This window comes from Rhineura floridana, chromosome 17 (genome assembly GCF_030035675.1).
Source record: "Rhineura floridana isolate rRhiFlo1 chromosome 17, rRhiFlo1.hap2, whole genome shotgun sequence".
Taxonomy (NCBI): domain Eukaryota; kingdom Metazoa; phylum Chordata; class Lepidosauria; order Squamata; family Rhineuridae; genus Rhineura; species Rhineura floridana.
The window spans coordinates 21172834-21448019 of record NC_084496.1 but is presented as its reverse complement, the minus strand read 5'-3'; the positions used below and the strand labels follow the sequence as shown (position 1 = coordinate 21448019).

The 275186-nt window shown below is 44.0% G+C and overlaps 9 protein-coding genes across 16 annotated transcripts; 5 read left to right on the top strand and 4 right to left on the bottom strand.

Annotated features, from left to right (window-relative positions):
* Positions 1 to 9097: 9097 nt before the first annotated feature.
* On the bottom strand, positions 9098 to 32234 carry KPNA7 (karyopherin subunit alpha 7). 4 transcript variants are annotated; one of them, XM_061599807.1, is made up of 11 exons: positions 32134 to 32233; positions 27593 to 27713; positions 26899 to 27033; positions 25097 to 25182; positions 22660 to 22928; positions 20491 to 20573; positions 18408 to 18671; positions 16765 to 16998; positions 14181 to 14363; positions 11790 to 11939; positions 9098 to 9347 (listed from the first exon to the last, which is right to left on the bottom strand). In XM_061599807.1, exons 2-11 carry the CDS (start codon positions 27656 to 27658, stop codon positions 9261 to 9263), a joined length of 1557 nt encoding a protein of 518 aa, XP_061455791.1. In that variant the 5' UTR covers positions 27659 to 27713; positions 32134 to 32233; the 3' UTR covers positions 9098 to 9260. The 4 variants fall into 4 exon arrangements, with proteins under 4 accessions (XP_061455791.1, XP_061455792.1, XP_061455794.1 ...); XM_061599808.1 differs by having other exon boundaries at positions 32130 to 32154; XM_061599810.1 differs by lacking the exons at positions 25097 to 25182; positions 26899 to 27033 and having other exon boundaries at positions 32134 to 32234.
* A 13796-nt stretch (positions 32235 to 46030) lies between these two features.
* On the top strand, positions 46031 to 132470 carry LOC133372009 (myosin-16). Of its 2 annotated transcripts, none has more exons than XM_061600174.1 (44): positions 46031 to 46135; positions 46758 to 47041; positions 51308 to 51451; positions 53020 to 53176; positions 61097 to 61124; positions 62977 to 63073; positions 63235 to 63327; positions 63763 to 63826; positions 64366 to 64464; positions 64927 to 65030; positions 65894 to 66032; positions 66949 to 67217; positions 69427 to 69597; positions 71110 to 71289; positions 73785 to 73911; positions 74984 to 75045; positions 77664 to 77751; positions 80317 to 80434; positions 82115 to 82235; positions 83166 to 83302; positions 83938 to 84019; positions 85595 to 85768; positions 93058 to 93285; positions 94625 to 94729; positions 95152 to 95238; positions 95864 to 96009; positions 97225 to 97315; positions 100956 to 101012; positions 103206 to 103292; positions 105297 to 105542; positions 109097 to 109214; positions 111524 to 111651; positions 112747 to 112943; positions 114436 to 114568; positions 115962 to 116178; positions 116896 to 117032; positions 119652 to 119755; positions 122304 to 122496; positions 123336 to 123539; positions 125383 to 125508; positions 126760 to 126930; positions 129036 to 129236; positions 130050 to 130279; positions 132054 to 132470. In XM_061600174.1, exons 2-43 carry the CDS (start codon positions 46832 to 46834, stop codon positions 130251 to 130253), a joined length of 5844 nt encoding a protein of 1947 aa, XP_061456158.1. In that variant the 5' UTR covers positions 46031 to 46135; positions 46758 to 46831; the 3' UTR covers positions 130254 to 130279; positions 132054 to 132470. The 2 variants fall into 2 exon arrangements, with proteins under 2 accessions (XP_061456158.1, XP_061456160.1); XM_061600176.1 differs by lacking the exon at positions 46031 to 46135 and adding an exon at positions 46140 to 46200.
* Positions 132471 to 136946: 4476 nt separating this feature from the next.
* On the top strand, positions 136947 to 158585 carry ARPC1A (actin related protein 2/3 complex subunit 1A). Its single transcript, XM_061600000.1, has 10 exons — positions 136947 to 137229; positions 141796 to 141901; positions 141984 to 142088; positions 147460 to 147682; positions 148414 to 148521; positions 151068 to 151280; positions 151755 to 151830; positions 152966 to 153159; positions 155180 to 155270; positions 158193 to 158585. Exons 2-10 carry the CDS (start codon positions 141838 to 141840, stop codon positions 158229 to 158231), a joined length of 1113 nt encoding a protein of 370 aa, XP_061455984.1. The 5' UTR covers positions 136947 to 137229; positions 141796 to 141837; the 3' UTR covers positions 158232 to 158585.
* A 4142-nt stretch (positions 158586 to 162727) lies between these two features.
* On the top strand, positions 162728 to 195356 carry ARPC1B (actin related protein 2/3 complex subunit 1B). Of its 3 annotated transcripts, XM_061599389.1 has the most exons (11): positions 164833 to 165221; positions 167528 to 167617; positions 174619 to 174693; positions 177520 to 177624; positions 183722 to 183944; positions 185643 to 185750; positions 187317 to 187523; positions 188195 to 188270; positions 191245 to 191441; positions 192735 to 192825; positions 195080 to 195356. In XM_061599389.1, the coding sequence occupies exons 3-11, from the start codon at positions 174630 to 174632 to the stop codon at positions 195116 to 195118; spliced, it is 1110 nt and encodes a 369-aa protein (XP_061455373.1). In that variant the 5' UTR covers positions 164833 to 165221; positions 167528 to 167617; positions 174619 to 174629; the 3' UTR covers positions 195119 to 195356. The 3 variants fall into 3 exon arrangements, with proteins under 3 accessions (XP_061455374.1, XP_061455373.1, XP_061455372.1); XM_061599390.1 differs by lacking the exons at positions 164833 to 165221; positions 167528 to 167617 and adding an exon at positions 162728 to 162832; XM_061599388.1 differs by lacking the exon at positions 167528 to 167617 and having other exon boundaries at positions 164835 to 165221.
* A 2314-nt stretch (positions 195357 to 197670) lies between these two features.
* PDAP1 (PDGFA associated protein 1) lies at positions 197671 to 212701 on the bottom strand. Its single transcript, XM_061599391.1, has 6 exons — positions 212569 to 212701; positions 202734 to 202825; positions 202152 to 202268; positions 201240 to 201361; positions 199453 to 199604; positions 197671 to 197930 (listed from the first exon to the last, which is right to left on the bottom strand). The coding sequence occupies exons 1-6, from the start codon at positions 212579 to 212581 to the stop codon at positions 197872 to 197874; spliced, it is 555 nt and encodes a 184-aa protein (XP_061455375.1). The 5' UTR covers positions 212582 to 212701; the 3' UTR covers positions 197671 to 197871.
* A 37-nt stretch (positions 212702 to 212738) lies between these two features.
* Positions 212739 to 216845, top strand: BUD31 (BUD31 homolog). Its single transcript, XM_061599393.1, has 5 exons — positions 212739 to 213122; positions 214527 to 214644; positions 215185 to 215307; positions 215533 to 215699; positions 216587 to 216845. The coding sequence occupies exons 2-5, from the start codon at positions 214551 to 214553 to the stop codon at positions 216635 to 216637; spliced, it is 435 nt and encodes a 144-aa protein (XP_061455377.1). The 5' UTR covers positions 212739 to 213122; positions 214527 to 214550; the 3' UTR covers positions 216638 to 216845.
* Positions 216846 to 217896: 1051 nt separating this feature from the next.
* Positions 217897 to 236302, bottom strand: PTCD1 (pentatricopeptide repeat domain 1). 2 transcript variants are annotated; one of them, XM_061599241.1, is made up of 9 exons: positions 236086 to 236302; positions 231247 to 231765; positions 229061 to 229201; positions 226826 to 227044; positions 225016 to 225117; positions 222719 to 223492; positions 220804 to 220920; positions 219294 to 219476; positions 217897 to 218109 (listed from the first exon to the last, which is right to left on the bottom strand). In XM_061599241.1, the coding sequence occupies exons 2-9, from the start codon at positions 231715 to 231717 to the stop codon at positions 217924 to 217926; spliced, it is 2193 nt and encodes a 730-aa protein (XP_061455225.1). In that variant the 5' UTR covers positions 231718 to 231765; positions 236086 to 236302; the 3' UTR covers positions 217897 to 217923. The 2 variants fall into 2 exon arrangements, with proteins under 2 accessions (XP_061455225.1, XP_061455226.1); XM_061599242.1 differs by lacking the exon at positions 225016 to 225117.
* Positions 236303 to 236325: 23 nt separating this feature from the next.
* CPSF4 (cleavage and polyadenylation specific factor 4) lies at positions 236326 to 250904 on the top strand. The gene is made up of 8 exons (XM_061599243.1): positions 236326 to 236759; positions 240003 to 240053; positions 241039 to 241191; positions 245562 to 245657; positions 245976 to 246069; positions 247451 to 247523; positions 248026 to 248196; positions 248853 to 250904. Exons 1-8 carry the CDS (start codon positions 236657 to 236659, stop codon positions 248919 to 248921), a joined length of 810 nt encoding a protein of 269 aa, XP_061455227.1. The 5' UTR covers positions 236326 to 236656; the 3' UTR covers positions 248922 to 250904.
* ATP5MF (ATP synthase membrane subunit f) lies at positions 250847 to 267276 on the bottom strand. Its single transcript, XM_061599245.1, has 5 exons — positions 267238 to 267276; positions 259118 to 259274; positions 256725 to 256832; positions 251840 to 251956; positions 250847 to 251013 (listed from the first exon to the last, which is right to left on the bottom strand). Exons 1-5 carry the CDS (start codon positions 267259 to 267261, stop codon positions 250985 to 250987), a joined length of 435 nt encoding a protein of 144 aa, XP_061455229.1. The 5' UTR covers positions 267262 to 267276; the 3' UTR covers positions 250847 to 250984.
* Positions 267277 to 275186: the final 7910 nt, after the last annotated feature.

Sequence of the window (275186 nt, the reverse complement as noted above, 5' to 3'; positions counted from 1 at the left end):
ACTATCTTTGGAGGAGCGAGAAGGTATATTTGTAGTCTCCATTGATAGTAGGGGCAATTGATGATGATGATGATGATGATGATGATGATATTATATTTATTAGTCGCCCATCTGGCTGGTTGACCAGCCATTCTGGGCAACGTACATGATAAAATACATTGAACATTAAAAAATTAAAATTTAAGAACCCAACAGTAAAACTTCACCCATTCCAAAGGCCTGCCGGAAAAGCCAAGTCTTTAAAGTCTGGCAGAAGCTCATCATAGAAGGGGCATGGCAGAGATCATTTGGGATAGAGCTGTGTCTGAAACACCAATTCGAGCATTAAAGTCGCCATGTAAAACCAGTTTTTTTTCAGGGTTTTCAGTCATCAGCTTAGTGATAAAAACCTCAAGTGAAGAAATTCTTTTGTTGGCTATATTATTGCTTTGTGCAGGAGGTAAATATACATTAATAAGTATTATTGAAAGTTGAGTGAATTCCAGGATGAGAGCAATGGCTAGATCTTGTAAAATCCTGGAAACTGTAGTTTTGGCCTTCAGGGGAGATGAAAGTGCAGACCCCATCTTTAGGCCTGCCTCCCCTTTCACTAGGAGTTGCTTGGAGGTGGAAAGATGTGTAGCCATCAAGAGTTGGCTCATTTAAAGTCCAAGTTTCTTGGAGAGATATTATATCGTGAGAAGTCAAGAAATCTATCATATCCTGATTAATAGTACTGCTATTCCATCCAGCAATGTACCATGATAGTATTTGTAGTTCTTTCGTTTTTGACTTGGGTTTCAGTCAGTTTGATCAGGAGTGCAAAGTTATGTGTTGCTGTGACATCATTTCTAGCTTCACGTCCTTGAAGTTACTTACAGTTGGCAGGTTAAACCACAGCAATGACTCAGTGTCTCCGTCAACCCTGGAGTTAATTAAGCTTTGAAGTTGTATCATAAAACAGAGAAGTAAGCCAGCCATTGAGGTCAATCATCACGGGTAAGAAGTAACTGTTATATAGTTCTTAAGAGATGAACAATTTTAACCTTAGAGTGAAAGTCTTTGGTCAATTATCTGCAGAGGTCCAAACTTAGCATCTTTCTAATTCGCCATCTTGCCCCCCCTCTTCAGGTCTCATGGTCACCTTGTGAGCTTTCTGTAGGGTGGTCACTTCAATCCTGGATTCAGACTAAGTGGCTCTTCAAGTCAGAGGAACTGGCTGGATGAGGAATAAGGAAACCCTCCAAATAATAACCAGGATGGAATTACAAATGTTGACAAGTTCCAGGAAATAATACCCACAGTTGTTGAAGCACAGCATTGAAGTCAGGGAACAGAGGAAGCTGCTTTATATTGAGTCAGACCTTTGGGTCAGTATTGTCTGCACTGACTGGCAGCAACTTTCCAGGATTTTAGATAGAGAGACACTCCCAGCCCTACTGGGAGATGCCAAGGATTGCACTGGAGACTTTCTGCATGCAAGGCAGATGCTCTACCACTGAATTACAGCCTTTCGCCAACTCAGCTTTGCCTTTGGCAAGTTAAGATGGCTGCAGGCTGGGACTCACTGCCACTGTGCTTTGTGGTGTGCCCAACCTGTAAACCAGCCTTTCCCAACCAGTGTGCCTCCAGATGTTGTTGGACCATAACTCCCATCAGCCTCAGCCAGCATTGCAATGGTCAGGAAAGATGGGAGTTGTGGTCCAACAACATCTGGAGGCACACTGGTTGGGAAAGGCTGCTGTAAACCATGAATGGGGAGCTTGCGGTTTAGGAAAGGGAGAACAGAACCTGTCAATTTCAGGTTCTCATTTTCAGTTCTTCATATTTCCACATTAGTTTGCATTCATCAAATTCATTGACATTTTAGTGTGAATTTCTCCGAAGATACACCTTTTTGTCTGCAACTTTGCCTAACATACACATCTTTGCAAAGCAATTTCTTCTAACGTAGTGTGCTTTTGTTTGTCATTTTCATTAATAAAGGCATTTATATGCACACTTTCCCCTAGTATATGCATTTTTGTACACATTTCCCACCTGGGGAGCTGCACTGCAAAATTCATAGAAGTACAAATTTCAAAAGATGACTGAGCTTCAGTTTTCCTGTTGTTTTGGAAAGTGCAAATTAGGTAAGTTCACCTTTAAATGCAAACCGAACTGAACTTCTCCCCCAGCCCTAAGGCAGTCCTACAACATCACTGTTATTAGAACACTGCTGCCATTTATACCAGGGTGTTTAAGCAGAGGCTAGACAAACGCCTGTCAGGGATTCTGCCTTGTAGAATCCACATTGAGGAGTGGGCTGAGCTAGATGGCCTCTAAGGTCCCTTCCGGCCCTATGATTTCTATGAGCTACTGTGCAAAGCCATGAGAAAGTGGCAGGCATCATTACAAAGGCTGGAATGAAGCTAGGAAGCCTGAGCAGATGGGAATCTCCAACCACATCAGTGCATCCTGTTGTTCAACCCAAATTCAGTTCAAGGTGCTGGTTCTGGTCTATAAAGCCCTATGCAGGTTGGGACCAGGATACCTAGAAGATCATCTCACTCCTGATATACCCAGTTGATCACTATGCTCTGCAGGTGAGGGCCTTCTGCAGATACAATCTCATCAGGAGGTCCACTTCACACAACATAGGAAATGGACCTTTAGTGCTGTGGCACCAACACTTTGGAATTCCCTCTCGTTAAATATGAGACAGGTGCTGTCTCTGTTGTCTTTTTGGTACCTGTTGAAGACCTTCTTCTTTCAGCAAGCCTTTTAAGTGGAGATCCTTCCCCATCTGCATCTATATCGGAATTTTTAGATGTTTTTAGACATTTTGGTTGTTTTATCGCTCCTTTGCTGCCCTGATTTCTTTTGGAAGGAAGGGCAGGATATAAATGTAATAAATAAGCCCAGCTCAAATTACAGCAGGGATTGAGATCAAAGTCTCTGCGAGAAACACAAAAATATTGCTACTAAAGAGTCTTTCTGACAGATCTCAGAAGTGCCCGATTCCATTCTGCTGCTCTCTGGTTTATCAGGATCATTTTCAGTTTTGGACCTATCCTGTACAACGGTTGCAGCTTCTCCCAGTCTATATCTCCCTATGCTATTTTGACTCAGCAGTTGTGTAAAAGACACCTCCCATTCCCATAGCTAATCCAGGTCACATTAATGATCAACTAGAAAAATAGCAATTAACTCTTTGAGGAAAGCACCCGTGAATCTGGAATTAAAGCTGCCTGGGGCGGGAGGGGGGGAGAAGGAGGGGAAGGTAAGAATCTGGGCTTTGCGTCAACAAGGGCTGCAAGATCAGAGTTTCTTCAACCTTCCTCTTTTGCCAGGAAGATACATTTCAACACCAGGCCCAGCAGGACGCTTGCTAGCCACACTCAGCTGGTTAGCCTCACTGGTTCCTCTTTCCCACCTTGGCTTTAGTCAAGGGCTGAAACAGCCCCCTCCTTTATATGAGATTCAAGAATGTGATTATGATGGCAGCAAAGTAGATCGATAAAGGATCGAGAGATCCAGCAGTGAAGTACACAATATGTACACAAATGGGTGGCAATTTGAGGACAATGTTGGGATCAATCCACCCCACCCACAAAATTCTTGAGCTTCTTTAAAATAATTTTTATGTATTTATTAAATTTATATCCAGAGCTTGGAAGCAATTTGTTACAAGTAACAAATTACTTGTAATTCATTACTTTTTTGAGGAACGAGTGGATAATTCCTTTACGTTTTGATTGTAATAGAACTAGGAGTGATTTTATTACTTTTGTGGAGTAATTGTAATGTTTCCAGCATTACGTTTGGGCATTACTTGGGGGGAAGCAGGGGAAATCTACTCCTCTAACTTGTGGATGAAAATCATGTGCCTCAAACTGGGCTTCAGTGCAGCCTTGCTCTTCCCTCATGCTCTGTGAGTGGGTAGGAGGCAACGAGGGAGGAGGTGGAGAGTGAGATGGGGTGGAGTGGAGAAAACAATTGTTTAAAAAAATGGATGGTGGTGGTGAAGGATGGAGTGGAGGGGAAAAGGAGCTAGAGGGCAAGAACATGGATAAAGGAGGAGGAGGCAGAAGCAGAATGGAGATAAAGAACTGTGGAGGTGAAAGATGACTCTGTGTGTGTGTGTGTGTGTGTGTGTGTGTGTGAATACTGTGTTTGCGCTTGGCACACAAAGTGGCCTCCACCACCCTCTCTGGCTATTGTGCTGCATTTGCAGTATTTTAACTTTTTTGCATCTCAGGGGAAAATGTTTGCTTGAGTGAGTGTCCCTTAGTTGGTAGCAGGGCCGGGCTGGGAGGTGGTAAAGTGAGACAGATTGTGCTTGCTGGCTGAGGAGGGCGGCTGTTGCACTTGATTTGACGTGCAAAGATGAGTAGTGGCCTCTGTCTCCCTCCCCACCTCTCTTACCAGCAGAGACACCACCATTGCTATCTTATGGATAAAAAGAATTATTCTACTACCTCTGTATGTGTGTGTTTATTTTTAATGTTGTTTTAGGCTACTTAGATGTGCAGCAGCTAAGGCCAGCACCTTGTAGGTGTTTCTTTAAAAAAGTAACTGAAATGTAATTGTAGTGATTACTTTTGAGAAAAAGCAAAGTAATCAGTTACTTTCAGAGCAATTGCAACTAACGGTAATTACTACTTTTTTGGGCCATGTAATTGTAACTGTAATTTATTACTTTTAAAAAGTAATCTTCCAAGCTCTGTTTATATCCCACCCTTCCTCCCAAAGGAGTCCAAGGCAGCAAACACATGGACGATAAAACAAATCAAACACCTGGAAAAAGAAATCAGGAGTAGGCCTCACTAGGGATGGACAAATTTGTTAATTTATGTTTCGCTTCCATTATTTCATTCTTAGGTTTTGGTCTCCATATTTCTACATTTGCTTGTTTTTTTTTTAAAGTCTTCATTGTAATTGAACAACATTTAATGCACATTTCTCCTAATAGACATTTTTGCATGCAATGGATGCTACTACACTGCACTGTGTTATTTTCTCTAATATGTACATTTTATACACACTTCCTACCCTCATATATACATTTTGGTACACATTCAGTTGGAGACCTGCTTCATAACATTTGGAGCAGGGCTAAGTTTGAAGGATAGCTGTGTTTCATCCCTCATTTTAGAAAGTGAGAATCAGATCGGTTTGCATTCAAACCTGAACCAACCTGAATTTCTCCTCCATCTCAAAGGCCTACCTTGGGGCTCAGAACCCCCCCCCCAATTGTGGACATCTTTTACATGGCACTTGCCCAGCAAACCCATCTGGCATGTCCAGACTCATACCAAGGATCAAGACACTTCATTTGTTGAGATCCCAAGAGATGGTCTGCCTTAGAGCTTGCTTATGGGCTGTGAGCATGGGAGAGGAGGTTAGCCCCTGGTAAGAGATGTCCTGCAAGAGCAAAATCCTTGGGGTCATAAGAGGCTGATTTGTCCTGTATTTTGGTAGCCATTTGTAACATTTGTTTGCATTGTATCAGTTACATGGTCCATTGCCTCTTGTCTTCCTTGCCCATTCATTCATATACTGGTACTGATGTCGCCTCCTTTCATGTAGTCTGATACTGAGAACTGTGATTGCCTCTCTGAGATCTTGAGCAGAGAGGGGACTTTCCTAGCCCTATCACAGAGGCAACCAACATGGTGCCTTCCAGACATTCTTGGCCCTGCAAGATAGTACTGATGGAATCCAACATAATCTGAAGGCCACACAGGTGAGCCATCCCTGTGCTAACAGGACTCCAGAAGAGAGGTGGGTCCAGACTCTAGGCAGAACCAGAAAAGGCTAATCCCACGGAGAAGGGTAGAGATTACAAGTGAACAGCATTTCCCCCCCCCCGCCTCTTCCCCAGAAGTCCACAGTTTTGTTTTCAGAAGCATGCTATGACAGAGGTGGGAACCACTGTACAAATGGCATGTCTTTCACAAGCGGTGCAGTGGCTCAGCCCTTGCATAAGTAGGTGCTTTGCAGGAAATAAACAGAGGTTTTGAGAAAGAGGTCGATTGGTGGAATAGTTCTGTTTTCTCCTTGACACATGGGGAAAGAGATGCAGCCTGGAACATAGGTTGCCTCCAGACTATCAGTATTTCATGGGAGGGAGTCAAGTACATACCAGAAATTTGTAAAATTAAAGTGCTCTGTTGATCTGGCATAACAAATCCATATTTTCTTTTAAGGTTTTTTTTTGCAATCAAGAAAGCAAAGGAAAACACTGAAAAATGTGGGATGAAAGAATTATTAATGGGATAAACACCATGCAAGCAAATGATGAATGCTCATTGTCATAACGTCAGACCAACTGTTCAATAACGACCAGACATAGTCTAACTTCTGAATAAGCTTAATGCAAGCAAATCAGGACAAATGCTCAAACAGATTTATTTATTAAGTGTATCTCCTGCCCTTCCTCACAACAGGCTGCTTGGAGGAGCCCCTTATACCATCAGACCGTTGCTCCATTTCGTTCAGTATTGTCCACAGTCAGAGGCAGTAGCCCTGCAGGGTTTCAGACACAGATCTCTCCTGGTCCTACATGGAGATGCAGGGGATTGAACCAGGAACCTTCTGCATGCAAAGCATGTTGCACTAGCATTAAGCCACTGCTTACCAGGTTTCACCAGAAGGTGAATGTGGCAGATTTTGCATCAGGCATTCACTGCCCTCACGCTCTGAATGTGGTTGCCTAGAGGCACTGAGCTGGCCACTGTGCAAAGCTGGACTAGATGGACCTTTGGCCTCAGATTCAGCAAGGGCCTTCTTAGCATCTAAAGGCTTTGTACCATTTTAACTGGTATTACACCTTGCAACTTTCCCTAACATAGTGTTGTGAGTTTGGGGGAATGAGATGGATAATTTCTATGAGTCTCTTTGGAATCCTGTGCCTTGGGGTGAGAAACTCACTTGGCTGGTCAGATGAGTTTCGTTTGTTAAGCTAATAGAGTGGCCAGGTGGGTTGATGGGTCTATCAGGTGCCCATCAACTGATGAATGGGCCAGGGAAACCCTTTTGTCATTGAAATGCTTCAGGAGAGCCTTCCTCCCCCCCCCTCCTGGGGCTGAGGCTTGTGTTTTGAGTTGTGTCGGCAAAAGGCTGGGAACTGGAGGCAGGAAGAGAGACTGGCTCTCTGCACCATGGCTTTAGGATGCCTCCTGTCACCCTGATGGAAAAGCTGTATATTGGACTGCTGATGCCTTGAATCCCTCCATCCTAAGCTCAGGTTGGAATGTGTGTAAATAATCCATATTTCATAAAGACACCACAGTCTCTGCTGACCTTCTTCCCAAGGAAACCAAACCCAGGGTGAGCTCAGGGACCCCTGGAAATCTCACCACTCACAGATTGAGGTGGCACGCAACAATAATATACACATATTCACACATATTTCAGAGAATGGCACATTTCAAGTAAGGGGTATGTTTGGGTTCGACGTGTTGCTTTGGCAAATGAGGATTTAGTTAGGTTTGCCTTCAGCTGTGAACTGGTTTGAAATCCTCCCCCCTTCCAAAGTCCAACACAGCTGGAATACACACCAGGTGGGCAAAGATGTGGTATATACAGCATGGGAGAGGTGTTGCATGTTTGTCAAAGCTTGGGGTTGTACCCAAGTCCTACACAGAGCAGGCCCATTGAAATTACTGGTCCTCAGATAGCCATGTGCATTCATTTCACTGGGTCTACTCCAAGTAGGACTAACACTGGATTGGATACAACCCTTGGTTTCTGCAGCCAGCCATTTCATACAGACAACTGCCACTCATGATGCAGATGCTTCCACGTCTCCTGCACAGATCTCAACCTCAGAGGAGCCTTGCACAAATCTCAACCTCAGAGGAGCCTTGCTGGATCAGACCAGTGGCCCATCTAGGTCAGCATTCTGTCCTCACAGTGGCCAAGCAGATGCCTCTTCTGGGAAACCCACAAACAATACCTGAAGGCAGAGCGCTCCCTCATTCTGAGGTTTCCAGCAACTGGTATGCACCTATAGAGGCAGAGGATAGCCATCATGGCTAGTAGCCATTGCTGGCCTTATACTCTATGAATCTGTTAATCTTCTTTTAAAGCCATCACTGCCTCTTGTGGGTTTGAGTTCCATAGTTTAACTATGCGCTGTGTGAAGGACTTCTTTTTGTCTGTCCTGAATCTTCTAACATTCAGCTTCATTGGATGCCCATGAGTTCTGGTGTTACGAGAGGGGGAGAGAAACTTTTCTCTGTCCACTTTCTCCAGGCAATGCATAATTTTACACACTTCTATCATGTCACCTCTTACCTTTTCCTGAACTAAGAAGTACCATCTTATTGTCACAGTGGCCAACCAGATGCCTATGGGATGCCCGTAAGCAAAAGCTAACAGCTAAGCAGCAAGGCACAGAGACAGCAATGGCCGTTCACACCTTCCAATTATTTTTACCCCACAATCTGTTGCAGAGACAGCATCATGGATATAATACAACCACACAACTGCCATCAGTGCGTGGAGGTGGGCAGATCTACCCATTTCAGTTTCTCTTCATGTTTTCCAATCTTATTCAGTTTCTCATCAGTTTGCAATTTTTTTAAAGGTTCTCATAAAAATCCATCAGCAAGCTTTTGCAAAGGAAGTACACCTAAAATAATGCATCTTAATGCTATTTTCACTAATATATGCATTTTTATGAACACTTTATCCTACATGCTTTAAAAAAACACACACCACACATTTGGCTGGAGAACTGCATTGCAAAATTCAAAGTAGTGCACATTTCCAAGAATGACTCTTATTTCACTTGGTGTTTTGTTTCAGAAAGAGAATGAAGTAGGGCCACCTTTAAATGCAAACTAAATCAAATTTCTCCCCCATCCAAGAGTGAGGAATAGGTAACTCTGTTAAGTCCCTACCACCACCATTGAGGATTTCCAATGGTCAGGGATGGTGGGTGTTTTAGCCCATCACCATTTGGAGGACCACAAGTTGGAAAAATTAGCAAATATTTCCAAATGCATCTTTGCTAAAGAAAGAAAAGATCACAGGTAAGAACTTTTCCTCTTCAACAGCAAGATCATCTAGCCTGCTGCTCCCTACCTGGAAGGCAAGATTCCTAAAAAAGCAGACTTGAGATGCAGAGTTGTACAAATCCAAGGGCGGTGATTTATTGTCCAAGACAGAACTACAGACTAACTTTCAACATCTTGCACCTCCCTTCCCCTGTAGTGTTTTAAATAGCCAAGCCAAATGTGCAGTCCTTCACCAAGTTAATAAATAAGGTGTGCAGTGGGCCAGTCTCCCCTTCAGAAGTTATAGAAGTCTTGCGGCTCAGCTGAGAAAGGTAGAGTTGCCCTTCCTTCTCCTGCTTCTGAATTTGAGCTTTCACCTTCCTAATGATGGCAAGGGGAGAAAGAATGGGCGGGGGGGGAGAGGGGAGAAGAGAAGAGAATCAATTCAATTTTCTTTTCAAATCTACATTTAAATTTATTACCTGCCCTCCATCCAAAGATCCCAGGGCAGGTCACAACAGTTTAAACATACATCATTTAAACAACCTAAAATCACATCACGGTTCAAGGTTCTAGTTTTGGCGTACAAAGCTCTATACAGCTCGGGACCAGGATACCTGAAAGATTGTCTTATCCCTTATATGCCCAATCGATCACTGCGCTCTGCAGGTGAGGGCCTCCTGCAGATACCAGCTTATCAGGAGGTTTGTTCTGCACAATATAGGAAATGGACCTTTAATGTGGTGGCACCTACCCTGTGGAATTCCCTCCCCTTGAATATTAGGCAGGTGCCATCTCTGCTATCTTTTCGGCACCTTTTGAAGACGTTCCTCTTTCAACAAGCCTTTTAGGTTGAGACCTATCCCAGTCTGCGTCTGTGTTAGAATTGCTTAATATGTTTCTTTAATAATGTTTTTAACCCTTTTTTAAAGTTGTTTTTTTTAATTGTTTTTAACGCCGTTTTGTTTTAATGTATTTTAAGATCTGTTTTTATGATGTTTTTATAGTGTTTTTAGTGCTTTGTCTGCTGCCCTGGGCTCCTGCTGAAAGGAAGGGCAGGATACAAATTAAATAATAAATAAATAAATCACAAAAAAATAGGGTGGGCCCTAAAAATATACATCTCAGGTGTCAAAGGTGTGGGTAAAGAGGTGTGCCTTCAGCATTCACTGAAAACTATACAGTGACGTCAGACAGACATCTGTGGGCAGGGAGTTGCACAACTTTTGTTCTATAAGTTCTGTAACTGTCAGGTCTTTTTCCAAGAACCCTAGGAATTGTCTTTTACTACGGTACTAAGAATTCTCTATTCCGGTGCCTAGCTTGTAGAAAATACAACCTCCAGGGACCCTGGGGGGAAGCTAGTCACATATTTTGTGAGTTTGTGTTGTTTTAGGGTATTTTACGATGTGTACTGCTTTGATACATCATGTGAGTGGAGCGACATATAAACACTTTTATAAGCAAACAAATATAAATCTGTGACATTTGTTATTGTTTTATTACTGCTGTTGTATTATTTTATTATGAAATTGTTAATTGTTGTTTGCTTTTGTTGTAAGGCACTTCAAGCACATTTTTTTTCTTTTTTTTGTAGTTCCATTTTGGAAAAAAGCGACTAATAAATATCATTAATAATAAATAAATAAATAAAGCTACCTTACACAGTGTCAAGCCACTGGTCGACCTGTCTTAGTGCTCTCCACACTGACTTGGCAGTAGATCCCCAGAATTTTCCCTGGCCCTACCTGGAGGTGCTGGGTGTTGAACCTGGGACCTTCTGCATGCAGAGTAGACGCTCTACCCCTGAGCGGTACCCCTCACCTGGTGTCAGAGAATGTTATCTAATTAAAGAACTCCTAGCTGATTAAATGTGTGCCCAAGAGACAAGCAATCAATTATTTTGTAGCAGGGGGTGTACTTTGTTTTGAAATTATTTGTGCATTTGTCATAGCAGGCATGTTAATAGATTAACTCTTCTCACACAGATGGGAACCCTTCTTGAAAATCAGAAGCACGCATTTCAAGTATGTTCTCTCTCTCCTCTGCCTCGTTAACTGGGGCACCTTTTAATAGATCCAAAAACCTTTGGTTGGATTAAGCTAAACAATTATTAGAACTTCAAGGGTTTTAAAAAGTCTGAAAGGGGTGTGTGCTGACAATGTCATGGCCATACTCGTATGTAATGATTAGTCAGACTTTCTGTCTAATCATGATTTACTGTGAACAAGCACCTTGCTGTCAGATTTGCTCCTCCCCTGGTGCCAGCAGGATATGCAAACCAAGATTTACTATTACATGCCAGGAACCGTGGTTTGTTGCTCCTCACAAGGCACGATGACCCCTGGTTTGGATGTCACAGGAAGCCAAAGCTTCCTACTTTCTTATAAAGCTTGTGCTAGGAGAGAAGCCAATTTGGAATAATGATGTAGTGTGCTATCATACTGCTGTTTCCCAATAAACCCATGATAAGCTAAAACTTTGGCTTATCTTTACATGCCATGGTCTTGCAAGAGGTGGCAAATTTAGGGGAAAAAATAAGCTAGCACTGCCTTTAAAAATGCACCTAAAGCAGCTTTCAATACAAAATACAGACATAATGAACATTAAGCAGCTATTTAAAAAATTCAAGCCACCAGAAATCAGCTGCTGCAGGAGGAGTAGAAACAAAGATTTAAAAGCATGCAGAAAGTCTAGTAATGTTGGATTCACATACATTTGCCTAGGACAGGGGTTATGTAGCTGGAGTGCCATAATTCCTCTCTGCTCAGAGGGCTGGACCTTCCAAAAGGAGCTCAGAGACCGGCATCATCATCTACTTACCTTGCCAGAAAAATATTTCTCAATGAGGCCCAAAGCAGCTCTGTAGACAAAGGTGTTTTCGTGCGTCTGGAGGGCTTCAATCTTCTCCAGGCCCCCAAGCTCTTCTACCAAAAGGCACAGCTTTTCCGTCTCGCCAAGTTTCTCAGCAGACTTATAGTGAAAGAACAGAAGAAACCTTATGTTATTTTTAAATTAACTTGTTAGTTGCTCAGGGCAGATCCACACCATACATTTAAAACACATCCAATATACATTTAAAGCACACAACTTCCCCCAAAGAATCCTGGAAACTGTCGTTTGTTAAGGGTGCTGGGAAGTGCAGTTCTGGAAAGGTTAGCTAGCTCCCAGAACTCTTTGGGAGAAGTCATGTGCTTTAAATGTGTGGTGTGGATCTGCCTTAAGTGCAGAAGAGAAGGCTTTAAGCAATTTCTAAAAAACTTAAAGAGTAAAACAACTTAACAAAGGAGTCCTGCTGGATCAGTCCAATGCCCCATCTAGTCCAGCATCAGTGGCCAACTAGATACCTCTGGAAAGCCTGCAAGCAGGACCTGAGGACAAGAGCACTGTCTCCCCTGCGGTTTCCAGCAACTGGCATTCAGAAGAATACTGCCTCTGACTGTGGAGGGACAGCATAGCCATCATGGCTAGTAGCCACTGATAGCCACATCCTCCACGAATTTGTCCAGTCCTCTTTTAAAGCCATCCGGGTTGGTGGCCATCACTGCCTCTTGTGAGACACGTGGCATAGCAGAGTTTGGGGGCAGGGGTGCTCTTGGATCCATCTTTGTCACTGGAGGCTTAGGTAGCAGTGTCTTTGACCAACTATGGCCATTGTTGGACAGGGATAGCTTGGCCAGGGCCAGCACCAGCCTGCCCCAGGCCCATGGCGCCCACCCGCACCTACATCTCCTGCTGCGCTAAATGCTAGCTGCACTGCATGTGCATGCCTACCATCAACCAAGATGGTGCCCGAGGCTTTCCAAAGGGAGAGGTAAGTGGGGCATGCAGGCGGGCGTCACGGGCCTGCATGGTTGTGTGGGGGGGTGCCTGGGAGCTCCGTCTCTGTGATCTGTGGCAGGATTGGGAGCCGACATCGCCACGGATCATGGAACATGAGTGTTACCCACCCACACTATGGAGGAGCCCTTCAGGAGCCCCTTTGTGCCCAAGGGGCCCTCAGCTAGGGCCCAACCTGGCCACCCTCTGGCTCCGGCCCTGAGTTTGGCCATGGTCACTTCTGTACTGGTAACCTCAAGATTGTATTAGTGCAATACAGTCAGAGCTTGGAAAAGTTACTTTTTTGAACTACAACTCCCATCAGCCCCAGCCAGCATAGCCACTGGATTGGGCTGATGGGAGTTATAGTTCAAAAAAGTAACTTTTCCAAGCTCTGAATACAGTACATGGAGTTTCCCTTAGGCCTGGCCTGGAACCTCCAGCTGGTGCAAAATGCTGCTGCTAGCCTGTTGGCGAGAACAGGTGCCCAGAGTATTTACTCCATGGCCTTGTGCTGGCAGACAGTTTGTCGTTGGGCGAAGTGCAAGGCTCTTGTATTCATTTATTGTGTTCTTGCTTCCTTTTTGCAAGTCGCTTTGAGTTCTATTGTTGAAAAAAAGTGACTAATAAATACTAGTAATAAATAAATGAATAAATAAATTTACAAGGCCATTAACTGAAGTACAGGACACCTTAAGGCCAGGACTCCCCCACTCCTGATTCCCTTGCCCCATCACTGGGGTCTTTGGGAGCGAGTGGCCTCCCTTGGCTCAGATGCATGCATACACACACTTGCTCTTCAGGGCCACCATCACATGCCCCATGCCACCTGTATTGGGAAGGTGTTTTGCTACGATGCCGAGGGCCCGGGTCAGGCTGGTGCCCAAGGGCCCAGTCATGCCTGGTGCTGGCCCTGATCAAGTGTCAGCATGGTTGGGCACCTGCCTAGGGTCCCCTGCTGGAATGTGGGCAAGACCCTCCCCTGGCCTTCCTCATCTCTTCACCTTCGCAGCCAGCTTGCTTGTTAACCTGCCTGCTTGTTGCCTAGAGGCTGCTCTGTCTTAGGCAACTAACAAATTAACACATAAATAAGATCTTAGGAAGCTGTCTTATGCCAAGTCAGAGTACAGGTCCATCTGGCTCCATATAGTCTACACTGACTGGCAGCAGGCCCCCAGGTTTTCAGACAGGAAGTGCTTTTCCAGCCCTTCCTGGAGATGCCTGGGATTGAACCTGGAATCTTCTGCATGCAAGGCAGATACTCTGCCCCTGGGCTGCCTGCAACCCTTTACAACAGAATAAAAGGGCATTCTTTCTGCTCCAGCATCACTTCCTACTCAGTCTGTTGGGGAGGTCGCCAGAGGAGTAGCAAGGAAACAGGCAGGCAAGTCTTACAAGGAAGAAATTGGCGATGCTATCCAAAATGATGAGGATGATTTTGCCGTCTTTGACAGTCAGCAAGTTCAGCAGAGGCTTAAGGACCCCAGCCTGGACCATTTTCACGACTTGCTCTACAGTGCCTCCGGTGGTGAAGTTGGCAACTGCCCACACAGCCTCCCTCTGGGCCTTGAAGTCTCCCTGTCAAAGATGAGGCAGGACAGAGAGACAGTGAATAAGTAAGGTACAAGATGGCATCAGATCTGCAAGTTCTAGCAATGCATCAGCGAATAGCGCTTTGTTTGCACTCAGCAGCTATTAGCAGGACTCTTGCCTATTCTGCACTGACAAAAGCAGAATCCACTTATTATAAATAATGCAGATTTGCTTTGTACAATACTAAACTTTTATTTAACAAGATTTATGTATAGCTTAATCAAAAACCTCTAAGTCAATGGCCCCCAAACATTTTCCCCCATGAACCGCTTGAAAATTGCTGAGGGTTTTGGCAGACTATTCAATGATTTTTTTCCCTATTGTAGCAGTTGTAATGCGCTGTGCTAGACGTTGTGCGATTTTTAATTGCATTTTTATTGCTTAGAATTGCATTGCAATTTGAATTCTATAGAACAAAAATAGAACAGTAGATATTGAAGCCATAAAAATACACATTAAAAATCAGTACGAATGTTTAAGGTGATGGATGCGCCATCTCCCATTCTCAACTACAAGCGCACACACATGCTGCCTGCAGGCCACCTGAATGAAGCATGTGGGCCACTGGTGGTCCACCGACCACAGTGTGGGAACCCCTGCTCTAAGTGGTTTACACAAGATATAAAATATTCCTAAGTTACCAATCAAAACAGACTTTAACACAAGTAGACACAACACTATCAAAATAGATAAAGCCAACAATTTAAAAAATATACACATATAATAAGATGATATGTCTTGGTAGGCTAGCCTAGACAGACAGGATTTTAGCAAAGCAATCATCAAACACAGTACAATGAAGGTGCCCGCTGAATATTAATAGGCTTGTGTAGCCAGGACCAAATTAATGGAATGCTGGGAGCTTGGAATGTTGGGGTAGAAGTTGCAATGCAAGGTCACCTAATGGAAGAATGATGGACAGTGGGGTCGGGGCAGCTGAAAAAGGACAGTCGGGGCGGACTACAGGAGAGGGGGCTGCGCTGGACAGAATGGCAGTGAGGAGCAGGCAGGTTGGGAGACCTGCATTGCAGAAGCCAAAGGACCGATCAGCAGCTCTTAACCGAGAATCATCACCTGAATGTGCGTACTGTGTTATCCTGAGGAGTGCTGACAGGGACATTGGGTTGTTCTTGCTTCTGTGTTAATATTTATACATTTTGTTCTTTCTTCTGATTGTTTGCTGGAATGCCTCAACTATCCATCTCAGGTTGTCCTTACAGTTTTCTACACTTGCATGATTTAATCCTGGGTTTTCCACTCATATTATGAGCAGGGGCCAAGAGCTATGGATGGAACTAAGCACCCACTGAGATTTTCAGCGCCTGTTTATTGCCCACACATTCACTTGCATATGGGAAGGATGGCTAATACTCTGAAAGACAGAAAAAAACATTCAAAAGGATCTTGATAGGCTGGAGCATTGGGCTGAAGACCACAGAATGAAATTTAACCGGGATCAGTGCAAAGTTCTACACCTAGGAAAAAGAAACCAAATGCACAGTTGTAAGAAGGGGGATACTTGGCTCAGTAATATTACATGCCAGAAGGAAGTTGGGATTGTTGTTGATCATAAGCTGAATATGAACCAACAGTGTGAGGTGGCTGCAAAAAAGGCAAATGCTATTTTAGGCTATATTAACAGAATCATAGCTTTCAAATGGCATGAAGTACTAGTTCCCCTCTATTTGGCACTGATTAGGCCTCATCTTGAGTACTGCCTCCAGTTCTGGACACCACACTTTAAGAAGGAAGCAGACAAACTGGAAAACTGGAACAAACTGGAACTCTGCCTTTCAGAGAAGGACAACAAGAATGATCAGGGGACTGGAAACAAAGTCCTATGAGGAGAGACTGAAAGAACTGGGCATGTTTAGCCTTGAGAGGAGATATGATAGCAGTCTTCAAGTACTTGAAAGGTTGTCACACAGAGGAGGGCCAGGATCTCTTCTCAGTCATTCCAGAGTGCAGAATAATGGGCTCAAGTTACAAGAAGCCAGATTTCGACTGAACATGAGGAAAAACTTCATAACACAGTGGTACAACAATGGAACCAATTACCTAGAGAGGTGGTGGGCTCTCCGACACTGGAGGCATTCAAGAGGCAGCTGGACAGCCACCTATCAGGGATGCTGTAAGTTGGATTCCTGCATTGAGCAGGAGGTTGGACTCAGTGGCCTTATAGGCCCCTTCCAACTCTTCTGTTCTATGTTTCTATATCTTTGCAGCCATCAGGACTAGAAACTTTCCTTTTTCAGTTTAGTGGGGGGAGAAGTAGATCCTCAGAAGTACAATCTTTCTGTACACACATGCGCGTGGTGTGCACATGCGCACTTAGCAATGAGCATTTCCTAGCCTGATCAAGGGAATCCAAGATGCAAGAGGTTACCTTGTCCAGCAGCTCCACCAGGGGAGGCAACAGGCCACACGTGATGATCTGCTGAATCTGGCTACAGGGCCCTGCTGCAATGTTGCTCACGGCCCAGGCCGCCTCCTTCTGTATGGCCGGCTTAGGATGACGCAGCAGCTGCAGCAAGACCGACAAAACACCTGCATCGATGGCCATCTGCGTTTGCTCATCTGTCCCAGTGACTATGTTGCCCATAGCACGGAGAGCCGGAGTCTTTTTTTAAAAAAAGATACAGAAAAATATTTTATTTATTTAATAAACTTATACCACCCTTCCTCCCAGTAGGAGCTCAGGGCAGCAGATTGAGCTAAGCAAGAGTGTGGGAGACACTGGCTGTATTATAAGTAGAAATCGCAAGCAGGGATGGGTGAATCTGTCAATTCCAGTTTCTTTCAGTCTCTCATTTTTCAGTCTGAAGTTCAATTCTCCGTATCAGATTGCATTTTAAAAAAAAGTCCTGAAAATTCATCAGCATTTTAGTGCTAATTTCTCTGAATTTATACATCTTTGCAAAGACATTTTGCCTGAAGTATTGTACATTTGCATTTTCACAAATATATGCACCTTGTGCATACATTACCCTAATATAATGCATTTTTGTACACATTCCTTGGCTAGAGAACTGCACTGCAAAATTCAGAGAAGCATAAATGTCAAAGAATGGCTGTGTTTTGGTTCACATATTACTACTTAATAGGTGCACAGTCAAATGTGAACTGAACGTTTCCTTCGCCCCTATCCCTGACCTATACTTAACAAGGGGAAGGGAGAAATTATCTTTGGTGGTAGCTAGGAATGGAAGGATCTGAGAGTTTCCATTCTTTCCAAATTCAGTTCTCCACATTTCTGCAGCAATTTGCATTTTAAAAAAGCTAATGAAAATTCTTCAGCATTTTAGTGCTAAACTATCTTAACACAGTTGTGTGTAGTTTTGACTAATGTATGCATTTTTCCAAGAAATTTCTCCTAATGCACTTTTATATGCTATTTTCACTATTATACATATATATTTCCATTTATAGACTTTCAGCTTATTGCCTGAAAGACCTCAGAGCGGCTTACAACAGAATGCTCAAGGTACAATAAAAACCATAAGAAATTAATTTACAAAGCAAAACACATGAACAATATCCTTATACATAAACACAATATACTGTAAAAGTCAAAGAGTAGTACAAAGCGGTATAATATAAATAATTGCCAACATAACACATACTCATACAACCACTCACTATCCATTCTATACAACCACTATCATCATTCACTACTGTAAACATACCAGCCAATCGCTCATACATCAACCACCCAGCAATGTTACGACCCACATACAAAGAATCACTGCCAAGCATATGCAATGTATGATACTCTCCCATCTCTGAAGCACTAAAGGGCTCATACCCTACACCAACATGCCTTTCCCTTAATATATGCATTCTTATAAACACTGTTTGGTTGGAGAACTGCATTACAAAATTCACATAAGTGCAAATTTCGGTTCTCAGTGGAATGCAAATTTGATAGATTCGGCTTCACATGGAAACTGAATCAAACTTCCCCCACCCATGGTGGTAACTAACAAGGCTAATGTAGCACTGCTTTTCCTAAATGCATATTCTGCTCACTAGAACTGGCAGCTCTGAATGGGTCATCAGTTGTACCAGTCGGGGGAGCACACCCATCTCCACCACAACTTCGATGCGGTCATTGGAGCCATCCGTCAGGTAGGAGAGAGCCCAACAAGCATCCGAGAGGATGTCCTCGTCTTCATGTTGCAGGAGGCACATTATGGTGGGGAGCATTTGCTTCACAGCCGCCAGAGGAGGATATGGGTTTTTGTTTCTGCAGAGATTGGACAGGGTCCATGTGATATTTCGCAGAAACCCCACCTGGAAATAATAATAATTATTATTTTATTTATTTATATCCTGCCTTTTCCCCAGAACCGGGACTCAAGGCAGCTTACAAAAATTAAAACAAACACAGTTAAAACATATAAATGAAAGACGCAGAAGTTAATTTTACATTTTAATTAAAGCCAATTAAAACACAGCGAGTAAAAATTACAAAATACAAATCAGTCAACACCCTGTTTAATAGCCCTTGCAGTTCATTCCCAAAAGTCTGCCTGAACAGGAAAGTCTTCACCTGCTGACAGCAGGGAGGGAGCAATTCTAACCTTCCCAGCAAGGGAGTTTCAGACCCTCAGGGCAGCCACCAAGAAAAACAGAAGTATCTTCAAGCAAAGCATTGGCTGTAAAAAGAATGGGGAAAGCCAGGCTTCGAAGTATTCCTGCATTGATCAGGGGGTTGGAGGCCTTATAGGCCCCTTTCAACTCTACTATTCTATGATTCTAGAGGTCATTGCAAGAGCTTTTCTTCCAAAAATGAGCCTACCTCTGAACTTTGGAGTAGGGAAATAATTAAGAGCAGAGATAGCTAAACTATGGTTCTCGAAATGTTGCTGGACTACAGTTCCCATCATCACTGGCCATGCTGGTTGGGGCTGATGCAGCATCTAGGAGCAATACAGCTTCCCTATGTCCAATCTTTGGGGTTGTACTTGCAGATGCTTTGGGCTGCATCAGCACCATACATTTATTCCTCTATTATTCCACTTCAAACAGTCATGGCTTCCCTCAAATATTCCTGGGAAGCGTAGCTGGCAAAGGGTGCTGAAAGTTATTAGGAGAGCCTTATTCCCCTCCCAGAGCTCCAGAGTGGTTTAACAGTCAGCTTCTTTCCCCAGATAACACTGCAAATTATAGCTTTGTGAGGGAAATAGGGGTTTCCCCTCTAACAACTCTGAGCACCCTTCACAGGCTACACTTCCCGGGATTCTTTGGGGGAAGTCATGACAGCTTAAAGTGGAATAACAGAGGAATAAATGCATGATGTGAATGTGGCCTCAGTTACAGACATTGTGATGTTTTGCGGTGTGTGTGTGGAAGACTCTGTGTTTGGAAGGACTCTGTATGCTGCAGCAGCAGCTGTGGCCACTTACTCCACAACTCTGCCATCCTGTTTTTTCTCTCCTCCAGGTATATGAAGGAGAGGGGCTGCCTGAGGCAGCGCCAAGTGCAACGCTAAGTGCGCACTTAGCATCACACTTGGTGTCGCCTTGGGGTTGCCTTGGAGAAGACGACCATGGAAGATTCTTTGTTCTTACTGCTTTGTTTTGTTTTTATTTTTTTTTGCTAACTGTTACGTTATGATGTGGGAATCATCTTATTTTATAGTTAGTTACTGCAAATGTTAATTGTTATTTAATCTTGAGAACTGTATTATTTTATTGATGTATTATGTTTTATTGGTGTATTATGTTCGTGTTTTTTGTAAGCCGCCTTGAGGGCCTTTTGGCCATAAGGCGGGGTATAAATTTAATAAATAAATTTAATAAATAAATAAATGTTTTGTACCCAGCTCATAGGCCCTTGGATACACATTAATCACCACTGGCTACATCAAATTACATGGCGTCCAAGCCTCCTTTCCTCCATGATAGCTCCTCTTAGCTTGGGGGGAGGGCCTGATTTGTCAAGCCAAGGGTGCAGCTGGTGGATTTCATTAGCCACCCCCCTCCACTAATTTGAGGACCAAGTCCATCCCATCTATACATCAGATGCTAGGTCAAGGGATTATTAGCTGGTTCTCTTAACTCAGTAGAGCCCTAACTAGCTACCCAACCAAGCAGAAGTATATACATACAGGAGTCGGAGGTGCCACCAAAGACAGAAGAGGAGGGATCACATTGAAACTGATCAACGCATCTCTGTACATGGGGCCATCGCCTACAATGAATAAACATTGTGAATTGCAGTTAATCTTTGGGTGAATATCGAGAAAAACAGTCAACTATCCTTGAAGCTATCAGCCAGCCTACAGACTCATTCTGGTTAAGAAACTGTGGCCACACCAGACATTTGTTCCACTTTGAACACTCATAGCTTCCCCCAAAGAATCCTGGGAAGTGTAGTTTGTAAGGGAGTTGAGTGTTATTGGGAGACTCCTATTCCCCTGACAGAGCTCCAATGGCCAGGGTGGTCTAACAGTCAGCCCCTCTTCCCAGGGAACTCTGGGAATTGTAGTTCTGTGATGGGGAATCGGGGCCTCCTAACAACTCTCAGCACCCTTCACAAACTACATTTCCCAGGATTCATTGGGGGGGAAGCCATGACTGTTTAAAGTGAAATAAATGTCTGGTGTGGATGTGGCGTTAGGCCCTTAAGAGACTGTATCTTCTTCAGTCTCCGGCTTCAAGGAAAGGGGAAGCCATGAGCAGTGACCGGCATCCATTGGGGTTGATAGGGCGGAAGGGAGAGCAGCCAACAGTAGGTGGCACTAGAGCGAATGGCAGGCAGAGCCAACTCATTCTAGCTTTGCTCCCATCCTCCTCCCGGTTGAGTTCTACAAGGGGCAACACTAAGGCAACCAGTGCTACTACCTGGACTGGATACAAATAAGACAGCAGGCAAGAGGAGGCTGGGTGAAGGCAGGCCAAGGGTGGTGGGGCAGTGCCCAATTCACTTTAACATACAGTAGGCCCCCGCTTTATGGCGCTTCGTTCATGCAGTGGTTTTCAGTTAAGGAAAGGCCCTGCTCTTACAGCGCTTGTTCTGCTATTACGGTGGGTTTTTTCCATCGTGCGTCATTTTGACATCATTTTCGCGCGCCACAGCCCATTATAGTGTATGGGTCCCCACTTTACGGCAATTTCCGCTTTACGGAGGGGGCCTGGTCCCTAACCCACCGTATTAGTAGGGCCCTACTGTACCAGCCTTCACTGGACACAATCAGTCAGTGGGACAGCTCCTGATTTATTTATACAGAGACTGTCCCAGGCTCAGTCCCCAACACCTCCAGTTAAAAGGAACAGGTAGCAGACGCTGGGAAGAGGTCTCTCTTTGCCCTAGAGCCACTGCCAGTCAAAGTAGGCAATACTGGCCTTGTTGGACCATTGGTCTGACCAGAAATAAGGCAGCTGTTGTGGTCTCCCAGTACAGCCCATAAGCGTTCATGCATTCTATACTATGTATAGAGACAAGCGATTCCAGCTTTCTCGATATGGAGCATCATGTTATAGGGCAGGTGTGGGGAATCTTTAGTCCTCCTCAATGTTGCTGATTTACAATTCCCATTATCCTTGACCATTGGCCATGCTTGCTAGGGCTGATGGGAGTCGTAGTTCAGCAACATCTGGAGGGTCAAAGGTTCCCCCTCCCTTGCCTTAAGGGATGCTCATTGTCCTGAGATTCTACATGTGCCAGTCCCAAATTAGAGCCCTGCTAAGCTGCTTCCTGACCCACTTCTTCCACCTTACTGATCATAGTCACTCCAGCCTCTGCAAGAACATTGCACGGTCAATTGTTGCCAGCAAAGTGCATCAGCTATGTCTTCACAATCAGACCATTGGCCCAGCAATAATTACAGTATTCCAACAGGGAGTAACAATAAGGTCTCGGTAGCAGATCTAGGAAAGATCCCTGCTCAAAATACAATTAATATGGATTGAACTTATAGCCCCTCCCCTGCTTCACTTCATAGGGCAACTGGGCAAGCCTCAGATTTTCCTGCTGACCAGGCAGGGTGGATGAAGAAGTCTCCATGTGAACTTAAGTGCACATCTTAGAATCCTATGGGGAGCCAAGCATATGAGAGCTAGCTTTCAGCATGGGCAAGCGTCCTTTGAACTGGGCTATCCCAGACAGTTACCTAGCCTGCCTTCATATTCTGAGCTAGCCTGGCATGTTGTTGTGAGCTGATGGTCAACTCATCAATTCGCTCAGATGTTAATAGTTTGGCTTTTACTGAGCTCCTGACCAAGATCTAGCTATCCATTGGCCACCATTTTGGAAATCAGAAAGCACCACCACTTACCTGCTATGTTGCCTAATGCCCACACAGCCTGCTCACAGATGTGCATATGCGGAGATGACAAGATGACTACCAAGCCCTGTATGGCATTGGCCTCCACAACCGCTCTGGTCTGGTCAGATGTCCCAGAAGCAATGTTAGTCAGTGCCCAAGCAGCCTCAAATTGCAAGTTTGGGGCATCATGGCGATACAAGAACTCCACAAGTTTAGGAATAATCCCAGCTTCAATGACTTGATTAATAGGTGGGTTTTTATGCTTAGATAACAGTTTCCTGTTGGAGAGAGACAGATGGCAGTTTTGAGTCTTTCTCTCAATCAATCAATCAAGTTTATTAGACAACCAAATACAGGTTATAGCCAATGGAAAAAATAATGCACTGCAAAGGGAAGCAATCAAGTCTTTGATCCCAACAATTGTCCTGGTAAGCTATCCTAAGGTGGATCACCGTCACAGCAAATCTAGCTGTCTTGAACTTAACAGGCTTAGCCTTGCTTGACAGCCAACTGCCGATGAAGTATGGGCATCATATAACTCCCGTATAAGCTTTTTGGAGCAAATCAAGATGAATGCTCCATAAAGAGGTCATCTGTAGAAGACCTAACAGTATGTTTAATTATGTCAACTGAGCCAGTTACTGCAACAAGTTATTAGACTGTCTTTTAAAAAGACACATACAGTGTTGGGATTTGCAAGAGCCCCTTGCAAGTGTAGTTCTTGGCAGTGTTTAAGTAGGCTTCCCTCTGCTTTTTGGCCTAGCAGCTCTATAAGACATCTTTCAGTTTACCATCAAACATACACATTTCATTATAGGGATGTCAGAGGATTCTGACAAAACAGAAACAGAGCAGAAATTGCTGTTTGCTTATACATCCCATGTTCGGAATGGAAATCAATCCAGTGAATGTGATCGGTATTCACTGCTGTTGCTTTAGTCCACAAATGATATGTAATTGATTACAGTTTTTCCTCATTTGCGTTGCATTTTCTTTGCATTGAAATGAATGGGGTGGAATATCATAATGACAGAACAGCTGGTATAGCACAGTGGAGAGGAGAGCCTGGCTGGGAGTCCAGAGTCTGTGAGTTCAAATCCCCGCTCTTGTCTCCTGGGTGTAAAGGGCCAGCCAAAGATCACCCCCACAGTGAGTGGCTCAGGGGTTACGTGCCCTGGCACCTGTGCAGCTGTGGGCAAGCTGCATAGTCCCAAGGAGCCCAGTTGCCCCCCAGCTGGCAGTTGCAGACAAGGAAGGGGCTGGCTTGTGCAGCTGTGGCAAGCTGAGCAGGCCCTAGCCAGCTGGGGAGAACTAGCCTCAGAGGGAGGCAATGGTAAACCCCCTCTGAATACCGCTTACCATGAAATCCCTATTCATAGGGTAGCCGTAAGTAGGGATCAACTTGAAGGCAGTCCATTTCCCTTTTTCATCATAATGACAATGTAACTTACATGATTATGTAAGTGATGTAGTGTTGCCATAGAAGACAGCAAGGCAAACAATGTCATTTTTTGACAGAAGCTGAACTGTAGCGGAATGGAAACAGTGCTGCATGTGGCAAATACAGGGTGGAACAGATAGTGACATCTATTTATATCCCTATTTCATAGTCACATGCAATAGGACACAAACTATAAGGTAGGTTTGGGGAACCTTTGCCCCCCCCCAACTGTTGCTGAACTACAATTCCCATAATCACTGGCCATTGGCCGTGTTTGCTAGGGCTGATGGGAGTTGTAGTTCAGCAACTGCAGGAGGTCCAAAGGTTCCCCAGCCCTGCTATAAACAGTGAAACAGCTGAAATCCAAGCATGCAGATCCTTGAAGGCTCTCTGAAAGAGACTTTATTTCTTCTTGGATAGCAAAACAGACCTCCCCTAGGATGGAGCTGCACAATGGCAGCCCCAATGGCAAAGAGACCCTGCCCTGGATTGCCATCCAATATACTTCAGATGGCTTAGGAATCCTGGCAGAGGCACTGGTGAAGATCTTAAAAGCAGAAGTAGCTAAACCTTTGGACCTTTGCAAAAGAGAATTAGACAATTTCATGGAGGATAAGGCTACCAATGGCTACTAGCCATGATGGCTATGCTCTGTCTCCATTGACTGAGGCGGCATGCTTCTAAATACCAGATGCTGAAAATCCTGGGAAAGGGACAGTGCTCTTGCAACTCAGGTCCTGCTTGTGGGCTTCCCATAGGGATCTGGTTGGCCATCATGAGAACAGGGTGCTGGATCAGATGGGCCACTGGCCTGATCCAGCAGGCTCTTCTTGTGACCTCCAGATGTCGCTGGACCTTAGCTCTCATCATCCACAACCACTGGCCTCCCTGTTTGGGGTGGATGAGAGTTGTAATCCCAACAACATCAGGAGGCCAACAGATTCAGGAAGGCTATACTTGTGGGGTGGAAGGGGTATCCTCTGCCCCAGGTTTGGCTTGGCATACCTGCCCGACTGAGCTGCCTTGAAATAAAGTTGCTCATCATCTGATTTCAATGCCTTGACTATTTCCTCCAAAGAAAGTTGAACAGCCTGGGTCAGGGAGAAAGAGAATTATGAGTCTGGCATGGTAGAGAAGCCATAGTACACAGAGGTTCATGGCCAAGATGTTCAGTCTTCTTGCAGGCCACTGACACTCTCCGCAGAATTATTCTAGGAAAATCTCATGATCTATTGCAGGGATGGAGAATTTATGGCCCTGCAGATGTTGATGGGTTCCAGCATCCAAGGCCCTTCTCTGTGTGCCCCCTCCAAGGGAGGTATGGAGGTGGCAACATGAGAATGGGCCTTTTCAGCAGTGGCTCGCTGCTTGTGGAACACTCTCCCCAGGGTGACACTCCTAGCACCATCTCTGATCTATATTTAGGCCTCAGGCAAAAGCCTTCCTTTTTACCCAGGTTCTTGGTCCTTAACTTGGAGGGTGTCAGGTATAGGTGGCCTCTTTTAGTGTGGCAGGTTTTATAAGACCTGTCTTCTCTGTACTGATGTGTTTAGGAGGTTTTTTTATTAATAGTTTGTTACAATTGGTTTTACTCTTTTATTATTGTTGTAAGTTGCTTTGGGTTGCATTTGCAAGGAAAGGGACTAAATCATCACCATCATCTCCCATTACCTCAGCCAACATGGCCAATGGTCAGAGGTGATGGAGTCCTAGCCCAGCAACATCTGGAGGGGCAGAGGTTCCCCACTCCTCATATATCCTCTGCAACAGCCAAAGAAGATTCAGTGCCATCTGCCTGTCTTTTGTAACCATCCTGATATTTGGGCCAACTTAAGGATTCACAAACCCAAAGCTTTGCAAAAACTAAAAGCCAATTGTGGGCTCATTGCATGCATTTAAATGGTTACCCCAAGTCTGGCCACCGCTGATATAAAGTACTCATCCAGATGGTTGAGGAACAACTGGGTTGCAGCCTGACTTAAAGTGGGATGCAGTCCTATCACTGTATATATATATATATATACCTTGTAGAAATTGAAGGAGTGAATCACCAATGACATGTTTGGACTAAAGATGGGCACCAAATCTGAAGCTATTATACTGCTTACACATTATACCAGGGATGGACAAAATGTGGCCCTCCAGGTCTCTCTGCTTGGCCTTCAGAACTGTCCCCAGGCCACAACCGTGTCCCCAGACTGTGCCTTGTTTCACACCATGAGTGCTTTTGCCTAACTGGAATGTGTTGTCGAACACTGATAATGCCTCTTGCTTGTCTGGACAGAGGACAGAGAGGGTGTCTGTAGAAATTAGCTTACTGCACAGTACAAAATTCACATTCATTGATCCACCCTAGCCTCTGGTTCCGCCCAGCACTGGCATGTGGCCCTTGAAAGGTAGCCTAAAAGAGAATGCGGCCCTCAAGATGAAGGCTCCCAACCCATGCACTATACATTTAAAGCACATTAATTCTCTCAAAGAATCCTGGGAATTGTGGTTTACTCCTCACAGAGTGACAATTCCCAGCCCCCTTAACCAACTACAATTCCCAGGATTCTTTGGGGGAAGTCATGTGCTTTAAATGTATGGTGCATATGCAGCTTACTGCTATAGGGCAGGGGTGGCTAACTGTGGCCCTCCAAGTGTTGTTGGACTTCAGCTCCCATCATCCTTGAACACACTGGCTGGGACTGGCAGGCGCTCAAGTCCAACAATATCTGCAGGATCAAAGGTTAGGCACTTCTACTACACAGTATATTTCCTGCTAAGTTCTATAGCCACCAATGTGTGGTGCTATCTGCATGTACCACATTCTTCTCTGCTTTCTCTGAAGATAGGGCGCCTTCTGTGGTGAAGCTAATGTTCCTTCGCTTCAAGATCTGCTCATCCTTCCTCGCCTTGCGCAGTTCAACTTCAAATTCCATTCTTTGCTTCCTTCTTGCCTAGAAATAGACAGTCAAGTATTGCTCTGTTTTTGCTAACAATTAAATTGAACATGACAAACCTGGCCTTGTGAAATATTCCCTCTATTTCAGATGTCTAGGCTGAGAGTGCTGCTGCTTATGCAGTCAAAACAGCACCATCCACACCCAAGAGGGAGAACACTAGCCGGTTCAGGGAACCCCAAAGTTTGCCGAAGTACAAAAGTATCAGAAAAACACTAAAATAAAGCTGCACCCCAGAAAACAGCCCAAAGTGGAATAAGTGTGCTTGGTGGCCACAGAATACAGCTGACTGTGTTGGGGGCCCCAGAAATGAGTGTGAGAAGGGGAATAGAATACCCTGATGAAGACCACTCCACACTGCAACATTTTGTTGCAGTTCCTATTTGTGCTGCCTCCATTGTATGGAAGCTTCAGATTGTGAATTCCATGCCTAAAAGACAAGTTTGCATCTTTGCTATCCTTCCCTTCCCAAGCATGTTCTGCAGTTTCCTGCCCTATAATCAGCCGGCTATGCAGAGACTTTCCTCTCTATACTTGTTAAAATCCCCATACTTACTGTAATATCTTTGCCTTTGTTTTTGAATTTATCCATCCGCTTATACTGCTCATTCGTGGTCGGCATCTTCACAGCTGTCTAGGAGACACACAATTTGCTGGCAGGGGCTTCTGATTTGCACCTAAATGATCAGAAACAGGTTTCATTCTAATGTAACTAAAGAGAAAGGGCACTCACAGGAAGCTGCCTTATACCAAGTTAGACCATTGGTCCATTTAGCTCAGTATTATCCACACTGACTGGCAGCAGGTCTCCAGGATTTCAGGAAGGGTCTTTCCTAGCCCTAGCTCGAGATGCCGGGGATTGAACCTGGGAATTTTTGCACACAAAGCGGGTGCTTTACTACTGAGCTCAGCCCTTGCTATTTTCAGGTGGGATTGAATCACATACCAGGAAATGCAGGCTGCATAACAACAACACAACAACATTTCTTAGCTGCCCATCATAATGAGGCATCTAGAGCAGGTTGCAACAATTAAAAAAATACAATATTAAAATCAGTTGAAACAAATTACAGTCAAACCAATAAGGCAACAGACCCACTCCCTTCTCCCCCCCCCCAAATTTCAGATTTTTTGCAACATGGAAAGTGACAAGTGGGCTCCTGCTGGGAGGAAGGGCGGGATATAAATCAAATAATAAATAAATAAAATGCACTGGAATGTGGGGGACATCAATTCCTTGATGCAACATCATATAACCTTTGCACAAACTAATCAGAATGAATGCTCAGTAAATAGCCAACATTGTCTAACCTCCTTGAAAGCATCCATAGCCTTCAGAAGCTGAATGAGCCAACAGTGAAATGTGGCTGCAGCAAAGGCAAATGTTATTTTAGGCTGCATTAACAGTATAGTTTCCAAATCAGGTGAAGTACTATTCCCCCTCTATTTGGCACTGGTCAAGCCTCATCCTGAGTACTGCGTCCAGTTCTGAGCACCACAGTTTAAGAAGGATACAGGTAAACAGCAACAGGTTCAGAGGAGGGCAACAAGGATGATCAGGGGACTGGAAACAAAGTCCTATGAGGAGTAGGGAGGGAAAGGTCTGTCTGTTTTGGTTGTCTCAGTTTCTCATTTTTCCAATGTTAAATTCAGTTCTCTACACTTCTACAGCGATCTGCGATATTTTTTTAAAAAATCCTCATTCTTTACCATTTTAGTGCGAATTTCTCCAAATAAACACACTTTTGAAAGCAGTTTTGACAAAGGTACACATTTTTGCAAGCCATTTCTCATCGCTTCATGCCTTTTCACATGTTATTTTCACTCAAGTAATCATTTTATGCACACTTTCCCCTTTTGTAAATATTGTTTAGTTGGCAAACTGCATCCCAAAATTCTGTGTGCATTTCAAAGGATAGCTGTGTTTTGATTCACATATTGTTTCAGAAATTGCAAATTTGATAAATTCTGCTTGAAATGCGAACTGAATTGAAATTCTCACACATCCCTAATGAGGAGAGAGTGAAAGAACTGGGCATGCTTAGCCATGAAAAGAGAAGACTGAGGGGAGATATGATAGCACTCTTCAAGTACTGGAAAGGTTGCCAAACAGAGGAGGGCCAGGATCTCTTCTCGATAATCCCAGAGGGCAAGACACTGAATAACAGGCTCAAGTTGCAGGAAGCCAGATTTTGGCTGAACATCAGGAAAACTTCCTGACTGTTAGAGTGGTACAACAATGCAATCAATAACCTAAGAAGGTGGTGGGCTCTCCAACGCTGGAGGCATTCAAGAGGCAGCTGGAGAGCTACCTGTCAGGTATGCTTTAAGTTATATTCCTACATTGGGCAGGGAGTTGGACTTGATGGCCTTATAGGCCCCTTCCACCTCTGTGATTCTACGCCAAATCCTGGTGTCTTGACATGCCACATTTTTTTTCTCATTTAGAAACAGTTTTGCCAGCAGTATATGCCCTTGATAAGATGTACTGAAGTTGTCAGCTGTGGCATACCACTAAGCCTCTTAAAGCCACTCCACCTGTTAAGCACCCTGCTTCTATTGTGGGATACCTATATTAACTTGGTAGTTGAGGCTGCTCCACTAGGGCAATTTGGACACTGCCCCAACAGCCTCCACCTGCTTGCCTTCTTACTTACAGTTAGACCAGGAGGGTGACTGTGCTTGTCATTGGCTGTAGCTCCGCCCACTATTGGTCTCCCTGCCTTCTACCCTGCACCACCCCAATGAATACCACTGGCCACCACTGTATTATAAGCCTAGTTTTCCCAGTGGAGGCTGGTGGCTTCGATGTCAGTGGGGCAGTGAATCCACTCCGGGTTTTAGTCTGAACTGTCAAGGAGCTGTTCCTTGACAGTTCAGACTAAAACCCGGAGTGGATTCACTACCACACTGACATCAAAGCCACCAGCCTTCACTGAATTTTCTAGTCCTGACAGATTTCCAGAATATCTTTGGAATACAGTTAAGAGTTTTTAACAACTTAAATACATTTACAAGAAGAGACAGTGGTGTAATGGTTGGAGCACTGGGCTAGGACCTGGAAGATGAGGACTTAAACCCTCACTTAGCCGTGAAGCTCACAGGGGGACCTTTGGCCACTTATTGTCTCTCAGCCTAACCTACTCCACAGGATTGTTGTGACAATAAAATGGAGAGGTAGAAGAACCATGTATACTACCTTGAGCTCCTTGGAGGAAAGGTGGGATAGAAATGAAATAAAAAATAAAACTCACGGCCTCTCAGTCTAGCCTACCGCACAAGGTTGTGGTAAGGATACAAGTTTAATGCCTCAATTAGAACTAATGCACAACTTGTGAACTTGAAAATGCTTTTTGCAAGACCATTCCACCACAGAATGGGGTGTCGAAAACTATGACTCCACATATAAACATCAGCTTGACTCAGATAGTCGGAACTTTCCCCAAAGAATCCAACGCATCTTAGAAAATTTCAGCAACCCCCCCAAGGCATACAAAAAACCCAGGCTGCTTGACATTAGACAGATGCCTCTCCTAAAACTACAATTTTAGGAATATGCCCTCACAAACACAGGAAGACTTCTAAATAAAAATAAGACCACACTGCAAATCTAACGGCAACACATCTTATGAAGATTTTGGAACTAATCACTCCCCCTATGAAGCTACCTTATGCTAATCAGGCTGTTGGTCCATTTATCACAGTACTATCAGCAGTGAAAAACAGCAGCTCTCCCAGGAACATCCTCAACCAAGCCTAGGAACTTCTGCACGTTGAGCATCAGTCCCTCTATGAACAATACTCAGGGGAGAGGACCAATCCTTATACAATCAGAACAGCACCATACGACAGGGAGGTGGCAAGCTTGGGGATTTTCAGAGGAAAAAAAAATTTGAAAATTAAACTTAAGAGGACAACCTCCCTCCCCCGGCAAGAGCCCAGTAAGGACTAGGCATGCTCAGTGGCCAGACAGGTTCTGTTGGGAGTAAAACACCAACACATATTACAAGTGACCAGCACCAGTTTGGGGGCAGGGAGGGGGGGATAGATAGAAAGGCAATCGATTCTTCTCTCTGCTCATTCCTCTTCTAAATTGTTTGTTGTTTCTGCAGGCTTTGCTGCTTCCCTTCCTTTCTTCTCTTCCTGTGTTTGTCCTCAGTTACTTAGTAATGGTTCTCTGAGTACAAGCTGCATGGCTGCTTCAGCATGTATGACTCTACCTCTTCATAGTAATAAACCTTAAGTTTATTCTTTCAGGTACCAGTCTTAACACTCTGTTGCAATAGATGCACGAAGACTAACAAATCCGAGTGTTTGCTTGGGGGTGGGGAGACAGAAAAGTAGGGGAAAGAGAAAATGGGAACAAAGCATCCTGGATTAGGGCACAGCTAGTCAGCTGAAACTCTGAGCAGACAGAGGACTCGCTACAACATTTTGTTGCAGTCTCATTTGCATGCACTGCCACTGAGCTACAGCCCTTTACTTTCAAGAAAACAGCAACAAAGGCAACAGGTTCGGATTTGCAATGCTTTATCCCGGAACAGCTATTATTGCTCAGTTTTTTTCTTGCTATGCCAACACCTGGGCAATTTTAAACTAGAAACCACTCAATTGTCACTAGAACCAAAAGGCAGAGAATAAACAACGAATCAGATACAGTATTGCAGGAAAGCCTTCCCTTCGCTGGCGAAGTTTAACTTCAACCCCCCTCTGTTTTTTGGCTGGACAGTACTTGAAGTGGGAGAGAGAAACCGTTGCATTTAAAACGAGGCCAAGTTTAATCAAATCCATTGAAAATCAGTGGCATGTACTTTTTTAAAAAAGGTCTGCCTGGAGAGGAGCAGAACAAGAGGACAGACCTTGGCGCTTCAAGCACTAGATCAGAGCCACCAAGGAAAAGAACTTCATACGCTTTAAGGAAGAGCTTAAAAGCAAACCCTCTACCCCAAAAGGAATTAATAGCGTCAGTGCAATAGCTTCCTTAGTGCAGAAAAAATGACAGCTTCTATTGCTAGCTTCTCTGTGAAATAAAATAACGCCCAAACACAGCATCACACCACCGTAGCAAACCCCCTCTGTAGACCACCACATACTCACTGTCTCCTCATACAAACTATTTCTCGCGAAGCGCCCCCCCCCCATGGGGCGCTTAAATCTCCCGGGAAATTCGCTAATCACCCGCCCTCGCCCTTCCATTGGCTCATCCTCAAAGCAGCTCCGCCCCCTATAGGACTTCAGCGTTCCGCGCAGCTGGTGGTAGAGCATGTTCGCGCGAACTCTCGCTGCAGGGCGGGGCTGCGAGGCCGCTGCGGGTGGTTGGGTTGGGAGCAGAGTGATCCAAAGGATGCTTGCTCAGAAGTAAGTCCCACTTAGTTAAACAGGGCTTGCCCCCAAGGAACCTTATATAGGCTTATTGCACTCTCGCTGCCTGGCCTTCCCATGTTTATTCCGATGTGATGGTGCAATCATGTGACTCACTCACCTGCAAGGATGGGAGTCGTTCAGGGTCTCGGGGTCCTTAGACCCTTTACTTTTTTGGGAGCAGGGTGCCAACGGCTCCAGCATCCTGCGACCCAATCAGTATGAAAGGACGAGTCCTTTAACATGCTTCCTTATCCTTTCCTGCAGACTGGAGCCCGTCAGGGGGAAAGGAGGTGAGTCAGCCACGGAGAAGACTCTCCCCTTTCATGCTTATTGGCTCCTAGGGATGTCTGTTGTTGTGGGAAAAGGTATTAGCAAGAATCTCATTCTCAATCCAGCAGCAAAAAAAAAAGGGGGGGGGAGCATCGTGGCTGTGACTAACAGGAGGAGATCCTGCACTTCTGAATTTACCACTACACTGCTGCTTACCTGAGGACTAAGTCCCATTGAACTCAATCGGATTTCTTTTGGAATAGGCAAGCCTAGGGTTGCTCTGTGCTCAGTGGACTTTAACACCAGGTAAACCTGCACAGGGAGGGTTGCAGTCACTCTTTGCACCCTTTGTGAATAGATGCAAATAGGTGCTGGATTTGTGCAGGAAGCATCTGTTAGACTTCAAAAACACTCTAAGGGTACTTTCAAATACATGGGGGAGGCATTAAAAGGGGCATTTGGGGGGTAGGTGGAGCTATATGGGCTTTGGGTGCTTCTAGATGGCCTTCCTTTGGCAAAATTGGGCACCCATCATGATCTGTGCTCATGATGGTGCCTGGGTGGTTATACACAATCCTGCTTTCAATACTGTTTCTGCCTGCAGAAGTTTTGGGGAGGAGGCATTGGGTGGTGTTCAATTGACTCCAACTCAGAGTAGACCCGTTGAAATGAATGAGCCTAAGTTAAGCATGTCCATAAACACCAGTGGGTCTACTCTGAGTAGGGCTAGCACTGAATGCCAGCCATTGCTTCATTTGCAATCAGTGAATGTCTGTTAACTTCCTGCTGTAGTCCTGTAACTTTTTATACTACAAATGTTCTATTTTGGTCTTGTTTTTGTTGCACTGTAGTGCAAGAGTGGCCCTCCAGATGGCATTAATGCAATGCAGAAGCATCACAGAACACCTAATAAAGTGGAATGATGTGTACATGGTCCAGTATAAATCTACTGCTAGTGCACTGTTATTGCATCGATGACATATTTTAGAACACGCATGCAACCCTGCCCCCAGTAATCCAGTCTGGAGGAGCCCCTAGTGCCACACATTAGATCACTTTTAAAAAGTTTGTTTGGCTTCCCCCAATTTGTAATACATTTGCACACACACCCCAAAAAAACTTAAAATGAAAATTTAAAAGGTCACATTCTTGACTACATCTGACATACTAGCATGTACTGCATAGCTGGGTAAGATTTTTGAAAGAGTATAGTTCACATGCTCCTAAACATTTTCCTGCCCCAACACTTAGCTTGACTCCAGACTGTCAGTATTTTTTATGAGGGATTCAGTCGCATACCAGAAATCTATTAATTTTTGCAATTTTGCAGTGGATTGAAGTGCTCTGGTGCCACAAATCCACTTTTTAAAAAACAAACAAGCCACTGTCTTTTTGTGGTTAGGAAAGTGAAGGGGAAAGATTCAAAAAAGTTTTAACAGGAAGACTTTTAATCTCTGTGCAAGCCAATTAGGAGGATGCTCATTGTCGTCTCCCTGCAAACGAATCAGAATAAATGTGTGATAAAGAGTGGATGCCACCCAACTTCTGTGTAAGTTTTGTGCAAGTAAATCAGGGTGCATGACTAATAAACAGTTTATCTGAAGGAGCCCTTTGTGATTTGGATGGAGTTAATGATCAAATAAGCTTGTTTGGGGTTGTGGCCTTATTCTAATTTCCACTTAACTATTGAGTTTTATTTATTATTTATTTATTTAATTTATACCCCACCTTTCTTTTCATGATAGAAACCCAAGGCGGCTTACACATGGTTCCGAGGTGGTCTCCTATCCAGGCACTGACCAGACCTGACCCTGGTTAGCTTCAGCAGGGTGCTGATTTATGTGCCTTCATAGCCTGGGTTTTGGTATGTATGTGCAACATGCTTTCCTTCAAGCAGGCCTACAGGTCCAGCAGTGGGAGGACACTTGCCCCCATTTATTCTGTTGCTAGCATTGCCCGCCTCCCCCACCCTGATGTGAGTGGAGGCTGGACCATTTGGGCAAATGGAGCCGGGCCCATCAGCCTCAGTCGTGATTAGGGTTGCCAGGTTCTTGGCCTGAGACTGATTCTGTATCTTTAGGAGAAGAGAAAGTCAGCCAAGTGCAGGTGTTCTTGCAACACTGTAATGAGAAAAACCACAAGGTGGAATTCTCCCTGCACAACTTTTAAAGATATAGAAGACCTCTTGGTTGCCAGACCCGGCCTCCAAGAGGTCTTCTGTATCTTTAAAAGTTGTGCAGGGGAAAGGGAGAATTCCACCTTGTGGTTTTTCTCATTACAATGTTGCAAGAACACTTGCACTTGGCTGACTTTCTCTTCTCCTAAAGATACAGGATCAGTCTCAGGCCAGGAACCTGGCAACCCTAGTTGTGATTCCTCCAAGCCCGCCTGCCTTCTTGCTTACAGCCAGTCCAAGGGGGTGGTCCTGCCTGTCAGCGTCCTCCTCTTCAAGTCTCCCCGTTGCCATTGTAGAACTCAGCAGGGAGAAGGATGGGGGCAAAACAAGAATGAGTTGGCTCTGCCTGTCATTTGCTCTGGTTCTGCTTTCTGTTGGTGCCCCCGCCTTCTGCTCTACCAGTCCCAATGGGCTGCCACCGCCCAGTGCCCTTCAGATGCTCAGACAGCTCCCATCAGATGCTCAGACCACTCCCATCAGCCGATGCTGCCTGGGGTAGATGGAGTTGTAGCCCAAACCATCTGGAGGGCACCAGGTTGGAGATGGCTGCTCTAGAGGCTCTTTCTGCTCTCTGATCCTGAAATGTTGGGATGCAAGTGCCTCAGGATATACAGCTAGGAGGAGAGAATCAGCACAGCAAGGTATGACTTGAATACAGGTAGCGGAATATGTTTACAGTTATCTACATGCATCGCATGTTCGCAAAAGAGCATTTAACGTTCATGTAATTTAAAAATTAAATACATTTGGACTTTCAGGCAATTTAAAACTAAGGGCATACTGCAGGGGTGGGGAATATTTATGGCCTTCCAAATATGGCTGGACTACAACTCCCATCATCCCTTACTATGCCAGCAAGGGCTGATGGAAGTTGTAGTCCAGCACCATCAGGCAGGCCAGAGGTTCCGCATCCCTGTTCTAGTACTTGTCCTCATGCCTTTGTGCTTATTGGCCAGAAGAGTAGATGGCAAGAGCAGTGGTACCATCATCAGGTCAGGACTTTGGGGCAGAGGCCCAGGGCCCCACTCAGCTGAATGAGCAGGAGGGCTGCCAAATGCACCAAGGCTGGCTTACCACATTTTGAAGTAAGTGAGCTAATACATGTGGCCACCTAAAAAGAGAATGTAAAACCATCAAGTCCAGAGAATACCCCCCCCATTTCATTTGAAAGCACAATCATGATGATATGTGTTTTCATGATGCTTTGGGGGTGGTCATACGTGATTCTGTTCTCAATGCTTTTTGCAGCTGCAAAGGTTTTGGGGTGATCTTATTGCTTCATTTCCATATTATTCCCATCAAAGTATGTGCTCTGCCACTGAGCTGGCTCCCCCCCCCGAAATATAGTTTTGTTGAATTTTCTTAAAAGTACAGAAATAAACATAAAAAGCAACATACTGGGGGAAAAGACAAGGATCACATTCAACAGCCACAAAGTCTTATAAAACAAGGGATAAGGAACAACAAACCTCTGAGGGGGATCCCTAAGAGAACACAATTATTATCTAATGGGATCTCTTCAAAAGGAAGCCTGAGTTGCAGGAGGTCAAAGGTCCTCTGCTGACAAGTTAATGTAAGAGATAAATGGAAACCAGGTCACTGCAAAGGCTGCAGGCTTGGACTGACCTTTCTTAGATTGCTCCTTTTATCGTGATTTCTAACTTATTTTTATGATCCCAAATGTTACGGAAAATTTCTAGTCGATCTGATGAATGTTACCTATTGTATCTTCTGTCAGATCAGAACTCCCAGGTTACAGCTAAAGTGGCTAGTTTCTGTGCAGGTGCCAGGGTGTAGTCTCCCAGGATCCTGGGTGGTGGTACCTTACACCCCTTACTTCCCAGGAGGGTCCTTATGTCTCCAGCATCCTATGAGCAAATCAGCATGAAATCATCACCTGAAAGAGGCGGTGATTCGACTGCTCCTGAAAAAGCCCACCGGGGACCCATTGGTCTGTGACAATTACCGACTGGTCACAAATACCCCCTTCTTAGGGAAGGTGGTTGAGAGAGTTGTGGTGCAGCAATTGCAAGTACTCTTGGATCAAACAGATTATCTTGACCCATCCCAGTCTGGGTTCAGGCCTGGTTATGGGACTGAATCGGCCTTGGTCACCCTGATGGATGACCTTTATTGGGAGAAGAACAGGGGGAGTGCGACCCTGTTACTCTTGTTGGCAAGTAAAAAGTTCCTAAGAGTATTTTTCCATGGCAGAGTTACAAGGCCAAGTATCTCACAAGGCTGGAGTGGTCGTGCACTCCTCAAGGACAAGTATCCAAGGCAACCAGCTGGCCTTATCTATAAGACTTAGCAGATCTGGCCAGTCGGTGTGGGGGTCAAGGAGTTTGTTAGTAGAGAGAAAGAGCTTGTAATTGTATCCTGAAACTTTTCATGTCAGTAAAAGTGACTCTTAAAAACCTATGTCTTGTCTGGCTGAGTGCTTCAACTGGGATCTAGCCTGTCACTATTCTGTTCTGCATCCTGGGCATCTGCTTGTGCCCGATCCAACATCCAACAAGTGGTAGCAGAGGATGGTTTCGATGCACAGACGGATGTCCGAAGAAAAGACAAAAGAAAAGTAAAGAGGACAGGCGTGTGAAGAGACGGCGAAACTGAAAGCTGAGCTGAAAGCTGTGAGAGAGCCGTGGGAAAACTGACTGAAGGATGGAGGTGAGAAGCTCTAATTACAAAGGCGGTAAACTGTGAAAAGTGAAAGTATGTCTGTTACGTTATCGGCCAGGATTCCCTTGGAAAGGCTGACAGGGAAAAATTATGGCAGTTGGAAACAGAGAATGCAAGCGTTTCTAGTGAAAGAAGGCGTTTGGCAAGCCATCGCAGATGACCCACCCGCCGTGGTGCCAATTCCAGCGGACTAGAGAAGGCTGGATGAAAGGGCAAAGGCGTTAATTGTTCTTGCTATTGATGATTCTCAATTACTGCACGTGCGTGACGCAACAACAGCAAAAGAAACCTGGGAAACTTTAAGAAATATTCATGTGAAAAAGACTGCTAGTAGTAGAATATATCTTGCCAGAAGATTGTATCAGATGCGCTTATCTGACAATACAACCATGTCAGAGCATTTATTGGAAATAAACAGACTGTTTGCTGAATTGTCAGAACGTGAAGTTGAACATTCTCAAATGCAAAAAGTGTATATCACATTATCTTCACTAGATTCAAGTTATGATAGTCTGGTGAGCTCTATGGAAGCAATGGACGATGCAAATCTCAATATGGATTATATAGAGGGAAAACTTTTACAAGAGTATCAAAGAAGGCAAGAAATGGCAAAGCAGGAAAGGACTGAGTCTAAACACAACATGGGAAAGCTGAACAACAGAGCTGAACAAGAGAGACTGTATGGACAAAAAGCATGTTATTTTTGTGGTTCCAGACAACATCTTCAAAGGAATTGTGAAGCAAGAAGAAGAGAAAGAGGAAGAAAACCATGTGTACAGGTGATCTATGCTAGTAAGAATAAGCAATGTATTAACAATGAGCAGGGAAATAAATGTAATGATGTATGGGCTCTTGACAGTGGGGCTACAAATAGCACAATCAAAGATAAATCAATGTTTCATACATTTTGTGACGTAGAGGATCATGTGATAATGGCTGATGGATCTAAGAAACTGATCAAAGGAAGGGGTACAGTGAAATTAGCAGTTTTTAATACTATTATAACAGACGTGCTGTTTATTCCAGACATCGAATGTAACATAATGTCAGTTTCTAAACTCAATGGAATGGGGTTCAATGTGTTGTTTCATAGGGGCTCATGTCAAGTCATGAAAGGGAACAAAATATTCACGAAAGGGATAGTAAAGAACTCATTGTTCTACCTACACTTGAAACAAACAAATCATGTGCTCATGTGTGCCAATGAGAAACCCCACAATAATTGTGTACATTTATGGCACAGAAAATTGGGACATATAGGATATCAAAATGTGGTGAAAGCAACTGAAAATAGTCAAGATGTGACATTGAGAAATTGTGGTAAATATGTAGCCTGCAATGTGTGTCAACAAACCAAAGCAATTGTGGCAGCAAGAAACACTGAAGCCAAGTCTAATACAAATGCACCCACAGTACATGACAGAGAAACAGGGGTAAAAGAAAAAGACACTGAATACCTTGGTAAAAGTGACAAGCGAATGTTGAGACGTTCTGGAAGGGCAAATTTGGGTGTGCTGCATGACAGATTTAGAAATGCCACAGTAAAGGGGATTGAAGCACAAACACACAGGGTAATGGATGCTGACACATTATACTTGGAGTGTGTAAAACCCAAAGAGATAAACTGATGATGTTTGTAAAACCTCTGTAAAATAAAGGAACAAAGAAATGTAGATGTACACTGAACTGAACATGTAAACTGAAAAAAATGTATCATGTGGAAGAAAATGATATAAGTAAATGCAAGAAATGTTAATGTAATGACAAATGGAAGCAAAAATGTGAACAAATGTAAAAGGTGCTGCTTATGGAAAAATAGGTGGGGGGTGTTGGCAAGTAAAAAGTTCCTAAGAGTATTTTTCCATGGCAGAGTTACAAGGCCAAGTAGCTCACAAGGCTGGAGTGGTCGTGCACTCCTCAAGAACAAGTATCCAAGGCAACCAGCTGGCCTTATCTATAAGACTTAGCAGATCTGGCCAGTCGGTGTGGGGCTCAAGGAGTTTGTTAGTAGAGAGAAAGAGCTTGTAATTGTATCCTGAAACTTTTCATGTCAGTAAAAGTGACTCTTAAACCTATGTCTTGTCTGGCTGAGTGATTCAACTTATAGACTCTTATAGACTGACTTCTGGGCATCTGTCTGTGCGTCCAATACAACATCCAACAACTCTTACTTGATCTCTCAGCGGCTTTGATACCATTGACCATGGTATCCTTCTGGGCTGACTTGGTGAGCTGGGTATTGGAAGCACTGTTTTACAGTGGTTCCGATCCTATCTCCAAGGTAGCTCTCAGAAAATAGCCATGGGTGATTGTCTTTCGGCCCCCTGACAGTTGTGCTGTGGGATGCCACAGGGTACCATCTTGTCCCCCATGCTGTTTAACATCTATATTAAGTCCTTGGGAGTGGTCATCAGAGATTTGGGGCAAGGTGTCAGCAGTAAGCTGATGATACCCAGCTCCATTTCTCTGTAACATCTGAATTGGGAGAAGCTGTGCAAGCCCTGGACCGCTATCTGGACTCGGTGGTGGGCTGGATGAGGGCCAATAAACTGAGTCTGAATCCTAGCAAGATGGAGGCGCTGTGGGTTGGTTCCTGAGTTCAGATAATTGGTCAGTTGCCTGCTTTGGATGGGGTCGTATTCCTTCTGAAAGAGCAGGTCCATATTCTGGGGGTGCTCCTGGATCCATCTTTGTCACTAGAGGCCCAGGTGATCTCTGTGGCTAGGAGTGCCTTTTACCAGCTTTGGCTGGTAAGACAGCTGTGGCCATTTCTGGACCGGGATAGCCTGACCACTGTTGTCCACACCCTGGTAACCTCCAGTCTGGATTACTGTAATGTGCTCTGTGTGGGGCTGCCCTTGAGGTTGGTCCAGAAGCTGCAGCTGGTGCAAAATGCGGCAGTGAGACTGCTAACTGGAGCAGGGTATCGCCAACATGTCACCCCGCTGCTGAAAGAATTGCACTGGCTGCCCATTTGCTACTGGGCTAAGTTCAAGGTTCTAGTTTTGGTTTATAAAGCCCTATACAGCTTGGGACCAGGATACCTTTAAGACCATCTTATCCCTTATATATCCAGTCAATCACTGCATGGTGAGGACCTCCTGCAGATGCCATCTTGTCAGGAGGTCGGTTCCACACAACATAGGAATCAGGCCTTTAGTGTGGTGGCACCCACCCTTTGGCATTCCCTCCCCTTAACTATGAGACAAGCACTGTCTCTGTTATCTTTTCGGCGGCTATTGAAGACCTTACTCTTTCAACAAGCCTTTTAAGTTGAGACCTTATCCCAGTCTGTGTCTGCGTTGGAATTGCTTTTTAATATGTTTTTAAACCTTTTAAAAAAACCAATATGTTTTAACCTTTTTAAAAAAAGATGTCTTGAAAGCTTTTTTAATAAATGTTTTTAAAGATTTTTAAAAAATGTATTTTAAAGTCTATTTTTATGATGTTTTAAAGTGTTTTTAGTGCTTTTGTTTGCCACCCTGGATTCCTGCTGGGAGGAAGGGTGGGATATAAATCAAATAATAAATAAATAAAGGGGAGTGTGTTGGCCCCAGGGAAGAGTCCCAGTGAGTGTCAGTTGCCAGCAAGCCTTTGTTTGTTCCTAATTCAAAAAGCTAAGACAAGTTGTGCAGAGGGAGAATTCTGTAACTGCAGAAGAGGAGACAGTGAATCCTGATGACAGCATCCCATCTACATCATCAAGCAGTTTGGTAGCAGCAGGAGATGAATGTGTAGATGCTGAATTCAGTAATTCGAGCAGTATCTCTGACAGTGAGAAAGGACAGTCAGGTGGTGAGAAGCAGAAAGCAGTATTCAAGCCTGGCCAGATTATTCTATAATCTTAGAAGGGGGCATGGCTGTGACTATCATGAAGGGACCCTGCACTTCTGAATTTGCCAAGGATTTTACACGGGGGTGTCTGAGTGCTTCTGTATTACACTGTGTTATATTGTGTTTCATAGTGTTCTGTATTTTAAGTATTATATTTTACATCGGCTGGCCGATGATTGATTGATTGATTTAGTTTGTGTACCACTTCATACTTCAGAAGAAGCCTCTAAGCAGCTTACAGTGCAACGCTCCCCAGCACCATCGGAACAAACGTAGAGCTTCCCAATGACCAAAATCTCCCTCTCCCCCTCCCCCTCTCCCTCTCTCTCCCTCTCAGTTTTTTGACTGAGTGGAGATTTGAACCCTGGCCAACCAGGTCCTAGTCCCGGCACTCTAACTACTACACCACACTGGCTCTCAGTATCCAGCCCAATATTGTTTCATGATCCATTAGCAGTCTCTCCTGTGGTTTTAAAAAGTGTTACAAAAGCAGTCATGTTTGGGGATGGTCCCGTGAAAAAGAAATAGCCAGGGCTCCTGCACCTTTAAGGACAGGAAATGTTAAGCAAGTTTGAACAGCAAGGTGTGGCATGTCCTCTTCAGGTGTAGCTTGTCAGGCTAGCTATACCTGCTGACATTCTGTCTTCTATCCAGCTATTAAAGGTGCAGGAGCCCTGTCCTCTTTGCTACATTTCCTGAGATTCCCTCTTCCACACACAGGTGTCCTCTTTTGTATCTGGCAACCCTCATTTTGGTTTTTTTTGGGGGGAGGGGATTTGGATCAAGAATCATTCTGAATTTCAGAACTAGGGGAGATTGCATACAGTGAAGGAAGAAAAGGGACTACAAGGAGAGATGGGTGAATCTGCAATGTTCATTTTCTCATTTTTTCCAACATTTAGTTCTCCACATTTTCTCAACAGTTTGCAATCCTCCCCCCGCCAAAAAGTCCTGATGGAAATTCACCAGCATGCAAATTTATCCTCCTATACACATTTATGTATGTAGTTTTGCCTAATACACACATTTCTGCAAAGCGATTTCCCATAATGTAATGCAATTTTGTATGTTCTTTTCTCTACCACGTGCCTTTCTGTGCATGGATTTTTGTATGTGTTACATGGCTGCAAAACTGCACTGCAAAATTTGGAGAGGTGTGAATTTCCAAGGAGGGCTGTGTTTTGGTTCTCATGTTGTTTTGGAAAGTGCAAATTATGTAGGTTTGCTTTTAAACACAAACTGAAACAAATTCCTATCCCTCACTGCAACCCAGCCACATGTACATAGGCAGAGGGGGGAGTTCCAGGCCTTTGCTTCCTAGCATTTCTTGCCCACCTTTCCCTCTTTGCTGGAGAACCCTGGAGTGCTGCTGTAAATAGAACCCTAAAAGAATGTTCTGCCCATGTTTGGGCCAGTGACCAGCCTCCTTCGTGGCGAAAAAGCCAGTGGGAATATACCAATACTAAGCAACAGCTGGGAATGAAGCCGAACTGTCGAAGGGATGATTCAGCATTTCTATATTTTTGTTTTGTGACTAATAAAATATCTGCCAAAACAGGCACATGCATCCCTCTCTGCCTTAGCCCAGAGCTTAAATATAACTTTGTGATTCCCCCTTCCAGGGTTTGCCTCCAGTTCTTTCTGGAAAATAAGAAGGACCTTCTTCTGTCAATTTGGGCTGCTTCTTAGTAGCAACTTCTGTGAATATAAAGACAGAAAAAGGAGTCTTTCCCCCCCTCCTTCCTTCCTTATCAGGCTTGTTGGAAGACAGCCGCAGAGGGCACCTTCAGACTGTTGCTATGTTTGGGTGGGATTCAATCACATAATGGCAAATCCCGGTTGCCTAATTATATTCGGTTGGGAAATCTTGCTCATTAAACTCACTTTGGCCTTTTTGCGGTAAGGAAAGTGATGGGGGAAATGCCCTGGAAAGTGTCTAATCTCCCTACAAACAAATCCAGTGAAGGCTGGTGGCTCTGGTGTCAGTGGGGCAGTGCTCAGCACCTTGGACAGCTCCTTGAAAGTTCAGACGAAAATCTGGAGCGGATTCACTGCCCTACTGACATCGGAGCCATTTGCCTCCTGAATGGAACAGGTCATCTGGAATTGTCAAGAAACAACAGACAGACCCCATCATACATTTAAAGCAGTGTTATACCAGTAAATAGTCATGGCTTCTTTCAAAGAATCCTGGGAACTGTAGTTTGTTAAGAGTGCTGAGAGTTGTTAGGAGACTCCCTATTCCCCTCACAGAGTTAAAGCTCCCAGAATGGTTTAAGAATCAATCCCTCTTCCCAGGAAACTCAAAACTGTTGGTGTTGGGAGTACAGCACCAACACATGTTGCAAATGACCTGAACCAGTGGGAAGGGATAGACAGAAGGGCAATCTATTCTTCCCCCTGCTGATTCTTCCTCTAAAGTGCTTGTTAATTTTGCAGGCTTTGCTCCTCCCCTTCCTCCCTTCTCTGTCTTTGTTCTCAGTTACCTAGTCATGGTTCCTTAAGTGCAAGCCACATGGCTGCTTCAGCATGTATGACTTTACCTCTTTGTAGAATAAACCTTAAGGTTCTTTATTCTTCCAACTACCAGTCTTTACAGACCAGTCATTTCTGCATTCTGCTGCTGCATATAAGAAAGTGAATATTAGGACAAAATCACACTAACATGCTGTCAAATTTTAATGAGGATCATTGCTGCTAAAATGTGGAGAACTGAATGAGAAATGGAGACAAACTGAACCTGACCGATTCATCTATCCATAGTAGAGGGTTGTGCTGTCAGTCTGACTAGCTAGGAGCCACATGTACACCATCTTGGGTTCCATAACAGAAGAAAGGTGGGCTATAAATGCAAGGGAGGGGGGAATGTAAGAAATTAGCTGGATCTAACCCAATGCTTTTGTGTGTGTGCAGAACTATTGTTTTTACTCATGCAAATTTATGCAAATTTATACAAATGAAATTTGTTTCATTAACTACCCTTCCATGCGCATCACACCATTTAAAGCACATGCCTTCCCCAAAAGAATCTTGGGAACTGTAGTTTATCCCTCATAGAGCTACCATTCCCGGCACCCTTAACAACGACAGTTCCCAGGATTCTGTGGGGGAAGCCGTGTGCTTTAAATGTGTGATGCGCACGCAACCTAAACCTCATACAATTAATTGAAGACGTACTTAGCCTATCGACAGCTTTAATGATTATTTATATAGCAGCATCCAAGTATGGGGCACTTGCCAGAGTAATATCAGCAAAGAGAAGTGAGGGCTGGAAGCCAGGCAACAGTACTGTTTCAGCTTCTCAATGGCCCTGTGGCTGCAGCCTAGCACAGAAGAATACACTTAGCCGTTCAAAACACTGTTGAAGGAGGAAAGGTTACCCAACTGAAGAGTGCAAAAACAGCAGGTAACAGGCAAGCCCTAGGCCAAGGATGGGGAACCAACTCCCAACTCCCATCAGTCCCAGCCCACCTACCCAACTCCTAGCATCAGTGATGCTGAGAGTTGTAGTCCAAAAACATCTAGGGGCTACAAGTTCTCCATCCCCAAGCTGGGCTCTTATTTTTCAAGGTTTAAAATGAAATGTTGTATGACTATTTGAATAGAAATGGAACAACATTAAATGTATTAGGTTATCCCAGGGCTTGGAAAGTTCAGTTTAAAAAGGAACTAGATCTAGTTCAAGTTCAAAATGTCCAAAATGGAATTAATTCCAGTTCATGTCCGTCACGTTACAAACTAACTAGTTGTGCTTTGGTCCCAGGGTAGGGTCTGATGGCACATGAGGCTACCACCTTGCTGAAGCTAAGCAGGTCTGGTCAGTGCTTGGATAAGAAACCGCTTGGGAACCACATGTATGTCGCCTTGGGTTCCTTGATGAAAGAAAGGTGGGGTATAAATGTAAGACATAAATAAATAAATTGATTCATGTTCCGTTCACAATTCAGTTCAAGTTTATCCAAGTGATTCTCGGCAAAAATAAAAAAAGCATTCAGAATGTTACCAGCTCCTGCGTTAAAGTGTCCAATGTATTTAAGACTACAGAAACATCAAAACACAGTGGAAAGTGAATGGTTTAATGTATTGTCCCCAACAGTTATGATATTTAAGCTTAAAGGCACTAAGAGTCTAAAGAGTTTTTTTTAAAAGTGTAAGAGAATTAACTTAAAGATGAATGTGAAATCGTTCCACGTTCTACCCCAAAATGAACTTAATTCAAGTTCAGTTCACTCAGCAATTGTGGGAACAACTTTCAGGTATAGGCCTGTTTGTTTGTTTAAATAAATAAATAAAATGTGATTTTTTTCCAGCAAAATTGGTCAAATTGAATGGCATCATTCCAAGCACTGGGCTATCCATATATAGTTTCTGCATTGATATTTATTTTTGGTATTTAGATTCCCGTATCCCATTTGAAGTGGGCACTGCAAGGCCAACCCTTATTGGAATCCACCCTAATTCCTGCTTCCTTCTCACTGCCAACTGGCTAAATTCTTTCCTTTCACCTGGTGTAAGTGAGCCTGGGCTGAAACAGTGCCTTTAAAAAGCAAAATCCGCAAGGCAGGGGTTCTATTTCAGCCTCCTTCAGTCCCTTGAGCTGCACGGCTGTGTTTATAAGTCGCCCTAGAAGGAGAAGCGAGGCAAGACGAAATCCCCAAGAAACAGAGGCATTACTTGATCTCTCCTGAGGGATCTGTTCCTGGGCCAATCAGCCTTCCTTGGACAAAGCCACTGATGCTCATAGGGAGAAACTGATACCTCAAGACTTATTGGGTGGGTATAAAAGAGTCGAGCCAGTCTCTTGTAAGCCAGGGGTGTCTCTGTGTCTTGTCTCTCTGGTAGGTACTCTTTGGCCATTTCTGGGAGGTGGTGGTGGTGGTAAGAACCATCTCCAGATTGTGGTATTTTCAAAGGGCAAGAAATTAAAGCCGGATGGTTTCTCTCTCTCTTTGCCCCCGGGGTTAACTGGGGTTCCTAACACAGGTCCAGTGTGATTAGTGGGGATTTTGTGATTTTGCTATTTCATCATTTTGATAGATTGTATTAACCGTAAGGTGGAGAATCTGCTTTGCATGCAGAAGTTCCCAGGTTCAATCTCTGGCATCCCAAGGGAGACCTGGGAGAGATCCCTTCCTGAAAGCCTGGAGAACCCACTGCCAGTCAATACTGATCAAGATGGACCAATGGTCTGTCTCAGTCTAAGGCTATAGCCTTATGTACTTTTACTGCAAAATTCTTTAACATTAATATGCTGTTTTCAGCTCTGGGGTCCTTTGGACCAAAAACTGGCATATAAATCAACGATGGCATAAACGTAAGGGTTGACAAGAAAACAGAGGCGGCTACATGGAGAAATCTTCTGACTGTGCTCTACTTTTTCCGTTCCCTCATCCAGGAGCCTTGTGGGCAACACTCTTCTTTGCCTTTTCTTCCTTTCTGGTTCAGCCTTGTGCCTAAACTGTTGCCAAGATGCCCGGCGCATATAAAGGAGAATGTGGGGAGGATGTGGACCCCATGTTGTTCCTGGCTCCCAGCGAGAAAGAGAAGATTGAGGCAATGGGCAAGTCGTATGACATCAAGAAGTCAGTGTGGGTCAAGGATGAAAAAGAGGGATTCATCGCTGGAGAAGTTCAGTCCGAAAGTGACAATCAAGTCACTGTGAAGACAGTGACAAATCAGGTGACTTGATGGGATAGGAGGAATGCTTTCTTAGCTGGCAAGGTCTTTGACCTGCTCCTTAGCGGAAGAACCTGACAATGGGTTCTAGCTAAGTAACATTTACTCTGAGAGAGTGGACCCACTGAAATTAAAGGACTCAAAGTTAGTCATGCCCATTAATTTTAAGGGGTCTACGCTGAGTAGAACTTTTTTAAGTGGGAAGGGGATATTAGTAGGGATGGGTGAGAAATTCGATTCAGTTTGCATTTGAAGATGAATCTATCAAATCCGCACTGTCTGAAACAATGCAAGGACTGAAACACAGCCATCCTTTGAAATTTGCACTTATTTGAATTTTGCAACGCAGTTCACTGACCAAACAATGTTTACAAAAATACATATGTTAAGGGAAAATGTTTTGTTAAGGGAAATGTGCATAAAAATGAAAATATCTGAAAATGCCATACAAAAATGTATTATATGATGAGAAATTTCTTGCCAAAATATGGATGTTAGCCTCCAAAAATGTGTTTATTAGGAGAAATTTGCACTAAAATGTAGGAGTATTTTCATTAGGATTTTATTTATTTATTTTTTCCAAATTGCTGCAGAAATATGGAGAACTGAATTTAACACTGGAAAAATGAGAAACTGAGACAACCAAAATTGACAGAACGTTCCATCCCTAGATATTAGCTGCAAGGCAGAGTGGAGATATAAACAATTTTTGCATGATGAAGTTGGTCATTTAGACCAAGAAACCACCAAGGCCTTGGAATTCTCCAAGTTTGAGTTACAACTCAACTGGGATTGACAAAAAAGGATTAGATTATGAGTTCCTGATTACCGTGGGGTCAGTTACGTTAGGATGCCTCTAGGCTGTCCCAATTTTGTGGGAAGGGTTCAAGCACAGACCAGAACTTCAGGTTTCAGCATTTGAAGTGGATAAAAGTGCTCTGTTGAGCTTGTTTTTAACTGACATTTTGAAGCTGGGAAAGTCTTGGGGAAATGCACTGAAAAGTGTGTGATGATTAACAGGAAGATGTATAAACACCCTGCAAGCAATGACTTTATAAGAGGATTCGACAAATTCTCGGAGGATAAGGCTATCGGTGGCTACTAGCCATGGTGACTATTTTCTGCTTCTATGGTTGGAGGTAGCATGCTTCCAAATACAAGTTGATGGAAACCAAAGTAGAAGAAAGTGCTCTTGTGCTGAGGTCCTGCTTGCTGGCTTCCCCACAGGCATCTAATTGGGCCACTGTGAGAACAGGATGCTGGATTAGATGGGTCACTGGCCTGATCCAACAGGCTCTTCCTATGTTTTCAAATCAGCATGAATGGTTATTGTTGTATAACCATCCTGTAAACAAAGAAGAACAAATGCTCAATAAAGACATAATGTAGCCACGTAATCTGATGTGCCATCAAATCAACTCAATAAACAGGTTGACTGGAGGAGCCCTTAAGCTGGAGAAAAATGCTGCAGGGTGAAAGAGAGTGTGTAGCAATCAGGGTTTAGGAGCTGGCTGAGTGATGAAAGTGATGGAGGGGGTCAACTATATTTTTGCCCTGGCTTTCCTCCATGGAGCTCAGGGCATTCTGCATGGCTGTTCTCCCTCAAAACAACCCTGTGAGGTAGATTAAGCTGAGAAAAGCCAACTGGCCCAGGACTACTAAATATGTTTTGTGATTCAGTAGGGATATGAGAGCCAGTGTGGTGTAGTAGTTAGAATATTGGACTAGGACTTGAGCAACCAGGGTTCAAATCCCCTCTCAGCCATAGAGCTCACTGGCTGACCTTGAGCCGGTCACTGCCTCTCAGCCTAACCGACTTTAGAGGGTTGTTGTGGAGATTAAATGAAGAAGGGAGAACAATGTATGCCACCTTGGGCTCCTTGGAGAAAAAGGTAGAATATAAATGCAACAAACAAACAACCTGTTACTCTAGCAACTAGACCACACTAGGACTGTGTGCAAAGTCAAGCAAATTTAGAACAGCAATGGGTGACATTTATAAAGTGTGAGAAGCACAGAGGTCCAAGGCTTAAATGGCAACGTTAAGATCTTAGTTTCTCTGCAGTGGCAGCAGCATGAAGACCTGGCTAGACATGAATATTGGGCTGAGGTGGCCACCTGGCCAATAGTTGGCCAGCATAGTCAGTTTTGAATGCCCAGATCTAAATATTTTTGAATGCCCTGTTCCTTAGGTCAAGAATAACAAACGTGGTTGTATCCAGGTTTGTGGACTCCAACTCCCATCAGCCTCAGCTAGCATGGCTAAAGGTCAGGGATGATAGGAGCTGTAGTCCAAAAATCTGAAAGGCATCTTGTTCATTCACCCTGCCTTAAGTCTCTCTCTCGCTCTCTCTGTCTGTCTCCCATAGTAAAAAATTTTAACCTGAATTTGTCTCCACCTGGGCAATTACCTGACCTGCAGTTATCATTTGCCAGTGTTTCCTATCTGCACCTCAAGGCTCTTTATTGGGTGCCTCTACCAAATGAGGAGCAATAGGTGGCAACTAGTGACAGGGCCTTTCTAGAGGTGGCACCCTGGTTCACCTGGCATCATCTTTGAGCTGTTTTCATTGCCAGGTGAAGATATTTTATTCTCCCAGCCTTTAATATATTTTGAAATGTTTGTTTGTTATTACGTTTATCGCCCACCTTTCCTCAAAGGAATGCAAGGTGGCATACATGCTCTCCCCACTCCATTTTATCCCCGCAACAACCCTGTGAGGAAAGTAAGGCTGAGAATAGTGATTGACTCAAGGTTGTTCAGTGGGCTTCATGCCTGAGTGGGGATTTGAACCCTGTCGCCCATGCCCTAGACTGACACTCTAATCAGTACACCACATTGCCTCTCTAATGTTATGCCACCTTATTTTCTCTCTTTTATTTCAAAACTGGCTAAAATATTCTTGAGGTCACTAGAGAATTTTTCTAACTGATTAATTTATTTTATTCTCTGATGCTAGATTTTTTTATACTGCTTTATATTGTTTGATGGCTTATCATTGCATTTTAATGTTTTTACTTTTATTTTAAGCTGCCCAGAACTAGGGATGAGGAGAATTTAGTTTCAGTTCACATTTAAAGGTGAATCTATCAAATTTGCCCCTTCGGAAACAATATAAAGACTAAAACTCAGCTGTCATTTGAAATTTGCACTTACCCAAATTTTGCAATGCAGTTCTCCAACCAACCACTATTTACACAAATGTATTGTGTTAAGTTAAAGTGTGCATAAGAATGAATGTACAAGTAAAAACAACATACAAAACGCATTATATTAGGAGAAATTGCTTGCAAAAATGTGTAATTAATCAAAACTGCATATAAAAATGTGTTTGGGTTGTATACTCAAGAGTAGACCCATTTAAATTAATGGTCATGACTAAGTTAGTCATGTCTTAATTTCATTGGGTCTACGCTGAGTAGAACTAACATTGAAAGTAACCCTTTATCAGGAGAAATTTGCACTGAAATGCTGAAAATGTTTCAGAAGGATCTTTTTTTAATAATTATGGATTGCTGCAGAAATGTGGAAAACTGAATTTAGGACAGGAAAAATGGGTGAGACAGTTCCCTCAATCCCTGCCCAGAAAGAACATGTAAATATTTTACTGCTCAAAGTTCCACAGCCTTGGTCCCCAGATATTGGTGGAATGCAGATCCCATCATTGGCTTGGCTGGTTGGGGATGAGGAGAGTAGAAATGGAAAAACCTGTCAATTTCAGTTCTCTCAGTTTCTCATTTTTCCAGTCTTAAAGTCAGTTCTCAACATTTTTGCAGCAATTTGTGATTTTTTTAAAAAAAAATCCTCATGAAAATTCTCCAGCATTTTAGTGTGAATTTCTTCTAATAAACACATTTTTGTAGGTAGTTTTGACCAATGTACGCATTTTTGCAAGCCATTTTTGATCATATGATGCATTTTTGTATGTTATTTCCACTGATATATTCATTTTTATGCACGTTTTCCCTTGACATATGCATTTTTGTAGACATTGGTTGGTTGGCGAACTGCATTGCAAAATTTAAGTGCAAATTTCAAAGGATGGCTGGGTTTCAGTTCTATTGTTTCAGAAAGTGCGAATTTGATGATTCGACTTGACCTGTGCACTGAATCTAATTTCTCGCCCATCCCTGGACGGGAGTTGGTGTCTAATAACAACTGGGGATGCAAGGCTGAAGAACATGATGCTGAACATAGTTAAGACTTGGAAGCTTTGTGCGGATTATGGTGCTGTGCCTGGAGTTTCACTAAATTATTTTACTGCACAGACCGTCACCCTAAAGAAGGATGATGTTCATCAAATGAACCCACCCAAGTTCTACCAGGTTGACGACATGGCCAACATGACCTTCCTGAATGAAGCCAGCGTCTTAGACAACCTGCGGCAGCGTTATGCAATGATGAGGATCTATGTAAGTGAGACGATGGATGAGGGCATCTAACCAGCACGGTAGATGTAGGTGTTCCAGAGGCGATGCACTTATTTATTTGTTTGTTTGTTTGTTTGTTTGTTTGTTTGTTTATTTATTTATTTATTTATTTATTTTATTTATTAGTCTCCCATCTGGCTGGTTATCCAGCCACTCTGGGCGATGTATAAAATAGACATACAAATACATTAGACATTAAAAATCTGAAAACAATGATAATAAAATCTAGCCCACCCCAAAAGCCTGCCTGAAGAGCCAGGTCTTCAAGGCCAGGTGGAAGCTCATCATAGAAGGTGCATGGCAGAGATCATTTGGGAGGGAGTTCCACAGGGTGGGGGCCACAATTGAAAAAGCCCTCTCTCTAGTCCTCACCGGTCTGGCTGTTTTGACTGATGGGATGGAGAGAAGGTCTTTTGAGGCTGATCTTGTTGGGTGGCATAGCTAATGATGCTGGAGGCGCTCCTTCAGATAGACTGGGCCGAAACCATGTAGGAATTTAAAGGTCAAAACCAACATCTTGAATTGGGCCCGGCAAGCAACTGGTAACCAGTGCAACTCTTTTAGCACTGGAGTGATGTGGTCTCATCAGCGGCTGCCTTTAATCAGGCGCGCCGCCGCATTCTGTACCAGTTGCAGCTTCCAGACCTTTTTCAAGGGTAGCCCCACGTAGAGCGCATTACAGTAGTCTAGGCAAGAGGAGACCAGTCAGATCTTGGGCCAGGCTGCGTGATAACGTGATGTGTTTCAGGTATCTGAATGTGCCGACTCTGAACCTGGATTTTTAAAAAATCGATATCCCGCTTCAAGCATAGGATGCAGGTTGTGTACATGACCCACAGTTGCCTTCTATTTTACATCCAGATCTTCCACAGCTGAATGTGGAGGGTTGTCTGTTAGGGCGCATGGGGCTTTGCCCCATTATCATCAGTCTACTGCTCTTAGCTAGACCCCCAGCTGCCTGCTTTCTTACTCACAAATAGAAGTGGAGAAATTCGATTCAGTTCAGATGTGTAAAGGTGAACTTATTAGTAAGTGACAACTTTTGTTTTAATTTTTGCAGGAGGGATGGGAAGCACTTTCAAATTCCTTGACGGTGCAGGAGGATAGCTCATCTCAAGCTTTGTTCTTATGCATAGTTTATTGGTTCTTTCAAATTTCTGTAACAAGACGAGTAACAAGCATGAACAATAAAAGGGTGGTGTGGGGCATTCCAACACATCAACCCTCACTCTGGTTCAATGTGGGTCTGCCCAGAATAAGCTTTGCCACTACACCCTCCTTCGCCAACCTGGTGCCCTCAAGGGGTTTTGAACTGCGACTCCCATCAGCACCAGCCAGCATGTGGTGGCTGGGGCAAATAGGAATTGCAGTCCAAAGCACCTGGAGAACACCAGACTGGTGAAGGCTACACCAGGCTGTATAAACGTAACTGAGTAATGTGACCAAAGCAACTCTGTGCTGGGATTCGCACTTCGGTTTCCTTGCTCTTAACCCAGACCCCACTAACTCACAATAAGAAGCTTATCCTGGCTACTTTGTGCTCCTTCCAGACTTATTCCGGCCTGTTCTGTGTCACCATCAATCCTTATAAGTGGCTGCCCATCTACGGAGCCCGAGTGGCCCAGATGTACAAGGGCAAGAAGCGTACGGAGATGCCCCCTCACCTCTTCTCCATCTCTGACAACGCCTACCACGACATGCTCATGGGTGAGTGCTGAGAAGGGCCCCCTAAACTTCCACAGTTGTCCTCAGGGCTGTGGAGTTGCAGCCGGAGTCGGGAGCAATTTTGGGTGGAGTCAGAGTCGGGAGCAATTTTGGGTGGAGTCGGAGTGAGAGTCGGGAGCAATTTTGGGTGGAGTCGGAGTTGGTAGAAATGTACCAACTCCAACTTCCAAATAAATGTTGATTGACAAGAAGCAATTTTGGGTGGAGTCGGAGTTGTGGAGTCGGAGTTGTGAGCAATTCTGGGTGGAATTGGAGTTGGAGTCGGAGTCAGGAGCAATTTTGGGTGGAGTTAGAGTCAGAGTTGGGAGCAATTTTGGGTGGAGTTGGTAGAAATGTACCGACTCCAACTTCCAAATAAATTTTGATTGACAAGAAGCAATTTTGGGTGGAGTTGGTGTCAGAGTCGTGGAGTCAGAGTTGGGAGCAATTTTGGGTGGAGTTGGAGGAGCAATTTTGGGTGGAGTCGGAGTCAGGAGCAATTTTGGGTGGAGTTGGTAGAAATGTACCGACTCCAACTTCCAAATAAATTTTGATTGACAAGAAGCAATTTTGGGTGGAGTCGGACAGTAGAAAAATAGAGGAGTCGGAGTCGGAGTCGGAGTTGAAGGTTTGGCGTACCGACTTCACAGCCCTGGTTGTCCTCCCTCCCAGGCTCAGTGACCACAAGCAGGGAGCCACCACTGAGTAGGCCCGTTGTCATGTCACGAGTCGCAACCCTCTGCACCTCCCTTGGAGGGGGCAAACACAGTTGTCCTCCTCCCAAACTCAGTGGCATATCACAGGCATTACATGTAAAAAGTCCCATGTTCGATCCCTCACGTCTCCAGTTAGGGCTAGGAAAGGCCCTGGGACCCATGTCTTAAACCCAGGAGAGGTGCTGTCAATCTGTGTAAAAAATACTGAGCTAGAAGTGCAAGGGGAGGAAGCGTGCAGAGATGCCCCCTCCCCTCTCCTCCATTTCTAATTATACCTACCGTACCATGCTTGAGTGAATGCTGAGAAGCCTCCACATATGATGATGATGAATTAGATTTGTTAGTCGCTTATTAACCCATACATCTCCAAGCAACTTGCACATTAAAAACATAAATATAAATAGAGAATACCATAAAACAGAACAAACAACGTCCATAACAGTCACTGGGAGCTAATGGATTGGCAGCACATTAAGACCAAAACATCTCTAATGTTACTTCTTCTCAATGGTCCTCCTATTTTCTTGCCCTTTTCACCTACTCCTCTCTCTCGCCCCATGTCGATTCCTATTTTAACCTTAATTCTTTGACCTTTTCTTCTTGTCTGGACTGGGACCCAGTCACTCCTCAAGAAATATCTATCTTGATCTCTTCCGTACCTGCAAAGAAAGCGCCAGGAGAGGACATGCTTCCCGCAGAGTTGTTCAAAGCTAACCCTGACTGGTGGGCCCCTGTATTGGCCAAACTGTTTACTTTTATAAATCAATACAGCAAAGTCCCTCCTGGGTGGGGAATCAGCATTGTGGTCCCAATTCATAAAAAGGGTACTAAGGCTGACCCCAAAAGCTTTAGATTGATCAGCCTACTCGATATCGTTGCCAAACTTTATGCCAAGTACTTATTAGGCAAACTAGATGCTTGGGCTGCGAATTCGGTGATTGCTGAAGAACAGGCGGGGTTTACAAAAGGAAAATCAACTGTTGACCAATGTTTTACATTGCTCCATCTTATTCAAAAATACACTGGGTGTGGAAAAAGGGAACTATTTGTTACATTCGTTGACGTCACTTCAGCATTTGATCTCATCGACAGAGACTGTTTATGGTTTAAGCTATCTCAGACCAATATAGATAGAAGACTTCTCTGTTTGCTTCACATGTTGCATACAAATACTTACCTTAGGGTCAGGGTGGGTGCTAATGATTAGTCTGCTATCGGAACTAATTCCAACATCCAGAGGGGTGAGGCAGGGCTGTCTTTTGGCCCCGTTTCTTTTTAACTTCTATGTGAATAATATTGTGCAAGCTCTCTGTGGCTCAGAGTTTTTTCCTCCCTCTATTCTGGATACTAACTTCTCTGTTTTATTATATGCCGACGATCTGGCCTTGGTTTCTGTGACCTTAGTTGGGATGAGGAGGTTACATAGAAGCTTGGGCGGGTTTTGCCTAAATGAACATCTACTAATAAATTACACCAAAACTAATGTGGTGGTGTTTGGAACGAAAAGAAAAGTCCATAGGTGGACAGTTAATAATCAGCCTATTGGTCAACTTCATAGTGTTAGATATTTAGGTCTAAACTTTGCTTCCAACCAGACATGGAAACATCATTTTGATGCAGTGAAGTTGAAAGCAGTATGTTCTGCCCATTCACTACTTCGTTTTTTTAGATTTAAAGGGGGATGTTTGATCTCCCCTGTGGTTGAGGCTTTCCGTGGTAAAGTGATCCCCCAGCTCCTCTACGGGGCACAGATCTGGGGACATGCTAACTTCTCTGCCCTGGAGATTGTGCAGAATACCTTCTTGAGGGACATCCTTGCCCTCCCAAGGGGTACCCCTGCCCTCCTTTTAAGGATGGAAACGGGTCTCCATTCGATAGAGTCGCTTGTGCATGCGGCGCTTCCAATGTACTGGTTGAAGCTCATATGTATGAGTGACTCTCGGCTACCTAAGAAGTGTTTCATGGAACAGCTACAGAGGCCCTTTTATAACACCTGGGTTATGCATTCCAAAGTGATTTTATCCAGATATGAGATCAACACCGAAATTCTTCCCTCCCACGTTTCCCCCCGCGTGAAGCTCCTTTATAAGGACAGAATTTTGTTTTACTCTAAAAGAAGGGACGTTTATGGTTCCACGCTTTCAGCCTTTTCACTATGGTATCCACTTGTCAAAACAACTTTTGGTCTTGAACAGTATTTTCGCTTCCTGACCACCCCTTCCCTAAGAAAGGCCTTTACGGCCCTACGATTTCAGTCTATGTCCTCGGCCTTTCTGGAGGGGAGGTATGTAAATCTTCCTGTCCATCAAAGGGTTTGCATCTGTAACTCTGGGGAAGTGCATTATTTATTAAGATGCTCTCTGTATAATGAGCTTCGGCTGAAATTTCTAGCTCCCATTCTCCGCCCCTTGCTAAGCAGGCCCCCTTTGGAGCAAATATGTGTTCTCCTAGTGGGCTCTGACCCTTTTGTAACTCTTCAGGTGGCGAAGTTTGCTTTGGCTGCTGGGAAAATGAGAGTCTGACACCTAACAACATTGGGTGCTCGCATGGGGTCCCCCTCTGTTTAGTTTTAGCCTTTAATCCATGCCATTCTTGGGTTTGTAGTGTTATCACTGTGATATGCATTACCTTCCAGTGGATGTTTTAGTTTTGTTCTTGGGTTTTACGATGGGGATTGGTATTTTACTTCTTCCCACTGGACTTATCTTATTTTATTTTGGATGAGTAGCGCAGTGGGTTTTATTTGGAATTTTAGTAGATTGTACTTTTTTGTACTACATTGTAATGGCCTATGGCTGTAATCAATAAGGATTATTTCACTTTCACATTTATTAGTTGCTTTGTTTCAGAAAGGAGAACTCAAAGCAACTTACAGAAACAAACATTAAAAAGTGAGTGTAAAAACAAGATTGAAAACATCCTAAAATGATCACTGCACACTAGAAATGGGCTCCATTTATGCAGTAATCAGAGTTGCCATCGGATTAATTATTATTTCTGATATTCTCTATCTTTGCAGAGAGAATGTTGAAGTAGCAACTCTCTGCACCTGGTTTCCGATTCATTCTTCTTTTTTTCTGATTTTTTAAATTTTGCTTTGAAATCATTGATAGTATGAGCAGAGCTTGGAAAAGTTACTTTTTTGAACTACAGCTCCCATCAGCCTAATCCAGTGGCCATGTTGCCTAGGGCTGATGGGAGTTGTAGTTCAAAAAAGTAACTTTTCCAAGCTCTGAGTATGAGTGATACTTTTATTGATCTGCTTTCTATGTGGGCTCTTCAAATGTATATTCCCTTTCACTGATGTCACTGAGGTGTTGATTGTAACTGGTAGACAGAAAACAGCAGGGGGGAATGAGGTATTGATTGTAAGCAGCAGGGGAGAAGACACTGACTTGATTATCTTCCTTAATCTATCTACAGTGCACTTGGAAAGGTATGTAAACAGGCAATCATTACAGAGTTAAAAAAAACACCAATACCAGTGGAGGCTTGTGAATAAATAGCAACTATAATATTGATAATTCTCTGCAAAGCAATATCGGAGGAGATCAGAAAAATTGGAAGAAAAGAAAGTCAGATTGTTAGTGACCACCAGAGAGCCACACTTAAAAATGAAATGTAAAAAAGGAGAGGATTCCATCCCTAACACACACATGCACACACACAAATACAGATGTTGTTGTTATGTGCCTTCAAGTCGATTATGGCGACCCTATGAATCAGTGACCTCCAAGAGCATCTGTCATGAACCACCTTGTTCAGATCTTGTAAGTTCAGGTCTCTGGCTTCCTTTATGGAATCAGTACATCTCTTGTTTGGACTTCCTCTTTTTCTACTCCCTTCTGTTTTCCCCAGCATTATTGTCTTTTCTAATGAAACATGTCTTCTCATTATGTGTCCAAAGCAGAGCTTGGAAAAGTTACTTTTTTGAACTATAACTCCCATCAGCCCAATCCAGTAGCCCTGCTGCCTGGGGCTGATGGGAGTTGTAGTTCAAAAAAGTAACTTTTCCAAGCTCTGCTCCAAAGTATGAGAACCTCAGTTTCATCCTTTTAGATTCTAGTGATAGTTCTGCTTTAATTTATTCTAACACCCAATTTGTCATTTTCACAGACCATGGTATGCGCAAAGCTCTCCTCCAACACCACATTTCAAATGAGTTGATTTTTCTCTTATCCACTTTTTTCACTGTCCAACTTTCACATCCATACATGGAAATCAGGAATACCATGGTCTGAATGATCCTGACTTTAGTGTTCAGTGATTCATCTTTGCATTTGAGGACCTTTTCTAGTTCTCTCATAGCTGCCCTCCCCAGTCCTAGCCTTCTTCTAATTTCTTGACTATTGTCTCCATTTTGGTCAAGGTATTGACTGTGTCAAGGTATTGATAATCCTTAACAAGTTCAATGTCCTCATTGTCAACTTTAAAGTTACATAAATCTTCTGTTGTCATTACTTTAGTCTTCTTGATGTTCAGCTGTAGTCCTGCTTTTGTGCTTTCCTCTTTAACTTTCATCAGCATTCATTTCAAATCATTACTGGTTTCTGCTAGTAATATGGTATCGCCTGCAAATCTTAAATTATTGATATTTCTCCCTCCAATTTTCACACCTCTTTCATCTTGGTCCAATCCCGTTTTCCGTATGATATGTTCTCTGTATAGATTAAACAGATAGGGTGATAAAATACATCCCTGTCTCACACTCTTTCTGATTGGGAACCAATCAGTTTCTCCATATTCTGTCCTTACAATAGCTTCTTGTCCAGAGTATAGGTTGCACATCAGGACAATCAGTTGCTGTGGCACCCCCATTTCTTTTAAAGCATTCCATAGTTTTTCATGATCTACACAATCAAAGGCTTTGCTGTAATCTATAAAGCACAGGGTGATTTCCTTCTGAAATTCCTTGGTCTGTTCCATTATCCAGTGTATGTTTGCAATATGATCTCTGGTACCTCTTCCCTTTCTAAATCCAGCTTGGACGTCTGGCATTTCTCACTCCATATATGGTAAGAGCCTTTGCTGTAGAATCTTGAGCATTTCTTTACTTGCATGGGATATTAAGGTAATCGTTCGATAATTACTGCATTCTTAGGGATACCCTTTCTTTGGAATTGGGATGTATATTGAATGCTTCCAGTCTGTGGGCCATTGTTTAGTTTTCCATATTTTGTTGACAATTTTTTGTGAAAATTTGGACAGATTCAGTCTCAGTAACTTGTAGCAACTCTGTTGGTATGCCATCTGTTCCTGATGATTTGTTTCTTCCAAGTATTTTAAGAGCAGCTTTCACCTTATATTCTAACACTTCTGATTCTTCATTATACAGTTTCTCCATGAATGTATCTGTCATCGTTGCATCTCTTTTATATAATTCTTCAGTGTATTGCTTCCATCTTCCTTTTATTTCATCTCGGTCAGTCAGTGTGTTCCCCTGTTGATTATTCAACATTCGTACTCTTGGTTTAAATTTCCCTTTAATTTCTCTAATCTTTTGGAATAGGGCTTTTGTTCTACCCTTCTTGTTGTCCTCTTCTATTTCTATACAATAACTATTTTAATAATTCTCTTTGCCCCTATGTACTAGGTGCTGTATTGTTGCATTTAGGGTTCTAACAGTGTTTCTATCTCCTTTTGCTTTTCTCTTTAACCATTTTAAGAGTTTCTTCAGTCATCCATTGAGGTCTTTCTCTCTTTTTAACAAGAGGTATTGTTTTTTGCATTCTTCCCTGATAATTTCTCTGACTTCACTCCATAGTTCTTCTGGTTTTCTGTCAACTATGTTTAAAGCCTCAAATCTGTTCCTTATTTTATCTGTATATTCTTCTGGGATGTTATTTAAATTGTATTTTGGAGTTATGATTGCTTTGTTGTTCTTCTTTAGCTTTGCTCTGATTTTCGATACGACCGGTTCATGATCTGTACCACAGTCTGCTCCTGGTCTTGTTTTCGCAGAAAGTATGGAACTTCTCCATCTTCTGTTACCAATTATATAATCAATTTGATTTCTATATTGACCATCTGGTGATGTCCACGTGTACAGTTGTCTTTTTGGTTGCTCAAAAAATGTGTTGGCAAAAAACAAATCATTGACTTCACAGAATTCAGTAAGTCCTTCTCCTGCTTCATTTCTGTCACCTAAGCCCCATTTCCCCACAATTCCTAGTTCTTCTCTGTTCCCTACTTTTACATTCCAGTCCTCCATGATTATCATCATATCTTGTTTTGGTGTGTGATCAATTTCCTCCTGTACTTCTGCGTAAAATCTCTCCAATTCTTCTTCTGCGTTTGATGTTGGAACGTAGACTTGGATGATGGTTATGTTAACAGGTTTCCCATTTAATCTCATTGATATCACTTGCTCAGACCTTGCATTATAGCTCCTAATTGCTTTTGCTACGTCAGCTCTTACTATTAAAGCAACCCCATTTCTTCTTAATTTCTCATTTCCTCCATAAAATATTTTATAGTTGCCTGATTGAAAATGTCCTATTCCCGTCCATTTTAATTCACTCATGCCAAGTATTGTAATGTTGATATGTTCCATTTCTTGCTTGACAATTTCTAACTTTCTCTGGTTCATGCTTCTCACATTCCGTGTTCCTATTGTGTGCTTCGTACAATTCTGGACTCTCCTTTCGCATCTGTGTGCATCAGCCTCTGGGCTTCCTTTCAACTTTGACCCAGCTGCGTCATTAGTCACAGCGCTACTTGTACTTGTCCTTTGTTCTTCCCCAGTAGCTCATTGAGTGCCTTCTGACCTGGGAGTCTCATCTTCTAGCACTATCTCGTGTTGCATTTTGGATACTCTGTTCATAGGGTTTTTGTGGTAAGAGGTATTCAGAGGTGGTTTACCATTGCCTTCCTCTGAGTTTGGATGCATCTTAGTCTGGTGTCTCAGCTTTGACCATTCCGCCTTGGGTGACCCTGCTAGGAATCTAGCCTCTTGGTCTAGACTCCTGACGGCATTGCTGTCAGCTTCTTCAACGCTTTCAAACCCTCTCACCATGTTACGGTGTGCATTCTAGAGGGGGACAGATAAGATAGATATAGATATATGAGCTGTTCCAACTCAACCCAGAGAGAACGGAAATTGACAGATCAATCCATTCTAACAAGAGCTACTACAGAGCTGTAAATTAGTAGAGATTTTAAGACCCTTTATAAACACTAGCTGTGTTGTCCTGTTTTTCCTCTACAGAACGTGAAAATCAGTCTATGCTGATCACGTAAGTGCATACATTTTATTTGTTTATCACTTGTTATATGTTGCTGGATAAGCACTTTATGTATTTGGTACTGTCATTGTTTTAAATTGCTTTTATGTGTTGTATTTTATTTTGTTTTGAGACTTTTTATTATATAAAATGAATGATAAATGTTGTTGTTGTTATTGAGTCGACTTGGATTTAAAATCTACGAGGCAGCTTATACTGCATACCAAAAACAAAATGAACACATCATCTAGAACCCAACCAAATTAATACAAGGTCACAGCTAAGATTCCAATTGATGGCAGTCCATCCTCATAGAAACCTATTGGAGTACCATAAAACCTCTCCAGAAGGGAGCTTGCTGCCTGAAAGTACTGCAAGTAAGGAGCAAGGTGAACTTTTCTAGTAAGGGAGTCCTACAACATTGGTGCTAGCACAGAGAAGGCCCTGCCCCTTTCATTGCTTATCATGCATCAGACTCTGGGGACACACAAAACAAGTCCTCCAAACAGGTTCTTAACTTATAAGTCAGTTTTGTATAAAATTAGACAGTCCTTAAGCTAACTTGGGCTATAGTAATATTTGAGGTTGGACTAATTCTTTTTTTGGGGGGGGTCCCCTCCAAGCCTGTGATTTTATAGCTGTAAGATGGGATTTCTGCCACAAAGGGGACTGCTAAAAGAGTCAAACTGGTTTCTTTGTAGCCTAGCCAGGTCTGTTAAGTATCTGCGTTGCTATATAAGCTTGTGCCAAAATGTTGCCAAAGAAATTAACTGAAGATCCTTCTGGAAGGTGAGCTGAAGGAGACATGTCTTCCTTCCCACTGTCCTCTGGCTGGCTGGAGGTGATGTCATCAAGGTTTGTGTGAGAGAAAGTGAACAAAGCCAAGCAGTCTTGGGATTGGTTCTGGAACTGGAGAGAGACAGAGGTTTACGTTACCCTCTCCGATGAACCCAGTGCTGTGGCTTTGGGGAGCCCCACAGGAACCTCATGGGAGCAAGGTCTCTTGGAGTGTTAATGCTGTAAGCCTTCAGTGCAGTCTTATGCTCACCCTGAATATATGTGTAAATAAACCTAATATCAGAACTTGGAAAAGTTATTTTTTTGAACTACAACTCCCATCAGCCCCAGCTAGCATGGCCACTGGATTGGGCTGATGGGAGTTGTAGTTCAAAAAAGTAACTTTTCCAAGCTCTGCCAAATATCACAGAAATGCATTAAGTCTCTCCAGTGACCTTCATTCTACGAAGCCAAACTCAAGATATGCACTGGGAGTGGGACCCCTGAAATCTCCCACCATTTGGAAATTGGGGTACGCATAAAGCTCTCTCTCTCTCTCTCTCTCTCTCTCTCTCTCTCTCTCTCTCACACACACACACACACACACACACACACACACACACACATTTTGCAAGCCATCTTCTTCAACTCACCTGGCACACATACCTTTCCACTAAGGTGGAGAGCTGTAGGCAACTGGAGTAAATGGCAGAGCAGCTAGATTTAAGCTCTGAAAGTTGTTTAGGAGTGAGGGAATAGATCTTGCCGGTATTCAGAGACTTACACTTGAGAGATGGAACTAAAATGGCATCTCTGTGCCCTGTCTTCCCCAAGAAACTCTATCAGGTCCAGAGCTTGGAAAAGTTACTTTTTTGAACTACAACTCCCATCAGCTCAATCCAGTGGCCATGCTGGCTGGGGCTGATGGGAGTTGTAGTTCAAAAAAGTAACTTTTCCAAGCTCTGATCAGGTCTATCTCATGTGTAAATGACCCTCCCTTGCAGTAGGGGGTTGGAGTTAAAAACCTCCGGGTTCTTTTCAATGGTGTGATCCTGATGCTCTCCTCCATCTCCTTTTTTACCTGTAGCGGAGAATCCGGAGCTGGCAAGACTGAAAACACAAAGAAAGTCATTCAGTACTTTGCCAACATTGGTGGTACTGGCAAGGTTTCTATTGAAACAAAGGTAAGCATAGGGTTTTTGTGTGTCTGTGTAAAATGAACTGGGGATTGTTGTCCTGAAATTCAGGCCCCTGCTGGAGTTGTCCAGAAGAATGTGTTCAGCATCAGCTGTTGAGAAATGGTCCATGATTTAATTCTATATGTTTGTTTATTTGTCTTGGGCAGGGGTCCCTGGAAGATCAAATCATCCAGGCTAACCCTGTCCTGGAAGCCTTTGGAAATGCCAAAACAACTAGAAACAACAATTCCTCCCGCTTTGTAAGTATCAGATTCTGAACATATATTGTACATCAGTCAATACCCTTGTTTCCTCATTACACACTGATTCACAGATGCATATGTCTCCCTTGCTATTTCTTAAAGAAATGACTTATCACTTGAAGTCTCTCAACCGTCTCCATTGAAGGTGCTTGTATCCGAAGCCTTATCAGACGAGATGAAATCTTTTGATCTTTGCTGGCTGGGGCTGATAGCAGTTGTAGTCCAAAACCTCAGGAGGGCACCAGGTTGGGGAAGGCTGACATATAGTCTTGGGGCTTGATGGGTCTCAACTGGAAGGGTGTTCCACTAGGTGGGCGCCACTACTGAAAAATCCCGTTAGGGCACCATCCATGTACCTGCATGATTCAGTCTTCCCCATGTGAAGATATTGTAGTCTTGATCAAAAGGCCTGCTTCTTGTTCTCCTTTCTAGGGCAAATTCATCCGAATTCACTTTGGTAGCACAGGGAAACTGGCTGGAGCTGACATTGAGAGCTGTAAGTATCCACGTTGGGCCAGGTTCTACGATGAAAGGACCCCAAATCTCAACTGCAAAATCCATTTTAGGTGGTATTTGGCAGTAATGTGACTAATGAAGCAGTGTGTGTGTGTGTTTAAAAAAAGTTGATTAGTCATATGCAAATGTATGCAGATTTAATCAATTAAGTAATCAATAAATTGATGGAAACAAATTTGAGTAATTGACCAGAGTTTTTTAAACTCTGGTTTAAAAAAAAAATTGGGTGACAGTCCTAAAAAGCAGTTGCAGAATAAATTTTTATTTTAATTGCACTTTTAAACCGCCCTATAGCAACAAGCTCTCAGGGCGGTGTAAATAAGGCAGAATTACACAGATCTGCTCAGGTTGAATCTGTGAGTTTTTCTTGATCCAAGATTTGGATTTCCTGAACTCAGAATTTTAATCTTGTTTGTTGTGGAGTATGCTCAGCATGGCAACTCCAGTAAGGCATTGCAAAGTAACAGAGCTGATTTCTACAACAACTCAGCTCAAGCATGGGTTTACTTTCTGTTCCAGATCTCCTAGAGAAATCTCGGGTCATTTCTCAGCAACCTGCTGAAAGGGGTTATCACATCTTCTACCAGCTCCTCTCCAACAGGAAGCCAGAACTTGTTGGTATGGCACTTTCCATCTGTGTGTTTGTGAGAGGGGAAGGTGTTAGCTGAGTCACTTAAATAACATGGTTGGTGTCCAGAGAGAAAAGTCCTGGTAACACTTCACTGAGCAAACTGTCCATATTACAGTGCAGGTTGCAACATTAAGCCCCTGTCTGGAAGGACCCCCAGTTGGATGGGGATTTGACAAACCTATGGAGGATAAGGCTATCAGTGGCTACTAGTCCTCCTCATGATGGCAATGTACTATTTCTAGGCAGGATGCCCCCAGCAATTACTGGGGATCATGAACAAGATGTTGTTGTTGTGCTCATGTCCTCCCTGGGGGCTCCCATTGACATTTGGTTGGCCCCTGTGGGAACAGAATGCTGGACTAGATAGCTGGACTAATTCAGCAGAGCTCTTCTCATGCTTTTGGAAAGGATAACATCTTTCACATTCTCACATTTCTTTTTTGCAATAGAGGCTTTGCTTTGTGTGCCTGATGCTAAGGAATACCATTGGACAAGCCAAGGTGTAACTACTGTCGACAACATGGACGACAAAGAAGAACTGCTTCTCACAGATGTAAGTTGGCAAAGGCGGAACCTGTTGCATCTCAGGCATAGGGATGGGGGAGAGATTCAGTTCAGTTTGCATTTAAAAGCAAACTGATCAAAGCTGCTGTTTTGTGAACTAAAGCCCAGCCGTCCTTCAAAATTCGCACATCTCCAAATTTTACAAGGCAGTTCTCAAGCCAAGGAATGTGTACAAAAATGCATATACTAGGGTAAAGTGTGCATAAAAATGCACAGATTTATGAAAAATAACATACCCCAAATGCATCATATTAAGGGACATTGCTTGCAGAAATGTGTGCATTAGTCAAAACTGTATAGAAATAGGAGAAATTCACACCAAAATGCAGATGAATTTTCATAAGGATTTTCTTTTTTAAAAAATTGCAAATTGCTGTAAAAATGTGGAGAAAAATGAGAAAGTGAGAGAACCAACATTGTCAGACCTTCCATCCCAGCTTGGGCATGTTGTCTTAGTTTACACCTATAGATGAACATATGCCATCCAAATGTCCAAATATGTATCCCGGCAAAGTTCGTGTTTCAGAGAGTGCGCTGAAATGTAGCAAGGGCACTGAGATCATCAAATCATTGCATAATAGTTGGTGGGTATTTGTCTTTCTAGGCTTGAAGTATATGTATACGTCACCTTCCCTCCTTACTTCACTTTAATAATATCTGCAAGCTTAACCACTTGGTGCTTCAGCTGTTTTAGTCTGCTGTTTCTATGGTTAATTTTTTAATAATTTGTTTTAGTTGGTGGCTTTAATATTTAATTGGAGGAGGTGGAGTTGTAATCTGCTCTGACGTCTATTGAAAAGCACTATGTAAGTTTTGGAAATGAGGATACAATGCCCTTCTCCTCCCTGCCAGACGGCCTTTGACGTCCTGGGCTTCAGCCATGAAGAGAAGATTAGCGTGTACAAGCTCACCGGAGGCATCATGCACTTTGGCAATATGAAATTCAAGCAGAAGCCAAGAGAGGAACAGGCAGATGTGGACACCACTGAGGGTAAGGGAGTGGGGAGAACTGGTAGAAACTGAGCAGTTCTCTAAATTGGGAATGGGGAACGTCTGGGCTTCCTGTTGTTGCTGGACTTCAAGTCCCAACATTTCTGACCATTGGCAGTGACTGGGACTGATGGGAGTTTGAGTTCAACATCTCAAGGGCCACACATAGCTTGGACATGGTACTCATGCTCTGGTAACTTCCAAACTGGATTACTGCAGTGCACTCTCCAGGGTGCATCTTTAGCATTTGCCGAAAACTGTACAGCATAGGTGTCAGATGCACCTCTGTGGGTAGGGAATTCCACAATTCAGGGGCTGCCACAGGGGCAGGCCACCATCCCCTGAACTTCTGAGGGTGGTGGAACTACCAAAAGGGCCTCCTTTGCTGATCTTAACATCCAACAGGGTCTGTAGGGAAGGAGGCAGTCTCTCAGATATTTGGGACCTAAGTCGTTTAGGGCTTTAAACACTAAGGTGAGCACTTTGAATTGGGCCCGGAAACGAACTGGCAACCAATGCAACCATGTTATATGAGTTTTAAAAGGAACCCCAGCCAGTAATCTGGCCATTGCATTTTGGACCTATTGAAGTTTCTGAGTTGTCTTCCAGGGACTCCCCATGTGGGCTGGGGCTGATAGGAGTTGGAATCCAATACCATCTGAAGGGTGCCAGGTTGGGGAAGGCAACTATACACACTTAAACTTGGAGTAAGTTCCATTGAACTCGGTGGCCCTTGTTCCTGAATAGATATGGATAAGACTGTGCTCTTAGTGTCCTTTCTACAATGGCTGTCTAGGAGGACTTGTGGAGATGGTTGCTGTTTCCTTGCCTAGAAACAGTAAGCAGGTGACAGCACTGTTATCACTAATGGTTTGCCCACCCATCTTATTAAACTTCACTTTTGGTCTTTTTGGCAGTGGCTGACAAAGTCGCCCACCTCATGTGTCTCAACTCTGGGGACCTCCAGAAGGGCATCACCAGGCCCCGGGTGAAAGTGGGCAATGAGTTTGTGCAGAAAGGGCAAAACATGGACCAGTGCCACAACTCTGTCGGTGCTCTGGGCAAAGCCGTCTATGACAAGATGTTCAAGTGGCTAGTCGTCAGGATCAACAAGACCCTGGACACCAAGGCGCAGAAGCAGTTCTTCATTGGGGTGCTGGATATTGCTGGGTTTGAAATCTTTGAGGTACGGGAAAGCCATGAACCACTTCCGTAATAGAGGGTTTACAAGGGGGGATCAGCGACAAAATGTTGCAGTGTGGATTCTTCTGTTCATTTCTTCCCATCCAGTTAGACATGCCCTTTCAGGATACTCCATTCCATTCCATTCCTCTTCCCTTCCCGACCATCTTCCTTTTTCATCCCAGCATACCTTTGGCATTCCATGCTCACTGAGCGTGCCATCTTGATTGTGCTGTTTTGGGGGGTCTCCCCCACCCTCAGATTGTTTTTCTAAAGATTGTTCTGTACTTCTGCCAACCTTGGGGTATTCCCAACATATTGTTGGGTTTCAGGAACATAGGAAGCTGCCTTACACCAGGTCAGACTAGATTTATTCACCTGGTCCTGTACTTTTTACTCACTGACAGTAGCTCTTCAGAGTCCCAGGTGCAGATACCTTTCCCATTCATTTATTCATTTTTAAATATGTATACCCTGCTTTTCACTGCATCTGGATCTCAAAGTGGCTTACAAAAAGAAGTACAATGTGCAAAATTTAAAAAGTAAATTAAACACCTGAGATTAAGCCATCAGAACAGCACTCATGGTGCAAAAGCCTCCTGGAATAAAACAGTTTTAACCAGGCATCTGAAACTGAGCAGGGATGGTGCCTGCCTATTTTCTAGTGGAAGGGTGTTCCACAGAGTGCCAGTGTGGTGTAGCGGTTAGAGTGTCAGACTGGAACCTGGGACACCAGGGTTCAAATCCCTGCTCAGCTATGAAGCTCACTGTCTCTCAGTCTAACCTATCTCACAGGGTTGTTGTGAGGATAAAATTGGGAGGGGTAAATTGGCAGGAGAAGAGCCATGTTTGTACGTCACCTTGAGCTCTTTGGAGGAAAGGTGGGATAGAAATGGAAAATAGAGTCGGCCACTACACTGAGGGTATGATTCCTCATTGACATGAGTCGAGGTTCTGGTCCGTGGAGGACAACTCATAGTGCTCCCCCAGAAGATCTTAGTGATTGGCTTGGGACATACAGGATAACCTTAAAGTATCCTGGGCCTGTTGTTCAGGGCTTTGTACACTCATACAAGAATCTTGCACCTGGCCCGATAGCAGACGGGAAGCCAGTGCAGGTCTTTTAACACCAGAGTCACGTGTTGGCAGCAGTCTGTTTCCTATCACCAGTCTAGCTGCAGACCTTTTACTAGCTGAAACCTCTGGACCATACCCAAGGGCAGCCCCACATAGAGCACATTGCAGCAATCCAGTCTTGAGGTTACCAGTGCGTGGACGATAGTGGTCAAGTTTTCCCTATCCAGGAATGGTGGCAACCGCTTTACCAGCTGAAGCAGATGAAAGCTGTGTAGTGACAATGATGGTTCCAGGACTACCCCAACACTGGCTACTAGGGATAGGGGAGACATTCATCTCAAGTTAGCATTTAGAGAAAAATCTATCAAATTCACATTTTCCAAAACAATATGAGAACCGAAAGGGGCATCCTTCAAAATTCGCTGTTATCTGAATTTTGCAGTGCAGTTCTTCAATCAAACAACGTGTACAAAAATGCATATATGAAGGGCAAGTCTGCATAAAAATGAATGCATTAGTGAAAATAACATATAAAATGCATTATATTAAGGGACGTTGCTACCAAAAATATGTACATGTGCACAAAAATGCTGATGAATTTTCATGAAGATTTTTTTTTAAAAAATTGTCCATTTCTGCAGTAATGTGGAGAACTGAGTTTAAGATGGGGCAAATGAGAAGCAGAGGGAACTGAAATGGACTGACCCTTCCATCCCTGCTGGCTACCTGATCCTTTTTTAACTGGAGATGGCAAGGATTAAACTTAGGGCCTTTTAATGTTGCTTCTCTATTCTGCTGTTTTCCTGCGTTCATTATTTTACTAATAATGGTGGTTTTGTGATTTTTATATTGCATCCTGAAGATATATCCTTTAATCTTAGAGTGCTAGATAGTCTCCATTTATAACAGGGCTGGGGAACCTTTGGTCTTCCAGATGCTGCCAGACTCCATCATCTCTGGCCAATTGGCCATGCTGGCTGGGTCTGATGGGAGTTGTAGTTCAGCAACATCTGGAGGGCCAGAGGTTCCCCAACCCTGATGTAGTAGTGGTAACTATTTTTGCTGCATTTGGAGCATTAACTTAGCACACCTTCAAAACGCCCAAGTAAACCGTGCCATTTCGATTCCTTCTGCAGTTCAACAGCTTTGAGCAGCTCTGCATCAACTTCACCAACGAGAAGCTGCAGCAGTTCTTCAACCACCACATGTTTGTGCTGGAGCAAGAAGAATACAAGCGAGAAGGCATCGAGTGGGTTTTCATTGACTTTGGTCTGGATCTGCAGGCTTGCATTGACCTACTGGAAAAGGTGAACCTCCCTCTACAGCCAGCAGTGTGAAAGATCTCTGATGGCTTTAGCCCTCTGAGAAAGAGTTATCCAGGCAGTTCCTTACTATCGACCCCTCTAGAAGTCCTTTTTATTGCGCATTCATGATGATTTGTGGGCATGATGGTATTGGGGCAGTTATATGTGATCCTGCTTTTGATACTGTTTGTGCCTGCAAAAAGGTTTTGGTTGGACAACAGTGGAGGCTGGTCCATTAGGGCAAATGGGCACTGTCTCATCAGCCCCAGTGTGCTCTTAGCCAGCTCCCACCTGCCTGCCTTCTTACTTACGACCAGTCCAGGGAGTGGCACTGGCTGTCAGCTTCCTCCTCCTCAGTGTTGCCCTTGTAGAACTCAGCAAGGAGGAGGATGGGACAAAACCTGCAATTCGGTGGCTCCACCTGTCACTGGCTCTATCTCTGCCTGTCATTGGCTCTGGCTCCACCTACAGTTGGGCTCCCTGCCTTCAGTCCCAATGGGCACCAGCCACCACTGGTGGGCCTACTCTTTTGTTTCCAATCAGTGCATGTCAATAGCTTTTTGCTGAAATCATGTAACTTTTCGTATCAGAAATGTTCCGGTTTAGTTTTTGTTGCCCTGTAGTGCAAGAGTGCCCCTCCAGAAGGCAATAATGCAATTAACATTGAGGACACATCACAGAACAACTAATAAAGCAGGATGATGTGTGGATGGTCCAGTATAAATCCATCACTAACCCACTATTACTGCGGTATATAAATATTACTGACATGTTGCAGAATACACCGGCAAAAAGATACCAGTTTGGAGGAGCCCTTAGCCCTTGTTTTTATCTTGCACTGGGACCATGTAAAATTGGCAGTTCCTCAACAATGTAAAGTGAGGTCTACTACGCTGGGGATAGGGGACAGAACCACTCTCTCCTCAAAGCGTTTGTGCAGATGGTTGTACAGTGATCTACGGGGTTCGTGATGGGCCTGTGGATTCATTCAGCCCCCTCTCAGGGATGCCTTTTTAGGCATCAGAATGAGGTGGTAGAGCCCTGAAGGTGGTGGCACAGACTGTTCCACTTCAGATGGCAGATGGGGGAAGACAAGTTTTTATAAAGATTCTCCTGAGCATGTTTTGGACTTGTGGGTATTTCCTCCTCCCCACATAAGGGAGCATTAAAACTGTGTCTCCTGCTTCTGCCTCTCCTGTTTGTGACCAGAATCCTCAGCTCTGCTGCTGAGGAACAGGCCTAAATCAGGAGGTAGGGAGCCTTTTTCAGCTCTGAGGGCCATTCCCTCAAGCCGTTTAGGGAAATGGCTCCACACCCTTTTTGCCTCATTTGGCAGAAATACAAGTTTGAACTGCTGTATTTTTTCTCCTGTTTTTAAAAATCCTATCCTATATGAATTTTATTTTCTGACTTTGCAAGTACTGCATGACAAGTATTACCACTTTAAAATTGTTGCGTTTGTGTGTGTGTGTTTTCTCACTGGCTCCTCTCTCCGTTCTGTTTCTCTTTCTCCAGCCCATGGGCATCTTCTCCATTCTTGAAGAGCAGTGTGTGTTCCCTAAGGCAACTGATGCTACTTTCAAGGCTGCCCTCTACGATAATCATTTGGGCAAGTCTCCCAACTTCTTGAAGCCTAAAGGAGGTAAAAGCAAAGGGCCCGAAGCCCACTTTGAGCTGGTGCATTATGCTGGCACGGTGAGTACAAAGCAGGGGTGGAGTCTGACTTTGAGAGTGTGCAGAGAGGCATAACTCTCCCTAACTGCCATTCCATTGGCTCTGCTAAGAGACCGGTTCCGATCCCTTAAGTGTCATCTACAGCAGATGTTCCATCAGGCTGCAGGAAAAGGAGAGAGACAGGACTGCAGGGCCTCTCCATCGACTTTGATGAAAACCCAGCACCTGTTTGGCTCCTCCTCTCCAAATTTTGCCATTCCTGCTATTCACTACAACAGAGGTGGGGAACCTGTGGCCCTCCAGATATTGTCAAACTCTCATCAGCCCTAGCCAGCATGGACAAAGGTCAGGGAATTGTAGTCCAGCAACATCTGGCCACAGGTTCCTCATCCTTGCACTACAAGATCTCTAGAATGAAGAGTTAAAGCCTGAGCTTGCTTTTTTCCTCTTCTCCCTCCCAGTCCCTTTTCCTTTAGTGACATGCTTGTTATATTGATAACCTGAAGGCAGGGATGGTCTTATCACTGATATGTGTAAGCTGCTTTGGGAGCCTGCTTTGGGCTGAAGAGCAAGATAAAAATGCTTTTAATAATAACTCCTCCTCCCTGCAGGAGTTGGCTGTTTTGTCCTGACTTTGACAATAATCCCACAGGGAGCAATGGGCCAAAGGCCGGCCCTGCCATTAGGCAGAGTGAGGTGGCTATCTCAGGCAGTGGATGCTGGAGGGTGAGGAGCAGCAGCCAGCTGATGGAGGACAGACGTGTATAGGTTAAGCAGCCACACCTGCATACTGCAAGCTAGCTTGCTGTCCTGAAGAGGATGTGGTCCAATGGCCAATGTTGAAATGAGATTTAGTTGTCAGTCTGGCCAGATTCTATACATGGAATAGAGAGGGACAACCCTGGATGGGACACGTATGTCACGTCCATACCGTACATTTAAAGTACATTTAAAAGACATGGCTTTCCCTAAAGAATTTTGGGAACTGTAGTTTATCCTTCACAGAGCTACAATTCCCAGCACCCCTAACAAACCAGAGATCCCAGGATTCTTTGGAGGAAGCCATGTGCTTTAAATAAGGCTAAATAAATGATATTACCTTTGCAAGGCAGACTTACAGATTTAACACCATGGAGAGCTCCAGGCTAGTAAGTAGTGATTGAACCTAAGCCTTTTATTCTTCCAGGAACATTTCATCCCTCCCAGGCTTCACCTCTTCCCTGAGGAGTGGAAGGGGCAGTCCTCTGGCCCAGAGACTAACATCTCTCCTCCTCTTGACTAATTCAGTCCTGAAAGATGGTACTTTTTGCGATAAGAAAAGTGACAGGGGAATACGTTGGAACCCAAACCCTAACCCTTCCTACAAGCAAATCCAGTGGAAGTGGGTAGTTCCTATGTTAGTGGGGCAGTGCTGACCACCTTGGACAGCTCCTTGAAAGTTCAGACTAAAACCTGGAGTGGATTCACTGCCCCACAGCCTCCACTGGAGTCAGAGCCCAGACTGCTCCGCAGGGTGTGGATCATGAAACTGCTGAGGGTCCCCCCCCCACTGTAACCTCTCTTAACTCCTTTGACATGTCTCTGATTCACAGTCCAGAGCAAATTTTTATCTATCATTCTCCATTGCTGCATTTATTGACTAGGGGCACTTCCAGATGACCTGTTTGTTGATTTGTTTGCAGGGAGATTAGATTATGTTGGCTCTTTAATGAGCATTTATTCTGATTTATTTGTAGGGAGGTTAGATGTTGTTGCATCAAAGCAAGTGGTCTCCCACACTTTCCACTGCATTTTCCTGCCACTTTCCTTATTGCAAAAGGTTTGATCTTTTGGGGAAGTGGATTTGTTGCATAAAAGCTCCCAATCAGCTTGCATTGCACAACCTGAATTTGCCGGTATGTGATTGAATCCCACTCAAAAATAGCAACAGTCTGGAAGTGCCATACGTCTGTCTTCCCCAGCCTGGTGCCCTTGAGACATTCCTGGACTCCAACTCCCATCAGCCCCATCTGCATGAGCCAATAGTCAGAGATGAAGGGGTTTTTTTTAACTTGCAATTGATCACTGCACTTTGCGGAAGAAGGGCTTCTGCAGATACCATCTTATCAGGAGGTCCCGTTCTACACAATGTAGGCATTGGGCCTTTAGTGTGGTGGCACCTACCCTTTAGAATTTCCTCCTGTTAAATATTAAACAAGCTTTGTCTCTGCTGTCTTTTTGACACCTACTGAAGACCTTGCTCTTCCAACAAGCTTTTTAAAATAGATCTCTTTCCCAGTATGTATCTGTACTGGAATTGTTTTCATTTGTTTTTAGACAATTTGGTTGTTTTATCTCTTATGTGCCACCCAGGGCTTCTTTAGGAAGAACAGCAGGATGATGATGAATATTAATATTAATATTAATCCAACATCTGGAGAGCACTAGATCAGGGAACCCTGCACTAGGTGTTGCAGTAATGGGCTCTTGCAATTTCTGTGCGCCATTATCTGTTTTGTGTTTCTTTCTCACCCCAGGTGGGTTACAATATCACTGGGTGGCTGGAGAAAAACAAGGACCCTCTGAATGAAACAGTAGTGGGCTTGTTTCAGAAGTCTGGAATGCCCTTGCTCTGCACTCTCTTTAAAGAAGAAGAGGCCGCAGGTAGGCAAACCTGTCTGATCACATTTCTAGCCCAACCCTTCCCCAGCAAAGAACTTCAGTCTGTATATGTAGAGGTTATCCTGTCTCCTGCTCACAGCAACCCTGTCAGGTAGAGCTAAGGTGAGAGAGCATGAGACATTCATTGAACTTCGTGGCAGAGAAGGAATTTTCATTCACGTCGCCCTGGTGCAATGTTCAATCCGCTACAAACTGTGGAGTGCAATGCAACCTAATTCAATCAAGCCTGATCCTTGCTTTATTTGAACAATGAAATGTTCAAGCAGCTCTCTAGGATGCTCTTATGTTTTAGAGTAAGAATCCTGTCCAGCACAGGGTGAAAGAGAAACCAGAGTACTCCCTTGTGGCACTGAATGTCTGCCAGTTGGCCAGATAGGAAAATAGGAAGCTGCCTTATATTGTCAGATCATTGGTCCATCTAGTTTAGTATTGTCTACACTGACTGGCAGCAGCTTTCCCAGGTTTCACACATAAGTCTCTCCCAGCCCTACCTGGAGATGCGGGGGACTGAAACTGAATACAAAACAGATGCTCTGTCACTGAACTACAGCCCTTGGCCTTCCCTGACAGATAAATGTCTGGCTTCTGTCAACTTGAAAACCTGCCTCCCCACTAGGGTTGCCAGGTTCATGGCCTGAGACTGATCCTGTATCTTTAGGAGAAGAGAAAGTCAGCCAAGTGCAGGTGTTCTTGCAACCCTGTAATGGGAAAAACCAGAAGGTGGAATTCTCCCTGTACAACTTTTAAAGATACAGAAGACCTCTTGGTTGCCAGGCCTGGCCTCCAAGTACTCCCCACCTAATAGTCTATTGCCATTACAAGTCCATGGCTCAGCAGTTTTAAAAAGGAGCTACATACCTATGAAACTGTGTGTGTGTGTGTGTGTGTGTGTTTGCAAAGGCACATGGCCAAAACCCCTCTGGGAACATCATTGCTTACATTGTTTCTGCAAACGTTAAAATGTGAAAAGGGAAGGCATTTGGGCTTTGTGTGTATGTAAGTGCATTTATTTCAGTACACATCTGAAGCATCTGCATTTCAATATTGTCCTCAGCGTCAGGATCCAAGAAGCAGAAAAGAGGATCCTCCTTTATGACTGTGTCAAACTTCTATAGGGTAAGTCTTACCCAGAAAGGGAACATCCATCTATGTCCTCAGCAAGTGTAGACCACAGTGAAGGGCTGCAACAGGTGCGGGGAACCTTTGGCCCTCCAGATGTGATGTTACGGAACTACAACTCCCATCTGCCCCAGCAAGCATGGGCAGCAACATCTGGAGGTCCCCCACACCTGAGCTACAACAAAGGAACTTAGTGCAAAGCAAAGGTCTTCCAAGGACAGGTATGGGGAAACATGTGACCCTTCAGATGTTGATGGACTACAATTCCCGTCAGCCCCAGCTAGGGATGAGTGAATCCGTCCATTTGCTTTTCTCTCATTTTCTCATTTTTCCATTCTTAAGTTCAGTACTCCACGTTTGCATGTCAGTTTGTGATTTTTTTTTTAAAAGTCCTCATGAAAACTCATCAATATTGTATTTCAAATGTCTCCTAATATACACATTTTTGTATGCAATTTTGCCTAAAATTACTTGTTGGCAAAGTAATTTTCCTAATGCAATAGTATTTGTATGTTATTTGCACTGATATATGCACACTTTCCCCAAGTATACGCATTTTTGTACACGTTACTTGACTGTTTTTTGTACACGTTACTTGACTGGGGAACTGCATTGCAAAATTCAGAGAACTGCACATTTCAAAGAATGAGTGCGTTTCCGTTTGTGTGTTGTATTGGAAACTGCGGCTTAGGTACGTTCCCCTTTAAATGTGAAGTGAATCACATTTCTCCCCATCCCAAGCCCCAGCCAGCACAACCAGAGGACAGGGATGTAGTCCAGCAACATCAGGAGGGCAGCAGGTTAAGAATGACTGGTGTAGAACATCCCATAGGCCAGTGATTCCCAAACATTTTCGCCCATGGACCACTTGAAAATTGCTGATGGTCTTGGTGGACCACTTAATGATTTTTCTGCCTGTTGCAGCACTTGTAATGCACTGTGCTAGGTGTTGTGGGTTTTTTAATTGTCTTTTTATTGCTTTAAAAATTCCTATATATTGTAATTGTATTATAATTTGCATTCTATGGAGTTCAAATTGCAATACAATAAAATATAATATAATAAATAAAAGAAGCAATAAAAACACAATTAAAAATAAATATGTATATTTAATGTGGACATGCCATGGACCACCTGAATGAAGCTTGAAGGCCACTGGGAGTCCATGGTCCACAGTTTGAGAACCTCTCCCATAGGCCAATTGTCAATGGATTAATTTTACTGTAGAGTGATATACATGAGCTGGGAAGTGAGGCCCAATCACTGCTTCTCAGCACATGTGAACAGAGTGAAATCTAGACATAGTGTTGGGATGGGACTCATAGTCTCCCAACTTGCTCTCCACACAGGCTGATATATATGCAACTTTCATGCAGATCACAACAAAAAAGTGTTTTCCTATGTAGGAAATGCATAATATGTGGATATCAGAGCTGGGCTGACCAGGAGTCAGAAGCGAGGAATAAGGAGCCAAGAGTCAACAGAGGAGACTGTTCTGGCCAAGGCAATGTTCTATTCTTTGTGGGGCTGGGGAATGTTCCCTTGATGCAGAGAATTCCCTTGCATCCATTTCCCAGTTCAGGAAGGCCTTGCACTGGAGCATGGAGTTCTAAAATAGCTGTTGCTTCAGTGGTGAACTAGAGGCTGTGTTCAAAAAAGTCCTACTCAGAGCAGACCCATTGAAGTTAATATTTATGACTAACCTAGGTTTATTAATTTCAGTGGGTCTTCTCTGAATAGGACTTAGTTGAATACAACCTTTGGCTGTAATTAAAATTAATGAACCAAAGTTAGTCATATCTATCTATTTATCTATCCTTCAATAGGCCTACACCTACTCTAGCACTGACTACCACCCCATATCACTGCTTATATTGGAGCTGGAGGTCCCAATATATGGTTCTTCCTGGCTCTCTGCCAGGCCTTGATCTAGTGCTTACATGCTCCTTTTGAGTAGAGTCATGTGTAATCAGCCCGGGCACTTTGCCAGGAGCCCTGATGCTCTTGCCTGATTTACAAGGTTGTCTTCAACACTATTCCTACTCAGAATAGACCCACTGAAATTCATGGACATAACTAACACAGGTGCATGAATTTCAATGAGTCTGTTTTGAGTAGGACTTAGTTGGATACAACCCACAGTCTTCTTTGCTCGTGGGCATTGGGTGTGTGTCAAGAAATCCAGCTACTGATGTGAAGACCTACAGTCCTGGGAGTGGGATGTCTGGATCTGAGACCTCTTCAGGGTTGTTGGCAATGCAGAAATCTGCTGCGTGGTCCTGAACCACCTGTCCCTCCACTCTTCTTCCAAGGAGACCCAAGGTTCCCAGTCTGGGCCGGGCTGAACCATGACACTGTTTTAAAAGTGTTTAATGGATGTTTTATAAGTATGTGAGGGTCCACACTGAAGTTCTGGGTTCTGTTTCCTGAATTTCTGAACAGGGGGTGGCAGTTTCAGCCCTATACAAGGAGTGTTCTTGGAGAGATCCCTACATGCTGGGTGACTCAGTGCACCACTCCATGGACTGTTCCTGACAGCAGAGCAGCTTTAATAAGTCCATGACTATATTTTGTTCAACACCCATCTCCCATTCCATCCACTTCTCCTCTTTCAGGAGCAGCTGAACAAGTTGATGGCCACCTTGCACAGCACATCCCCACATTTTGTGCGCTGCATCATTCCCAATGAGTTCAAGCAATCCGGTATGTGGGTTAGCTTTCCTTCTTTGTTTATTTTTTTCCCAGTTGCAAACATAGAAAAGGTATACCAAAAAGGTTGATTAAATACTCATTCAACACAGTGTTAAAAACAAATAAAAGGAAGAGGAGGGAAGTGACTAGTTCTAAACCAGAGAAAAGAATTAATAAGGTTTTGCATCTTCAAATCTTTCATTCCAGAAAATATTTTTTTAAATCACTCCCATTTTTCAATGAACCTATTATCATGTGTTATATCCTCTCTCGCATGGATATAAGAAGTTAACATATGCTTAGCAGCAGCCCCTCAAATTCCAAAAAAAGCCCCAAACATTCAGACAAAATAGAATCCCCCCCCCAATATTTAGCAGTTGTCATTTTTGCTGTGGTCAAGAGGGTCAGCTTTTCTGCAGAGACAAAAAGAGAGAGAGAGAGAATCATTTATATATATATATTTAAAGCCAGCATTACACTTCATGTAGGAAAATCCCACTTGCGAAGCTGTGTGCCCAGTAACTATTCTGCCCATTTGTTATGGACATCGAAAGGTGGACACAGAAGAGGGTGAACTGGAATTGAGCCCTGCTAGGTTCCAAGACCAAAGCGGGTAGAACCAGAAATACACACTTTTTATGTTCGGGGGGAACTCAACTCAACTCATAACAGGTAGACCAAATGATCTGGAGTCCTGCTCTGTAGAATGTTTAGCTTAAAGGTGAATCCAGCCCTACAGCTATCTTTTCACATCCTGACCTGGGGCTATTATTATTGTTGTTGTTGTTAGTCACCTAAACTTTTAATGTTTTATTGTTTTTATTGTGTATTTTAACTATGGATGCATATATTTTATTATTACTCTTTAATTTGTTATCACCTAATATTTTAATGGGATTGTTTTATTGTGTGTATTAGTTATGGATGTGTTTTAATTACGGGTGTGTGTATTTTAATGTAAGCAGTATATAAATGAATAAAATATAATTATGACAGAAACAACAACACAGGGCAGTCTCTAGGCAACTTACATTTAACGTTAGAAACTTTTCAAATTCCATCCAGTGTTCAGGTGAAGAGGAAAGTCTTAACCTGGTGCTGAAAAGAGGGGACAGGATTCCAACACAAGTAGCTGCGCAAACGTGACCATGCACCTTGTCCATGTTGTTGAGCCACACAGGAAGCTGCCTCATACTGAGTCAGACCATTGGTCCATCTCACTCAGTATTGTCCACACTTAGAGGCAGCAGCTCTCCAGAGTTTCCGACGGGGCATTTCCAGCCCTACCTGGAGATGGTGGGGATCGAACCTGGGACCTTCTGCATGCAAGGCAGAGGCTATACCACTGAGCTACAGCCCTTCTCCACATCAACTGAAATCTCTCCAACAAAAACTGGGCAAAGACTGCACTCTGATCACCTCATTTGATTCAAGTGCTACAATTATATGTTATTAATCTTATAAATATTACAACCTGACCATTGTTTATGGTTAGGAAATGATTGTCCTGCTCTTGACTTTCAGGGAATCTTAAAAAAGCAGACAATAGGATGGAACAGTCTTCGTTCATATGGGATGGGGGAGATTCCCCCTAATTAAATTGCAGCAGGAGGTTCTGTTTGTGTCAGGCCTTGGCTGTGCTGTGAGGCAGGTTGCTGCTGAAGGTCTGCTTCTGATGCAAGCAAATAAGAATCAAAAGACCCAGAGACAGATAATGTAAATGAAGGCAGGCTAGTGGGGCATGGCGGTCAGGTTCTAGATGAAGAGGGAAGGGCAATCTGCATGGCTACTCAGTGAGATGAGTTGCTCAGAGACAGATGAGTGGACTTAAATGAAAGAGTTTCATATGGCCTGGTATATTCCAAATGGCTTGTGGGGGTCAGCTGACTGTATTCAGGTTAGAACTCCAACCTAGACCTCCAGCCTAGACAGCACCTTGATCTAGGGGTGGGGAACCTTTGGTGCTCCAAATGCTGCTCATCAGCCCCAGCAAGCATGTCCAGTGGTCAGGGATGGTGGGAGTTGCAGTTCCGCAACATCTGGAGAGCCAAAAGTTCCCCATGCCTGCCTTGATCCATGGAGCCTGGTTTGCTGAGTGGTCAGCATACTATGGCACAGGAAGTAAGGCTTCCAGAGCTTCTGGAGGCTTTGATTCAAGACTCCTTCCATCCGGCACTTCAAAGTTTGCTTGGGAACCTATTCTGTGACTTTTAAGGTGGGATCTTAGCTTCTATCTTTTCGGCGCCAGGTTAAGACCTGGCTATGCTCCCAGGCATTTTAAGCGTTTAATGTTATAATTTTAAATCTTTTTTTGTTTGCTGTTTATGTTTACTGTTGGTAGGTTGATTTTATTGTGATATTCTGTATTTTAATCTTTTTGTACACCGCCCAGAGAGCCACTTGCTATGGGCGGTTTAAAAATGAAACAAACAAATAAATAAATAAATAAAATAAATCCAGACCTGATTGAATCAGTCTCTGTGTGTCTGTGTCAAGATCAAGTGCTTGTCCTGCAGTTGTTTTCACTCTTGCAGTGTGTGATATGGAAATGATGTTTGTTGTTCTTTGACTTTGCAGGAGTGGCGGATGCCCATTTGATCTTGCATCAGTTGGCCTGTAATGGTGTCCTAGAAGGTATCCGTATTTGCAGGAAAGGCTTCCCCAACAGATTACAGTACCCTGAGTTTAAACAAAGGTAAATGTCATTATCATAATCTTTTCCATGTCTTAGAGTAGGGACAGAGAATCTGTGGCTCTCCAGAGGTTGCTGGACTACAGTTCCTATCTTCCCTGGCCATCGGCCATGATGGCTGGGGCTGATGGGAGTTTGAGTCTAACAATGTCTAGAGGGCTATGGGTTCTCTAACCCCTGCCTTGAGGTCTCAAAGAATGAGTATTAGGGATTGCTGGCAGGCTGATATCCTCGTTGACTAATGAGGAAGTGGTATCACCACTTCTGAATTCTCTGCCACTAATAGGAAGATTTCTATGGGTGCATCTGTACATCAGTTCGCAACATTCTTGATGTAATTCTTTAGTTCCTCACTTTAAGGTAGGGATGAGATCTGTTGGCCAGTGCCGGTTCAAAAGCATTCTGTCAACCCAACAGGGCTAGTATTAATTTGTGTTTGTGTTTATTCTTTGTCCGCTATCTGCTGCTTTTACCAATCTGTTTTTTTTCTCTTGCAAAAAATATTGATATTAATATCATAGAATCATACAACAGTAGAGTTGGAAAGTTTATAAGACCATTGAATTCAACCCCCTGCTCAATGCAGGAATCCAACTTAAACAATAGCTGAGAGGTGGCTGTCCAGCTTTCTCTTGAATGCCTCCAGGGTTGGAGAGCCCACCACCTCCCTAGGTCATTGCTTCCATTGTTGTGCTGCTCTAACAGTTAGGAAGTTTTTCTTGATGTTCAGCCGAAATCTGGCTTTCTGTAACTTGAGCCATTTTCTGTGTCCTGCACTCTGGGACGATAGAGAAGAGATCCTGGCCTTCTTCTGTGTGGCAACCTTTCAAGTACTTGAAGAATGCTATCATATCTCTCCCCAGTCTTCTCTTCTCCAGGCTAAACATACCCAGTTCTTTCAGTCTCTCCTCATAGGGCTTTGTTTCCAGTCCCCTGATAATCCTCATTGCCCTCCTCTGAACCTGTTCCAGTTTGTGATTATCCTTCTTAAACTGTGGTATCCAGAACTGGATGCAGTACTCAAGATGAGGCCTAACCAGGGAAGAACAGAGGAGAGCTAGTACTGGTCAATAAAATTATCGATCTTGATATAGAAAATTTAGAGGAATTTATTTGAAAAAAAATTATGTTCGAATATAGCTCTGCAAGATCGCTACATAAAAATCTAATCCACAATGATAGAGAATAAGCAAATTAATGGAACATTTGGTACCAAATCTGAATTGGGAGGAATTCTAGAACTTCCCTACTTTAAGGGCCTGTTCATGTACACCACCAAATATCTCATTGCTCAACGAACTGAAAACTGAACTTTGCTATAATTCCTAGTTTAACAATCATTCCCTCTTTCCAGGAAACTCGGAGTAGTAGCTCTGTGAGGGGAATAGAGGGTCCCCTAACAAATCTCAGCACCCTTCACAAGCTACAGTTCCCAAGATTCTTTAGGGGAAGCCATGACTGTTTGAAGTGGTATGATATTGCTTTAAATGCATAGTGCAAATGAGGCCTGAGATGGATTCACTTAAAAATGTAGACCGAACAAAATTCTCCTCAGGCTCTAGCTGAGAAAGGGGTGAAGCACTATCCTCTCCTCTCTTTGCATAGCTGCTCTGTGGCCCACCAGCCAGTGGATCGTGGCTCTTAAAAGTCTCCCAATGCTCACTTGTGTCTTTCTCATGTCAGGTACCAGGTGTTGAACCCCAATGTCATCCCTCAGGGATTTGTGGACAACAAGAAAGCCTCAGAACTTCTGCTGGGATCTCTTGACCTGGGAGAGAATGAGTACAAGATTGGGCATACAAAGGTATTATATGCTTTGGTTTGGCCTTATTGTTCCAATCGAGAGTCGCCGTTTTTTTATGTCAGAAGGGTACCTTGATTCATGGGCTCAGTTCAAGGCACAGACCCCAATTCCCCTATTCACAGAGCTACAGTTCCCAGAGTTCTCTGGGAAGAGGGATTTATTGTTAAACTACTCTGGGAATTGTAGCTCTGTGATGGGAACTGAGTCTCTTAACAACTCTCAGCACCCTTCACAAGCCACAGTTACTCAGATTCTTTGGGGAAACCATTACTGTTTAAAGTGGTATAGTACTGTTTTAAATGTGTAGTGGTGGAGCCTAAATCTGGGGGTTGTATATAGTCATAATGACTAGTAGCCATGAGGAATGGGAGAGAAATCCGATTCTGTTTGCATTTAAAGGCGAATCTACCTAATCCACACTTGCTGAAACTATAAGCAAACCAAAAGCCAGTGGTCCATCAAAATGTGCACTTCTCCAGATTTTGCAATGCAGTTCTCCAGCTAAGTAATGTGTATAAAAATGCATATACTAGAGTAAAGCGTGCAGACAACTGCATATATTTGTGAAAAGAACGTACACAAATGTATTCTATCAGGGGAAAATATGATCTGCAAAAATTAGACAAAATGTGAACAGTAAGAGAAGTTCACACTAAAACGGTGATGAATTTTCATGAGGACTTTTATAAAAATAAATAGATCGCAAAGTGATGTGTCAATGTGGAGAATTGAATTTAAGATTGGGAAAATGAGAAACTGAGAGAAACTGAAATTTCCCATTCCTAGTAGCCTTTTAAACATCTTTCCTCCATGACTTTATGCATAAGAGGGCCCCTCATCCTTCAAGAATTGTATGACAATAGAGCTTGCTGACTGAACATTGCTCTGTCAATGTACTGACACTGGGCACATGGTTCCCTGCTTTCCAAGGTGTTCTTCCGTGCTGGAGTCTTAGCCAAGCTGGAAGACATGCGAGACGAGCGTTTGGCAAAGATCCTGACCATGCTGCAGTGCCGTTCCCGTGGCTACCTGATGAGGGTCGAATTTAAAAAGATGCTGGAGAGAAGGTATCCATTCCCCCACCCTCTGCATCAGCTCTTCACTCCTTTTAAGAAGGAAAGAAATCCTTGCTGCTTGGAGAGCTGGACCAGACTGGTACAGTTCAATGTGGTACCAATGAAGAGTCTCAGTGAGCCAGGAAGCCTCACAGTTTAAATCAAGGGGTGGGGAACCTCCCACCCACAGGCCGAATTAGCCCTGTCAGGGGTCCTAATTAGGCCCATGAGCTTGTTTTCCCCAAGCTTCACCCACCTGCCTCGTGCCTGATGTGATATATGATGCCAGGTGTGGAGCAGGGAAAGTAGGGGCTGGGATCTGCTACACTACAAAGTTCCATCAATCAGCTGATGCGTCCTGTGAGCAGCCCCTCTGCAGGTGCGCTGTCAGCCTCAATCAGCCAATTAGCACTGAGAGGGCATCTTCAAAGGAGCTCATTCTCATTGCTGATGGGCATGGAGAGGGAGCACTTTTGAAGTCATTACCTGTCAACGTTGACCTGCAGTAGGTGGGTGGGTGAGGAGAGTTAAGGATCTGGCCTGCTGAATGAATGCAATTCTTCACCCCTGGTTTAAATAAAGGGAAGGGGGATCCTGCGGCCCTCCAGATGGTAGACTCTCCAACCTGTTTCTCCTTTTGGTTATAGGCTGGGCCTGATACTTATCCAGAGGAATATCCGCAAGTTCTTGCAGATGCGATACTGGGGTTGGTGGAAGCTGTATAACAAGGTGAGGAAATGGAAAGTGGCCCACAGCTCAGCCTTGCAGATTCAGGGGGAGGAGCTGTCTTCGTTATCAGTGAAATTTTGAAAAGCTCATTTATTTAATGATAAGAACTCCCTTGTGAGTTTCAGTGAATCATTAGCAAGGCAACAGGCAGGCACGGTTTCCCACTGAAAGGGATGTCCTGAAAAAAAGGTCAGAATTAGAGGACAAACTTTGAGCCACATAAAGTGGGAAATTTGTTTATTTCAATTTGTAAAAAAAAGTGTCTGTTCTTTTTTGGCAAAGAGACTCCAAAGCATTGTACCATAATTAAAACCCAATTTAAAAAGCTCCGAATGGCTTGGACGCAAAGACTCCATGACCAAAACTCTGCACAAGGGGTGCTCCCGCTGGTTGAAGTTGGAGAGGGGTGGCTTTTTTTGCCCCTAAATTCCCCCCTTTGAATCCCTCAAATCTGCTCCAGAGGATTGGGAGATTCTGCGGAACAGTGTGGGAGGTGATGCAGCTAGAGGAGGAATTTGCTGCCTTCCATTGGCAGGAGCCACTGCTGGATCAAAGACCATTCTGCAAAGGGAAGGAGCTTTATTATTTGAGGAAGAGCAAGTCTGGATCCAATAATTCAATTTGCTGAGTTGTCCTAGGAAGGCAGAGACTTGTATGGCCTTCTGAATGTTGTTGGACGCCATCTCCTGTCAGCCCCAGTCAGCATGGCCAACAGCCAAGGATGTTAGGAGTTGGTCCAGCAACATCTTTCCATGGGTTCCCCATCGTTATAGTTACGCAACCTCTCTCAATAACTCCATATGTTAATTTTTTGTGGCTGCACATTTGAGCTATTTACATTGTTATTAAATTTCGCTACATTTTTCAGTAGACTTTCAGACTTGCCTCTTTTCTCTCCCCCCCTTTATATTTGCCACTGCCCCCTTTTTTTCTCTCTGTCTTTCATTTTTATGGCTTATTAAATCCCATAGATTTGGAGAGGGGAATTGTTAAATCCAGAAAGGCTAGTCATATGAAAACAACTTTAATAATCTACTCTGTTCCCTGCCCCCAAATAACTTCCTTTCTGAAAATGCTCAGCCTCACTCTTTGGTGAGCCTCCAGAGGAAAGGAACATATATGGTGTGGAAGTATTGCAAAACAACTAATAAGGTGGAAGTGTGGATGGTCCAGTATAAAGCCACCACTAATGCACTTTTATTGTACCTATGACATGTTGCAGAATAGACCTGCAAAATAACACCAATCTGGAGGGGGCCTTAATTGTTCCACATATAAACATTAGCATCGTACAAATGCCTGAGGAAAACAAATGGGCCTTTACCTGGTGCTGAAGCAGAAGAAAGTGCCGGTGCCCAGCGTGCTTCCAAGGGGAGTGAATTCCATAGACTGGGCAGGCCTTTTCCGGCATCACAGTGTCATGAACATCTTCAAGCAATGCAATGTCGAAAAGGGTGATAACAGGGAGGGCAATCCTTCCGGCGTTTGAGTCCCAAGCTGCATTCTGAATGGTGACACTTACAGGGAACATCCACCCCTGTTGCTCAGTTTGTGACTTGGGTTCCCTTCCCGTAGGTCAAGCCCCTGCTGAATGTGGCCCGACAAGAGGAGGAAATGAAAGTGAAGGAGGAGGAGCTGAGGAATGCCATGGCAAAGACTCAGGAATTGATGGATCGTGTCAAAGAGCTGGAAGAAAAGACAAATACCCTCAGCCAAGAGAAGAATGACTTGACCATCCAGCTGCAGGCTGTGAGTCACCAGAACACATTCCAGGGCAGCGGGGGGGGGAGGGGTTCACGTTTGGTATTTTAAAAATATGTGTGAAATAGGAATAGTTTCGCGGTCCTATTTCTTTTTTTTTTTTAATAATTTTTATTCAAATTTTTCAAAAGACAAACAAAACAAAGTCAAAAAAACATAGCAATACATCAACAAAAAATAAAAATAAAATAGTTGACTTCCGATTTGTCGCAGATCAGCTATAAGTATATAATATACATCAAACCTGTCCCTTAATGTATACATACAGAATCCCTTTTCTCCGTAGGCTGTCTTAATTAATCGTCAAATCCCAGTATCATCATTTTATTTTGATCTTTCAACAAAAAGTCTAAGAGAGGCTTCCATTCCTTAAGAAATGTATCTGTCGATTTTTCTCTAAGTAAACAATCAATTTGTCCATTTCTACTAAATCCATTAATTTCAATAGCCATTCTTCCATTGTTGGTATTGATTCCATTTTCCACTTTTGTGCATATAATAATCTTGCTGCCGTAATCATATATAATATTATTCTTCCATATTTCTTTTTTATTTGTTTATCCATAAAACCCAATAAAAAAAATTCTGGTTTTGACTGAATATTTATCTTTAGAATTTTTTGCATCTTCCTACCTATCTGTGCCCAAAATGATTTTGCCTTTTTACATAACCACCACATATGATAAAATGATCCTTCTTGTTGTTTACATTTCCAACAAACATTAGAAACATTACTATACATTTTTGACAACTTTTCTGGAGTCATGTACCAACGGTACATCATTTTATAAAAATTTTCTTTAAGATTATAGCATAGTGTAAATTTCAAACCTTTTTTCCACATATTTTCCCATTGATCCATTTGTATGTTATGACCAAAATTTTTTGCCCACTTTACCATACACTCTTTTACTTGTTCTTCCTCCATATCCATTTTCAATAAGAGTTTATACATTTTCGCAATTATATTTTCATCATTTGTACACAATCCTATTTCAAAATCAGATTTACTTATTTCAAACCCATACATTTTCTTGTCCATGTTATATCTTTCTAACAATTGTAAATAGGCAAACCATTGAAAACTATATCCTTCCTTTGTCAGTTGTTCTCTCTCTTTCATTGTATATTCTCCATGTACATTTTCTAATAGTTCTTGATAAGTTAACCATTTCTCTTTTCCAGTCATTTCTCTTCTATAAAACGCTTCTTGACTTGAGACACATAATGGTATTTTCGAATAAAACCTTGGTTTGTATCTATTCCATATTTTCAACAGAGGACGTCTTATAAAATGATTGTTAAAGTCTACATTTACTTTTACTTTGTCATACCATAGATATCCATGCCATCCCCACTTCAAATTATGGCCCTCCAAATCCAATAGTCTTTTATTCCTCAATAAAATCCATTCCTTTATCCAGACTAAACAGCAGGCAGCAAAATAAAGTCTCAGATTTGGTAATCCCAGTCCTCCTCTTTCTTTGGCATCTTGTAGTAGTTTAAATTTAACTCTTGGTTTTTTTCCTTGCCATACAAATTTAGAGATATCTTTTTGCCATTGTTTAAAAGGTAAATCAGAGGATATTACAGGTATTGTTTGAAACAAAAACATCATTCTCGGTAATACATTCATTTTTATCACAGATATTCTACCCATTAATGACAGTTGTAGTTTATCCCATCTTAGCAAGTCTTTCTTGATCTCTGTCCATAATTTTTCATAATTATTATGAAACAACTTTGAGTTTTTATTTGTCATAATGATACCTAAATATTTCAACTTTTTTTCTATTGTAAAATCTGTCTTGTCCATTAACTCTTTCTGTTCCCTTAAAGTTAAATTTTTCACCAACATCTTTGTTTTTTGATTGTTGATCTTAAATCCTGCTAACGGTCCAAATTCTTTTAATTTGTCCATCAATATATGAATTCCTTCCAAAGGGTTTTCTAGTACAATTATCAAATCATCAGCAAATGCTCTCAATTTATATTCTTCTTTTTTTATCTTTAATCCCGAAATCCTTTTATCTTGCCTTATATCTCTAAGCAGCACTTCTAAGACCAGAATAAATAAAAGGGGAGATAATGGACATCCCTGTCTTGTACCCTTTTGTATTTCACATGAATCCGTTAAATCTCCGTTAACAATTATCTGGGCCTTCTGAGATGTATAAATCGATCTAATCCATTTTATAAAATTGTCTCCAAAATCCATTTGCTCCAAAACCTGAAACATAAATTTCCAATTCAAATTATCAAATGCTTTTTCAGCATCTAAAAAAATCAAAGCTGCTTGTTTATCATTTCGTTGTTCTAAATATTCCAACACATTCAAGACATTCCTGACGTTGTCACGTAATTGTCTTTTAGGTAAAAACCCTGATTGATCTTCCTGAATAAATTGTTGCAATATTATTTTCAATCTTTCTGCCAAGATCATTGTAAAAATTTTATAGTCATTATTCAATAGAGATATTGGCCGATAATTTTTTGTTTTAGTTAAATCTTGCTCCTCTTTAGGTATTAATGTTATATTAGCATTTTTCCAACTATCCGGTATCTTTCCCTCTTGCAGAATAAAATTCATTGTAGACTGTAAAGGTAGCAAGAGTTCTTCCTCCAAACATTTATAATACATTGCAGATAACCCATCTGGTCCTGGCGCCTTTCCTAATTTAATTTTGTTTATAGCTTCAGATATCTCTCTTGACGTAATAGGGCCATTAATAGCTTGTCTCTGAAAATCTGTAATTTTAGGCAAATTCTGTTTAGATATATACTCTTCTATTTTTTCAGATGGAATTTCCTGACACTTGTACAATGTTGAATAATATTGATGAAAAATCTTTTTGATTTTTACATTATCTGTCAGCGTCTCATCTCCTTCTTGTATCTTTAAAATAATATTTTTTTGACGTTCTTTTCTTAATTTATATGCTAACCATTTCCCAGGTTTATTTGCAAATTCAAAAGTCCTTTGTTTAGCAAAATTTAGTTTCCTTTCAATTTCTCTAACTGTCAACATTGACACTTGTTTCTGTAACATTTTAATTTGATTTACAATAGAAACTTTAGTTGGATTCTTTTTCAATTCTTCCTCTTTTTGTTTTATTTCTTCCAAAATTAATTGCATTTTCTGTTGTTTCTTTTTTTTTAATTCAGAGTTACATTTAATAAAATATCCCCTCATAAATGCCTTACTTGTATCCCAAACGATATTTTCACTTGTTCCTTTATGTAAATTATGTTCAAAAAACTCTTTTAATTTCTTCTTACATTCTTGTACTACTTTGTCATTCTGAAGTAAAGATTCATTTAGTCTCCATCTAAATCCAAGATTTTTTTTTTTTAAGGTTAATATCACAGGATTGTGGTCCGAAAAAGTTTTTGGTAATATATCCATTTTAAAAATATCCTTCGCTAAAATTTTAGACATCCAAATCATATCAATCCTCGAGAATGTTTTGTGTCTTTCTGAAAAATAAGTAAATTCCTTTGCGTTATCATTTATATATCTCCAGGTATCCACCAATTCTAAATGTTCCATCAGTTCAAAGCAAATCTTCGGTAATTTACCCTGTGTCTCTTTGATATTTTTTTCAGAAAGCCTATCAATTTTTGGTGAGATTACCCCATTCCAATCACCCATGACGCACCAATGATCATATGAAAACTCTGACAATTTTTCCATAAGTCCTGTGTAAAACCTTGTTTTATCTTCATTGGGAGCATAAATACCCACTATCAAAATGTTTGTACCCTGTAAAGTAATTTCAACCCCCACAAATCTACCACTATCATCCAGTAATACCAATTTAGGAAGCAATTGTGGGTTAATGTAAAGAACAACTCCATTTTTTTTTTTTGGTCCAGCTGAAATAAATTCTTCACCCAAATTTTTACAAATCAAATATTTGGAATCTTTCTTCTTAATATGAGTTTCTTGTAAACAAATTATATCCAATTTTAATTTTTTCAAATAATGAAACACTTTCTTTCTCTTCTGCGCCGTGTTGGCTCCATTTATATTCCAAGTTAGATATTTGTAATCCATCTTTAAGCGTGTATTTTAAAATGTGCCTGATGCTCCTTTTAATCCATCATCTTCCTTCCCCTCCTCTGCGTATCCTTGTTGACTTTGTTTCCCAGGAATTATATCCATATCTTTGAGTTTATCTTCTTCCATATCTTTTAAAGCTTTTCTCAAGAAGTCCCTTGCTTTTTGAACAGTATTCAATCTATATTTCTGTTGTCTGAATGTAAAGATCACTCCTTCTGGAACATCCCATCTAAATTGAATTTTGCATTGCTTAAGTTTTTCTGTAAGGAAAGCATATTCTTTTCTCTTACGTAGAAGTCTAATAGGAATTTCTTTCATCACCAGTATTTCCTTACCATCAATTTTAAAGGTATTTTTAAAGTGTTGCTGTAATACCATATCTCTGGTCGTCTTTTTTATAAAATGAACAAGCACATCTCTTGGAATTTTTTTCATTGTTGCATATCTGGAATTAATTCTATATACTTTGTCTATTTCAAATTCCATCCGATCTTCATTCAAATCCAGAAATTTTACTAAAGCATTAACAATTTTATCTCTGATGTCTTCACCTATTTCCTCAGGGATTGCACGGAATCTCAAACAATGCTCTTTATTTCTCATTTCAGTCACAGCCAAATAGTCCAAGTTTTTTTCTAATTCCAGATTTAATATATCTGTTCTATTCTCCAAGATTTGTACCTTTTCTTTAGTATTTTTTGCATCCTCCTTTATTTGCCCAATTGTCCCTTTAATCTCATCCACTTGTGTTTTAATATAGTCTTTTATATCTATCAATTCAGTTTTCATTTCCTGTTTTATAGCATTAATCCCTTCCATTATTTTTTGAAACATATCTGGGGGTATAGCCCCTTCCTGTGGGTCAATAGAACCTCTTCGCTCCTGGGCCCTAGTTGCTTTTTTAGTTGTCATTTTCAAAAGAAGCCTTTAATTTCTGATATTAACCACTGTTCCAAAACCTAGAGGCAGTCTATTTCTTTTTTTTTTTCCTCCACCAACAAAAGAGTTAATATTCCAGGCCTGTTATTATAGTCCAGCCAGCACAACACAGTTCTTATCTACGTCCAAGAATGCAAAACAATCCTGGTTCCCAGTACAGCCAACACCAAGCGATTAGTAACATATACAAACAGCAGATTCGTCCAAAAAAAAATAGTCCAAGGAGAAAAATAGTCCAAAATATATTTCCATCAAATAATAATTACCTCTCATCCGTTTTTAAACTTTAAAGCTCCAAATTCAGGCCAGCTTTTTGTCGTAAAAAAAAATATATAAGTTGTTTACATTTTCTTTCTTCCTTAATTATATTTAAAAGAGAAAAAGTATGACTCACCCAGGTTTCTCAGTTGCTGATTCGTAAACAAATCCCTTTTATTGTAGTAATTTAAGCCAAATGATAAGATTTAGACAGAAGTAGGCTCGCTGGTTAAGGATGTTTTTTTTAGAAGGAAAAAAAATGCTTCGCTTTATCCCAGTACAGCTTGCATGGAAGTCCTGACTCCGTCTTCAGCCGATCGGCATGCCTTCTTATCTCAGGAATTTCCTGATCAATTCCAGCCGCCGACAGCTCAACGAAGTCTTGTGGAGAATCTGATCGGTTCTCCTATACCTTGGACAACATTTAAGCCAGTCAAAGTTTCCTTTTAACTGGCTTTTAACCTGAAAAAAGCTTCCTCTGAGGCAGAGATCTCTCAGAGACAGTCACCAGCTGAGCACTCACTTCCGGGAAGTCTCGCGGTCCTATTTCTTAGCAGAGATATAAAGGCAAGCAGCAGGATGAGACTCAACCAGTCCACCCTTTCCCTCAGACACAAATAATAACAGATACAATCTTCTTAAGTAAAAGATAAAGAATGTTTACTCATGACCTTTCATATGTTCAGGAAACATAGGCTCTAGCTTAGCTGGAAAAATAGAAGTTTCAGTCCATGATAACGGTCATCTTGGAAGAGAAGCCATGTGGATGCTTCTCTCTCCTCAAGCTTAATGGAGAATATGCAAGAATCCCAGACAAAGGAGGAGGAAGAGAAGCCAGGTAACCCCACCCTTTAGGAAGTTACATCACTGGTAAATAGGTACATGGGATATTTCCCAAAATATCCCTTAAAGGAAACATGCAAGTTTGCTTATTCTAACAGTTCAGGCCCAGTTTTGCCCAAAGGCAGCCCTCTAGGCCTCTCGGTCTGGCCTTTGGGATTCTCCCCTAACCAGCCTTGTATTACATTCTCCTTTAGCGTTATAGCTTGGCTGGAATGTTCAACATTATTAGTTGAACTCTAATATTGATGTCAGTTGATCCCCAGTAACACGCTTGCAGAGGAAGATCCTTTGGATCGCCTGCTTGAATTGAAATTAGGGGTGTAAGGGGGCATAGTTTTCCTTTCTGCCCTGTATTCATAACGTGCAGTATGGTTTCCGTTCTGCTGCATTTCGACTTCCACCAAAAAAGACGCTGTTCATCTCACTGTCTGCTGTGGCGAAATTGTGTGATTTTACGTAATTAATTATGTAAGTTGCATTGACATTATGCTATTCCACCCCATTCATTTCAGTGCAAAGGAAATGCAGTGCAAATGGGAGAAACCATAATCAATTATGTGCTGTTTGTGGACTGAAAGCAACAACAGCAGCAAATACTGATTGTATTCGCTGGCTTGATTTCCATTCTGGACATGGGATGAATAAATGAACATTGGCAATTTCTGCTCCCATTTTTGTTTTTGTCGGAATTCTGCGGCATTCCTAACTGAAGCCAGCGATTCAAAGGAAGATGTGTGTGCCTGATCCTAGCAACAGAAAATAGCACCAAATATTAAAAATGGATGACTTTTTGATTCAAAGGAAGGATTGGGAATGCACTTAGAGCAGGAGTGGGGAGCCTGTGGTCCTCCAGAAATTGCGATGCTACAACTTTCATCAGCTCTAGCTAACATGGCCATGGATGACAGGAGTTGTATTTCAGCAATATCTGGAGGGTCAACAGTTCCTCACCCCTGACTTAGAGTGCCCTCCCAATTCTTCTTCATTTCTAGTCATGGCTTTAAGTTTCCTATGCCTTGTCCACAGCCCAAGCACATCCTTCCAACTGGTCACTAAGGCTTTCCCCAGAACATGTGCAAGATCTTCTATAATAAATAGTTTGAAGCAGTGCGACTGAAGCAGCCATAGCATCTGGGGAGGGTTGATCCTTCACTGTTTACCCTTTTCCTTTCAGGAGCAAGAGAATCTGATGGACGCTGAGGAGCGCCTGACCCAAATGATGAAGGCGAAGATGGACCTGGAGAGCCACATCTCAGACATGAAAGAGCGCTTGGAAGAGGAAGAAAGTGCAGCCGCGTCCCTGGGTGCCAACAAGCGCAAGCTGGAGGGAGAGCTCAATGATCTCAAGCGGGACCTGGAGGGGCTGGAAACCACCCTCGCCAAGACAGAGAAAGAGAAACAGGTATATCTTTCTGCCAAGAGGAAACCTACTGTGGACATCCCCTCTAAGTCCAAACTCTTGGGTTGTTCTTTGTTTAAGATAGGGATGGGGAATCTGTGGCTTTCCAATTGTTGTTGGATTCTGATTTCCATCAAACCCAGTCAGGACAGCCAGTAGTCAATAGTGACCAGGAGACATTTGATTCAGTTCACATTTAAAGGCGAATCTATTGAATTTGGACTTTCCAAACAATGTAAGAGCCAAACCACAGGCATCTTTTGAGATTTGCACTTCTCTGAATTTTCTGATGCGGTTCCCCAACTAAACAATGTGCACAAAAATGCATATATCAGGTAAAAGTGTGCACAAAAATGAACATATTAGTGAAAATAACACACAAATGCGTTATAATAGGAGAAAATGCTTGCAAAATGTGTACATTAGTTAAAACTGCATACAAAAATGAGCTGATTAGGAAAAATTGCACTAAAATGTTGAAGGATTTTCATGAGGATTTTAATTTAAAAAGTTCAAATTGCTTCAGAAATGTGGAGAACTGTATTTAAGGCTGGAGAAATGAGAAACCGAGAGAACTAAAATTGACAGTTCTTTCCATCCCTAGTGGCCAATAACTACCTTGGCTATACTTGTTGTAGACAATGTCGAGCTAGATGGACTAATGGCCTGACCTGGAAGAAACCCGTTTCCTAGGTTTGTTCCTTTTGTGCAAGGTAGCCAACCTGGCGCACTTCAGATGTTGTTGGACCGCAACTCCCCTCATCCCTGTCCATTAGCTATACTAGCTGAGGGGAGTTGTAGCCCAATAACATCTGGAGGGTGCGCATTGGCTTCCCCTGCTTTAGTGCTTTTGCTCTTGATGTGCAAAGAGGTTGAGGGAAGGGGTGATATTTGCTGCAGGAAAGTGTTGGGTGGTTGAATTCTTAACTTTTCTCTGTCTGCTGATTGCATTTTGTGACCCCACTTACCACTTGCCCCTCCCCAGAACCCTCTCCAGGTGTTTTCTCCCAGCACATCATCTCCCTGTTGCCATTTTACACATCTCATCTTTGCCACAGTTCTGCTATAAGCATGACCTAACTTTCACATTATTGTCTATGAAATTGGACATAAGGGAGCACGATCACCATGAAGTATAACATGAGACTGGGCACAGATGGTCTGGATGAGGCGCAATGCAGAGGATATGAGTTTCAGTCTTGTGAGAGCCTGATAAAATTACAGGTTCCGTCTTCTGTTTGAGCCCTAGTCCTATATTTGGCTATGGGTAACAAACTCCATCATGGTTGTGCCTGCATTAATATATCTCCCTCCTCCTCCTCCTCCTCCTCCTCCTCTGCAGGCTTTGGATCACCGAGTGCGGACTCTGACCAGCGACCTCTCAGCACGGGATGACTCTATTGCCAAACTCCAGAAGGAGAAGCGGGCTCTGGAAGAACTACACCAGGTAAGAAAGAGCTGCCCTAGATGTAGGCTTGTCTTTGTGACTCAAATGAGGTCAAATAAAAACCAAAAAATTATGAATATTTATAGGCTGTCCTTATGAATGAAACTGTCTCGCGGTCAACTCCACGCCATATGAGCAAAACACTCTTATGCCACTGAAACAGTCATGGCTTCCCCCAAAGAATCTTGGGAGCTGTAGTTTGTTATGGGTGCTGAGAATTGTAGATACCTTTTTTTTCTTTTTACCACTGTTGCCCAAACTAGTGAGGTGTTTGGGGGCCAGAAAAAAATTCTTGGAGGGCCAGAACAGGGGTTAACCCCTCAAGCCAGGGGTTAACTGCTCCCGATCTTGAAGATGAATCATCCTGGCTTCTTTTCATTTCCTTTGGCCATGACAAGTTTCTTTTATGTGTCTCTTCTTAGAAAACTCTTGATGACCTCCAAGCAGAGGAAGACAAAGTGAATCATCTCACCAAAAACAACAGTAAACTTAGCACTCAGATACACGAGGTCAGTATCGATTGGTTGGCATTTTGACAGCCATTGGGTTACGTCTCTTTGCATGCAAATAATGCCTTGGGATTCTTCACTACTATTGCACCAACCCCTGAGTAACCCCAGCCACTGAGGATCAAGCCTGCTTGTATTATTCCCGCCTTCTTCATCTGCATAGATCTTCCTAGGTTCTGCTTTTGGTCACACGAGTGTGCACGGAATGTTGGGCATTGGCTTGTCGATAGATAAATAGACAGATGGCAAAGATCACTGAAAATGCTTGTTTTTATTTATTTACTATTGCATTTGCATCCCACCTTTCCTCTAAGGAGCTCAAAATGATGTATGCTGTTCTCCCTCTCCCCTTTTTATCCCCACAACAATCCTGTGAGGTAGAGCAGGCTGAGAGACAGTGAGGTCACCCAGTGAGGTTCATGGTTGAGTAAGGATTTGAACCCTGGTTTCTAGGTCCTTGTCCAACACTCTAACCAGTACATCACACTATGTCCACATAGTATGTCTCCTTCCTGTTGCAGCAAGAATGCTATGTTGTCACCATGGTGACTCCCTTCCATTGCCCTCTTTGCTTTTTTTCTCTTTTGTCACTGTTCTAATCGTTCGCTCTTATGTTGGTTCCCAGCTAGAGGACAACTGGGAGCAAGAGAAGAAAATCCGTGCCGAGGTGGAGAAGGCCCGTCGCAAGGCAGAGGGCGACTTGAAAATGACCATTGAAAACCTCAACGAAATGGAAAGGGCAAAGATCGATTTGGAGGAGGTGGTTAAGAAGTAAGTGCGTGCGTGGGCAAAACATGCTGCGCTTGAAGGAAAGCTGGTTGGGGAATTAGGGTCAGAAAGATTTTTGAAGACTGAAAGTTCAGGGGTAGCCAATGTAGTACCGTCCAGATGTTGTTGGACTACAACTCCCATCATCCCTGACAGCCATGCTGGAGCTGATGAGAGTTGGACTCCAGCAATATCTGGAGGGTATTAAATTGGTTGCCCTGGCACATATCATTAAGACATATTAAGAAAAAGTTGAAGGCACTGAAAATTGTTGTCATGCTAAATTTTTGTTGGACTGCACCTCCCTTCAGCTCTGACCACTGGCCATGCTGGCTGGGGCTGGCGGTAGTTGGAGTCCAACAATATCTGGAGGACCAAAGGTTAGAGTAGCTTACAGTGTATTTCAGGTACAGGGACGTTGTAGCCTTCCAGATGTTGCTGGACTCCACCTCCCATCACCCAGGCCTCTCAGAGATCCAGAGAGGCCCAGGCCCCTTCCAGGTTTTGAGGGCCCCAGCCATAATAGATATAAAAAATGACAGCACATGAAAGCAATATGGGGCCTAAAAAAGTGAGTGACTTTTTAATGTAATCAGCTTTGAGAGGACATGTTCATAATGGTCTAATCTTGTGCCATCAGAACCAATATATTTTTATTAATAGTTATGAACACATTTTAAACTCTATACCAGCCTTTCCCAACCAGTGTGCCTCCAGATGTTGTTGGACCACAATTCCCATCTTTCCTGACCATTGGCAATGCTGGCTGAGGCTGATGGGAGTTGTGGTCCAACAACATCTGGAGGCACACTGGTTGGGAAAGGCTGCTCTATACTATAACAAAAATCTATCAGTTAAACAAACAAATGATTACTTTTACCAAATCACATCCCTTATGTGCTTAAATTTGCAGCTCTAAGCTGAAAGAGGGTGCAACATGTTAGACCAATGTGCATAAAGACAAGTTGTGAAACTAACTGCATGCCAAAAAATTCACAAGTATCTGAATATGAGGACCCCTTTAAACTTGAGGTGCCAGTCCAAATAGCCTCCCGTCCTGCTCCCTGCTTCCAGTGGCCCTACCCATTAGCCCCTGCCTGCACAGACAATTGTCAGGGATGGTGGGAGTTGTCGTCAAATAATGTCTGGAGAGCCACAGCTTTCCCGACCCAGGCATATGTGGCCCCCTGAACGAGCTTGCTTCATCTTTCCTTGCAGGCGAGACTTAGAAATCAACTCTATCAACACCAAAGTGGAGGACGAGCAAGCACTGAACTCCACGCTGCAGAGGAAACTGAAGGAGCATCAGGTAGAAGAGAAAGTGGCTGAGGAGGGCAACCTGAGTGGCACCCCTGGCTGTGCTTACCTGAATTGACTGCCTTTTCCCATAATCCTCTTAGGCTAGCCACATAAGGCTGGCCTGCTCTAATCAGGTTTTTAGGGCATGGCCATCTCCGCTTTTCGGAGGTTTGCTACTCTCTATGGCAGAAGTGGGGAATCTTTTTGGCTCCTGGGGGCCAGATCTTTATTTGGCCCCACCCCTCAGATTGTTGCAGAGTAGCGAAATTGGGAATGAAGCATCTGAGTAAGCTTGGTAAGTGTCCAAGCTCTATTCTTGTGTAGAGCTTCCAGCTCTTCCTTGACCTCCACCTTTCAGCTTCAGCTTTGGGTAAGGCTTCAATCTTTTTCCATAGCTTTGGCTCTGGAAGTTCATCCGCTCTTGCAAGGTAGGACAGTCTCAGTGGAGATACACCTTTGTTGGTACGGTTAGAGGGTCTTGGCCCAGGATTCTCTGCTGCCCCTTCTGGCTGTGCTGGTTCCCTTTCTTGCTCAGATTCCTCACTGTCCTCCAGTGCTGGCATGTTGTTGTAATCTGTAGTACTGTATGGTATTTCTACTTTGTCTTCTTCACTGTCGTGGTCTTGGGATGGTGCCCCTTCTGGTTGAAATGCACCTTGACCTTCATCAAAGTAGACAGCTCTTTGGATTTCAATCCTCTCTGTTTTGGGATTTAGGATTCTGTACCCCTTTTGTTTTGTAGAATATCCAATAAAGATTCCTTCTTTTGTAGCGTTGTCCAGTTTGGTTCTCTTCTGGTGTGGTATGTGACTGTACACTTTTGATCCAAACACCTTTAGATCAGCCAAACTGGGTATGCGTCCATGCCATAATTTGAATGGAGTCTTGTTGCCATTCTCTTTTGTTGGCAAACGATTCTGTAGATAGGTGGCAGTATATACTGCTTCTCCCCAATGTTTCTGTGGAAGATTGGCATCTTCTAGCATTGATCTCACCATCTCAATAAGAGTTCTAAATTTTCTCTCTGAGATGCCATTTTGTTCTGGGTTGTGAGGTACAGTGGTCTGATGCTCAATCCCATTTTCAAGCAGAAACTACTGTGGGTAGCATGAGACACGTATTCTCCTCCATTGTCAGAACGTAGTATTTGTGGCTTTCTCTGGAATTTAATGATCACCACTGCAATATACTCTTTGAGTTTCTGAAGCATCTGCCCCTTCTCTTTCAGTATATAGATTACAGTGAATCTTGAATAGTCATCAATAAAACTAACAATATAATGATTTCCACCATTTTTTTTTTTTTTTAGATAATTTATTGCGGTCATTGACCAATAAAAAACATACAGTATTACAACATATATTTAACAAAATCCAACATCAAATACTTTTAAAAGATTCTTTTAAGTTAAAATTACTGGTTGAGTACCCCTTTTGTCGACACATTGTTTCCTGCGACGAATGGCTAGATCGCAGTATTTTGCAACTTTTTCGGTTACATCAGGAGAGTGATCATCCAGTAAAAATTCTGCATAAAAAAATATCCTTTCTACCTGGTATTTGATCTATAATGGGAACAATTATCTGCTGTCTAAGATCACAGTAAAATGGGCAATATAATAAAACATGTATAACTGTTTCGACCACCTCCTTATCACATGGGCATTTTCTGTCCTGATATGGGACTTTATTGAATTTGCCAGCAAGTAAAGCCGATGGCAGGACATTAAATCTTGCTAGAGTAAAAGCTCTTCGCCTTTTTGGTTGGGTGAGATTCAATAAATAAGCCATAGATGTCAGTGGTTTACTATTATATCTTGTCTTTTTCACTAGCATTAATTGATGCTGATAATCAATATCTCTAATTCTCTGAAGAATACTCTGTTTAGCCTTTTCATATCCCACAGCTAATATTGTTGTTGGTGAAAAACCTATTGTTAAATTTTTTTCTATGATTAGTTTTTTCCACAGTGGATTTCCACCATTTGAAAGTATTGGCATTTCACAAATGTCGCTGTGAATCAACTCTAGGGGGCGCTTAGTCTTCCTTTCACTTTGCTTAGGAAAACTTGGTCTTGTCCCTTTAGCTTTAACACAGCATGTACATCTTCCCTTTCCTTGGCAGAGTTCAATTTTCATGCCCTTTACTAAAGTATTCTTTTGAAGGGTATTAATTTTAGCGATGTCTCTGTGTGCAAGTCTTCTATGCCATAAATACAAACATGGCTTGTTACAGCAGTCCTTCACAATATTAGCCTCTGGACTTTGCTGATCAATTTCATACATTCCTTTTCTCTTGGTAGCTTTGCAAATAATCACACCATCTAGAGAAATCATGCAGAAATTTCCTTCAAATAGCACTGAACACCCTTTATTGGTTGCCTCACTGACAGAGATCAAATTATTAGAAATCCCTGGAGTCCAGAGCGCATTTCTAAGGTAAATCTCTTTGGCACCACTTGGTGTCTGGCAAACCAACATTCCTGTTCCTTCCCCCTTTATCAGTACTTCTCGTGAGTCAGCAACTTTAACTGAGCCTCCACTTGGGGTTAGACTTTCAAATAGGGGTTTTGCATTTAGCATATGAGCGGTTGCTCCACTGTCCACATAGACTTTATTATTATTATTACATTTTTCAACATGAGTAACTTGTAAACTGTTGAAATCTTTCTTGTCTGTCTTTTTAAATCCTTTATTTTGTCCTTCAGACTTCCCTTGCTTGTTGTACTGATCTTTACGGTGAGTCTGTGAACCACACAGAAAACAGCCCTTGGCTGTAACACCTTTTGGCTGCTTCTTTTGTTCTTCAAATCTGCATATGACTGGCATTCGGCCAGAAGTCTGTTTGCTAAGGGATGAGGAAACACTGTCCTTCCCTGTAGCAATTTTCTCACTTTGCTGAAAGAATTGTTCTCTAACTTCTGATGCGATTTCATTCAGAGTCCTTTGCTGCTATTGCAGTATTAGGAAGAAAGTACTCATTGATTCTGGGAGGGAATCTAGAAATGGCAATTTTGGCTGGCTCATCGGATTGTCCGGGATTCAGCTATTCCCTGATTTAACTCTATAAACTTAGCAAGGTGCTCTTCAAACAAGCCATTCTCCTTCATTTGCAAGTTAATAAGATTTCGTAACATTGAAATTAAATGGCCTTGACTTTTTGGGTGGTGGTTTGACTCTAGCGCAATCCACATTTCTCTGGAATTTTTACAATTAATGATCAAAGAGATTTGCGAGTTACTTACGCACTTGACTATGAGGTCCTGATCTCTTTCATCTTTCTCAGTCCAAACTCTCCTTGTTTCCTCCGAGGCTTGTGGCCCCGGTTCTGGGTTTTTAATCACTTCCATTAGCTTCTGTTGCTTTAAGTGACATCCCATGAGAAATGACCACAACTTCCAATTTCCAGGTGAAAGTCTGTCCATGTTCAGCTTTTCTTCCATTGTAGCCATCCTTGAGAAAAAAGGCTTAACTCTTTAATGACTAAACTCCGAAGGTCTTTCCTAGCTTCCTTGATTTGCAACACAAAAACTCCTTTAATTATTCAGATCTCCCAGGTCTAGTCCAGCACTCTAACCATTACACCTCACTGGCTCTTACCATATGCCTAAATATTGCTCCATGTCTCATAGCAGTGTATGTTTCTGACAGGCCCGGATTGAAGAGCTGGAGGAAGAACTTGAAGCTGAACGTTCTATCAGGGCAAAGGTAAATAGATTTTTTTTCAATAGCCAATGACATGACTCAGCTATATGTACTGCTGTTGTTAATACAAAGCCCTTTAGCACTTGCCTTTACAACAACCCTGTTGTAAGGTAGGTCATTACTATCTCCTTTTTACAGACTGGGCAACTGAGCCCAAAAGCTAGTGAGTAATCCAAGGGGATCCATGGGGTTCAAGGCCCAATGGGGACCTGAGCCCAGATCTCCAGATTCTAAGTCCATCATCAATCCAGTAGATTGCACAGGCTCTTGTTATGTAATTATGATCAGATAAAAAAAAAGAGGCCATTGTAAAAAGCTCGGATGGGCAACTGTGAAAGAGGCTTATTGGTTTCAAATAGCAAAATAGACTGTCAATCTAAGAAAGCCATTCTGGCACCTTTAAGCAGGGCAATGTAGAGGTACAGATTTTCAGAGCAGCAGACCCAATTAGGCTCCACTGGTGGAACTTAGGGGTGAAAGAGGGGGAAATAAGGATGGAGAGGCAGTTTTGTTACTGCTTTAAACTGACTGGTGGGAACCACTGTAGAGGAAGGGTTTGTGGTCTAGAGCAGGAGTTCCCAAACTGTGCTCCATGGGCCACCGGTGGTCCACAGCAGGTCTGTGAAAACAGAGCACATTACGATCGCTGCAAGAGCCAGAACAATCATTAAGTGTTCTGGGGTGGGGGGGAATGGTTGGGAACCAAGGGTCTAGAAGAGGGGCATTGTTCAGATCCCTGTTCTCAGCACTTTTTCCCAGACTGGAGGATTCCGTCATCAGTCATTTCTAGGAAGAGGATTGCTTTATAGTGCTCCCAGTTTAAGCCCCAGTATTTCAAATGACATCTCTCCCATTACCTTACCTTACCCGGACCCCTCTTCTAGCCTAGGACAAAACAATATATAGCTTAGAGATGTCATCGTGATCATAGATGCTGGGCAAAATCATTGCTGCTTCCCCAGGCATTTGAGAACTGCTAATGTAAACTTTCTTTAACTTTGAAGAGTTTGATTTTACCATCCAGTGCCAACTTTAGATTTTGGGTGGCAAGGCAGTCCCAATGGATCCTCTTTCCTCGGGGAGCCTATGGGTTGTATTGTTATTCTTACTCAGAGTAGTCCCATTGAACTTAACAGACGAGACTAACTTACATCTATATGTTTCAGTGGGTCCACTCTGAGTAACAGGAGGATACAATTCTGTCTCCTCCCTGCTATTGTTACAGAACAGCCATGCTGGATCAGGCCTAAAGGCCTATCTAGTTGAACATCCTGTTCTCACATTGGACAACCAGATGCCTATTGGAATCGTTCCAGTAGGACCTGAGCGCAACAGCAGTCTCCCCACTTGTCATTCCCAGCAACTGGCATTCACAGTTTGCTTGCTTACCAGACAGAGCCAACAAGCAGATGTGACAGCTCCCCTTTTACCTTTTCACCACCACTGTTGTTTGCTTGCTCATCCCCCTCTGGGTCAGAGCTAGAGGCAGATGACGAAGCAGGCTGCAATGATGCAAGGAAGCAGCAGGTCCAGGGGGCTCTTGCCGGTGGGCCCTTTGCTAGGGTGTAGACCCTCAGCAGGTGCTCTATTATGCCGATCCTTGACGCCAGCCCTGTTACCATCTATTTAAATTGGCTGTTGTTTTACTGTGTTCCTTACACTTGCTGTATTAGTTACCTATCCTATATTCTTCTTCTTATTATTGTTGTTGTTATTGTTGTTGTTGTTATTTGATTTATATCCCACCCTTCCTCCCAGCAGGAGTCCAGGGTGGCATTATTATTGTTATTATTGTTATTGTTATTATTGTTATTGTTGTTGTTGTTGTTATTATTATTATTTATATCCCACCCTTCCTCCCAGCAGGAGCCCAGGGTGGCATTATTATTGTTATTGTTATTATTGTTATTGTTGTTGTTGTTATTATTATTATTATTATTTATATCCCACCCTTCCTCCCAGCAGGAGCCCAAGGTGGCATTATTATTATTATTATTATTATTATTTGATTTATTCCTCCCAGCAGGAGCCCAGGGTGGCATTATTATTATTGTTATTGTTGTTGTTGTCCTTTCTGTTTCTTGCTACTCAGCTGCCTTGGCAACATAAGTGTCTATTGAAGGCATTTGATATAAGTTTTATGTAAATAAAATATATAAAGCAAGGCTATGCTGTGACTTTTCCAACTTCATTCAGGTTGAGAAACAGCGCAGTGACATCTCCCGGGAACTAGAAGAGCTCAGCGACAGACTGGAAGAAGCTGGAGGGGCTACAACCGCTCAAGTAAGCAATTATTAGCCCTATTTTATAGACTAAAGAACTGAGGCTGAAATGTCACTGGTGGTCCATGAGGAGCAATTTCTCTTTCAAATTGCCTTCAACCGTTGGAAAAATGATGTGTCAAAGAGGAGGGGAGAGGGGGAGGGAATAATAGAAAAGCATTTATTTATTTATTTATTTAAAAATGTTTGCTGGTGGAGAAATTGAGGGAAAGGCATTGTCAAAAACACTCAAATGTAGTTGTACATGTTTGTTTAACTATTTATATCCCGCCTCTAAGATTCTTCAAGGCAGCTCATGACTGTACTATAAAACCACAATAAAATTGCATATGACATAAAAATGATTAAAATGAAGCAGTAAATATACACACATAAAATCAGTTAAAAAATGCTGTATAGGATAAATATGTCCTAACATAGCATCTAAGGACTGGCAGAGAGAGGGCTTTGCAGAGTTCTCAGGGAAGAGAATTCTATAGTAGTGGGCACACCACAGAAAAGGCCCTGTCCCTGGTAGGGATGGGAGAGACATTTTTATTTATTTATTTATTTATTAAATTTATTAGTTGCCCATCTGGCTGGTTTACCAGCCACTCTGGGCGATGTACAACATAAAAACATATAATTCACATTAAAACCCTAAAATTCCAACAATAACACTAAAACTTAACCCGCCCCAAAAGCCTGCCTGAAGAGCCAGGTTTTCAAGGTCCGGCGGCTCATCATGGAGGAGGCATGGCAGATGTCATTTGGGAGAGAGTTCCACAGAGTGGGTGCCACGATTGAAAAAGCCCTCTCCCTAGTTCTCACCAGTCTAGCTGTTTTATTATTTTATTTATTTATTAAATAGTCGCCCATCATTTGATTTCATTTGCATTTTAACGAGAAGCTATCTAAGTTGTACTTTTCAAACCAATATATGAAATGAAGTACAGAGATCCTTTGAAATTTGTGCTCCTCTGAATTTTGCAATATAGCTCTCCAACCATGCAATGTGTACACAAATGCATATGTGTTGGCTGGGGTGACAAGGGTATAAAAATGCATATATTAGCAATAGTAACATACAAAATTCATTATAAAGGGGGAAATTGCTTGCAAAAATACACTTAAGAGAAGAAATGTGCACTGAAATGATGACAAATGTTCATAAGGATTTTTTAAAATTGCAGATTGTAGCAGAAATGTGGGGAATTGAATTTAAGATTGGCAAACTGAGGAACAGAAAAACAAAACTGATAGATTTGTCCATCCCTAGTCCCTGCCAACCTAAGCTTTGCTCATGACAGGTTAGAGAACAGAGCTTCTGGAGAATCTCAGGGAACTTCATATGAACACAGGTGGTCCTTGAAATAAACTGGTCCTAGCATGTTTAAGGCTTTAAAGTAGGGATGGGAAACCCTGATGGGAGTTGGAGTTCAACAACATCTGGAGGGCCAAGGTTCCCCATCCCTACTATAAACGTTAGCACTAGCTAGGGATGAAAAGTTCTATCAATTTCAGTTCTCTAAATTTCTCTATTTTCCAATCATAAATTCAATTTCCCAAACTTCTGCAGCAATTTGTGATTTTTAAAAAATTAAAATTCTCCAGCATTTTAGCGTGCATTTCTATTAAGGTAGTTTTGACTAATGTACACATTTTTGCAAGCAATTTCTCATCACATCATGCATTTTTGTGTGCTTTTTTGACTCATTTTCATTTTTATGCACACTTTCCCCTAACATATGCATTTTTATAAAAATTGTTTGCTTGGCGAACTGCACTGCAAAATTCGAATAAGTGCAGATTTTGAAGGATGGCTGTGTTTTGGTTCTCATATTGTTTTGGAAAGTGTAGATTTGATAGATTTGGCTTCAAATGCAAACTAAATCAAATTTCCTGCCCATCCCTAACACCAGCACTGTAAACTGAGCCTGGAAATGAATTAGTTTCATTTCAGTAGCAGGTGAGGAGTCAAGGTTGAAGGGATGACAATGATTACAAGTTCTCTTTCTGTCTCCAGATTGAGCAAAACCGCAAGCGGGAGGGTGAGCTGCTCAAGCTTCGTCGGGAGCTTGAAGAGGCTGCCTTGCAGAGCGAGGCCACGGCTTCCACCCTGCGCAAGAAGCACACGGATGCCATGGCTGAGATGACGGAGCACCTGGAGAATCTGCAGAGGGTGAAGTCCAAGCTGGAGAAAGACAAGCAGGTCATGAAGGCCGAGATTGATGACCTCAGTGGCACCATGGAGACTATCCAGAAGTCCAAGGTACTGTTTCCAGGTCACAGAGGAATGGAGCTGCAAGGGTGTTGTCGCTTCAGCAATGAAGCAGCTCAGATTGAAAGGTTATATAAGAGCTGGATGCTCCACTCCTTCTGGTTATCAGCCACGCCCTGAACCTGGCAGGTGGCCCTGGGAGTAACAAAGGGGAGGGGGTATCCAAGAGCCAGCCAGGCAACTGGTATGGAGGCCTCTGGTCCTAGAGCAGGGATGACTGGATCTGGTGGCTCCTCATGGTCACTAGTGGTGCAGAAATATGCTAGGATGGGGGTCCTCCTCCCCCTGATCGTTCTCCAAGGACAACATATCAATACAGCAAAAGATACACTCTTATTGTATGTAGTGGTGCCACAGGTTTGGAATGCCCTCTCTAAGGCTCTAAGGAGGCCCGCCGGACACTGACATTGCAAGCCTTTCTTATTTGCCCTAGGCATTTTAGACCGTAGATGATTTTTGGAACTGGGTTCCATTCTTTTTTTAGTCATGGGATCTCTGTTTGTTTTGTCTTTTTCATGTTTATTTGTTGGAATTTAGATCTTGTGTGAATTAATGTTCTTCACCCTTTGTATACCACCACATAATCTCTTTTTTTTATCATTAATTTTATTCAAATTTTCAAACACAAAACAAAACAAAAAAGGAAACAGATTAAACAATAAAAATAAAATGTTGACTTCCGATTTGTCGCAGATCAGTTATAGGTCTATGATATATAACAAACCTGTCTCTTAATATATTACAAAATCACTTTCCTCCAGTAGTTATCTTAATTAATCATCAAATCTCATTAACATCACTTTATTCTTTCTGCAAAAAGTCAAAGAGAGGTTTCCACTCCTTGAGAAATATATCCATCGATTTTTCTCCAAATAAACATGTCAATTAATCCATCTCGTCAAGTCTGCTAAGTCCAGTAATTTCAATACCCATTTTTCCATTATCAGTGTTAATTCCATCTTCCAACTTTCATCCTTGCATCCATAATAATCTTGCTGTCATAGTCATAGTCATATAGTAAGAGTCTGATGGGAATTTCCTTCATCACAAATATTTCCTTGCCGTCAATTCTGAATGTGTTGCTGAAATATTGTTGTAAAGTCATATCTCTGTTCCTCTTTTTTACGAAATGCACTAGCACATCTCTTGAGAGTTTTTCCATTGTCACATATCTGGAATTAAATCTATAAATTTTCTCTTTTTCAAGTTCCATCAAATCATTCCAGTCCAGAAATTCCATCGAAGCATTGATAACTTTATCTCTGATATTTTCATCAATTTCTCCAGGGACAACGCCGAATTCCAAACAGTAATCTTTATCTCCAGGATCCACAAACTCCAAATATTTTTCCAGTTCCACACTTGATATATCTGTTCCAATCTCCAGGACTTGCATCCTCCCTTTAATTTTTGCCATAAAGTCCAAATCTTTTTCCAATTCCACATTTGATATATCTGATCCAATCTCCAGAATTTGCTCCTTCCCTTTAATTTCTTTTTCATCTTCTATTGCTTGTCCATCTGCTCCTTTTCTCATATAATCCTTTATTTCTTTCAGCTCCTGTTTCACTTTACCAAATTCAGTTGCCATCTCTTGTCTACTCTGTCCCAATTCTTGTTTCGTTATCTTAATCTCATCCATTATCTTCTGAAACATATCCAGAGGGGAAAACCCTTCCAGGGGTACATCCAGGGTCTCTGCCACTTCTTTGATTGTCATTCTTAAAGCCAAAGAAAAAACCCTTCAAATTTCCAATATAGCCACAATTCCCAAGCAAAGAGTAATTTGCTTCTTTTTCCAGCAATAAGGGGGTTAATATTCCAGGCCTGTGAACATCATCTGGCCAGCACAGTTCTTATCTCCCGCACGTCCAAGAATGCAAAACAAATTTGGTTCACAGCGCCGAACAATTAGTAACATACACGAACAGCAGATTCGTCTAAAGAAAGTAGTCCAAGAAAAAGTAGTCCCAGACATATATCAATCAAATAATCATCTAGATCAGATTTTCTCTTCGGGTAAATTGCCCCTCATCCGTTTTAATCTTTATAGTTTCCAAATTCAGGCCAGCTTTTTGCCATAAAAAATAAGATAAGCTTTTTAAATTTTCTTTCCTCCTCCTTAATTCCTTGTATAAAAGAGAGAAGTGTAACTCACCCAGGTATCTTGATTTCTGATTCTTAAACAAATCTCTTTTACTGTAATAATTTAAGCCAAATGATAAGATTAGACAGAAGAAAGCTCGCCCGTTGTGGATCGTTTAAAAGAAAAAACGTCTCACTTTTTTTCAGCCCAGCTTGCTGGAAGTCCTAACTCCGTCCTCAGCTGCTAGGTATGCCTTCCTTTCCCAGGGAATTCCTGATCGATTCCAGCCACCGACAGCCCAAACGAAGTTTCTGTGGATAATCTCTCGGTTCACCCTTGCCTGGGAGAACATTTATACCAGTCAAAGTTCCCTTTTGACTGATTTTAAACTGAAAAAAGCTTCCTCTGAGACAGAGCTCTCTCAGAGGCAGCCACAGGCGGAGCAATCCTTCCGGGAAGTCCACATAATCTCTTGATGAAGAGCAGACAGGGACCATTTTAAATAAATAAATGAAATTACAGGCAGTCATCAGTCCTTTGATCCCATGGAGCTGTGTTTATGTTATTAAAACATTTCTTATGTTTTTTAAAAAGGAAAAGGACAAGCACAGAATCAGATAAATATTCATTTTTATATGTGTGTATATATGCTTGTGATGCTGTGCATCCCGCCACGAGCTTACAGAAAGATCAAGCATTTAATTCACTGGAATATATACCTATGATTCCAAATTGAAAAGGCTGGAGCAAGCTGCATCACAGATGACGATTCTACTGTGACTTCTGTTTACCCTTGGTGATACAGCTAGCCAGGAGTCGATGATGGACTCCCAGTTTGCTTGATATATATGCTGCCTGCAGCAATGTCTGTGCCCCAAATCTCTCAAATGACACCTCTTTTTAGAGAACCCTTCTTCCCCCCACTTTAGCTGTGAAATTCTGGGGTTGCCTCCAAGGCTAACTCTACTCAGAATAGACCCATTGGAATTAATGAACATGACTAACTTAGGTCTGTTAATTTAAATGGATCTACGCTGAGTAAAACCTAGTTGAATAGAGCCCTAAATGAGTTGCCAGAAATGCTGTTATCTGAACAAGCTTATATACGGGTGCCTTATCTAAAATACAAGAGCCAGTGTGGTGTAGTGGTTAAGGTGTTGGACTATGACCTGGGAGAGGGTTTGAATCCCCACGCAGCCATGAAGCTCACTGGGTGACCTTGGGCCAGTCACTGCCTCTCAGCCTCAGGCAATGGTAAACCACCTCTGAATACAGTTTACCATGAAAACCCTATTCATTGGGTCGCCCATAAGTGGGAATCAACTTGAAGGCAGTCCATTTCATTTTCCTGGTCTCCCAGGTCATAGTCCAGCACCTTAACCACTACACCACACTGGCATTTTCATTATCTGAAATATAAGGATGTTTGCAATACTTCTGCTCTGCATTTTTTTTGCAGCTGAATGCTGATGCTCATGTCCGCAAACTGGAAGACAACCTGGCAGAAGCCAATGCAAGGCTGGCTGAGATGGAGAAGAACCAAGCAGAAATCAATGCCATCCGGACCAGGCTTCAAGGTCAGGTTCTTTCTGTACATTTTAGGGGTGGCCAATGATGAGGGATGATGAGTGTTGTAGTCCAACAACATCTGGAGGGTTACAGGTTCCTCATGCCCAAATGAACCAGTAAGAGCTCAGTCCCACATATGTCTCCTCCGAAGTAAGTCCCACTGGGTGCAATGGGACTTAATCCCAAGTAGGTCAGTTCTCCCAAAGGGGGCCCAGGGCAATGATCACATCAGTGATAAAACAATACAACTAAAAACAATATTTTTAAAAAAGTTTAAAAACAGTTTAAAGCATCTAAACACATTTTTAAATAATTGAACATCTAAAAGCAGTTAAAACAATCAGTCACACATGTTCCCAGCTAATAATTTCAAGCAAGTCAGGAACAATATCTATCTGACATCAAATGCCTGTGTAAGCAAGAATGTTTTGAGGGAGACAGATGAACCTCACCAGTGAGGACATTCCACAAATGGGGAACCACCACCAAGAAGGTCCTGTCATGGGTCAACATCAAGCGGGCAGCAACCAGCGATGGCGCCACCACCACCAAGACCTTCCCTCCTGATTGAAGAGTCTGAGATGGTTGATAATGTGGAAGGCACTCTTTTAGGTACTTAGATCCTAAGGCTGTTTAGAGCTTTCTGTGCTCGTACTGACATCTTGAATTGAGTCTGGTAGCTCTCTTGTGTTCAGGATCTGTGACACATGGTCCCATTGGGTTGCCCGCTTAGCAGCCTAGCAGCCATCTTCTGCACTAGCTGCAGCCTCTGGGCCATTGTTAAGGATACCCCCACATAGAGTGCATTGCAGTAATCCAGGCAGGAGGTCACCAGAGCATGGACAACTGAGGCTGGGCATTGGGGTAAGCATTTCTCATTGACTGTTCAGATTTCTAGACCATAAGGGTGTGGGATGTAGGGGCTGGTGAGAGCATCCTTAACTCTTCTAGATCAGGAAGGTTTTATTTTTGGCCCTCCCATCTTCTGATTTTGCTGCCTTATAATGTTTCCATTGCAGATTGATTTATGCCACTTTTAAAAATTAGGTTTTATTTGTGTACACAAATATCAACAAACCAACAAAACAGAACAAATGATTAAGGTATCAAAATAAAAAGGAAATTACAAATATTACCACCAGCCACTTATAGTTCTTGGGATTAATACCATCATTTATCCTTTAAATTGAACGATCTTATTTACAAAGTTTAGAGTAAAATCATGTGCACGCTGCTCTTGGTTGTGTTCTGGTCCAGTTCTGGATCCCATGGGGAATACATCGAGAATGCAGCAAAGCCAGAGGCATAGCTGGGCCGGGCCAGCTGGAAGCAAGGCAAGGCTTCCAGGCCACAGACAGCTCCAAGTGAGCAACTTGCTCCAACAAGGGCTGGGAGCAGACCAAGGCCTTTTCAGCTTCTGTCTCAAGACCTGCTCCACTCCCTTGTAGAAAACTCCAGAGCCTTTTTAAAAAAAATGTTTTTAACGTTGTTTCGTTTTAATGTATTTTAAGGTCTTTTTATGATGTTTTAAAGTGTTTTTAGTGTTTCTGTTTGCTGCCCTGGGCTCCTGCTGGAAGGAAGGGCGGGGTATAAATAAAATAATAAAATAAATAAATAAATAAATAAATAAAGGGCCAACCCTCTGGCCTGAAGATGAGCATGCCTCCTTCCTGGTGTGCTCCCTGCACTGCCAGATTGGTGATGTTCGGTAGGAGGCATCTGGTTCTTCAGGCTCAAGGGAAGGTGCTGGTGAAGGTCCAGGCTCTGACCCTATAGGTCCTTGTGGTCTGGGAGGTTCTTCTGGGGGTTCCTGTCCAACAGCCCCAGGTGCAATGGTCTCCCTACTTTCCGTAGTCAGCTCTGAGCCCTGACCTAGCTTCCCATCTTGTACCCCACAGCCTCCAACTCCTTGTCTGGATCACCACTAGATTCAGGGATCGTGGCACTCCTATTTCTAGTTCTTAATTTACAAGGTATCCTGTCAGGGGAAGGACAACAAGAATCAACACTTAAATTATAGGGATAGATAGATTTATGCCATTGTATTTTACTCCGCAGAGTGCTGTGGCGCTGAAGTCCTGCTTGTGGGCTTCTCATAGGTATCTGATTGACAAGTGTAAAAACAGAATGCTGGACTAGATAGGCCGCTGGCCTGATCCGGCAGGGCTGTTCTGATGTTCTTTGGCTCTCTTCCCTTTCCTTCATCCTCAAGCTTCTTATCCTCAAAGACTCTAAAGACACGGTACTTCCATTCCCCTTCAAGATGGTTAGGCAGTTCCCTTAAGTCCTGCTTCCTCTCCCCTCCTCCCTGCTGCAGCCGAGAACAGTGAGCTGAGCCGTGAGCACGAGGAAAGTCAGACAAGGCTGAACCAGATCTTCCGTGTCAAGACATCCCTCACCTCCCAGGTGGATGACTTCAAGCGGCAGCTTGATGAAGAGTCGAAGGTAAAGATGGGGAAATCGTTGTATTTATACCACATGTCTAAAATGTGCATGTTTTATCTTTAACGGCTTATTACTGCCCCCATAGGATGAACTTTGAAACTGCAGACTTTCAGTAAAGAACCTTCTGTCGAGAATGACTGATCACTGCAGATCCAGATCTAGACTGGCTCCACCCATCCAGGCTAGCTATTGTTCCCCACCTCTACCTTAAAGGGGAAGTCCTCTGTCCTGGATCCTAGCACTCTTCTCCATTAATACCCTCCAGGTTCATTGCTGGTGCTGACAGGCAGGCATAGGGCTGCATAGATTTCCTAGTATGGAGGAGACCAGTGTCCAGTGTGGCGAGCCATGTCATTGCAGCTTCTCAATAAAGTGGCAGGAAACTGCTGACCACTGCCTCATGTGGTGAGCCATGTCACTGCAGCTTCTCATTCTTCACTGATTCCACTGAGGCTGGCCATGGGCTCCTCCTGAGCAGGAAAGAGTATAAGAGGGCTTCCTGTCTCAGGCCTCATTCACAGCATAATTTATCCCACTGTTATTGCACTTTAAACAGGCATTGCTTCCCCAAAAAATGCTTGGAATGGTAATTTGTGAAGGGTGGTGAGAATTGTTATGGGACCCCTATTCCCCTCACAGACCTACAATTCTCAGTGGTTTAACAATCAGTCCCTCTTCTCGGGGAACTCGTGGAATTGTAGCTCTGTGAGGGGAAGATGGGCCTCCTAACAACTCCCAACATCCTTCACAAACTACCCTTCCCAGGATTCTTTAGGGGAAGGCATGCCTGTTTAAACCGGAATAGTGGAATAAATGTATGCTGTGAATGAGGCCTTAGAGTGGAAGCTACTTACTTAGGTCCATTGATTTCAGTGGGTCTGTTCTGAGTAAAACTTAGGTGGCTACAACCCACGGCTATTCATTGCAGGTGTTTTTCTAGTTTTAAATTTGCATGCCACATTTTGTACTTCTAGTACTGTGAGCTACCTGGAGGGACCTGCACTGGGCCGAAGGGCAGGATGGGAATTTTAAATAGAGGACAATGTTAAGTTAAATGGGAAAGGTGTGAAGCAGCAACGGCTTTGGTGTCTTTAGGTCCGGAGTGCTGCAGTGGTGAGCCTGGCTAACACCAAGCACGACCTGGACCTGATCAAAGAGCAGCTGGAAGAAGAGCAAGGCGGGAAAGTGGAGCTGCAGCGCCTGGTCTCCAAGCTCAACACCGAAGTCACGACGTGGAGGACCAAATATGAAACCGATGCCATTCAGAGGACAGAGGAGCTGGAAGAGACCAAGTGAGGGAGGCTTTCGGGGTGGGGAGCCTCCTGGGGGCCACATGCTAGTGGTGGGCAGGGCTGGAGACAAAAGGGGCAGAGCAATGAATGCAGATTTTACCTTTGTACAGTAAGGCTCCTTTCTCCTCCACTTGCACACACATGTCAGAGTTCAAGGGAATTTTCCAGCCGTGCAAAAAACACCCATGGGGGTTGCAGAGCAGAGCTAGCGAGGGGTACAGGCTGGGGAGTGTCCCAAGGGCCAGAAAGAGAGACATGGAGGGCCACGAGGCCTCCAGGTCTGAGGTTACCCACCCCTGTTTCAGGGGCTTCCTGGGCTACGTCAGTCAGGGCCAGATCCTGTCCGTTTCCCTTGTTCAAGAAAGTCTTGCACTGGAGCCCTAAGGGAGCTGTTGCTTCAGCACCAGCAGTGAAGCAGTTCAGATGGAAGGCTTATATAGGAAATGGAGGGGCCACCCCTTTCTGGCTCTCAGACAGGCCCTGATCTGGGCAGATGTTTGCATGCGCTTCCTCCCACCCAGAGCTTGGAAAAGTTACTTTTTTGCACTACAACTCCCATCAGCCCAATCCAGTGGCCATGCTGGCTGGGGCTGATGGGAGTTGTAGTTCAAAAAAGTAACTTTTCCAAGCTCTGCCCCACCCCCTCACCTGGTTGTAGCTAGTCAGGCACTTCATGGACAGCCCTGAAACTCCTGCCTAGCTCCCCATCTCTTCTTTTCCTGTGGTCCTGGGGGTGATGAAGAGGGTGGAAGAACCAGCCAGGAAGCAGGCAACTGGTGTGGAGTACTCCAGTCCTGCAGTGAGATGCCTGGATCCGACAGCTCCTCAGGTTCATTGGTGGTGCAGATGTCCACTGGGGGGGCAGGTTCTGTTCCCCTTGCTCCTCCTCTGATGAGACCTCAGAGCCCAAGTCTGGGCAGGGCTGAACCCTGGCAGGTCCAGATTTTGGAGACAGACTCTGTGGTGGGTCCCCACCACTTCTGTAGAGTGACTCCTCCTCATCACCTGCCACCAAAATGCCCACAAAGAAGGCTTGTCTGAGGAGGGCATGCCACAGCTGGGGTGTCGCCACTGAGAAGGCTCTCCTCCATTGACCCCCTGCCTCATTTCACTTGGTGGAAGTATGCAGACCAAGGCCTCAAGGTCCAGGTAGGTAAATATAGGAAAAGGCAATCTTCCCAGCATCCTGATCTCAAGCTATTAGGGCAGGTTTGGGAAACCTGTGGCCTTCCAGATGCTGTTGGACTCCCATTTGTTGGACCCCCAGCCAATACAGCCAAGAAGTAGGGATGATGGGAGTTGTAGTCCAGCAACATATGGAGGGCCACAGGGTTTCCCGTTCCCGCATGAAGGGCTTTAAGACTTTGAATTGGACCTGGAAACTGCCATTAAGTTGCAGCAACGTTGCTCTGTAAAGATGCCTGCGGTGTTCACTCTGCAACCTCTGCAGCACTGACTTGTCTTCTCCTGTCTTGTTATCTTCGTCTCTCAGGAGAAAGTTGACTGCCCGGCTCCAGGAGGCAGAGGAGACGGCTGAATCGGCTCAAGCTCGGGTGGCCAGTATGGAGAAGACCAAGCAGAGGCTCCAAATGGAAGTGGAAGACCTTACTCTGGATCTTGAGAAGGTGAGGGGGATCCAATGTTGTTGCTGGCCATGTTTTACACATAACATTCCTCTAACAGCAATGCTACTAGACCTCTGCAATCTTTCAGGCTCATTCGGATACAGGCTGGTGCTTCTTGCTTGCATCAATTGGAGAGGCTACCTTGGCGGGAGCAGGTGAACCCTGAATTCCAACATGACATGACAAATTCTGCCATGCAGTCAGTTAGATGGAGTATTGCTTATAGTTAAGCCTGTTGCTAAGAGCTTTGCTGGATGTTGAGATGTCTTGGGCTGGCCCTGCAAATGTTGTAGTAAATATAACAAAGGTGCTGAAGCACTCTGGGCAGCTCCTTGAAAGCTGAGACTAAAACCTGGAATGGATTCCATTGCCCCACTGACATGGCGCCTGAATTAGACTGAATCTAACCCTAAGGAGGCTGTCGTGTTGCCAGTATTGGACTTCACCTGCTTACCACAAATTATGATTACAGTCGTAACTTAGGAGGCAGTATTGGTAGTTCCATCAGATTTAATACCTAAAGAGAAAAGTCTGTGCTGTCTGTTAGAAAGTCAGCAGCCTGTAAGGGTGGGGAAGAAATCTGATTCTGTTCGCATTTAAAGGTGAATCTACTTAATTTTCACTTCCCAAAACCATTTTTAATTAATTTTTTAAATTTGCAAAATAAACAAAGGAAAAAGGAAGAGAGAAAAACGAATAAAATAATATAAATAAATTAAAATGTTAAAGATAGAAAATTAAAAATAACTATATATGAATACAACTAACATTAACAATAAACCTCCATCAGTTTCCATTATGGATACAATACCCATCAGTACATGCATCTTAAGTTGAACATATGAACAAAACAATATGCATACTGAAGCACAGCCCTCTTTCAAAATTCGCACGTGTCCGAATTTTGCAACTCCATTCTGCAACCCAACAATGTGCATAAAAATGCATATAAGTGAAAATGACATACAAATGCATTATATTATAGGGGATTGCTTGCAAAAATAAGTATGTTGGGCAAAATTACATACATAAAAGTATGTATTAGGAGAAATGTGTACTAAAATGCTTATGAATATTTTTTTAAAAATCACAAACTGATACCTAAATGCAGAGAAATGAATTTAAGATTGGAAAAATAAGAAACGGGGAGAAACCGAAGTGGACAGATTTGACCCTGCCTGCCCGCCCACCCCATGTCTTAAGGAAAAGGGAGATTTGCCCCGGTGAAGGAAAGGCAACCAATAACCCTTAACAGGACAGTCTTTCAATCATCCATTTGGAAGTCTGCTGGCCCCGTGAACTGCTGTTGGCCAGCTGACCTGTGAGGAGCTGGGTTGAAATGATCCTCAGCGGGAAACAGATAACAAATGCCTGTTTGGCTTCCTCCTCCCAGTCCAATGCAGCCTGCGCAGCCCTGGACAAGAAGCAGAGGGTCTTTGACAAGATGCTGGCGGAATGGCAGCAGAAGTGTGAGGAGCTGCAGCTGGAAGTGGACAACTCCCAGAAGGAGTGCCGCATGTACATGACGGAGAACTTCAAGCTCAAGACGGCCTACGAGGAATCCTTGGAGCACCTGGAATCCGTGAAGAAGGACAACAAGACTCTCCAGGGCAAGCATATCCGGGGCTATGGATTCTCTGTGCTGGGAAATTGCCTTAGACCCTTGCCTATCTCAGGGATGTGGAACCTTGCTGCTCTCCAAACATTGCTGGGCTACAGCTCCCATCATCCTTGACCACTGGCCACACTGGCTGGGCCTGTTGGGATTTGGAGATCAACAACATCTGGAGGGCCAAAGGTTCCTCATCCCTGTTGTAGATGAAGGGTGGCTAACCTATGGCTCTTCAGATGTGGCTGGATGAAAACACCCATCAACCCTGATCATTGACCATGATGGGTGGAGCTGATGGGAGCTGGGAGCCCAACAACATCTGAAGGCCTACAGGCTCCCCAAACCTGCCCTAACTGGAGATGCCAAGGATTGAACCTGGGATCTTCAGCATGCAAAGTATGTGCTCTGCCACTGAGCTAGGGCCCTTCCTCAAAGTTCAGTGCCGAGATGAGCTGAATTCTGTAACCTCTGTTTAGTGTGCAGAGTTTGCCCATTGGCATAACTCTGCTTCTCCTGAGTCATGGGGAAGGAGCAATTCAAATTGCCACCCCAGTCACCTTCAGTACATGGAACGTAGGCCTAGGTTGCCATCTTGTCCTTTGCCCTGTGCATCAGATATCACTCTGTGCATCAGAATGGCCAGCCCTGAGTGCCATGGTGACAGCCCTGAAATGTAACGGCCGCCCTGAATAACTTTGTCTGTGCTTCTCCTCAGAGGAGATTAAAGATCTGATTGACCAGCTGGGCGAGGGCGGAAGGAGCGTCCACGAGCTGCAGAAGATGAAGAAGAAACTTGAGGTGGAGAAGGACGAGCTGCAGATGGCCCTGGAGGAAGCAGAGTCTTCCCTTGAGGTAATGATTTTTTTCCTAGCAGCCCTAATTTAATTTGCACTTCCAGCTCCACTGGTCTCCTGATCCTATGAAACAGATGATGAAGTAGGGTTGCCAGGATCAATCCCTGAGACTGATCCTGTATCTTTAGGAGAAGAGAAAGTCAGCCAAGTGCAGGAGTTCTTGCAACCCTGTAATGGGAAAAACCACAAGGTGGAATTCTCCCTTCCCCCTGCACAACTTTTAATGATGCAGAAGACCTCTTGGTTGCCAGGCCTATGATAAAGAGGCAGGCGCAATGTTTGCGTGGGGTTGCCCAAGGAGGTCTGCCCTGATTCCCTTTTGGGGGAACCAAGAACGAGGCCTAGCTATCCTTGAGGTGGTAGACCAGCGTCTGGCCTGACTGTACCACTTTAGACTGCAAATGGACAGGGGGAGGTTTTCCACACCATTTAATATGCGGATGACACTCAGCTCTATCTCTCGTTTAAGTCCTCACCAGAGTTGGCTGTGGATACCATTTCCAAGTGCCTGAGGTCCGTAAGTGAATGGATGGGAAGTAATAGGCTGAAGCTGAACCCCGATAAGACCGAGGTGCTGCTCGTGGGAGATAAGAGAAGGTTAGGAGATATAGACCTGGTGTTTAATGGGGTAAGATTGCCCATGAAGGACCAGGTCCGCAGCCTCGGGGTCATTCTTGACTCCCAGCTGTCCATGGAAGCTCAGGTTGCGGCAGTGAGCCGGGCAGCTTGGTATCAATTACATCTAATACAGAGGCTGCGACCCTACCTTCCTGTCCATCTGCTCCCATGGGTAGTACATGCCCTGGTCTCCTCTCGCTTAGACTACTGTAATGCGCTGTACGTTGGGTTACCCTTGAAAACGGTCCGGAAACTCCAGCTGGTACAGAATGCGGCGGCACGTTTGATCAAAAACAGCCGTCGCCGTGATCACATCACTCCGGTGTTAGAAGAACTACACTGGCTACCAGTTGTGTACCGGGCCCAATTCAAGGTGTTGGTGTTAACCTTTAAAGCCCTTTACGGTTTCGGACCAGTTTATCTGAAGGAGCGCCTCCAACATCACCAAATATGCCGCCTGACAAGATCAGCCATGCAAGACCTTCTCTCGGTCCCACCAGTTAAAACAGCTAGGCTGGTGCGGACCAGGGAGAGGGCATTTTCAATTGTGGCCCCCACCCTCTGGAACTCCCTGCCTTATGATCTTCACCATGCCCCCTCCCTGGTAGGCTTCCGCCAAGCCTTAAAGACCTGGCTATTCAGGCAGGCATACAGGATTGCTGGGGTGGACTAGGGTTAGCTGTATAGATGGGCGGTTTTAGATTTTCATTGACTGTTGTTCTGGTTAAATGTTGTATTTTTATCCTTTTATCTTTTTATGTACGTCGCCTAGAGTGGCCGTTGTCACGGCCAGATAGGCGACTTAAAAATAAAATTTATTTATTATTATTATTAATGCTCCTTCTGCTACACCAGTTGTTTCCACTCCCCCCCTTGTTTGAAAATTGCTGAGGGTCATGGCAGACCACTTCATTATTCTTTTGCCTGTTGTAGCAATTGTCATGTGCCGTGCTAGATGCTGTACGATTTTTAATTGCATTTTTATGGCTTCTTTTATTTCTGATACATTGCATTTTGCCACATTACAATTTGAATTTCATAGAATAACATAAAGTTAAGGAATAAAAGAAGCCATACACATGCAGAGCTCAGCTTGGGAACCCTCGTACTAGACATCAGGAAAGAAGGGCTCCAGATTAGCCTCTGCTTTATGTGCAGTTTCTGTCCTCACCCATTCACAAAATCATGTAATTCCCATTTGGGAAACTGAGGGTGTTTCCAGACTGTCACTATTTTGGGGTGGAATTCAATCACATACTGGCAAAGTCAGGTTGCCCAATGATAGTTGATTGGGAGGTCTTACACAACAAACACATCCTCCCCCCCTCAAAAAAAAGATGGGATTTTTAAAGATAAGGAAAGTGGCAGGGAAACGCATTGAGAAGAGTGGGATAACACTTGCTTTGACGTAATGACCTCTAGCCTCCCTGCCAACAAATGAGATTGAATGCTCGTTAATCTCCCTGTGTAATCTCCCTGCAAACAAATCAGGAGGAATGCTCATTAAACAGCCAAGGTTGTCTAGTCTCCCTACAAACAAATCAGAGTGAATGCTCAACAAGCAGGTTGTCCAGAAGCTTCTTGAGAGTGATGCCCTCGGCCACATCTCCACCATACATTTAAAGTCATATTATACCACTTTAGCAGTCATGGCTTCCCCCAAAGAATCCTGGGAGCTGTAGTTTAAGGGTACAGAGAAATGTTAGGAGACCCTTCTTCCCCTTACAGAGCTCCAATTCCCAGATTGGTTTAGCAATCAGTCCTTCTATCCAGGGAACTCTGAGAAAATAAATGAGATATAAAAAGGAAGGGGGGAAAAGTTTGGCACATGAGCTTCTGGTACAGATATTGGGAGTTGTTTCCTGCTGAGCTTGAAGAGGGCTCAGTGTCCTTTGCTCCTCAAGGTTGTCCCATACCCAGTCAGTCCCTACTAGCAATAGACATTTTTCCCTCTTAAAGAGCCTGCCATCTATGCCTCTGCTTGTACATCTGCCGACAGGTGGAAGAGAGCAAACTCATCCGCATCCAGCTTGAGTTGGCGCAAGTCAAAGCTGACATTGACAGGAGGATTCACGAGAAGGAGGAGGAGTTTGAAGCTACAAGGTACGGAGCAGAGAACATGCTTGAAAGGCAGGAGGTGTGTAGACAGTTAGCCAAAGGTTCAAACTTGCAAAAGTGAAAGCATCAAGAAGTGCTTGAGAGATTTTTTTTCTTTTAAACCTCTAAAAAACAACCCTATGAGGTAGGTTAGGCAGAGAGACTATGACTGGCCCAAAATCACTCAGGGAGTTTCATGGCTGAATCAGTATTTGAACTCTGGTCTCCCAAGTCCAAACACTCTAACCACTATACCACACTGGCAGAGGACAACCAGTTAGTGGGCAGAAGGGTCAAACACGTCACCCAGCACTGGCATTCTGTTCCTGCCATTTTACAGATGATCTGCTCTGTGACGACAGGGATTCTCTGATCACTTTTTATCTTCAGCCCTAACTAAGTGATGCTATTTATTACCGGGCTAAGTTCAAGGTGCTGGTTCTGGTGTAAAAAAAATACCCTATACAGCTGGGGACCAGGATACCTGAAAGATCGTCTCACCCCTTATATACCCAGAGGATCACTGTGCTCTGCAGGCGAGGGTCTTATCAGGAGGTATATTCCACACAATATAGGAATTGGGCCTTTAGTGTGGTAGCACCGACCCTTTGGGATTCCCTCCTGTTAAAAATTAGACAGGCACTGTCTCTGTTGTCTTTTCGGCACCTTGCTCTTCTAACAAGCCTTTTAAGTAGAGATCTTTTCCAGCCTGCATCTATACTGGAATTGTTTTAAAGATGTTTTTATTGTTGTATCACTTGTTTGCTGCCCTGGGCTCCTTTCGGGAGGAAGGGCAGGATATGAATTTAAATTATATTCTATTTTTATCCTACTGTTCTGCCAAGGAGTGCAGGGCAGTGTGGTTCATTGCTCCTGCTTGCTGTTTAATCTAGTGCTCTGTTAGGTTGCATTCAGACAGCAGTTTATTTCATTTTCCTGATGTTTCCTTACCTGATAATGTCTGCATTTTATTTGATCTTTCACGTGACGTGAAAGCCCTTCTGGAAATCTAGCAGAATGTCATGGAAGTTTCATGCTCATTTCCATGTTCCAGGAAAAATCCATTTGCAACACCATTCACCCAGAAAATCATGAGAGTAAAGTGATTAAATTTGGGGCAGTCTGGCATACAGTTCTTTTCCGCCGTTTTCATGGGGGAATCATGGAGGAACAGAAGTGTGCATGTGCAGACATATCAGTGACATATCAAAGATGTTCATTGTTGTGTCACACACCCATACCCACTGGCTTGAACAAAGTTTGGGGTGACATGGTGGCATATCGGCCCAAAAGCCACAGTTCCATAAGGCAACAGATACTGCAGTGTGAAAGGAACGTGAGAAATCGGAACAGAAGCACTACCACTGTAATCAGTAAAACTAACACAATAAACCCCAGGTTTCAATGCAGCCTTGAAAGCTGCCCTCCAGTTTTCTTACAAGTTTTCTTCCATTTTTCTGCCTCATTCTCAGGGCCAGAGCTTGGAAAAGTTACTTTTTTGAACTACAACTCCCATCAGCCCAATCCAGTGGCCATGCTGGCTGGGGCTGATGGGAGATGTAGTTCAAAAAAGTAACTTTTCCAAGCTCTGCTCAGGGCACTTGAGAATTTATTTCGGATTTCAGTCAGTGCAGGGTTCTAAGTTTGCCTTATCATTGCAAAGGTGGTGTTTGTGTGCTTTTCTTCCCAGTAAATGGTTCTCCGGCACACTGCAGCCTCCCTGGCTGCCCATGCTTCTTGATCTGAAAAAGCCCAGCGGGAGGTGTACTGCATGACATCTTCCACTGGGCTTTGATTGGAGCACTGGCACCGAGGACGGCTGCAATGTATGGACCACCATTGAGATGGCTTGTAGAATGAAAGAAAAGATGCTTGCAAACACCCTTCAGTCACCTCAAAACTAAGGTAAGCGTGGCCACCCATGAGAATTCCATTGAAATTCTTCTCCCTCCCCTTTGATATTTTTCAAATCCAATTTCTTTCCTATCAATGGAGAATGCCAGAGAAATGTTTGGCTCAGCACTCGTGTTTATCCTTGCTGCATTCCAGAGAGGTAGGCTAGGCAAGGCAGATAGCGAGTGCCTACTGCAAGATCTCTAAATGATCTTCATAGCTGAGTGGGGATTTAAACTCAGGTTGTGAAGTCCAGCATTTAGGAACAAGGGAAGTTAACTTATACTGAGTCAGACCATTGGACCATCTAGCTCAGTGTTGTCTACTCTGACTGGCAGCAGCTCTCCAGGGTTCCAAGAAGGTGCTTCAGGTGCTTTTCCCTGCTTTACTTGGTCAGACTATTGGCCTGTCTAGCCCAGTGGCTCAGGGTCTCCATCAGGTCAGAAAGGGGTATCTCTCAGCCTTACCTGGGGATGCCTGGCATGGAGATGCATGGCAGGCAGATGTTCTGCCACTGAGCCATGGTCCTTCCCCAACTTCCCATAGTGAATGTCACCTGGACAGTGGGATTTATTTCTATAGCAAATAAGCATCAGCCCGGACTGTGTATCACATCTCAGAATGTGGCAATTGACGCATTTGCTCATGCTCACCTCTGTAGGAAAAACCACCAGCGTGCCATTGAGTCCCTGCAGTCCAGCCTGGAGATGGAAGCTAAAGGACGGGCCGAGGCGCTCCGTCTGAAGAAGAAGATGGAGACGGATCTGAACGAGATGGAGATCCAACTGGACCACGCCAACAGGAACAACAGCGAGCTTGTCAAGACACTGAAGAAACTCCAGCAGCAGATCAAGGTGAGATGAATCCATAAGGAAGGGAGTGAAAAGCCAGACGCAAAAGAAAACAGTGCCTGGATTCTGTCTCCTAAGGAAAACCCTTGCAGTTTAGTGCACACCAGAGAGGGCCCTGGTGGGTTACTCTCGTAGACGAGGCTGGCAAGTTTGGGCATTATGTCCAGAGCCCCAAGACCAGCAAAGGACTAAGTCACCCCTCTTCCCTCAAAAGTGTCACTGTTATCACACAGCATGGAGGAACGCCAGAGGCTACGAGTCAGACTACTGGCTGTAACTTAGTGGTAGAGTATCCACTTCGCATGCAAAAGGTCCCAAGTTCAGTCCGTGGCATCTCCAGGTATGGCTGGGAAGGACTGCTGCCTGAAACCCTGGAGAGCCACTGCCAGTCAGTGTAGACAACACTGAGCTAGATGGGCCAATGCACTCACTCGGTATAAGGCCGCTTCCTATATTCCTGGCATGGAGAGAAGGGCTGTAGCTCAGGGGCACAGCATCTCCTTTGCATGCAGAAGGCCCCAGGTGCAATCCCCGGCATCTCCAGGTACAGCTGGGAATGTCCCGTCTGAAATCCTGGAGAGCTGCTGCCAGTCAGTGCAGACAATACTGAGTTAGATGGACCAGCGGTTTGAGTGGGTATAAGGCAGCTGCCTGTGTACGGGTTGCATCCAACCGAGTTCTACACCAAGTAGACCCACTGAAATGAATGGACCTGAGTGAGTCATGTCTATTAGTTTCAGTGAGCATGACTCACATTGTTCCCCTGGCCAACGTGCAACCCGTCTGATCTGTGATGGTCCAGACCAAGCCTGACTCCACTGGCTATCCCTTTCTGCCTGCAGGACCTGCAGATCCAGATGGACGAGGACGCCCGCCAGCACGAGGAGCTCCGTGAGCAGTACAACCTCCAGGAGCGCCGCCTCAGCCTTCTCCAGACTGAGCTGGAGGAAGTCCGCACCGCCCTGGAGGGCAGCGAGCGCTCCCGCAAACTCCTTGAGCAGGAGCTGGTGGAGGTCTCCGACAGGCACAATGAACTCAGTGTCCAGGTGAGAACAGACGCTGGCTGCCTGCCTGGGTACAGCTGGCTGGCTGGCTGGCCGGGCACTGGGACATGTAGCTCCGGTGGCAGCAATCCAGCCATTTGCGATCACTCGTGGCCGAGTAAGATTGTCTTCCAAGATAAGGTCTTTAATGGTGGGTCCGTAAGTGGCTGTGGAGGCCAATTCTGGATCCACACAGCCTCCCACAGTGAGGACATAGGTTTCCAGATGGAAGATGGTCGCGATGGGGATTTGTTTGACGTGCCTTCCGCTTAGCTCATTTGTCCCATTCACCATGCTTCTTCAAAGTCCACAGCATCTTTGATAATAACGGACCTCCAATTGGGACGCTCATGGGCCAAGACTTCCCAGTTCTCGATGCTCATGTTACATTTTTTTAGATTTGCTTTAAGAACATCTTTAAATTATTATTATTATTATTATTAGTAGTAGTAGTATTAGTACCCCGCCCTTTTTCCAAAGCTGGAACTCAGGGTGGCTTACAAATAAAAACGAATACATATAATAAAAACATACAAAAACCTGCATTTAAAATTTAATTAAACTATATACGACATTAAAACATTTAAACGTACACTTAAAATGGTTAAACCTTTAAACCTCTTTTGCTGCCCACTGATATTCCGCTTTCCATCCTTAAGTTGGGAATAAAGTAGCTGCTTTGGAAGACGGTGATCAGGCATTCAAACAACATGGCCAGTCCAGCAAAGTTGATGTTGAAGGATCATTGTTTCAACACTGGTAGTCTTTGCTTCTTCCAAAACGACGCTAATGTTGAAAGATCATTGTTTCAACAGTGGGGATCTTTGCTTCTTCCAAAATGGATTGCTCCGGTGATAGCAATCCAGCAGCAGCTGATTCACTAAGCAGAATCAACAATGGCAAAAAGTTGGATGGGTGGCTTTTCTGAGTCCTTACGAGAGCCGGTGTGGTGTAGTGGTTAGAGTGTTGCAGTAGGACCTGGGTTCAAATCCCAACTCAGCCATGAAGCTCACTGGGTGACTTTGGGTCAGTCACTCTCAAAATATTGATATTAATATCAACATTTTTTGTGAGGAATAAAATCAGATCAGTAAAGGTAGCGGCTAGCAGACAAATAATGAAATCAAACTGATAATTGTCCTGTTAGGTCGACAAAATGTTTTCGAAGTGGCACTGGCCAATGGATCCCATCCCTACAGTCTAAAGAGGAGGCCCCTGTAAGACCATTAAGCCCAGACTCTAATGTTTCCTAACTGCACCATTGGAAGAAAAGGCAGGGAGGAAGTGGGGGCACCTCCTCTGTTGTGGGTCTTCATATCCTGGCTGCCAATTCTTTGCAAAGAAGGGCTAAGTGGGCACGATTTCCAGAAAAGATGTCTAGGCAGCAGGAAAGCACTTCATCCTTTGCCCGGATACTAGTTTACCCAGGTTCCACACCTGTTTTTTCCTGCTAGGGGGAGTTCCCAAGAGAAAAGCAGCAGACAGGAAAGGATTAAGTTGGGGTAGCCCAAGTGGTGCCTTCCAGATGTTGCTGGACTACAGTTCACATCAACCATTGCCTAGGGCTGATGTGAGTTGTAGTCCCAGCAACTACATTGGCTACTCTTGGATTAAGCACTCTCCTCTATTACACTGCTTCTCTACCAGAAATTGTTCTCTCTTGGGGGGGGGGATTTTGCAGAAGATAAATGGTGGCTGGAGTCCAAAATGATGAGGCTGGAGACAGAACGTGGTGTTCCATCCTCAAAAGCTTATATAGATTTCTGCCTAGCTCCTGCAAGGAGAGATAGGACTGTTTGCCCCCAAGTGAGTCCTGGGTCACAGAACTGTTGTCTTCCCTCTGCAGAACCAGAGCCTGTTGGTGATCAAGCGCAAGCTGGAATCTGACCTTCAGCGCATCACAAATGAGCATGAGGAGCTCATCAGTGAGTTCCGAGTGGTGGACGAGAGAGCGAAGAAAGCCGTGGCTGATGTGAGTTGCATCTCTGCGTTTGTTGCTTAAACCAAAGGAATGTGTGTCATATAGGCCCTTCGCAAGACAGATAATGATACATTTCGGAATGCACTGTGCCTAATGTTATTACTACTGCCGCCAAATCTTTTCATTATATATATATAATTATTTTTATGATGGTGCCACATCCAAAAGGTCTGTGTAGCATGAGTGCCCACAGGAATATTTGCAGGGTCTGTGTATGTGCAAAAGTAAAACACTTTAAAAAGGGAAGCTAGTTTCTCACAAAAACTTTCTTCTTTTACTAGTGCTTGTACTTTTTGCCTTGTATCTTAGGTTCTACAAAATGCTAGAAACTTATGCTAGAAATGCTAGAAAGCTGGGGATCTGGGGATTATGGTTTATGTGTGTGTGACTACACTCCTCCCCCCCCCCCACAGATGCTCATGTGTGCAGGCTAAATCCTTTGTGTAGCAATAATATGAGGTTAAAGGCTGAAGAATCTCTTACTCTTCATTCACTTTTTTAAAAAATCACACTTTGGTTGACTGTCAGGGTTCTAGCCAACTATATTCTATTCAGAGTAGACCCTCTGAAATTAATGGATATGACTAATTTCAATGGATCTACTCTGAGTAGAATTTAGTTAGATACAATCCTCAGTATTTTGCAGGAGGGATTTGCATTGAAAATCATGGGATGCACAATTGATTAACCTCCTGCAAACAAATCAGGATAAAGGGCTGTATAGCTCAGTGGTAGAACAACTGCTTTGCATGCAGAAGGTTTCAGGCTCAGTCCCCAGCATCTCCCAGTAGGGCTGGGAATGTCCCCTGTCTGAAACCCTGGAGAGCTGCTGCCAGTCAGTGTAGACTGTACTGAACTAGGTAGGCCGATGCTCTGGCTCAGTACAAGGTAGTTTCCTGTGTCCTATGTGCCTGGTTGCCTGAAGTGACTAGTATAAGGCAGCTACTTTTGTCCTTGTTCCACAGCCCTGATTATCACTCGACATCAGTTGAGGCGGGTGGCTCCAGTGCTCCGCACCTTGGAAAGCTCCTTGAAAGTTCAGACTAAAACCCGGAGCAGAATCCCTGACCCGCTGACATTGGAGCCACCAGCCTCCACTGCGTCGACATTCCCCTTCCTTGCAGTTGGGCTGATCTGAATCCATCAGGTTACAGGTTTGCTGAAGGTGAGACAGGACACCTGCTGCTCTCAATGAATCACCTGCAGTCCTGTTTCTTACCCTCCCTGCCCTCCCCAATCTAGGCAACCCGTATGGCGGAAGAGCTGCGTCAAGAACAAGATCACTCCATGCACCTGGAGAGGATCAAGAAGAACCAAGAGGTCACCATAAAGGACCTGCAAATCAAGATGGAGGAAGCTGAGCAAATGGCCCTGAAAGGAGGGAAGCGCATGATCATGAAGCTCGAGACCAGGGTAAGAACACGATTTCCATGGGCTGCTACCCATTACTCCCCCTGCAAACTCAGTGTGACTGTTGATGAAGAGACGATATACAAAGAGGTGCCAAGTCCTCATGAAAGGTTTGCAGGCCTCATAGAGACTCAGTCTGGGGGAGGAGAGCCTTTTTCAGCCCAAGGGCCACACTCCCTTATGGGCAACCTTCCGAGGGCCGCATGCCAGTGGTGAGAGTGGCCAAATGCAAGAAGAGGGTGGAGCAACAGAGCAACAGTGGTGACTCTTACCTTTCTACACTTCTCCATCCAGGCAAGAGGTATTACATAGTTCAGGACATATTCCAGCTAGGCAAAAACAATGAGGACACAGAGCAGGGCTGGTGAAGGGTGTGCCATGGGAAGGGGGTGTGGCCTCAGGAGAGTCCTGAAGGCCAACTAGAGATGCTGGAGGGCTGCATTTGGCCCTCTGGCGTTTGAGGTTCCCTACCCCTGACCCAGATGTTAACATTAAATGGAAAGAATACTAACATTTATTCTACACTGGGAAAATGCAGGGAAAGTCAGGGGAGGAGCCTTTAATGCAATCCACAAGTCCTGCTTCTGATTTTGCCTAATTTTAGCCATATTGCCCTGACCCTCTGCCTTCTAAAATACAGTTGGCAAGGGGACCAGCCCCCACATCCCTCCTGGCACTGGCCACAGACCTGAGGTGAGCAAAAATTAAATGCAGACAGTTTCAGCTCAGACAGTTACACAACCATCCAGAACCCTCCTGGCTTGCGGGATGTCAGGTGACACCAGCTGGCCAATCCCATGACACTTAAAAGTTCCCAGAAACACTCTCTTAAGAACATAAGAAGAGCCAAGCACCCATCTAGTCCTGCCTCTTGTTCTCACAGTGGCCAGTCAGATGCACATGGGAAGCCCGCAAGCAGGACCTGAGCACAAGAGCTCTCCCTTCCTGCAATTTCCAGCAACTGGTATTCAAAAGCAGGCTGGAGGCAGAGCATGGCAATCATAGCTAGTAGCTGCTGAGAGCCTCCATGAATTTGTCTAATCCCCTTTTTAAAGCCATCCCATATGGGTGGCCATCACTGCCTCTTGTGGGAGCCAATTCCAGAGCTTAAGTAAGTGCTGTGTGAAGAACTTTCTTTTGTTGGTCCTGAACTTTCCAACTTTCCACTTCACTGGATGTCCATGAGCTCTAGTGTGATGAGAGAGGGAGAAACGCTTTTCTCTATCCACTTTCTCCAGGCCATGCACAATTTCCCTCGGTCTGAGCAATATTTTGTTATTCCAATGTGCCACTAGACTAGCAATGGTCTTCCAATTTCCTACGGCTGCCTCACCGTCTATCTGCCTGGAGAAGAGCTGTACCTCAGTGGCAGAGTATCCGCTGTGCATGCAAAAGGTCGTGTTCAATCCCTGGCAGCTCCAAGCAGGGCTTGGTGAGCCTCTGCCAGTCAGTGTAGACAGTACTGGGCTAGATGGACCAGGGGTCTGATTCAGTATAAGGCAGTTTCCTCTGCTATTGCTTGCAGGCCTCTTGGAGGGCCTTCATATCAACAGGCAGGGTAAAAGTTCTATGAACAAATAAATGAATTGCCACCAAATTAAAAATAACAATATGAATAAGTAGTATTATTCCCTTGTGGTGACCTTGGAAGATCACTGAGAGCAAATATACTGATGACTTGGTCCTTTTCGGTAATCAGGGTTGCCCCTCCCCCTTGGAGGGGTATCTACACCTTTAATGGCTGCAGGGCAAGTAGAAAGTCCAACAGGTAATGGAGATTTTCTTTCCAGCGTGGAAATGTAAGGAAAGAAGTGTGCTGCACCTGTTGAATATCTGTCTTTGTTGCAGCTAATAAAGTGACAAAGGATACTATAAGGCAATGGGGGGAAGGGGAGCCTACTTGTGAGTAACTCTACATAAATATACCTAAATAAGCATTAACATGTCCCCCGTCTGGAACCCTGGAAAGCCGCTGCCAGTCAGTGTAGACAACACTGAGCTTGATGGACCAACAGTCAGGCTCAGCATAAGACAGGTTCCTACATCCCTACGTCTTGCCCACCTTGGGCCTAGGTGCCTGACAATCTCATCCTCCCTTTCCTGTTCAGATTAAGGAGCTGGATACAGAGCTGGACTCCGAGCAGAAGCGCCACGTGGAGACAGTGAAAATCCTGCACAAGAATGAACGGCGCCTGAAGGAGCTCGTCTTCCAAACGGAGGAGGACCACAAGACCAACCAGCGAATGCAGGAGCTAGTGGAGAAGCTGCAGAACAAGCTGAAGACGTACAAGAGACAAATCGAGGAGGCTGTACGTATCGTGGCAGCCTTCAGCACTATTTTCCCCACCCTCTACAATCACATGAACTAGGCCAAGGGGTGGGGAACCTTTGGCCCTCCAGAGGTTGCTGAACGACATCTGTCATCATCCCTGGCCACTGGCCATGCTTGCTGGCGCCAGAGGGAGTTGTGGTTCAGCAGCATCTGGAGGGCCAAAGGTTCCCCACCCCTGACCTACAGAAATTGCATAGAAAGAGTTGGAAGAGATGCCCATCAGGGGGTCCAGTTTGGCCCATGAAGCCACTTTCCCGAAACCATACCCATCCACCCTATCAGATGAGAGATTGGAGGATGGGGTTAAATCCTGCATTGGCTGCCGCTGGGAACAGGCATGTACAGCCAAGGCAGAGGTTTAATTCCCACTCATCAACTGATGAGTGGGGGTTAAATCTTGCTCCGTTCCACAGGATTCCATGCAAACCCCTTCCTGAATTAGAAAACCCAGGCTAAAAGGAGGTTTTTTCCCTTTATTTCAGCAGGGGATTCCAACACAACCCCCTTCCTGATTCGGGAGCAGAGTTGCTTCAGAATAATGACATCAGGTGATTGACAGATGGGTGGTCCCGCCTGCTTGTCAAATTTACCCTGTCAAGGGTGGAGAGATTAAAAAAACTGGGCTCGCAGCCAGAAACGTCCCCCACACCTGTATTAGAAATTTGGAGTGACAGTTAACATGAGCATGCATCTGCTGCCTGCATCTGGCTTAACTTGTGTTTTTCAAGCTGGTCAGTACAGAGCCTTTTTCATAACGACCAAACTCTTCTTTCCCATTAACTCTGTGTAGGAAGAACAGGCTAACCAGAGCCTGGCAAGGTACCGGAAAACTGTACATGAGCTGGATGATGCCGAGGAGAGGGCCGGAATGGCCGAGTCGGCCCTGAACAAACTACGCACCAGGCACCGGGTCTCAGCAGGCAAAGCCTTCACCTCTGTGGAAATCATCCAGGTCTCCAAGTCAGCCAGTTCTAAGTCGGTTGCTGAGGAGTAGATCCTGCCTCTTTGAATGTGCAGCTGGTAGGTGTGATATTTCCCTCCTTGCTTTTAAGTGATCCTGGGGGAGGAACTAATAAATACCAACAACAACATAATAATAAACACAGCAACACTTTTTGAATTTCAAAGCCTTCACATATATTATCTCAGTAATCGCTACAACATCCCTTTAATGTAGGCACTACTCTCTCCAGTGTTGCAGATGGGGAGCTGAGAGAGAGTTGCTTGTGTAAGGTCTCTAACAGTGAAATCCTATATGTGTCTACTCAGACATAACCCCCACTGAGTTCAACTGGGCTTACTCCCACGTAGTTGTATGCGGGATTGCAACCTAAGTGAGTTTATGGCTGAAGCAGGAATGGACAAACCTGGCCACTTTGGGTTCTCTCAGGTTCTCATTTTTCCAGTTAAGTTTAGTTCTCCACATTTCTGTATCAGTTTGCATTTTTTTTAAAAAAAGAAGTCCTCATGAAAACTTGTCAGCATTTTAGCGCAAATATCTCCCAAAATTTGGACTAAAAGCCGGACCGGATTCAGCTGCCCCACTGACATGGAACTACCAGCTGCCACTGACCTTGGGGCTTCCAACTTTGCTACCCCAGCAATTTAAACACTCTTCTCTTGATGCAGGCTAAGCTCTAGTTTTTGGGGGACCCAGGAAAAGGTGCCCTTGGTGACTTCCCCTCAGTGGCAGCAGTGTTGCAGCTACCAGCCTCCCCCTTGCAGGCAGGCTTACCTGAAGATGAAATATGGGGCTCTCCAGGTACTTTAAATGCTGAGCAACCTCTTGGCTGTGGCCCATTACATTTGCTGCTGCTAGATAAGGGGGTGGCTGGCTGGGGAAAACAGGGTTGCCAGAGTCAGCAGCACCAAGGAAGGGGTGGTTTGCATTCCTGTCAGTGCACTGGGCTCTCCCCAGCCCAGTGCTGCACCTACTTTAATTGTTTTCTTTTTGCCACTGCTGCCAAATCAATGGGATCTGCGGGGTGGGAGAAAAAAATTGCTTTTGGGGCTGGCCAGTTAAGATCCCTGAACTGGGGGTCAGCCACCTGTGCTTTAAGCTTTCCACCCTAGTTCCAATGGGCACCAGACACCACTGAGGATCTCTAAATAGGATGGTTATGTTTGGGCAGGTTCACATGCAGGAGTACGTGGCAAATGGCATTTTAAAGCCATTTAGAACTGCAAAGGGATTAAAAACTAGCACCTTGAATTGTGATTGGAAACAGGCCCAGGGGCCAGTGCAGCTGCTTCAAGGCTGACATGATAATTACTATTTATTATTTATTAAATTTATATTCTGCCCTTCCTCCTGAAGGAGCCCAGGGTGGCAAACACACACAAGATAAAAACATGCTAAAAGCATCCTAAAAACCACAAGATTCATATGCCTGGTATCAATGGTCAGCAATCTAGCTGCTATATTTTAACCAACTGAAGATTCCAAATAGTCTTCAAGGGCAGCCCCACATACAATACATTACAGCAGCTCACATGGAATGTTGCCTGCATATGGCTAACCATGGCCAATCTATCCCTTTTTGTCCCAGTTCTATTTTCTGCTGTGCTCTGCTCTGACTCTCTGTGAACCAGGATCTCTCCCCCCCCCCAATAATGTTTTATATCACTTTTTGGTATATAAATATCAGTACATTAACTAGGACCTCTTCTACATCTCACTGGCTCTTTATTTATTTGTCCATTTCCTGTTTGCCCTCTGCCTTTCCTCCATATCCAGTTGCACCATCTATGCCCTAGCTTTGTCCCAACTGAAGCACTTTGCTTCCCTTTACAGGCAGATGGATGAAGCAATTCCAGACAGCTGCCGCTTGCAAGATTGCTACCATAGTGATGACTGGAGCAGCTTAAGCCTATTGACGAGACACCTGCATGGAAAAAGACAGAAGGAAGGTGGAAGTGAAGAGTATCTTCGCATCCATTGGGAGACCGGGGGTTATCTAAGCATCCAACATACACAGGAGCTTGGAATTCAGCGTTTGCCCCAGAGTGTGTTTTCTTTATCATGAAGGTTATATTGCTATGTTTTCTGAGTTGGAACAAGTCTGTTTTTAATGCAGCCTGTTTGCATTTTCATGTCAAGGACGGAAAATGTTACGAAGGCAAGGCTCGAGCTGTCTCTTGTAAATAATTCCCCTTACACGAGTAGTCTTAATGCATAGTCTTAATAAAGCTTGATCCCATAGAAATGAAACTTGGCGAGCTCTATTCATTCTTTGCAGGACTGTGCGTTATATCCAATGTTATTCCAACTCTGAGTAAATCCATTGAAATATTGGACATATAAACACAGAATAGTAGAGCTGGAAGGGGGCTATAAGGCCATGGAGTCCAACCCCCTGCTCAATGCAGGCATCCAAGTTAAAGCATACCCAACAGGTGGCAGTCCAGCTGCCTCTTGAATGCCTCCAGGGTTGGAGAGCCCACCACCTCCCTAGGTCATTGATTCCATTGTTGTACCATTCTAACATTTAGGAAGTTTTTCCCGATGTTCAGTTGAAATCTGGCTTCCTGCAACTTGAGCCCATTATTTATTTATTTATTTAATTCAAATTTTTTATTTATTTAATTCAATTTTTATACCGCCCATAGCAAGGCTCTCTGGGCGGTGTACATCGAATAAAAACACTTTACATTCCGTGTCCTGCACTCTGGGATGACTGAGAAGAGATCCTGGCCCTCCTCTGTGTGACAGCCTTTCAAATACTTCTTTTCAGTCTTCTCTTCTCAAGGCTAAACATGCCCAATTCTTTCAGTCTCTCCTCATAGGGCTTTGTTTCCAGTCCCCTGATCATCCTTACCAGGAGAGTTTACAATACAAGATCAAGGATACAATACTGTAATAAAAAATATAAAAGCATAAAAACACAACAGATTGACAGTGTAATATTCTACATCAGTGGTTCCCAAACTGTGGTCCACAAACTTCATTCATGTGGTCCGTGGCATGTCCACATTATATGTTAATAATGATTTTTAATTGAATTTTATTGCTTCTTTTATTTCTTGTATTTTATTGTGTTACAATTTGAATTCTACAGAATACAAATTGTAATACAAGAAAATACAGTCTAAGGAATAAAAGAAGCAATAAAAACACAATTAAAAATCATAAAGAGCACAGTACATTACAAGTGCTACAACAGGCACAAGAATAATTAAGGGGCCCACCAAGATCATCCAGAATTTTCAAGAGGTCCATGGGGGAAAAGGTTTGGGAGCCACTGCTCTACATGTCTACTCAGAAGCAAGTCAAACAGAGCTAAAGGCAGTGATGTGGGTTTTCCGAAAAATTATTAATTGGAAAATTTCCCGGAAAATTTTCCAATGCAAATTACAATAAATTGCTTTGGGAAAACAATCCTGATGCCCCAGGGGGTGCTCTAATTTAGCATGTTTATTTTACTTGGGCGTAGTAAACAATGCAAAAAAACTTGGAACTGCCAAGGTTGCCTAATGTTTATTTGCAACTGGTGTCTATTCATAACTTTTGAAACCGAAAGTTTTCCATGGAATAATAAAGCACTGGAAAAACATCTGGAAAAATCCCCATTCCATATCACTGGCTAAATGAGGGTCACTCCCAGGTAAGTGTGTCTAGGATTGCAGCCTAAAAGCAGAAAGTTGACAAAATGGAAGGGACTCAGAAAAGAATGGCAAGCGGCTTTATCTGCCTTCACTCTTTCTGTGTTAACTCGTAATTATTTTGGGACACTTTTTAAAAGAGTAAATAGAGAACTATTCTCTCTCTAAACCAGGCGCACAGAACCTTTTTCAGCCTGAGGGCCACATTCCCTCCTTGGCAACCTTCTAGGGGCCAAATGCCAGCGGTGGGCAGGGCCAGATACAAGTGTGGATGGAGCAATTAATGTCAATTTTGCCGTTGTACAGTTGGCTGGTTTCTACACACACCCACAAGTCCCTCTCTATCCTCCACCCAGACAAGGAAGAAGTATTATCTGAGTTCAAGGACACGTTCTAGTCAAGCAAAAACATTTAGGATATGTGTGGGGACAGTGAGGGGTGTGGCCTGGGGAGCAAGTGGGTATGGCCTGTGGAGCATTCTGAGAGCCATATACAGAGGATTGGAGGGCCCATTTGGCCCCTGGTTTGAGGTTCGAGGTTCCTCATCCTTGCTCTAGACCACAAGTGGGGGAACTTTTTCTGCCATAGGGCTGCATTCCCTCCGTGGCAACATGCTGGGGGTTGCATTGCAGGGGTGGGCACAAAGAGAGACAAAATGTGGGTGTGGCCAGAGGCAAAGTAGGCAGAACAGTACATTGGGCTGCATTCCAGCTACACAAAATCCAGAGTTTTCTACACATCACCCACACATCTCTTTCTATCCTTCATCCAGGCAAGCAAGATGCAATATTACAGTTCAAGAACACATGCCAGCTAGACCACGGGTTCCCAGATCGTGGTCTGTGGACCACCAGTGGTCTGCAAGCTTCATCCAGGTGGTCCACGGTGTGTCCATATTAAATATTCAAAATGATTTTATGTGCACTTTATTGCTCCTGTTATTTGTGATATCGTATATTATTGTATCAGTCTGAATTCTATGGAATTCAGTTTGTAACAATACAAAACAGTACAGGAAATAAAAGAAGCAATAGACATACCGTGAAAAACTATACAGCACCTGGCACAGCACATTACAATCAGTGCAACAGTGGTCTGCCAAGAGCCTCAGCAATTTTCAAGTGGTCTGCAGTGAAAAAAGTTTGGCTACCATTGGGCTAGACAAAAACACTTGAAAATGGCACAGAGCAGGGTTGGCCTGGAGAGGTTGTGTGGCCTTGGGAGAGTCCTGAGGGTTGGAGTAGAGAGGCCTGGAGTCTAGGCTGCAATCCTATACAGGCTTATTTGGCAGAAAGCACCACTGAATTCAGTGTGACTTACTTCTGTATAGGTTTCACTTCCCCTAAATCTCCTGTCATGCAGGACAGAGATCAAGCAAACCAGCTTCATAACCCTTGATTTGAAATTGACTTGTTTTGAAATTGACTAGAGTCTGTGGCAAACCAAGATCTCATAAGAAGACTCCCTGCAGGATCAGATCAAAGGGCCCTACCAAGTCCAGCATCCTGTTCTCAAAGTGGTCAAGCAGATGCCTCTGGAAAGCCCATAAGCAGGACATGGAGCACAATAGGCTTCTCCCGCTGTTGTTCCTCAGCAACTGGTACTTAGGGAGATACTGCCTCTGATCTTGAGAGGTAACTTATAGCCACCATGACTAGGAGCCATTGATGATAGCTTTATCCTCCATGAATTTGTTCAGTCCCCCCTTAAAGCCATTCAGATTGGTAGCCATCCTTCTGTCCTAACCTCCCTTGAATGACACCCAGGGTGGATTTCCTTCCAGTGCAAATAGTAGTTTCAGAGGAGAACATTATATCAGAGCCATGGGAAGAAAGGATTGTATTGCCTTTTGCCCACCAGCTATAACAGTGAAGCCACAGACCTGAACTTACAAGATCTGAACAGGGTGGCTCATGACAGATGCTCTTGGAGGTCACCGATTCATAGAGTCGCCGTAAGTTGTAATCGACTTGAAGGCACATAACAACAAATGTAGTCCAGCTCCCTGTTTCTCACAGCGACCAATCAGAAGCCTATGGGAAAGTGACAAGCATAGAGCTTTATCTTGATGGAGGTCACTAAAACTTAGCCCTGCTACATATTTTGCAAGCCAGAATCCTATCCTGAAATATCTGGTAGTTTTACATTGCATTGCATTTCTGTAGCCCTTTGCTTTATTAGCTGAAAAGAGCAGAAGTGACTTTATTTTCTATCACCAGAGTATGGGAAACTGCCTTACACTGAATCAGACCAGTGGTGTATTTAGTATCATCTACACTGACTGGCAGCGGCTCTGCAGGGTTTCAGGCAGGGAGTCTCTCCTAGCCCTACCTGGAGATGCCACTGGGGATTGAACCTGGGACCTCCTGCATGCAAAGCCGATGCTTTACCACTGAGCTTGAGCTACTGCCCTGTCCCTATCCAGTTTAAGCAGTCTTCAAATGACTACCTACTGGAAGGGCGGGATAGAAATAGAACACATAAATAAAGTGCCAATTAGCAGAATACTTTTTCCTTCCCTGCACCCACTTATTTAGCTGCTTCAGCCATCCAACCAAGCCATTCCCCAATAATTTAGGTTGCAATCCATGTCTACTCAGAAGTAAACTCCATTGGGTTCAACGGGACTTACTCCTAGGTAGGTGTGTATTGGATTGCAAAACTCCATTTGGGTTCAATGGGACTTACTCCCAGGTAAGTCTGTATTGGATTGCACCTATGGCTGCAATCCAGTACACACTTACCTGGGAGTAAGTCCCACTGAACTCAAATGGAGGTTATTTCTGGATAGGCATGTATTGGATTGCAGCCTAAGTCACACAGCCTAGCCCTTTAGTCAAACACGCCCGTCCCTTTTATGCGATTTAATAAGAACTCTCTCCTGAATTGTTTTATCTTGCCCGCGCAAGCACACTATATCGGAAGCTCATTCGACAAATCCATCCACTCATATGTGCGCAGACGCAAACAGAGGATCTCCCCCCTCAGAGGAGCGGGCTTCTTTGTTTCTTTCCCACGCCAGGACTTCGCGCAGGCGCAGTAAAATACAAAGGCAACTCTTGGCAAATACTCTCCAGAAAGTAGCACCGCCGCGCAGGCGCAGTGAGCGAATGTAGAGCTCGGCGTCGGCTGAGGCGCTTCGTTCCAGCTCGCAGAGGGGGAGGTTGGGTTGTCATCACCGCCCCATGCGCGTCGCGAGGGCTACGCTAGGAGGCGTGTGCGCAGGCGTAGTGGCTGTGCCAGTGACGGAGCCGGGCCCTGCTTGGCGGCCGCGCCTTCTGCTCATTTCCTCAGAGAACCCCGCTTGAAGCGGCGTCGCGTTGACTGACCAGAGTCCGCGAGCCTCCGCTTATCCTCAGCCCCGGGAGGTGAGTCAAAGAGAAGAAAGGGTTAATTCTTCTTCCTTCACCATCTTATACGTTTTCATGGTGAAGAGCAAAGCTCCTCCTCTGGCATGTGGGAAAGTAATGGGGGGGAGCTCCTCCCTTGGGCACCCCCATGGCCCTTTCCTCCCCATTGTGGGAGCAGAGAGGGGGAAAGTGGGGAGCTGATAGACTATTATATCTCCATTTTAATATAATAATAATAATGAAATAAATAAAACAGCCAGGGTGGTATCCAGCTAGGTTCTATTCATAGTAGACCTATTGAAATTAATAAACCTAACAGGTCCATTCATTTCAATGGGTCTACTGTGAGTAGGACTAGGAACAGATACAACCTCCAGCTTTTATTCATGGATTGTGCCCCATGCTGTTCCTACTCAGAGTAGACCCGTTGAAATGAATGGGCATGGCTAGTTTAGATCCATTTTTATTTATTAGTTATTTATTATTGCATTTATGTTCTTTGAACAAGGTGGTGTATATGTTTCCCTCTCCATTTTATCCTCACGATAATCCTGTGAGGCAGGACAGACTGATAGTGACTGGCACAAGGTCACCCAGTGAGCTTCATGGCTGAGTGGGGATTTGAACCCTGGTTTCTCAGGCCCTAGTCTGACATTCTAATCACTTCGTCATACTGGCTGTTATTTATTCATTTCAGTGGGTCTACTTTGACTAGAACCTAGTCGGATACAACCCTACGCATTTACAATTATATTTTATTTTTATTTATAATTTAATTTTAGGGCATCTTTTTTTGTCCTGCCATTTCTCCAGTTGCCTCAGTGTGGTGTGTATTCATTTTTTCTTCCATCTTCTCCACTACCACCTTTTTTCTTTGCAACAACCCTAATTTCATTTATTGCTTATGTCCTGCTTTTCCATCCAAAGGGATGCCCAGAGCAGCTAACAGCAAACAATCCATTAATGAATGCAAAATATCAGAATAATTAATCTAACAGAACAGTTATACAATAAGGCGCCCATACAATAAGGCGCCCATACAATAAGGCGCCCTTACAATAAGGCGCCCATACAATAAGGCGCCCATACAATAAGGCGCCCTTACAATAAGGCACCCTTACAATAAGGCATGTGCATTTACTGTGCAATCCTGTGCATGCTTACTCAGAAGTGAGCCCTGTTGTATTCAGCAGGGCTTACTCCCAGGTATGTGTGCACAGAATTGCACCGTAAATGTATTATGGAGGAAGATTATTTGTCATTAAATTTAGAATGCTTATACCACCCTTTATAGCCCAATGAGATATTTACAAAAGATTCTCAAAATAAAAAACCACATTCAACTCTGGCATCAGGAATAGAAATAACACAATGTCCCTGGGGAAGAGCTGTAGCTCAGTGGTAGAGCATCTGCTTGGGATGCAGAAGGTCTCAAGTTCAATCTCCAGCAATGCTGAGAGAGAGCCCTGCCTAAGAGAGAGCCACTGCTGGTCATTGTTGACAGTACTGAGCTTGATGGACTAATTGTATGACTTGGTACAAGGCATCTTCCTGTGTTCCCTGTAGTGCCAGGATTATTCTGGTGGCATTTCCTGCCCTCATCTTTGGTCTGCGTTGGTATTATCATTCAGCCTCCACCTACGAGGCAGCAGAACCCGCTGGTGTCATCTAAGGCAAAGGAGTGAGACTGAGCAACTGCATCTCACTCAGCCATTGACAGAAACAAGAAGCAATTTTTCCTTTGTTGTCAGTTTTGGCTGAGAGAGAGAGAGGCGGAAGATGCCCACTGTGTATTATTTTGTTCTTATTACTAGCAAATGCCCATCACTTTGAAAGGTAGGGTGTACATGGAGGAAGGACTTGTATATGGCAAATTCCCCTGGAGTGTGTGCGCAATGCATCTCTGCACATAGATACATTGCGCCTCCCCTTGTTGCAGCTCTGTCAGTCAAGGCTGGGTTATGCCGTGTCAGGGGTGGAAGGTAGTTTTTGCTTCACCACAACGGTGCTCTCCCAAGTGCAGTGCTTATGTTAGTCACTGTGATGGGAAGAGCTGAGTGTCTTAGTAAAAAAAAACCCCAAGGATTTCCCCCTTTATTTCCTATTCAGAGATTCAGATGGTTTAATAGGGATGTGTGACCGCTTTCAAATTTAAGTAATAGTGAAAGGTGATGATGGAGTCAACTTCAAGTTTGTCAAGTTTTAAGTGAAACTATAGATTCTTACAGGGGTAGATTTTTACCTGAAATAAGCTGATTTGTTTGTTATGCTTGAGCTGATGTAAACATTACACATGTTGACAGTGTTTGGAAAAGCTTGCATAGTGTTTCTACTATAAAAACTTCTATAAAAACCCTAAGCCACTTATGGCATTTCTTCCCAACTGAAGCCCTTCCTCACTGATGTAGGAATTCTATTTTGGATGGTTGGAATTGTGGTGAGATGAGTTGGGATTTTTTGAATCTCATACTGGTGGTGGAGGTGATGTGTGTACAGCATTCGGAGTGTTGCAAAAGGGTGGGGAGCTTTGTTCATCACATGTGATGAACTGTTAAGAGTCTGTATTTGTAAAGCAAAGGTGATTTATTCTTGGGTTTCTCTTAGCTTTCATTTGTTTCTATCTTTGTCTAGATTTGCTCAACACTTTCATTTAATATAGCCAGACTTGGATATGCTGTTGTTCAGTGGGTGTGGATATCTTGAGATTACATCATCAGTGTCTTCCTTTAATCTGTGCCACAGAAAAGTGGCTCCTCTAAGTGCAGATAACCCTTGAGAGAATGGCTATGTCATTGAACAGGAGTGTCAGAAAGCGGCTGGTGGTGGGAGGAATGGATAGGAGCGGGTTTTGATCATTTTAGATGGCCTACCTGTTGCACCCATTTTGCTGTGGTTTCTGTGCACATTCCAATCCATAGGAGTAATTGACTTGACATACACATTAAGATGATTCAGTTCTCTTACCTTTTCAGATGTGATCACTCAGTGGAAGATTTTGATTATGAAACCACACTTAGCTGTTTCACCTACTCTTGAAATTGTAGATTGTGCTCTTGGCACAGGACTCTATCTTCTAGCTTAAGCTTCTGCACATTCGTGTTGCTAAAGGAATAATGTCAAAATACATTTCCCATTTGAAAGTTGGCAGGTCCTATTAATGTGCATGGTCCTGCGAGTTTTCCCGTTTTTAAGCACACTTGCATAGAATTACATTCGATAGGAAACTCAGTGACCATATACACAAGTTAAGGTGCTACAGTCAGAGCTGTCCTCCGTAGGCTCTCTCTGCACTCTACATTTAAAGCAGTATTATACTGCTTTAAACAGTCATGTTTTTTTCCAAAGAATAGCGGGGACTGTTGTTAAGGGTGCTGAGAGTGACTAGGAGACTGCTATTCGCCTCACAGGGCTACAGTTCCCAGAGTGGTTTAACAGTCTATCCCAACGAAACTCTGGTAATTGTAGCTCTGTGGGTAGAACAGGGATCTCCAAACCACTCTCAATGTCCTGGTCTACCCCGTTGCAGTCAGACTCGGAATCAATGACACGCTTTTCTCCATAATTTTTAATTTGAAACTTCACTTTAGAGCGATATATAGATCAGACTATAGATCACATGTCTCTACAACTTTACAAGGCATTGCTAGCCATGGCTACTCAAGCGAAGTCATTGTTGCAGCAATTTGTCACTCCCTCTGAGACCGCTTAAGTAGACTTAATGCAGGCTCACTTGCACAGGAACTGCTTCCCAGATCAGGGCTGGACCAGCAAGCGGGCTGGAAAGCGGGCTCAGTCTGCTCGCACCTTCACAGTTGGCAGCACGTCCTTGGCAGTGGGGGAGGAGACACCTTGGCCAGTTCTTCACCAGTCTTCTCTGGTCATGACTCCAGCCCCTCTCACCCTGGGGATGGAGCAGGAGGTGGGTCAGGAGGCAAGGCAGATTGGGGGTTATGGTGATTGGCGGCTCACCGGCACACAACACCTCATCTACTGCAACCTGGGCCTCTGAGACAAGGTTGTTGCTGGCCAGATTACTGCACACCACTGGGCCCCTTCTTTGGATCCCGGTCCTCCTCCTTCCTTTCTCTCTGCCAAGAGTTCTCTACAGAACTCATGACACTTAGCACCCTTACAAACTACAGTTCAGGATTCTTTGGGGGAAGCCATGACTATTTAAAGTGGTATAATACTGCTTTAAATGTATAGTGTAAATTATTATACCTTCATTGGCTACAATAAACAGGGATTTCTTTTACTGACTTTTTTTTTTTAGGCTTGTGTGCATTTATGAAACATTTTTGCTAACTGATTTACCTCCCTTGAACCACCAAAGTATATCCAGTTAAATATTTGTTGGTGAATTTGCTATGATCTCATCACAGAGGTGGTGAACCTGTGGCCCTCTAGATGATGGACTACAACTCCCACCATCAATGATGGTCAGCCATGCTAGCTGGGGCTGATGGGAGTTGGAGTTGAGCGACATCTAGAGGGGCACAAGTTTCCCATCCCTGTCTTCTCAGTATTGGATGGGTACAAAGTTGGCAACATCTAATTTAAAGTGTTACTGCTTATTCCTTTCAGCTTCATCCCTCTTGAAACTTTTAAGACCATTCCTTGCTCAGAATGTCTCTACACCAGTTCTTACTAGAACCAATAACCTGCCATGCCTGGAACAGGGACCGAACTCGTGAGTATTCTCTTGAGCAAAACCTGTTTTAGTTCATGTGACTTCAGATCTGATTATACTAATCAATTTGTCCTCTTGGCAGAGATTGCCATTAGCCCTAACAACCATGAAGTTCATATCTATAAGAAGAGTGGGAACCAGTGGGTGAAAGCTCATGAGCTGAAAGAACACAATGGACACATCACAGGTAAGGGAAGCATCAACTACAGCAGATTTTGCCTTGTGTGTAATAAGAAGTTAAGAGCTTTGGGTGTGCATGCAAACCCACTTTGAGTTTTGCAAGAGTAGAGTGCTTCCCAAGCACATCTAGTGGGGGAGCAGAGATGTGAAGGCCCAGGGAAAACTCAAGGGGGAAAAGTTTTGTTTTGTTTTCCCCCCAATTTTTTTCTGGAAAAAAACTCCCCCCCCCCCCCGGGCCTTCACATCTCTATGAGAGAGTTAACATTGTTAACAATACCGTTCCTCATTTTAAATAAAACCAAACAGTTGTCACATAGTGATTTTTCTAGCTGTGTCCATCCAGGTGTTTCTCTTGGGAATATCTGTCATTTGCTGTGGTTGTACGTTTTGCTTGCATGTGACTAATCTGAATGGGGACTGTTTTCAGGGATTTGTGGCCCGTTCCCAGTAAAAATTTATTTCAGTTGCTCTTATGAAACAGTTTTAAATTTCTTATGTATGCCACTTTGTAAATGGAAGTTGAAAAGTAGTATATATGTTTCTTAAATGCATAAGATGCTTTGGAAGAATACAGATGTATGCACATCAGGGCTGTGGAGTCGGTACACCAGACCTTCGACTCCGACTCCTCTATTTTTCTACTGTCCGACTCCGAGTCCAACTCCTTCATAAATGGCAAATGTATATTAACTAGTAATAACAAATTTACTGTAGTAAAATGGTAGCACAAGGCATTTCATCACCACCACGTGAATCCAGAGCTTGGAAAAGTTACTTTTCGGAACTACAGCTCCCATGAGCCCAATCCCTTGTGCTACCATTTTACTACAGTAAATTTGTTATTACTAGTTAATATACATTTGCCATTTATGAAGGAGTTGGAGTCGGTACATTTCTACCGACTCCAACTCTGACTCCACCCAAAATTGCTCACAACTCTGACTCCAACTCCACAGCCCTGATGCACATATCCAAACAACAAGTCCATATATCTAATGTGCTGGTGTTAACTTAAGTAGCAACTTCAGTTTTCTTTGTGTCACATCAGATTCCACCCCTGCCCATTTATCCAGAAAACCGCTTCTCCTTAAGGGATTCTTGAACTGGAGGCTGGGCTTCCATGGTACCTCTGATGCTCTTTCAGGTGCATCAAACATACTTGCTGGCCAGCAGACTCCTGTAATGGCAAGCCTGCATGGAAGCAGCTGTATCGGACAGGAGTCTCTGTCTGGAGACCATTGTGGCCAGACCTCTGCAAAGGCCAAGGATGCAAGCAGGATGGTGAAGCCTGAGGGAGCTTCAGGCTTGAATGTTTAGATTACCTTTTCCATTGCCACTGATGTTCTAGGCTTTCCAGGAGCAGCAGATTGAGGCAGGCTTAATATGAGGCAGGATAATACCTTGGTCTCAAGGATTCCTTGTCCAAGGTCTGCTGCATTTCATTGGAAGCAGAAGGAAGAGCTAACAACCATATGTGGAAATCTTGAAAAGGTAGTGTTATTGAGAACTATGACAAGTTGTGCACAATGACTGTTGTGCAGTTGACCAAGTTCTGCCTCCCAAATGAGGCTCATTTCTAATGCAGGTGTAAGAAGTCCAGGGAGGTGAATTTGGGTAGAGCAGCGGCAGATCCAATGTGCTGTGCTATGGCTCTTAAGAGCTTACAGGTAGGCTGTAGCGGTTGGCGGGGCGGGAACAGGAAGTCATGTGAGCCCTGCCACCCGCTGCTGTGTGTAGGTAAGTGATTAATGCTTCTGTAGCGTTGGGTTATGTCTTGTTCTCTAGGAACCCATTTTAGTAGCGAGAGAATCCAACATTAAGCTGCCTCCACTTAGTTGTTCAGGCAGAACTCCTGAAAAGACAAGTAATAAAAAGATTGCTGTTTCCTGTACAGGAAAGCTTTTGCTAATGTTAAGTTTAAATTTGTGGTTTTTAAAGCAACTTGGCTTTCATTTGAAAGTTATGAATGTAAACTGTTAATACACCACCCGGTTTACCTACGGCTTTGTTCTGCCATGATTCTACACATTGTGACATAGCCTAACCGCCCTCTGAAAGAGTGTTATGACACAAAAATGGGATAAGCCCACGTAAGCCACCCTAAGCTCCTTGGAGGAAGGATTTGACACAGAAGGTAAAGAGGTTGATATAAATGTAGCGTTGGTGAGACAACTCTGTGTTGTAGAAATTTATCACAAGGGACACCTTTGGAGGTTTTATGTTGAGTGCAGAGGGTGAGATCACATTGAATTGTTTTACACTGCAGGAAGATGTGGGAGAGTCGTAGAGTACTCGCGTTTAATTAGCCATCTTTGGATCAGAAACAACATCTTGCTGAGACAGATGGATTTGGCCATCACCCAGAGTACTTCTGTATTTGCTGTACTTGGTTTTTATTTTGCTATCCCTGTGGGACACTTCCAGTAGAGATTCAGCAGGTGCCTTCTATATTAACCTTTAAATGTTTGCTGAAAACTTTTCTTTGCTGCCAGGCCTTTGTAGACAATTCAGATAAACACCATCTGTAATAGTTAGCTGATTATCCATTTTAGAATTTTTATGTGGGTTTTATTCTGTGTATATTATTGTTGTAAACCATTTTTATATTTTTTATGAAATTGCAGTATGCAAGTATTTTTTATAAAATAAATAATCAAGAATGAGAAAATACTGTTCTTTAATAGAAAGCTCAGGTTCTAAAACACAGTGATGGGGATCCCCCCCCACAAATGTACACTTAATTGTTTTGTCCACTGAGTATGCTCAGGCCTCATTGGGCGGGGGTATGTCTGCAAACCTTGGAGTTTCCCTGAGCCTGTTGATTCCTCCCTCTTGAGCATAGATGCTGTCTGTTTGGCTATGTTTGGCTAGGATCCACACTTGGAGAATGAATTTGCTATAAGTATCTTAAGGAAGATACAAATATAATTTTATGGCAGGTGCAAAATGATAATATGATGCTGATGGAAGTCAAGGGATTCTATCCTTTGAAATCATTTATCATTGGAAAACAGAAGGCTCCAGCAAAATTAGCATGTACTTAGAGATGGCTGCCTTATTAGTTCTAAAGGCAGGTAGCATTCAGTAATGATTTATTGGGTGAACTGTGCAGACAGGATGATAGGAACATAGAAACTGCCAAATACTGGGTCAGACCATTGGTCCATCTTGCTTAAAATTGTCTTTGCTGACTGGCAGTGGCTCTCCATGGTCTCAGGTGAGGATCTTTTTCTGCCCTGTCTGGAGATGCCAGGGATTGAGCCTGGGAACCTCTGCATGCAAAACATGTCTTCCACTTCTGAGCTTTGACTTTTCCTCCAAGGGGTTTCAAAAAATTCATTCATTCTTCATTCCTCCTCAGAAACATTTTCATATAGCTTCCTACATCACATTACCAGTGTTGTTGGTTCTTTGAAACGATAGTATTGGAAACTGGTTTGGGATTTAGTTACCATCATTTCAAGAGTATGCATATTTACATTGTAATCTGACACATTATTTGCATTGGTAAAATGCAGTTGCAAAGCAAACACTAAGCCATTTTTGAAAAGCCATGAATAAAGTTGTAACTGTTTAAATATTGCAGCCACAGTGCTTTGCTGAAACCAAGCTCCTCCTAGATCCCTGAGTTTGTAGGAGGAGAATTGGATGCTACAACAGCTCTTGGAACCCAGAGTTGGGAGATCTCCATATTCTGCTTTCATAGGGCCGCAGCTTCTTCTTTAGCTAAGGCTGGTGACAGAAAGGAGCGCGAGACAGGCATTGCTTTCCATGATGTTTATACAGACTCTTTTTGTCCCATTGTTGCCTCTTGTCAACCATCCTTTGCAGGTTTTTGAAACAACATAATGTCTTTAGCACATAACGCTAAGCCAAACCATGGCTTTGTGTTAATGAGCAAAATTTTGGGGATCCCAGAGAGGAAATAGTTTGGTTTAGTATGTCATCTTTTTGTCCTATGTTTTACGGCTTATGGTTTGTCTGTGAAAGCTAAACCACCAGCCTAAGTTCAAATGACACTCTAAGCCAAATCATGCTCAGAAGACTAGCACCCACAATCTCCTCTCTTTGAGCCTGCTTGTTCATGCAAAGCCTTGGTTATATTTCTCATTATGTGCAAAGTGGGCCAGTGTATTGAATACATATTACTATTTTCTAGAGATGAATGTGGAATAAGTGTAGTGTATGGATTGCAGCCAGTAATCTCTTCTTCAAACCACCTTCAGCTCTCTGAGAAAACTGTCTCCATTCTGAGATTTTGAAACAAAACCTTTCATTGGGATTTGTTCACGTGACTGAGGGGAACAGAGGAGTGTTCAGGATTGTTATTTTGGGCCTGTTATGTTCCACTTAATGTCATGATTGTTTACAGCATCCAGGAATTTGTGGGTTCTGTAGTCATATCCTTTCTTCTTGAGCAACTTGTCATTGCCATAAATTTTAAGCCCTTCCACCTCTAATTTAAGTTGTTCCATTATGATAAAAATAGATCAAGGGTGCCCACTTAACAGTTCCAGCCATTCAATAGCAAGAGGTGCCTAGAGAGGTTACCCAGGTTTGGGAATCTTTGGCCCTCCAGATGTTGCTGAGCTACAACTCCCATCATTCTTGTCCACTTGCTGGGCCTGGTGGGGAGTTGTTCAGCAACATCTGGAGGGCCAAAGGTTCCCTGCACCTGGGTTACCTAGTGGCACTGCTCTGTGGCTGCAAAACACCCTTTATTTATGGACCTACTAAAGTCAAAGGCTGTGTGACTTACAGAAATGTTGTGAACCTGATCTGTCTCCACTGGCTTTCTGGAGTTGAAATTATGCCAATGGAAGGATTTGTAGCTCTATATTAACAATACATTTGTCTTAATTCTTAGTTCAGCTTGAGTAGAGTTTTGTGGTCTCATAATTGCTTCTGGCTATTGTTCTTCCAAGGTGGGATGGGCTAGAAATCTACAGTACGTAAGAGTGGTGTTCTCCTGGTTAAATATTTGATTTTGACAAAGCAAGAACCCTTTTGGTGCTCTGTTCATTTTCTTTTCTATGACTAAACCTTCAATTTATTCTTGGATCACATAAACCCAAAATGGGCATGAATAAAGCAGTGTTTTACTTTTAAGATATGTGTTCTTATAAACGTAAAAGTATAAATAAAAAATAACAATTTAATCTTGGACGAATTTGGAGCTAAAGGCTCTACCAATGGTGACAAAGTCAACGTTGTGTATTACTAGCGCCTGTTTTGCGGACACTTTAAAAGCACCTGATGCAACAATTTTGCTAAAGCTAAGCAGGTCTAGCGAGTGAATGGTGATATGGCTCTGGATTGTGTTGCATGATTATTAGGGATCTGGCATCAGAGAAACAAAGCTGTATTCCAACTTGCAGGCATTGACTGGGCCCCCAAGAGCGACCGCATTGTTACCTGTGGTGCAGATCGTAACGCTTATGTCTGGAGTCAGAAGGATGGAGTCTGGAAGCCGACCCTGGTGATTCTGAGGATCAACCGAGCAGCCACCTTTGTGAAGTGGTCTCCTCTGGAGAACAAATTTGCTGTTGGAAGTGGCGCTCGACTCATATCTGTGTGCTACTTTGAGTCCGAAAATGACTGGTGAGCAAGCTAATGTAGATCTGTTTCTCTTCTTCCTCAGCTGCTTCTATAATAAGTATATATTATGAAATATAGTTAGCTGATTATCAATGAGGTTTTAACTGTGGAGGCTTCAGAATCTAAATATTTTCCTCCTCTATGTTTTTTTTAAGGGAGTGAACCTGTTTTTGAGTCTATAGCTAATGATGGCGACAATCTGGAAAATTGCAGAGTAGATCTGTGTACCCAAAGTGTCTTTTAATCTTTCAGTACACTCTTGAGAATTGAAGCAGATATATATTATTATTATTATTATTTATTAAATTTATATACCGCCCGACTAGCAATAGCTCTCTGGGCGGTGAACATAAAATTATAAACTTATAGCTGATCTGCGACAAATCGGAAGTCAAGATTTTTATTGTACTATTATGTTTTTGTTTTTGACTTCGTTTTATTTTGTTTTGTTTTCTGAAACTTTGAATAAAAATTATTTTTTAAAAAAGAGAGAATTGAAGCAGTTCTGTTGCTTTCAATCTGACAGAAAATTTCAAATACCCAGCTAATGTTAATTTTGCAGCAGCTAACTATTTCGAATAATGTTTATGATTTAGCCAGTTCATTTGCTTTCTTTTAAAAGACTTCTGTGCGGAAAGTGGAATACTTGCATGATTGTTGTGTTGCTGAAGCCACACTATAAAGTTAAGGACGATGATATAAAAGTTTCTTACTGTTTTTTCTCCTCCCTCTAGGTGGGTAAGCAAGCACATTAAGAAGCCCATTCGCTCCACTGTCCTTAGCCTGGATTGGCACCCCAACAATGTCTTGCTTGCAGCTGGATCCTGTGACTTCAAATGCAGGTGAGAGAAGCTAAAGCACTCTTGGAAGTGGATTTGGTTGACTTGTTCAAACTGATTAGTAGCAGCAACGCATTAACACATTGCATGTCGAATGCTTCTGCCATTAGATGGTAAAGCCACAGCAAGGGCCAGCTTCAAAAATATGACCAAATTCGGGAGAAACATTTAGATGTATGTTGCAACAATATGTCGGAATGGTAGCCATCAAATCAGCTTTCTTTGGGTAGTATAGCTCAGAGTGATCCTATGCTGTTCAGAACAGTGTGCATTTTGAGTGGCAAGCACCACCTTAGAGGGCTGTTCAGTCCTCTAGCATAGCAACTGAATGAATATACACCACAAAAGTTGAGGTAAAAAAGCTATAAATAATAAATTTGCTATATTTTCTACCTTTTTATACAGTAAGAATCATAGCTATAATGAAAAAAAGAGATTTGAAATATTTGCGTAATCATATAAGAATAAAATTTGACCTCATCATGAATACAGAAACTAGAAACAATTGTGTTAGAAAAAATTACCAGTGCTGTGCTATCTAGTGGGGCAGATTGATTACAAATCTAAATATATATGCAGTTGAATTAATCAGTAGCTGAATCTCAAAAGCTGCAGCCTTTTCCTATTTTTTGTTTTTGCTGAAACATGCAGATGGAAGAACAGCTGGCCTTCAGTGGCTCAGTCCTTCTGGCTGGTGTATTAACCAGCTGCTATAAATGAGCATTTGTGACATTACAGAGTGTGCCTTCCATAGGAACAGATATGTACACCACTGAACAGCTTTCAAACTGTGTTTCAGAATTCCATGGAAGCTAGAAGGTCAGCAATGACAGACAAGATTTCTTAAGTTTAGTTTGCCTAGTACTGCAGTGTGTGGCTGCAGGAATGCATTGAGTGTATTCAGGATCACGTTCTGGGTTCATCTGGGGCAGCAATGGGGCCTGGCTAGTTCCCACATGATGTACACCCTCAAATATGCCCCAGAATCCTCTGCAGTGCACTGGGTTTCCATGACAGGTGTGCGAGGGTTCCTGGGCAGAGGGTGGGGAATGTTTTTCTGTCTAGGATCTCCCCTACATTTATTCATTCACACCTACACTACATTTCCCTTGCCCTTCCATTGGGAAGGCAGAGAGGGAAGCATCTGGAGCTGCCAGGGAAATTTTGGCCAAGGAGGAGAAGCTGTGAGCCTGATGGCAGAGCGATGAGGGCCGGGCTTGATCCAGAGGCCACTGGTTCCTCATCCATGTTGTAGGGTAAAAGAGGGTTAGGTTGCAGCCTTCTTTTATTTCAGACATTTAGCATAAGAAGCAAATAATATTCCAAAATCACATATGCAGCATAAACATCTAAAGAGTGTAGCTGTTTATAGCAATGCATGATAACATCAAATCCCAGGTACAAGTGAGGAGAAGGGTTCTGTTACTAATCATATTTTTGAGTTTCTCTGACATTTAGGTCATTGTAGGGACTGTCCATAAAAGGGGCATCCCCCGACTTAGATGGTTGTTACTGAATGAACCTTTTATGGTTCCCATATTTGTGCATACTTGGGAGTAAGGCCCATTGAACTAAATGGGTCTGACATCTGAGCAGACTGCAAGAACAGATTGAAACATTGTGAAAAGGCATGTGATTTTGAGTCTGAACCTTTTCGAAACACAGATTGTGGAATGCTGTGTTTGAATCATTTTCCACATGAGAATCTCCTGGTGTTGTGCATACTTTGCACAGCAAGGAGAAGAGAGCTTCCAGCCTAGCTTTCCATATGCTGGGGTTTTCTGGCATGGAAAGATATTCAAACAAACGACTTTTCCCTTTTAAATTCCAGGGTGGTTTTAAAATCTTGTTTTATATTCACTTTTGTACATCATCTAGATAATTCATATTATGAGGGAGATGAACAAATATAATATTTCACAGTTAATGTGAGGACTGTGCTACGTGCCTTGTTTGTTTGATTGAATTAGCTTGTAGAGCACTTCCAGATGAAAGGGTTGGTGAGTGTCAGCCATGCTGAATTTGTGTAGCTAATGCCCATAATCCAGATTGGGACTTTGTCAGTTGGCATACTGATCGCTCCTACTCCAAGATGGAACAGTGGCATCTGGTTAGGTGGAATTTAAACCAAAGCACCAACACCCACACACCCCAAATTGGCAACTCTTTTCTCCTGCAATTTTCTATTTGGGGCTATAGTCTCTGAGCTAGGCAGTCTGCTTGTCTTAGCATTACATGTCAGACTTCCTGTGTCACTGCTTGCTTAAATTTTCCTTAACTCTCCACTTTGCCTCTAGTTATTTTTTGCAGCCATACCTCATTTATACAACTGTTAATGAGAAAGGTAAATTAAACTAAACTGTGCAATGTGTTAAAAGTTCACAGAAACAACTTAGATTGGAGAGCTTTCTGTAAGGCTGGTTTACTAACTTTGATATTTGAGTTACCTATGAAACTAGCAACTTGCAAGAAGGGAGAAATGGCAGCATTTCTGTATGGAGGTAGGCTTGTAGTTTTCCCCCTCATTCCCTTTTCTGTCTTTTTTGCAGAGTGTTTTCAGCCTACATTAAGGAAGTGGATGAGAAACCAGCCAGCACACCCTGGGGATCCAAAATGCCATTTGGGCAGCTGATGGCTGAGTTTGGTGGTGCGGGAAGTGGTGGCTGGGTCCACAGTGTCAGTTTTTCCGCCAGTGGCAACCGCCTTGCCTGGGTCAGCCATGATAGTACTGTGTCGGTTGCAGATGCCTCGAAAAACATGATGTAAGTAATCTAGCACATTCTTAGAGCATGTGTCCTTGACATGGTAGTCATAACCTGTCTGCTTGCAGGATCCCTCAGCTGCGTATTTGCCTAGCACATCTAACTTCTTATAGGCCAAGGATAGGGAACCTTTGATCCTCCAGATTTTGCTCATCTGCAGCTCCCATCATCCCTTCCAATTGGCCATGCTGGCTGGAGCTGAAGGGAGTCGGTGCTCATCAACGTCTGGAAAGCTACAGATTCCCCATCCCTGCATCCATGTTGTAATGCAAGACAAGTAGGGATTGGGATGAATGTACTGCCTAATATCAGAAGTGATTGCCTGGTTCATAGTTTAACAAAAGTTATCCATATTACCTGGCCAAGTGAGCCAAGGTGTCATAGAACTAGGCTTCTGTCTGAATAAACTGGTAAGAGGGATACTTGTTGCCAAAGGAGATTTTTCGTGTGACGCATCATTCTTCTTGGGTTTAGGATCTCGCAACTGAAAACGGAATTCCTCCCACTGCTGAGTGTGTCATTTGTCTCAGAGAACAGTGTGGTCGCTGCTGTAAGTGTCTTCTGTCTTTGACTTGGAGTGTTTTTTTTCCAGAGGTAGCCAGCATTGCACACAGTTAATATTGTGCTGGTGGTGCTTCTTACTAGTTGCATTGTTTGAAAGCCTCAGTGTCTCAGTTGCATGATAATTATGCAATATTTCCTAACCTAGAGACACTTCAGATGTTCCCCTGCACTGTGTGTGGGGCAAAGCATGGAAACTGCATAGATACATTTGTGTGCAACAGAACACAGGCAGCTACTTTATACTGAGTCAGACCATTGGTCCATCTAGCTCAGTATTGTCTGCACTGACTGGCAGGAGCTCTCCAGGGTTTCAGGCAGGGGTCTCTCCCAGCCCTACCTAGTGATGCTGGAGATTGAACCAGATGCTCTACTGCTGAGCTATGGCCTCCCCCCCCCAAACAAACAAGCATTGCTGTGTTTTACAATTACATTCACATGTAATTGAATGTGTCAAGAAGTCTTAGTGAAACACATATATGCTTGCTTCTCATTACACTAGTAGCCCTGTACTTGGTGCTGCTCTTGAATTCTAAGAAACCAAAACATCAGTGCAGTTTTGAAAGGATTTGAATAATCTTGATTCAAAATGACATCCAGTTGTATCCAAACATGGACAAAAACGTGCTCCTTGATCTCAGGAACCATCATGCAAGATTTCGTTATCAGGTGTCCAAATATATGGCACACAAATAACTTCCCAAAATAAGTGATAGATTTATATTCTACCTTTCATCTAAAGAGTTCAGGGTGGTGTACATGACTAGGCAGCACCTATTTTATCCTCCCAAAAATCCTGCAGGTTAAGTTAGACTGAGAAACGGTAACTGACCAAAGGTCACTTAGTGAGCTTCATGGCTTAGTGAAGATTTGAACCCAGGGCAGTCCTAGTCCAAAGCTCTTGCCCACTACGCCACACTGATGATCCACAGGAAGCTTGTTTTGGGGGGATGGGGAGGAGTTGTTCATGGAAGTGCTTTCCATATAGGAAAATTGTAGCCTTGGAAGCTGCCCTTAGCTGAAGGGCCAAAGTTTTAAAAGAGAAGAAGGCCAAGCTGAAGGGTCAAGTAAGTAAGTGGTAGATTTGAAGCATCAACCTGAAGTGTTCTGCTGGTTTGTTACAGGGCCATGATTGCTGCCCGATGCTCTTCAACTGTGATGACCGTGGTACCCTCACCTTTGTGTCTAAGCTAGACATTCCTAAACAGAGCATACAACGCAATATTTCGGCCATGGAACGTTTCCGTAACATGGACAAGAGAGCCACTACAGAGGATCGTAACACTACTCTGGAGACACTGCATCAGAACAGCATCACGTAGGTGCCACAGGGCTTAAGTCGCACAAGGGAAGGGTACCTCCTGATTTGTATGGTCCGGTACTTGAATTATTCTAGCACCACAGGAAACATTGCAGCTCTGCTCCTTCCTGCGCCACAAGGTAATGTGAGGAGCCCTGGACTGTGAGGGAGGACTCCATTCTGATGCTCTTCCTCACTCCAGATACTGGGCTATTGCTGGTGTGGGAAGGAACCCTCAGGATAATGTCCTCAGGAGAACCCAGATCAAGATGCGTGGGTAAGGACATGAGAGCCCTGCTGGGTCAGGTCAATGGCCCATCATTGTCCAGCATGATGTTCCCACAGTGGCCAACCAGATGCCTATGAGGGCAGGACCCGAGTACAAGAACACTCTCCCCACTTGTGACATCCAGCACCTTGTATTCAGAGGCACGTTGCTTTTGACAGTACAAGTAGTATATAGACATAGTGGCTGGTAGCCATTGATAGCCTTATCCTCCATGGACTTGTCTGATCCTCTTCTAAAGTCATCCAGGTGGGTGGCCATCACTACACCTTCTGGGAGTGAATGCCACAGTTTAACTACGTGTAACCCCTAGCAACAAATAAGATAGCAACCTCAGACTTTTGCAATTATTTCTAATTTTGAAAGGTTTGCCAAATTGGTCACTGCTTGCTGAAATATTTTTGCACAAAATGCCTTAAACTAGGAACTTGAATAGTAGGAAGCAACAGCAGAGAAGATGCAGGTAGTTATTCCTCTGGGATGGTAGCAGTTGCTCTTGGGCAGGGCTCTTCCCATTCCTTTCAGCCACTGCAGCACTCTTTCTTTTGGAACTGCCAAGAAGGTGGCAAATGAAGCTACAGTTAATCTGCAGTTCGACGCTTCCGGTAGGATGCCGCTCCTAGATAAAAGGGCAGCAGCCTTGCATTGATTCCAGGAGAGACCAGCATTTGCCCAGCTGGCCAACAGGCCCATCCTCATATGTAGCTATTTCTCTGTCTTTCCTGCAGAAGTACTTTGTGTAACTTAGCTTTGCCTGCTACCGGGCTAACAGACATTGGGTCAATTATATGATAAGAAGTTCCTTGTTGAATTGGACCAGAGGCTTCTGCGGAATCGCTGTAGCTCAGTGGTAGAGCATCTGCTTTGCATGTAGAAGGTCCCAGGTTAAAATCCCTGGGCTCCTTCCAGAAGGCGGCAGGATATACATTCAATAACTAATAATACTAATCTCTGGGTAGAGAATTTTTTCCTGTCTGAAACCTTGGAGAGCTGCTTCCAGTCATAGTCAACACTGAGCTAGACGGACAGATTGTCTGTCTCTGGTTAAGGCAGCTTCCCACATCCCCATCTGGCCCAGCTTTTTGTTTCCCACAGCAGCCGTTCCTGATGCTTCTGGGCACTTAGAAAGGCAGGCTCTTCCCCTGTAGTTTGTCCTCACCTGGAACTTAGAGGTACATTGCTTCTTTCCATGGAGGGCCTGTTTAGCGATGAACAGAAGATGCTACAGCTTCTTTCTCCCCAGTGTGTCATTGCACATAGCAAGGTGTGAAGCCCACAGTCATGTTGGAGCTCCACCAGCCATGGATTGTCTTATCCCAGTGAGCTTTTTTATGGAAGCTACTTTTAAATTTAATCTCTAATGGCTGCTGTTTCTGTTTCTTTTTAAATAGTTTTTAGATTGTTTTAATGATGTGTTTTACTGTTGCAGTTATCTATTAATCTAGTTTTGTTAGCTGCTGATTATTCTTCATATAGAAAGGCTGGGCTTTAAGTATTGTGAAATAAATAGTTCTAACATGAATGTGGCCACAGATAATTGTGCACTTACAGCTGGTTAGAATCGTTTATCAAACTGCATCCGTTCTGTCACAGTAAGGTTATACTCGATTACTGTGCTCAGGAAGGGGGAGAATGATTTGCATTCTGTTTCTTAACACAGCTTAAAATGCCTAATGCTTCCGTGCATTGGAATAAACCTGCTGCTCCCACTGTTTCCTTCAGGTATTAAAGGTGTTCCTTTTTTCCTTGCAGCCAAGTGTCTATTTATGAGGTGGACAAACGAGATTGTCGCAAGTTCTGCACCACTGGCATTGATGGAGCGATGACCATCTGGGACTTCAAGGTCTGCTTTAGTGACATTGCCTACACCAAATGAGATGTGCATGCACACACACATACACACACACATCCTTTGTTCATCTCGTATAGTTCTGCTCCATGGTTAATTGTTTTAGCATTAGGAACCTGAAGTCACTGTTGTCAAATGCTGGAGGCATTATCCCCACATTGCTTATTTGGCAGATGGTGCTACTCAGGACTAATTTTGTCAGATGGGATCACTTCTATCCCTTTTAAGGAAACATGGTAATTCATTTCTCTCTCTCCCTCCATCATCTATCTAATCTGGCCTTTTTTGCAATAGCCTGGGCTAGTACATGGGACCCAAGGCCTTGGATCCTAAGAAACTACTTTTGGGAAGTTAACCGAAGTCAAGTTTCCCATCCACCCAATTTTGGATGATTCATTCGCACCCTGTTCCACATTGTCCATTAGGTCCCCCAACCCTCTGGAGAGAGTGCAGTTGGGTACACTTGGCTGCAGGAGGGAGGAGGGAATGTGAAACTACAACAGTGAACTACTTTAAGTTTATCTTGGGACGCAAACCTAGAATTTCAGTGTTCTCTTGCTTTTCCACCATCCTATTGAACCTAATTATTTCCATTCAAAATACAATCCAATTAATAGAGTTTGAGTTTAATTGTTTATGTCTATCAACTAGTGTTAAGTAGGTTGGTAAAATTTTGTCATCTAACAGATCAATTTATCAGTTAAAAATATTTTGATTGACAAAAGAACTGCCCTTGACTAATCAGGCAACAGATTTTTTTTTTTAAAAAAACACCTTAATATTAAAGCTTACTCATACTGTGGGTGGGTGATTATAACAACTAACAGTGCAACTGCCATCATCTGTGTGTTTATTCAGAAGCAAGTCTTATTGTTTTAGGTGGGGCTTACTCCTAGGTAAATGTGTATAGGGTAGCAGCCAACTATTTCATTAATGATATGAACCCTACCAAGACTTTATGTGTTGTGTGAAGTAACTTCTGAGTACTTCACGCAATTGTCTATAAGGTATCCCTGTGTGATAAGTCACTTGCTTTTAGGATAGAATTAAACATGCATGATCAATTCAGGTTTCTAAATATTGAGCTGTTGCCTGTCCATCTTAAGAAGGGGCAATGCACAGAAGAGAAGTGGCAGGATGGGGGTCCTTAAATGTTTCCTTGTCAGGGCTGTTTGTCCTCCAGCTGGAGGGCTAGCTTGAGTTGTGAGGTAGGGTGGAAAAGAGAATGACTAAACCAGTTTCTGCATGAGTACTTGTTGTGCCCATTAAGATTATGTTAGCATGAGAGCTTTGGCAGATTGCTTTGATGCACCGCTTCAGCGTATTGATCCCTACAAGCTACATTTATAGGAAGGGCCATATGTATCTCAGTGATGTTTGGCTTGTGTGCAAACAGTCCCAGGTTCAATCCCTGGAATCTCCAGGTAGAAGAGTCTCAGGTAGCAAGCGATGTGAAAGACCTTTTCCTGAGACCCTGCAGAGCCTCTGCCAGTCAGAGCAGATAGACAGACGGTATAAGGCAGCTTCCTGTGTAGGTCCTTGGGTCGCTCAACACAGCCGGCTGTGGACAGATTATGAGGTCAGTAATGACAACAGAAGATTTATGCAACTTTAAAGTTGACAGTGAGGACATTGAATTTGTCAAGGATTAGCAATACCTCGGCACAGTCATTAACCGAAATGGAGACCATAGTCAAGAAATCAGAAGGCTAGGAGTTGGGAAGGCAGCTATGAGAGAACTAGAAAAGGTCCTCAAAGGCAAAGATGTATCACTGAACACCAAAGTCAGGATCATTCAGACGATGGTATTCCCGATCTCTATGTATGGATGTGAAAGTTGGACAGTGAAGAAAGCGGGTCAGAGAAAAATCAACTCATTTGAAATGTGGTGTTGGAGGAGAGCTTTGCGGATACCATGGATGGCGAAGAAGACAAATAATTGGGTGTTAAAAAATTAAACCACTACTATCATTAGAAGCTACAATGATGGAACTGAGGTTATCATACTTTGGACACATCATGAGAAGACTTGATTCACTAGAAAAGACAGTAATGCTGGGAAAAACAGCAGGGAGTAGAAAAATAGGAAGGCCAAACAAGAGATGGATTGATTCCATAAAGGAAGCCACAGACCTGAACTTACAAGATCTGGTGGCTCATGACAGATGCTCTTGGAGGTTGCCTATTCATAGGGTCACCATAAGTCGTAGTCGACTTGAAGGCACATAACGAAAAAGGTTATACTGGCTGTACAGGGAAAGAATGCACAAAACAGCAGATGGCATGATGCATCTTCTCTCATTTTCTATGCTTGGGTTCAAGCTCTGAATTTGAAAAGAAGCTTTTGGTTAGCATCAGCGACCTTCCTGTCATTTCCTTTCACTGACCTGTAGATGTCTCTGTTTCTTCTGCTTCTTGAGATTCTGGCAACCAGACAGAAACCATTTGTGAAGTTGAGGAACTGGATGCTAATATTTTCTGCCATTGCTTTGCACAGCCACATTCTCCAGGGCCCAGCCGTGTTGAAGTGCATATTGGTTCTATATCAAATAACAGTTTGTCACCGCAGAGTGCATAATTTCTCACATTCTGAAATTTCTTATCCGTAGGGACTAAAAAATCCTTCTTGTTTTTTAATGAAAGCCGAGTGTCTCAGCTGAATTTTGTGCCCAGTATCGAACCTCACTGGGTGACCTTGGGCCAGTCACTGCCTCTCAGAGGAAGGCAATGGTAAACCCTCTCTGAATACCACTTACTGTGAAGACCCTATACATAGGGTCACCATAAGTCGGGATTGACTTGAAGGCAGTCCAGTTCCATCCCATTTTGCACTCTCACAGTACTGCAGCTTATACACAGTAGCTATAGTTAATGTTCTTTCTTTCTTTCTCTCTCTCTCTCCCCCTCTCTCTCTAGACTTTGGAGTCCTCTATTCAGGGCCTGCGGATCATGTAAATCTGGCTCTCCATTCTCCGTTAAGACAACTCGTTCTGGCACCTGCACAGACTTGAAAAGGGATGGTGAAGATGGTCACTTTTTGAAGCACTGAGAAAATGACAGCTTGGTGGATTTTTTTTCTTTCCTGTTCATCCCTCAATTTTGGTGAAATGTGTTGGTTTGCAAATCTGCTGTGATTGTGGTATATATTGGTTTCTTTTTTTTACAGTTATTGGTTGTTTCCTTCCATTCTTTATGAAAGCTGCTCCTTACAATAGTTTACTGCAGGAAGTATGAATCACTAACTTAAAGGGGAATTTTATGTAAACTTGTCTGCCAGAAAATAAAATTAAAGAAAAAAAAAACAAGTCAGACGTTCATAGTGTGGATCCTTAGTACAAATCCGCTGCCTTTTTATAATCTGAAGGAGGAGATTCAGTTTGGCATGAATGATGTGGCATGAAACGTATAATTGTCTGATGTCCTTCTCCCGTTAAAATAGCAGCTGCTGGGGTAGGGTGGAGGGATTTCCCCTTTTCTCTCAGAAAAAGTAACACATAGGAAAGGTTTAAAAAATACCTCCCCAATCCCAATCTGGATCAGACTTCCACAGCTGCTATTTAAAGAGAAAACAAGAAGGGACAGACAATGTCAGTCTAGTTTAGATGTTGGGAGCCACTTGTGAAGCAGTATCGGAATAACTGTCAGCTGCATCCCACATTAACAGAGAAGCCCACCTAAAACTCTGTCTAGTATCCACAAATCCAAATCTCCGCTCAGTGCAATAACTTCACTTGCCCTTATTCTGGGGGTGGGGTGGACTTTAGCACTCACCCATTGCCATCATCTCCTAATAGAATGAGAAGTTGTGGGGGAGGGGTGTCACCTTTCCAGATTGTCTGGGTTTGCAAAATATCCCCACCATTATGAACTCTTGCAAACCTGCTTCCTGTTCACTCTAAACCACACACCATGCAGGTTTTTAATTTTTTACCTCTTCCATTCAGCAGTCCTCTCCTGTCTCAGCAATCTGCATTAACAGGTACTCGATGTCTTCCAGCCCTCCTGGCTTGAGCTGCAGCTGTCCTGTGCTTTGGTTCTTCCCTCTAGCCCAGAGATGGCTAACCTGTGGGCCTCTAGATGTTGTTGGACTACAACTCCCATCATCCCTGACGACCAGCCAAGTTGGCTGGGGCTGATGGCAGTTGTAGTCTAACAACATATGAAGAGTCACAGCTTAGCCACCCCTGCTGTAGCCACTCAGACCCCTCCAGGTGCAGTTCCTACACCACTCTGGACTCCCAGCCACATGCCACTCAGTGTTCCTAATATATCACATGTTTAGGGTTGTAGCGCACTAAGTTTTACTCAGAGCAGACCCACTAAAATTAATGGACATGTCTAACGTAAGTCCATTAATTTCACCCAAAGATTAACCCAAAGATTTTAATTGTAAGCTGCTTTGGGAACTAATCTTGGCTGGAAAGCAGGGTATCAATATTAATAAGCTTTGGATCACTTTACATGTGGCCTGAGCAGGAGAGGAGAGCAGGCTTTTTGAATCATGATCTAGGCTAGTCGTCTCCACCCTTGGGTCTCCAAATGATGTTAGTTTACAGCCATCATAGTCAGAGATGTAAGGAGCTGGACCCAAGGTTGGGGAAATAGTTACATGCCTGTGGTGCAATAATGAGGCCTGCATATCACTGTGCCATAAAATATCTATTTGCAGTTTCATCATGCTGTTTACTTTTTATTTACACTTGTGGGCCGTATCAGGATGTTGCCGGCCAAGGATGTCAGGCACTGGCGCCCAGCCCTGGCCAAAGTTAGAGAAAAAACACTTCTTCTGACTCCCCCCCCCCCAATCCTTTCAGGGCAGAGGAAAGGACCACAGGAGTGGAAACAGGTTAGAGAAGTCATGGACATCTTGTCTTCTGATTAAGCAGAGGTTTTAGAAATACAGGGACAATCTCTTTGCATTGATCTGACCATAACATATTAGCAAACTTGGGTGCTGAGTTAGGATGGCTACATAGCCAGAATGGGACTACTGAGAAAGAAGAGGGAGGTATCAACATGCTTTGGGGGAAGCCCAAGGTTTGCAGTAGTAAAATCATTAGTGGCAACCCCTTCCACCCAAAACACCTCCCTAAGCTGCCCAATTAGAACTGCACAAAATCAGTAGCCACAAAATGCTGAGTATCGGGAGAAGAGATGGAAAATGAGGAGGAACGAAATGGTGTAGCCTGAAAGAGCGGCTGGCTGGAACGCTAGACAGGAACTCTCAACGCTGCGATGTTTTCTTGGAGATACCACTTGTTGCCTTTATATACCAGGTTTGTTCAGTGCAAGCCATATGCCCCCCATGTACCTGGGTCCTCATTTGTGCCAGTCATGGGGTGAAGGCAGCTGAGGAGTGGGAGGCTGTGTTCATGGCTGAGCTGCAATGCAACGTGGCCTGATGCTTGGCTCAGCTATGTTTGGTCCATGTTTCTCCCTGCAGCCAATTGGCTAGGTAGGCTGGCTGGTCCCAGGGTAAGGCTTTGGCATGGACCACCAAGGAAATCTCTCACTTTTGGTCCATTTCCGGGCAATAGATGAGTGACCCAACCTGACTTGTGGGCCCAATGCTTTCCCTCTCAGCACCAAGACTCTCCAATTAAGGAAAACAAAAAACAATTGTGCCAAGCACATCAGCATTGTTGCGTAGACTCCCTGACAAGCTTACCAAAAACAGGTTCAGATGCACAGGACAATTTTTATCTTGCTGTTAAGGACTCTCCACTGGGAATGGTGGTGGCCCTAGGGCTTTTGTGGGCCCTGGGCAAGATTTTCTTTTGGGGACCCCTTAAAGGCATGAAAGCAAGTCAGGCATAAAATTTCACTTAACTCAGTGCATGAAGCTGCAGTGAAAGTATGGATAAATGCATCATAATATATTCATTGTAGTCGATTTTCGTTACAGCTGGCGTGGAGAATGTTACCTAACATATAAACAGTACCTGTGACATTGTGGATCTCATCTCCATTCTCCTCTTACTAAAACAGTGGTTGCGAACTGGGCATGTGCGTGGGGAAAAGACATAAGGCCAGCTCCTGTGCCGACCATGCTGATCATGTTCTTTGCCTATGTTTTTGTAGGGAGGGGCTGGCTTGCCTGCCGTGCTGCCGAGTTAAAGACAAGCTAGACTGAGACTGACTATAAAGGAAGCAGGCAGGATTTTGGACATGTTTATGCCCCTACAAAGTGTAGGGCCCCAGGCGGTTCCCCAGTTTGCCCCCCCAAACACCCACTACCGGGAGAAACCTTGGGCTGAATGGTTACAGTGGCCTCTCTCTGCTGCTTGTCCCAGACATCACCTCCATCACTGGATAAGCTTGTTTGGTGGAGCTACCAACATGGCTCTTTGGGTGTGTGTGGAGGACATCTTGCCCAGGAGCAGAGGTTTAGTCGTCCAAGATCTCAGGGAGTCTCAGACCCTTTACTTTTTTGGAAGTAGAGTCCCTATGTCTCCAGTGTCCTACAAGCCAATCAGCATGAAAGGGGAATATCTTAGCCACTGAGAAGAATCTTCTAATTTGCTTCTTTGTCCTTCCCTGCTAATTGGAGTCAATCAGACTGAAAGGAGGTGAGCCAGCCACGGAGAAGACTCTTTTCAGTAGCTAACACTCTCCCCTTTCATGTTGATTGACTCCTAGGGACATCTGTTGTTGTGGAGGAAGGCATTAACAAGGATCTCATTCTCAACCCAGGAGCAAAAAAAAGGGGGGGGGAGGTTGTGGCTGTGACCATCATGAAGCAACCCTGCCCTTCTGAATTTGCTACTACGTTACTGCCCAAGACAAACCAAAGGAAGGACTTCTTCACACAGGGCAGAGTTACACAACAAAGTTCTCTCCCTCAAGATGGGAGTGGTGGCTACTCACTTGGATGGCTTTAAAAGAAGACTAAACAAATTCATGGTGCATAAAGCTACCAACAGCTCCTAACCCTGACGGCTATTTTCTGGCTCCACTGTCAGGCAGTATATCTCTGAAAACCAGCTGCTGGGAATTGCAAGTGTGGAGAGGGCTGTGCCACTCAGGTCCTGATTGTGGGCTTCCCTTTGGGGCTTCTGGTTGGCCACTGTGAGAACAAGATGCCAGTCTAGGTGGGCTTTTGGCCTGATCCGGCAGGTCTCTTGGGCTCAGGGCTCTCTCAAATCCTTGCCCTGTGCCACACCAAAACTCTGTGCAAGGTTTCCAGTAAAACTGCCAATTTCTTGCCCTCCCTCACTCTACTATTAACTCACAAAAGTGTTCTTCCAGAAGAGGAGACGACTGTGAAGCAGATCATTGTCTGAGATCCCTACAGTTTTTCATCTTGCTCCCTATCTGAGCATATTGTTTGCTTGCCACATAGCCTAAAGCAGCATCTAATTCAGGAACTACAGCAGCTTCCGCTTGTTAAATTGCATAACCATGGACTAGGGAGTGGATGATGGGTGTGTGGGGGAGGTTGCAGGCCCTGCCTACTGGCCAACCCAAAGGAGGAAGTGAACAGCATCTTGGGGTTGGAAAAAAACAGTGCCTTACAGAGGAGAGCTTTGCTGTTAGTGGTGTTAGTTTGCTGAGAGGTGAGTTTGCTTGAAATAGAACTGGGAACGTAACTTCTGTTGGCAGCTGAGATTCTCTTTCCCCCCCCCCCAAAAAAAAATCTGACAGCATGTATTTTTACATAATACTTGAAGCAGCCTGGTCTTCCTGTGTGATTGTTACTTGGGAGCAAGCCCTACTATGTGGACTGTAGCCTTAGGCATAGCTGTTTTGCACTTTCCAAAACAACATGAGGACTGAAACACAGCCATCCTTCAAAATTCACTTATTCGAATTTTGCAATGCAGTTCTCCAATCATCCAATGTTTACAAAAATGTCTGTAGTAGAGAAAATTAGCATAAAAATGAATATATTAGTGAAAATAACACACAAGAATGCTTTATATTAGGAGAATTTGCTTGCAAAAATGTCTACATTAGTCAAAACCATACAAAAAATGTGCTGATTAGGAGAAATTCACACACATGCTGAAGAATTTTCATGAGGATTTTAAAATAAAATTCACAGATTGCTGCAGAAATGTGGAGAACTAAATTTAAGACTGGAAAAATAAACTGAGAGAGCTGAAACTGACAGATATTGTATGCCAGTTGTATACCGGGCCCAATTCAAGGTGTGGGTACTAACCTTTAAAACCCTATACGGTTTCAGCCCAGCTTATCTGAAGGAACGCCTCCAGTATCACCAAATGTGCCGCCAAACAAGATCAGCCTCACAGGACCTTCTCTCGGTCCCACCGGTAAAAGCAGCTAGGCTGGTGTGGACCAGAGAGAGGGCTTTTTCGATCGTGGCCCCCACCCTCTGGAACTTGCTTTCTTTTGACCTTCGACATGCCTCCTCCCGGATGGCTTTTCGCCGAGCCTTAAAGACCTGGCTATTCAGGCAGGCCTATGGGATTTCTGGGGTGGGTTAGGTTATTATGCTGTATTATTGAAGGATGGCTTAGATGAACTGATGTTAATATTATGATTGTTGTATGGTTATGTTTTATATTGTATTTTATATTGTGTAAGTCGCCCAGAGTGTCCATTAAGTCGGACAGATGGGCGACTAACAAATAAAAATTTATTATTTATTATTATTATTATATTTCCATCCCTAGTGTGTATACAGCTGGATCAACACAGATGTGTACAATTTTGGACTCTCTTAGGGACATGAATCATTCAGGAGTTGTCATGATGACCTCCAGCACTTCCTAATATACCACTATACCACAGGGCATTTATTCACAAGCAACTTTCTGTAGATTTAATCCACAAATGAGTTGATTAACTATTCAAGTGCTGGTCAATTAGTCAATGGCTTCTTTAATTCAATGATGGGGCATAAAGATTACAAATCTTCCCTTTTCTAACAGTGCATGTAGTAAGCCTATTTCCCCAGAAATAATTCCAACTTGACAGAGGCAGATACGTATGTTGTGAATTTCAGCCTGAATGTAGGGCTGGGTGGATCTGTCAGTTTTTCCTTTTTTAGTGTCTTCAATTCAATTCTCCACATTTCCCCTTCAGGTTGCTATTATTGTTTTTAAAGCCTTGTGAAAGTTCATCAGCATGCTAGGGCAAATTTCTCCTGATAGATACATTTTTGCAAAGTCATTTCCCCTTATATACTGCATCCTTATATTCACCAACCCATGTATTTTTATGCGCACTTCCATGCACATGCCTTGGCTGGACAAAAGTGTTGCAAAATTCAGAGGAGTGTAAATTTCGAAGGAGGGCTGTGGCTTCACGTACTGTTTTGAAAAGTGCAAATCCGGTCGGTTTGCCTCTAAATGCAAGCTGGATCGAATTTCTCCCCATTCACTGCTGGCTTCACTCCGCTGGTTTTACCCACCCACCTTTTTATTCCTTTTTGCATGCCAGGCTTGGGGGGTATTCCACAACCGAGGTAGAACACGTCTGCAAAATCCCTTACTCCTTCCTTCCCCCTCCATAATAGCCAATAACATCTTGGGTGCCGTAGCAGTGTTGAAGCAGCCAGCCTGTTCCTTTTTGTGCCTTTCAGTATGGTTTTTAGAGAGCTTTGCGGCCAAGCCCTCAAAGGGTGAGGCCTAGAGTGCGAGAGAGAGAAGGAGCCAAGCCCAGGACGCTCCCTCACACGCAGACGTGAGTTTCTCCTCTGCCTTTGGCTGTGCAGGACACAACTTTCTTTCCCCTCCCTCTCTGCAGTGCCCCAACACCCACGCAAGGAAGTGGTTACATTCCCCCCCCCCCCCGAGCAGAGGCGAAAAGGGAAGTCAGAGCGAGCTTTCAGAGTTTCCTCTGAGGCTGGCTCAGCCCTGCTGCTTGTTCATGTCGACTGCTCAGAGTCCATGAACTAGGTCGGGCCTCCTTTTCCAGACCCTGGAGGGAAGACCACAGCTCTGCCTCACTCTCTCACGTTCCTTCGCTGCCTTCAAGGTAAGTTGCTGTAAGGAGATGCCCCCAGACAGGAAGTGGCTTTTTCTTCCACAGCTCTGAGCGAGTTGCGCTTAGGCTGTTTCTGCTGCCGCTGGCCGGCATCCAAATGGCTTTTCCAATGTGGGGGCCCGTGTTTCGGCTCAAGGGTGACAGAGGGAGAACTGGGATGGAATGGCACCTGAGAAAACAACTTCGGATATTTGGGGGATATTGAGCCGAAGCGCATTTCTCAATATTTGGGGGAGATGGGAACCAACATCATCCAAAGCGCACCATGTTGGGAAGAACATAGGAAGCTGCCTTCTACCGAGTTAGGCCCTTGGTTCATCTTGTTCAGTATTGCCCACACTGGCTGGCAGCTGCTCTCCAGGATTGTATTTATTTTATTTATTTATTTAGTCGATTTATATAGCTTACGTTTACATAAAACTCTTAAGCAGCATACAACATAAAGCAAACGGCAAATACAAAAAACAAATCTATAAAATACAATTAGTAACTGAATAGGAGTCTCTCGCAACCCTACCTGGCGATGCTGGGGATTGAACCTGGAATCTTTAGCACCCAAAGCAGATGCTCTGCACTGAGCTACAGCCTCCTCCTCAGGCTGCCTGCTCAATTATTTGCTGGAAACTGCCTTATACTGAATCAAACCGTTGGTCCACCTATCCCAGTATTGTCTACACTGACTGGCAGCGGCGTGCCAAGGTTTCAGACAGGGATCTCTCCCAGCTCTACCTGGAGATGCCACTGGGGATTGAACCTGGGACCTTCTGCATGCAGACGCAGATGCTCTACCCACTGAGCTACAGCCCCTCCCCTAATGCTCTTTTAAAAATTTTAATTCTGGGAAAAAGGACAACACTGGTGCCCATTCACCAAGTGGTGTCTATGTGAGTGATCTTTCCTCAGCTTCAGCACATGGAGGCGCTGCATAGAAATGCAGGGAAAAGCTAGATGCTGAGCTGACTCCATCATCATGGGGTTAAGCACACACTTGGCTAAGAACAGGGTATGTGCTAATAACTGGCTGGAACAAAAAATACAAAAAGAGACTGATTTTCATGCTTCAGGGCAAGAAAGGTGGCTAAGGGAGGCATTTTCCCTCGTGCCCCAATTGGGATTTCTTTCCAGGGATCTGTGCTGTACCAATGTTCAATAGATGAGGTACACTATTTTTTTCTGAATTAAAATGGGCAGTGCACTATTAAACAAAAGTCCCCCCTTCAGAGAAGCCTGCCTTTTTATATTTCTGCATCAGTCACTGATCTTTCAAATGAAAGGAGATGAGGCAAGAACGGTGACTCATTCAGAGACCCAGTGGGAGTCTCCTAGAGAGCAGGTGATTATGTTGTGCATCTGCGCCATGAGTCTGTTTGTTAAGCAGTCTAATCAACCTGATGACTTATGAGAATTACTGGCCCCCAGTTGAGGCTGATTGGAAGATCAGCAACTTGTACAAAGATCAGCATCTTGTACAAAGATAAGTCTGGGGGTGGATAATTCTGCTGTGTTTCTGCATTGGAAGCAATAGGGTGAATCAACTGCAACTGAAACATACCCTCGTTAAGCAGAGGTGGCTTAGCAGAAGTAAAGGCCAATGCAGTCCATAGTGCAGGGTAGCAATGGGCACCCTCCTCTTTGAGCTCACCAGAGCCTTTCATAATGTAATTAATTTAGATTCCCGAGGCACATGGTTCTCCCATGGAGATGCCAGGGATTGAATTTGGATCCTTTTGCATATAAAGCGTGTGTTCTGCCGCTGAGTTACAGCCCTTTCCTGGTCATTGGCTCTGCTGTCTGGGGCTGATGGGAGTTGGAGTCCAACAATAAATAAAAAAATAAATAAAATAACTGTGGGCCGTAGATTCCCTGGCCCTGCTATAGATCCACTCTTGATCAACACACACAGATACAGACCGTTGTAGCCAATTAAGTTCTACTCAAGAGTAAACCCACTTAAATTAATAGACTTAAATTAGCCACGTCCATTAATTTGAATGGGTCTACGCTGAACAGGACTAGCTTTAGATACAGCAAACACACAGCCTTGATGAGTATTGAGTAGAGTGGAGATTTCATCATTCTTGTACCCTGTCCATTTTGTTGTCTGTTATGATGACTTCACTGCCTGGAAGGTATTTGTCATAATTCCCACCAGACAGACAAGCTGGGTCTGTGTAAGGAAGTGTATAGATTTTTCCTTTTTTGGGAAGCAACATTGCTCAAGCGACTGTTTTATGGTAGGGGTGAATGTAGCTTTACTGGATGCAAATTCCTTTTAATTATTATTTTGTTTCTTACAGTTCTATCCCACCTCTTCTCCAAGGAGCTCAAGGTGGCGTGGTTTATGGTTCTCCTCCCTCTCCATTTTATCCGCACAAACCCCCTGCGAGGTAGGTTAGGCTGAGAGGCAGTGACTGGCCCAACGTCACCCAGTGAGCTTCATGGCTGAGTGAGGCTTCGAACCCTGGTCTCTCCCAGGTCCTCGTCCAGCAGTCTAACCATTACACCACGGATGAGGGAGAGTATTGGAGACTTTTCAAGTGCTGGTGTGATATTTCCTTTATTTGCAAATATACCAGCAGAGCGCAAGTGGAGGCAGAGTGGACACATCTACAGGGCAGCAGATCTGCCATGCCTTTGCCCAGGTGGGCCCAGTTTTGAAGTGGCACTTGGCCAAGTCCCCTCTAGTGGGCTCATCCGGCAATGACAGGCAGCTGGGAACACTTGGAGGACGTCATACTTGGGTCTCTGACAGCGGCCTCCTCTAGTGATTATACTTGAGCAGAATATGGGGAAGGGCTGTAGCTCAATGGGAGAGCATCTGCTTTGTGTGCAAAAGGTCCCAGGTTCAATTCCCAGCAATGATTCCAGGCAGGGCTGAAAAAAGGGATGGAAGGATCTGTCAATCTTGCTTCTCTCTGTTTCTCATTTTTCCAGTCTTGGCTTCCGTTCTACAGCAATCTGTGATTTTTTTTAAAAAAATCCTCATGAAAATTCTTCAGCATTTTAGCAGGAATTTCTCCTAGTAAACACATTTTTGGATGAAGTTTTAACTATACACATTTTTGCAAACAATTGCAAACAGAAATAGTTATAGTTCTGTAAGTTATTTTCACAAATGTAATCGTTTTTTGCACACTTTCCCCTAATGCATGCATATGATTGGTTGTGGAACTGATTGCAAAATTCTCATAGGTGTGAATTTTGAAGGATGGCTGTGTCTTGATTCTCATAAAGTTCAAATTTGATTCAGCCTTAAATGAGAACCTTAGTTGGGAGAGACCCGTCTGAAACCTTGGATAGCTGCTGCCAGTTGGTGTAGACAATGCTAAGCTAGATGGGCCAATGGCCTGACTCAGAATAAGGCTGTTTTCTGTGTTCCTATGTTCTTGCTTGTCTGGATGAAGGATGGGAAGTGGTATGTGTATGGCTACATCCACCAGTGGTGTGGGCCTCCCAAAAGGTTTCCCATCACTAGCAGTTGGGATTATGTCAGTTCCGATTTTCTCAGTATCTCACTTTTCCAGTCTTAAATTCAGTCCTCCACATTTCTGTATCAGTTTGAGATTTTTTTTAAAGTCAGCATTTTAGTGCAAATTTCTCCTAATATACACATTTTTGCACTGCAGTTTCCCTTAACAGTGCATTTTTGTATGTTATTTTTCACTAATGTATGCATTTAATACATACTCTATCCTCATATATGCATTTTTGAATGCATTACTTGGCTGAAGATCTGCACTGCAAAGCTTAGAGAAGTGTGAATTTCAGAGGATTGTTGTGTTTCGGTTCTCATATTGTTTTGAAAAGTGCAAATTTGGTAAGTTTGCCTTTAAATGCAAACTGTATCAAATTTCTCCCGTCCCTACCTGCGAGGGAATGCAGACCTTGGGCTAAAATAGGTTCCCACTCCTGTCCTGGACTGTTCTGCAATTTTTCCATGCCCCACCCAAATGGAGCTTACTCCATTCTACTAGCTACAATTTGAGAACCAATGCATTAGACTAGACACTGATCTAAATCCAACAGCCCAGCCATGTTGTACATCACCAGTGATTTGGCCTCTTATCATGCCACCTTTGACTTGTTCTGCTAGGTCTGTCTCTAGCCTTATATGGTATTCTCAAATCGCTCTTCGTTAAGATGCAGCATTTCCTCTTTCCTTCACCTTCCTCTAATTATACACACACAGTAGCAATCGTCTTGGGTGGAATAAATTCTGATGAGGGTGATTTGGACTGTAATCCTAAATACACCTACTCGGCAGTAAGCCCCAGCAACATACATATAAAATAAACTTTACAATACTTAAACATTACAATACTTTACAGTATTCAAAATAAACTTTACAGTAAAATAAAATAGTTATTAAAGTTTGAAACTTGATATCATTCATCCTAAAGAAATCCATCAAAAAATAGACATCAAGCAAGCCTTATACATTTATAATGCCATTTTCGCTCATTTGGGGACAAATATTCATGCAGCTATTACAATAGGTATGGGGAACCATTGGCCCTTCAGATGTTGCTGAACTACATACAACTCCCATCAGCCCCAACAAGCATGGCCAATGGCCAGGGATGATGGGAGTTGTAGTTCAGCAACATCTGGAAGGCAAATGACCCCACATACACACCTATGGGAATGTACAAGAGGTAATTTATGTTCCTTCTTTTTAGGAGGTGATATGTAATTCAACAATATCCATACAGAATCTAGTGGATCTTCATAATTCAATAGTACAGTCATTATTTTAATGATCTCAGCCCAGTGTTGTTGTTGTTGTTGTTAAATTTTATTTATACCCCGCCTTTTGGCCAAAGGCCCTCAAGGTGGCTTACAAAGAAAAATAAACACAGGTATGTTCATAGCTACATGCCCACCACAGGTGAAAATATGTTCCATTTTCCTTTTTTGCATCTCTCACAGATTTTAGAATAGGTCTTATTCATTGATCCAATAACTGCAGCAGTTAAATACCATCTTCACATTACTTCAAAACAATCATGCACATTTAAATATATTGTCTTTTTGCCATTGTTCCTCCCATACCTCCATAGAGAAACATTACTTCCAATATCCTGTGCCCATTTCATCATATACTTCTTCACCTCTTCTTGCTTCATAGTTTAACTATGTGCTGCATGAAGGACTTTTTCTCTTGTCTCTCCTGAATCTTCCAACATTCAGCATCATTGGATGTCCACAAGTTTTAGTGTCATGAGAGAGGGAGAAACACCTTTTCTCTATCCACTTTCTCCAGGGCATGCACAATTTTATACACTTCTATCATATCACCTCTTATTCACTTTTGCTCTAACCTAAAAACCCCTAGATGCAGGGGTTTAGTCATCCAGGATCACAGGGGGTCCCAGCAGGGTATCTATGTGCAAGCCAAACACCATGAAAGGGGAGCATGTTAGCCACGGAGAAGAGTCTTCTTGCTTGGCTAACAACATGCTTCCTTGTCCTTTCTTGCTGATTGGAGCCAATCAGAGTGAAAGGAGGTGAGTCAGTCACTATGAAGACTCTTTTCAGTAACTAACACATACCTCACCTTTCATGCTGATTGGCTAAGTGAGGGTAAGTGAGAAGTGAGCTTCATGGCAAGTACCCTGGTCTCCCAAATCCTAGTCTCACACCTGGCTTTGTTTTATATTTCTTAAAATTGAAAGGTTTCTCCCAGCATTTAGCCTCAGTTTTATTCAGGTTCTATAATCCTGTAATTACAGAAGAGATAGTGAATCCTGGGGACGTGGTGTCACTATCATGAAGGGACCCTGCACATCTGAATTTGCCACAGCGCTATTGCCCAAATGTTGTAACCTTTCCTCATAGGGGAATTGATCCATCCCCTTGATCATTTGGGCTGTTCTTTTCTGAACCTTTTCTAGCTCTGTAATATCCTTTTTGTGTCTGCACCTGCTAAGATGCCTTATTTAGTGTGACTACTAAAAAGCTAGAACCCCTGTCCCCGCTCGCTCTGGTGGCCGCGCTGACTCTGCCAAGAGGTGGGAACTGGAAACAGGAAAGTGAAGAGCTAATGAGGCAGCCCCTTTATGCTTTTTTCTTTCCTTGGAGCCAGCTTCCTGTTTTCCAAGGTTATCAGGACCTCCTTGCTTCCTTTCAGGGGTAGCTCACAGAGCCAAAGGCGCTTGGATGTCAGACAAAGGGTGCCTCCAGGCTGGCAGTATTTTGCAGGAGAGATTCAACCGCATATCAGAAAATTTAGATCTGTGCAGTTAAAGTGGATTAAATTGCTCTGATGCTAGGGATGGAAGGATCTATTGCTTTTGGTTCTCTGTTACTAATTTTTCCAGTCTTAAATTCAGTCATGCAGCAATTCAGCATCAAGGGAGGAAGGGTGGGATATAAATAAAATAATAAATAAATAAATTTGCGAGTTTTCTTTTTAAAAAAATCCTCATGAAAAGTTTTCAGCGTTTTGGTATGCATTTCTCCTACTAAATATGTTTTTGTATGCAGTTTTGACTAGTGAGTGTGTTTTCGCAAGCAATTTCTCCTCATGTAATGAAGTTTCATTTTTTTACTAATATATTCATTTTTAGGCACACTTTCCCCTAATATATGCATTTTTGTAAACATTGTTTTGTTGGAGAACTGCACTGCAAAATTCAGACAAGTATGTATTTCAAAGAATGGCTGTGTTTTGGTTCTCATATTGTTTTGGAAACTGCATATTTGATAGATTTGACTTTAAATGTGACCTGAATTGAATTTCTTCCCCATCCCTATGGCCCTAGTGCAACAACTCTTTTAAAATTATACAGCCACAAGAGGGCTGTAACTATAGCCAGCATGGATTTTTCGCATTCCTCAATGTTAAATTGAAATTACCCCCATGCCATTCTGATGCTTCCCATAAACTCATTTCAAACCAAAGCCTTACAAAATTTATAGTCCTGAACTCAGAAACGCTTGCTTAACTATCCTCTAAGTTTTCACGGCAATACACAAAACAGTCAGAGAGAATCAAGTGTTCAAAGTCTAAAAAGAAAGAGAGAAAAACCAGAGCCCTTTTGGACTTTTTTCTGTCAAGAGTTCTCATAATTTGTTGAAATTAATTAAACATCAGCCATGTTCACAGAGTACCTGTAATCCTATTACTGACCTTGCCCCATACTCTGACCTTCATCTTCTGCAGTTTAAAAGTTTTTAAAATGCCTAGCTGATTTTTAATTAATGTAAGACATTTAGAATTGGAATAAATGATAAGCCTGGGCATGCTCAATAAGAACCAACTGTCAGTGCTCTAAAAGCCAGGCTCATAGCTGCTGCTTGGCTTACCTAATCAAGGGGCCACGCCCACACCAGACCTTTATTTTGCTTTAGACAGTCCTGGCATCCCCCAAAGAATCCTGGGAAGTGTAGTTTGTGAAGGGTGCTAAGAGACTCCTATTCCCCTGACAGAGCTCCAGTGGCCAGAGTGGTTTAACAGTCAGCTGCTCTGATTGAAGCTCTGTGAGGGGAAGAGGGCATCTCCGAGCAACTCTCAGCACCCTTCACTAACAACACTTCCCAGGATTCTTTGAGAGTAGCCATGGCTGGCCAAAGTGAAATAAAGGCCTGGTGTGGATGTGGCCAGGGAAAGCTTTGGTTTAAATTTGGGTGGGAGGCTGCATGTGCCTGCTGTAGAATAAAAAGGTGGGGGAAACCCTGAAAAGGAAAGATACTATTCACAATGTTTTCCTTTAGAAAGGAAAGGGGCTTTCCCTCTGCCCAGTGCCCACCCACCCAATCTCCTCCCCTCCCCTTCCCCTCCCTGCCATGTTACCAAATTCTTCCAAGCTCCACAGGAAGTGGATTGGACTGTGAAAGACCAACCCAAATTGTGTTTGCATTTTTACACATTTGTAGGCCATAGGGTTGCCAGGTTCAGGACCTGAGACTGATCCTGTATCTTTAGGAGAAGAGAAAGTCAGCCAAGTGCAGGTGTTCTTGCAACCCTGTAATGGGAAAAACCACAAGGTGGAATTCTCCCTCCCCCCTGCACAACTTTTAAAGATACAGAAGACCTCTTGGTTGCCAGGCCCAGCCTCCAAGGCCCAGTCTCATTGCAAGAACACCTGCACTTGGCTGACTTTCTCTTCTCCTAAAGATACAGGATCAGTCTCAGGCCATGAACCTGGCAACCCTAGTAGGGCAGTACAATATCTCAGAGAGGAGGTCAGGTCTCCTGCTCCCCTGGTGCATTCTCTGTAGCTGCCCAATTTCCCTGCTTTTTCAAGTTGGATAGAAATATCTGTTGGCTATAGGTATGTTCTTAAATCACAAGGTTTTCTTGCCTATTAGTGAATTATTATTAAACTTTTTGTCGTTAGGAAAGCGATGGGGGAAAGGCACTGAAGAGGTGTGGGGTGAATGAATGATTGACAGGAAGACATATAAACATTCTGCAATCAGATCAGGATGAACGCAGAATGAATACTCATTGTTATATAGCCTTCCTGCAAGCAAATCAGAACAAATACTCAGCAAAGACGGATCCTCAATATAATCTTTGTGCAATAAAGCTTTGTGCATAAGCTTTGTGCAAACAAATCAGGATGAGTGCTCAATAAACAGGTTGCCTGAAAGCAGCCAAAGGCTAAGGAAGCCAGGTCCTCATGCGCTTTCCAGGGATTTTTGCTTCCCATCTGAACCTTTGAATACACTTGAGACTCAACACATAAGCAAGAGCACATTTCGTTCGCTACTGAGCAAAGGCAATGGGAGTCTGGGAGGCAGAGCTGACGGGCTAGTCATTTATAGCTGCCCTTTCCTCCAAGCAGCTCAAAGCAGCATACACGGTCCTCCCTGTGATTTTATCCTCGCGACAACCCATGAGGTAGGCTACACTGAAAGTTGGCAACTGGCCCAAGGTCACCCAGTGAGAGTTTCCTGGCTAAGTGGGGATTTGAACTCCCTCCCCCGGTCCCAGTCCAGCACTCTAACCACTGCACACCACTGTCTCCCATGAACTGCTGCTTGCACAAGTCTCAAGGAAAGGCCAGTGTGGTGTCATGGACCATGTTCATGGAGGAGATCCAGGTTCAAATCCTCGCTCAATCATGAAGCTCCCTGGGTGACCTGGGGTCAGTCAGTCATTCTCTCTATCAGCTGAACCTACCTCACAGGGTTGTTACGAGAATAAAGCTCTAGGATGATGGGTGGGAGGGAGGACATATACATTGTCTGGTTCTTGGAGGAAGGGCAGGATAGTGAATAAATTCATTCACAGTGCAATCCTATACATGTCTACTCAGAAGGAAGTCCCACTGAGCTAAACGGGGCTTGGTCCCAGATAAGGGGGCACAGGATTTGCAGCTTTAATCTTTTTAAAAAATATGTTGCTTGAGGTAGATTAACTTTTTTTTTTTCTTAACAGGTTGAGAAGCCATGGCGTACCAAAGTTTCCTGCTGGAGCCAATCAGCTGTCATGCATGGAACAAGGACAGAACCCGTAAGCTCTTTCACGATGGCTGCCGTCTCTAGGAAGTATTGGTATTATTAATGACAAAATAGGTGGTTTACAAGAATAAAAGTAAATTATACCAACATTACGGTATAAACCATAATTAAAATATGCAGTAAAGCAAGCCCATTAAAACATAGGCATTCATCGTTACAGTCTGCAATAAATCCTGTTTAAATGACCCAGTAATTATTTAAATATATATGATCACCCCCAATACAGTTCTCTTGATGGCTTACAAAATAAAACCGTGAGATAAACAATTCTGGTGCCTAGAGGCAAAGCCTAAAAGGGCTGGTCTAGGAATAGAGAAAGGGCGGAGCCCAATATTTCTAGTGACCTGGGGGGTGGAGTTTTGCAATTTGTGGCAGATCTGGGGGTGGAGCTTTGCAAACACTGTCTATCTCCTAACAGCGCAGTCCAAACCCAAAATCTTCCAGGATCAGAGAGGCTGGATTCGGCAGATCTTGGCTCAGCTGTTACATAGCTGGTGTAAATCCCTCAGCCCGGCTCAGCTGGCAGAAGTCCCCAAAAGCAACATTCCGGGGGTGTGGTGGGGGTGTGGCAGGGGTGCAATGGGCCAAGGAGAGACTAACACCTATTCCAACCCCCTTGGAGCTTTGTCACGTGACCTTGCAACCCGGCGGAACTTAGCCAGCAAAAAAAGGATGGTGTAAGTCAAATTCCTTCTAAACAGAGTTTGAAATAGGGGTAGCTTGCTTCAGCAGCTAAGTTACGCCAGCTTTCTATAGTTAGGAAGACGATGGGCAGGCCTCAGGCCTGCAAAATCTCCTTTTTTTTTTACGAGGCCCCCAACTGGAGCCAGGTGCAAAAGACTTAGGGTTGTATTCCATGTTAGCCCTACTGAGCAGACCAATTGAAATAAATGGAGATGGTTATCCTAGGTCTGGAAATTTCAGTGGGGCTACTTTAAATACAATTTAGTTGGCTGCAAGCCTTACATTAGAATGAAAGAACACCGAGAACAGGAATTTCTTTTGAGTACGAGAGCTGAACTTCAGATTTCTCCCAATTATTATTGTTGTTGTTGTTGTTGTTATACCTGTCCTTCACCCAAGAGTCCAGGGTGGGATGCAACAATTTTAAAAACATTAAAAACAATTTAAAAACAACCTAAAATGCATCCCGCTACCAGCAGCCAGTAATGGAGAGCCAAAAGGTGGGATGGGGGAAATGACGTGGGTGAGTCTGACAGCAGAGGCAGGGAACCTGTAGCCCTCCTGATGTTGCTGGACTCCAACGCCCATCATCCCTGACCGTTGGCCATGCTGGCTGGGGCTGATTGGAGTTGGAGTCCAACAACATTGAGAGGGCCACAGATTCCCCACCCCTGCACTACGGGAGAGACGGAGATGAGGATCGTCGTGCCACGAGGCTGCCATTTTTGGTGGCAGCCCTGTGTTGATTCCCTAACTGGGAACTGTCTGGATTGCTGGTTCTTCATGAAATTTCAGTCATGGAGCTGGGCGGAGATTAGGGATGGGGAAAAAACGTGATTCAGTTTGCATTTAAAGCAGAATTTATCAAATTCACACTTTCCAAAACAATATGAGAACCGAAACATAGCCATCCTTCAAAACACACACTTACCTGAATTTTGCAATGCATTTCTCCAGTCCAATCAAGCAATGTTTACAAAGATGCTTATATTAGTGGAAAGTTTACACAAAATGAATATATTGGTGAAAATAACATGTAAGAATGCATTATATTAGGAGAACTTGCGAAAATGTCTACGTTAGTCAAAACTGCAGACAAAAATGTGTTTAACAGGAGAAAGTCGCTGACAAATTTTCATGAGGATTTTTAAAAAATTGCAAATTGCTACAGAAATGTGGAGAACTGAAACTTGAGGGAACTGAAGAGAACAGAATGTTTGTGTCAATGGCATGAACAGATGTGGGAGAGAGAATATAGGCATTGTTTGTGGGTCAGCAGAATGCCCTGGCAAATTGCAGCCTGTGAGACTTCCTGCACCCCAGCTGTGGGAGTTTGAAAGAACTGCTGTGATTGCACAATTATCCCTGAGAATAAAGAGCACGTTTTCTCTCACTCTTGGGGATTGATGTTGCAGAGAAGTGGGTGGGAAGAGAAACTAGGCTTGGGTACATGGGAGAGGTTATAGGGTGCCACGTTAGGAACTGAGAGGGAAGTGGGGTTGTTGTACAAGAGTGCAAATAAATTCCAGTTGCACAACCTGAAGTTACTGGCATGAGATTGAGTCCCCCCTGAAAATAGCAATGATCTGCAAGCTTCCCAAGAAATGGTTGTGAGCATCACAATGTACCCATTTCACAGAAGAAAAATGGTCAATGCTTTGAACCCCAACCCCCAACCGCAAAACACCTGCACACCCCAAAGCAAATAAAGCAGATAATAGCCCTCTTCAAAACAGGCAACCCCCTCCCTCAACAGGCAAAAAACTCAATTAAAAAAAAGGTGGGAGGAGCAGGTAGCCTTGGCGGGCATAAAGGGAGCATCTGTGTGTGCCATGGTGCCCATGGGCACCATGTTGGGGACAGAGCTTGGAAAAATTACTTTTTTTGAACTACAACTCCCATCAGCCCCAGCCAGCATGGCCACTGGATTGGGCTGATGGGAGTTGTAGTTCAAAAAAGTAACTTTTCCAAGCTCTGATTGGGGACCTCAAACTTAAATTAATGTCTGGCCAAGGAGGATCTTCTCATTCTGCCCTTGCTGCAAATCACGGAGTTTAATATGGGGGACGGAGATGTGCTTCTTTTGCATAATAACTGTGCTTTCATGGCACCCTTTTCATCTTCTCTTCTGCAGAACTTGCCATCTGTCCCAACAACCATGAAGTTCACATCTACAAGAAAGACGGGGCAAAGTGGAGCAAAATCCATGAGCTGAAGGAACACAACGGGCAGGTGACGGGTGAGGACGTTTCTGTTCCTCTTTACGGTCTCCCACTTTGGGACTGGATAAGCTAGTGGGCACTCCTTTGCAAAGCCTGCAAAGCGGGCTCAGCCTGTGCGTGCACAACTACCGGCACATCCTTGGCGACGGGGGAAGAGATGCATTGGCCCGTTCTTCTCCGCCCTCAGGCTCAAGAGGGCAGGCAGGCAGGCATGGCGATGGGAGGTTCGGCAGCTGGCTCTGTCTCCTTGGCAGCAGCTGGAGCCTTGGGGTTGGGGCTGTCACTGGCCAGGCTACTGAAGTCCTCTGTGGCTTCAGCCTCTTCCCTCTGCAGACCGCTCGGGACCTCCCCTGGATGCCAGTCCTCCTCTTCCTCATGCTCATTCTGCCAGGAGTTTTCTATGGGGCCCATGACTTTTAGTGCAGTCAGTAGCATCATTAGGATGGGACTTAAGGGCAGATGTCTGGGGCGCCAGACAGCAGAATGAGCAGGAGGGCCCTCAAACTCCACAGGGCTGGCGTCCCACATTTTGAAGCGAACAAAGTCGTACACCTTACCATCGAAAGATAGTAAATGGCCATAAGGCCATTAAGTCTACATAAGCACGTGCCCTACATTTAAAGCATATCCCCTCCCCCTCTTGGGAACTGTAGTTTACCCCTCACAGAGCTATAATTCCTGGCACCCTTAACAAACTACAATTCCCAGAATTCTTTGGGGAGAAAATATGTTTTAAATGTGTGGTGTGCACGCAAGCTAAGTCTAAAACTACATCACTGTTGCGGTGTATCCTTGCCATCTAGCAGGTGTGCCCACTTCCAAGAAACTCCAGTTCATTACAGTGATTGTGATAGCAGACTGTGTGTGCCCCACACATCAGAACTCCCCATTTCTCCTGCCGTTTTTAGTGTTCATTATCTCTCTTGCATATAACTAATGTGCCCTCCAAATATTGTTGGACTCCAACTCCCATCAGCCCCAGCCAGCATAGCCAGTGGACTATGGGATGATGGGAGATGTAGTCCAGCATCCAGAGGGCACCATGTTGGCTACCCCGATTTATCTACAAACTGGGAAAGAGGTATTCCACTTATGGTCTACATCACTCAACGCTCAGGGGCATGTAGTGGCCAAGGGTGCCCTCTACTGGCCATTTTGTGGGAGAATTCTCCTCCTCCCCCTATATTCCCCCGGGCAGCTCCTGCGTCTTGTCACATATGTGTCTTTCATTTCTTTAAAAGGCATGCTACAAAAGAGTGTGCAAGCTTTGGGGTTCTCCAGAACTCGTCATCAGGCTTGATGGTAAACAAAACAAGGTTGAATCGCTCCCACAAGAAGCACTGATAGCTGCCAACTTGGGTGCTTTAAGAGGTTTAGATAGATTCATGCAAGAGAAGGCTATCAGTACCTACTAGCTGTCGGAGGCAATACACCTCTGAATGCCAGTTGCTGGGAATCAGAAGTGGGGAGAGTCCTGTTGCGCCTAGGTCTTGCTTGTGCATTCCCATAAGCATCTGGTTGGCCACTGTGAGAACAGGACGCCAGCCTAGATGGGCCACTGCCTGATCTAGCAGGGCTCTCCTTCTGTTCTTATAACTGAACACCTCCTTCCTATATTTATTAGATTTATATCCTGCCCTTCCTCCCGGTAGGAGCCCATCTAGATCCCCTTTCAATTTCTTCTTTCAGTTAAGCAATCCACAGGGGATTAGCCAAATCCATGGAGGATAGATTTATCAGTGGCTACCAGCTGCGATGGCTGCCTCCACTGTCGGAAGCGGCATCCTTCTAAATGCCAGTTGCTTGAAACTGCAAGGAGAGGAGAGCGCACTCGCACTCAGGTCCTGCTTGTGGGTTTCCCATAGACATCTGGTTGGCCACTCGATGGGCCATTGGGCCTGATCCAGCATGGCTTTTTTTATGTTCTTCTGTTGATGGTTGGAGCCACAGATGGAGTCTGCGCTTAGTCGCAGTCTTAAGATGGAATGTGGGAGGAGAGAGCCATCATTCAAATAACTCTCTGTTAGATGCTTAGGAGTCTCATTGCAATGGCCGCCTCCTCCCTCGGTCCGTCTTAAGAGAATGGAGGCTGCTCCGTTAGGGCAACAGGGCCACTTCCCCACCAACCTCAGTCCGCCCTCGGCTGGCTCCCACCTGCCTGCCTTCCTCTTTACATCCAGTCCAGAGGGTGGCCCTGGCTGTCAACTTCCTCCTCCTCAGTCTCAGTGTTGTCCCTTGTGGGACTTAGTAGGGAGGAGGATGGGGACAGAACTAGCGTCAGTTGGCTCTGCCCATCATTGGCTCTGCTCCACCTCCCGTTGGGCTCTCTGCTTTCTGCCCCTCCAGTCCCGATGGGCACCAGCCATCCCTGGCTTAAGACTATGACACCTCCCCATTTCCTCCTCGGCTTTTCCCAGACTGGTGCCCTCCAGATTTTGTTGGACTACAGCTCCCATCGCCCTTGTCCGTTGGCCATGCTGGCTGGGGCCCACAGAATTTGGAGTCCAGCAACATCTGGAGGGCCACAGGCTGGGGAAGGTGTATGTAGCTTGATGAATAGTCCTGGAGAACTCAAAAGCTTGTACAGAATGTAACATTTTTGTTGGCCTGTTATTTCGGTATTGCTCTAATATCAATTTTGGAATTTTTTTGATGGGCCAACGCTTTTTAACATACTTTTTAACATACCTTTTGCTTTTTAACATACGTGCTTAGCAAAGAAGCCAGAATACTGGTTGGGCTTAGCTGAGCTCTGATAGTTGCAGAAAGAGGGGAAAGCAGGTGTCGGAAAAGTGGAAATCAAGTGCAAATGTTGACCCAGTGCACCAAGGCTCCTGGTTTTTAATTAATTTTATTTATTTATGCCATTTTTAAAAAACAACACAGACTGTTCTTACTCCAAAGAGTTCAGAGTGGCCCATGGGCTTCTCCTGTTTCATCATCACAACAGCCCTGTGAGGTTGGGTTGAGTGTGAAGAAAGTGATTGGCCCAGTGGGATATCATGGCTAAGTGGGGTCAACTCTGCCCATCCTAGTCCAACACTTTAACCATAATTTGTATTTACCTCTATTACTTAAAAAAACTTTTGTGATATTTAAATTAAATTATTGAGGCTGCAATCCATGGAACTGACTTCTGAGAAGAAAGGGCCGTAGCTCCATGGCAGAGCATCTGCTTTCCATGCAGAAGGTCCCAGGTTCAATCACCGGCGCTATAAGCCACTTTGTATTCTATGAAGGAGCAGGTCACTGAAGCTTCACTCCCAACCTTTGGCATTCATACTCTGGCCTCCCCAATTGCTCATCTTCAACCCAGTCTCTAAAATTCTACCAGGCATTGCCCATACATCTTCAAACCTGTCTTGACAATCATAAGGACTATAGCCTTGATTTTGTGTTTGTTTTTTAAAATGAAGCATTATTTATTTGTTGATTAAATTTAGCAGCCCTTGCAATCATTTTTGTTACTGGACATGGGGATAGTGATCTGGATGTGGGGAGTTTTACATCTCTCCCTTTGTCATGGACAGATCACTGCTTGCTGAAGTTTAGACTTTCAGCGACCTTTTCCCTCCGCAAGGGTGGGGGACCTATTAAATTGGTCTGCGCCCGGAGACTAATGAATCCTGAAGGTTTTCAAAGGGCTCTGGGGGATTTTCCAGCTGATAGGACTGGCGCTCCTGTTGAAGCCCTGGTTAATCTGTGGAATGCGGAGATGGCCCGGGCTGTCGACACGATCGCTCCTGCGCGCCCTCTCCTTTGCAGAGCTCATTCAGCTCCTTGGTATACTCCAGAGTTGAGGGCGATGAAGCAAGATAGGAGGCGGCTTGAGCGGAGATGGAGACGAACTCCTGATGAATGCAACTATATGCTGGTTTGTGCTTTCACCAAGCGGTATATAGGAGCGGTGAGGGCGGCGAAAAAACAATATTTCGCCGCCACTATTAAGGCATCTCTCTCCCGCCCAGCGGAGCTTTTTAGAGTTGTCCGAGGGCTACTCCATCTAGGCCTTCAGGACACTGTAGATACTTCGGTGGCCCGCTGTAATGAGTTTGCTGAGCACTTCCAGCATAAGATCTTACGCATTTGTCGGGACCTAGACTCTCATTTTATAGCAGTTAATCCCTAGTGAGTGTCTGGTGCACAGTCTTATCATGTTTTGTTGGATGAGTTTCAGTCGGTTCAGTTCGAGGACGTGGACAAGGTGCTTGGACAGGTACGTGCAACCACTTCGGTACTAGAACCTTGCCCGTCTTGGCTAATAAAAACTGGCAAGGAGGGAACAATTGGCTGGGCCAGGGAAGTGATAAATGCCTCCTTGCGAGAGGGAGTGGTCCCTGGCTGTCTGAAGGAGGCAGCAGTGAGACCACTCCTGAAAAAGCCTTCCCTGGACCCAGAGGATTTCAGCAGCTACAGACCAGTGGCAAATGTTCCATATCTCGGCAAGATCTTGGAACGAGTGGTTGCTGACCAGCTCCAGGCGCTATTGGATGAAACCGATTATCTAGATCCATTTCAATCGGGTTTCAGGCCCGGTTTCGGCACTGAGACGGCCTTGGTCGCCCTGTTTGATGATCTATGTCGGGAGAGAGACAGAGGGAGTGTAACTCTGTTGATTCTCCTTGATCTCTCAGCGGCTTTTGATACTATCGACCATGGTATCCTTCTGGAGAGGCTCGCGGAGTTGGGAGTTGGAGGTACTGCTTGGCAGTGGTTCCGCTCCTACTTGGCGGGTCGTCTCCAGAAGGTAGTGCTTGGGGAACATTGCTCGACACCGCGGGCTCTCCAATATGGGTCCCGCAGGGGTCAGTTTTGTCCCCCCTGCTTTTTAATATCTACATGAAGCCGTTGGGAGAGGTCATCAGGAGTTTTGGAGTGCGTTGTCATCAGTATGCTGATGACACGCAACTCTACTTCTCCTTTTCATCTTCCTCAGGTAAGGCGGTCAATGTGCTGAACCGTTGCCTGGACGCAACAATGGATTGGATGAGAACTAACAAACTGAGACTCAATCCTGATAAGACTGAGATGCTGTTGGTGGATGGTTTTTCCAATCAGATGGTGGATACATATCCTGTCCTGGATGGGGTTACACTCCCCCTAAAGGAACAGGTTCGTAGTCTGGGAGTCGTTCTAGACTCTTCCCTGTCACTTGAGGCTCATGTAGCTTCGGTGGCACGGAATGCGTTCTACCAACTTCGATTGGTAGCCCAGCTACGTCCCTACCTCAGTAAGGAGGATCTTACATCAGTAGTACATGCTCTGGTAACCTCACGTTTGGATTACTGTAATGCGCTCTACGTAGGGCTACCTCTGAAGACAGTTCGGAAGCTACAGCTGGTGCAAAATGCGGCGGCCAGACTGCTAACAAGAACGAAGCGGTCTGACCATATAACACCTGTTTTGGCCCGCTTGCACTGGCTTCCAATACGCTTCCGGGCCAAATTCAAAGTATTGGTATTAACCTATAAAGCCTTATACGGCGTGGGGCCTCGATATCTGTCGGAACGCCTCTCCCGCTATGAACCGGCTCATACACTACGGTCTGCTACGAAGGCCCTCCTCAGGGTCCCGACTCATAGGGAGGCCCGGAGGGCAGTGACAAGATCAAGGGCCTTCTCAGTGGTGGCCCCCGAACTATGGAATAGTCTCCCCAAGGAGGTTCGCCTGGCGCCGACACTATCATCCTTTCGGCGCCAGGTTAAAACCGTTCTCTACTCAGAGGCATTTTAATTTTTTGTTAATGATTGTAATGTTTGTAATTTGATTTTAGCCTTTGCTGTTTTTAGATTGTGAAATCTGATTTTAGACTGTTTTTGTATTATATTGTATTTTATTGTATCTATGTTCACCGCCCTGAGAGCTATTGCTAGTCGGGCGGTATATAAGTTTTAAAAATAAATAAATAAATAAATAAATCAAATCTAAGACACCTGTCTTGATGATCATAAGGACTATAGTCTTGAATGTTTCTTTAAAATGAAACACAGTTCATTTACTCATTGAGGAGTCTCCTGTTAAATTTAGCAACCCTTGCAATCAAATCTAAGATGCTGCACTTGAGAAACTCATCTTTTCTGACTCCAGTCCTCTGAACCCCTGTGCTCTTTGCAGGCATTGACTGGGCCCCAGACAGCAACCGCATTGTGACCTGTGGGACAGACCGGAACGCCTACGTGTGGACCTTGAAGGGCAATGTGTGGAAGCCGACGCTGGTCATCCTGCGGATCAATCGGGCCGCCCGTTGTGTGAAGTGGTCTCCGAAAGAGAACAAGTTTGCCGTTGGCAGCGGCTCCAGGCTCATCTCCATCTGCTACTTTGAGCAAGAGAATGACTGGTGAGTCTCAGCTAGGGAAGGAGGAGGAATCTGTGAGAAACAGATTGAAACATGGAATTTGGCAGTTCTGACCCGATCAAGCTTTGCCTTTATCGGACCACCTCTTGCATCAGATGCCCGACTAATTATATGCAAAATTATATACCAAAAATGCATATATTATACATATAATATGTATAAAAGAGTTCAGCTCTATATTGTGGAGTGCCACAGGGTTCTATCCTCTCCCCCATGCTATTTAACATCTATATGAAGCTGCTGGGAGCCATCATCATCAGGAGCTTTGGGCTGCAGTGTCATCAATATGCGGATGACACTCAGCTCTATCTCTCATTTAAGTCCTCACCAGAATTGGCTGTGGAGACCATGTCCAAGTGCCTGGAGTCCGTAAGTGGATGGATGGGCGAGAACAGGCTGAAGCTAAATCCCGACAAGACCGAGGTGTTGCTCGTGGGTGACAAGAGAAGGTTAGGAGATATCGATCTGGTCCTTAATGGGGTGAGATTACCCCTGCAAGACCAGGTCCGCAGCCTGGGGGTTATTCTTGACTCCCAGCTGTCCATGGAGGCTCAGGTTTCGGCAGTGAGTCGGGCGGCTTGGTATCAATTACATCTGATACAGAGGCTGCAACCCTACCTTCCTGTACATCTGCTCCCATGAGTGATACATGCCCTGGTCTCCTCTCGCTTGGACTACTGTAATGCGCTCTATGTGGGGTTACCCTTGAAAATGGTCCGGAAACTGCAACTGGTGCAAAATGCAGCGGCACGCTTGATTAAGTGTAGCTGTCGCCAGGATCACATCACCTGATGGACCTGCACTGGTTGCCAGTGGTTTACCGGGCCCAATTCAAGGTGTTGGTGTTAACCTTTAAAACCCTACACGGTTTCAGCCCAGTTTATCTGAAGGACCGCCTCCACTATCACCAATTAGGCCGCCTTACAAGATCAGCCACACAGGACCTCCTCTCGGTCCCACCAGTCAAAACAGCTAGGCTGGTGCAGACCAGAGAGAGGGCGTTCTCGATTGTGGCCCCCACCCTCTGGAACTCTCTCCCTTACGACCTTCGACATGCCTCCTCCCTGTCGAATTTTCGCCAAGCTTTAAAGACCTGGCTATTCAGGCAGGCCTATAGGAACTTGGGGGTGGAGTAGTAACTTTGATGTTTTAATTGATGTTTTGATGTTGGATAAATTGATGATTGTGTTTCGATTATACTGTATTTTAATTATTGTTGTGAGTCGCCTAGAGTGTCCGTTAATTCGGACAGATAGGCGACCAAGAAATAAAATTTTATTATTTATTATTATTATATTTCAGCAGTGTAATAGTGTAAATATCAATACATATGTGACAGCTGTCTAAAACACTCTACACGTCAGCATAACAAATCAGATAAAGCGATTTCAAAACAGACACCCCCACATTTTTAAGCAATTGAAATAATGCAGTCTGACATCTTAACTAAAAACAGATTGAAGCAACAAGGGTTTCAAGGAGGGAATTCCACAAGAGTAGGGTTACCACCAAAAAAGGCCCTGTCACTATTGCCTGCCAGTCTAATTCATCTTGATCAAAGGAAGTCTAAGTGTGTGTCCTTTTTGGATTAATTTACATGGTATTCAAGGGATGTCTGGGGCGTCACAGAGGGCTTTTTGCTTACCATGACTTGTTCCTCATAGTTGCTATCTCTCCTAGGTGGGTTTGTAAACATATCAAGAAGCCCATTCGATCGACAATACTTAGCCTGGACTGGCACCCCAACAATGTTCTCTTGGCAGCTGGATCCTGTGACTTCAAATGCAGGTTGTCTGTCTGTCTGTCTTCTGGTTTGCTTCAACCTGTGTCTTAAGGAGGCGTGTGTGTGTGTGGTTCCTTGGGTGGTCTCCTGTCCAGACATTGACCAGATCTACTCCTGCTTAGCTTCAGCAAGGGTGTGGTATCAACATATCTTCAAAACATTCTTCCCATTGCATTTCCCCTTTGGTGGACATACTCATACATACACGTGTGCGCATGTCCTCTCACTTGCTCGGAACCACTTCACCAGGTATGATGGAGCCAAGTGGGAAAAAGACTTCCATCACACAACATTCTGCTTGCTGTCAAGATAAAAAAGTGGGCTTAGCAGAAAGATAGACAAGGGGCTGTATTCAACTAAGTTCTACTCAGAGTAGAACCATTGAAAGTAATGAAACAAAGTTACTGAGGCCTGTTCATTTCAGTGGGTCTACTTTGAGTAGATTAGCAATGGCTACAATCCATGTCATTTTTCACTAAGTTATATGCCCATTGAGGTTAGGTTAAGTTACAACATGGATAATGGTTGTCTATAGTTATTCATCTACAAGAGAATGATACCAAGTTGCCATTTTCCAACTGTTCTTATTATTTATTATTACATTTATATCCTGCCTTTCCTTCAAGGAGCTCAAGGTGGCATACAAAAATGGTTCTCCCCTTCCCGATGTTATCCTGCCAGCAACCCTGTGAGGTAGGTTAGGCTGAGAGGCAGGGACTGAGCTTCAGGGCTGAGCAGGGATTTCAACCTGACACTCTGACCGCTACACCATAAAAACATAAGAAAAACATAAGAAGAGTTCTGCTGGGTTTAAGCCAAAGGCCCATCTGTTCTTACAGTGGCCAACCAGATGCCTCTGCGAAGCCCACAAGCAGGACATGACCAGGACAGTTTTCTACCTACTCTTGTTCCCCAGTGCCTGGTATTCAGAGGTATGGTGTCTCCAATAATCAAGGTAGTACATAGGCAGAGTTAGTGCAGGATGAATTATAGTGGAGTACATGAATTCAGCATATAGCAAGCAAAGATGAAGCTTCAGCAGTGTGTAATGGTGAACAGCTTAGTCGATGGTCCTTGGTGTGTGAACATGGTGGCAGGGGCGGGAGATTTTACAGGTATGGACAGGGCCGGTCAGGAGGGTCATTTGGCCCAAGGCCTGAATCTCAAAAGCAGCCTCAAATTTAGACACTTGTTAATTTTTTGGCCTTTGATAAGTTTCACAACTTTCTTTTTTATGCGCTTTGGATGAAAACGTGACACATTCTCTCAGCTTAGAGCTGCAAACTGAAGCAAACAATTCTCTCTCTCTCTCTCTTAGTGCCTTGTTTTGTTTTTGTGGATTGTCATTTTTTAAATTTTTGTTGTGGCTAGAGGGTCTCAGAAGCTGGAAGTGGCCTGGGCCTCTCTGGACCTCTGAGAAGGCCTGGGTATGGAAGAGTGTGTCTTTTTTTTTTGTCCTGTGAAATGTTGGATAATATAATTATCTGTGTAGGCAACATGGCTCCTGTTCTCCATCCACTGCATTCAGACCCCTCATAACACGCTCCCCCCATCCTCTCCCCACTCTGCAGGATTTTCTCTGCTTACATCAAAGAGGTTGAGGAGCGGCCATTGCCTACCCCCTGGGGGTCCAAGATGCCCTTTGGAGAGATCATGTTTGAGTCGAGCAGCAGCTGCGGCTGGGTCCACAGCATCTGCTTCTCCGACAGCGGCAGTCGTGTGGCCTGGGTGGGTCATGACAGCACCATCTGCCTCGCGGATGCCAACAAGAAAATGGCGTAAGTGGGATGGTTGGGGAAAGTTGTGCCTTTCAGATGAACTAGCCTGATCCAAACGGCTGCAGGGACTTTGTTGTCCTTGGGATGAGTTGATTTGGAGACAAAAAGACAAGCTGACACAACATCCAGGTTCTGGGCAATCAAAGCAAGGAGGAAGTTCAGAATACAGAGAGCACCTTGGACAGCTCTGCTGAGAGCTCAGACTTAAACTCCTAGGAGACAAGCTGGGATGTTGCTTCAGCAACAGGCAATCCTGTGCTGAGCTTTCAACAGAGCAACAGCTCCATCAGTGTGGCTAACTCTGCCTCCAATGACAGTAGCCTCTTCAATTAAAGGGGCCCTAGCCTTCTTCAACAGCCGTTGACGCTGATGGATTGTTCTGCTGGGGTGTCTGGGCTGTTGTCCTCAGAGTAAGAGGAGAGCAGCAGGGCCTGCTCAGGCTGGAGAGATGCTGGCAGAAGAGGAACCTCTCCCAGAGCTTCTGGAATGCTGGGGATGTCAGTGGCTGGCTCTGAGAGCAATTTCCTCTTCCAGCCCTCCTCCAGATCCACAGCCTTGTCTCCCAGCCATGGGGAGTTGGAACCCAGGGGCATGATGCTAGCGGAATCTTTTGGTGGGGCTGTGAAGCAGCTAATCTGTGCTAACCACTCTTGCCTTGTTCTTCCCTTCAGTGTGGCCTGCCTGTCCACGGAGACTCTGCCCCTCCTGGCTGTGACCTTCATCACTGAGAACAGCCTGGTGGCTGCAGTAAGTTGCATATTATAGCTCTTTCCAACAGTTTATTTATGCAGTGAAGATTCAGGCCCATTTCAAATGTGGAGCAATAGCAAGCAATATAATCCTGTAAGCAGACTGCAAGTGGAGGACTGCAGGCTTGAATACCCTCCTCTTAATAAAACAGACACACACACACACACACCCTCTCTGCAGTGATAGCATCTCGGCTTCTAGTGGTGCAGTTAAATAATTTTAGACTCTAGACTTCATTATCATCCCTCCCCCAAATTTCCTTAGTTGGTAATGTGTCTTCCTTCACTTACTTCAAAATGTTATAAGCCACCCCTGCTGCATTTGGGACCCCTCTTGCTCATTCTGCAGAGTGGGGCCCTGGACCTCTACCCCAGACTTCTGCCCTGATGGTGCTACTGATGACCTCATTAGCTAGACTAGAGTGCAAGGCCTGCTGTGTGGACAGTGTTATTCCATAGTTTAGCCACTAGGTGGCCCTGAAGGACTCAGTTGTATCTTGCTGAAGCCAGGAATTGTCTGTGTTGGTTCTGTTCTGCCTTTATTTATTAGATTTCTTACCTGCCCTCCATCAGAAGGTCCCAGGGTGGGTCACAACAACACAATATACAATTATAAAAGAAAAATGTAAAAAAAGTAAATGCTATTTTTATGATATTAATCATAAACTTGGATGAGGAGGTGCAGGGAATTCTTGTCAAACTTGCATATGATACAGAATTGGGAGAGATAACTAATACCCTGGAAGACAGAATCATAGAATAGTAGAGTTGGAAGGGCCTTTGAGGCCATCAAGTCCAACCCCCTGCTCAATGCAGGAACCTTGATAGGCTGGGGCATGCGGCTGAAAACAACAGAATGAAATTTAACAGGGAGAAATGCAAAGTTCTACGCTTAGGAAAAAATAAACCAAATGCACAGTTATAAGATGGGGGATACTTGGCTCAGCAATACGACATGTGAGAAGGATCTTGGCATTGTCGTTGATCATAAGCTGAATATGAGCCAACAGTGAGATGTGGCTGCAATAAACACAAATGCTATTTTAGGCTGCATTAACAGAAGTAGTTTCGAAATAGCTGAAGTACTAGTTCTCCTCTATTCAGCACTGGTTAGGCCTCATCTTGAGTACTGCATCCAGTTCTGGACACTGCACTTTAAGAAGGATGCAGACAAACTCGAACAGGTTCAGAGGAGGGCAACGAGGATAATCAGGGGACTGGAAATAAAGCCCTACAAGGAGAGACTGAAAGAACTGAGCATGTTTAGCCTTGAGAAGAGAAGACTGAGGGGAGATACGATAGCATTCTTCAAGTCCTTGAAAGGTTGCCACACAGAGGAGGGCCAGGATCTCTTCCAAATTGTCTCAGTGTGCAGGTTATATAGTAATAGGATAAAGTTACACGAAGTCAGATTTCGGCTGAACATCAGGAAAAACTTCCTAATGGTTAGAGCAGTACAACAATGGAAGCAATGACCTAGGGAGGTGGGGCTCTCCAAGATTGGAGGCCTTCAAGAGGCAGCTGGACAGCCACCTGTTGAGTATGCTTTAATCTGGATTCCTTGTGTTGAGCAGGGGGTTGGACTTGATGGCCTTATAGGCCTCTTCCAACTCTATGATTCTATGATAAAATAAATAAAACAATTACAGCTGTAAAACAAGAAAGGTGTAAAAAACAACTAAAACAGTTCTGTATATAAAACAATTAAAAACAATTCCATACATAAAAATAGTTAAAATAATTCTAATACAGACACAGACCGGGACAAAGATCTTCACTTAAAAGGCCTGTTGAAAGAGGAAGACCTTCAGCAGGTGCTAAAAAAACCCAAGAAACAGTGCTTGTCTAATATGTAGCGGGGGAAATTCCAAAGAGGAGTGGCAGCAGTAGTAGTAATAAATAATAATAATAATAATAATAATAATAGTAATAATAATATCCCACCTTTCCTCCAAGGAGCTTAAGGTGGCATACAAACATGGTTCTTCCTCTCCTGGTTTTATCCTCACAACAACCCTGTGAGGTAGGTTAGGCTGAGAGACAGAGACTGGCCCAAGATCACCCAGTGAGCTTCATGGCCGAGCAAGGATTTGAACTCTAGTCTTGCAGGCTCCAGTCTGACACTCTGACCACTACACCACTGAAAGAGAAGGTGCCACCACACTCTTCTTGTTAGAAATGGCCTTGTGGGCCAAATAGGACCCTCTGGAGGACCAGGATTGGCCAGAGGTTCCCCAGCTGCAGATCCTGCATTGTGCAGGGGGTGGGATGAGATGACTGCCAAGGTACTTCCCACCCCTATGTTTCTCTATGCCACTTCAGTCATCACAGATTCTACCTCTGTTTCCCCTTGCCTCCCTTTGCCTCCCTTTCCTCTGTTGTCTCCCGCGTGGTGTTATCTAGACCAGGGGTTCCCAAGCTGTGGCCCACAAACCTTGTCCAAGTGGTTCCCCAGCACGTCTGTGGATTTCTGGTTGAAAATGAGAGGCAGCACATCCATCTCACCGAATAGTCATGTCGATTTCTAATTGTACTTTTGCTTCTTTTCTTCCTTGTATTTTATTGTATTACAATTTCAATTCTATAGAGTTCAAATTGCAATACAAGACAATACAACACGTAAGAAAGAAAAGAAACAATACAGAGACAATGAAAGGTCATACAGCATCTAGCACATCATGTTACAATTGCCCAAACAGGCAGAAAAATCATTAAGTGATCCACCAAGACCCTGAACAATTTTCAAGTGGTCCGTGTGGGAAAAAAAGTTTGGGATTTAGACTGTAAGCCCCTTGGGGCAGGGACCTATTCAGTTCATTCTTTGTAACGTCCCATACACATAGACGATATCATCATCATCATTTTTGTTAATGGCCTACCTTACAGGGCTGTTGGAAGGAACATTGAGAATGTTTTAAAATTATGTTAATAAAACGTCTCAGAAGCAATGTCCTCTGCTTGCCTGTCCTCAGGGACATGACTGCTGTCCAATGCTCTTCACCTATGATGAGCAGCAGGGCATTCTGACTTTCGGAGGGAAGCTGGACATCCCCAAACAGAGCTCCCAACGCGGCCTCACGGCTCGCGAGCGCTTCCAGAACCTGGATAAGAAGGCCAGCTCTGATACTGCCAATGCCACCCTGGACACGCTCCACAAGAACAGCATCAGGCAAGTGCTCCTGTCAGCTCAGCCCTTTCTCCAATTAAATATCGTAACCTTGCAGAACCTGCTACCGCTCAGCTGCTTCAGCCTGATCCAAGGATCCCACCAACAGGGTCTGTCCTCAGCAGCTGGGTAGCAGGGCTGCAGAAAGACGTGCACACCCCCGTAAGATGTTGGAGAGCCATTGCCAGCCAAGACCAAGCAGCGCTGGGCTAGAGGGCCCAGCTCAGCCTAAGGCCTTAAGTTCAGCTTTTCCTCAGTTCTCCTTGAGATCCTGCTTGAAGCTATCAAGCATCTTTGGGGAGGGTCCTTGGCTCAGCGGCAAAGTACCTGCTTTATTTATTTAAATATTTATAAACTGCACTTCTGTATAAAATATCACAAAGTGGTATACAGACTGGAAACACACCGTATTTTGCAATAAAAATGTCAAACGCATCAGTAAGAGCTGGTTGGCAAAAGGGCCTCAGGTTTGGAAGAACTCTCTGAGTAATAGTTTTTAGAAGTCATCTAAAAGCAAACAGAGGCGACTCCTACTGAACCTCCATTGGCAAGGAGTTCCACAGGTCAGGGTCTGCCACACTGAAGGCTCAGCCCCTGGTAAAGGTCAGTTGAACTTCAGGGGCACGTAGGATCCAATGCAGAAGGTCCCCGGTTCAATACCTGGCTGCAGAATCCACCCCCCACGCCTGCATGCCATAAATAACTGCAGAAATGTGTCCACTGAGCACATTGGTGGCAAGCATGCAAGCCAAGCCCCTAACTCAGAGAAAGTCCCCACACATTGCCCAGGTCACTGGATGTGCTGAGCAGGACTGGCTCAGTGGTAGAGCAGCTGGTCTGCATGCAGACAGTCCCAGGTTCAATCCTTGGCATTTCCCAAGTAGGCTGGGAAAGACCCCTGTCTGAGGTTGCATAATATATACCGTACATTTAAAGCACATCCTGGGAACTGTAATTTGTTAAGGGTGCTAAGAATGGTAGCTCTGTGAAGGGTAAACTACAGTTCCCAGGATTCTATGGGTGAAGCCACATGATTTAAATGTTTGGTGTGTACGCAGCCTGAGACCCTGAAGAGGTAGTAGAGGCAATGATGGGCCATGGATCCGACTCAATTTCAAGCCACTTTGTATGTTCACCTCTGTTGAGGTAGAGTTTCATAGTGAGGGAGGGCTGTGGCAGAAAAGGCCCTGCTCTTGGAACTATCCACATGCCCTAATTTGAGGAATATTTGTAGATTATTTGAGTGCTGCCAGGCTGGCACTGACATGTCTACAGCTGTCTTCTTTTCCCTTTTAGCCAAATATCTGTGATTGCTGGTGGGAAAGGCAATTGCTCCAAGTTCTGCACCACAGGAATGGATGGGGGCATGAGCATATGGGACATCAAGGTAAGCAACAGGGGGAGAAGAGGTGCAATGCAGAACAGTTCCTGCATATATATGAAAAAAAAGAATATATATATGGCTTGTAGTTTGGGAGCCATTACTAATGAACTGAGAACAAAGACAGGAAGAGAAGGGAGGAAGGGGAGGAGTAAAACCTGGAATCAGCAGAGGGAAGTTAAGATTGCCTTTCTATCACCACCCACTGGTTTAGGTCACTTGTAACATGCATTGGTGTTTACTCCCAACATTGCGCTCATTGGTTCAAATCCCTATGGAACATCTCCTGGAGTGGATGCAGGAGGCCATTGCTTTTTAAGACAGTGGGACTAGATAGCCTAGTGGCAGAGCTCCTGCTTGTATGCTGAAAGTCCCAGGTTCATCTCCAGTTTAAAACGGACTTGTGGCTCCCCAAGGGTTGATGGACTCCAGCGCCCATCATTGGTCATGCTGGCTGAGGCTGATGGGAACTGGACTCCAACAGCATCAGGAGGGCCACAGCTTCATGACCACTAAGGTAACAGGTGATGGGGTCGACCCCACTGTACAGCAACTGCCAGTCAGAGCAGCAAACAATACCAGGACGATGTGGACAAATAGGCTGAGCCACTATAAGTCACCTTCCCATATCCCTGTGTCAGGGGTGAAGAAACCGCCGGCCCGTGGGCCAATCCTGGCCTGCCAGGTGGGCAGGGCCAGAAGCAAAAGTGGGTGGAGCAGCACAGCAGGCTACTTTGTACACTCATCTCTGTCTCTCTGCACCATCCAGGCAAGGAAGAGGCATTGTCAGGGTTCAAGGACACATCTTAGCCAAAAACAGCCCCCCCCCCCGGGTTCAGGTGTGAAGCAGGGCCAGTAAGGGGTGTAGCCTGGGGAGACAGCCAAGGGCCTGATAAAGAGGGCTGCATTTGGCCCCCACCCCTGAGGTTCCCCTACCCTATGGACACCGTCCCGTAAAAGTGGTTCAATTAATAAGGTCTGTGGTCCAACTCTTTATCTCCCCTTGGGATTACTTCTTTTGAAGTTTTTCAATGTCTAGGAAATACACTTCTAGGACTTTGAAGAAGTGAGATGGGCAAAATGTTTGCTTGGCTCGCCACGTGATCTATCTAGGCTGGGATCCAAAGAATTATTTTCGGTGTGTCCCTAGGGCTTAGATGCCCCCAGTGGGATTTGACCCCACTGTAAACACACAGCAGGGTTGTCAGGTTTCAGGCTTTGGCTTGGAGCTGGCCTGGCCCTGTCTAGTCAGAACCGAGGCAGCCAGTTTAGGGTATCCTGAAAGGCTACCAAATTGTTTCGGTTGTTTTGTTGCTGCCAAGGAGGGAATTTTTTGAGATTTTCTGCATTTAGCACCCGTGGGTTGCATCTCTTGTTAGTCCCACTCGGAGTAGACCGACTGACATGCACATGTCCAATGGCGGCCCATTAATTTCAACGGCTCTACGCTGAGGCCCCATCTCCACTATAAATTTAAAGTGATACCACTTTAACAGTCATGTTTCCCCCAAAGAATCCTGAGACATAGTTTGTTAAGAGTGATGAGAATAGTTAGGAGATTCCTGTTCCCCTCACAGAGCTACAGTTCCCAGTTTGGTTTATCAATGACTCCCTCTTCCCAGGGAACTCTGGGAATTGTAGATCTGCGAGGGGTCTCCTAATAACTCCAATTTATTTTATTTTATTATTACTTCAGTTTATAGACCACCTTCTTTCTGAAGGAGCCCAGGGAAGCAAACACATCCATAATCATAATTAAAAGGATTCTAAAAATGTTCTCCCAACCAGTAATTTCAGGATTGCCAGAACAGTATCTTTCAGCCATCAAATGCGTGGGTGAACAGAAATGTTTTCAAGTTCCTCCTGAAAGTCAGTAAGACAGACAGACACACCTCCCCAGGAAAGGCATTTCTTAAATGGGGGGCCATCACTAAAAAGGCCATCATGGGTAGCCACCACCTGGCCATCCCTGGCATCTCTAGGTGAGACTAGGGAACAGTCCCATCTGAAATCCTGGAGGGATACGGAGCTTGATGGGCTGATGGTCTGACTTGGCCTAAGGCAGCTTCCTGGGTTTCTGGTTTAAATGTCTTAGTTCTAGCTTTTGGCCAAAATCAGCACTTGCAATTTTTGATTTCTAGGCATGGTATATTCACAAGGAAAATTGCCCTGGCCCAGTTCCCAACGTCTGCCAACCTCCTTTAGCTTTTCCTTGGCCAGAATGCTGGTTTTCCTCTGACCACTCGCCTTTTCATTTCAGAGCCTGGAGTCTGCGATGAAGGGCCTGCGCATCAAGTAAAAGGACTGCTGAAGAGCAATCCATGGTCAGTGGCACTTCTCCCTCCTTGGAGCCCAGGAAGACGGAAGGAAGATTCCAGTCTGCCCGCTTTAAGCTTCCTTCCTGCCATTTAACAAAAACTAAGAGACAACCATCCCACCAGCTACGAGCTTTGCAGATTTTCTGTGCCCTATGGGCAAAGCGAAAAATGGGAGACTAATTATTAGTGTTCAATAAAAAACAGATAGTCTGGTCACAATTAGTGTAGCAGAACTTATGTCTCCCTGCGCATACCACCACCACCGGAAGAGAGGATCGGCACATTCCTAACCATGACAGCTCAGTCCTGTTGAATTCAGTGGGGCTTACTCCCAAGTATGTGGGGGTTAGGATTGCAGCTGATAGATATATCAGCATTCCTCTCCCAAATGGTCTAGTACAGTAGGGCCCCACTCATACGGCAGGTTACATTCCGGACACCCATTGTAAAGCGAAAACCGCTGTAAAGCAGAACTCATTGAATAGAATGGCGTGAGATGCCCGAAAACTACCGTAAAAGCAGAACAAGCGCCATATGAGTGGGGCTTTAGTCTAATTGCGACCGCCTTATTAGCAAAGCGCTGTAAAGCAGGGCCCTACTGCAGTAGATTTAATTGCTATTTTGCGTTCTAGTGTTACCCACTTTGTCTAAGGCGTTGCGTCTAATGCTAATCATACTCAGAGCAGACCCATTGAAAATAAAGGGCATACCTCCCTTAGGTCTATCAGTTTCACTGGGTCTACTCTGAACAGCCAGACAAAAATTTGGGCCAGGGCTGTGGCTCAATGGGTAGAGGCTCTGCTTTGCATGCAGGCGAGCCCCAGTTCAACCTCTGGCATCTGCAGGTAGGACTGAACACGTCCCCTGCTCAAATCTCTGGAGAGCTGCTGTCAGTGAGTGTAGAAAATACTGAGTTACATGGACTGATGGTCTGACTCAGTGTAACAGAAAACATAGGAGTGTTTCCTAATGTGTGCAAAATCAAGGAGACAAGTCACAGAAACCAAATGAAAAATAAAACTGAGCAAACAAACCAAGGCCACTGAAATATTAATACTGAAATAGTCCAAACAATAGAGTACAAGTAGACAATTAATAAAAAGTTATGCAGTGCTGAAAATATCTGAGCAGTATAGCACATATGGACAACAAAAACAATTATAAATTAAGAGCATAAGAAGAGCCTGCTGGATCAGGCCAGTAGCCCATCTAGTCCAGCAGGCTGATCTCACAGTGCCCCCCCACCCCCACCACGAGAGCTCCTGGACTGAAACTTGTTTCATTGCTTCTTCAACAAATGGAGAATACATGTGAATGGTAGCTAAAGTCCTTTCATTGCTTCAATATTCTCATGAATATTTCTGCCTGTCGGAGAGAGATAACATATGTTGAAGAAGCAAGGAGAGTTCCAGTGCAGGAGATCTTGTCCTATATTCCCTGGAAAATTGCTTTGTGGTCCACAAGTGATATACCGTTTGGATATTTTCAGTGTTGTGCATACTGTAGCTGGATCTATTGTCTGTACTGTATTGTTTGGACTATTTCAGTATCGGTTAATGTTTTGGTGGCCTTGTTTTGTTTTATTTACTCAATAATATTTTTCTGACTCCATGTGAGGCAGCAAGGTGGAACCCCTCTCCTAACTGGTGAGGTTTTCTGTCTGGAGGTAAGTTTATATGGGGAGGAGTGCTCAGAACTAGATCTCCCACCCCCCAAATCCTGCTGTTTGAAGAAGTGCAGGCTGTTCCAATACCCGACCATCCTGGTCGAGAAGCAGTTTCTGCAGGCCAAGTTCTTCCCTCATTGAAGTTACAGAAACTTATTCCTGAGCAACAGTAGGCTGGCCAGCCAGCTAATAACTTCTACAGAACACAAGGCAAGGCATTTACGATAATTTAAACTTTATTCAGCCAAATATACAAGTTTTTGTTTCCAATTTGCATCTGTTCAAACATGTTGCACAATCAAGAAAAGAGTTCTCTGGTTTGGTGTATTTTTTTGTTTTTTTTGCAGTTAAAAAGTCACTATCCCACTTCAGAGGAGAAGGAAAGAAACCAAGGATGGTTAAAAAATAAAAGGGTGAGAAGGGTATAAAGTGGAAATGAAGACCAGAATAGCCACATGGATAGGCTCCAAATGTGTTTTATTTTGCTTTTTTGCTGCTCTGCAGCTCAATCCCAAGGGCTGTTTTGCAGCTGAGTGCATGTTACAAATACACACGCGCAGATGTGCCAGCATTTTGGCTTTGCGCCTGTATGCCAAGACCACCAACCACATGCCCTCCCCGTCCCATCTGGGCTCGTGCAGGCTAGCTGAAGCACACACCCCACCCTCTAGTATCATTCTACTTCCCTTCTCCTGCCTGTGGATAAGTGATCTCAAATCGAAACACAACAAAACCGTTCAGCTTATGGTATCCCACTCAAAGTGGCTATACGGAGAATTGCTGCTTCTCTCGATTCTGCATCCAAAAGATTAATAGCTCCCTAACCCTGTCCCCCCCACCCCTCCTTTCCCTCCCCCCCATCCCTCCTTTCCCTCCCCCCCAAATGGAATTCTGTGCCCAGATGAAGACAAACACACTGCTGTCAGTGTCTCTTAGAAGTGAAGATGACGCCGATTGTTGCCGTGCTCTCCACGCTGCCTCTCGGGTATGTTGATGCGTCAAGACTGCCCGGCAGGCGGCAGACAGGCACAGATCCTGGGAAATTCCCTCCTCTCGTGTGGCCTGCGCTTACTTGCTAAGGGACAGGGACTGCAATCTTTTGCCTGCTGAAGCTGCTTCGTCTTTAGCTGGTGGGTGAAAAAACAAAGTGGGGGGAGAGAGAAAGAAAGATGCATAGATCTGAAAGCTGCTGGGTTATAGAAGGTTACCAGGCATGGGATGACTAAAATGGGTGATGGTGGAAGTGGCAGATCACAGATCCATTTGTGGGGATATAAAATCCAGCAGTTATCCAAGTGGGAGGGTCAGGAAGTTATGGAATGCTGCAAGGCTGGTTTTTTTAAAAATGTAGAAACGTGGAGTGGGGGTTGCAGGAGGGCTGTGGAGACCCTCACAGCAACAATGAAGAGCTGCAACATTTCTGGAGGGGCAGGAAAAAAAAGGTAGAGAGAAATTTCACCATCTCATAAAGTTAAATATGGTTAAGGAAGACAACCTCACCAGTCTTGGGGGGTGGTTTCCCCACCCCCACCCCCCACTGTCAAAGAAAGCTAGGACAAAAAATATCAGTCCAGCTCCAGTAAATATATCAGTTATTATTACTCTGTCCTGTGACTGCTGGCCAGATCATATGATGGTCAGCAGTTCTTAAGTTGTTTATTAAAGGAGAGCCATCCACTGAGACCTTGGCTCTTGAGATCCCACACCTTGATCTGGAAACCAAGACACCTGCCTTTTGCTAAGCAGCAGACTGGCTGGATTATAGTGGATTTTGTGGCAAACACAGACCCCAGATCCCTCCAAACACACCGCTAATTACTGCTTAGCACTACACAGCAACTATTGTTTTGTTTTTGACAGCCACATGAATACATGAAGAGATTAAGCTGTGCACTGAGCCAGACCATCAGGCTAGGAAGCCCCAATATTGTCCACTCTGGCTGGCAGTAACTATTCAAGACCTTGGGGGCAGAGGGTTTCCCTATCTCTGAAGCTGAGACTTGGATGCCTGCAAGGAATTTATGGCCCAAGGTGGGATAGATCAAAGCTGCAGTATATCTATCAAGCACACTCAAACTACATTCCCCCCTCCCAAGAATCCTGGAAACTGTAGTTTAAGGGTACTGGGAACTGTAGCTCTGCAACTATAAACTACAGTTCCCAGGATTCTTTTTTTTGGGGGGGGAGAAGGGAATGTGTTTTAAAAGTATGGTGTGTACACAGCCTAACAGAGAGGGTCTGCCTGTGATTCCATCGTGGCCCAATCCCACTCCAATTTCAACCTGGCAATATGTGAAGGTGGCAGTAGGAAACCTTTTTGGCTCTGCAGGCTGGGTCCTAGCCAGGCGGGGCCGCCCACCTATCCCAATGACCCCAGGCGACTGGATGCTTCAAAACGCCCTGGTGCAGGGCTCTAAAGCACCTGATTCTACTGCCTATCGGCTGAGCTGACACTAGCTTCCCATGGACAACTAGGAGCACACTTTAAGGCTCCCCATTGTGCAATGGCAGCCACGATGCCACCTGCCCCGCACCTGATGTTACCTAGGCATGGCTGGGGGACAACGACCTGGCGGGCCACGTCTGGTCCCCAGGTTGGAAGTCCTCCACCCCTGCACTAAGGCTTGGCAGTCTGGGGCGTTTCCTTACCTTTCCTTTCTTCCTCTTTCTTTTTTGCCGCCTCTTCCCTCTGTTTCCGGATGATGGCTAGCCGGGCGAGATCTGCCTTCGCCTGCTCTGTTTTGCCAGCGAGGTGCATCTTCATGTACCTCTCTTTTGCTTTCTGTTTTTCAATTTCTTCTCTATTTTTGAACAAAAGGATTCAGTGAAGAACGGGTAAGGTTTCAATAGAGAGAAAAAGTTCCTTTCTGCATGGAAAAAAGCACCACTTAGGAGATGAAAGGTGGCCAAAAGCAACCTGGGAACTCTTTTTAGCCTTCAGCCGGAGTCTTGAGAATGGGATAACATCCATGTATTCATCACATGGTGCCTCCATAAGCAGAGGCAGTCTACCACTGAAAACGATTTGTTAGGCAGCCTCAGCAGGGGAGGGCTCTTGCCATCACGCCCTGGAGGAATCTGATGAATCTGACCCCCTGTGTGTAACAGGATGCTGGACTAGATGGACCCTGCGTCGCATCTAGCAGGGCTTTCCTCACATTCCTCTGCCTGTCCTCTTCCCCAGCTGAATAGATTTCAGAGTAGGGACACCTCTGCAGACCTTTGCAGTAAGAGTGGAGGAGTTATAGTTCAATGGTACGGCACCTCCTTCGCAATCAAGAAATCCAAACTTCAGTCCTTGCACGGAGCTTTCCGGGCCTTCCTTGGCACCCTCAGCATCCTCTCTTGCAATCGGGCTCTATTGTTTTTCCCCAAACTGAATAGCCGGAGGCAGCCTGCTTCTGAATACCAGTTGCTGCAAACCACAGGAGGGGAGAGTGTCCTTGCACTCAGGTCCTGCTTGTGGGCTTCCCACAAAGGGCATCTGGCTGGCCCCTGTGAGAACAGGATGCTGGGCTAGACGGGCCACTGGCCTGATCCAGCAGGGCTCTTCTTCTGTGGTAGAGGAGGGCATGGTGGGGGTCACAGTTGGGGAGGGAAAGACTAACCCTTCCGCCCTCCAGCTGTACCCTCCCCTGCACAATTAGGCTTGAAGAAGCCTTCTATTTTGGTTATAGTAAAAGGGTTCTATCAAGCCTAATTGCTCTGTGCAAGGGGGGATTTTGAGGGGGGCATGACTGACCCCCCACAAATGTCCTCCCCTGCTAAAAAAAAGCCTTCTATCAGCTCCAATGGAAGCCTTTTTGCAAGCTAAGAGCGGGGGTGGGTAAGAGTATTCTTCTTGGATACTGCAGACATTGAGGGTGGGTTAACCATTTCTTTCCAGTTGCCCTGCCCAGAAAGACTCCTCCCCTCCAAAAAAATTAGGCATGAAAAAATCTAAAACACCTTTTCCAAGACTAATTGCCAGGGCAGGAGGAGAGGTTAAGTATGTGCCTGAGGAGCAGATGGATTACTGGTCTGACTTCAATCACATCCACAACATACATTTATTCCATTATTATTCCACTTTAAACAGTCATGGCTTCCCCCAAAGAATCCTGGGGTTTGTGAAGGGTTCAGAGAGTTATTAGGAGAGCCCTATTCCCCTACAAAGAGCTACAATTGCCAGAGCTGTTTAACAGAATTTGGGGAACTGTAATTTGTGAAGGGAACAGGAGTCTCCTAATAGCACCCTTCACAAACTACACTTCTCTGGATTCTTTGGGGGAAGCCAAACTACAACTCCCATCATCCCTAACCACTGGCCATGCTGGCTGGGGCCGATGAGAGCTGCAGTCCAGCAGCATCTGGAGGGCCACACGTTCCCTGCCCCTGCCCTAAATGCACACCACAGAATACTGTTTCAGAATCCCCCCACACCCAAGGGAACTTACCGTTCTCGCCGTGACAATTCCCTGGGGCTCTCCATGTCTATCTGAGTGACTTTTTTGGCTGTTGGTACAACGCGATTGGGATTCTCTATGTCTATCATGCCTTCCACTCCCTTGTGCTTTGGCTGGAATGGAAGAACATGGCAGCAGCACATTAGGGGCAGCAGCAAGCAGTCAGGTGGGGTGAGCACATGGCAGCATTCTGCTGGAGAGGCTCTCTCAAGGCTTACTCAAGCCTGCTACAGCAGAATATAATCACCCGGACCAGGGGTGGGAAACTTCTCCAGCTGGCTGATGGATTCTCCCTGGCTAAAATACTTCAGAAATGGAAATCACCGCCTTTCTCTCCCCCAGCCCCCCGCTCCTTACCCCCAGCATGTTGTCAATGCATCTCAAAAGGCAGGAGTGAGTGGGGAACCTTTTTTCAACCTGAAGGCCACATTCTCTCATGGGCCATCTTAAGGGGGGGCAGCTGCCTGCCGGGGCGGATAGGGCCAGAAGCAGGCCAAGTGACGGATGCGGTTTTCAACTTTGTAGAGACCGCTACGTTCCAGCCGCACGCAAGTCAGAGGTATCTCTACGCATGCTTATCATTCAGGCATGCAAGAGGCATTATGACAGTTCAAAGATGCATTCCAGCTAGTCAAAAGCACACAAGAAGGGTGCAAAGCAGAGATGGTGCAGGGTGTGACTAGGGATTGGGCATAGCCTAGGTAGAGGCCTAAGCGCCGGATCATGAGGCCTAGAGGGCCATGTTTGTGTGCCCCCCCCTTGCCATAAGAGCTTAAGTCCAAGCTTCCAGATGGAAAAACTTGGCAGTAATCAGCTGAACAAGAAATCATCAAAATTTAGGCATTAATGTGAATTGAGCATTCTGAGCTCTCTTCCGTCTTATTAATTCCATCTTATTAATACCTGGTAGTCTTCATCCTCCTCCTCCTCCTCACTCTCGTCTGAATCTAGCGATTTCTCCTTCTTTTTGAGTTCGCCTGTTGCCCCATCACCTCCTTCCTCTTGCTCTTCCTCCTCCTCCTGTGGAAGTGAAAAGCATCATCAATGTGGAGCCGGTATGGACTAGTCACTAGTGCAATTAGGAATGCACATATCTACTCATTCATGAAACTCACTGAATGACCTTGAACTAGTCACTCGCTCTCAGCCTAACCTACCTTACAGGGCTGTTCTGAGGATAAAAGGGTGGGAACTATGCACCTATCATCATAATCCCCTTGGAGAAAAGGTAGGATATTAACAATGGTAAATATTTGGAAGTCTTTGCTTAGTTAAATTATCTCTTTGTAATACAAAAAATGTGTAAGATTTTTTTAAAAAAGAAATCCCCATGTTGCAGATGGGAGGCTGAGAGAAGAGGTGCTTGGCAAGGGCATGGTCATGTGCCTGTGGTGGAGGCACTGGAGATTTTCCGTCTCACAGTTCAACTCTTGCCCGCTATCACTATCCGTGGCTGTGTGAAAACCGTAGCAGGAAAACACTTACCTTGGCTTTCTGCTTCTCTGCTTGGAGCTGGGCATCGATCTCCTCAGGGCTTGTGTACTGCCGCGCTCGGCCTTTGTGGCCCCCTTTCCTACCTGCAAGTAAAGAGGCGGTTTAAGAAAATAATTTCTGACAGCCACGGCTGTTCCTGTCTCGTCGTCCTCAGTTTGGTGCTAGTTATCCAAGCACAATCAGAGCAAAATGTCCAGCCAGTCCAGCTTTCTGCCCCCCCAGTTACCAGTCAGATTGTCACAAGCAGGTGGATCCCAATCCTTCATCAGTCCTAGCCAGCATGGCTAATGGACAGAGATTATGGGAACTGGAATCCAGCAACATTTGGAAAGCACTATGCTGGAGAAAGCCCTAACAGCCTATTCTCACAACTTCCTGGAGCACATTCCCTATGAGGGAACTGGAGGTTCTTTCATGTAGAATCCAGAAAAGTTCACACACAAGCACATATCCTAACCTGCCTCAAGAGGGAGTGTTTATTGTTTGCAGATCTGAGGACATGAAGGGTTAAAGGACTGCCAAAAATGGGTTGGGGGGGTAGATGTTTGGGAGAGTCCAGGAATATCTGGAGGGTTAGGGAAGGCTGGTCTGGGGTAAGAAAGCTCAGACTAAAGATAGCCACAAATATGTCTTTCACATTTACAAGCCCCAAGTGACCTGGTTATTTCAAACCTTCTGTTGCCTGCAAACCTATGGGGAAGGGCCAGAGCTCAGTGGTTGAGGAACCGCTTTGCATGCAGAAGGTCCAAGGTTCAATCCCGGGCATCTTCAGGTAGGGCTGGAAATGTCCGGGTGTCCAAGGGGTCCTTTCCATCACATCTGTCACCTTGGACATAAACATCACTCCAGCATTCTGAGCCATGGGATTCAACGCCACAGCAGTCCACGGCTCTGCTTGTTGGCCTGTCCAGACGCTTCCTGCAGGACTGCATGGCTCACAGCGTCCCCATCTTTCTGCTATCTGCCCAAAAAAGCTGCCTGACTCATGCCCTGGACTGCAAACCAACGGCAAGGCCCTCATAAAGCTGCTCCTTACACTCAGCCTCCCCACACAGGACGCCCTGCAGGTAACTGCATAAGTGCATCATGAACAAGTATGCACAAGCTCTTGAGTGATGGTTAGCCACGTGGTATTCTGCTTAGCCCAAATCTGTTGCCCTTCATCACATGGGTGGTGGGGAACCGTGCTCAACCTGAGGGCTGCATTCCCTCTCGGATAACCTAGCGGGGTGGGAGTGGAATGCAATCCAATGGTGGGCAGGACCAATGGGAAAAGTGGGCAGAGCAATGAATGTAACTCCTACCTTTCTATTGCAGGCTAGGTTTCAGCCACACAAAAGTCAGAGGGATCTGCCCACACGCAGACACAGCCTCCAGCCAGACAAGATAGAGGCATTATCACAACTTAAGGAAACAGTCCAGTCGGGCAGAAGCATTTGAGGAGGATGTGGGTGAGGGGGTGTGGCCTGGGGAGAGTCCCAATGGCCAAAGAGAGAGGCGTGGGGAGACGCATTCAGCCCTGGGGCCTGAAATGCCCTGCCCCTGCTCTTTCAGATACAGGGGAAAACCCATCCCAAAACATCAAACCACTGCAACTTTGGCTCTTTCCATTGAGGTGGAAAACTTGTGTCTGGATGGTACCAATTCAGACTGCAAGTGGACTCCCATGACTGAACGTTCCTCCATGCCCCCCCCCACCTCAAACCACTTGCATATACTAAAAACAACCAAGCCACATGAAGGAGGCTAGCCTAGAATTGTTTGTGCTGACATGCTAGGTTTCTATGTGGAGGGGACTCTTTTTTGGATGGAAGAGTATTCCATCATATGAGCCCTCACCTGCAGTCCTGGGTGGTACAGCCCAGACCCAAGGGCTCCTCACTGAGAACGAGGCCCTTGGTGCCAAGTTGGTGCTGCAAGGCAGGCAGGTTTTTGATCATGAAGGGCAACTTCAGGAAGGAAAATGGAAAATGCTGCCAGCAACTCGTCAATCTGCTCACATACCACAAGCCAGCCATTCAGTTTACAGGAAGGGAATATGTAATTAAACCACATTGGCCTGTGAAGATCAGGGGGAAAATTCAATCAATTTATATCCAGCTGTTCCAACTTCCATCTCAACACTCTTAAGCCCAGGACAGAAATAGGGCAGCTTGCGTGAGTCCCCAGAAGCTCTATTAGAGCTGGGCATGGGCCCCTGAAAAAATTCTAGGTTGCATTCTAAAGAAGCAAGCTTCTAGTCCTCGAGGCTGAGGAGATGGCTAAAAATAAATGCTACTGGAAAAAGATGATGATGATTAAATTTATTTATACCCTGCCTTTTGGCCAAAGGCCCCCAAGGCGGCTTACAAAGAAAAATAAACACAAGTATAAGAATACATCAGACTCAGCCCTCAGGACTGGGCAAGTGGCCAGTTCTAACCCAAGCCTTTTGAGAGATCACAATTGCTCTCCTGCACAGATCCTCTGCAGAGATCCCAAGCAGGCTCACTGCTTTCTGCTCCTACTACAAGGATCACTCGTGTTCACAGATGTCCCACAGAAGGAGTTGAAAGAAAGAAAAATATCTCCTTTGGAATATAGGAGCTCTGGAATACTAGGTAGAAGGAGCCCTTTTGGAACCTCGTAGCCAAGGGCTTTCAAATTCTCTCTTCAGGGAACCACTTCTACCTGCCAAAGAGCTAATGCTGATCTGCCACAGACCTCCACAGGCTGCAAAGGACTATTCTGCAAAATTCACAGAAACACAAGGAAGTGACCTTATACCAAGTCAGACCCAGATCAGAGTTTAGCTCTCCTGGCCAAACCATGAACCATAAATCACAGAACAAACCTTAGCTAGAGCTTGTGGAACTGTGGCTGGAGAGAGCTAAACCACAAGCCCCGCTTCGGATGATACGCTATGCCAAACTATAGCTTAGTTCAGTTCAGCACAGGGGCAAAACAACCAGGAAGGAGTGAAGGGGACACAATTTTCTCCCTTGGAGCCTGCACACTCATGCTAAACCACGTATGGGGAACTTTTCACCCTCCAGATGTTGCTGAACTACAACTCCCATCAGCCCTAGTAAGCACGGCCAATGGCCAGGGATGATGGACGTTGTAGTTCAGCAACATCTGGAAGGCCAAAGGTTTCCCACCCCTGCACTAAGCCGTGGTTTGGCATAGTGTGACGTGCAAATCAGGTGAATGGCTGCTCTGCGTGATGACAGAAGGGCTACAGAGCAAGAGAGCAGAATACCGGCACAAAGTAGCAGCGGCTTCTAAAAAGCTGTTCAGAAAAACCTCATAGCCAGTCACAGACAGTCTGCTGACTGGGCACAAATAGCATCAACTGGAAAATATTCTTCTAATAAGGTTTCAGGCTGTTGATGAGCCACTAATGACTTGCACAGTGATAGGCAAGGCTGAACAAGCACAAACAAGTCACCACCATCGTTTTTGTGCCCCCCCCAGCTGCTGCATCCGAGGGAGGAAACAAAGAAAATCCTAAATTAAACACTCTACTAGTCCATTTGGAATAGCAGCAAGAGGAACAATTCCCATCCCTGTGTGGATTGTGGCTTTCCCAATTCGATGGACCACTCGCCAACTGGCAACATGTCCTCCCTCTGTAAGGCTGCCTATGCCGGCCTTGCAAACCCACAAGACTCTGTGTTAGTCCACCTTACCCACGTGTCTGCACATCAGTTGTCTACACCACACAGATGACCTGATTTGTGGTGGGTGGGTGGGTGGGTATAAGTTCCTGCTCTTTTCCGGTTCACAAAAGAAATTTTCCTTTCAGGGTGAACAGATAGGCAATCTTTTGTTTAGCTATAAACCGTAACAAACAGAAAGCAGTATGTTCAGAGCTCAGCCACAAATCCAGCTCTTCATTTCCTGTCCCCCAGCACAAACAGAGAAACATGCAAGCACCATAGATAAGTAGCCACTTGCAGGCCTGGCAGAGGGTCCCTTGGGTCAAACCAAAGCCATAGGACAAATTCCACACCTACGGTGTCATACAGAAGTAATTCTGAGAAGGAAATGGGGCTACTTAAGACACAAAGGTTTGCATATGATAATGATGCTTAATAGCAAATTTGGATTGAACAGGAGAACAGTACATAGGAAGCTAGCTTATACAGAGTCAGGCCATTGGTCCATTTAGCTCAGTATTAACCACACTGGATGGCAGCAGCTCTCCAGGGTTTCAGACAGGGGACATTCCCAGCCCTACCTGGAAATGCCGGGAATTGAACCTGGGACCTTCTGCCTGCAAAAGAGATGCTGGCCCTTTCTGTTTGCATGCACACACGGTGCGGGTGTATTATAAGCACAGGTTGCATCAAAACCACCTGTTTAGGCAATAGCTGTAACTTGGAGCGGCTGCCATCCTCCCTCAATCAGGCAAGGCACCCTTGATGAAACCATGTATGCAGGAGGGTCCTAGCTTAACATTAGGGCCTTGAACACCACAAACAGCAGGGGCAGCCAACCTGATGCCCTCTAGATATCTGCTGGACTACAACTCCCATCAGCCCCACCCAGCAAGGCCAATGGTCAGGAATGTTGGGAGCTGTAATCCAACATCTGGAGAGCACCACAGCAGCGATCCCCAACACAGGTAAACACGTTTGTCATGTTGTGCGAAGCTTCACTCATTTCATCCCAACATGCCCCAGAAAGCCTCTAACTGCTGACTGGCTAATGCAAGCCAGTTCATCTTTCTTATAACTCTGATTCTTGTCTTTTTTAAAAACAAAACCCACTTTTTTGGAGATGAAGTCATATGTAAGTCACTGCCACAAGATGCCATGATGGCTTTAAAAATGACCAGAGAAATTCAGAGTGGACGGGTATGAGCTATGACAGCTAAGTACCAGCTAACCTCCATGTCCAAAGGCAGCTTACCAATGAGTACCTGCTAATAGAGACAAACAAGAAGGGAGGGCCGTTGCCCTCAAGCCCTGGGGATAGGCTTCCCAGGGATGTTTGGAAAGTTGCTATGAGGAACAGAATACTGGATTAGATGGACCTTTAATCTGACCCGGCAAAGCAATTCTTAAAACCCCTCTGTTATTTAAAATATGGAAACGCAGCACCACAGCCAGGAGTGTGCTGTGTTTGTAACATAACCACCTCCTGCCTTGAGGTTTTTAAATGATCTGCTTTGCTTGTCTGCTTTTTGGCCTGACTTGCTGTGTTGAGAGAGCACCAGGCACTGCAACTTCCATTTCTTTCAGGATGTCATCATGCTTCATGGACAGACCTTGTTGTGCCTCTCTTTACCTTGCATAGACAGCGAGGCAGAGGATCTGAGCAGCCACCGCTAGGAGACCGATTATAGGATAGCCAGCACTCGGGAAGAGACATGCATGCAGCATCCCTTGGAAAACAGTCCAAACTGGGCGCGGTGCAGCAGCTCCAGGCCAACTTGCCAGCTCTTCCTCCCCTGTCCTTGCAAGCCCTCAGCAATGTGCCGTATGTAGAACAGCAAGGGGGGAAGGGAAGGAGGAGACACAAGCTCGGTCATGCCTCCATCTTCGTTAGCTGACGATTTTTCTTCTTTGCTTATTGCAGTCCCCTTGCCCTGACTTCATGCCACCAGTTCAGACTGGCAGGAATGTCAACTTCATATATACATCCTGCATTCCTAGGGGATTAGGCTCAGGGTTTTAAAAAACAACAACAGGCCACCTTCTAGCAAAATAAGTGATAGTCTGAATTTATTTATGTAAGTAACCTTCAGTCAGAAACACGGCATAGAAAAAGCTCCGCTTAAAGTAACATCTATTCACCCAAACTGACGCACACAAAATTGACATCAGCACTCGTCAAAGCAAGATGATTAGTGCTTTCTCCTACCTTAAGCAACCTTATCAGCAACTGCTAGTGTAGTGGTTAAGAACCAGTGTGGGGACCCTTTGTGTCCCCCCCCCCAAAGCCGGCATTGTTGGACTAGAACTCCCATCATCCCTGACCACTAGCTATGCTTGCTGGGGCTGATGGGAGTTGCAGTTCAGCAACATCTGGAGAGCCATTCTTCTCAGATGCTCCCCTTCCACCTGTAACGTGGGGGCAAAAAACACTGGTTTACCTCAAGGGTTGGGTTGGAGAACGAAGGGCTCTCCAGATGTCACTGGACTCCACCTCTCATCAGCCCCAGCCAGCACAGCCAATGGAATGGGACAATGGGAGTTGTAGTCCCAACTACTCTGGGAAGGCCACAGCTTCTCCATCCCTGGTGGTAAGGACACATATATAAGCAGTCCTGAAAAGGGCTATAATTATATATACAAAGAATAATTAGACTATTACCCCAACCTCTCAGAGGCCTCTATCTCAACTCCTCCTTTTAATCGCCCTGTAGTGAGGATTATCCAAAGTTGTTCTTTTAAAACCTCACATTTAGCTTTTTCTATGCAATTTCATATAGAGGCTTTTGGGCAACAAGCACATTTTAGATGTTGACAAATGTTATGTATCAGTTTTTACTGCTTCCTTCTTACAGTAAAGGCTAGATCATTTCAGTTTCACTTCTGGAAACTGGTTACTTTTGAAAGAGATCTGCATTGTTAATAGCTTTCATTTCCCTTCCACTAGGCCCCACCCTTTTATCTGCCTAGTGGACTGAAGCGTGCAACATCTGGTGTGGTAGAGTCTGTCTGGTTATCATCTGGGGATATATACAGGAGAATCACTTGTTCAAGAGCATTATCAATAATAAAATCTCTCTGCTTCCAGAAGCAAATGCATTGAGATGACATTGTTTGCCTGACATGTAAGCTTACTATGTGGGTTGGAACTCTTTCAAAGGAACAATGCAGCAATTGCCCCATGGTGGAATAGTTCCACTTCTGAAAGGACTCTAACATGTCATGAAATAGTCCAGCTCGATCAGACTGAAGGTACATCTAATCGAGCATCCTGCACTTCCCAGTGGCCAATCTGATGTGGCTCTCTGAGCTATGCTACCTTTGAAACCTGAAGGCTGCACATAGCCATTGTGACTACCAGTGATTGACAGAGTCTTCCTCCATGAGTTTGTCTAAACCGCTTTTAATGCCATCTAAAGCAGTGGTTCCCAAACTTTATGAGTACCCTTTATAAGCTCAAAAAATTTCATGACCCTCCCCCCCATAATTGTAATTTTAGCCCGGTAATTGAAAAAATGGTGCGTGGCAAAATCACACTCCAAATATCCCTCTCCATAAAAAGCTCCCTGCAGACAGGGAGGTATTGCTTTCTTTTCTTAATACAAAGGTCCAATCAAATTGATATCCCCCCCCATAATCTGAAGACATACAGTCCTGTCTCCCAACACCAATGGGTTACAGTGTTGGACTAAGATCCAGGTTCAAATCTCCACCCAGCCATGAAGCCCACTGGGTGACCTTGGGCCAGACACAGTCTCTCAGCCTGACCTATCTCACAGGGGTGGTGTAATGAAAAAGTGGAAAGGGGGGGAGGGAACCTTGGGCAACTTGGAGGAAAAGTGGGATATAAACGCAATAGTAATTACATAAATAATTTCAGCTGCAATATGTGGACCCCAGCCTCAGCCAACCTGCTGAGCTTTTTAATAATAATAATAATAATGATAATGAAGCAGCATTGTGGTAGTGGTGGAGATGCTAGACTGTGAAGACAAAAGGATAGATACACTTGAATAGGGGAGTTAGTGCTTTTAGGCCTTGGGATGATCATCGGAACTGATGACTTGGTTGGCGTGCACTTGGGGAATGAGAGTGGAGCAGAAGACAGAGCAGCGCACACACGCACACAAACACACCTGCCCCTCCTACAAGCATCTGCAGGTGTGCATGCATTTGGGCACATGCCCTGAACTGCTGCAGCATTTTGGAGAGAGACTGGAAGAGCAGTGTAGGTAGAAGCAAGGGTAGACGCTGGCACAGACACTTAGCCTCAGAGATGGGGGACGAGCAAATCCTGAGCTTCCTCACTGCTCCTTGGCTCCGTCTGGGCCGAAGGTGAGATCTGGGCAGCCTCACAAATAAGGATACTTTTTAAAGGAGGTGGCAGCGAAGCAGGAGCCAGGAAAGGCAGGCAGGACGGCTGCCAGGAAAGAAGCGGGAAAGCAGTATTTGCTTGCAGCCTTGCTTCTTTTTGCTTCACAAAACGCCCTCTCCTCTTGTTCTGAGTAAGGGTGTCGTCAGCAGCAGCAGTGCGAGAACAGAGGTAGCACAAACAGCAGATGAGGTGGGAAAAAGTGTTCCTGGAATATTTTACATGAGGCTGCAGATAAGTGATTTAAAAAAGGCCTTAAGATCATAAGAACACAGAAAGCTGCTTTATACCAACATGCACCACTCAGTATTGGCTACACTGATTGGCAGCAGCTTTCCAGGGTTTCAGGCAGGGGCTCTCCCAGACCTACCTGGAGGTGCTGGGGACTGAAGTGGAGGCCTTCTGCACATAAGGCAGATGCTCTACTACTAAGCTATAGCCCTTGGTCCAGAAACTAAACATACAGAGCAGCCTGAACTAATATAAGGTTCCATCTAGCTTAGTGTTTTTTATACTGACTGGCAGTGGCTGTCCAGGGTCTCAGGCACGGGCTATTGAACCCAAGACCTTCTGTATGTAAAGCAGGTGCTCTGCCAGGGAGTCACAGCCCTTCCCTTTAATGCTCAAATTGCCATCTAATCCAGCATCCTGCTTTTCAACAGCTGTCAGCCAGTTGTGAACCAGAAAGTCATATACAACAGCCCTTCTCTATTCATTCCCAACATTTGAGATTTACAAGACTGCACAATTAAATGGGTACAGTTCAGGGCCAGCTCCACTCCCTTTTTTTCTACTACTTGTGTAAACGAAGTGCCTGAATTAGGCCTCAGTCTGCTTCCCACGTGGAAAGCACAGCTTCCAATCAATGAGAAACTCACATCAAAGCCTTTTTTTGTATGCATGCCCCCCGCCTTGCCTGATGCAACTCATGAAGGAGGCTGCTCAGTGCCTGAATTCCAGGGGGAGCTAAAGCAGCCTGTCTTTAGAAGATTGCAAGAGACCATGATTTGGTTAAAACTGGGAGTGTGGGTGGGAAGAACTGAGGACTAGAGTGTGTGTATTATTTATTAAACCTCCTTTTTCTCTCCTCCCCATCTTTTTCTTTCCTGTATTTCTATGCTGTCTTCAGAGCAAGTCCCCCACAGCAGATAATTTAGATAACGATAACGAAAACAAAAGACACACGGAGTTATTATCTTCACCATTACAAGCCTTAAGGCTGCAATCCAGTACATGCTTACCTGGGAGTAAATCCCACTGAGCCCAATGGAGTTTACTTCTGAGTAGACATTTACTGGATTACAGCCTAAAATATCAATCTAAAGCACCATACAAGCCAGCATAACAAGTCGGATATTTAAATAAAAACAAAAACCAGTCCAGCATCTTAACTAAGAGCAGATCAGAAAAAAGGGTCCCAACGCACATTGAAAAACGGGTAGCGAAGCAGCTTTGAGTAACGAGAAAGGAGGCAGATGGATGCTCCCTGCCATTATCACCCTCATGAGTCATCCCTGAAGGGAGTCATTGCCTCCCCTCCTCCTTTGTGCCCCCTCCCAGCACTTCTAGGGCTCTGGGTTACTGGAACCAGGATCCTGGGAGGGGGCAGCCTTTAAAACAAGCCAAACAAGCCAAACAAGCCTCTCAGGAAGGGAGAACAAGCCAGCCGAGCGAATGAAACCAAAGCTTCTCCCTCCACCTTCTTCACTCTACCCAGTAGGGGAGCCCCAAACGGTACCCCCCATCCTCCCCCCGGACTAGGCCACAAGGCGGCCTCCAGCGGCTCCTCCTATTCCTTCCCTCTCTGGCTCACCTCCTTTGGGCATAGCGAGGACGAAGAACGAGGACTATGGCGACAGCAGCGGCGGCACCTCCGGCTACAAACGAGTATTTCCCTCCCCCTCCTCACTTCCCCCCAAGCTTAGTCGCGACCCGGAAGCGGAAGTAGAGCCAGCCCACCTCTACACATCTATGGTTCTCTCCCTCCCTCTCCCTTTTTTCGTGTACACGCGGGCTAGTGGACACGCGCTATGTGAGGGAGGCTTTCTAAAATAATGCCCGTTTAGGAAAACGGTTTCTGTCCGAGGAGCTACCAGATGAAAAGGTGATGAGAGTAAGAGCAATTCTTGTGTGTTACACTGAGCGGTTGCTTATTGCCCACGGCCCAGTCCGGGGATTTTTGGCGCAGTCAGCGATGCGGCTTCCAACAGGCATCAATTTGAGACAGCTGCCGAGTGAAGCCCCTTTAACGTGACGCGCGGGAGAAGAAAGGACCTCCCCTGTTTTGGAGACGTCATTGTGAGGCGACTGAGATCTCGGAAGAGGCGGAAGAGCTCAGAGAAGACACCGGCAAGAGTCTTGAAAAACGTAGGAGCCTTTCCTTTGGGGACTTTCTTGGGACGGGGTAGGGGATGGTGGAGGTAGTAGTTACTCTCTGTTCACTCGGCGGAGACTGAAAGCGTTTGATCAGGGACCCTTTGTTGTCTCCTTCTAGTTGGCGCATTTTTTGAGGGGCTCAGGATCTCTAACAGTGTGGCAGGCAGAAATTCATGATGAGGGTATTCTACCGGGGAAATGTTTGCCAGTTGAATTTCTGTCTGCGTTGTAGACATTAAATCAGGGCTGGGCATCCAGTGGTCCTCCAGATGTTGATTGACTCCACCTCCCATCAGCTCTAGCGAGCGGGGTCAGGGTGGATGGGAGTTGAGAGTCCAGCGACATCTGGAGGGCCACTGGTTCCAAACATACATTCAAAGCACTAAATAAACGATTTTGGCCCCAAATATATTTGTAGCGCAGGTGTGGGGACCCTTTGGCCCTTCATTATCATCCCTGACAGCAACATCTGGAGGGCCACAGGTTCCCCACACCTGATGTAGCACCTCCTTACATACACCTGATTGGGTGTTCATTTGGAGAGAGAGGACCTGCTTGTAGATCCACTTCTGTGTGATGTCCTTTGGGTGGTGGTGTGCATGGGAGCCTTTTCTGTGGTGGCTCCCAGATTGTGGAATATCCTCTGCTCCATGATGTGTTTGGCCTCATCACTGTAGCCACTTCAGCATCAGGTCTGAGGCCTTTGGGAATAGATGATGTTAATATGGTGTAATTGCGTTGAGCTGTATTGAACCCACATGGGACCACAAGATGCATCATGCATAGGATGACTGTGCTTCTGTACCTTTCATAATTGTATAAAAGGGGACAGTTCTTGTTTTTGTAATCCCTATATAAAGTTGGCCCTGTTCTGTTTTTGTATCTGACCAGCCTAGGAAAATCTAGCATTCAATTTCATAATGAGTCATTATGGGTTGTTATAAGAATTCTGTAAATAAGAAAAAGTGCTTGAATTTGCTTTCCCCCTTCTTCTCTCCCTATCCATTTTCTTTTTGCATCCTGTCTTTTTATATTAAACCTGAAGAGAGGGATTGTCTCATTCACATTTGTAAGGTGCTCTTTTTGGACTGAACAGTGGGATAAATAAACAGTGGGATAAATGCTTTAAATAAATCTCTCTGCCACCCCATCCATTATCGCTTGCTAGAGGTTATACCTAAACCTCAGCTTTGTTGTGCTTATCTGTTCTGTAACAAGTGGTTATAATGTAACTCACTGCTGTTGTTTAACAAAAAGCCCCATAGACATTTCAGTTATTCACATACCCAGCTCAAAAATATAGGTCAATCCAATGTGTAAATGGAACATGTATTATGCAGATTTCTAGTGGTGCACATTTAATTACTACTATAATTTTGCTTTTGTTTTTTGCAGATCTGTTTTCTGCCTGCTGAGGAGATGCCCAAGGTGAAGAGGAGTAGAAAACCTCCTCCAGATGGTTGGGAATTGATTGAACCAACCTTAGATGAGCTAGATCAAAAAATGAGAGAAGGTGAGCAGCAAAGCAGAGTATTGATTTATTTGTTAATGATTTGGCTGTGAGCCCAAATCATTATTTGATAAAATAGCACTAGAGCTGGCCTCCTTGGCAACTTCATTATAGAAGGCCCATGACAGTTTGTGTACAGACCATCCTTTTTTTTTTCCACCTCAGTTTGTGCTCATTCCATGGCATCTCTAGTTAAAATGGTCTCTGAGATGGGAACACTTCTGGTTGAGATGTTGGGAAGTTTATCTACTAGTTGAAGTATTGAGTTAGATAGCTCAGAGGCCTGAGGTCAAATCACATCGGTATGTTGCAAGATAAATGTGATTACTAAAAATGCTGTTGCTTCAGCTTGCAAAAAGACCCGATGTGAGAATAAAAAACTATATATATCCTCTCTAGTGAATTCTCACATCCCATTTCTCACAATATTATGAGATTTTTTTTCCTTACGTGTATCCAGTTGGAATAATGGAGATGTAATGAATATTTGAATTAGCTGACAAAAGTAACATATTTTCTGCCCATCTATCCCCCTTTCCCCAGCTGAGACTGAACCACATGAAGGGAAGAGGAAAGTGGAATCTCTCTGGCCCATCTTCAGAATTCATCATCAGAAAACACGTTACATTTTTGATCTCTTCTATAAGAGAAAAGCCATTAGCAGAGGTAACACAACTCTCTTCTTGATCTCTTAGTGAAAAATTTGTTTGCTTTATTCAATATGACTGGGAAATCTGTTAGAGCCTGTCAATTATGTGATGGAAAATGAAATTTAACACTCATTTTTCCAGAATCTAGATGCTAGTTAATTCTGTCAAAGTGATATAGTAACTTTTTTTTTGCTGCTACTGAGCATTCCAACTTCTTTCACCTCATTTCTCTCCTGTGCAGAGTTGTACGAGTATTGCATTAAAGAAGGCTATGCAGACAAAAACTTAATTGCAAAGTGGAAGAAACAAGGTTATGAAAACCTCTGCTGTTTGCGCTGCATCCAGACCCGGGATACCAACTTTGGAACTAACTGCATCTGCAGAGTGCCTAAAAGCAAACTGGAAGTGGTAAGAATGTTGTTTTAAATAAGTTCCCCTCCCCATATCAGCTCTCCCGTTGCCTTTTTATGCATTTCCCCTAAGACCTGATTCGTACAAACAGGTAGCAGCATGGCCTCTGGAAATCCAAACGACATGAAAGGCAATGTTTGTATACCGACTTTCTCGAGAAACCTTGGCTGTGTACACACCATACATTTAAGGCATCCCCCAAGAATCCTGGGAATTGTAGTTTACCCCTCAGAAATACAACTGTCAGCACCCTTAACAGACTACAGTTCCCAGGACCTTTTTTGGGGGGTGGGGGGAGGCAGATGGACTGTGCTTTAAATGTATGGTGTGCATGCAATCCTTGCTGTCTCCGAACCTAGACATTTTCTCATTGGGCATAGCTTGTCACTGAGCTCAAATAGGACTGGATGTACCCCTCCTTGCACTTCTGCCGTAAATGTCCTCGCGTCTCTTGCCCTGTGAAATGTGAAAAACATGTCTGGACATTAAAGAAAAAAGTCCTGTACTGTAAGATGTGTAGTCCCATTTTCTGGCTTTTGTAGCACTCTGTGTTCTTAAGGATCTTTTAAAAAGGCGAACGTAAGACTGTACTTGCTGTTTTGGGAGGATCCTTATCTTTTTGATCCTTGACATAGAAAATTTAGTTTGGTTCTTGTAACTAATGCTTTCCCCCACAACAACCCACAGTAGTGTATAAAGTCAGCAGAATACAATGCCTTTAAACTCATTTGGGCTCCTACTGGAAGGGCAGGATATAAATCTAATAAATAAAATTTGTCTCAGGTGCCTAAACTGACTTTTCCCAACCAGCAAAGCTTCCTTTCTCTCTCATTGTTCTGCTTTGTACCTATGACCTGTTCTAACATGCTGCTTTCATTCCACAGGGGAGAATAATTGAGTGTACGCACTGTGGGTGCAGAGGCTGCTCTGGATGAAGCACGTTTCTTTTCTTATAAAGTAACTACCATTTTGAGGGGCTCCTAAGTGGCTCGCTCCACCTCAATGACTGTTCATAAGAACCTGTGGTGAGTGGATATCCTTGGCACCCCAGCAACTCAGCAGCCTGAATTGTAAATGCAGTAGTGTGTGAATGTCCAATGTAACTTTCTGATTTTAAAATAAAGCCTTGCCTGTTTCCCCCAACAGGCGAGTTGTGTAGTTCTGTGCTGTTATTATCAGGTACAAAAATTCATAAAAGTAACATATATTAGCACGAAGGCACACCCCCTTTTCCTGGAATAACTTGGAAACATGGGGACAACTGATGTTTTGTAGTACTGGATTGGGAGAGATGAATTAATTCAGATTTTACATCGACCAACCAATGAGCTGAAAAAATGTAATTAGGTCATTCTATGTATGGAGACAAAGTCAAGTTATATGGATAACTATTTACATCATCTTATTTATCCTGGATGGGATAGGGAATAAGAGTTGCTTCATAGGGTATATACTTCCCCAGGGTAAATGTTATCAATTAGGAATAAAGCAACCCTTTGTGTATTCCTAAAGAAAAGAAAATGTGGGTCAAAATGATTACGTTAAGCAAAGTTACACAAATTCTACTTACTAGGGGAGGAGTGACAATACCCTCTCTTTCTAAAACATCAATGAAATCCAAGCCCTCTGTTTACCTGTATGCTATACAGGAATTCCATATACTTTCAAGCTTATCTTTAAATGTGTTTTACTAATAAGGAAGCTAAATTCCATATCCAATATAAAATCTCATATTTGCATGAAATGCAAAGGGGGGTGGGGGCCATTCTGGAACTATAAAAAAAAAAGCCTTGGACCTCTGTGGCAGAATATATGAAAGTGAATGAGCACATTCACTTTAGCAAGAGAAGAATTAAGACGTTTTATTACATCAGTTCATACTGTAATCTGTGAGATCCTTGTGTTTTTTTTTAAAAAAAAATATTCTGTAGTCCTATAAATCAGGAGTGACGAACCTGTAGCCCTCCAGAAAAGTATGGCCAATGGGAGCTGTAATTCAGCAAGATCTGGAGAGCCAGAGGTTCCCCACAGCTGCTAGATTTGGCAGTAGGTCCTACTGAACTCAGTGGAGCTTACTTCTGAGTAGACATGTATAGGCTAGCACTTAAAAAATTCTAATGCCAACTTGGACAATAACACTGAGATGAAAGGAAGACAACAGAAACCATTTCCAGGAGTGGAACCAACACCAACATGGAGTACAAACATTCATTTTATTTTTCTACTGTCCCATCTGGCTGCTGTGGTTTTGTGCATCTTCTATATTATCTTTGTTTGTTGATTGCTTGGGAGTTCTGTATTTTGCCCAAGGGTGTGGCGTTTCTTCTGCTGCCATCCACTTCAGCCACTGGAAGTAGTAGGCTCGAAAGCCATCAATTTTCTCCAGGTAACGGTCCTTTTGTTTGTACTGCAAGAGGAAAAGGAATAGAATTAACATTTTGTAAGAGCAGGAGAAGCTTGCTTCCACTCTAAAGAGTTAGAAACTGCTTCTTAAAACTTGTCAGAAGCTACATCATCTTTTTGCTGCTTCCACAGGGAAGGTATGGATGAGGTTACTACAGAGAGAAGGCACAAGCTAGTGCTTAACTTTCTCCCACCGGAATCAATGGGATCCAGCACGGTATAGTGGTTAGTGTGTTGGATTCCAAATCCCCATCTGGCCATGAAGCTCACTGGGTGACCTTGCAGCACTCATTCTAGTCTACATCACAGGGTCGTTGCGAGGATAAAATGTGGTAGGAGGGGAACTATGTATGCCACCACAAACTCCTTGGAGGGACAGAATCAGTCTCGAAGTGTTGCTCTTCCAGGTCTAGCTGCTATCAGCTGTGTTTGGTAGACTTGAAGGCACAATGAGAAACCTGAAACTGCTGGCCTAACTTTATTGCATGTATAGCCCACCCTTTGTCAAATGGCCCCACGGCAGAAATACATAGCATAAAAAAAACACAGTAACATTTCTACAGGAATAAAATGTGGAAATTTGATTGCATAATTGGTGGTAGCTGTGCTAAAACAAGTGATAAATAGGCACATCTGTCTGAATCACAGGATCAAAACTCCATACCCTGTCCCAAAGGTGTGGGTAAAAAGGTATGTCTTCAGCTGTGAACTTAAAGTTACGAACATTGGTGGCAGACACACCCCAGAACATGCAAAAAGGCGACCTTTATCTGATTTAAGGTATAATTTCTGTTCTCCAGATACTGTATAATTACCTTGGTGTCAAATACTTAGCATAAATAGAGCGGTTTAGGCTGCAGTCCAATACACTACTCTTCCCCAACCTGGTGCCCTCAGATGTTCTGGACTACAACTCCCATTATCCCTGACCGCTGGGCCTGATGCGAGTTGCAGTCCAAATAGCTGGAGGGGACTAGATTGGAGAAGGCTGACACACCCTTAGCTAGGAGTAGCCCCTTTGAACACAGTGGGACTTACATCTGAGTAAACATGCAACGGTTTGTAGAGAACTACAACGGTGTTCAAATAATTTAGCACACAACCTCAGGTTCCTAACTTTTCATACTGCGCATAAGTCAGTCTTGTAGAGGCTGGGAAAATTGTTTTGCAGGAAAATTGTTACCTTACCCTATCAAAGTGAGGAGGATACTGGGCTGCAAACTCCAGCTGACGCAGGACAACTTCATTTGGAGGAACTTGGTTTTTACTCATGTCTATGAGGATCTTGATGAGGTAGGCATAGTTGAGTCTCTTCACGGCGGCATTTATAAGTGCACCGTAGATGTGTACGTTGGGATTTACTCCAGACCGCTGAAAAACACAGGCCCAAACCATAAGACAAAGGCAACTCTGAAGTTCTTACACACTTGCGTCTCTAAGAGTCGCACACAGCCTTAGGAGTCTGAAGATGTCAATATTACTAAAGTATGATGTGCGGATTCACTCAAGAGATCGTAAAAGCAATATAGCACACAGGGTCTGGTGTTCTAGTGAAGAAGTAAGACTAGGAACATTTTAATTCAGTGGTGCATTACTCACCACTGCCTCTGGAGGCTCAAGGAACACTCCTTAATTTATATTAAATGTAAATGTACTGCCTTCAAGTTGATTCCGACTTATGGCAACCCTATGAAGAGGGTTTTCATGAGGCTGATAGGCAGTGACTGGCCCAAGGTCACCCAGTGAGCTTCATGGCTGTGTGGGGATTCGAACCCTGGACTCTCAGGTTGTAGTCTAACACCTTAACCACTGCACCACTTACAAGCAGCATTCTCAAATGTTTTCACCTTGCACTTTGAATTCACAAAAAATGAAAAGAAAACCCTTGAAACCTGCTTTTTTGTGTCTTCTGCCACCTTATTTTTCCACTTATCTCTATTTGCAAAGGCTTAACTGCCTTTCCTTTCTACAGTTTTTAAAAAATATTTAAGTATTGATAATCGACACTTCCACAAATACATCAGGGCAGAATACCAATATATAAAAATAAAATTAGAAAAGTCATAAAATGTCATGAAATACAAAATGTTAAAAAGACAATACTAAACTGCAAAGGCCTATCGAAACAGTATGGTTTTCAAAGGACGTCTAAAAGAAGAGAGAGAAATTGAGATCCTAGGAATCTGATCACTGCAGTGATACTGGCGTTTTGACTACTAGTGGAAGTGGTAAAATAAACGTCTTTCTCCCTTGAGCAGAGTGCTAACACTTCTGAAACTGATCGGACCAAAAGGGGGCGGGGGAAATTGCACATTGTACAACCAAATCAGTATGGTGTTATGGTTAAGGTGTTGGATTAGGACCTGGGAGACCAGAGTTCAAATCTCCCATCAGCCATGAAGCTTGCTGGGTGACCACTGCCTTTCAGCCTAACCTACCTTCACAGAGTTTCTGTGAGGATAAAATGGAGAGGGAGAAAAACCACATACGCCATTTTGAGCTCCTGGGAGGAACTGTGGGGTTTAAATGGAATCATAAATAAACAAACCAATTGCTATGGCCACCAATAGGGGCTAATAGCAAAGTTGGGCTGAGAAGACGAGAATCGCTGATGTGAACAGGCCTCAGGATGTGTAGCCATCAAAATCACCAGGTCCGCCACAAGCTAAACAGCTCCAAAAGCTCGACCTTCCTGTACCTTCATGTCTGAGAGTAACTGCAATCCATCTTTCTGTTTGCGGCAGGCTATTGCCAAGTTGCAAAACGTCTGTAGATTGGGTGATAGTCCCTCCTTCAGCAGGAGGGGCAGCAGGCTCTGTAAATACACCAAGGCACACAGGTCAGGCCGGATCAATTCCCTGTTCAAGTTCATGCTGAGAAAAGGTGAAACGTGTATAAATGAAGGAAACTGAACAAGTCTGCATCCTGACCTACACCAGGATACATTCGGGAAAAAGGCAGATCAGGATCTACCACTAGGTTGGCAAGGGTTTCTGATTCTCAGTTGTCCAACTACTAAAATGCGGTGTTTGGGTTGCTGAAAAAGAACATGGTGGGGCAGGGGAAGCAGAAGGTGTTTTGTGTAACCATGAACGTGTGAGCTTGGTTCCAGCTAGGGTTACCAGGTTCATGGCCTGAGACTGATCCTGTATCTTTAGAAGAGAAAGTCAGCCAAGTGCAGGTATTCTTGCAACCCTGTAATGGGAAAAACCACAAGGTGGAATTCTCCCTCCCCCCTGCACAACTTTTAAAGATACAGAAGACATCTTGGAGGCTGGGCCTGGCAACCAAGAGGCCTTCTGTACCTTTAGTAGTTGTGCAGGGGGAAGGGAGAATTCCACCTTGTGGTTTTTCCCATTACAGGGTTGCAAGAACAGCTGCACTTGGCTGACTTTCTCTTCTCCTAAAGATACAGGATCAGTCTCAGGCCATGGACCCGGCAACCTTAGTTCCAGCACTGACTACAAATTCCTGGGCTAAGCATGTGCTCAAGAGGCAGAGGAACCCAGAAAGCTGCCTTATACAGAGTCAAGCCCACTGCTCCATCTAGCTCAACATGTCTATGCTCAGTGGCAGCAGGTCTCCAGAGTTTCAGGCAGGAGACATGTTAATGGGCATTTAGGTATATTTATGTAGAGTTACCCACAAGTAGGCTCCCTTCCCCCCCCCCTTTGCCCAACAGCATCCCATGTGCTTATATCAGCTGCATGACAGGCAGATATTCAGCATCCTTATTTCCTTGCATTTCCACGCTGGAAAGAAAATCTCCGCCACCCGTTTGGACTTTCTACTTGCCTTGCGAGCCATTAAAGGCACAGATCCCGGACCAAGGGAGAGCGGGGAAATGGCAACCCTGCCTGCTGAAAAGGACCAAGTCATCAGTATATTTGCTCTCAATGATCTTCCAAGGGAATAATACGACTGATTCATATTGTCATTTTTAATTTGGTGGCAATTCATTTATTTATTCATAGCACTTTTACCCTGCCTGTTGTTATGAAGGCTCTCCAAGAGGCCTGCAAGCAACAGGAGCAGAGGAAGTTGCCCTATACTAGATAGATAGATAAATCGTTGACCAAAAAGAAATACAATATTACAACATACATATAACAAATTCTGACATCAAACACTTTCATAAAACTTTTAACTAGCACCATTCTTTTTTCATTACTTTTAAAAGATTCATTTAGGTTAAAATTATTGACTAAGTACCCCTGTTGTCTACACATTGTTTCCTGCGTCGAATGGCTAATTCGCAGAATTTCGCAACCTTTTCAGTTACGTCAGGGGAATGATCATCCAATAAAAACTCTTCATAAAATATATCCATTCTACCTGGTATAGGATCTATACTGTGTCAGGCTACTGGTTCATCAAGCTCAGTATTGTCTACACTGACAGGCAGCAGCTCTTCTGGCTTTCAGGCAGGGTTTTCTCCCAGTCCTACCTGGAGAGGCTGAAGACTGAACCTGGGACCTTCTGCATGTCTTTGGGGCATATCCATGTACCTGTGCCACTATGTTGCTAGTTCTAGTAGAAAACCAATGCAGACCCCACAAGCCTGAAGTCCACCTACCCTTGACCTACACAGATTAAAACACCCATGATCCTACCTTTGCTCCCTCCAGATCTCCTTGTTTGCTCTTCTTCCTCAACAAAGTATTAAAAAAAGTTAGATCTGGTTTCACGTTGTTGTCTTCCATTGCAGTCAGCAAAGACGACTCTGACTGGCTGTTGGGCTCCACCAACTCAGCCAGCAGCGTGAAAGTTTTAATATTGGACGCCACGTTGTCATCCTTCATTTTCTTTAAGAAACCCTCCATGTCCCCCATAAGAGCCAGTCTGTCGGAGGCTGTGGCCACGGTCCCTAAGAAAACCACATTTTTGTTTGGGACCTGCGAGTCCAGCAAGTTGGGGAAGTTATATGAGGCTCTGGAAAAACACACAGAGTTCGCTTCTGTAGAATCTGGAGCCTGCGGGCTTTGATCAGAGATCACCAATTCCCTGGGTATAGTGGAATCTGATGAAGAAGAAATCTCACCAGTCTTTGCATTTGCATGATCATTGCTTATACCTTTGCTTTTTTGGCTAAAGAATTGCTTCTCCGGCATTCTGTACTCCTCCAGGAACACACGCTTTTCCAACATTTCCACATCCAACTGCACTGCAGTTCCAGTACCTGTTTCCTTTCCTGTCCGACCCTTCGCCTTCTGGTGTTTCCTACCAGCCTCCAGCCTCAAGACAGCTGGGCTTTCCTCAGAGGTTCTTAGTAACAAATCAGAAGCTACAAGGGGGTCACCAAGGCCACACTCTCTGGCAGCGTTGAGCATCAAGTTGTAGCTGTAACTGTCGGGTTTTATGTTCAGTTTAATCATCTGCTGCCAAACCTGTTTTAGGAAGGGAAAGGTCAGGGCAGAGAAAAATGAACTCTGGACAACTGAACTCCATGTCGGTGGTTCCCAAACTTTTTCTCCCCATGGACCACTTGAAAATTGCTGATGGTCTTGGCGGGCCACTTAATTATTTTTCTGCCTGTTGTAACAATTGTAATGAGTGGTGTTAGATGCTGTATGATTTTTTGTTTGTATTTTTATTGCTTCTTTTATTTCTCATATTGCATTTTATTCGTATTACTATTTGCATTCCACAGAATTCAAACAGTAATACCATCGAATACAATATAAGAAATAAAAGAAGCAATAAGAATACAATTAAAAATCCATATGAATTTTTAATGTGGACATTTGCAGATGAGGTGTTGTGCTGATGGGAAAGAGAGGCACAGCGGTTGATTCTAAACAGATTCTCTCAGCAAGAAGGCTCATGGCATTGAATGGAGCTTTCCTAGGACTCCAGCCTGGAAGACAGCAACCCTTTCGAAGCCACTTAGCAGCTCAGTTTGCACAGCATGGCAAGCCCTAGTAAACAGTGTATACTGTGAACACAACAGGCTCATCTGTGTTCCTCCTCCCTTACGGCATGCAGGAAAAACAAACCAAAATTCCTGGTATAGCATTATGTCCAAAATAGGGCTCATGGTATGTTCAGCTCTGAACAAGCTTAGGTTCCCCAAGCCCAGGTTTATTCTTGGCCTACTCATCAAAGTTTATTTGGAGCGAAACAAACCACGATCCCTGGTTTGGCCATAATGCTAAACCAGTTGTGGTTTGCTTTTCCTGTGGGCTGGCAGGTAACAGCTGTGTTTTTCCCCTACCAATAATAATAATAATAATGATGATGATGATGATGATGACGACGATGCATTCAAGGTAAACTATTAACTATGGATTACCATGACGTACGAACTAGGCCAGTGAGTACATAGTGAACTGGGACTTAAACCCACATCTACTTCCAGAACTATGCTGGGCAACACAGTGATCAACCCTATTGTGCCTCCTAAACCATTGCATTTACAACAACATTTACTATTGCATGTGTGTGGCTGGATATTCATGTAGAAGAGTAGTCTGAAGCCCCCATGTAGCATTATCTCCAATGAAGGGCACAGCTGCTAGTTTTAACATAATCATGCTGAAAAACTGAAAATGACAGAGGGGAATACATTCTCTTTTGTATTTCTTGTGAGGCTAGCACTCTGCTAAAGCTGAGCAGGGTCAGGTCTGGTCGGTGCCTGGATGGGAGACCACTTGGGAACCATATGTAAGCCGCCTTGGGTTTCTATGATGAAAAGAAAGGCGGGGTATAAACGTAATAAATAAATAAACAACCCAGAACTGATAGCACTTCCTCACAATCATTAGTATAATTACCTAGAAGTATTTGGCTCTAGTTCTATAACATACAACCAGAGGAAGCGACAGCTTCAGAAAAACAGCCTGAACAAATGCAAGTCTGAAGCTCCTTGTTAAATTTGCACCACTGTAAAAAAAGAAAGTAACAAACGGACCTGCAAGGCATAGCGAAACCCATTTTCTCTGTCTTTTATGCATCCCATGAGCAGGAAGTTGAAAGTATCTGTGGTGACCCTATGGCCTTTGTGGACAATTTCCTAAACAAAAGGGGAGTGGAGAAATACAGTAATTTTACATCTATTCCGCAACAGAGAGCTTTTACGAAGTATTAGCTCTTTGGCAGCCCAAATAAGTTATGTCTGGAAAACAGATCCCTCTCTTTAAATTTTTTTTTAAAAAACCGGGAAAGTCCAGGCACGACACTTTCTTTTTCTTTAAAAGAAACAACCTTCATTATTCTGTATAGATCCAGTATCGAGACAGCTACTATTGTTTCACCACTGCATTTTTTCCTCTTTTGTAGTGATTTAAAGTGGTTTCTTGGTCTTTCTGCCAAATAACTTATCTTAAATAATTTATCTTTGCAGAAATGAGAAAAAAGAAAAGGGGTAATAAGATCAAAAATCTGTTTTGGTTCAGGAAAAAATAAAGATCACATGGAGAGACACGAACCACGGTTTCAAGTTAAATGTTCATCAGTGCTATAGTCATAGATGACAACTCACAAACACTGTAATTGAGGTCAGCGTGGGGTAGGGTTGCCAGGCTCAGGGCCTGAGACTGATCCTGTATCTTTCGGAGAAGAGAAAGTCAGCCAAGTGCAGCTGTTCTTGCAACCCTGTAATGGGAAAAACCACAAGGTGGAATTCTCCCTTCCCCCTGCACAACTTTTAAAGATACAGAAGACCTCTTGGTTGCCAGGCCCTGCCTCCAAGACGTCTTCTGTATCTTTAAAAGTTGTGCAGGGGGAAGGGGGAATTCTACCTTGTGGTTTTTCCCATTACAGGGTTGCAAGAACACCTGCACTTGGCTGACCTTCTCTTCTCCTAAAGGTACAGGATCAGTCTCAGGCCACGAACCTGGTAACCCTAGCGTGGGGAACTGGGAGAACTAGTGACATTCATGGACTTCAGGTAAGAAAATGCCACATGCTGCCTAAATCTTGTGGTTGGAACCAATACTTCCAGTACTTCCTAGCTCTCTCAATTATATGTTATATAACTCTCTCAGTTATATGTTCTCTGTTTCAAACAAGACCAAAAACCAGCAGAAGATAGTCCTCAGTTTGTAACGTTTGGCCCTCTGGATGTTGCTGAACCACAATTTCCATCAACCCTAGCAAGCAGGGCCAACTGCTAGGGATTATGCGAGCTGTAGTTTGGCAACATCTGGAAGGCTACACATTCCCCAGACCTGGTTTACAAGAATGACCCATCAGGACTGCTGCAGTTTATCAATTTTTTTAGGGGGGGGGAGGTGATAAGTCTGTGGTCTATCAGAAATTTGTCTGCAGTGACTATTGCTCAGATTGGGTATCTGTTAAAATCAACATAAGGCTGCAATCCTTGTCTACTCAGAAGTAAGCTCCATTGAATTCAGTGGGGCTTACTCCCAGGTAAGTGTGTATTGGATTGCAGCCTACATTATTTCAAAGCATTTTGAAAGCCTGGGATCAGAAATAACAACACTGTCCTAAGCCCAACGCTTTCATTCCACCCCTGCCTTGCCCCAATGTTTCATAACATTAATTCCTCTCACTTCTGCACTGTTTGTATTTTGCAGCAGGGTAATGTTGTTACCCTGAAATTTTTTGATAGGGTTTTACACTGAGTTCACAAAATGTAGTTATACTATTTACTTACTTATCAAGATTTATATGCCACCTTTTTGTTCCACAGCACAGAAAGCAACTTTCATTAAAAATACACACACACAATCCAAAATTTATACCAAAAGCGTCTTTACCTTCAATATATCAAAGCACATCCGGAGATCTGAACAGAAGGCACAGACTTTCAACAGGGAATGGTATGTGATTAGGTTGAGCTCCACATTTTTGTTCAGTAATTGTTGTCGCAACTTCAGTGCACTCTGCAGGCCCGAGTCTTTCCAGGGTGACTCTGCGCAGGCGTTGAACAGGGCTGTGTATGTGGCGTCAGTCGGAGTCAAGCCTCGCTTTTTCATCTACCTCCCAATAAAACAGCGATCGATCAGCTTCATAAAAACACTCAAAGAAAACATCATTCTTCCAGTTATACGTATCAGGACTATGAATGGTACTCTGAATGTATTAGAATAGGAGTTCCCAAAGCGTGATCCGCAGACCACCAGTAACCCGTGAGCTTCATTCAGGTGGTCTGTGGTGGGGACCATGCGGAGTGGCATAGTTACAATTGTGAGAAGAACGGCAGGTACAGGAGCTGCTCTGTCATTCTTAGAACCCAGCAGTCAACCCAGAAGGTGAGCGGGATGGACCAGAAGTGACAGGGGGAGGAGGCTGTGCCTTCCTCACAGGAATAGAACTACGGGTGGTGGCAACACAAGGGAAAATCTGGTGCAGGTAAAAGCTGACCAGGTACTTTAATAATAATAATAATAATAATAATAATAATAATAATAATATTATGTTGCTTGATACCCGAAGGTCCCCAAGTGACTTACACAATGTTAAAACAAAAACAAATAGTATAAAAAGATAACAAAATGATAGCAATAGCACCCCCAGGCAGCCACAGGAAGGTTTGGCACTGTTAAAACAAAACATCATCTCAATCTATCAAATGCCTGGGAGAAAAGATGTATCTTTACCTGGCACCAAATATATGACAATGACAGCGCCAGGCAAACCTCACTGGGGAGCATATTCCAGAGAAGGGAAGCCACAAGTGAAAAGGCTCTCTCCCTTGTCACCACCCTCTGAGCCTCCCTCAGAGAGGGGACCTGGGCAAGGGCCTCAGAGGAAAATCTAAGGATCTGGGTAGGTTCATATCGGGAGAGGTATTCCAGAAGATATTGGGGTTCTGAGCCATAAAGAGCTTTATGGGTCAAAACCAACACTTCAAAGGAGTGGAGAGAATCTAGCACAGCACATTACATTTGCTAAACAACAGGCAGAAAAACCATTAAGTAGTTGGCCAAGACTCTCAGCAATGTTCATGTGGTCCAGGTGAGTGGGTGAATTGGGAACTACTGTATTAGAACGCACAGGAGTCAAGAGGATTTGTATACTGGGTGCAAATAACATTTATAATATTTTGCGGTTATCACAGACTTCCAGTACAAAGTGCCAAGAGCCAAACTCCCAGAGCACTAGGATACCAGAGTCATTATTGGATGGGAGAATTTAATAGGGATTGGATGACAGGGATTCTAATTTTAGAAAAAGTAAACAATGCAAGGCAAACGTCAGCCCACTGCTGTCCTGTTAACCTTTAATTGCAAAAGGTTCACTGCCAATACCTTCACACTCCTCGTATTTCTTCTCTTGTATGCTGTTCAATCAACCCAAAAAATGAAAATTCCACATGGTTGTGCAATTCCTAGAGCAAACAAATTCAGCACACAAACATGCTGAATGTTTGAGATTTCTTGCCACTTAGAAACTTGGGACAAAGAAACAACCTGGCTGCTGGCAAATGGGCTGCTTGCCGAATGAAGGGGAGAAGCCACTTGTGATTTGCTTCTGGTTTAGCTAGTGCATGGGGAATCTGTGGCTCTCCAGTTGTTGCTGGACTACACCTCCTATCATTCCTGCCCACGCTAGTCAGGCTGGCTGGGGCTGATGGGAGTTGGAGTCTAACAACATCTGGAAGGCCACAGGATTCCTCGTCCCTGAGGTACAGGGAGGACACTAGCTGGATCAGAAGCAGCAGAAGAAATTCATGTGCCTTTCCCCATGTGAATGAAAGGTACCCCAAATACCTCTTCAGTGGTACCTCTTCATTTGTCTCCTCCGTGGCACCAGGTCTTCTCCTAGTTCAGGGATGGGGAACCTGGGGATCGCCAGATGTTAGCGGACTCTCAACTTCCATCAGCCCTAGCCAGCAAGGATAACAGAGATTCTGGGAGTTGTAGTCCAGCAGCATCTAGAAGGCCACAGCTTCCCCGCCCTTGGTTTGACACACAAAAACTCCCTGGCTCGATTTCCTGACAGCAACACTTTCCCTCATCTGAAAGAAATGTGGCCTTGAGTATACTTACATCATTATAGAGCTTGAATGCCTTCTTCACGTAGCCAGTTCTGCCGCATCCACCCATCAGCACTGTGTAGTTGCTCTCCTCTGGCTGGAGACGTTCCTCCTTCAGCATCTGGATCTCAAAGAGGTCCAAAGCCTCTGCCAGCTAGAGTGATGAGAGGGCAACCGTGAGGAGTCAGCAGGAACAGTTGTGTGTGTGGGGGACTTTTTCCAACCCTAACAGGCAATGTTCTGGGGACACGATTGGTAGGGCCAGAGGCAAAAGTAGGTGGAGCAATGGACGCATTAAGAACGTAAGAAGAGCTTGCTGGCCCATCTAATCCTGCATCCTGTTCTCACAAGCAAGAGCACTCTCTCCTCTTGCAGTTTCCCACAACTGGTATTTGGAAGCATATCGCTTCCGACTATGGAAGCAGAGCGTAACCATCATGGCTAATAGCCACCGATAGCCTTCTCCTCCATGAATTTGTCTACTCCTCTTTGAAAGCAATCCAAGCTGGTGGCCATCACTGCCCCCTGATGGGAGCAAATTCCATCGTTTAGCTGTGTGCTGCATGAAGAATTACTTTCTTTTGTCTGTCCTGAATCTTCCAACATTCAGCTTCATGGGATGTCCATGAGTTCTAGTACTATGAGAGAAAAACTTTTCTCTGTCCACTCTCTCCAGGCCATGCATAATTTTATAGGCTTCCATCGCATCATCTCTTACTTGCCTTTTCTCTAAGCTAAAAAGCCCCAAACGCTGCGCCCATTCTTTATTTCTTAGCTTGGTACAGTGGGCCTCATTTCCTGTCACACAGGTTAGAGGTTTCTATGCGAGCACTCACACATAAATACATCTGGGCAAGCAAAAGGCATTATCACAGTTAAAGACACAATCCAGCCAGGCAAAGGCACTGGGGTGAGGGGTGTGTGGCCTGGGGAAGAATACCGAGGGCCAGATATGAGAGGCCTGGAGGGCCACATTCAGACGCCAGGCCTGAGGTTCCCCACCTCAATGCTAAAGTGACACACGCATGCTTTCTTTTCTCTATAGCATTTAGCTATTTGTTAAAAATGCCCAAGAATGTAGTCACTTTTGGACAGGGAGACAACCCACCCCTCTCTGTTGTGAGGCTTGGAAAGGGAAGATGGATGGGGATACAGCAGGTCACCTTCTAACACAAACACGCCTATTACTTGGGACAGTTTGGGAGGTTTACTCCTTTTCACACCCACATATTTACTTACGGATGTATAAATGCATTCATTGCCGTTCTGCCTGAAAGGCACCAAAGGCAGTATACAATGCATGGAAGGACATAAAAACAACATGAAAAACTTCCAGATCAACCACAAAAACGACACAAAAGGGAGCTGCTAAAAGACTTGTGCATCAGTTTAAAACGCCCAGAGGGAAAAATAAATGTTTTCACGTTGCACCTAAATTTGATCAATGAAAGTGCTTGGCAGGCCTCCCTGGGTGGCTAGAACTTCATTCGTCACTGAGAACGAACGTAGCCGGAGGACAACAAACATCAGCTCCACTGTCCCCATCTATGCAACGGCATGTTCAAGGGGGGCTGTGTGGCCTCAACAGCCGATAAATTTTATTCTCTTATTCCATTTATGTCCCACATTTCCTCCAAAGAACATAAGGTGGCACTGAAACATGGCTTTCCCCTCCTGCTTTTATCCTCACAACAACCCTGTGAGGTAGGTTAGTCTGAGAGACAGTGTGTGGCCCAAGGTCCCTCAGGGAGCTTCACGGCCAAGTGGGGATTTGAACCTTGGTCTCCCAGGTGCCAGTCTGACACTCTGACCGCTACACCACCACTGGCAGGGTTTGCAAAGTACTGTGCACAGGGCTTTGTGTATGCCGCTGATATGGTGTCGGGTGGAGTGCAGGTGGGCTTGGTTTGACCAAAATGTCCTGGCAGGCCTAATGAGGCCTGCAGGGTGGAGGATCCTGACTCCTGATCCAGCCCAATATTGTCTACTACTCTGACTAACAGAGTCTTGGCAGAATCTCTGGCAGAGGTCTTACCATCACTTGTCATTCCTGACCTTTTGAAGTGGAGATACTGGGAACTGAACCTGTGACCATCTGCATGCAAAGCAGGAGGTCTACCCTGCCACTGAGCTCTGGTCTTTCAATAGCTAGGCAATTCCATTCTGTACGCTTACAATAAGAAGAGTTGAGATAATGACCTTATCTTCCTTTATCAATGTCTTACACCGCAAGAAATACCAGTACGGAGTGTTCCTGGGACCTTGTCTGGGTTTTGGTTCCAGATCTTCTTCTTCCTCCACCTCCTGGGTTTTGAGTTGTAAGTTGTGAAATTCTGCAGTAGCTTTGTGAAAAAACTGTCTAGAAGAAAACTTTTGAGACAACATCCCAAAGCCTTCCTCGGATTCCTCTTCTTCTTTGTTGGCTGCTTCAGAGATGCTGTCAGACTGTCTCTCTTTCAGATCCCTACTGTGTAACTTGTAAACCACTGGGGATGAGCTAAAAGGCCTCAGCCTCAGAAATCTGAGTCGATGTGGTGGGTTTCTGAGCCCTGCCAGGTATTCCTTTGGAACTGAGCACAATCTGCAAATGGAACATGCCCAAGGATAGAAAGAGCTTCTCCCAGTAAAAACCCCCACAGAGAAATGATGGGACATCAGCTGCAAAGCCATCGTGATAACAGCTTTCTTCACTTCGTCATCTGATTAGACAGCCATCTCCTAAAATCCAAAATAATTTTGATTATTTTATTTTTTAAAAAATGTATATTCTTACTTCGGATTTTTTTTTAAATCTTGCAGTGGCTTCTATTAAACATTAAAACAATAGGATATCAAAATTAAAACAAGATCACAGAAAATTAACACAGTGATGATCAAATCATCACATTACATTGGGGACAGGGAGCCTGTAGCCCTCCAGATCCTGTTGGACTCCCAGCTCCCATCATCCCCAGCCAGCATGGCCAGTTCAGAGTCCTGCAACATCTGGAGGGCCAATGGTTCTCCATGCCTGCATTAGATCAAGGACTCTTGAGGACTGGGCTAATTATCCCACTGTTGTCACCCTTTCCAGGGCATCCAACCTACTTCTACGTGGTTTTTCTTCATGCAGACCAAGAACAGAGGGTGACAGAAATGTCTGCAAAAATTTTAGGAGGTGCCATTAGAATAAGATCTATAATGGTACCTTGAGTTTTAATCCTTTACAATTCCTTTTTTATAAGTTGTTAGTTCTACTTAGCCATCTCTCTTATGTTGGATTGTGGATTTATCAATTTTACTGATTGGAATCTTATAGAAATGTTAGAATCCTGGCAGGAAATCTGATTAAGTTGTATATTTGCTTTTTATTGCTTTTATTGTATACATTTCAATTGCAATTGCAATGGCTCGTAGATAATGCAAATAAAGGATTTGATTTGATCAAGGACTCATAAAATGAAACAGAACTAAACTAAACCATACAAGAAAGCAGGGGCACTAAAACAATTGATTGCAAAAGCCTTGTTTAATGAGCTGGGGTTTGACTTAGCACAAGAAAGCCCAACCTTCAACGCTGCATTCTTCCATAAAGTTGGTACAAAAACGGAAAAAGCCATGCTCCTAGTAACTGCAGAAAGGCAGTGACGGCCACCAACTTAGATGGCTTTAAAAGAGGATTAGACAAGTTCATGGAGGATGAGGTCATCAGTGGCTACTAGCTGCAATGGCTACGCTCTGCCTCCATGGTCAGAGGCAGCATGCCTCTAAATATTAGTAGCTAGAAACTGCAGGAGGGGAGAGTGCTGTCGCACGCAGGTCCTGCTTGTGGGCTCCTCATAGGCATCTGGTTGGCCACTGTGAGAGCTGGTGGTGGACTAAATGGGCCACTGACCTGATCCAGCAGGCTCTTATGTTCACTGGGTACAGGCACATACAGCAAAAGAGCCTCAGATGTTGAGCAGAGCTCATATAATGGAACAAACAGTCCTTAATGTACTCAAATCCAAAGGCATTTGAGACTTCTTTTGTTCACAGCATAATTTTATGCATACTGCTTAGAAAAAGGTTCCACCGAGTTCACTGGAGCTCACTCCCATATAGGTGGGCATGGGCTGCCTTCAAGTCGATCCCAACTTATGGCGACCCTATGAACAGGGTCTTCATGTTAAGCTGTATTCAGAGGTGCTTTACCATTGCCTTCTTCTGAGGCTGAGAGGCAGTGACTGGCCCAAGGTCACCCAGTCAGCTTCATGGCTGTGTGGGGATTCGAACCCTGGTCTCCCAGGTCGTAGTCCCACATTCTAACCACTATGCCACACTGGAAGTATTAGTTACACAGCTTAAATGGCCCTTTTGAGACTCTTGATTATATTGCATTTTGCAGATTAGCTTGTTCCTGCTTTTAGGCTGTCTTTTCTTTTTTCTTTTTGAATTGCTTTGTGCTATACTGATTGTATGTAAGCACCTTGTGTATTTTTTTAAAAAGGCAAGGTATAAGACAAGTATTAATAGATCTGAGCCCTGAAACAAACAGGCAATCAACGCATGTCATACAATATCAGAGTAATAAGTTTTAATTGGCCAGCTGCAGTCTGCAATTTGGTGACAGCATTTTGCAAAATAAGTAAAAAATAAACTAGGTATTGTCACATTGATAAGAGTACTGAATTGGCACCAGGTGTAAAATACCTCCAACCTTGGACCAAAATTAGGTAGCAACAGAGTCTAAAAGTCAACTATACAAGGTTGCTGCATTATGATTCAGACAAAAGCTGGATCATAAAGTGAGGCTGCTGGTTAGTAGTGGTGGCGCTCCATTCCGGAATTCCCTCCCTCCCAGGGAAGATCTCCTGGCATATGTTTAAAACTTTACTATCTTTTGGGAGCCAGACAAAGAACTTTATTATTATTATTACTGCAATATTTTTACTGTTATCTGCTATTCAGTCCATTTTATTTTATTTTGTTACTATCCAGTTCATTTTTATTACATAAGCTGCCCTAAGAATATTTACACTGAGATATAGAAATGCATGGCTGGAATAAAGTAACGTTTTAAACATTATTTAAAAATAATTAGTGGGTTCCAACAGTGGTAGCACCCCAGGCTTTGGAATATCTTCTCTAAAGAAGTATGTCTGGCACCTCCTTTACAGTGTTCTCAGCACCAGGTCAAGATCTTTTTACCCACACCTTTTAATTAATATACTCCCTTGGTCTGTAATTTGTGCTGTCTTTCATTATGGTTACTAATGTTGGCATTTTACTGCCTTGTATTAGATCTTTATTAAAGCTGCAATCCAGTACACACTTACTTAGGAGTGATACTCATTGAACTCCTTAGGTCTTAAGACATGCAGAGAATTGTGCTTTTATTTTTTGGGGGGTGGGTGGGTGGAAATGTATATCCAATGCTAGTCCTCCTCAGATTAGAAAGCAATGGACATGACTAGGTCCCATTAATTTCAATGGGTCTAGTCTAAGTCACTCTTTATTCTGTTCTATTGTACACTGCCCTGAAATCTGTTCTGATGAAGGGTGGTACAGAAATATTTTAAACGACTGAAGTTTCTCAGATTTATTTATTCATTGTAGATTTATTTAATGCATTCATACACCGCTTTTCAGGCAGAACTCACAAAGCCGTTTACATAAGATTATTACAACAATAAGGAATGGTTTTTTTTTTTAAAGTTACAATAAAATGGAAAAGGCACTTGATTAAGAAGAATCTGTGACTGCTTCTCCTCCTCTCCCCTCAGGTCAAGATGGGTCTACTGCAGATGCCCGTGATGACAGCTGGGGACAGAGGGAGGGGCCGCTATGGCAGGAGGAGAGACCACATCCAGAGTTTGGGGGTCATTCTTGACTCCCAGCTATCCATGGAGGCACAGGTAGCAGCTGTTAGTCGGGCAGCGCTTTACCAACTTCACCTCATTCGTAGGATACACCAATACCTCCCAAGCCACCTGCTCCCTATTGCGGTACAAAGTCTGGTTCCGGCCGGACTATTGTAATGCGTTATATGTGGGTCTCCCCTGGAGAACGGTCCGTAAGCTGCAGCTAGTGCAGAATGCGGTGGCTCGCCTGATTAAGGGCCGCCGTCACCGTGATCATATTACCCCAGTACTTAAGGAACTGCATTGGCTACCGGTGGTTGCTAGGGCCAAATTTAAGATCCTGGCTTTAATTTTCAAGGCGCTCCATGAGGCTGGCCCACTTTACCTAAAGAGTTGCCTCCACTCGCACCAGGGGTGTCGGCATACAAGATCGTCCTTGAATGGTTTGCTTATTCCCCCAACAAAAGCAGCGAGATTGGGGAGGACACGGTCCAGAGCTTTTTCAGTAGTGGCTCCCTCACTTTGGAATTCTTTGCCAACTGACCTCCGTCAGGCCCCTTCCTTATTATGCTTTCGTCAGGCCTTGAAAACCTGGCTCTTTAACCAGGCTTGGGAAGGGGGTTAGGGTGGCAGAGGTAGTTCCATGGGGGTTTATTCAGTTTTTAAATTTTATACTGTTTAGTTTTTGAATTGTTTTTACATGGATTGTATTGTATTTTGTTGTACGTCGCCCAGAGTGGCAGATTAACCTCTGCCAGATAGGTGTCTAACAACTATAATAAATAAATAAATAAATAAATAAATAAATAAATAAATGGTGACAGTTTCTCAGCTACTTCTCCCCTCAGGTCAAGATGGTTCATTTGAATCAAGAAACGCCCCTCCCTCCTCTCCGGGGTGGGCAGCTGGAGGGGAGACCAGGCACTAGAGAAGTCTACAGCTTCTCTAGATATGGCGAATCTACGTATCTCTTTAAGCCGCTGGACTACAACTCCCATCATCCCTGGCCGTTGACCACCTTGGCTGAGGCTGATGGGAGTCGGAGTCCAACAACATCCGGAGGCCCACAAGCTTCCCACCAATGTTTTAAAGAGGTGGGATCTCTGGGACCCCCTTTGCCTATCAGGGTGCGGCGAAAGGGAGAAGGCGCCCCTCCTCCTCTCTAATCGTATCTAAAAACAACAACCTTCTCATCACCCCCACAACCGTCGCTCACCCGTTCACGTTCTCTCTCCACGCGCGAGCTCTTCAGAACTCTCATTCTCCACATGTCTCACTAAAGGGGCGGAGCTTCTCGTTCGACAAACAGTCCCTGGGGCCCCGAGTAGGCGCTGATTGGTTCGTTTTTTCTCCGTCCTCTTCCTCGTCCAACCATAACATGCCCCTGCCTCTTTAAAGTTCTGGACGCCCTTATCGGCTGTGCGAGGAAGAAGGTTTTTTTTTTACTGATCTAGTACAGATGCCACTCCGCCTACTAAGGGGCGGGGGCTCGTCTCATTGGCTGAACGGTAGCCCGGAGCTGGCGTGTCGCGAGATCAGGAGGTAGAGCTCCCAGCATCCCTCGCGAAGGCAGTTCGGTTCGGATTGGTGGAGCCAGCCGCGCGGGGCTCCTCGATTCCCCCCTTCCCCCCCGTTTCTTGGTTCCCTCAGGATTGCCTCAGTTCTTCCCGCTCGAACCGAAGTGCCTCGGGGTGGAGGTGGGGAGAGGGCCGCGCGAATGCGAGAGGATATTTCGCTTCCTTTTCTTCTCAGCCTTCTTAAAAATCGCTGCTGGTTCCGCCGCTATCATGCAGGAGCTCATCGCCAGCGTGGATCACATCAAGTTCGACCTGGAGATCGCGGTGGAGCAACAGCTCGGGGCGCAGCCGCTGCCTTTCCCGGGCATGGACAGTACGTGACAGGGGGAGGGGGGGAGGGGACAAGGCATAGGCAAGCTCATCATCATCTATTATTATTATTATTATTATTATTACCTGCTCTTCACCAGTAAGTCCCAGTGTGGGTTACAGAAACTTAAAAAACAATTAAAGCACATTATGAATCTTCCACCGTTTTGAACCTAGCACCACCTTCCTTCCTTTCTTTAACTGTTTCTATTTTTTTTGAAGGAAGGAATAACCAGGAAAAAAAAGAGAAGAAAAACTCGTGGCCATTTAATTTCAAGTGGAATTTTAAAAGAAGAGGGAGGGGAATGCAGAGGCGGCAACCCTAAGCACTTTTTGCTGGGTTTTTTATTAATAATACTGCATAATATGCTGAACAAGATCCAGCAGCTCAGTCCCTCTCCCTTGCTTCAGGACCTTGCTGGGAGTTGTTGACGAGTATGACATGCAAGGTGGTGTTGGAGGAGAGATTTGCAGATACTATGGATTGCAAAAAAGACAAATAATTGGGTATTAGAACAAATTAAAGTGGAACTATCATTAGAAGCTAAAATGATGAAACTGAGATTATCATACTTTGGACCCATAATGAGAAGACTTTTGATTCACTAAAAAAGACCATAATGCTGGGAAAAACAGAAGGGAGTAGAAAAAGAAGACCAAACAAGAGATGGATTGGTTCCATAAAGGAAGCTGCAGACCTGAACTTACAAGATCTGAACAGGATGGTTTATAACAGATACTGTTGGAGGTCACTGATTCATAGGGTCGCCATAAGTCGTAATCGACTTGAAGGCACATAACAACGACACACAAGAGCCTGAATAATCCTGGTTCTTAATGGATGCCATGTAGTTTTTGGTCCTGGACCAGATTTGATGTGGCTTTATGTTGAGAATCATTTGTAAGCTGCGAGAGCCTCTCAGGGCTGAATACATAAATAAAATATCAGTTGTGTTGGTTAATCTCAGGCTGGATTACAATTGCACAAAAATCATATTCTAGAATATTCCCCTCCAAAAAATCCTACAATAAAACAGGAGAATACGTAATGGTGAACTTGGTGGGGCTTACCTTGTGAGGAAAGAGGCGGAGGGTTGCCCTGTGAGTCACTAAAGATAAGGCTTTTGTCGTAAAGTGGAAATAAAATTGATTTTTTAAAAAAAAGACCTAGGACCTGCTGAAGCAGGCCAAAGGCCCTGTCTAATCTGATATTCTGCTTCCCACAGTGGTCACCCAGGTGCTTCTGGGAAACCTACTAGCAGGGCATCAGCTTTCTCATATTGTTGTTCAAAAAAAAAGATGGTACTGGGAGATACACTGACTCTGATCCCAGAGGTTCCATATAGCTATTATGACTAGTTGCTGCTGTTGGATTTGTTGTCCTCCAGCAATTTGTCTGTTCACCTTTAAAGCCAACCAAGCTAGTGGCTATCATCCAGCTACCCTCGCCTAATTTTTAACTATTTTTGCCTTTCTGTTCATCATTTTCTTTCACTTAAAATAATCCAGCATTATCTACATAGACTTTTAAAAACATATTAGTTTTATTCTATAGTTACAAGAACCCTAACTCAATAGTTCTTCAGTCTTTTTGAACCCAGGACACAACTTTAACCCAAATATCCATTTGGGGATCTTTTTCTTCAGTTGTATGGTGCTGCTGCTGTTGCGAATCACCTTGGATCAGGCTGTGGCCCAGTATTGGATCCTAATCCACCACTTGAAGACCAAGGCATAAGTGACATCTGTGGAACATGTTTCGTTTTGTAATATTTGTGCTGGACCTTGTCAGAAAACAATTGCCCCTTTGCTGACTAACCTGTCAGGAAGATCAACTTAATCTTATGTTAAATACTTTCTGGGATCTAAAATCCCATGGGTGTCAGTTGTAGTAGCCAATTTTTTATTAGTGGCACTGAGAACAAGCAGACAACCATCTGAAGTTGGAAGAATCATTTTTGGAGGCTACTTAGATCACTTGCTTTGTTTATATGCATTGTATATATGCTGCCCTGGCTCCTTTTTGGAGAAGAAGTGGGACATAATTTAATTATAAATAATATATATCTGAGTCAATTGCATTTAAGTTATACTCTGCTTTGTGTTTTACTCTGTACTTAAGATTATGGTGCATTGTATGGTTTTATTTTTGGACTGTTGACTGTAACCAGTTGGTGACAATGACAGAAAAGTGAGTAAAAGTATAGACACAATTTTGAGAATATTTGAGAACAAGTTAGCCAAAGCACCAGCAGTCATTATTAAAACCTTTTTTGAAAAAAGTTCATCTGCAAAACAGTATAGTCAACAGCTGTACAATTGTCATCAACCAGCAAATGCCTTTAAAAATAAGAACTTATTTGCTTCCCAAAAAAACATGAGTAGGAAGGTTCATAATTCTAATACTAATGGGTAGCATTTATATAACACTTTAGAGAATTCAAAATGTATCATGAGCATTGTATCAGTAATTTTTATAATATCTCTGCAACGCTGAAGCTGAAAGTTAGTACTTTGCTTGAGGCTACCTAGCAATCTTGTGCATGCCTATTCAGAAGTCAATCCCGCTGAATTCAGTAGATTTTACTCCCTAGTAGGTAGGTATAGGATTACAGCCTTTGTATCATAATCACAACAGTACCTAATTCTAATCCCCTCATGTTCAACCTTTAAAAGGTGTGGAGCCTTATTCTCTATTCATGATTATTCCCACATTAAATTATATCTTTGTATTTCTGGCTAATTTGGAGCAGGGGGCATTCCTAGGATTGCCAGCTTTTTCACAAGCAGCAAATCAGCAGGCAAAGCTATTGACAAAGAAACAAAACAAAAAATACCCCGTTTGGTACCAACCTGTCTTCATGGTGCACTTGAACTTTTGAGTTATCTGAAGCGTTATCAGATTAGCTGCTTGAAAGAAAAAAAGTAGTAGGAAAAATCTTTCTTGATTTCTGCTTGTTATATAGTTGTGAAAGGCACAGGAACGCTACTAAAGTGCATGTTGCCCCAGCAATTCCTGTAAGGGGTGTGTGAGTTTGAATGTGGGCTTTGATAAAATCTGGATTCATATCTGGTATGGTTAGCCGTGAATTCATTAGATGATCTTAGGTAAATTCCCATCTGAAGTCTTAATAATGTGCAGAGCAGTCTGCAGTTTGATGGTGTAATTAAATAATAATAATGAAACTTCTCAGATGACAGAACTGTGGGATATTAGGGGCTTCATTATACATCTCTTTCTCCACAGAATCGGGTGCTGCTGTCTGTGACTTTTTCTTAAAAGCAGCCTGTGGAAAAGGTAAGCCACAACTGCAGATATGCTATGCTAGGGAAAGAGGTGAAGGAGAGTCAGTTAATAACACACGATCCTTCCTTGTGAATCAGTAGTTAGCCTTTATTGTTTATGTAGTGCATCAGTGCCTGTAGCGCTTGACAGAGAAATGTAAGGAAGTCTGTCAAGTGGGTTGACACAAGACGTACAAACCTTTGTGTATCTAGAGACCTGGCAAAAAGGCTGGCTGCCCAATCTTTAGACTGTAGCAGTCTCTGGTGTTCCAGAGGGATGGAGGTGAACTCACATGTTCCCTCACTCTCAGTGTTCTGGTCACCAAGCACCCATTGCCCTACAAACTTGAAGTATCAAAATAAAAACGGTGTGTTGGGATCTCATTATTTCCAAGCTTGTATTGTGATTTTTGAGGAGCAGACTCAAGATATTCTCTTCATGGGCCCCTCTGGCATTTTGACATCCCTTGATCATCTTATCTGCCTGGAGGACCCAAGAAGGGGAGAAATTGGATGGTAGTCAACTAAGTCCTACTTGGAGTAGACCCATTGAAATGAGTGAACTTCATGTCCATTCATGTCCATCAACTACAATGGAACTACTTGCTCTTTAATAAGTTTTAAAACTTTTAAAAAAATGTTTGTAGAGATGTTTTGTTTTAATGTATTTTAAAGTCTGTTTTTATGTTGTTTTAAAGTGTTTTTAGTGCTTTTGTTTGCTGCCCTGGGCTCCTACTGGGAGGAAGGGCAGAATATAAATCTAATAAATAAATAATACTCTGAGTAGGGCTAACGGTGAACACTACTCATTGTGCCTACCATGTTAGTGCCACATATTTATGAACAAATATGCTGATAGCCATAGGTCTGTGAGCTGAACATGTTTCTTATATTTGAGCCAAAGCAATATTCTACCCATAATTCAGATGAGTACTGCTCTTGTTGAGGGATGTGGGTTAAAGAGCATTTCTTGCATCTCTCATTTTCCTGCACTGTAGGAGGAATGTGTCCCTTCCGGCACATCAGCGGTGAAAAGACAGTGGTTTGCAAACACTGGCTACGAGGGCTGTGCAAGAAGGGTGACCAGTGCGAATTTTTGCATGAATATGACATGACTAAGATGCCAGAGTGTTACTTCTACTCAAAATATGGTTAGTGGAATGATGGTATCTGGGCGAGTTTTACTGATACTGTATAAGCTTGCTTTGTGTAGAGGTATTTGCTCAATAATGATAAGCATTTATATACAGGTTGCTGCGGTTCACAAAAACCACAGCCTGAATACACAAACTGAGACATTGTTACGCCTGCATGGTCCTCTTAAATAAGATTGGGGTGGGCACCTTAGTTGAGCATGAACTGCTTTTCAAATTGGGACTGGGGAAGCAAGTGGTTGTTTCTACAGGAGGTGGATTGGGGGGCGGGTCCATTTGTTTGTGGTTGTGCATCTGTGCATCTTGTACCGTGTCCTTGACAATGGGGGGGATACCAACTCATTCTCTGGCCCTCCCTTCCCCAACCAGCTCTCATTCCCTTTGCAAGAAGGCTGGCCTTAGAGGGATAGGGAGGAAGGCTTATCTCATTAACCCCTTCTGCAGGAGTCTGATGCTTCAAACTCAGGCTGTCATCTAACAACTCGTGGCTCTCCCTATCCACCCCAAAGCCCACTCTTGCTGATCCCTGGACCTGTCCCCTGGGTCCCATTTCTCCTCAGAAGAAGAAGAAGAAGAAATTTGCCAAGGGCTTGCTATGGGGTTCATGACAGTCAGTATTACAGCCCCAGGTGGCAGAGGCTTGCCTAAGGCCACTCACAAAGTTGATGGCAGAGGTGAAATTTGAACTAGGAACTTGCAGCTTTGCTAGGTTTCCTTATAGACATCAGTTAATAATCTGATCTAGTGGCCCATTTAGTCCAGCATCCTGTTCTCAAAGTGGCCAACCAGATGCCTACGGGAAGCCCGCAAGCAGGATCTGAACATAACAGCACTCTCCCTTCCTGTGGTTTCCAGCAACTGATGTTCAGAAGCATGATACTTCCAATCATGAAGGCAGAGCATAGCCATCATGGCTAGTAGCCATTGATAGCCTTATCCTCCATGTCTAATCCTCCTTCAAAGCCATCCAAGCTGGTGGCCATCACTGCCTCTTGTGGAAGCAAATGCCATAGTTTAATGATGTGCTGTGTGAAGAAGTACTTTCTTTGTCTGTCCTGAATCTTCCAACACTCAGCTTCATTGGATGTCCATGGGTTCCAGTATTATATGAGAGGGAGGAAAACGTTCTCTATCCACTATGTCCAGGCCATGCATAATTGTATACATGTCTATCATGTCACCTCTTACTTGCCTTTTTTCTAAAGAACCCAAATATTGCAATCTTTCCTCAGAAGGGAGTTTCTCCAACCCCTTGATCAGTTAGGTTGCCTGTTACTGTTCCTTTTCTAACTTAACAGTATCTTTTTTGAAGTGAAGCGACTAGAACTGCACACAGTATTCCAATATATCCACCACAGATTTGCATAGCATTATGATATTGGCAGTTGTCTTTTTAGTTCCTTCGCTAATGATCCCTAGCATGGACTTTGCCTTTTTCACAACTGCTGCACACTGGATCCACATCTTCATTGAATTATCTGCTACAGCCCTAAGGTTTCATTCCTTGTCAGTCACCGCCAGCTCAGACCCCATGAGCTTATATGTGAAATTAAGATTTTTGGCCCCAACATGCATCACTTTATATTTGTTTCATTTGCTGTTTTACCACCCACACTCAGTTTGGAGAGGCCCTTTTGGAGATCTTTGCAATCCCTTTTTGTTTTAACCACCTTGAAGAATTTAGTATCAGCAAACTTAGACACCTTGCTGCTAACTCTAGATTGTTTCTGAACAAGTTAAAAAGCACAAGTCCCAGTACCGATCCTTGGGGGACTCCACTTTCTACATCCCTCCATTGAGAGAACTGTCCATTTATTCCTACTCTCTGCTTCCTCGTTCCTAGCCACTTCAGGTCCACAAGAGGACCTCTCCTCTTATTCCATAACTGCTAAGCTTACTTGGCTTTGCTGAGGTACCTTGTTGAAAGTTTTTTGAAAGTCCAAGTACATTATGTCAACTGTGTCACCTCTATCTATGTGCTTGTTGACACTCTCAAAGAACTCTTAATAGGTGAGACAGGACTTACCCTTGCAGAAGCCATGCTGGTTCTGCTTCAGCAAGATTTGCTCTTTTCTATGGTTGCTATTTTTAACAATACTTCCTGTTTTCTCAGGACAGACATTAAGCTAACTGTCCTGTAATTTCCAGCATCTCCCCATCCCAATCCCTTTTTAAAGATTAGTGTTATATTGGCCACTTTCCACTCCTCAGGTATGAAAGTGGATCTGAGGGACAAGTTTCATATTTTTGTTAGGAGATCAACAAGTTCACAATTGAGTTCTTTGAGAACTCTCAGGTAGATGCTATCCGGACCCTGTGATTTGTCAGTTTTTATTACACAGCCACAAGAGTAGCTGCATACTCTTATAAATGAAAAAAATGAAATACTATAGTCAGCAAGGATTTTTCGCGTTCCGCAGTGTTAAATTGAAAATACCCCACATGCCATTCTGATGTTTCCCATAAGCTCATTTCAAAACAAAACCTTACAAAGCTTATACTCCTGAACTCAGAAACACTTGCTTAACAACCCTCTAAAAGTCTAAATTTTCATGGTGATACACAAAAAAAGTAAAAAGAGAAAAAAACCAGACCTCTTTTGGACTTTTTTTGTCAGAGTTCTCATCTGTTGAAATTAATTAAAAATCAGCCATGTTCACAGAGTACCTGTAATGCTATTACTGACCTTGCCCCATACTCTGACCTTCATCTTCTGCAGTTTAAAAGTAAAAAAAAAAATGTATGACCAATTTTTTAAACTTTTATTTGAACTTTGATAAATCATACATAAAATACAAAATACTAAGGGGTCACAGCGTAAGCCAACAATAAAATTGATTACATAGGAGATAAAATGAAAAAGCATCCTGGTTATTTGTTTCAATTGTCATCTTCCCAGTGCAGATCTCCAGCCTGGCAAATTTTTAATTAAATTAAGAAATTTTGGCTTGGACTCAATGATTATGTCAGGCATGGTCAGTAAGAACCAACTGTCAGTGTTTTAAAAGCCAGATTCCCAGCTGCAGGGCTTGCCTAATCGGGGCCACACCCGCACCAGACTTTGATTTCACTTGAGACAGTCATGACTTCCCCCCAAAGAATCCTGGGAAGTGTAGTTTGTGAAGGGTGCTGAGAGGAGACTCTTATTCCCCTGACAGAGCTCCATTTGCCAGAGTGGTTTAACAGTCAGCCACTCTGATTGAAGCTCTGTGAGGGGAAGAGGGCATCTCCTAGCAACTCTCAGCACCCTTCATTAACTACATTTCCCAGGATTCTTTGGGAGAAGCCATGCCTGCCTAAAGTGAAATAAAGGTCTGGTGTGGATGTGGCTAGGGACAGTTCTGGTTTAAATTTGGATGGGAGGCTACATGTGCCTGCTGTAGAATAAAAAGGTGGGGGAAACACTGAAAAAGAATGATACTGTTCACGGTGTTTTCTTTTTGGAAAGGAAAGGGGCTTTCCCTCTGTCCAGTGCCCACCCACCCAATCTCCTCTTCTCCCCATGTTACCAAATTTTTCCAAGCTATACTGAAAGTGGACTGGACTGTGAAAGACCAACCCAAATTGTGCTTGCATTTTTACAAATTTGTAGGGCAGTACAATATCTCAGAGAGGAGGTCAGGGTCTCCTGCTCCCCTGGTGCATTCATTATAGCTGCCCGATTTTCCTGTTTTTTAAAGTTTGATAGAAATATTTGTTGGCTATAGGTACATTCTTAAACCGCAAGATGTTTTGCCTATTAGTGAGTTTCGTCTAATAGACCTAGAACTTCGTCTCTTGTCACCACTCTGCCTCGGTTCCTCAGACTCCCTTCCTGCAAAAGTTAGTTCAGGCATAGGGATCTGCCCTATATACTCTACTGTGAAGACAGATGCAAAGAATTCGATCAGCTTCTCTGCAATCTCCTTGTCCCCTTAGTCTTTATCATAGTTTTATGATATGATGTGCTGCCCTGACAAATGGTGAATTCTGTAATTTTAAGGTCTGGTTTCTGTTGGGCTACTTTGGATTGCACCTGGAGTGAATAAATGATCAGAGTGCAACCAACCATGTAGTGGAGATTAGATATTTAGTATAACATAATTTTAAGACCTTATCTTCATTTTTGAAGATGACTCTTCATGTTTAACTTGTCAGCTTCTTTATGTAGCCAGCCAGAGAATGTTTAAACTTCCAGGACTAGTACTGGTTACTTCTCTAAAGGGATGGAAAGGACAGTAAAATTTCAAATGGTGGCAAAAGAAATGCATGCAAGCTATTCCTACTGCTGTATAATTATTTTGGGAAGGCTGTTTATTCCTGATGCTGATGCACAATGCTCTTTCTCTCTTGCTTGGCCCAGTAAAGTGAGTGTTTGTCTACTGCAGGGGAATGCAGCAACAAGGAGTGCCCATTCCTGCACATTGACCCAGAATCTAAGATCAAAGATTGCCCATGGTATGACCGAGGTTTTTGTAAACATGGTATGTATACAGCACGTTTCTGTTGATGTCTGGGTTATTTTGCCTGCATCTGTGCTAACTTCCAACATATATGTCTTGTAACTGTAATGTGAAGCTACATCATCTTGCAGTGTGGGAGAGCCTCAAGTCTGATGGTTGGCGTAAGGATTGGCTGTTTGGTGATTGGCTGCTCAATAACCAGCTTATCTTCATTTCTGGAAAATTTCTGTTATTTGTGGAGAAGTTCTGAAAATTTCTGGTGTGTGTGGGAAGGCTTGCATATCCTGCAGGTTTCCTGTATTCACGAATAAGACATGACCATAACATTCTTTTTTGCAGGTCCTCTCTGCAGACACAGACATACCCGGCGTGTTATTTGTGTGAATTATCTGGTAGGCTTCTGTCCAGAGGGACCTACTTGCAAATTCATGCAGTGAGTATGCTCCAAAATTATTTTTGTTGTTTTGGAGCTTCCCCTTTAACCTTATGCATCATAGCATTTATGCCACATTCTGGCACATACAATTTTTAAAAAAGTTTTCCCTAAGCCCACTAATAAGTGTCGTGAGCTCATCTGGCATGCGTTCTCCCATCTGAAAAAGAATCCTGAAAATCTCTTTGATTGAGGCCACAGTGAGAGTATTGCTCAAAGGAGTTACAAGAAGGCGCTAGAGTGCTTTTCTGGTTTGAAGAAAACATTTTACGCCTCTGTCTAATTGAGCTCCATTGAAGTAAGACAGAAAGATAGAAGAGAAATAGAGTCCAGGAATAGGAAAGGTTGAAGAGAAAAGGTTGAAGAAAGAAAGTTCTGTGGAGCCCCATTTCTGGAGCTAAGGCAGGATTAGAATGTGAAAGATCTCTCTCCTACACAGGAAGATCTCAAAGCTTAGGATCTTGGTCCTGCCTGCCGGAGTGGGTTGGAGGAGATCCCAGTGTAGAATGGTTCCCTCCTCCACTGTTGGAGAATGCATGGAAGACAAATGGAGGCACTGAAGAAGTCTTGGGAAATGATTATTGTATTTCATAAAGATGTTTCTAAACCGTGTGGTTTATGTCGTCCCACTCAAGCAGGCTTTTGCAGAGCCTAGGTTTTGCTCAGAATGAAATGGTAAGGAATGGCAAGGTTGAAAGTGACCTTGACCTTCCCTAGAAGCATGGAGCATGGCTCACTTCCATGTCATCTCAAGGTATTTGCTCCATAAGCATTTCTCTCTGTGCTTCTTGTGGCACAGGGTTGGAAAGTAATTGGTGTATAGGTGGGTCACATGGATAGTCTTGCCTCGTAATAGGATTGAGGAAGTTAGCCTTTTGTTTCCTTCCAATTTTGCGAGTCGGTAATAGAGATTTGATTTCATAGGAGGAAGGGATGCTCATTAAAAAGCAGCGTGTGCTTCTTTCTTATTTGGCTGGTCAGTAACCTTCGAATCATGAAATAAACCCCGAAGCCTCTGGCATGTCCTCCTACATCAGCGTAGCTGAGGGAGAAAGCTGCTTGGTCTTCTTTAGACTTGGGGGAATGTGTTGTTCCTGGCCAAGCTGTTCTGGCCAGTTGGTGGTAGTGATTATTCGCCTCTGAGTTGTTTGGTTGGGGAGAATCTGTTTCTCTTCCCTGTACTAGAACTTTGTAATTGTGTCTAGGAAATAACTTTCTTATTACTGTAGTTTCTGTATCTGATCAGCAAAATGTAATATGGAATGGAATTATTTTCTATTGCTCAATACATGAACTCTGAAGTTGTAAGTGCACGTGTCAGTGTTTAAGGATGAGTTCAACCTTTGTATGTTTCCTTATGTATATGATTTTTTTAAAATAGCCCTCGATTTGAACTTCCTATGGGAACGACAGAGCAACCACCACTGCCTCCGCCAACACAACCACAGCAAAAGGTATGCCCACTTGCTTATGAAGCATCTTCTCAATGCCAGGGGGTCAGGGTGGTGGCAATAGTTGAACACCAAACATGCCAAGTACTTATGGTTGATATTCTTCTGAGAATAGAAATTGCAAAGCACCATTGTGCAGTCATTGCCAGTAATTTCCCTCTTGGTTTAAAGGAGATTTATTTTTTATACAGTGTGGGTGTTTCATTCTCTAGTCAGGTAGCGTGGGAATTCCTTGCTTACTGAAGGCTGGATGGTAAATTTTCTTTGCTGCATTTGTAAAAGCCTTGGCCAAAAGGAGCATGCTTGGGGGTGGTTGCATTTCAAGCATGGTTTACTCACGTGTTTTGGGGTGGGGGTTATGGTACTTTGAATTTTGAGATGATGAGAATGTCTGGGTTAAGAACTGTGATCCTTGTGCTTTTTGTGTCTGATACATAAGGTTAGAATATTCTTCCAAATTGATTGTTCAATGCTTGGTCTTTTCTCCACCCACCCACCCCCTTAGCAAAATAACAACCCACCATTACAAAGGTCATCATCCCTTATCCAGTTAACGAGTCAGAACTCTTCTCCCAACCAACAGAGGACCCCACAGGTCATTGGTGTCATGCAGTCTCAAAACAACAGTATAGGGAACAGAGGCCCTCGGCCATTGGAGCAGGTCACCTGTTACAAGGTAAGTTGACGCCTGCATATTGTAGGGGAAAGAATTGTCCAATGAAATCTTTCATTCTTCATCTCATATCCTGAGTTCTGCAAGTGAAGTAATAAACCACATCATAATAATGTTCATAGTTGTATTTATTTTTTTTCTATTTTGTTGGCACTGCATTCAGCAAGGAACAGATACATTTGGGAGTTCCTGGGGGTATCCAACCTCTTCTGAAAGTAACACCATAGGGAAAGGCACCATATTCAAAGTTCCAATTACCTGCAGAGGATTGGCCATGTCTGGATCCAGTTCCTCACCCCTGATCTACTAAATGGACTATATGGCATCCTTAGAAGTGTACTATATGGCACTCTTAGAAGTGTGTGTCCGTCCCCATCTTTCTCAACCATGAGGGCGAGAAAGTCTGTTTTATGAGTTGTGTTGAGGCTGGGAGGGATAGATGTCTTCCTATTTGTCAAGTCTGTCATCAGTTCCTCTGTGCACAAACCCACCACTGCCATCTTCATGTACAGGATTTTTAAACTATAGGCTTCCTATACTGGGAACACATCAAGAAGAAAGCAAGATTTCAATCTTATCACTGGCATTCATAAGAGTTTTTGTTCAAAGCTGTTAACAACGTATTTTAATAGAATCATATTTTTGTCTCCTCCCCACAGTGTGGTGAAAAAGGACATTATGCTAACAGATGCACCAAAGGACATTTGGCCTTCCTTAGTGGACAGTGAGCCAGCAGCACTTTTTTATATGGGAGCTGAATTCTGCCTGGCATCATCTTGAACTTGTTAATTCATCTCTTTTCAATGTCCATACCAAAAGGAAGGCCAGTTGAGGACTATTGATCTGCAACCCTTTTTTTGTATTTCATCATTTGTTTAAACCTTTTTAAGGATAGAACTTAGTGGTGCCTGCCTTTATTCAGACTACCCAGTGGAGAAATGGGGTAAAGAAGAACTTGATGCAAAAGCCTTCTTCTGAAATGCTTTATTTGGAGTAGGCACTCCTTGTTCCAATGCATTTGTTTGGAAGTCTTCCTTTTTTCAACCGTCCTTGGCTGCGATGGAAGGTGGGAATTAGCTCATGAGATGCCATATGCTGCACAACTGTACTGTGTTCTGCATTTGTTGAAGATCTGTACTGCTGTGTTCCTTGTAAGGTGTTTAGTCCAAGGGTTTTTGGTACATCATGTGGAAAGAGTTTTCTTAGCTACTTGCAGCAGCCTCCTGTTAAGTTGTGGGAGGGGGAAGGAGTTGATCTTATGCTGAAGTCTAATGTGACAACCTTGCACCTATAGCTCAGCTGAAGTCACAGTGGTATAGAACAGGAGTGGGGGACCTTTGGCCCTTCAGATGTTGCTAAACTACACCTCCCATCAGCTCCAGCAAGCATGCCTAAGGGCCAAGGATAATGGGAGTTGTGATTCAGCAACATCTGGAGGGTCAAAGGCTCCCCACCTGGTATAGAGCTCATCTCCCTTTAACTTAGTCAAAGGTGAAAAATGAAGGAACTTCCTAAAGTTCTTTATGTATTCATGGTGGGTGGTAGAGGCAAATATGTAGAATGAAACCCAGGTTACATGCTTTCTGCCAGAGAACTCAAATTGATTATCGAAGCTGAAATCAGAATTCTTCCTGAAATTTGTCATACAAGCTCGAGCCATTAGCAGATACCTGCTACAGTTGCCAAACTACCTTTGAGCATTTGTTTTGTTTGAAAGGGAGGTATTTTGATGGAAAAAGCTGGGCTTTTATTTTAATTTGTGAAATGTGACTTGGGGGTCGGGAAAGATAACATGCTTGAGAAGAATTAACTGGGTCCTGCATCATATGATTTGTCCAGGATTCTTAGTTAATTAAAAAAAGTTGTAAAGTATCATTTTGCAGAGTGAGCAGTTTTCTAGCAAGAGCCATTGTTCAACATTGTGAAAGGCAGTCTTCCTCTTGCAGAAGAAACATTTGTCCCTTATTAGGGACACTGAAGGAAAGAGAGGATATACTAGTGTAAATGGTTTTCTTCTCTTGCCAGGACTAGATTTAGCCTAGCTCTAACATGCACATAGCTTTAGTAGCCTAAACTGATTTTGCTCTGCAGATCTGAGTAAGTCTCAAGTATGTCATCTTATCACTTGATTATTTTGTTTATAGCATGGTACTGTTTATCCTCCTTTGGGAAGCAAATGTTTGACTAGGATGACTGCATTCAGTTGCCACAAAAATGTCCTATCAGCACCATATAGGCCTATGTTTGCTCTTGGAAATTATAACCTGTGGGAGTAATAGAACTGCAAATAGAGGGAAGACACTGGGTGCCCCCAAACTACAAACTGATGAACCAAGCAAGCACATCATAAGATGAATGTGGCAGAACTACAAAGGTCATCTTCCAGGCAATTTAAGGTCTATGGAACATTTATTTAAAACAGGAACTTAGTACTTTCATTTCATCTAGCATAAGCAAGGTTGATACTTATAACAACACTTAATTCTGTCACAACTTGAGGAAAATATTCACTGACTGGCTGTGGTTAACTGTATGTAAACTGGTAGAGTTGGAACGATCCTTTCAAACACTATTGTATTTTTGCAGCTCGAGAATAAGGGCTTATAGAAATGCCCTGTCATCTTGCAGTGGTCAAATTAGCTCTACAAGTCACTATGTTGGTAAATATTTTATTATTGGTCACAGAATACACTGGTGATTCTAGAACATAACAGCCAGTCTGTCTTTAGTTGAAGCAATCTTCACTACCAGTCACAGAATGGCGCCTTGTATTCTTCTGGTCCATTGACTCTCAGTGATACTTCCTCCAGCGGTCATGCTCTGAATAATCAAAACAAGCCAGTTTTTTAACGTTGCACAGCTTTTGGATGTTTATATATTTAAAGCATTTTTATACCATGCTTTTTATTAGTGCTGAAAACAGCCTATAACTTGCTCAATTTGTTAAGGTAAACTAGCATAAACAATGACATACTGTAGGATGTCATTAACCAAATGCCCCGGGGGGGGGGGGGGGGATAGGTTTTATGCTGATGCTTAATGACAGCAGCACTGCAACGAAGCAGAACAGTGCTTGGAGAGAATTCTGAAGAGCAGGTACCACCCAAGGGAAGGCCTTATTTGCAATTGCCACTGGCAGTACCAAAGATTTATAAATCTTTGTACATTTCCCCAAACCATGTAGCTGACTATTATTGGAAACTGAATGCTGGCTTAGATGGGTCTCCTTTAATCCAGCCTAGCAGAGTTCTTCCATTACTAGGACTTTTAACTAGCAAACACACCTATCACCTCAAAGTCCCTGACACGCTGCAATTACTAGGCTAATCAAGAATTAAATTTCCCATGAATGCAACTGCCCACTTGTTTTCCCCCAGCACCAGTGCTCAGAGGTACTGTACACACTGACCATGGAAATGCCATTTAACTATCACAACACAACGGAGCAGTTAAAAACACTCTTCAAGAAGGAAGTGTGGCAGTTCCATTGGTGCATCCCACCTTACGCTGGGGCACAAACCGCCAAAGGTTCCACCCACCAACTGAAAACCAATCCTAGCACACATGCTCTTCCCTAAGAGCATTAAGTATTATCTCACTTGTTTAACATTGCTTCTCAGGTATACACAGTAAAGGTTTTACTCACTAAGATGCTTGTAGTTCCAGATGTAGCTGATGATCACATAGCTAGTTAGCATCATGGCAATACCTCCAATACCTCCTTTCCTCACATCAATATACTTCTTGAAAAATCTGTCATAACCTAGGGAAATAGGAAAACAGTCTCAGCTTCACAGTACAGTAGGGCCCCACTTACCGGCATTCCATTTTCCAGCGTTCCGCTGATGCGGCGGCTTTCAATTAGGGGAAATCCCCCGTTTTAAGGCCGGTTTTGTGACACTTTTGTGCGATGTGCCCCATTATATTCAATGGGTTCCGCTTTACAGCGATCTCCGCTTTACGGCAGCAGTCCGGAATGGAACCTGCCGTATAAGCGGGGCCCGCCTGTACTTTCTTGGCTACAGCTATGTGATGGGAAGATCTTCAGATGGCAGAGGCAAAGGCAGAAGAGCATCTAGTAGCGGTAAAAGAAACAGTTACACTAACAGGCTAACTATAAGGAGAAACTCTAAGCCCAAGATCATCATTTTTGCAGCCTGTTCCTATGTCTACTAGGAAGCAAATCCCAACTTCCTAGCAAGTGTCCTTAGACTTTCAGCCTACGTAGATAACCTTCCTTACCAAAGACCAGGTTTTTTTGCAACCAGTCAGTGCCATTCAGTTTATCAAGCCCCAAATTTAAAATGGCCACGTTAAGACATCTGTTTAAGCACAGAGGAAAAGGGACTAAAAAATCAGGTTAGGGCTGCAGCTCTGCAGAAGACTTATGTTTACATGAAAGTGGACTTGCATTCAATCCCTCTCGTCCAGACAGCTAGAAAAGAAAGATCTCTGCTTAAGGTGCTGTGGAAGCACTGCCAACTCCAGATGAGGATAACATGCGTTCATATAAGTATCTACATCCCTCTGGGTTCTGATTCATAAGCAGCAGCCACGGCATGATTTTTTTGCTACCTATTGATTTTGCTGCTTAAGTATATATTTGTTTTTATACAGCCACAAGAGTGGCTGTATACTATAGCCAGCGGGGATTTTTCACATTCCACAATGTTAAATTGAAAATACCCCCCATGCCATTCTGATGCTTCCCATAAGCTCATTTCAAAACAAAACCTTACAAAACTTATAGTCCTGAACTCAGAAACGCTTGCTTAACAACCCTGTCAATTTTCATGGCGATACACAAAACAGTCAGTGAGAATAGACAGTTCAAAGTGTAAAAAGAGAGAGAAAACCCTCAGAGCCCTTTTGGACTTTTTTTCTCTGAGAGTTCTCATAATCTGTTAAAATTCATTAAAAATCAGCCATGTTGACAGAGTACCTGTAATCCTAATACTGACCTTGCCCCATACTCTGACCTTCATCTGCTGCAGTTTAAAAGTTTAAAAAATGCCTGGCTGATTTTTAATTAATTTAATAAATTTTGACTGGGACCCAATGATAACGCGGAGCATGCTCAGTAAGAACCAACTGTCAGAGTTCTAAAAGCCTCACAGCTGCTGGGCTTGCCTAATCAGAGGGCCACACCCACACCAGACTTTGATTTCATGTGAGACAGTCATGGCTTCCCTCAAAGAATCCTGGGAAGTGTAGTTTGTGAAGAGTGCTAAGAGACTCCTATTCCCCTGAGAGAATGGTTTAACAGTCAGCCACTCTGATTGAAGGTCTGTGAGGGGAACAGGACGTCTCCTAGCAACTCTCAGCACCCTTCACTAACTACACTTCCCAGATTCTTTGAGAGAAGCCATGACTGTCCAAAGTGAAATAAAGGCCTGGTGTGGATGTGGCCAGGGAAAGCTTTAGTTTAAATTTGGGTGGGAGGCTACATGTGTCTGCTGTAGAATAAAAAGGTGGGGGAAAGCCTGAAAAAGAATGATTCTGTTCACAATGTTTTCCTTTTGGAAAGGAAAGGGGCTTCCCTTCTGCCCAGTGCCCACCCACCCAATCTCCTCCTCTCCCACTCCCTGCCCCTTCCCTGGGTCAGTGTTGGACTATGACTTGGGAGACCAGGGTTCAAATCCCCACACAACCATGAAGCTCACAGGGTGACCTTGGGCCAGTCACTGCCTCTCAGCCTCAGACAGAGGAAGGCAATGATGAAATCACATCTGAATACCATTTACCATGAAAACCCTATTCAAAGGGTCGCAATAGGTGGGGATTGACTTGAAGGCAGTCCATTTTCATTTACAAACATGATTGCATAGAAATAAATCCCACTGAACTCAAAAAATATGCAAATGATGAACCCACCCTCCCTTCTCCTTCCTCCTATCCCCTCCTCTTGCCCCTTCCCCTTCCTTTGCCCCTCACTCCCCAACCCCTTCCAATCCCCTCTTTCCCCTCCCCTTCCCCTCCCCTTCCTCCTCCCCATGGTCAGTTTCACCTATCTTAAACATGATTGCACGGAAGTAAATACCATTGAACTCTATAAGCATGCAAATGATCAAACCTGCTCTCCCCTCCACCTTCCTTTGCCCCCCTCCCCCCCCATGGTCAGTGTTTCCTGTCCTAACCAAGATTGCATAGGAGTAAATCCCATTGAAAATAAGCATGCAAATGATCAGACCTGCTTTCCCCCTCTCCTCTCCCTTCCTCCTCCCCTGCCCACTCCAGCCCTCCTTCCCCTGGTCAGTTTTACCTATCCTAAGCATGACTGCACGGGAGTAAACGCACTGAATTTAATAAACATGCAAATTATCAAACCTGTCCTTCTCCCCTCTCCATCCTGCCTCCTCCCCTCCCAGTCCTCCCCTCTGCATTTCCTCCCCTCCCTCCTCCTCCTCCTCCCCTCCCCATCCTCTGTGGTCAGTTTCACCTATCCTAAGCATGATTGCAGGGGAGTAAATCCCATTGAACTCAATAAGCATGCAAATGTTCCATCCATTCTCAGCAAACTTGGACAGGATCCCATTTCTTACCTCCCGGATTAAAAAGCAGGGAAATTCACTGATAGGCAAAAAACCTTGCGGTTTAAGAACACACCTATAGCCCACAGCTATTCTATCAAACTTTAAACAGCAGGGAAATTGGGCACCTATAGTGAATGCACCAGGGGAGCAGGAGACCTGAACTCCTCTCTGAGATATTGTACTGCCCTACAAATTGGTCAAAATGCAAACACCATTTGGGTTGGTCTTTCACAGTCCAATCCACTTCCTGTGTAGCTTGGAAGAATTTGGTAACGTGCCTCTGAGCATATGGTGAGTGGTGGCAACACCTGCAATCAGCCCAAATAATAGAAAGAAGACATGTGCTGTGCTGATCTTGTTTTAGCCGGGAGGAAGCAACATTATTAAGACAGTTCATATAGTTCAGATGGTCACTTTAAATATGTCTAATTTCCTTTGCAATTTTAGTGAAGTTTCCTATAGGAAATCATTTTCTTTTGTTTCTATTTCTGTGAATATGTGAAGTACAGCAACTCTTTGCAAAATTTATACTAAAAAAACTCCAAACATAACTGTGGAATAATGGCACTGACTTCTGCAGAATAGTCTCCAGTGGACCTCAGGAGTGTCTCAATTTGCACAAGATAAAACAGTGGGAGGTGAAATATATTCTAGCAAAATGCTAGGTGTGCTCTATGTTTTTAATTGACTGTGCCCACCTTGCCTTAAATGAAGTGGTTTAAACATAGCAGGCTGAAAATATGCATCCTCTTTTTTCCAACAGCTAGAGTCATTGCTGAAGTAGCAACATATTGGAATCAGTCTGATTTTTCATCAAACTGCAGGTCCAAATTCCACTGTTAATGCACCCAAAATAGAAATAGAACATAACCTCCAATTTGAAACACAAAAGGCTGTCTTTACCATCGTATGACAATGACCAATAAAAAGGCTTTGAAATTAATAAAAATAAATTTGACACAGATTTCTGGGATGAATAATGAGGGAAATAAAATTTTCTAGTGTAGATTCTCTGTAGAAACATTAATAACACAGGAAAGAAGCAAAGTAAGAAGAACACCAGCAAACATACACAAATATAATTCTCTATCTTTGGAGACGGCAAGTGTTGCCACCACTCACCATATGCTCAGAGGCACATGTTACCAAATTCTTCCAAGCTACACAGGAAGTGGATTGGACTGTGAAAGACCAACCCAAATGGTGTTTGCATTCTGACCAATTTGTACGGCAGTCCAATATCTCAGAAAGGAGTTCAGGTCTCCTGCTCCCCTGGCGGATTCACTACAGCTGCCCGATTTCCCTGCTTTTTAAAGTTTGATAGAATAGCTGTGGGCTATAGGTATGTTCTTAAACTGCAAGGTTTTTTGCCTATTAGTGAATTAATTTTATGTTTTTAAAAATTGTAAGCCACTCTGGGATTTTTATTGAAGGGTGATGTATAAATCACTTAAGTAGCTGCAAGGGCCAGAAACTGCCTGTTCAAGGCTGCAGTTCTATGTGTATTTATTAGGAAGTGTCAACTAGTTAAATGGAAGTTACTTCAGAGTAATAACAAGGGATCTGGGCTGCAAGACTGAAAAGGGACTTGCTGCTCAGCCCTGCACCTCTTTACTCTTATGCTACAGAGTTCAGGGAAACATACTGCCAAATAAATATTTGGATCACAGAGTGAGGTCACCAAGTTCAAAAGTGGGATTAAAGATCTGTAGGTGGATCAGGACCATGTAGGTTTTCAGACCCTCACACTGTTATATCATGAGGCCTTTATTTCACTGGCAAACTAAGAGTATTTCTACAAACAAATTTATTGTAGATAGAATCCTGCCATTTCTCAGGTGTAACACTACTGACTTTAATACCAGAGTTATGAAGCATTGCCTATTGTAAAAAATGTTGGTTTTCCAACATTAATAGAAAACAACTAGATTCAATAAAACAGCACATGCATAGGGTTTCTGGGAGGAATACATGCCCAAACCAAACATCACTACTCACCTCCTTGGCAACTTCTAACAATCCCAGTTGGGCTGTAATCTCGTGTTGTTAACCAGGTTGGCAACTGTCCCACTTTAACATCCAGGAGCCTCATATCTTTAATGGGAACTAGGAGAGAAAAACAAGAATGTGAGGAGGAATACATCAGTTAGGTTAGGAGCTGACACTGGAGAAATAGGTTACAATTTGTATTACATTTTTATACTATTCCTGCTCCAAGGAGCTGGTCCAAGTGGTACACAAGGTTCTTTATACCCGTCGCCTCTTTTATCCTCAGAACAACTGTAAATTAGGCTAGGCTGAGAGATGGAAACTACTCTACAGTCACTCAGTGAATGTCACAGCAATTTGAACCTGGACTTCCCCAGTCCTCATCTAGGACCCTATCTCCTACACCACACTGGCTCTCAGTGAGAGATGTATTTAGGTATGTCATTTAAGAGTTGTGAGGATGGTTTGCCTTGGGTTCAAATTTCTGCTGAGAGAGAAGATCTTTCAGCTTCAGTTCCCCATACTATTATGTATATGTAACGCACATAATATACAGTTATGTATTTAATTATGTACACAGTCCATCAATGTAGAATATTTTTTAACAAGAGTATCAGAGTAACAGGGCATTGCCCCAAAGAGCTCACAATCTATACTATGACCATAGGGGACATAAAAGAAGGAGATAGAATGTGAGAGTAATGAATGTAATCAGGGATAAAGTCGAGTAGGTGCAGCCAAATGTATGTGGCCTTTGGTTCAGCTGTGGACAATGAATTTGAAAGTTGAGGCTTATGGAAGAGGTGGCTCCTATCATGTGAATACGCTTGCCAAGACAAATGTTTTTAGCAGATGTCTAAAACAGTATAATAAGGATATCTGTCTAATGTCAATAGGCAAGACATTCCAGAGGACAGGTGCTACCATACTAAAGGAATGGCTTCATGCAAATGCAGAACAGACATTATGTGGCAACTGTAAAGTTCAAGATCTGCAGTATCTGTGGATAACTCTGTATATAACTGTCTCATTTATTCATACCTACCCAATGCAGAATTTCCTTCTAGGAAACCCCTCCTGTCCCGATTGCAACCTAACCATCCACATCTGGTCGGCCACTGTGAGAACAGGATGCTGGACTACTTAGACTAGCTAGGCCCATCTCTTATGGTCTTCTAACAACTATTCATTTACTTAATCTATATGGGGAGGTAAAGAGAACCATTTTGGATGCATTCCGAGATCAGAGTAGCAGAGAGGGTGTTAACTTCTAGATGCAAAACATCAACATGATTATTTTTGGGGAGAATCTCCCCCCTCTCCATAGTCCACTTTCTTCAGGGGTCAGCATCCCAGCACTCTGGGAGGACTCATCATTAATCCTTAAGTCACCTCTGTTGAGGAGGAGGCACAGCCACCTCTTGTCTACCCTCTGGGTGGCAGTGATGACTGAGTTCTGTCTGTGTGCACTGGGGTCTCAGGAGAGGACATGTTCTTGAAGGACCCCCAAAACCTAGAGCTATACCCTCTGACCTGGCACCACAATCCCATGGCTCCATCCATCCAAGCGATGGAGTTACTCAACAGCAATGGAAATACTCTCTGCCCATACTCAGAGACTTTCTTTCCTTTACATGTTTCAAGGTAGGGTGGGCCATGTGTTCTACCGTTTGGTGGGCTGTCCTGTACAAAGGGAAAGCAGGGTGGCCTTGACGTTGTCTAGGGCCAGGCTTAACCTATAAGAACAGATGCTTGAGGTTCAGCACCATTGTCTCTTCAACCCCTAGGAGAGCGTCTGTGCCTTTAAAGCTACCTGGCAAGCAGAAATGCTGCAAGTGTAGATATTTTCTTAACACAGAGACGCAGGCCTGTCTAAAGTTTCGCTGCCTGAACCCCCCCCCCAAAAAAAAATACACAAGCGAACTGTTAGAGGGAGGAGGGAGATAAAGAAACCCGACAGACTTGAGGACACATCCCAGCACGGCGTGGTGATACGGGGCTCTATCCAGAGCTGCATTTGTGATAGAGACGGAGATATCCTCGTTCTTGAGGAGAGACCAGAACAGGGCAGGGATCTGGACACTTCGGAGGAGGAAAAGGTGGTGGTGATTCCCTAAGGCTATTCAGGCCCCTCACTAAAAAAGACAACAATGCTGGGAAAAACAGCAGGGAGTAGAAAAAGAGGAAGGCCAAACAAGAGATGGATGGATTCCATAAAGGAAGCCACAGACCTAAACTTACAAGATCTGAACAGGCTGGCTCACGACAGATGCTTTTGGAGGTTGCCGATTCATAGTGTCGCCATAAGTCGCAATCGACTTGAAGGCACATAACAACAACAACATTCAGGCCCCAGCGAAGCCAGGTCACCTTGGAGTCTCCCTTCCCCAAGCAGCGCTTACCCGGTCGGTCTGCCATCTTGAAGCTGCCAAAGGAGCTCTCGGCTCTGCTTCGCAAAGGCTGCTGGGAGAAGGCCGCGCACGCGCGAGAGGGCTCACAGGAAGAAGGTCGGCCTCTCTTTGGGCGACATGATGGGCAGGTGTAGAAGGCGGGACGAGTCTGAGCAGGAAGGAAGTAGAAGCGAGCCGCCGGATAGGATGAAAAGAGAGGGAGGGGAAGTTCTTTTCACAGTTCTGTTCTTACCCCACCACTAGGCTGCGTATCAGGCTGCGATCCTAAGCACGCTTACCTGGCGGTAAGACCCGCTGAACACAGTGGGACTTACTTCCCGAGTAGACCGGCATAGCATCGGGCTGTTCATTAGTTTGGATTGTAGCCAACTAAATTCTACTCAGAACAGACCCACTGAAGTTAATCAAGTCCTGTCCATTAATTTCAGTGGGACTACTCTGAGTAGAACTAACATTGGAGGCAACCCTTTATATTCCGTTTTAGGGAAGCCTAAAAGGCTAACAAGTGGGAAAGTACCTCATGCTACAAACTGACACAAAAGCAGAAAACCACCTCCAGTCCAGAAACAATAAACTCCTACTTAGAAAATGCTCTCAAATAACTAGACTAGATGCTTGTCTTATAAGCAATTTATTAATTAATCATATTTATTTTTCTTTGAAAACTGAACCACCACCACCCCATTTTGTTTCTTAGGCTGGTTTTATCTGCTGAACGTATGTACGACGTAAAGGTGCAAGCATAAAATCCAAATGCATTCTAAAAAAGGTAGGTCACTTCCCCAAAAAATACAAAGGCATATTTTTAAATAAAAATTATTTTGAAACAATCATTTTCAAATTATTAATTATTCTGTTGCATGTTTTATTAAAATAATATTTGTTCTACATTGATGCTATCTGCTTTTACTCTTGCTTTTTCTTCATTAATATTAATTATTTAATAGGCAGGATATTGACATTTTAAATTGAATAATAAAGTGCAATCCAAATTATCGAAGAGACAGAGCAGCTCCCCTGTGCAGAAAAGTTACAACATTTGGGGCTGTTTAGAGCAAAGGCAAACAAAAAGTGATGGAAGTGGATAAGATATGCATGGTGTGAAGAAAGTGGATAGAGAAAAGTTTTCTCCCTCTTGCATAACACTAGAATTTGTGGACATCCAATGAAGCTGAATGCTGGAAGATTCAGGACAAGGTACTTCCTCACACAGCACATAGTTAGACTATGGAATTCACTCCCACAAGAGGCAGTGATGGCCACCAACCTGTTTGGCTTTAAAAGAGGATTTGGCAAATACACGGAGAATAAGGTTATCCACGGCTATTAGCCATGATGGCCATGTTCTCCCTCCACTCTCGGAGGCGGTATGCCTCTGAATGCCAGTTGCTTGGAATCAGAAGTGGGGTGAGTCCTGCTGCGCTGTGGTCCTGCTTGCACATATTCCATAGGCATCTGATTTGCCACTGTGAGAACAGGATGCTGGACTCGATGGGCAATTGGCCTAATCCAGCAGGGTTCTCCTTATGTTCTTATGTAAACCTTAACACATGAGTACATATGCCTCCCTCTCAGGTAGGGTTGCCAGGTCAGAAACATCCTAAACCCTGATATTTCAGGGGCAGGCCCTAGTGATGTCACGAGGGCAAGTCATAGTGATATCATTAAGCACGATACATTAAGCATCAACCACAGCTGCTTGGAGCATACAATTCAAACAAAAACATTTCTCTGACTGGAAATTAAGATAGAAATCTTAGCTAAAAGATGAAGCCTGGGTAGGGAACATTTGATCTAGCCTACTTGCTTCTGGCAAGAAGGGTTTAAGTGCCTTCAGGCCAGCCCAATCACCAGAAGGCCATTGTAGGAAGAAAGCCTAAAGTTGTGGAGATGTTAGATGGGAGCACTCAGGAGTAAAGATGGATGCCCCTGAAGGCTGCAATTCTAAACACACTTATTAAGCCCCATAGAACTCAATAGGACTTACTTCTGAATAGATATGGTTTGGATTGTGCTGTTGGTAAAGCTTGACTAGGGAACCTCTGCAAAGATATCCATATCCAAGCAGGGTTGGCAACCCCCTGCCTGGAATGCCCTGCCTGTACCTTTTAACATGTCTGCTTCAAACTTCTTTATAGATTTGACCTTCACTTCAGAAAGAGGTTTGAAAAATGAGTAGGAGTAAGAAGATTCTCTAGCCTTTTCTTTCTACCTTGTGGGCTTCTGTAAACTCACTTTGACAGCCAACCCAATTCCAGTGAATAATAATTCACAGAGAGAAAACACATACAGTTTGATCTACCTTCACAGACAGCAGTTTGGGAACAACAATTGCAGCCACACTTCCCAGTATGTGAATTCTCTTTTACCACTATTGGGCAAGAAACAAACCGTCATGCAACCAATAAGGTGCATCATCAGTAGGTTTAAGGGGGTTGAGCTGAGCGCATGGAAGCACTATTGTTGCTTCTGTGGATGTAAGGGAATGAGGTTAAAGGTAAATGAAATGCAAATAGAAAAAGAAAAGACAGTGATGATTTCCTAAATGCAATGCCATACCAACCACAACAAAATTCCTATGAGTAAGGCAGAAAACTCAGCATCCTACAACCGGTCAGGATTCCTAACCAAAACTAAAAACATTCTGGCAGCCAGTCAGCCAAGGTCACAGAAATTCCCATGCAGCACAACCAGACTTGGGGGTTTCAGTTAAGGCAGAATGCTGCGGCATGATTGCTGACAAGAGTGAGACCCTATCAGCACATAATACCTCTGCTCTGAAATCTGCATTGGTTGCCGATTTGCTAACAGGTGAAGTTCAAGGTGTGCTTTTCATGTTACGGGTGCCACACAGTACTTGTTCTGCTCTTGTAAGAAATCAGTCCTTTAGTGTGGCAGTGTCTATACTTTAGAACTCCCTGCCTATTGACATTAGACAGATGCCTTGATTGTAGTCTTTTCAGCACCTGCTAAAACATTTTTGTTTAGGCAAGCCTACCCAGCCAGGTAGAAGCTATTGTGTTTTTTATCTGTTTTTAACTCATTGTTGGTTTTATTATTTTGAATGTTTTAAAATACCTGTCTTAAACTGTTTTTGCCAATAATTTTATTGTTTTCATTCCTTCTGTAAACCGCTTTGAGATTTTTTACAATACAGCGGTATATAAATGTAAATAAAATACATAAATTTTGAAGTCACTGTGGCCCTTGGGTCTCTTTCCACATTTAGGAACACAGGAATCTACCCTATACCAAATCAGGCCATTTGATACCATCTAGCTCAGTACTGAGCACATGAACTAGCACAGGCTCTTCAGGATTCCAGGCAATAGTCTTTTCCAGAAATTGAATTTTGGACCTTTGCATGCAAAGCATATGTCCTGCCACTGAGCTACAGCCCTTTCCCTGTTTAAAAAGTGTCTTTTAAAATTGTTCTTTTCAGTTCACTAATGAATGCACAGCATACCTAGGGCAGATTGACATAATTCATTTAAAGCACATGAAACACACATTTGAAGCACATGAAACCCATCACAGAATCATGGGGACTGTGTTAAGGGTAATAGGAACAATAACTGTGAGGGGGGAAAGTACACTTCCCAGGATTCTTTAGGGGAAGTCATGTGAGAGCCAGTTTGGTGTAGTGGTTAAGGTGTTGGACTACAACCTGGGAGACCAGGGTTCAAATCCCCACATAGCCATGAAGCTCACTGGGTGACCTTGGGCCAGTCACTGCCTCTCAGCCTCATGAAAACCCTATTCATAGGGTTGCCATAAGTCGGAATCAACTTGAAGCCAGTACATTTACATTTATGTACTTTAAATGCAAGATGGATGTTCTTTACATGTATTGTGTGGATCTACTTAATAAACTTTGCCTGCATGTAAATCATTTTAATTAATTTTTTAAAATGGAAATGAGCTAGAAAGTTTACTGGGTGACCATGGGCTACTTACCATCTCTCAGCCTAATCTGCCCCTCAGGATGAAAACAGAGAGCAACCATGGCTGCTAAAGGAAGATGGGCACACTTAAAATGTAGAGGAAGTAATGATGTACAACCATAGCGTGATATCAAATATTTATCGGGACATAATATGAGGAAATAGCATGACTGTCAATAATGTTTATTATTTACACAACCTGTAAATATATTTGTAGTGCAATCCTATGATTGTTTACTCTGAAGCAAGTCCCAATGTATTCAATGGGACTTACTCAAACATGGAAGCATGCAGCTTCCATGAGGCATGCAGCCTCAAGTGATATGGAAATTCACCCAACCCAAAATTCAGAATCATGCCACTTTAAGTTGTTTTGCAACTGGTTATACATTTTATGGTCATTGGATTTTAAAAGGATTTATTTCTTATTGTGAGCTACCTTGGTTTCCAATCGGCAATCCTACCTCACAGTGTTGTTGGGAATATTCCATATACATACACACACTGGAGATGTAAAAATACATAGACCCCATATAATAGTTTATTGTCAAAACCAGTTGGTTATTGCAGAACATTAAAAAAAAATCAGTATTTGTTCCCTACATAATAAAAGCAGTGATACCTATGTAAGCCCTGCCTTAATTGCTTTAAAAATAGGATTGGAGAGGGACAGAAAGATTTACAACACAAGCACAATCCTTTGCTACGTTCACTGAAGAGTCCCATTAATTTACAGCACAATCCTAACCATGTCTACTCAAAAGTAAGTCCTATTGAATTCAATGGGGTTTATTCCGGGTATGTGGGATTAGCATTGTAGCACTACTCCCAGAATAGCAAGTATTGGATTAAAGCTTCAAATTGGGAAGGTTTTCAAAACACTGCCCTCTTCAACAACCCAGGAACATTTAAATTTGTTTGACTCTTGCACATAAGAGAAAAAAAGATTTTTGGTACTGCTGAAAGCTATATACTTACTCTATGTGATTTTCAGATAAATGGGGGGGGGAATAGTTTGCTACCTTTGCAATGATGTCTAGGTACTGCCTGGAGGCCCAGAAATCCCTTGTCAATCACAACCCTGATTTCACTTATTGGCTACAAACCTGAAAGGGCAGGGTTAGAGCAGCCAGCTAAGAGATCATTTCACAGTAGTTGTGGGTGGGGGGCTGACATTTTGGTGTGTATCTTGTGAACCACACCACCTAGAAACTTTTTTTAAAATGAAAGCTGAGAGTCTGGAGATTAAGCTGACCCACCTGGAGACCCAGAGAGAACCCCCAAAATCGAGTCTCTGGGCAAAAACCAGATACCTGGCATCCCTACTCTCAGGACTTAGGATCTGCCATTTCTGAGGGCAGATCCATACTTGATCATTTGCATATAGAGAAACTAAGGTCATGTTTAAATATGTGGGCCCAATCGTGAATGAAGCCGTGCTATTTGACAAGCCATTCCAGAGTACCCCAGCAGGTGTCAGCCTTGTTTTGCAAAACAGTCTGTTCAGAAATTGCCCTCTAAGAGGCTCTCAGAGGCTTGTGAAAGAATGGAAGCATCTTTTTATTTATTTATTTACTTATTACTTAAAATTGAGCTAAAGGTGAATGCAAAAGGATAGGCCATTAAACAAGTTCGCATCCATAGGAGGCCATGCTAAATGGTTGAGGAAGGCAGGAGGCTTGCAGTATTTCCTGCGGCGAACAATTAGAAAGAATGCAGAAAAAGAAGAATATATTAGTTAAAGACTCCGGGGGAAAAGCTCACATCGAGCAATACTGTCTTTGCAACATTTCCTTTCTTTCAGCTGAAACAACAACTCGTGGTCCAATGGAATTAGCAGTGGAGGCTGCTTTATGAGGGCAATAGGGAGGTGCCCAACCAACCTCAGCTTACCCTCACCTGTCTGCCATCTTACTTAAAACCAGTCCGGGGTGGCACTCCTTGTCAGCTTCCTCCTCCTTCATCTCAGTCTTGCTTTTGCAGAACTCAGCAGAAAGGATGATGGGAACAAAGCTAGGATTAGTTGGCTCTTTCATTGGCTCTGTCTTCACCTACTGTTTGGGCTCCCTGTTTCCACCCTGCCTGTCCCAATGGGCACCAGCCACCACTGGGTATTAGCCTCAGATGTGCCCCCTCAAGCCTCTCAATCTGGTCTTCAGAACTCTCCCCAAGCCATGCCCCTCACTGGCTTTCCTTCACTTCCCAACTGTGTTTGCCTGACTGGAAAGTGTCCTTTAACTGTGGTTGTGGGCACACTAGTCACTTCAAAAGCAGCAAGAATGGTTTTTCTGGCTGCGTTTCGAAGCGACTCTGCCTTGGCTGGACACACCTTCCTTCCCCTCTACTGACTTCAGATCTTTCAGGACCACCCACTGTAAAGTGTTGGGTCAATCACTGTCTCTGCCTGAGCCTACAGCAAAACATTTCCATTGGCCACACCTGGAGGGGTAATGAGTTGATCTACAAATCAGTTGCAAAATCTGTCTGAAGCTGAATTTTTTTAAAAAATTGGAGCTGATCTGCCCAGGTTTTAGAGTAAAAAGGGCTGGAGTTTGACTAGCATCGTGTGCCCCTGTTTTCAGAAAAGAGAGATGGAGACACCCTGGAACCAGCACAACAGTAAGGGTGTCTCTACCCTAAGATAAAGCCTCTTGCTTGTTCGGATGGAGGATAGAAAGAGAGTGTAAATGTGTGTAAAAACTAGCCTAGTAAAATTTACATTCATTACTCTGCCCACTTTTGCCTCTGGCCCTGTCCACCACTAGCATTTGGCCCCTGGAAGGTTGCCCAGAAAGGAATGTGGCCCTCAAGCTGAAAAAGATCCCTGACTCCTGGCTTAACACCTGTGCTTGCCTTGTGAAAAAAAATATACTGAGTGCCACACCAGGGCCAACATCAGGGGTCAGCATCCCAGCACCTGGGAGGACTCATCATTAACCCCTACGTCACCTCTGTTGAAGAGGAGCAGCAGCCACCCACTGTCTACCCTCTGGGTGGCAGTGATGACTGAGTTGCACTGTGGTCTCAGGAGAGGCCATGTTCTTGAGGGTCTCCCAAAACCTAGAGCTATACCCTATGAGCTGGCACCACAATCCCATGCCCCATCCATCCAAGCGATGGAGTTACTCAATAGCAATGGAAATACTCTCTGCCCATACTCAGAGGCTTTCTTTCCTTTACATGTTTCAAGTTAGGGTGGGCCATGTGTTCTACTTTGAGGAAGACAGTCTTCTGTTTGGTGGGCTGTCCTGTACAAAGGGAAAGCAGGGGGGCCTTGAAGTTGCCAAGGGGGCCAGTCACTGCCTCCCAGCTTAACCTACCTCACGGGCCTGTTGTGAGGCTAGAACAAAAGGGGAAGAACTATGTATGCTTCCTTTAGCTTTTTGGAGGAAAGGTGGGACATAAATAAATAAAAAGCAGGAGGACTTCATTCTCTGTGATAAAGTACACAAGCTCTTCTGTGACAATACAAGCAAGATCTATATATCTTATTTCTTTTCGTTTTATTTTCTTTCTTTCTTTTGGTCATTGAAGGTGTTGTAGCCATTCTGGAAAGTTTAGTAGAGATTAGGGTGAGTGGAAGGTAGCAAAAAAAGGTGGAGGACAAGTATTATTTGTTAATTGACTTGTATATATCATGCCCATCCAGATAGCCTAAGATAATATTTGGATTTATAGTGATTTTATAAGCAATATGGTAAAAAGGTAATGGTGTCCCCGCACTTGTAGTGCGAGTCGTTTCTGACTCTTAGGGTGACGTCTTGCGACGTTTACTAAGCAGACCGTATATATGGGGTGGGATTGCCAGTTCCTTCCCCGGCCTTTCTTTACCCCCCAGCATATGCCGGGTACTCATTTTACCGACCACAGATGGATGGAAGGCTGAGTGGACCTCGACCCCTTTTACTGGAGATTCGACTTCCTCCTTCCGTTGGAATCGAACTCCGGCCATGAGCAGAGCTTCGGCTGTATTACCACTGCTTACCACTCTGCGCCACTAATTCCTACAACTCTATCTGTATCTTTTATTGAAAATGCAAATGCAGTACAACTTCGCTATAACTTGGGTGTCAGGGGACTAACGATGCACCCACGTTATAAGGGTTCCGTGTTATAATGAAAACCGCGGTACTGGATACAGTATTGCGCTTGAGGATATTGTCATACCTGTGGTATATCCGAATCCTGCATTATAACGAGGTTCCACTGTACTGGTTCCTATGCTCAGATTGTACATTTTCCCTGATGAAAATGTAGCAAAGCTCAAAATGTTTGTATGTCTTTCATCATGGTGTTATTATGTATAATTGTTTTGCTGTTTGTTTAGTTGTTGTCTTTGATTGTTTTTAATTATTGTTGCCATTTTGCATTTTATCATGTTGTGCAGGGCCATGTACTCTGTGAAAGGGGAGGTGGTATATAATAATATAATGATAACAATAGTAATAACAGCAGCAAGAACTTCTGGTTGATGTAATGAAAAATCACTTCCCACAATGATTTTCAAACCAGCTATAGTGAGCAGAATTTCCTGAAGGAAAATTTGCCTGCTATTTTTGATTCCCCCCTGTAATATGTAATATGCTGGTGCTGCAGTTCAGACATGATGATGGTGGGATCTAACAGGCTGGATCAGCATCCCATTGAATACTGTGTGCTCCCTAGAACATCCCCCCCATCGCCAGAATCCTCTGCATTGGGGTTCTGTGAGAGACCTGCAGACTAGGAAGGGGTGAATATGTCAGTTTTGGGTCTTTCTGTTTCTAAGTTTTCCTTAAATTCACTCCTCCACATTTCACATCAGTTTGTGATTTTTTTTTAAAAAAGTCCTCATGAAAATTCATCAGCATTTTATTATTTATTTTATTTATTAAATTTATATCCTGCCCTTCTTCCCAAAAGGAGCCCAGGGCAGCAAACAAGACGCTACATACACTCTAAAGCAACTTAAAAACAGACTTTAAAACATCTTTTTTTAAAAAAAAAATCTTAAAAAAATCTTAAAAAGCAATTCCAACACAGATGCAGAGTGTTTTAGTGTGAATTTCTCCTAATATACACTTTGTGTGCAATTTTGCCTAATATATAGATTTTTGTAATGCATATCCCCCTAAAATAATGCCTTCTTGTATGCTATTTTCACTAACAGGATTTTTAATGGTCTCTTTACCTTAGTAGATCCTCCATGGTGCAGAGTGGTAAGTGGCGGTAACGCAGCTGAAGCTCTGCTCACGGCCGGAGTTCGATTCCAATGGAAGGAGTAAGTCAAATCTCCGCTAAGAGGGGTCGAGGTCCACTCAGCCTTCCATCCATCCGTGGTTGGTAAAATGAGTACCCGACATATGCTGGGGGGTAAAGAAAGGCCGGGGAAGGAACTGGCAATCCCACCCCATATATACGGTTTGCCTAGTAAACGTCGCAAGATGTCACCCTAAGAGTTGGACTTGCACTATAACTGCGGGGACACCTTTACCTTTTTTTTACCTTAGTACAGTATATGCATTTTTGTAGACATTACTTGGCTTGGGAACTGCATTGCAAAATTCAGAGAATTCTGAATTTCGAAGGATGGCTGTGTTTTGGTTCTCATATTGCTTTGGAAAGTGTGAATTAGGCAGGTTTGTCTTTAAATGCAAACTGAATCAAAATTTCCCCGCATCCCTACTGCAGAAAATTCCTTAGCAGACAAGTTGATATGCAGTGCAACAGGTTTTCCTGAAGGCAAAAAAGCTTGAAAGCTCCTGGCTTAACAACAACCAAGTTGTTTGGGACTGTCAAATGTTACAGGGTAGATATGAGAATTTTGGTTCCATGTTGTTTAAGATGCAGAAAATGCTTCCTGACACTCTGATTAATCTGGGGGTATTATTTATGGTTGCCGGAAACTTATTGTTCCCTAGAGAGGTTATAGGACAGTTTGACAACTGAGTGGTGTCCATATTTGAACATGGATCTTTGTAGAATTCTGTGTACTTAGCAAGTTTATTTCTCCCCTTTTCCTGAAGCTGGCCTGAGGGGCAATTATACATTAATAGCAACTCCTTTCAGAAGAAGCTCTGCTCCCTGAGAAAACAGCTATTTTCAGGCAGGCCTGTTCCTGAGGAGCTGCTATTTTTAGCAAATTCTATTTCAGAAAGCATGTGGGGGGGATATCTTTGTCTCTAAAAACCCATGGCCTCTGCCTCACTCCATTGCTGGTAGCTGCCCCTTGTCTGACAAAAAGCCATTCCTTTTGTGCATGTTAGTAGCCTGAAGGCAGTGGTTCTCTCTCCTCGCCATGTACAAAAAGCACCAAGTCAAGCAAACAGTAATGACAGAGGCGGAAGCCTTATGGAGCACTCATTTCTGAGATTGTATCAGCTATAGGTTTCATTAGCAAATGAGGTTCTCCTGAAAAGACCTGCATTTGGTTTTAGCATATTCCAAAGCACGGGGCTGAATCCTGCCATTCGCATCTCTTTAAAATCTGTCCCTCCCAGTGTTGGCAGTAAAGCACCAATGCATGTTACAAGTGACATGAACCAGAGTGTGTGGTGGTGACAGAAAGAAAGGGAATCTATTCTTCCCTCTGCTGATTCCTCCTCTAAAGTGTTTGTTTTTGCAGGCTTTCTCCTCCCCTTCCTCCTTTCTCTTCCTGTCTTTGTTCTCCGTTTGTTAGTAATGACTCCCTGAGTGCAGGCCGCATGGCTGCTTCAGCACGTGTGTCTTTACCTCTTTGTAGTAATAAACCTTACATTTCTTTATTCTTTCAATGACCAGTCTTAACCGTCCAGTTATTTCTGCACTCTGCTGCAAGACAGATAGACGGATAAATTCTAGGGGCTTTGCCTCTGTGCACTTTTTGTGCCAACCACCCCCAGGTCCAAACACACACACTTCCAACACCCCCCTGGGATGCATGCACGCATGCATGCACACACAGGGACTCCAATCTCCCTCCAGGACTCCCAAACAAGTAGAGAGTGAGAGACTCCCAAATACTCACATACACACACACCAGTCACTCCCCAACACATACAGAGGTACACCCCAACTAGGGTTGCCAGGTTCAGGGCCTGAGACTGATCCTGTATCTTTAGGAGAAGAGAAAGTCAGCCAAGTGCAGGTGTTCTTGCAACCCTGTAATGGGAAAAACCACAAGGTGGAATTCTCCCTTCCCCTGCACAACTTTTAAAGATACAGAATTTATTTATTTATCTAATTATATTTTTAAACCGCCCTATAGCAACAAGCTCTCAGGGCGGTGTACAACAAGATAAAATCACATTTAAAATCCAAGCGAGTGTGGATAACGCTATACAATTATAAAACATTTAAGAGCAGAATGAGAATAAAATTACAATAAGAATTAAAATTACAGTATTTAAGTTAAAATTAGAAATTAAAATTAAGCTTAAAATGCCTGGGCAAAGAGGTAGGTTTTCACCTGGTGCCGAAAAGATAACAAAGAAGGAGCCAGGCGTATTTCATCTGGGAGGGCATTCCATAGTTCGGGGGCCACCACTGAAAAGGCCCTAGATCTAGTTGCTGTTCTCCGGGCCTCCCTGTGAGTTGGGACCCGGAGAAGGGCCTTAGATGTCGAGCGCAGTGAACGGGTAGGTACGTAGAGGGAGAGGCGCTCCATCAGATATTGCGGTCCGATGCCGTTTAGGGCCCAGCCTCCAAGAGGTCTTCTGTATCTTTACAACCCTATCCTCAACACATACACGCACGCACACACCCAGGAAAATCCCAAAACCACCTTCACCCTCCGTTGCGGGAGGGTGAATCCCAAAACAGCCCCCCATGCCCAGACAACTCCCAAAAGCCCCACCCCCACCCACAAGCAACTCACAAAACGCCCCCCAATCCCAGGCAACTCTCAAGACTCTCAACTCTCAACGCCCCCCCAAGCACTCGCTGCCGCCCCATTTCGGTAGCTTACCGGCCTCCTCCCTGCCCAGGCTTACCTCAACTGCTTACCTCCTGCATTGTCGCTGCCACCTGCTCACACTCACCTCCCTGCTTGTCTGTCTCTCTTGATTGCCATCCTGTGCTTGCTCGCTTGCCCCCCTGGTCGCTCCCTCCCTCACTCCCTTGCCTTGCTTGCTTGCCGTCCTGCTGCTACGCCCCCATGCGTGACAGCAGTTGTGCGATGAGAAATTACAGGATTTCAGCAGGAAGTTACAGGTCCTGCACTGATTGGAAATAAAGTAGTGTGTCTGCCTTGAAACTATTTGCAGGCACCAACAATACTGAAAGTAGGATTATGTATAACCTCTCTGATATTATCAGGACCACAAAGCATCATGAATGAGTAATAAAAAGGACCTTTGGGGAGTCTAGGTTTCACAATGGATTGCCTTCAAGTCGATCTCGACTTATGGCGACCCTGTGAATAGGGTTTTCATGGTAAGCAGTATTCAGAGGGGGTTTACCATTGCCTTCCTCTGAGGCTGAGAGGCAGTGACTGGCCCAAGGTCACCCAGTGAGCCTCAGGGCTGTGTGGGGATTCAAACCCTGGTCTCCCAGGTCGTAGTCCAGCACCTTAACCACTATGCCACACTGGTCATATATGCAGAGTAACCAGAAAGAAACCTTGCAAGGAATTTTCTTGTAGAGAAGGGAGCCACATCAAGAACATTGGTGGTACATGCCCTCGTCTCCTCTCGCCTAGACTACTGTAATGTGCTCTACGTGGAGTTACCCTTGAAAACGGTCCAGAAACTGCAACTGGTACAGAACGCGGTGGCTCACCTGATCAAAGGCAGCTGCCGGCGAGATCACATCACTCCAGTGCTGAAGGAGTTGCACTGGTTGCCGGTTGTTTTCCGGGCCCAATTCATGGTGTTGGTTTTGACCTTTAAAACCCTACACGGTCTTGGCCCAGTCTATCTGAAAGAGCGCCTCCAGCTTCATCAAGGATGCCGCGCAACAAGATCAGTCTCAAAAGACCTTCTGTCTATCCCACCAGTTAAAACAGCTAGACTGGTGAGGACTTGGGAGAGGGCTTTTTCAATTGTGGCTCCCACTCTATGGAATTCCCTCCCGAACGATCTGTGCCATGCCCCCGCTATGATGAACTTCCGCCGGGCCTTGAAGACCTGGCTCTTCAGACAGGCTTTTGGGGTGGGTTAGGTTTTATTACTACTGTTTGAGATTTTAATGTTTTAATGTATTCATATGTTTTTATTCTGTACGTTGCCCAGAGTGGCTGGACAACCAGCCAGATGGGCAACTAATAAATCTAATAAATAAATAATAATAATAATAACTTTTCCTATGCTTGACGAGCCAGACTGGACCTCCTGATCTCATAGTTGCAATTGCTGTTTTAACTGTTCCAATTGTTATGCTGTTTTAATGGGCTTGTTTTATTGTACATTTTAATTATGGATGTTTCTAATGGTTTGATGAAATTGCTTTATTGTGTGGCGATATGTTTGCCCTTGGGCTTTACACGTGCAAAAGGTTTAGAAGCCATTTTGACCAGTAGGCAGTGCATTAATTCATGCATTATATTTAAATTATAGCCTTTTCTCCTTAAATATGCATCTATACCTATAAATCAGCACATGAAAATACTATGCAAGCCTGTGCTCTCCTTTGGGCCGGTTTAGTCCAACCCCAAACATTACAATATGATATTAGATCATCTTGCCTATAGATTCATGGCAAAGGTGTGTTTTAATTCTGCTTTCAGAAGATGGGTCAAGTTTACCTGTAAAATGTTGTTGGAAAAGGGACATTCTGCTTACGAGTGAAAGTCTGAGGGTAAGGTGGGTTTGTCCTTTTTTGCATACCATTTATTAAAGAATTGTTCCATCTAAGAACACTTTATACTCATCTAGATCATCAGTTTAACTTTATGATGAACTGGTAGATTTCGTTAGGAGATGCCAACAGCATGCACGTGTTTTTAATTCTCACCAACAAGCTTTTATTCTTACTAATGTGACATCTGGAAGGTTAGTCTACATTTATGATTCCTCTTCACTGATGAGTTGATATAAATTAATGGTGGCATTTCAGGATAGCTCACAGTAGCTTTAACCCTCCTAGCACACCTGTTGCAGGTGTGCTGTTGGTCACACACAACCATTGCGAGCAGCATTATTTATTTATTTATTTATTTTATTACATTTATATTCCACCTTTCCTCCAAGGAGCTCAAGGTGGCATACATCGTTCTCCCCTCCCCATTTTATTCTCACAACAACCCTGTAAAGTAGCTTAGGCTAAGAGGCATTGACTGGCCCGAGGTTACCCAGTGAGCTTTCATGGCTGAGTGGGGATTCGAACCCAGGTCATAGTCCAACACCCTAACCATTACACCACACTGTCATCTGTGATGGGGAGGTTCTCAGCCTGATTTCATGCTGGTGGCAAGGAGGGGGTAATGAGGAAGGAGGAGTGGCAGAAGGAGTGGCTGGGGGAGAAAACAGGGAAGGCAGAACAAGAGAAGGAGAAGAGATGGTGGAAAGAGAGAGGAACACAGGAAGCTGCCGTCTACAGAGTCAGAATCAATATTTACACTGACTGGCAGCTGCTCTCCAGGGTTTCAGGCAGGAAATCTCACCCAGCCCTACCTGGAGCTGCCAGGGATTGAACTTGGGAGATGGCCCTACCACTGACACATAGTCATAGAATCATAGAATAGTTGAGTTGGAAGCAGCCTATAAGTATGCTTTTTACAAAATGCTGATTTATTGTATATTATTGTTATTGTTGTTGTTATTTAAATTTATATCCTGCCCTTCCTCCTAGTAGGATCCAGGACAGCAAACAAAAACACTAAAACACTCTAAAACACCATAAAAACAGACATCTTATAGAAAACATCTTATAGAATAGTACAGTTGGAAGGGGCCTATAAGGCCATCAAGTCCAACCCCCTGCTCAATGCAGGAATCCAAATCAAAGCATTCCCGACAGATGCCTGTCCAGCTGCCTCTTGAAGGCCTCCAGTGTCGGAGAGCCCACTATATCTCTAGGTAATTGGTTCCATTGTCGTATGGCTCCAGCAGTTAGAAAGTTTTTCCTGATGTTCAGTCGAAATCTGGCTTCCTGCGACTTGAGCCCATTATTCCATGTCCTGCATTCTGGGACGATCGAGAAGAGATCCTGGCCCTCCTCTGTGTGACTGCCTTTCATGTACTTGAAGAGTCCTTGAGGGAGAGAAGAGGTGGCAGAGAGAGAGAGAGAGAAAGAAAAGGGCAGGTACTACTGCCTTTTGCTCCACCCATTGCTGACATGTGGCCCCTGAAAGATTATTCCATAGGGAATGTGGCCCATGGCATAAAAAATATTTCCTCTACCTGATCTAAATCCTCTCCCCTGAGACTAGGAGTAGACCTAAGTGTACTCTGTATTTAAATCAATAAATAAAATTCCATGCCAAGAAAAGGATCATTCTACAATCTCTGTAAGTTTTGCAAATCAATTATATTTGCATATTTCCTTTTGTTTTGCATATTTCATTTTACAATGCCAGTCATGGCTTGCCCCCCAAGAATCCTGGGAACTGTCATTTCTTAAGGGTGCTTAGAGGTGTTAGAAGGCTACAGCGGACCGGTGAGATGAATAACGTAACTTTTGTCAGAAGCCAAACTGCAGCGCAACGAAAACAGTGCTGTGTGTGATCAACATGGTCCAAACAGAAATCAATCCCTTCCTACATCCCTAATTAAAAAGCAACAAATTCATTGTTATTGTATTTTTACTGCCAGGAAAGGGGGGAGGTGCTTGTGTGATTCGTCTGCCTAGGTTACCAAAATAGCTTGACTGCCCTCAGGTTTAGGGATGGGGTTTGCTGCATGGTGCCGATCTGCATGCAGGTTGATAGTCTGTTGTTTCTTTACCAGTCCGTCTTTTTTTGTTTCCGCTTTCTCTGGCACTTGCCAATTCGATCTGCTGCACTCATATTTGGGTGATTCGATCCACAGGGTTTTTTTCTGTAGATACTTACATAAATGACAGCAGTCCACATTATTTTTTGGTAGCGGAGAAAAACAATGTGTAATTTTTAGGTTTTTTAGGGGAATGATTTATTGCTCATGGCTGCTACTTTACAATCTGGTTTATTTAAATTGTTTAAAAATGCCATAAACAAGGGTCTCACGAGGGGCAGCAATAGA

Excerpts from the sequence above, each read along its gene's own strand:
- PTCD1 (XM_061599241.1), bottom strand. The coding sequence starts at position 231,717 with ATGGCTTTGCAGCTGATGTCCCATCATTTCTCTGTGGGGGTTTTTACT. Across the intron at positions 229,202-231,246 it reads CATTGATAAAGGAAGATAAG|CTGGCAGAGGCTTTGGACCT; the intron begins GTCATTATCTCA and ends TCATCACTCTAG. Across the intron at positions 223,493-225,015 it reads GGTTTCGCTATGCCTTGCAG|GTTTGGCAGCAGATGATTAA; the intron begins GTCCGTTTGTTA and ends TTCCTAAAACAG.
- ARPC1A (XM_061600000.1), top strand. The coding sequence starts at position 141,838 with ATGTCTCTACACCAGTTCTTACTAGAACCAATAACCTGCCATGCCTGG. Across the intron at positions 151,281-151,754 it reads GATGCCTCGAAAAACATGAT|GATCTCGCAACTGAAAACGG; the intron begins GTAAGTAATCTA and ends TCTTGGGTTTAG. Across the intron at positions 151,831-152,965 it reads AGAACAGTGTGGTCGCTGCT|GGCCATGATTGCTGCCCGAT; the intron begins GTAAGTGTCTTC and ends GGTTTGTTACAG.
- LOC133372009 (XM_061600174.1), top strand. The coding sequence starts at position 46,832 with ATGCCCGGCGCATATAAAGGAGAATGTGGGGAGGATGTGGACCCCATG. Across the intron at positions 69,598-71,109 it reads GCATTGACCTACTGGAAAAG|CCCATGGGCATCTTCTCCAT; the intron begins GTGAACCTCCCT and ends CTCTTTCTCCAG. Across the intron at positions 126,931-129,035 it reads TCATGAAGCTCGAGACCAGG|ATTAAGGAGCTGGATACAGA; the intron begins GTAAGAACACGA and ends TTTCCTGTTCAG.
- CPSF4 (XM_061599243.1), top strand. The coding sequence starts at position 236,657 with ATGCAGGAGCTCATCGCCAGCGTGGATCACATCAAGTTCGACCTGGAG. Across the intron at positions 241,192-245,561 it reads TTACTTCTACTCAAAATATG|GGGAATGCAGCAACAAGGAG; the intron begins GTTAGTGGAATG and ends TGTCTACTGCAG. Across the intron at positions 245,658-245,975 it reads CCGAGGTTTTTGTAAACATG|GTCCTCTCTGCAGACACAGA; the intron begins GTATGTATACAG and ends TCTTTTTTGCAG.
- ATP5MF (XM_061599245.1), bottom strand. The coding sequence starts at position 267,261 with ATGCAGGATTCGGATATACCACAG. Across the intron at positions 259,275-267,237 it reads AGGATTCGGATATACCACAG|ACTCGTCCCGCCTTCTACAC; the intron begins GTATGACAATAT and ends CTTCCTGCTCAG. Across the intron at positions 256,833-259,117 it reads CAAGATGGCAGACCGACCGG|TTCCCATTAAAGATATGAGG; the intron begins GTAAGCGCTGCT and ends TTTCTCTCCTAG.
- PDAP1 (XM_061599391.1), bottom strand. Across the intron at positions 201,362-202,151 it reads AGGAGGATGAAGACTACCAG|CCAAAGCACAAGGGAGTGGA; the intron begins GTATTAATAAGA and ends CTTCCATTCCAG. Across the intron at positions 197,931-199,452 it reads GAAAGAGGAAGAAAGGAAAG|CTAAAGACGAAGCAGCTTCA; the intron begins GTAAGGAAACGC and ends TTCACCCACCAG.
- BUD31 (XM_061599393.1), top strand. The coding sequence starts at position 214,551 with ATGCCCAAGGTGAAGAGGAGTAGAAAACCTCCTCCAGATGGTTGGGAA. Across the intron at positions 214,645-215,184 it reads AGATCAAAAAATGAGAGAAG|CTGAGACTGAACCACATGAA; the intron begins GTGAGCAGCAAA and ends CCCTTTCCCCAG. Across the intron at positions 215,700-216,586 it reads CTAAAAGCAAACTGGAAGTG|GGGAGAATAATTGAGTGTAC; the intron begins GTAAGAATGTTG and ends TTCATTCCACAG.
- ARPC1B (XM_061599390.1), top strand. The coding sequence starts at position 174,630 with ATGGCGTACCAAAGTTTCCTGCTGGAGCCAATCAGCTGTCATGCATGG. Across the intron at positions 177,625-183,721 it reads ACACAACGGGCAGGTGACGG|GCATTGACTGGGCCCCAGAC; the intron begins GTGAGGACGTTT and ends TGCTCTTTGCAG. Across the intron at positions 191,442-192,734 it reads CTCCACAAGAACAGCATCAG|CCAAATATCTGTGATTGCTG; the intron begins GCAAGTGCTCCT and ends TTTCCCTTTTAG.
- KPNA7 (XM_061599807.1), bottom strand. The coding sequence starts at position 27,658 with ATGCCGACCACGAATGAGCAGTATAAGCGGATGGATAAATTCAAAAAC. Across the intron at positions 27,034-27,592 it reads ACAAAGGCAAAGATATTACA|GCAAGAAGGAAGCAAAGAAT; the intron begins GTAAGTATGGGG and ends GTCTATTTCTAG. Across the intron at positions 18,672-20,490 it reads TGGTGGCACCTCCGACTCCT|GTGGGGTTTCTGCGAAATAT; the intron begins GTATGTATATAC and ends TATTATTTCCAG.